At 41.7% G+C, this 288,358-nt stretch overlaps 2 protein-coding genes and 1 non-coding gene across 3 annotated transcripts; 2 read left to right on the forward strand and 1 right to left on the reverse strand.

Moving 5' to 3' along the window:
* The first annotated feature begins 27,461 nt into the window (after nucleotides 1-27,461).
* Nucleotides 27,462-236,823, forward strand: Aoah (acyloxyacyl hydrolase). Its single transcript, XM_028860502.2, has 21 exons — nucleotides 27,462-27,896; nucleotides 53,249-53,344; nucleotides 73,975-74,041; nucleotides 82,010-82,109; nucleotides 113,685-113,744; nucleotides 118,684-118,754; nucleotides 123,314-123,374; nucleotides 124,367-124,437; nucleotides 125,696-125,744; nucleotides 128,300-128,348; nucleotides 130,397-130,491; nucleotides 161,857-161,948; nucleotides 184,592-184,674; nucleotides 204,365-204,401; nucleotides 205,249-205,323; nucleotides 210,189-210,361; nucleotides 215,334-215,392; nucleotides 215,520-215,579; nucleotides 217,634-217,730; nucleotides 225,656-225,732; nucleotides 236,450-236,823. The coding sequence occupies exons 1-21, from the start codon at nucleotides 27,770-27,772 to the stop codon at nucleotides 236,576-236,578; spliced, it is 1,728 nt and encodes a 575-aa protein (XP_028716335.1). The 5' UTR covers nucleotides 27,462-27,769; the 3' UTR covers nucleotides 236,579-236,823.
* LOC114685968 lies at nucleotides 78,092-78,252 on the forward strand. The gene has a single exon (XR_003733514.1). It is a non-coding gene; the product is annotated as a U1 spliceosomal RNA (small nuclear RNA).
* A 47,851-nt stretch (nucleotides 236,824-284,674) lies between the features above and the next one.
* On the reverse strand, nucleotides 284,675-285,625 carry LOC114685861 (olfactory receptor 2B11-like). The gene has a single exon (XM_028860511.1). It carries the CDS (start codon nucleotides 285,623-285,625, stop codon nucleotides 284,675-284,677), a length of 951 nt encoding a protein of 316 aa, XP_028716344.1.
* Nucleotides 285,626-288,358: the final 2,733 nt, after the last annotated feature.

The following is a 288,358-nucleotide window of genomic DNA, read 5'->3' on the forward strand; positions in this document are numbered from 1 at the left end:
GGGATTAACCCAATGACGGAGAGATGGATGAGATCTATATGAACAGCCTGGACATGAGTGGGAGCAATGAACGGCAATTCTTTAAATTCTTATCAAAGTATATTCAACAGTATATAAAGAGGATCATATAGTATAGTCAGATCTTGTGGAAACAAGCTTATTTCAATATTGAAAAAATCAATCAGTATGATTGATTTCTGAATAGGTTGAGGAGAAAACACATGATCACATGAATCCATACTTCAAATGGTTGACAAAGCTTGCCATTGATGATTTAAAACATAAGAATGCTTAACCTTGACTAAGCAATCCAAGACACGGATCATAAGAAGCAGTAGAAGCATTTATTTTGGTTTTGTTTTTCAGTTTGGGAATGTACAACCAATTACTGGAAATAATCCACATTTTCAAAATTAGGGTACTGTTAAAGAACAGATTCCTTACAAGGTTTTTTATGTTTAAATTCTCACTTAAACAAGAAGTGTAGCTGTTGACAAGAGGAAATTATTACTGGTAATTTTAAGAGAAAATAGTTTATACACATTTATGAACAGTATTTTTATTTTAAAAAATTATATGCATAAAGTATCAAGAAACATATATTGAGCTGTAAATATTGGTTACATTCAGAATAGACTTACTGATAATAGACTTATTTGAGGACATTTTGACTTTTTTTAATCTTTGAACAATAAAATGATTTACTATGTGATAAAAAAGCAGTTTAAAAATAAACAAAATTTCCAGACTGAGAGTTGTTTATTACTGAAAGTAATGGTTTGGGAAACTTAATTTAAAAATAAAGTCAGAAACTGCCTTAAATCTAGAAAACATTTATTCTCCTCCCAAAAGCTAGGTATGGAAATGCGTATTAAAATGGTAATTCACAGTTGCTTAGGTAAACAGTGTAAAATCCAATGTATGAAAATTCCTTTTGATTTATGAATTTTGACTATGATGCCAAAGCTGTTTAGTTTTGATTAGGTTAATTAATACAAAGCAAATGCCTTTAAAATTAAAATGGCATATTTACATGAGTATACACATCTGTCAAGGCTTATCAAATTGTAAATTTAAGGTCTGCACATTTTGCTGTACTCAGAAATACAGAGGTAGACAAAAACATGCATATAAATGACACAAAATATTGTCTCTTTTTGTTTAAATTTTTCTTGCATTTCTAAGTCTGCTGTATTGATTCAATTACAAAATAAGCACAGTAGGACTTCCCCTGTGGACTGTGACAGAGTGGGTGGGACCTGAGGGACTTCCACTGAAAATAATTACATAGACTTAGCACAAAAAAGCCACAGCTCACCTGAAGATACTGGAGAGACACCAAAGAAGCTAAGTTTCCTTGGCTCTAGATGAGGGAAAGTCTTTCTGAGCAAAACCATCCCCAAGACATTGACTGTCCTTGAACTGTGAGACTGCACAAGAAAAAAGTGACTGCTGAAAAGGCAAATACTCAGCAGAAGTTTAGATTTGTAATGCTCCAGAGGAAGAAGATGTGTTGAAGACATGAATGGCTGGAGGGGCCCTGATGAAGTTCTTGGCTTCTATCTGAAACTCTCAAAGGATACAGCAGCCAGCAAGTGACGTCCAGCCCCAGCAGTCCCAGCTGATCTGCATGCAGAGGCTCTCTCCCCTCATGCAAAGGACAGCGTCTCACCCAGAAGAAAACAGCAGCATGCAGAAACCCTCTGTTCTCTATTTAATACAGTTCAATACGAGTGCAACAACTAGTGAGCATGACAAGAAGTAGGAAGAAACAGGTGCAGATTCAGGAGATTCAAAAGTCCAGCCGATGGAAGAGCAACCAGAATACTGTAAGTATGTGAATAATCAAATGTCCACTTTAAGGTAACTTTAACTGCAAAAAGAAAACAAAACAAATTAAATATGGAGAATTTCATCACAGTGCCAGAATACACAGGCAAATTCAAGTGGAAATTCTAGGGTTGGAAAATGTAGACTCTAACTAGGAGTTCAGCAAATAAATTTATTAACATAGCAGACATTGAAGAAGGAAGCAGATACCAGAAAGTTGGTCAGTAGAAAGTTTCTAAATTGAAAAGGAAACAAGAAGGGGGGAATAAAAATTAGAAAAAAGAAAAAAGAACAGGAAGTGTGTAATTGATGTCAAAAACTAAAGAATAAGAATGGGTAGATACAATATTTGAGGACTTTGTCAAAACCATTTCTCAAAACTAATAATAAAAAAAATCAAAAAGTAAAAAATAAAACAGGTTCACAAAGTCCAGCAGCCACTGAGCAGGATCAACCAAAAAACCACTTCCATACATGGACAAAGAAACTGGGGAAACCACAGACGTGGCAAAAAGCTTCAAACTGTCAGAGAACGAAATAGGCATTGCATCCAAACTAGTCTGTAGTTGTATTTCAGCACAAACTGGAATTCAGAACACAGTAGGACAATATCATTAAAGAGCTCAAGGAAAATAACTGACAATTTAGGATATTTCCTTCAACATAGAGATTAAAATAGCATTGTTGGATATGCAAAACTTGGTAGAATTCAACACGAGTAAGTTCACATACATCAAAGGCAAGCTGTCAGGAAGAGTAAAAATGATCCCACAGGAATCATATAAATAAAAGTAGAAGAACCTGAATTCAGGTTAACCTCAATGAATATCGACAGACAGTTATATGTAAAGCATCTAATATAATGCAACCTTTAATGGGTGCCCTTGAGAGACTAGAACAAGAGGAAGGAGGAGCTAAATTAGGTTAGTAATGTAAAATGTCCTTACATCAGATGAAAAGTGACATAATTAGGAATTAATGCATATCATGATCTGTAGATCAATAGTTCTGCACCAAGGGCATATGTGCTCTCCAAGGAACGTTTTGAAATGTCTGGAGACTGCATATCGTCACACTTAGTGGTGGGAGGTGGGAGGTGTGAGACTGAAGAGGGCAGTTACTGGGTAGAGGTAGAAGGCAGCACTTAACATCCTATAGAGCACACAACAGCCCTCACAACTCACTGTCATCCGATTCAAAATCCCAACATTCCTAAGGTTGGAAAGCCTTGCTTCTCATAATTAGTAAAAGAATAACAAATGAGTGTGTACTTTACAAGCTAACTGAAGTTGTGACTATAACATGAAAGCAATTTATTCATCCAAAAGCAAGGGGGAAAGACTCCAAAGAAATAATGCTTTGTTGTAAAAGATTGTTTTAGATATCCTAGGTTTTCTGTTTTTCCATATGAAGTTGAGTGTTGTTCTTTCAAGGGCTGTGAAGAATTGTGTTGGTATTTTGATGGGGTTTGCATTGAATCTGTAGATTGCTTTTGGTAAGATTGCCATTTTTACTATGTTAGTCCTGCCTATCCATGAGTATGGGAGATCTTTCCATTTTCTGACATCTTCTTCAATTTCTTTTTTCAGGGACTTAAAGTTTTTGTCATATAGGTCCTTCACTTGCTTGGTTAGTGTTATCCCAAGGTATTTTATGTCATTTGTGGCTATTGTAAAGGGTGATGTATCTCTGATTTCCTTCTCAGCCTGTTTGTCAATTGTATATAGGAGGGCTACTGATTTTTTTGAGTTGATCTTGTATCCTACTATGTTGCTGAAGGTGTTTATAAGGTGTATCAGTTCCTTGGTTGAATCTTTGGGGTCACTCAAGTATACTATCATGTCATCTGCAAATAGGGAAAGCTTGACTTCTTCCTTTCCAATTTGTATCCCCTTAATCTCCTTATGTTATCTTATTGCTCTGGCTAGAACTTCAAGTACTATATTAAATAAGTATGGGGAGAGTGGACAGCCTTGCCTCATTCCTGATTTTAGTGGAATTGCTTTGAGTTTCTCTCCATTTAATTTGATGTTGGCTGTTGGCTTGCTGTAAATTGCCTTTATTATGTTTAGATATGTCCCCTGTATTCCTGATCGCTCTAAGACTTTTATCATGAAGGGGTGATGAATTTTGTCAAATGCCTTTTCTGCATCAGGTGAGATGATCATGTGGTTTTTTTCTTTGAGTTTGTTTATATGGTGTATTATATTGACAGACTTTTGTGTGTTGAACCACCCTTGCATCCCTGGGATGAAGCCTACTTGATCATGATGGATAATTGTTTTGATGTGTTCTTGGAGTCTGTTTGCCCATATTTTATTGAGTATTTTTGCATTAATGTTCATGAGGGAGATCAGTCTGTAGTTCTCTTTCTTTGTTGCATCCTTGTTTGGTTTAGGAATCAGGGTAATTGTAGCCTCATAGACGGAGTTTGGTAATGTTCCTTCTGTTTCTATTGTGTGGAACAATTTAAACAGTATTGGTATTAACTCTTCTTTGAAGATCTGGTAGAATTCTGTGCTGAAACCATCTGGTCCTGGGCTTTTTTTGGTTGGGAGACTTTTAATGACTGCTTCTATTTCCTTAGGTGTTATTGGACTATTTAAATAGTTTACCTGGTCTTGATTTAACTTAGGTATGTGGTACCTATCCAGAAAATTATCCATTTCTTTTAGATTTCCAGTTTTGTGGAGTAGAGGTTTTTGAAGTATGACCTGATGATTCTCTGGATTTCCTCAATGTCTGTTGTTATGTCCCCCTTTTCATTTCTGATTTTGTTAATTTGGATGCTCTCTCTCTCTCTCTCTCTCTCTCTCTCTCTCTCTCTCTCTCTCTCTCTCTCTCTCTCTCTCTCTGACTTTTGGTTAGTTTGGATTAGGGCTTTTCTCTCTTGTTAATTTTCTCAAAGAACCAACTCTTTGTTTTATTAATTTTTTCTATTTTCTCTTTGTTTCTATTTTATTGATTTCACCTCTCACTTTGATAATTTCCTGCCGTCTATTCTTCCTGGGAGACTTTGCTTCTTCTTGTTCGAGAGCTTTCAGGTGTGCTGTTAAGTCACTAGTGTGAGATTTCTCCAACTTCTTTAAGTGGGCATTTAGTGCTATGAATTTCCCTCTTAGCACTGCTTTCATAGTGTCCCATAAGTTTGGGTATGTGGTGTCTTCATTTTTGTTGATTTCTAGGAAGTCTTTAATTTCTTTCTTTATTTCTTCCTTAACCCATTGGTGATTCAGTTGAGCATTATTCAGTTTCCATGAGATTGTAGGTTTTCTGTAGTTTTTGTTGTTGTTGAAATCTAACTTTAAACCATAGTGGTCTGATAGAATGCAGAGGTTATTCCAATTGTTTTGTATCTGTTGAGATTTGCTTTGTGACCAAGTATGTGGTCGATTTTAGAGAAGGTTCCAAGGGGTGCTGAGAAGAAGGTATATTCTTTTTTGTTAGGTTGGAATGTTCTGTAGATATTGACTAAGTCCATTTGAGTCATAACATCAGTTAAGTCCTTTATTTCTCTGTTAAGTTTCAATTTGGGAAATCTGTCCAATGGTGAAAGTGGGGTGTTAAAATCTCCCACTATTAATGTGTGGGGTTTTATATGTGGTTTAAGCTTTAGTAATGTTTCTTTTACATATGTGGGTACCCTTGTGTTTGGGGCATAAATGTTTAGAATTGAAACTTCATCTTGGTGGATCTTTCCTGTGATGAGTATGTAATGCCCTTCTTGATCTCTTTTGATTGATTTTAGTTTGAAGTCTGTTTTGCTGGATATTAGGATGGCTACACCCGCTTGCTTCTTAAGACCATTTGATTGGAAAATCTTTTCCCAGCCTTTTATTCTTAGGTAGTGTCTAATTTTGAATTTGAGGTGTGTTTCTTGTATGCAGCAGAAAGATGGGTCCTGTTTTCATATCCATTCTGTAAGCCTGTGTCTTTTTATAGGTGAATTAAGTTCATTGATATTAAGGGATATTAATGACCAGTGATTGTTCATTCCTGTTATTTTTTGGTGGTAATGTGTGTGTACTTCTCTTCTTTGGGGTTTACTGTTATGGCATTATCTTTTGCCTGTGTTTTCAAGGGTGTATCTGACTTCCCTAGGTTAGAATTTTCCTTCTAGTGCTTTCTGTAGGGCTGGGTTTGTGGATAAGTATTGTTTAAATCTGGCTTTGCTTGGAATGTCTTGTTCACTCCATCTATGATGATTGAAAGTTTTGCTGAGTATATTAGTCTAGGCTGGCATCCATGGTCTCTTAGTGTCTGCATTACATCTGTCCATGTCCTTCTGGCTTTCAGAGTGTCCATTGAGAAGTCGTGTTATTCTGATGGGTTTGCCTTTATAAGTCACTTGGCCTTTTTCCTTTGCTGCTCTTAATATTCTTTCTTTATTCTGTACGTTTAGTTGTTTAATTACTTACTATGTGGCAAGGGGAATTTTTTGGGGGGGTCTAGTCTGTTTGGTGTTCTATAGGCTTCTTGTATCTTCATAGGCATTTCCTTCTTTAAGTTGGGAAAGTTTTCTTCTATGATCTTGTTGAATATATTTTCTGTGCCTTTGAGTTGGTATTCTTTTCCTTCTTCTATCCCTATTATTTGTAGGTTTGGTCTTTTCATGGTGTCCCAAATTTCTTGGACATTTTGGGTCATGACTTTGTTGGCTTTAGTGTTTTCTTTGACTGATGAATCTATTTCTTCTACCGAATGTTCAACACCAGAGATCCTCTCTTCCATCTCTTGCATTCTGTTGGTTATACTTGCATCTAAAGTTCCTGTTTATTTCCTCATATTTTCTACTTCCAGCATTCCCTCTGTTTGTATCTTCTTAATTTTTTCTATTTCCTTTTTCAGGTCTTGGACTGTTTCCTTCATCTGTTTCATTGCTTTTTCATGATTTTTTTCAGGGCTTTATTGTTTTCTTCTGCTTTATTTGTCCTTTCCTCTAGTTTTTTATAGTGCCCATCCTATTTTTGTTTGTTTTTTCCTCAATTTCATTTTTGATTTCTTCTATATAAGGCTCTAGCCTCTTCATGATGTTATTCATAAGGTTGCTTTCTTCTGCTTCTTCCATTTTGTGATGTTCAGGTCTAGCTGTTGGAGGAGGACTAGGTTCCAGGGATGCTGTATTGCTTTTCATTTTGTTGTATGTACTTCTGCCTTGACGTCTGCCCATCTCTTCGTGGATTCGTTCTTGGTCTTATCAGCGCTCTTGGTCCAGACAGAACTGACAGATTCAGGAAGCCTCTCTCTGGTCCAAATGGAAGCTTACTTGTCCAGATGGGAGCTCTGGGGTGGGATGGGAGCTGGGGACTGGTCTCTGAGTCTCAGGAAGTGGCTGGGGTCTCAGTCGGATGGGCATGGGGGCAGGGCGTGGAGATTGCAGGGTCTGCTGGGGGTCTTGGAGAAGGGGAACCTTCCCCGTGGGGGTGGAGGGCATCCTACCCAATGGCCAAAACCTGGGGCCAAGTTGGGCAGGTCTTCCCCAGAATGGCTGGTGCCCAGGGATGGGACCTAGGGGCAGGCCTCACTGGGTATGAGCCCAGGCACTCACCTCTTGTCCAGATGGGAGGTCTCCACTTCATTTTTTATATTGAGACAGGGTCTCACTAAATTGCCCAGATTAGCCCTGAACTTACTCTAGCTCAGTTAGGGGTTGAAGTTGTAATTCCCCCATCTCAGCCTCCTGAGTAGGTAGAATTACAGGTTTGTACCACCACACACAGTTTACTTTTGTTAAGATTTATGTTTATAGTGAAATGCATGTAACATGAAAGTTATCATTTTAACCACTTTTAAGTCTCTGTCCTATGGTCATGAACTATTGCCATTATTGTACAACCATCACCAACATTCAATTTGAGGACATCTTCCCCAAATAAAATTCTGCACCTGTTCATATGTTTATAACTCTTCTGTCTCCCCTCCCTTCACCCTGGCAAACACCATTCTATCTGCCTAGGAATTTACTGGTCATGTGTGCCTCCTGCATGTGAATGCATACATGTGTCCATTTTGACTGGCTTGTGTCACTTAGCACAATGTCCTTGAGGTTCATATATGCTATAAAATGCCCATTCTCTTTTTAAAGTGACTGGAATTCCCCTGTGTGACTATTCTGCACTTTGCTTGTCTATTCAGGACTAATGGACACTTGTTTTGTCTACTGTTCAGCTGTTGAATAGTGTAACTATTAACTATTACCATGAATATGTATCTCTTCAAGATCCCACCTCAGTTCTTCTGGGTACAGGCAGAATGGTGCGGTTGGGCCCTGTGCCAATTTTACTCATAATTTTGAAGAGCAGCCACACTGTTTCCAGTAGCAGCTACATCACTTTACATTCCTCCCAAACAGTTTACAGTGCCTCCAATTTCTTCACATCCTTTCCAATAGCTGTTATTTTTGTCTTTGTAGAGTATCAGTCCCGGCAATGGGTGTATGGTAGTATCTTGCTCTGTTCTCCTAACTACTTGGGAGACTCACCCACCACAGGATACACTCCCACAAAGCAGCCTGCCATGCTGGTGTCCTGTTCAAGCTCTCAGAAGAGTCTGAATGAAAGGAAAGAGGGAATAATCCTTTGAGCTCATTATATGTTCCAGATGTTGTCATCTGTTGTGCTGAATTCTTTGTTAGTGCTAAGAACATCTGCTGCACACAGCTCCAGTATAGATCTTCAAAGGAGATAAGATGACTTATTGAGTGCTAGGAGTTTTTGAATGAGAAAATTACAGAAGGAGGATATGTGGATGTAGGTCTATTTGTGCTACACATGTGCGATTTTAGCAAAATGACCATGGCTGCACAAAACAGAAAAATGGTGACTAAATAAAAAAAGACCTTTTGGCAGCTAGCCTGGAGAAGGGCAACAGTGAGAGCTGAGAATAAGGGCTTCATGAAGCAGAAGCTACAGTTTTGAAAATGTATGCCCCACTCACTCACAGAACAGGTAAGTTGTGCAGACCACACCATGGTGGGCACTCCAAGCAGTCTAAGCACCCAAGTCCTTAAATATCAGCCTTTTCAGACCCATGTGTCCCAAGATAAGACCTCAGAGTAGTTGATCCAGTGGCTGCTGCACACAGCCCATTGTCTCAAAGACAGGATAACTTGCATTCCAGAAACAGCCCAATTTACAAAATCTGCTCAAACTGTGCCGACCAACAGCAAACCACCAAGCCTTGTTGCATACCACTTGCCTAATTTTCCCTTTGGATGCCCAGACGTCCAGTGTGCAGCATGTCTTGCAGTTACATTCACGGGTCTAACTTTGTGGACTACAGGAATGTTCTAGATGGTCTAGGCTGAAAGATATGGATGAGTGTAAAATTACCTAGGACACCTGAGGTCAGCTCTCTGCAATTTCATGATTCTGGAAATGATCAAAGCCACTTTTTTTTCTAGCCATCTATCTATCCCCTTTCTTTTATTTTCACATTCTCCTTTCCCCTCCCCCAAAGTCTTTAAATGCCACATTGGATACTTAGGTACTTCACTTCTATTTACATGTGTTTCTTATAATAATGAATAATTTAATATCATAACAAACTTCTCAAGCTGACCTGAGAATAAAGCAATCAAAACTAAATTAAAATAATATAATTTCCCCCCAAAGACTCATTAGTGAGATGAGAAGAAATCAGTACAGTCACCTGTTGTGAAATCCCAGTATAATGGTTAACCAATTTTCTGCTTTAGAGTAATATCTTTGCCATTTGTTGCCTTTTTCCTGCCAATTTCCCTTAATTTCTTTACGGTAATATAACAAAAGAGCGACAGAAATGTGTCCAGTGAGCCAAGCTGCCTCTTGCAACTCTGTTTCTTGACTAGCCATCCAGAAGAGTGCTAACTCAGCTCTCCCAAGTTCAAGTACAGAGGAAGAAGGTTCCTGTTTTCTTCTGTTTATTCCCACTCCCACTTCTCCTTTCTTTCTAGAATTTGTTTAATGCTCTGGGGAGAATGCCAGCCCTTTTGAACAGCCTGAGCGGGGTTGGGGGTGGGGTGGGAGGCTAGGCTAGACTGCCTTACTCACACCCTCGTAAGCCGCCCTTCCTCCTATAGTCTTCTTTGAGAGCAGTCTTGACTCCCTTTTCTCCTGTCTTGAGTTGACCAGTGTAACAGAGACCAACCAATCTCTTCATGAGAAATTTAAACTGAGACCAAAAACGTTGACCCTGAAGCATTCTGAGTCAACATTCAAGTAAACTTCTGAGCTCCTGTGGCCCACAGCACTAGGTAGAGAACCACAGATAGTTCCCAATCAACGAGAAGAACAAAACAGAAGCTCTGGGAAAGCACAGAGGACTCACTTTGAATTGGTTACTTTGCTCACTGTTGTGACAAAATGCTTGGAGAAAATCAAGTTAAGAAAGGTCTATTCTTAGTCATGGTTCGAGGACACAGTCCTTCCACTAAGTGTAAGGCCTGGTGACAGCAACACGAGGCAGCCATTCACATTGTACCCACTGTCAAGAAGCAGAAAGAGATGGATGTTTGTGCTCAGCTCACTTTTTTCTTCTTCCCTAGTCTGGAACCTCTGGTGTCCCCCACATTTGGATTGGGGAGTCTTCTCAGTTAAATCTTGCTGGGAATATCCACACAGGCATGCCCAGAGGTGTGTCTCCTAAGTGTTTCTAAAATCCAGTCAAGTTGACAGTGAAGTACAACCCTCATAAGCACACTTATTAACAGTCAAATATATTTTAAATAAAAATGTAAAACCTTTATATCTCAGTCCTGCTCCCATAGTCTTATAGTCATCTCATAATGCAAAATGCTCTTAGTCTAATTTCAAAAGCACCCACAGTCTATTTCAACACTGCTCATAGGTCCAAAGTCTCTTCTAAGAGCCCCAATCTGTGAACCCATTCACAAAAGGGAAGGCCAGAAAGAGCAAAGAAGATCAGGCTAGATCAGTATTGAACCAAGCAGAGAAAATAGCAAACTCTACAGCTCCATGTCCAACATTGGGTGCTTATGATGGCATCATCTGAACTCTATCCAGATCCTGTATCCCTGCCTCTCCAGTCCGGCTGCCTGCAGCACATATTGTCTCCTCTTGAGCCAACTGCACCCTGTGCCTGCACCTTTCCTCAGCAGACTTCTTTGGGTCCTGACATCTCCAATATCCTTGGGGTCACCATTGCAATTTAGGCTTCACTTTTACAACTTGTGTAATGACCTCTCAGGGCCTTCCTGCAGGGAATACAACCCTGCTACACATCCTCTGGCCTCAATGGCTTCCCAAAACCTTAGTCCAAGCCTCTGCGAGCCTGTATCCCCTACATTTTGCATGCCTGCAAAACCACGAGGCTGATGCTACTAGATTTTCTGCTATCTCAGGATGTTATCTGGTTCCCTTCTACAACAGCCATGTTGACCTCTGTGTGCCCTATTAGCTGAATAAAAATAAATTCCCTAAGCTGTTGTTTTTGATCAGGGAACCCCTTCAGTAGCATTCTCTCTGATGTCAAGTAGATTTGTATTTTCACAGGTAAGAGCCTTTGAAGGATGGCAGGCTTGCCCTTAAGGAATCTTTATTATTGTCCCAGTGCAGACCACAAAGTGTCCCTTTAATGATGTTCTTGTGTGATTTCCCCCGGGGAAACCTGGACAAATGTATATTTACCCAGATATGACATTATCAGTAGAACAAAGTCATGATTCCACCAAAGTCTAAATTGGCAAACCAGTGAGTTTATTGAGTTCACATTCAAAGCATGGGTGAGGGGTTACCAACAAATGGATGACTCAAAGAAAGCCGTATCCTTGGGCAGCCCACCCTGACATAGGTGCTAACCCAGGAGAGCTGTGTCCCTGGACAGCCCACCCTGACGTAGGTGCTAACCCAGGAGAACGGAATCCCTGAACTTCCTGGCAGGACTCGCAGACAGCTGACAGCTTGCCTGAGCATCTTCTCTCCTCAGCAACAGATAAATGCTTGTGCAACCTTGGGAAAGGACCTTGTGAATTCTCGAAACCTGTGAACTTTGTGTACTTCCTGAGTCTTATTAGCTTCCCTTTCTCCCTGCAGGACTGAATGTTTCAATTCAGAGGAAACCATTACCCAATGGATGCTAATATTTTAAATAATCGCATTAGGTTTCTCTGCACTTGCCTTGTCTGCAACTTTAAAAGTGCTCAAATGTCTTTTTAAAAAATTAAACTGTACGTGTTTTATATATCTTTGCTTCTTCTCGTTGTGACTCTGACCAAGAGCAGTCAGCAGTAACCATACCACAGCCTGAATGGTATTTTTTCCTGACACTTCCTCTGCCAACAACTTAGTCCATTACTTTTGAATTTAGCTTCAATCAACTCTTCAAGACATGGTCAAGGTCCATCCAGCTTCCCTAGAATGTAACCTAAAAGGCCTCTAGCTCAGTCTCTACAGAGTCCTTGTTCCCCTCTAAAACCTCATGAGTCAGGCCGCCACTGTCTGTGTTTCTCTTGCCATTCTGGCATTTCAAATTCCTACCAAAATGGCCATTAAAATCTGTTAGCAGCACTCAAGACTTCTCTAGTCACCCAAATTCCTCCCTCCTCCTCAAAGGAGCCCCCAAGGCTTCTGAGTCACCCAGTGAGGTTTATCACAAAGGAGCTCCACTCCGTGGTATCAATTTTCTGTGTTAGTTGCTTTTCTCGTGGCTGTGATAAAAACAAAAAACAACAACCTGACAAGAGAAACTTCAAGAAGGTTGTGTCATCTGGGCTCACAGTTTGAGGATGTGGCCCATCACTGTGGAGGGGATGTGCTTGCAAGAGTGGTTCTAGCTGGAGCAGCAGGGACCCGAGGCGGATGGTCACACTGGGAAGAGAACACTGTTGCCTTCTCATTTTCATTCAGCCCGGGACCCCAGCCCACACACAAGCTGCTGCTGCCCCCATTTGTGGCAGATTAACTACCATACTGCTCTTGGATGATTCCAGTCTTGTGCCTTCGTTAGGACCTAATGGTCTCTCTGTTCTTAGAATTCGTGGGTTTGTGTGTCATTCTTGCACTGAGATTTAGGTTTTCCTAAATCAATGGTTCTGTAACTTGCAAGCAGCATGCCTTGGGAAGGCCCCAGGCTTCTGCAGCTTGATTTTTATGTTTTAGGAGACCCTCACATCTATGTTCCCCACTGAGTAACCCAGCCATCCTCTGTGGGTCTCTTTCTGATTACCACTTTGTGAGCTGAGCAGCCTTTCCTGGCTCTGTGTTCCTGTCTCTCTTGGCTGGTTTCTTTCAGGAATCTCCTCCTCGGTTACTCATAAGTTTGATCAAGAGACTCCACTTGAGAACAGGGTTTCATCCCTTCTAGACTCCTTTTTTATTTTTTCTGTCTCCACATGTACTGGTATCAAATATTCTACAAACTGCCCAACTGCTTAGGTTAATGAGATATGACTTCCTTATCTCCTACTAGTGATAGAAGTCTTTCATCAGTAGACAACCTGCATGAAGGGTACACTTATAAATGGAATATAATAGCATTTGTTATCAAAAGTCACTGTGAAAGCTTTGTTGGCCTCTGCTCTTGGTTAGGCATATATTAAGGTCCATGTAGGCTTTTTGATGGCAATTTCTTCAGTCTTTCTTTTCTCATTCACTTATTAGTTAATGCTAATTGGACGTGACCCATGTAGCAGCCAGCCTGGATGAGGAGGAACCCAGATGCCCAGTGGGTAATGAACAGGCTTGAGAATCATATACATCTGGGTCTGAATCCTGCCTCTGTGCTCTTGCAGGTTAATCGGTCTGATCCTGGTTTCTTCAGCCATGAAATGAGGTAATGATACCTATCAGGTAGCCTGCACATTTGATCTCACTTCTAATTTAACCTTTCATTCTTTCAAAATTAGATCATTAATGACCATATTAATATTCTGTTTTTATTATAATAAATTATAAAATTATGCTAAAACACAAACTTATTACCTTGCACAGCTTGACGTCTGAAATTCCAAAGGGTCTAGTAGACCAAAGGCAAGATATTGGCAGATTTGTGTTCTCCTGGGACTCTGCTTTCCCAGCTTTCAGAGGCCACCCACGTTCTTGACCCACAGTACCCTCTCCATGCTCCAAGCTGTTTTCCCGGCCTCATCTCCTACTCTTACTGTGGTTCTTCTGCCTCTCTTTAATAATGCCCTTTGTGCTAGTGATGTGGCTAGGTGGCAGAGCTCTTACCTAGTACATACAAGGTGTTTGATTCCCAGAATTGCTGAGATAATAACACTTGAAACTTAAAGGTCCAGGATAGTCTCCTGACTTCAAGGCAGAAAGTAATCTAAAATCAACAAATAAATCTCTTTTGCCAGCTAAGCAACCATGTTTTCAGATTCCAGGTTAGTACATGAACACCTTTGAGGAGCAATTGTACAGGTCCCCACGTTGACCAATAACTTCCATAACCAGTTCTAAATCAATGTCACCATTCTACTCTCAGAAAGCTTCCCATCCACAGGCATAGGAAATGGGACGACCTACAGTGGTGGACAGCTACCAGCCTTCATTAGACTTTCTCAAAAACAAAAAGAGGAACATAAACTTGCACAAAAGAGTATGTCAAAAATGTGAAATAAATATAGAAAAGAACATGGATTTATTGCCACAAACTGGAAAGAAGGAATGACGTGAACACAACTGCCGGGCATTTAACTTGCAAAAAGAAACATCAGCGCTTCAGCAGCAGTTTCCCATACACCAAATTCCCTCGGCAACACAGCCATCACCATGTGCTGTTCTCTGGTGATCTTGCTCAACAAGAAGGGTGTATTCCACCATCTAACAGCAGGCCAAGGGTTTCTATGCAATGTTCACCCGAACTACTAACTAAAGAGAGGAACTTCGTTCAGGAAGTTTCCTATCTGTGACACAGAGAAAAGGTACTGAAGGAAGGGAAGTTCTTCCAGGCCAATAGTTCTTGGTTGGATGAGTTTCACGAACCTTTAGGAGATAAGATTTTTAAATTTTATGTTTAACTTTGATTGCAAGACATAAAGAAAGCAAACCGGAAATGACCTGGGCACTTCCTCCCTGCTGGTATCTTTCACCATGCCAGAAGGTGTTATGCAGGCCACTACGGAAGAAAAATCATCTATGGGCTTGCTTAGTGGTTGACCCCAAATGCTAGAAAGCTGCAATATTTACCTGCCAGGCAAAATGTTTCCTGATAAAATAGTAGCATGAACGTTACAAGAGCAACCAAACATTTTCCAGTTTGATTTGATGCTTCTCCCACAGTTGTAAATTCATTCGTGTCTGGTACTATAAATCTGGCTAAGAGCCCATATTGAGGAAGTCATAGGCTGTATGGAAGAAGATACACCTCTTGTTTTGCTAGACAGACATGTCAATTACCTTCTAATTTTTTAAAGGTTTATTTATGTATTTTATGTATATGAGTTTTCTATTTGAATGAGCATATGCATCATCAGACAGAAGAGGGCATCAGATAACATTAGAGATGGTTGTGAGCCACCATGTGGTTGCTGAGAATTGAACTCTGGAGCTCTAGAAGAACAGCCAGTGCTCTTAATCATTGAGGCATCTCTCTAGCCTCAGCCTTCTAAATATTTATTGTTAGCCTTAGATTAGTACTGCACTCAACCTTGGTCAGAGAAGTTTCTCTCTTTAGTGGGTGGCAGTGAATGCAGAGACTGATAACTGGTCAAATGCTGAGAAGTAACTGTTGAGTGCTCAGCCCTAAATCACCCCAATTCTCAGGGAACAACACAGAAGAGGAGGCAGAAAGATTGTAAGAGCCGGGAGATGGGAAGACGTGATGTGGACAGCTGTCTCCTGGATATAACTCGGCCACTGGACATGTGAACTCCCAGTAGCTATGGTTACCTGCATGAAATTAAGCCCACCAACATCCCATCATTGACAGTGGAGGAGTATGTGAGGCCTTACCCATAGCTGAGTAGCTATTGCATTAATATCTTGTGAGAGAGGGGAAATAATTTTACTTCCGTGGTGTAGCCACCGGCAAGTTGACCACAATCCACTAAATAACCACACAGCCACATACTTGCAATCAGTTAAACTCCATGGGTTATATTTTTTAAAAGAAACAAAAGTAGGAGGGGGATATGTTAAAAGGAGGTGTACTGGCTGGTTTTGTGTCAACTTGACATAAGCTAGATCATAAGAGGAAGAAGTCTCAGATGAGGAAATGCCTTGATGAGATCCAGCTGTAAGAGATTCTCTTATTTAGTGATCAATGGGGAAGGGCCCAGTCCATGGTGGGTGGTGCCATCTCTGGGCTGTTGGTTCTGGGTTCTATAAGAAGGTGGGCTGAGCAAGCCAGGAGTAGCAAGCCAGTAAGCAGCACCTCTCTATGGCCTCTGCATCAGCTCCTGCCTCCAGGGTCCTTCCCTGCTTGAGTTCCTGTCCTGACTTCCTTCAGTGATGAACAGCAATGTGAAGGGGTAAGCCAAATAAACCCTTTCCTCACCTACTTGCTTTTTAGTCATGGTTGCAGCAATAGAAACCCTAACTAAGACAGGAGACCTCTGGAGAGAATGGGAAAAAAGGGAATGTAGGGTGATTATGATCAAGATATAATAAACAAGTATAATGTTTATGTGCCATTACATACATGTATGAAATTGTCAAAGAATAATTTGAAAATTACTTAAAAATTTAATGTGCTTATATTATGCTCATTTTTTTCAAGAAAGAAGATGGATAGCTTTCACAATATTGTCAGAGTGGTTTGTGAGTCTAAAATATAAGAATTTTTTATGGATAATTAGGAACAGATTAAAAAGCATAGTGTTTAGGATTTTTTTTTCAAGAGGTTGTTTTGCTTTATTCTAGCACATGCTGCAGTGAGCACAGGGATTCTCCTGGACACAGGTGCCGGAGGCCAGCCACGGCCACAGCCAAGGATACAGCAGTCCAAATTTAACTTTCTGTCTACGGCAGCAGTGTGCTCCTGGGTGTCCCCAGGTTGGGCTTTGCATGTAGCTGTCGGCTCTGATCATGCAGCTAAATAGTGACAAAATGCAAAAGTGATTCAATCACATTTAAATAGATCAGTTTGCCAGATGGTGCTGCAAGTCAACAGTACTGGCAGACATCTCTGCAGATTTTCTTAATGCTCATGTCTGTAACAGTGCCTGCCTGTGGATGATCAATAAATGTGCATTGGGTGACGGAATCAATGCAGCTTTCCAGCCCCTGTGAAGACAGGCCAATTAAGTTAGGCCTGATTTTTTATTTGTTCTTTCATTAGTAAGATATATATGTATTATATATAGTATATGTTGTATTTTTAAAATGGCGGGAAGAAGTCACATCATACAACACGGCCCACGTGGGAGGTTTATTGGAGGGAGGGGAGAGAAGGAGGCAGAGACTGGTCCCTGGGGATGAGAGCAAAGAAAGAGAAAGAGATGGGAGGTGGGCAAGGTCTGCTTTTTATAATGTGCACAGGGGTGCTCTTAGTGGCTGCAGCTGAGGATATATCCTGTCAGGACCCTAAGGGCAGGCCAGTACAGATGCCTAAATGCTAACAGTATATATACTATATATGATATTTAAAAGCTGCATACTGACATTGAAAACAAAATTATAAGCTTTATTCATAATAGTTTTAATACTGAAGGTCTAAAAGATATTCACTGAAACATTTTGACTGTTTCAATGTACAGTTCCCTAGAATTTGTATTACAAATTCACATGTGGAAGAAAAGGAGGAAGACAGGTCAGTATCTGGTTTTCATTCATAACCTAACAATATAGGACCCAGTGGGAGCAAAATGTCTACATTTTGAGTTGTCAATGTTGGGATGAAAAGTCTGTTGCTAGTGGTTGAGAACATCCCATTTCCCTGCCTTTAAGCACACTGTTCACAGGTGTCTGATCACTCCAATGCTGAAGTCGGAAAGCTGTTCAGATTCAGCCTTTAGGGTAGTTGGTGTAAACTGATGTGGATTGCTTCTACAGGTGTATCTTCAGGTAGCCCCATCCAAGAAGCAGTGTTCCAATCTTTAGCCTTTTCTTTTTTAAATCCAAGCAATTACTTACATCACAGAGTGGCAGTAAACTTTTTAAACCCCAAAGAAGACTTCCTATTTTAAGGCTGAAGCTACAGCCATTCTTTAACTGGTTCAGGAGAGAAATCTCCTCAGATATCTGAAGGGAAGTTCTGGTTGGTGTTTTATTCATACCACTTAGCTTGCAAGGAGACATCTTCCTAAGAGTCACTCTCTGGAAAACATCAGATAAGAGGAACCATTATCTTTTGGTATGCACTGTGGAGAGTGGCTTTACAAAAGCCACAGATCACTGAGCAGGGCATGGCTTTGGCAGGCAACAGCACTGTGACAGTATTCAGCAAAGCACTGAGGGTGGTGCCGGGTACTCTAGAGAATAGCTTATCAAGAGTCCATCCAGTTCCTGAAGATGGACGCATGAGGGTCTGAAGATAAGTCACTCTTAGTCAGAGAGAACATGGCAGGTGCCATTAGTGTGAGCATTAGTTACCAGGTCATGAGCAAACCATTGACTTCTCAGGCTTTACTACAAACTCCAAATTATGTCTCTACCTTGAGGTGACTCCAGCATTTGGGACATTCTAATTCAGATGGTGTCAGCTGCAAGAGCACTGGACTTCAGCCGTGCAGGCCAGTGGGATGGAAAAGAGCAGAAGCCCATGTGCACCAAGGGGAGGTTGTCCCCTTTGCCCTCAACGCGGCTACTGCAGTGGGACTCTGTCAGGGAGGATAACCAGTCTAGATCCAAAGGGTACAGAGTCAGGGATTATTTCACAAGACATCAACAGTGTGGAAGGTTCAGCCTAAGAGACAAGTTTAACTGAGTTGCAGGCAATAAATACCATGTTCTGCTAGTCAGCATTGTCTGTCAACTTGACACAGCCCAGCATTGTCTGAAGGAGTGACAGTTAAGAATTACTCAGATCAGACTACCCTATGGTCATATCTGTGGGACATTTTTTAAAAATTGCTAATTGGTATAGGAGTATCCAGCCCACTGAGGGCAATAACACCCCTATGCAGGAATTTCTGGGTTGTATAAGAAAGCTAGAGAGCAAGCTAGTAAGCAGAATTCCTCTACAGTTTCTGCTTTAAGTGCATACTGTGAGTTCTGACCTTGGCTTCCCTCGATGAAGGACTGGAACCTATAAGCTAAATCCTTTCCTTCTCCAAGTTCTTTTGGGAGAGTGGTATGTGATGTTTGTCACATTAACAGAAAGCCACACATTCAAAGGAGTCATGCAGGAAGCTGTATTTTCAGAGGTCAGGCCCTTCCAGTAAGACTTCAGCAACACAAGGTTGCTGAAGGGTAGTCATCTTAGCTTCACAGGAAAGAAGAGTTTGATGGTGGCAGAGACCTATTACCAAGAGGATTGGACCTGTTTGGCAGGCGTTGACGAAGTCACACCCTGGTGCTGAGTCAGCAGGCAGGAAGTCCTTGCAAAGAGATTGATCATTTCAGTCCGCTCTAGCATGAACAGGTGACAGGCTTTCCTGCTCTGGGGTAAAGGAGATGAGGGCCTAGGGCCGCCTTTTCTACCTCTGACTAACTGATGAGGCTGACCAAAACCTTGAGCTTTGCCTAGTGGCAAAATCCCAGAATAATGCCTACATATATAGACGTAAAAGAAAGGAAACAATTTGGTAATTGTTTTAGCAAGGCATCTCACAAGAGTGATTTTCCAAATTGTGAAATTAAAGCAGCCATGTAGATAGGAAAAGCTTATTTCGTTCTCACTACAATTTGGTATGTGATTTCTATTCAACCAATAATTTTTATCTTTTACATCCTCTTGCAAAATATTTATTCAAATGAAATGTGAATGACTAATATAATGGTCTTTTGGAAGGAGTGGGAAGTGAGAGCACTTGAAGGAACATGAAAAGACACAGCAGAGAGATGCTAGCTTCAGAAACAGGAACAGGGCTTCTATTCTGTCCTTTGGCCCCAGACAATCACCTCAAACTCTCTCCCATCTGTTTCTGTGGTAGTCTGTGCATGTTTCAAGCTACCAACTTGATTCTGGAGTCATGACCTCCCTGAGCTCTGGAGAAAATGGAGTCAAGGCAAATGCTTTCTTTGTCAGCTTGGGGTGGGGCATCAGCCCCATTGTTCATTGGTAGGTGACTGTCAGTTTCCAATCCAGCTACAACACATTCAACAGCTGTGATGGTTTGAATGAAAATGGCCCCTATAGGCTCATAGGGAGTGGCACTATTAGGGAGCGTAGCCTTGTTAGAGGAAGTATATCATTGGGGGTGGGCTTTGAGATTTCAGTTACTCAAGCTAAGCCCAGAATCTCTCTCTCTTCCTGCTGCCTACAGATCCAGATGTAGAACTCTCAGCTACCTCTCCAGCACCATGTCTGCCTGCATAGTGGCATGCTTCCCACCATGATGATAATAGACTGAACCTCTAAACTATAAGCCAGCCCCAATTAACTGTTTTCCTTTATAAGAGTTGCCATGGTCATGGTGTCTCATCACAGCAATAGAAACCCCAACTAAGACAACAGCCCTGGTCAGGTGACTGTGTGAGCTTCCTCTCTCCCTTCCTGGACCCATTGCAATAATAATAAGCAGTTAGCAGTACTATCAGGAGACCTGTTTGACAATGTTTGTCTTTAGAGATCTTATACATATAGTTCTTTCCTGAGTCTGACTCATCTCTTTAGGACGCACAAGGTCATCTCTGATCACCAGACATGGTCTGTGTTTTAGAACTTGGTTTAATTTAAATGAATAATGTTAATGCTTCCCTTCCTTAGCACAGCTTTAAAGAAACAGGCCTGACAGAGTAAAACCCTTAATACTCTGGATGTGGCACAGACTGGGAAACCATACCCAATCCCAAGGTCACACACCATTCTCATTATCTGTTGTTACACACAAAAGTTCCCCCATACAAGGACATAAAACAAACACTAGTTTTACATTGGGTTGTGTTATCTGAGCTCAACTATGTGATTTTTGCATCCTGTTAGAAATAACTAGGGACCTGAATGGTATGACCTGGAAACTGGGCCAGTCTAGAGAGCCAGAAATGGATTCCCTCTGGTCTGGGAGGTCAGAGGTGGGATTCAGTCACACACCTCATTCCCCACAGGCATAGCTGAGAGGTTAGGCCAGCAGGGTCCTCTCCTTTTTCCTGTCACCTCAGAGTCTGAGTGGTCTCTGAAACAGACAGACTTCATACACAAAAGTCTGGACACCAAGGCAGAATCTTCTACTTCTCTTAAAGATGAGGCCTCACACAAACCCAGGGATGTGTCCACAGGCCTGTCCAGAACCTGGGAAAGGGCAAATCCTTAATAGAAATATACACCGTGACTGATTCCGTCCTTTACCAAAGCTCAACAGGTTCCTCTGAGATCTCACCTCACACCTCCATCTTGACCTAAAGGCTTAAGCCAATGGTAGCATCGATTCTGACAGATCAAGGCTTCATCCCCAGGGTGACCTTAACTAACTACTCCTGACTCCCTTAAGTAAGTGTCTGTCCTGGAAAAATCAAGGCAGCCCGGAGAATTGATTTTGTTTCAGCCATACCCAAAGCCGTGTCTCCTGCCTCCCGGTGTCTGCAGGAGCAGGGAGACTTTGGAAAGTACCAGCTATCGTAGCAGATGGCTCCACTTGGTCTGGACTCCTGTCCCTTTGGTAATTTTTCACTTCCCTGGCTCTGTCAGCCCTCATCCTCATCCTGAGTTCCCTTATTCGCCTTTTAAAATGCATGAGTACAAGGCTAGAATGTAGTCAGTGGCAGAGCACCTGCCAAGCCAGCAAAAAATAATAATAAAAATTAAATGTCTCAAGACAAATACAAATCTTTGATATATATATATATATATATATATATATATATATATATATATATATATATATAGTTGGAGTCAGTTCATTCCAAACCCTTTTCACTACTGAAACAGTATTCTACTGATGAAATGTTAATCCTACCAGTTGAGAATAATACCACTACTACAATTTAAAGGCAAATTTGAAGCAAGTTTTAATTAAATACTGGGCAAGTGGATGGGCTCTGGTCAGATCCATCTCTGGGTTTCCAGAAAATGACCTGGAATCAGGGTTTAAAGTGGCTTAGTATTTCCCATGAGGTCCAATCAGGGGCAAGCATACATCCTGATGTACCTCTAGCATACATCCAATTAGGAGCAAGCATACATTTCCTGCCTGTGAACCTCCTACCCACATGTGATCAAGCACATCAGTGCAGATGGGTCAAACAACCTTGTTTAGGGGAGTGAAAATATGTGACTTGTTATCTCCCATAAACAGTAGCCTCCAGCATTTCGGGAACTCTCTGTCCTTGAGCAAGAGGCTTGCAAGTCAAAGACATTTTTGTTTCATGGAGAATTTCTTAGGCGTAGTCATTGGAACTTAAAGTGTAACTTGGCTTTCACACAACACCTGTCCTTTGACTTCAGCAAGCATGTTGGAAAACTACAGCAGGTGACAGTCACTTTTTAAAGTTCTCCTCTGGGGGTGGGTGGAAGACAGGTCCCCTCAGGCCAACTTGCACCCCTTTCAGCGGGGTACAGGTCACAGCCTCTTCTGGCCAGCTCAGTAACCCAGGTCTATGTTAGCTGTTCTCTTTACCACATGTGACTCTCAAGTCATGGCAAGAAGCAACTGAACGCAGCGAGTGTAATAAAGACAAGTCCATGCTGAAGGGAACCCGCTGCTGGAGGGGCACACACCGAGACCACCCTTTCCTCTTTCTCGTGACTAGCGATCACTCTGTGTGCTACCTTCCTGCTCCACAAGCAGTTCATTTAGAGGTTCTGAGCTCACCCAAGTGTCACCGGGCTGTCCTTCACCCACCCTGGGCTCAGCAGGCACAAGTCTTTGAGGAAATAAACGTTGCCATCAAAGTGTGACAGACCTGGAGGAAATTATGTAACTCTGGACTTTACACCCTAGAGGCACTGCCCTCTGGCTTCCTCTTTTCTCTCTGCACAGTCCTGGGACTGCCTCTGGAGGCCCTCTTCATACTTTAGCCCTTACTGCCTCCAATGCCGACTTTTTTCCTCAACATTGACACTAAGCTTTAGTACTGAGGCCCAAGTTTACTGCCTCAAATGCTTTTCTGTTATGTAATACTACTAATAACACCTAAAAAAATCTTTCCCTTCTTTGCACACTGTAATACCTAATATATACTTTTTTATTTTGCTCTGTTTCACTCACTTTTCCCACTAATATTTCCTGGGTATCTGCCTGGAGTACATACAGTACGTGCTCTGCCGTGATGGCGCCAAATACCTGTGCAGGGACCCACAGCCACTGGGAGACACAGATGTACAGTGATGCCAATGTGTCTGGGGAATGCCCACACTGGAGCAAAGTATGCTTGACAGAGGACAGGGAGCCCTTCTAAGAAGGGTGACCTTGAAGAGAAAGGGGCAGGCTACAAGACGAGGAGAAGTCTACTACAGGTGAGCGGTGGCACATGCAAAGGAAGCAGAGCATGGCTATTTGGTCATATCTTGGGGCATCAAACACAATTCAGTATGATCAGAATGCAATGCACAAGAGAACTGTGATTAGAAACACAAGGGGAGACAGAAACAGGCTCCAGATGACACAGACCTGTGAGACCATCTTAATCTGTTACTCTTGATGTGATGGGCACCAGGGAGCTTTGAGGTCTTAAATAACAGAGTGGTGTGACATGTCCTTTAGGCTGAGATACTCATTTTTTCTTTTACTCTTTTTCACTTGTGTTGTGTTCCTGTGGCTTTCTTTCTCTCTAAGCCTGTATTTATCTCAGCAGGAGGTCATATGGGAAGACCTTTGTACTGGATATTGACTTCCCCAAATCTGTGAATACTGTATCATCCCTACCCTTGCTTCCTCCAACTTTTCCTCCCAGTGGAAACACTGGGGAGATGCTCAGAGGAGGGCTTAATTTCTGCATTTTGACCACCTGCTCTCTGCTACCCACCATGCAAAGCAGTTTCGTGACTCTCTTACCGTGTGTCTTCTCTAACTCCAATCACAGGACTTGTAATGCCTTTTGAGGATCACAGACTGTGACCCTCTGGTCCAAGCTCATGTGAGTATTGGGCAGATGGGGTGCAATGGTCACTGTCCACTGGAGTACAGACATGTCTCCGTTATCTAGATGCTGGATGGCACAGCCCTTTCGACCATCACTGCTTTGACCAAGTAACTTAAGGATCCCACACAATTGCAGGGTTCTGTGTCATCTATCTGAAACACAAAGCATTTTCCAGCACTCTGGTTGTCCTTAGCTTCCAGCTTCCTGTGTGATCATATCGTAAGGAAGTATGTAGCTAATCTGTAGGTTTATTTTGTTGAAATGTAGTTGCAAACCCCCAGTAAGACAGGAGCCTACTTCCACACATGCCCCACCCTGGTGAGCCTCGACAGCTGAGCCTCAACTGAGGTTTTCGCCTGGGCTTTTGACAGCTTCATTTCTGTGAATAACCTAGGATGTGGGTTAAAATGCTTCGAGAGAGCATCTCTATCTGCCCATCAAAAAAAAAAAAAAAAAAAAAAAGTAAAACTATGTTTCTATCCACCTTCCTAAAACTTGTAATAAAAGATAATAAAAATTATAATTCAGAAAAAATTCCACATACACTTACATATGGTTTATATAATACAGTTAAGTACCAATACCACATTTTTCAAAGCCTGATGTTTTGCTGTCCACATTGCCCACAGCCTAAAGACTACTCATGCCCACTTCCCTGGCAGTTGTGAGTGAACATGTGATTCCATTTCCCAGCACCGTTTGCACCTAGGTGTAGCCAATGAAATGCAAGCAGAAATGTTGGAGGAGATTTTTCTCCTAAGAGGACATGTGTGTCTGCTCTTTACGCTGCTTCCTTTTTCTGGTGGCCTGAAGCAGACACAATGTGGCTTGGGTGCTAGCAGTCATTTAAAGCTGTGAGCTACTCCTGAGGAGGAAAGCCAGTCCTAGGGTAGTAGGATGGCCTCTGGATTTCTTTATCTAAGGTGAATTGAGTGAACTCCATTCTTAGTGAAGCTGTGTTTGTTTTATTTAGTTATGAGCATTCAAACTTACCTTTATAGCTCTGAGAGCCAGGTAAAGATGGTTTAAACCCACCTAGCCTTGGTCTGTCACATAGGAGAGTCTGACGTCCTCCTACGGTAACCTGTGACTCCCTGAGTCCTGCGTTTGCATGGCTTGCCCACCTCTGTACTTGCTTCTGCCAGACTCTCTTAGCTCTCTCTCACTCTTTTCCAAACAGGAAACTCAGCCACTCGTTGATATCCACACACTTCACACAAAGCCTGGGCACCTCGTCGTCTCTCTAACACATGCGCAGGGTGCAGTTTTCAGGATCACAAATCCCCAGCCTCCTGCTGCAGAGAGAAAGGCTGAGGTTTGCATCTGAGCTCTCGGAGCAGGGAAACAACAAAGGGCTGCAGGGAAGGAATCTCATTCTCAAGAACAGATTTTGAGAAAATCAAAACTGGAGCATCTGACAGCAGGCGTTCTCTGGGGACGTCACACCACAGGTGGCTTCTTACCAGGCTGATCAGAAATACAGGGCATTTGATTTCAATACCTGATGAACAAAGGGAGCCCTGATGGGAAAGGGTACTCTCAGCCTGAGAGCCCCCACTTCTGCGGTGGGGACCACTGAGGTTTGGCTAGCAGTGGTGTGTGCATGCACATGTTGTTTCTAGTGTCAGCTGGCTGAATCGCTCACCCATTTCCGAGTTCCTTTGGCATTGTCCACCAAGAAATCAGCTGTCCAATGTGAAGAGCACTGCCGTTTATTGAATGCCTGCTTTATAGTAGGTTCTACCCTTCCAGACCCCTGTGAAGGAAACCATCTTAACTCCTTTTCTAGCAGGGGCATGTCACCACTGAGAGGGTAGAACTAAGTCAGGGTCACTCAGTGGGCCAACACAAAGCCTGAGTGTACCAGATGTTTTCAAAGCTCCTAACTCCTGGGATGGTTGTGGGTGGAGCTGACTGGGTCACACGTAGATGATGAAGCACATACAGCTTGCACAGCCCCTGACCCCGAGGTTTTCTGTGCATGCTTGCAGCTGTACATCGAGACCACCTTGAGGATCCCAAATGCTTTTCTGAAACATTTCTTCAGTCTCTGGGCCAGACAGACTTGATCATGGACTCTTGAGGTTTCACTGGCCCAGAAAAAAAAAAAACATGTTCAGTGAAGTCTGCTCTTTTATGCTTGTGATAATTTTCCAAGCATTACATATTGCCCTGCAAATATCATGCAGCCTTAGAATTCTCTCTAAGCTGGGCCTGGGCCACAGACTTGGTTGCACCTTCACCAGGGTAATAGCCAGAGCTTTAATTTACTATGCATTTACTTCTGGCCTGGCATGGTATTTGGGTTCCATGTCACCTGAATACTACCACCGTTACCCACAGTAACCGAGGAAACTGGAGGAAGAAAGTCAACTCACTTGCCTAATACATTCCTCACGTAAAGGTAGATACGACAGTCAAACATGAGCCCTTGTTCTTCAGTCACTCCATCAATGTCTAAAGCTTCCCTTGACCACGAGGTCAGGGACCAAAAGCAGCAGCACCTTGGCCAAGCAAAAGATCTGCACAAGGTCAAGTTAGCAGGCAGCAGGCAGCACTAATTGTCCTCTGGAGAGGACACGAAAGTGAGAAGGGGACATGTGAGGGTGTGTCCAGGGATAGTGTGTGTGGAGTGGGGGATTGAGGGAGGGTATGATCAAGATACATTGAGTACATATATGAAATTTTTCAAAATGCTACTAGATTAAAAATGCTAACCAATTTAACTAACTTTTATAGTTCTAAATCTGTAATAAGTTCTTCTTGGAGCCAAAGCAGGAAGGGACAGTCACATGACCTTTTATTCTTATCTGGACTTGGGTAATTTAGCCTCAGAGCTTGTCTGAATGTTACAAACAATTTTGGTGTAATCTATTTAAGAAACAATTACCAAGGCATTCAGATTATGCATCTTTTATTTCCAAGTCCCCGTTTCCAGATTGCTTTCCCCAGAAAAACGGTGCCAAATTCTCACCACCAAAGCAGAAAAATCAGTCTCTCAAAAGTGAACAAATCCCCTACAGGTGGGAAACAAACACATCTTGAAATGCTAAGGGAAAATGATGCTGCCTGCCCAGGCAAGTAAATGATAGGTAGCTAACTCACATCTTTTTTCTTATTAGATTTAAGATCTAGGCCTGCTGACAGCCCATTGTTTTCTGCATACCAAATGAAAGGCTTTAAGAAAGCTGGGCCCTGCAAGGAATAGTCTCTCTTTGCCGGAGAAAAGTCACTACTCAACCAGAAAGTTCTCTGACAGAACAAGGAGCCTGTCCTCGCATATACAGCCATTTAAAAGAAAGTGAAATAAGTTTAGATATAATTCTGCATTACATATTGTAACCACAATTATTCTACATTACAACTATAACTTCTTCACTATGTGGGTGCTGCCTCTCAGACTGCTGAAGGACCGTGTACAGGTGGTGTGATGTTTTCTTCTTTGGTTTTAGTTTTCGTTTAATTTTGTTTTGCAAGAACAAAAGAGGAAGGACCTCTCTCCTCCAACTTTCGGGCAAACCTCAAGGTTCATGCGGTTTATGGTCACTGACTTCAGCCAGAGGCCGGAAGTGCTGTTGCTGTCACTGTGTAACTTGGGCATTTCTTTTCCCTGAAGTCTTTGCTCAGAGGGACTGCCCACCAAGGACTTCTCCAGCTCTTCCTAGACCTGGATATCTCTAGGCCTCTCTCAGAGGTTTCAAAATAGCCAGTTCTGTGTGTGCATGCACATGTACACGCGATTGCATCACACTTGCTGCAAAGTGTGTTTATGGCAGTCTGCTTTTGGGGTGTGGTAACTATAGAGAGGCCAAGGAGGGTTGAGAAGTAGAGTGATCTTTTGGACCAAGACGGTGGCTCCTGGTACACATCTCAGGATGAAGTCCCCTTGGAAAGTCCTCAAGGCTACCCCTTTGTTTCTTCTTCTGCTCTCTCACTCATTGGCCTCTGTACCCTATGAGGACCAGCCAGGTGCCAGCTACTCCAATGGCCACAACTGTGCAGGTAAGTACATATTAATTTTTTTCTGTGTGTTCATAACAATAAAATCTGATACTTTGGTTGCACAATAATCCCTCAACCTCAAAGTTAGATGGGATGGCACATACTTATCTGTATTCCAGGTACTCAAGAGAAAGAGGTAGGAGGATCACCAGATGGAGACTAGCCTGGGCTATATACTGAGTCCCTGTCTCAAAAAATGAACAAACAAAAGTCCTCTTCTGTTATTGGACAGGTTTTGGAGGGTATCAGCTTCTCTAATAGTATGAAATTCTCAGTTCTCTCCATGGCTCTGACCTCAGACATCTGGATTAAGTTGCCATCCTCTTCCTCCTCCTCTTGCTGATCTGTTGCTGGCTCTTACCTAGCCCTCTCCCTACCCCTGTGTCCTTCTTAGCAGACAAGGCTAATGATATGTACTTCATAGAACTGTGAGAACTAAGATCATGCATGCAGATCTGTGACATCCTTACACAGTGAGGGCTCAGCCCCCTAAGCTTCCTTCATTCTTTAGGGAATCTCACTGTGGTGGTCCAGCAGAAACTCTGAACACTGACTGAGATATGGCCTAATGACTTCTTCATAGGAACATTTTATTTCCAGTTTCTCTTTGTATTTGCTTTGTGTCTTCTGGGGATAATAAGGAATAAGGTGAAAACTTCTGTACTGGCTAGATTTATGTCAACTTGACACAAACTGAAGTCACCTGAGAGAAGGGAACCTCAATTAAGAAAATGCCTCCATAAGACTGGAAAGTCTGTAGAGCATTTTCTTAATTAGGGATTGGTGGGGGAGAGCCCAACCCGTTGTGGGTGGTTCCTTCCCTGGGCTGGTGATCCTGAGTTCTATAAAAAAGCAAGCTGAGCAAGCCAGTAAAAGCACTCTTCCATGGCCTCTGTATCAGTTCCTGACTCCCAGGTTCCTGTTGGGTTCTTACCAAGACTCCCCTCAGAGATGGGCTATTACCTGGAAGTATAAACCGAAATAAACCCTTTCCTCTCCAAGTTGCTTTTGGTCATGGTGTTTCATCACAGCAATAGAAACCCTAACTATAACACCTTCCATATTCATATTATATATGGAGCATGTAGCAGTAGAGGGAACTGAGATAGCATGGGCAATGGAGCCACATAAAGTCAGAACTAAGAAACGATTATTCAGTAAGCAAACTTCAACATGGAATCCTAAACAAAAAGAACCCTAGGGATAAGTATGATAGGCAAGTACTACACACAGACAACTCAGGCACAAATTCTGACACTTATGAATTATGTGCAGAGGCAGTGTCAAAAAGTCTGAATTGGTCATGTTTGGCCAAAGCCCTGATCATATTATGCACATCAGGGAACTCATCTCTACATCCAAATATTCCTTTAAAAATAAAACCCAAAGAACCAGATTCAGAAGGTGCCAGGTCATCTTCACTCAGTCTTTAGTTTCTGAATCACAACTTACTGCCATTTCATGTTCTGACAACAAGTCTGCAAGCCTGTCAAATGGAGTACACCGAGGAAAGGCTCCTGAGAGTCAGCTCCATTTCCACGGTGGCTACAAATAGACTTTCTGGGTTTGGGTCAGCAATCTACCCTGAGATCCCCAGATCTTCATATCAGTAGAATGGACACAAGGCTCCCATTTTCTTCCCTGCTGGGTCCCCAGCAAGGGAGTTGGACGCTGTGTTAAGAGAATTCCAGGAATTTGCTCTACGTACCTATTGTTGCAGAGCAAATGAAAATAATAATCATTTGTTGCCACATGATTTTGTGGGTAAGGAATTTGGGCAGAGCCTGGATGGTGATTTTCTGTGCATGTGGGGGGTGATGGAGTTGATGGGTAGATGAAAATGGTGGATTGATGGGTCGGAAACTAAGATAGCTTTACTCACATGTTTAGTGCTTCGGGGGTGAAGGATGGTTAGAAGTGTGCTTCATCTAGGAAAGTCCCTTGGAGCTCCTACCCTCAGTGGTCCCAGGAGGAGGTGACTTGTTACATGGCAGCACATGAGTCCCGGAGAGAGAATTCCAAACACTGAGAACTAGAAGCTGTCCATCTTTCAGGGTTCTGTTCTAGAAACTCCTGCCGTTAAATTTCCCCGTGTAACTCAGAACTTTCAGCAAGTCTCTCTGGGTGACTTTGTCATCTGCTGTCATGATAACAAGGAAGGTGGGTGTCAGGTACCGGTTTAAATGGTTAACCTTTACCAATCCCTACATATTCACTCAGTCAGGAGTTGGAAGTGGTTCATGTTGGCTGCTGTCTTGCTGTTTGAAGCTGCTTCCTTGAAGGAAATAGACTCAGACAATTTTGTGCAGAAGTTTATTGTGGAGTATTCTTTGGAAAATTCCAGTGAGGGAGCACAAGTTTCCACAGAAACAGCCCCCTAGATACAAACTGCTCTGCCCTGGGGGGAGGGGTGATTATTCCCATTGAGGTGTCTTCCTGTGATGTAGGCAAGAGACTTGGGACCACTATGATGCCTCAGATCAACACTCAAAGAAGCAAGGAAGAGACTGCGCATTCCCAAAAGTTGATCCTGGGCTCCTTTCGCTTCTGGGACGCCATCTGAGAAATGTCTTTAGAAGTAGTGAGGTAAACTCACTCTCAGCCCCTAGCTGGAGGGAGAGCTTCATGGCTTCGTGGAGGAAATGGTGTAGTTGGGAATACGCTGCTGGGTCTGCCCTTGTGCCAACACCCTTGTAGCAGAAATCTTAACAGTTCTTATTGATAAAATCAAACCTGAGCCAGGTATTGGGGTGCACACTGGAAGATCAGAGAGACAGAACAAGCCATAGCTAACCTCACCTGGCCAGCTTCTCAGCTCATCTTGTTTCCTCAGACTGGAAGCCTCTGTGTTCTCATATCCGAATGGCTCTCAGCTGAACTGTGCTGCTCAAAAGCTAAACGCTTAACCAGCCAAATGCTGCTAGTTTCTGGTCCTCACGCCTTATATACCTTTCTGCTTTCTACCACCACTCCCTGGGATTAAAGGCTCGCTTTCTGGGATTAAAGGCATGAGTCACCATGCTTGGCTGTTTCCTTAAACACATGGATTTCTGCCTCTGCAATGCTGGGATTAAAGGCATGTGCTACCACTGCCTAACCTCTATGTTTAATATTGTGGCTGTTCTGTCTCTGACCCCAGATAAGTTTATCAGAGTGCACAATATTTTGGGGAACACAATACCACCACACACCCTAACAACTTTCTGATAATAATAGATGCATCTCTTTAAACTCGTGTGCAGAAAGTGTCCCTTCAAATAGTTCGACACACTAATTCCTCACATGGTCACTGAATGGCTAACAAATCGTGGGTTCTGAACCAAGAATGCAAAGATAAATACCAAGAATGTTTAAAGTGTCTGTCTTCAGTGAAGTTGCTACCCATTTTAGAGAAAAGTCTAGAGATTGGTAAAGATTAGAATCCCTCTCACTGAAGAATAAACTAGGCATTGAGTGTGACAAAAACACACCCTGCCTGTACACTGCACTGTTGGAGGTGGACCCACAGGGTCACACAGCATGAGTCAAGGCTAACCAGATCAGCAGCAGGCAACTACAGGCTGTCTACCCTCAAAGTCCCCAGAAGGTGGCAGGCATGATGATATTTTGGTGCTGGAAAGACGACTCAGCCATTAAGGGCATTGACTGCTCTTCCAGAGGACCCAGGTTCTATTCCCAGCACCTACATGGTGGCTCACAACTGTGAGCAATTTCAGTTCTAGGGGAACTGACAACCTCACACAGACACGCATGCAGGCAAAACACCAATGCTCATAAAATAAAAATAAATAAATTACAAAAAAATTCAGAATTTTAGAAATTTTTGTATTGGAAGATGACTAGTGAAAAGTGGGAGATTCCATTATCTCAAAGACTCTGCAGCAGGCCCCTCCCGCCTCAAAAACCCAGAGCAATGAAACCTGTGGAACAAGAGACGAGAAGCTGGATGTCCACAGTCCAGCGCAGCAAGAATCCATCTTTCCTAATCATTACCTACAGTCGTGACACAAAACCCTTCCTTGATCGGGGAAGCATGTTCTTGCCTTAACTAAAATCAAATAAGTAAAAAAAAACTTCACAGGAACTCAAGCGTCTTAGACACCTCCCCTGCAGTGGAGGGATTTCCTGCTTCCTATCCATAATAGCGTTCCATGGCCTGAGTCCCTCCATTTCCATGAACACAAGCATTTAAATATCACAGTTGTTCTTAGAGCTTCGGAAGCGCCTGCTCTGCGGTCATTTTTCTGCAGCTCCCCAACGCTTACAAAAATACATGTCGTATACACATACATTTGGAACATATGTCATTTTAGGTAAATATAAAAGAACGACCCTATGTCTTTTTCAAGGATCCTTTCATCTGTTCTTCCTCCCATCTCCTTCTGATATTATCCTCTCTCTCCCCTCCTGTTGGAGCCCCCCATTTTTCTCATTTCTCCCTTCATGGAACCTCTGTCCTGCTGTTCCCCGTTCTACAGCTCCTCCCTCCTTGGTGCCTCTTTACTTCCCTAGTCCCATTGGTGTTCTAGGGTTCATATTCACATTTATGGATTTGGAGCTAAAAATCACAAATAAGAGCATGCAATGTTTTTCTTTCTGGGTCTGAGTTACTCCAGTCAGTATAATATGTTCTATCCATTTACCTCCAAATTTCATGATTTTCAATAGAGTTTTCTTTTTCAGATTCTAATGTGTGTGTGTGTGTGTGTGTGTGTGTGTGTGTGTGTGTGTGTGTGTGTGTTTATATACAGGTCCCATGTCAAATCTATGACTCGCTAATATTTTTTCCTATTCTGTGAGTTTTTCTTCAGTTTTATAACTGTGTCCTCTCTAGAATAAATTCTTTTTGATTTGATAAGTCCCTATTTTGTTTTTTTTATCTCTTGTGCTGCTAGAGTAATAGAAGTAATAGCCATATTTCTAAGTGGCTCTTGTCAGTGTGCCACTCTATTTTCTGTATCTCCTTTCTCAGATACTGAATCCCTATGGCATATGGCAACCAGGCATGGAATGCCTACTTAGATTGCGAGTTCGAGGAATTGAATTGGGCCTGAAGGGCAGCATGCATGGCTGGCAAGTGTGGAGCCCTAGTTTCAATTCCCACTGCCCCCAAATGAATAAAGGAATCCAAATGAGTTAAGACGAGCATGTAAAGGAGGAAACTTTCTTAGAATCATCCAAGGAATGAAGTTTAGAACTGAAAGTCAGAGAAATGGTGGATCCTAAAAATCAAGCCAGGTGTCACGAAATGGGGACTGTCAGCTATCTGGGGCATCCTCTTGATGCTGGCTCTGATTGTGTCCTGCAGATGAGCTGGTTCCGTTGCTCTCTGTCTTGTGGTCAGGTCTGCTTGGTGGTACAGCTCACAGATTCCTGGGCCCTCCCTCTTGTTGCCAATCCCAGCTTCATGCTCTCATGAGAACCTGGGCTGCCATCATGCCACTGAATAGGAGGCAAGTGGGAGTAAGTCCTAGGTACAGGCACAGCTCCCAGAACAGTGGCATTGTTGCAACTGAGCAGACTCTCCAAAAGGAGCCACCACAGAATGTACAACGCTATAGAACAACATCTACCAAACAACAAATAGCCTAGCTTCCAACCAGGAGCCTAAGACTGGGGAACTGAATACTAGACTTGAGAACATGGGTCTTGAGCTCACCCTGAGTGAGTACTAGCTGTGGGGATTCCCTGTTATCAACACTTCACTACCCATCCTGTCTGCCCTCTGAACAAGGGCTCACTGGACTGTGCTTCGACTTTCCAGAGGCTATGGAATCAGCAATAAGTCAGGTTCTGTTCCCTAAAACATGTTTCAGTACAGGATGATTTACAGGCCAACATAATCTGTATGCTTTTCATTGACACTTAAACTAATTCATTGAATTTTGAGGGTTTTAAGGTACTATTTAATACCAAAGAAGTCATTTAAGTGTTTTAAAGACCCATTCATTCTCTCATTCATGTTTTATTAAGCATGCCTTCAGAGTCAGGCATCTCCCCTTCTGCATAGCCCAGAGTGCTCAGAAACTCTGGTTGGAACAAGAGACAAAGGTGTGAATAGGAAAGAGTGTCATTAACAGGAAAGGTCTGGACAGAACTGGCAGGGAAGCTTGCAAATTCACAGTCATAATTAAGATATCACAGATTTCAGACTCTCTTTCTCTGTAACTGGGCAATAACTCCTAGACACCATTTCCGTGGGTAGCAGAGAGCTTTGCCTCTTGCCATCCATGCTACCTTTGGGTATCACGAGTTCTCTTCTTCATTCCCCTCTCAGAGTAGCTTCAGTTGCCAAATCATCCTGACATCCAGAGATCTCAGACTTGGGAGTGGGCTCAGTCCTTAGTCCTCAAGAGCTTGAGCTACAGCCAAGGCCCAGGGAGGCTGTAGAGTTCATGGCCGGGCGGTGTGTGTGTGTGTGTGTGTGTGTGTGTGTGTGTGTGTGTGTGAGTGTGTGCATCTCACAGCAGTCCTGTGGCCCCACCCTGCGGTTCTGCCTCTCACCTGCAGTCCAAGGACTTACAGACCCCAGAGTTTAGCTAGATCACACCCTGGTTCCTGGGGTGCCACTCTGCCCTCATCCCTCACTTTGGTAATCTTGTGTATGCTCCTCTCCTTCTGTCTTTACTTTTAAATTATCATTGAATTTAGTCCAGTCTTTATATAAATGGCAGCTTCCTGATCATTTGAGTTGTCCATATCCTGTCTACTTTCTTTTTTCTGTGGTACCTTGAAAAGAAAAACCAGAGAGACATAACAGAGAAAGAAAAGGGTCTGTGACTTTGGGGCAAGGTCACAGAGTGAGCAGAGCTTTAAAAAATGGTGGCAGCATGCTATTCTTTAGGGGAAAAGTTAATAATACTTTTTCTCCTTTTTATGAGTGTTCTGTGGGAAAGAGGAAGGAATGAAAAAGTTGCACATTATCAAATGAAATCCCCAAGAAGTTTTAATGTGCCGATCACTCTCTATAGATCTTCCTAGACAGACTGAATATAGGAATGTCAGTTTACAATGTTCGTACAGTTCTCTCTGAATCATGAGGTCACTCGTGGTCTGTATTTTCTGTCTAGTACTTTGCTGAATTTTCTGCCTGTTCACACGGATACAATAGGAAGAACAAAGGTTAGAAAGTCCAGGCTCGTAGATGGATCAACCCTGACTCTGCCGCTCTACGAATTAGGCATCGGGGACATTGCTTAATGTCCTTAATGTCCCTCTGCACCTTCCTTCCCAGCAAGACGAGAATGACACAGGGTAAGGTATCGGGTTAAACATGTAGATACCGTGGTGGACTTAGAACTGTCTTGGCACATCACAAGTTCTCCAAAGGGTTGTTATCCAAACTTGTGAATTAAGAAAGAAATGTACTGAAGCTGTATTCTAAAAGTCCTGAGATTAAGCCTGTTGCAATGCAGAGTCCAAGGAAACAGAACAATAACCTGTGAAAGAACAGCTTGTGTCATTCTGAGAGGGTCTGAAGGAAAGATCTCTACAAAGAAAGATTTCACAACAGTTTCCTGAAAATGTGAATGACGTGCAGGTACAGTATCCTGAGTCTCTAGGGAATAAACTGGACAGTCGGAGTAACAGCTGCCTGCAGAGGTGGGTGATGGTTAAAAATGTAGTTTTGTAGCTCAGCAAGAGAGGAAACTTCACAAGTCTAGAGTCTACCATGGAGCGATTGTCACAGCCTAGGGAGCTTCCCCATCCCAGCGAGAGGAAGTAATGAGAGTGTCTCGACCACCTCGACCAGCAAGGAAAACGCAACACCGAGCTCTTCTTCAAGCTGTTTATTCAGGCCTTTAGCAAGTGTCTTCTCCACTGGAGGAGCTCCGTCCCAACCTTATATAGGTCCTGCTCCACCAACCTCCTTACGCCACGTGGGGCTATCGAATTGGTACACGTTTGCCTGAGCAACCCATGTCATGATGCCAAGCCAAATATGGAGTTGTTTTTTTCCAGCCGTCCCGCCGGGAAGGCGGGGACAGGATGTAGGCGCCATTTTGAGGTGCGGCTGCATGCAACTGTCTACATGAGAGCCACACTTAAGACAGAGCCTCAGAAGGTCCTTACTGGACCCTCAGTGGCAGTGTTTCAGAGAAAGAAAAGAAGGCGAAGAAGAGATGGAAACCGTGCTTGGCAGCTACAAAGAGAACACAATCTCCCCGTGGCACTCTGCAGAAATGGTGGGGAGAAGGTGTTTTAAAAAGACTCCCTGACCTGGGGGAGGCAGCCTGCATGATCCTCAGGACCCACATGCTGCCAAGAGAGAACTGATTCACCCCAGGTTCCCCCTGACCTCTGCACACAGGCTGGGGTATGAAAATGTACTGATACAGTGCAATACTGTGTCCAGTGGATATACACCAAGAAAATGTAAAAATAAGTAAGATGATTGCACGGAGCATGACTTTCTATAGATGTATAATAAATTGTTCTCCACTAATAAGCTCAGTTACACATGCTTGTTGTTTCATAGTTTCTGTACATCAGAAGTCCGGACATGATGTAATTGGGTTCTTTTCTAAGGACTGAAAAGGTTGAAACTGAGATATCAGATGGGTCTTGTCTTAGATACCGTTCTATGGCTGTGAAGAGACATGATGGTCACAGCAACTTATAAAAGAGAGCATTTAATTGGAGACTTGCTTACAGTTTCATAGGGTGAATCGTGACCATCATGGCAGGGACCATGACAGCAGGCAGGGAGGCATGGAGCTGGAGCAGTTGCTGACAGCTTATGTCCTGATCTGCAAGCTGGAGGCAGAGAGAAAGGGAGTTGTTGGGTCTGGTAAGGGCTTTTGAAACACACCTCCCCTAACAAAGCCACACTCCCTAATCCTTGCTACCAAACATTCAAATATATGAGCCTCCAGGAGGAGATGGAGCATTCTCGTTCAAACCACCACAGGGCTGAGCTCTCATTTAGGACCTCACTTTGACTGTTGACAGTATTCAGCCCCTCCCATTAGCAGAATCAGGGTCCCTTTGCTTACTAACTGCCATCTGTCAATGACTAGAGGCTGCTACTTAGTGGAAGAAGTCAGCAACATGCTGATTTATTATCTGTCCAGCTCCACCTAGAGAAAACTTGACATTTAAAAGGATTTGTTGATTATTTAAGGCCCACTCCAGAAAATACAATAACCCAAAGTAAATTGGTTAGTATCCCAATTACATACACAAATCCTTTTGTTATTGTGTTAAAAAAGAGCGAAGTGACATCAAACATACCAACCCTCCCTCAGAGGACTACACCAGGAACAAAAGCCTTATAATTCTGCCTCACAAACACTGAAATACTCAAAAGGGGAAAGACCACCAAACTGAATAGTGTGATAATATCATAGGAGGATCTCTGGCTTATGTCCAAAGTCATTCTCCAGATAGACATGAATAGCCATGCACATGTATCAGAGATCAGTAAATAGAGAATGGTTTCTGTCTGGATGAGAGTTTTACTGATGAGATTTTTGTATGTTTTATGGGATTTTTTTCAGTCTTGGAAACTTTTAGATTTAAGCTTTTACTCAAAAACTTCACACTGCAAATTTGGAAAGAAAAACAAATTGCTCCAATGCCATAGCCTTTTGCTGATAAGCTAATTGGTTTACAGTTATCAAAGTATGAACAAAATCTCCTGGAAGGAGGCTGTGTCTGAGGAGACTGATTGATCACAAGTTCATTACTGTGGAGAGTTAGGAAGGTTATAGGTCTGGAGGCTAATTACCTTGTCTTCGACTAGCGTTAGCAGCGACTTCATACAATCACATTGAAAGTATTTTGCCAATGTTCAGCAAATAGACTTTGAACAGACACTTAAGATGATAATAAGGGGCCAAATGAGAAGTCTAGACTTGAAAAACAATAATAATTCACTAGATAGGCTGGGCAGATTTCAGTTCACAGAAGAAAGGATCCATGTGCCTGAACATAGATCAATGGAAATTATCCAAAACAAAGCTAGAGGAAAGCCAGACATGAAGGAAATGATCCAAGCCTCAGGAACACGTGCTACAGCGCCCAGTATCTCAACATCTGTGGGATGGGTGTTCTGAGAGGAAAGGAAGAGAGAGGAAGTTTGTAAAACTACCTGAAAAAAGGATAAAAGCCAACACTGCTTCAAAACGGAGGGAAGATATTAATCTACTGATCCAAGCCTCCTAAACTTCAAACAGAATAAATACAAAGCAAATCTCGACACCTCATAGCCAGTCTCCTGAAAACAAATGCAAGTTGAAGCCCTTGAACACAACAGAAATGCGTTATGTCCCCTGCAGGAAAACAGTCTAGCTAATTTATACTGTTTCATTTATAGAGCTGTGGGGGCAGAAGGCAGTGGAATGACATAAGGTGCTGAGAGGGGACAAAAAGCTATTAACCCAGAAGTCTATGCCATATTAAACTATGACTTAAAAGTGAGCATAAAATATAAACACATTTCCTGATGAATAAAACTGAGAAGCATTGCTAGTAAATTTGCCATAAAAGAAGTACTAACAGGGAGCTGGAAAGATGACTTAGTGGTTAAGAGCACTTATTGCTCTTGCACAGGGCCCAAGTTCAATTTCCAGCACCGACTTGGTGGCTCACAACCATGTAGACATCAGGCACACAGACAGTGCACATACATACATGCAAACAAAACATTCATACACATAAAATAAAAATAAATAACTCTTTAAAATAAGTGCTATAAGGACTGGAAAGCTGGCACGGTGAGTAAAGCTCTTGCTGCATAAATGTCAGGACCATAATTCAGTCTCAACTATCCATGCAACCACCGGGCAAGTGTGGTGATCTGCCTCTAATCTCGACTTAGAAGGCAGAGACCAGGGAGACCCAGAACAAATCAATTACCTATACTAGCCAAATCCCTGAACTCTAGGTTCATGTGAGAGACCCTACCTCCATATATAAGGCGGATCATCATCAAAGTAGACATCAGAAGTCAACCTCTGCATGTGGGCATTTGCAAATGCATACATACATGTGCATGTTCACCTTTATACACACTTGTTTTCATATGTGAAAACACTCATACACACATACATTGCCATATACACATGTACATGTGCATGAATAGGCACATTAAAATTAAAAAGGACTAAAAAAGTAGTCCTTTAAACAGAAAACATAATACAAGGTAATTTAGAGTCATAAGCAGAGGTAGAAAGCTCAGGTTATGGTATATATGAGAGGAGATATATTTATACACACAAATATTTTTCTGAATATGTCAAGTGAAAATGCTTAAAAACGGTAATTAAAACACTGCATTGTTTGGTCTACAACATAAGGGAATTAGCCCAAAGGATATGGGAAGAAATGGAACAGTACAGAAGCAAAGCTGTAAACTTTTGTGCTAATTAAATTGCTATTAGCATGATATAAATTTTGACAGATTGAAGCTACACATTATAATTCAGGAACCACTGGGAATAGAAACATTCGCATAAAACACGATGAAAAAAATCACCAGGGAGAAAATAGGACTCAAAGATCCTTGTTCTCACACACACACACACACACACACACACACACACACACACACACACACCAGCAGCATAGGTAGAAGACCAATGAAGAGCACACGTGAGTAAAACAGGCAGCTAGAAACCTCAGAGAGACATTCTCTATGTGGACCACACATGCCATTCAAAAGTCAAGATAATCAGAACTAGGCTGTTCTTTCTAAAGTAACATCCAACTAGATTCTGAATACTAGAGATATGCCTAGATTTAAGGGCATACATAGGTTGAAAATAAAAGGACAAAATATGACGGGACACAAGAAGAGAAACCACAAGGCTTCTTACTTTATGATACAGAATATGCTTTAAGCTATAGAAAAGTATAAAACCAGAGGCATCTTTTGTAATGATAAGGGCACTATTATACCAACAAAAGATAAGTTGTTATATGTTACTACTGCATATTGTATTGTTCCTACATATATGAAATTAATAAGATCCCTAAAATATAAGAAACAGTGACAGAACTGTAAAGAAAATTATGAAATTAAGAAATATAACTTAAGATTTGAACATTTCTTAAATCTTAATATATGGAACTAGACAAAAATGAGGATATAAGGATCTGGACAACACAAAAGACCTAGCAAAAATCCCAGAGTACTCTACTTAATGACAACAGAATAGATGTTTTAGGACACTTTTGCATAGCTTTATTTATTTTTCTTTATTAAGAAATGTTATATTCATTTTACATACGAACAACAGATCCCCCTCTCACCTCTCCTCCTGCTCTCCCTCAGCCTTCTCCCCCCAGCCCATGCCCCATTCCCTCCTCTGAAAAGGTAAGGCCTCCCATGGAGAGTCAGCAGAGCCTAGTACATTCAGTTGAGGCAGGTCCAAGCCCCTTCCTCTGCATCAAGGCTATGAAAGATGTCCCATCATAGGTAATGGCCCCCCAAAAGGCAGCTCATGCACCAGGGACAGATCCTGATCCTACTGCCAGGGGCCCCTTAAGCAGACCAAGCTGCACAACTGTCTCTCTTATGCAGAGGGCCTACTCCAGTCCCATGGAAGCTTCACAGCTGTTGGTCTAAAGTTCATGAGTTCCCACTAGCTTGGTTTGGTTGTCTGCAGATTTTCCCATCATGATCTTGATGGTCCTTGCTCTTAGAATCCCTCTTCTCTCTCTTCGAGATGTAAAGCAAAGGATAACCAGCTATTATTTATTTTTAATGTGGATTCTAGGAATCAAACTCAGGTTACCATGCTTATACAGCAAACGCTTTTCCACCAACTAAGTCATTTCCCCAGTCCCATTTTGAAGTTTTAAAATTTTTATTAATTCTCTGAAAATTTCATAAAATATATTTTGGCTATATTCACCCTTCCCGCCTTAACTCTTCCTAGACCCATGCCTTTCCCAGGCCACCTTTGTGTCTTTTTCTTCTCTTTTTTTCAACCCATCAAAACCAAGAATATTTGTGCTGCCTAAATATTCTTGGATGTGTGGTCTTCCACTGGTCAATGTACCAGGGGCTCCACTATGGAGAAAATTTAATTTCCTTTCTCTCTGCAGCTAACAATTGCCAATTGCTCCACAACTAGAAGTGGTATGTCATGTCCAACTCCCCTCTCCACGCTGGGGTTGGACATACAAAGGACTTGGGAATGCTGTTCACACCTGCTGTGAGTTCATGTGTGCATTTGCCCTCCTGTGTCCAGAACACACCATTCACTTACAGCCACCAACCACATCTGTCTGTTATTCTCTCTCTGTCCCCTCGTATTCAACGATCTCTATGCTTTGAACAGAGGGGTCCAGCATCTATGTTACATTCAGGGTCGAGCATTCTGCATCTCTTTTACATTCTTTATCCTGGCCAGTTGTGGTCCTCTGTGCCATCTACTGCAAACAAAAGATTCTCTGATGAGGACTGAGAGGTGCATTGATCTACTGGTATGATGATAAGTCATTAGAAGTTAATTTAATACTCTATTATTTAGTAGTATAATAGTAGTAGGTTCTTCCCTGTGACCTATGACCTGTCTAGCCATAGGGTCTTGGCCTGATAATGGTACAAGGTATAGGTTTTATTTTGTGGGACAAGGATTAAGTTCAATCAGAAAGTTCTTGGGTACTGCCATGGCATTAATGCCACGGTTGTACCAGTGGGCATGTCAGGCCTGCCAATGCTGTAGGTCACAGGTTTCATAGCTGGGTAAAATTGGTGGTTACTTTCCTCTTTTTGCTTGCTCAGCACCTTCTATCACAAGAAAGCTAGCCAGTAGGGATGAAGCATCCAGGTCTGTAACAGCTTGATTTCTCCATGTTCTATGACTCAAGCATGCAGTGTCTTCAATAACAGGGTCTTACCATTAAGCTCGGGAGGATAACCAAGAATATTGGCAATAGCCTGTAAGTTAATTTGGAATCTATGGGACCTCACTAACAAATAACTCTATCAAAAGAAACAGCCCATTCTCAGCACTGGGCTTTCTAGTTGTTAGTCTCAGGTGTCTTGTAGCAGCATTGTTGCCTGGTACCTTAATATAAACAAACAAACAAACAAATAAATAAATATATTATAATATGTGCGTATATGCACATATATGGAAGCTTCTACAGTAGCACATTTTCATGACTTTTTGAAAGGTCTTTCATGTTATTTATTCCTCCCTATATTCCCTCTTCTACTTGCTCTCTTCCCCACCCAAATTTAATCCTTCTTATCCCACTATTCCCCTTTACCAATGTGTTCTACATCCTCTTCCTTGAAAGCCCTTCTCCGTAACCTGTTAGTGATTTTCTTACTGATCTAGGTATTTCAAATGAACCACACATATCTGAAGAGTCAAGGCTAACATCCACAATGATAGAATACATGTAATATCAGTCTTTCTGAACCTAGGTTACCTCACACAAAATGGTATTCCCAGCTTCATCCATTTACCTGAGAATTCTACAATTTCATTTTTTATTAAAAGATGAATGATATTGCATTGTATAAATATTCCACATTTTCATTGTTCCTTCATCAGCTGATGAACATCTAGGCTGTTTCAATTTCCTGGCTATTGTGAATGAAGCAGCAATGAACATGGATGAGCAGGTATCTCTAGGTATCTCTAGAGTATAATATGGAGTCTTTTGAGTAATGTTCAAGAGTGGTATAGATGGATCTTGGGGTGGATATATTTCTAGCTTATTGAGAAACCAACCTCCTCCTGATTGCCATAGTGGATGCACAAGTTTGCACTCCCACCCATAGTGGATAAGTGGTCCCCTTCACCACATCCACAATATTTGTCATTGGGTGTTTGATCTTAGCATTCTGACTAGAGAAAGATGAAATCTCAAAGTAGTTTTAAATTCCATTCCCCTGATAGGTAGGGATGTAGAAAATTTTCAAAAGTGTTTTTCAGCAATTGTATTTCATTTTTTGAGAACTCTGTTTAGTTCCATGGCCATGTTTTTAATTGTCTCATTTGTTTTCTTTCTTTCTTTCTTTCTTTCTTTCTTTCTTTCTTTCTTTCTTTCTTTCTTTCTTTCTTTTTTGGTTTGTTTTTTTGTTTTGTTTTGTTTTGTTTTTCGAGACAGGGTTTCTCTGTGTAGTTTTGGTGTCTGTCCTGGAACTCACTCTGTAGACCAGGCTGGCCTTGAACTCACAGATACCCACCTGGCTCTGCCTCCCGAGTGCTGGGATTAAAGGCATGTGCTACAACTGCCTGGCTTGTTTGTTTTCTTGATGTTTAGTTTTTTGGTTTGCTTGCTTGTTTTTTGTTTTTGTGTAGTCTAGATACAAATCCTCTATGTATATATACTGAAAATTGTCATCCTATGGGCTGCCTAGCTACTGAAGTGATAGTTTCATATGCTGCACAGAAGCTTTGTAGTTCCATTTTTTAGTTGTTGATCTTAAAGCTTGTGCTATCAGATGCTATTCAGAAACTTTATTCTGTGCCAGTGAGTAGAAAAATATTACCCACTTTCTTCCCCTCAGATTCAGAGCATCAGGTCATATGTTCAGGTCCTTGATCCATTTGGTGCTGAGGTTTATGAGGGATGAGAGATGAGGATCTAGTTTCATTCTCTACATGTAGCCATCCAGTTTGACCAGCACTGTATATTGAGGATGTTCTCCTTTCTCCAGAGTGTATTGTTGGCCTTTGTCAAACTGAGGTGACTATAGTACTGTGGGCTTATACACACATCCTCAGTCTATTCAGGTGATAAATGTGTCTCTTTTTATACTAGGACCATGCAGGTTTTGTCACTATAATTCTAGTATAGCTTGAAATCTGGATTGGTGACACCTCCTGTAATTTTTTGGGTTTTTTTGGTGTGTAGCTGTTCAGTATTGTTTTGATTATCCTAGGTCTTTTCTATTTCTACATTAAGTTTAAGATAATGTTTTCAATTTCCATGAAGACCAATACTGGAATTTTGAGGAGGATTCCATTGAATCTGCAGATTGGTCTTGGTAGGATGGCTGTTTTCATATCTGTCCTGCCAATCCATGAGTATGGGAGGTTTTTCCATCTTTTCAATTTCTTCTTTCAGTAGCTTAAAAGTTTTTGTTGTACTCCCTTGATTAGATTTATTCTGAAATTTAGCTTTGAAGCTATTTAAAATGGTATTATTTGGGACCTTCCCATGATTAAAGCACAGATCATTCAGTAAAACAAGCATCAATTTATTTTAAAAGATTGAAATCATACAGTTATCTATCAAATTAAAATTCAAGAATGAGAAAATGTGAAAGCAAAGTAACACATTTTCTTTCCAAAACATGATGGAAGAAGTCTAGTTTATATATACATATATATAGCTTTTATTTGCATATATTATTATATTATGATGCCAGCTAAATCATATTTAAAGAAAAATGTATAACTTTCTTTAGAAGAAAGATCTAAAGTCAATAACCTGCATTCTACCTCAAGAATCCAGAGAACAACATTTCAAACCCAAACTAAGTAGAAGAAAGAAAATAAACATTAGAATAGAATAAAAATTAATAAAATAAAAACAAGTGTAGTAATGAAAACCAGATACTGTTATGAGAGGAAATAAACAAAACCAATGAACTCATATGAGAACTTACCATTTAAAATGGGTAAACATAATTTTAAACACCACTATATACCCAAAATAAATTAAATGATTATAATAGAATATTATGGACAATTTTGTGTCATGAAAGTCAAGAATTAAGATATGGTAGAAAATTTTTAAAGAAGACCAGAACACTGAAAAATGACTTAAGAAGAAATAAAAGGCCTGGATGAAACTATATCAAGTCAAGAAATTAAATTAATAATTAGAAGTATATTAGTGTTCTTGGGCTGCAAATGAAACAAAACAAAACTGCCACAGTTAGGTGTGCTACAGCTACAGGAATGGGTTCTCTCCCAGTTCTGGAGGTTGCGGGATCTGAGGTCATCTATTCTTGTCTCCTGGCTTCTGGGTTTGCAATGTGTCATCCTGTTCTTTGTCTTACAGCTGTGTAACCTCTGCTTTCTCCTCTGGATGTGTGGCTGCCTCTTCTTGTGAGAATGTTTACTATATTGATTATGGGCTTGTTCTATTCTAGCATGACCTCATCTCCACTAATTACAACAGTAATACCTCTTTTTCACATAAGGCATATATAAGATCAAATTCCAAGAAGGACATGCATTTAGGGCATGTCAGCCAAGTTTATGAAATCTCAAGGCAAGCTGTTTTTACTAGTGACTTCCATAAAATATTAAAAAAGAAATAATTTCAATGAAATGTAATTCCTATCATAAAATAAGAGGAAGAACTATAACCCAGTTTGTGTTATATTTTGCTCTAGTGTTAAATCCAGACAGATACCACAAGAAAGAAGTTAGCAGAACATTACTACATAAACATAGATTTAAAATCTCTTAAAATACCCACATTATAAATTCAGCAACATATAAAATTAAATAAATGGTATCTTATGATCAAATGGCATCTTTGCTTGAAATGCATGACTGACTTATGATCTGAATGTTGATGGAATGCACTAAATTAGCAAAATAAAGGGTATAGTTACATTATCAACCCAGCAGAAATGTGAACTTTTGACAAGATCTGTTAAGATATCTCAACAAATTATAAAAGAAAGGAAATGGACTTCCCCAACCTAATAAAGGACACCTATGAGAACCCTACTGTTCACTGCAGATTAAGCTATAGTTTCCTTCCGAGATCAAGAGTAAGGCAAGATTTCCATTCTCGCCATCCCCCATGCCACACACACACAAAGGCAGTTGCTAAAGGCATATAGATAAAAATGAATGGAAAATAGAAACATTCACTTTCCTACTTTTTTAGTTTTAACAGGTTTAAGTAAAATGATATCAAATATAATTAAAAGGTAAACATTAGTTAATTTCAAGGTATATTCATCAAAAACCAAAAAAGTGAAAGACTCCATTGTTTAGCAACACAGTTTTTAAAGTCAGTTGATGTTTAGTTCTTTCAGAAAAACTAGAAGAGACAACAAAGTTGTCAGGTTGTAGATCATTTCAAATAATTTTTGATGGTAGCTTATTCTAGAATTTTGGTATTTAACTCGGAGGAAGTTCAAAGAACCGAGTGATGTTTCTGTATGGAAAATATCACTATTTCCATCTATTTATGAAAATACCTTTCTCAGCACTTGCATGTGTAAAAATGAAAACACAGAAACAAAAGTTATGCTCAGTTTTGTCTCTGCATAGATATATGATATTTATGAATAGATATTGGTATTAATTTAGGAGACCTAACCATTTCATTAAGATATATAATTCTAAAAAATTTTTGCCTTATTATTCAATGTTTTCTCTTATATTGGGAATATATTTTGTTTATATGTTAGCTTTATTAATGTTTATTAATTATTATTTTAGAAATCCTATCTAAAATTTTAATAGACCATCCTTAATAAAAATTTAATTTTTATTTAAATTTTTACAAAATTTTAATGTAAAAATTACAATCATGTGATCAATAAAGTTTTTACCATTAAAGTATATTACATTGGTATAAATTATATAGTGGAAGAAGAATTGAAATAGAGCTATCATTGAAAAGAATTCAAGGTAGAGAATTATCAACACAGAGTTAAAAGCTTGCTTGTGTGTTTTTTAAGTGAATGTGCATAAGAACAAATCACTGGTGTTCATGTTTATTTATATCCACATGAGAGATTAGTTTCACAGTTCTACTGTCGTATTTACAATCTGTCCTAAATCACATACTTTGCAACTAATTAAATTGACATCCACACTGGCAATTTTTAATACCCAATAAAAAGTACTCTACCCTAGGACTGAAACTGCCATCTGCCTGCCTGGCTCTCTCGCTTCTCCCTTCTCCCAGGCCCTGAACTCTCACCTGGGGCCACACTCCTCTTTCTCAGGCCCAGGCTTTAAAACATCCTACTGGCCTCTTGGCAGAGCATGCACTGAGGGGACAGTAGTCAACACGAACAGGAAATCTCAAAGGCCGGATGGAGTTACACTAGTGAGTTCCATAAAATATTAAGATGGAAATAATTCCAATAAATGTAATTTCATAGAAGAGGAAAGAATACATCATTTGTGCTATATTTTTCCCCAATGTCAAATCCATCAGATATCACAAAAAAAGAAGTTAATAGAATGTTATTTTATAAACATAGATGCATAAACTTCTCCCCTTTGCCTGTTCTCAAGCCTCTCAGCACATCCTGCAGGGTGCTAATAAGTATGTGTTTTGTAAGTAAGGGGATTGATGGTGCAGAGTATCTTAACTTCATTTCTTTACAACTCACCTTCTTTTTTAAAAAAATCTTTGATTTATTTATTTTTATTTCATGTGCATTGGTGTTTAGCCTGCATATATGTCTGTGTGAGGGAGGCAGATCTCTTAGAACTGGAATTACAGACAGTTGTGAGCTACCATGTGGGTGCTTGGAATTGAACCTGGGTCCTTTGGAAGAGAAGCCAGTGCTCTTAACCACTGAGCTATCCCTCCGCCCCCATGGCTCACTTTTAATGTATTGGTGACTTAGGTACAGCATGACCCTAAGTCTCTTACACAGCCTAGTTCCTTCTCTGGCCTCGCCCGACCTCTGCTTGCCCCCAGCTCTTGATTTCGCCAGCAACTACCGAATATGGCACTCTCTTCTTTCCAGTGTTCTTGGCACAGCTGGCAGTTTGGAACTTTCTGAGTATTTTTTTTTTTTTTCATCAAAAGCAATATTCCAAGTAGCAGGTAGGTTAGGACACAGAGCCTTAGAATCTACCCAAATGTAGAAAAATAGTAGATACCTGCAATAAAAGTAAATTCAGCTCCAGAAAAGTCAAAATGTGGGTAATGACATGCATTTTTCATAGGTAAACTTCTGAGCTTTGGTCTCAAAAAGTGTTCATGGAAAGTCTGTCTGTCTGTCTGTCCCCTGTGGCTGCCTCACCAGAGGGGAAATAATGTTTGTTAAATGTGTTCCTGCTGCAGGCACCGTGTTCATGCTATTAGCTCCATCACTGTAGCCCTGCAATTCACAAACACCCCAACTCACACAGCGATCCTGTGCTTGCTCAGGATTCTGTGGGCCAGGTCCTGTTGAATACCTGCAGCCGAAAGACCCTGGGCCGGCCTGAGCAGCTATACACACCTGGTAGACGGGGAAATGGCAGGAATGGATGATCCAGAATGACCTCATTCATAAAACTGGTAGTTGGCAGGTCTATGGCTGGGGTGCCTTAATTTTCCTCAAGCAGGTTAGCTCACATTCTTGGCTGCAACCCACAAGAGGTCAAATGTCACTGGCAGCCACAAAGCCTCTTGAGGCACGGGTTCTATCCCAAGCCACTGTCATTTCCTGAACATTCTATTTGCCAAAGCAAGTTATGAGGACAGACTTAAAGGGCTGTGAAATAAGTTCCACCCATCATGAGACATAGAAATGTTGAGCTGGTCAGCATTTTTAATGTACCACACAGAGGCAGGATTCCAGGCCACAGTGCGCAGTCTCCCTAAGGTGCTTGGCCAGAAGCGGATCCCTGCGGCAGGAAGTTATACTCAGGCCCATTTGCTTCTCTCCTCGCTATATCAGGGGTGTCTGCTTCATTACACTCACTATTTTCAGACTCCAGATAGGAAGAGATTTGCTATATATGAGGTCTTAGATAGTGACCACTGAGCGAAACGCATAGCTCTCCCGGTCCTCATTTCTGAAGTCAAAGCCAGGTTGGACAAACACACTTGAACAAAGCCAGGCCTTTTATTAGAGGCCAGCAAGTAATCTGTAATGGGAGGAATTACTCCGCACACATGTCTCTCCCAGGAAAACAATTGTTAGCTTGTCAAGGCAGGGAAAGCGCTTATTAGACTTAGAGGAGCCCTTCATTCTTGCTGCTGAAGAATGCAACACACATTTCGCCGCAGACCACAAATTAACAATTCAGCTGGAAGGGAGTGCAGCCTAGTGGAGGGAGGTGAAGACGGAGCCCTGCATCAAAGCCATTCCCAGCCAGGGTGTTCAGTGTTTCAAACCCCATTACCTGCACATCTGTGGGGTCCTTTTGATCCTAACTCTTCACTAGGCAGTCAGGTGAGTGGGAGGGTCCGTCTGGCGTTTCTCATTCTTTACTTTTTCTCTCTCCACCCCTGCGGCCTGGCTCCTTATTATCTACCTAATGATTTTCCAATTTTAGCCAGCAGTGCTAAGGAACTGCAACCATCACGAGTCTTTGATGGGATTTCTTTGAGTCAAAGTCAAAAGGAAAGCCTGTACCCATACTACAAAGAAGCAGACGGGTCTCCACGGAGCCGGGGTACTTTGTGTGCATCCTTTTAAGCAATGGTTTAAAACAAATGCAAATAAGTGTTGGAGTAGATTTCTCAAGAAAGAGAAATCCCAATCCATGGGTCCACTGGAATGAACATTCTTAAAATCAAATTCCAAGAAGCACCCCTTTATGTCTCATGTTCCCCCAACAGTCCTGCTAATTTGAATGAATGTTTGGCTTCACCACCTTGTATCCTAGCATGTCTATTGGGCTATTAATTTATAACATGCTATGATTTTTAAGTAGGCAGGAGAAAAAATGTGTCACTAATTAAATTGTGGGAAATGTGGAGTAGTCTGCCATGCTCTTTCAGGCTGTAGGTCTTGTTTCTCTGCTGAGAATGCTTTCCCACTTCTGCTCTGCATGGTCTCAGCAAAGTCTCCTCTTGCTAGTCCTTGGGCTGCTAATTATCATAAAGTTGTTAGGAATTGGGGAACTGGATTGGGAAAGCCCCTCAGACAAGGATCACACTACTAGGGATCATTCTGTTTACCTGGGGCCCATCAAGTTCTAGCATTTTCTTGCCTAGAACAAGTTTCTTGTCAAGGTCACAAGACTCCCCTGATTTGGGAGAAACTATTTGCAGGTTTTGTCATGTCCCCTCCCTGTCTGCCCAACCTGAAGAAAAAAGAGGAGCAAGTGAACTAGTTTCTCTAGCCACCAATACCCTGACTTAGGTTTCTGATGTATGTCTTATTGGAGAGGTAGTCCCTCTCCCCACAGGGACAGTGTGCTTCCTAAGCTTGTTTTCTTCACTCACTCTTTTGGTAAACATGTGTGGTGCTCATGCATGGTGCTGTCCCTGGAGTGGAAGAAAAACATGACTGACTGCTCTCCAGGAAGTCGATATCAGAGCAGTATCTGGTGTCAGTCCAAGGCCATCAGTACAGCGGGTCCTTTATGTCCATGGCTCCCAGACCTATGTATTCAAACAACCTGTGACCAAAATATGTTGTAATTGTCTGTATTGAACACATACAGATTTTTTCTCTTTTATTTATTCCCTGAGCAATACAGTATAATAACTATTTGCAAACTATGCACATCATATTAGGTGTTACAAGTAACCATGAGGTGACTTATAGGATCTAGGAGGGTGTATATAGGCGGAAGGTCTTGAGCATCTGCAGGTTTTGGTACCTAAGTGGGTTCTAGAATGTGTCTGTCACAGATAAGGGAGATGTCTGTATGCAGTTATGAGATAAGGGAGAAGAGCATGATATGGATGCTGATTGGGTAGAGAAGATAAAGTTTCGAAAGGATTTTGCAGAAGGTTTCAAATGGCTTGGAAGTAACCACTGGCATCGAAGGAGAGGAAAAACAGCTTCTAAAACCTGAGCCTTTGAGGAAGAGCTGGGACTAAATGAGTTTACTTCATGATACAGATTTACTGGAGGGGAGTAACATGCTAATTTCTGATCCCTCTTAAAGTTCAATCTCTCAAAGAATGGCATCTTAAGGGAAATAGAGGCAGCATGGCAACTCACAAATGTTTTTATGCTGCTTTATCTTTTTATTTTTAACAAGAAAATCCTGTCAAGTCAAAATGAATTTTAGCCTTATTCCTTTGATAAATATTACCCTGCTCTCACAGTGGGTCTAGAACTAACTTTTAAAATACTCCTGGTTCACTTCAGTCATGAAAATCACTCATGCTCCTTTGCATCTGCTTAAGAGTTCAGACTGAAAACATTTTTCATGAAAATTATAGCAAATTATATGTGGGGTAATAACAGAATTCCTTTGTATTTAAGATGTCAGGAATCATAATAGCAATAGGCTGAGTATTGAACGCAATTCCCAATGGAATCTGTGTTTGGTGACTGTACTAAGCCTTCTAATGTCACTTCCAGATTCCCATATTCACCCCACATTGAATCAACCCTGGGCATCAATGTGAAAGTGGTTCAAAGCAGTATATTAGGCTGCTCTTCACTACATGCTGGTTTGATTAGGAGCTGCACATTATGCATGTTTCCAACAGAATCTGCTACTTGGCTCAAAGGAAGCTACCTGTTGTCCAGAAGTGGGAACTGAAATAGACCAGTAAGATAATGGAGCTAGGAAGCAGCTGTAGAAGTAGCCATTCATCCTTTCCCAGGAAAACCCTTACTGGTGATCAGATTGTTCCTGACAAGCTCTTAAATAGGCTCACTTCAAACCAGTAAACAGTCCTTGCCCCTATTTTATGAACCAGGCACAGGGTCAGTCATTCAAAGAGAGAGGGAGACTCCACTCCACTGTTAAGGAAGGTAGAGTCCCCCCTAAACTGAAGAATAAAGTTTTAAAAGGTAGACAGCCCATTCAAAGTCCGAGCATTTGCCCATGGCTGATGCAGTATTTGAACCTTGTGTTTTGTTTTATTCAAAGCCTTTTCCTTTTCAACTGCACTGCAGCCTCTTACAGCACTGAAGTAAAACTATTTGTCATTTTCCATTTGCAGTTTAATTTTTTAAAATATACTTGATAAACACAAAACGAAGTGCAATTGGTCATATCAGATAAGTTGAGTGGGTTATTATCTTGCTATCCTGGTTCATGTCTTCCCTGTTTTCTAAAATGAGATCGCATTATGTTTATACTTTTAAAACAGAACAGATAAAAATGAAAATTTTGATTTTGAGGCCATAGAATGTTAATCGGCATCAGCTACTAAATTCATGGCAATATAAGAAAACCCTCAAGGGTTGTGAATTCATTAAAAAATACAGCCACTCGATGGTTGATGTTATTGAACACACCAAGTAGGTGCTGTCAGCCCAGACAGATGGCAGCTGCACAGGTCTCAGTGTCTCATGTCTAGTGAGCACCACCTCCCCAGTCAGAGGAAACAGAGCAACTGTAAGCAAAGTTCTCTCAGGCACTTCCCTATCTAGAGAGGTGGATTGCTCTCACTTCTTCATGGTATCCTCTCCTTTTATAGGTTTTATTTCTTTGTGTCTAGAAATGCCTGATGGCGTTGCTCACTTTTTCCCAGGGACCATGGTGGGAATTTGGCTTTAATTAGTATGTAAATTGAGGGCCCCAGCTCGCTGATTTTCTCGGTCTCACTTCTAGTTAGCGTCTGCATATGGAACTGTGGACTACAAATCATCAAACAAGTGCCTACTTTTCCTAAGAGGATAAAGTCTAGCAACTTCTCACACACTTGCAGATCTTGGGCCAAGACAATACTTTTCTATGAAGAAGGAGTATCTTTCTTATAGCAAAAGAATGTTTGTACCCATCCAGCAGCTTGGTAGATTGAGGCAAGTAATAGAACCTTGGAGAAATGAGAGCTTAGCAACTTTGGGGTGTCATACTTCTCCTATACCAAAGTAAGGGAAAGAATATATTCCTAATGTGCTCAAGTTTTCTTCTGGACACTCATAACATTTGGCACTGTGAGCTTTGTAGCCTGAGATGTTTCACGGGGTGCTGTGTTCTAAAGGCGCACTCAGCTGCATCATCATCTCAATTAACCATCATACTTGCACTGTAGAAAGCATTTTATTTCCTGCTTTATAAGGTAACCAAAGCTTAAAAAGGGAAGGTGTTGAGTATGGAACTCATTCCCAGGTCTTCTGGGAAATGTTCACTACTGCTCAAAATTAGAAAAATGACTTTAGGTCACAGGCCACAATTTTGTGGGATAGGAATGATCTGCCAATAACAAAGACACCTAATGCAGAGGAGCAAGTGGCTATTTGAGAAGCTAGTACCTATGTAGTATATACAACTCTCCTCACCCTATCTCATTTAAGCATCATCTCTTTCTTTTAGTTTCTCTGGGGTTTCAGCCAGATGAATTACTTCCCCAGAGTCACATAGTTCAAAGGGGTGAAGCTACTCTGACAACCCCAGATTTTCTGAGCCATGATCCCACAGTCTCCTCATTGCACTGTAAATCCCAGTGCATTTAGGTATGCTGCAGATGTTTAAGGGTGAAAGCAAGGGAAGTTTTGTGTTTCAGTTGGTGTCCTTAAGGACCCAGTCTTTCTATTTCCCTTCCCTACCTCCTCCAGCCCAGTGCGACCTGCTGACATGTTCTTCTGCTCCTTGCAGGGTGCGTGGTGGTGGTATCTGTGATTGAACAGCTGGCTGAAGTTCACAACTCTTCGGTCCAGGTGGCGATGGAGAGACTGTGCAGCTACCTGCCTGGTAAATCTGCAAGGGCCCTGATGCTCTGTGTCTGCTTGTCTTCTCCTCCATGAGTCACCATGAGGGAGCTTGCACCCAGAGGAGGCTGACGGGGCAGAATTTGCCTGTGCTTTTCTTTTATTCCTATTCTTGTGGTGTTTATAGAGACTGAAGGAAAATGTCCACTCTAGGTATTTTCTGTATGACATTCTCTATCACGGCAGACATCACTGAGGCCATATAGGGAGAAAGTGTTGAATGGCCAATTACCATTAGTGTGACACAATAATGATGACTTTTCCACCTGATGATAATCACCTCAGATACTAAGAAGTCAATAAATAATTGTTTACTTATACACACATTCACAGACACACACAGTCCTACTAATACAGATGTTAGGCTGGGAGGATTCCTGATCTCAAAATCCCAAATAGGAAGGAGGTATCAAAGACACCCCTTTCGTTTCACCTGGCTCTCATTTAACTTTCTCACCCATTCTGCAAACCAAGGAACTGATGGGTGCTTTTAGACAGCTGTGGATTTGTTTTTCAGACTTAGCAGAAAGAAAATATTTATTCAATTTTCTGTGTACATAATAGTCAAATTTTCTTTCTCTTCATAGAAACTAATTCACCAAGAAGGCTGACATTATTTTTTTCTGGTATCCAACCTAACAGTGATTGTATCTTCTATTTATATGCTACCCCACATCAGTAGCAAAAAATCATTTTCTGAGAATTGCACTGTTCATTATATGAATTTACAAGATTAAATATTTAGAACTCAAAAAGAAAGATTTGGAGAGAATAGCATGCACACACCTGCATATAATGTCCCAGATGGATCATTGTTAAGATCTTGATGTATTTACATCAGGTCTTTTGTGAAATTAAATCACAGCAGATAAACTGGAAACACCTTCTGGCTTTGTCTGCCCTGGTTCTATTTTCCACCAACTCCCTAGAAAGAGAAATGAACTTAATGAATATTGTTTTTGTTTTTGCAGGATTTCATATTTACATATTCACTCATATGGGTCTATAAGTAAATTGTAGTTATTTTGTTAGCAATTAAAAAAAACCATTTCTGGGTAAAACAAAACAGGTGTAGAAACCACATAAATTGAATGTATAGTTTTCCATTTTTGAAAAATAAGCTCCTCAGGTCTGGAGAGATTGTTCAGCGGCTAAGAGCACTGACTGCTCTTCCAGAGGACCTGGGTTCAATTCCCAGCACCCACATGGCAACTCACAATTGTCTGTAACTCCAGTTCTGGGGACCCGACACCCACACAGACACATGTGCAGGCAAAACACCAATGCACATAAAATAAAAATAAATATTATTTAAAAAGAGAAAGACAAGTTGCTCTGTAAAGACTTCAGTTCAGAAAGAACAGATAATTAGCCTCCTCAGAGGTTCTATCAATGTGCTCCATATAATCTTTTACCCATTTTTATCCACCTGCAAAAGAAAACATCTAAACTTTGTAACACTTCCCACAACCTGGGATTTCCTAACTTCATGTACACCTGTGGTGTAATTGAATGTGTTTCTTCTGAGCTCTGTAATTTCTTATAATGGAACCTAGATCCAGAGCTTGGACATTCCAATTTGATTCCCTTGGCAAAATGATACATGATATTCTCTCTCTCTCTCTCTCTCTCTCTCTCTCTCTCTCTCTCTCTCTCTCTCTCTCTCTCTCTTCCTCTCCTCTTTCCCTCCTTCCTTATTTCCCTTCCTGTCCTCTGTCCTCTTTGTAATTTTAGCAGCTATTGATGCTTCATGGTGAGATGTCTCAACTTTTTGGGAGGTATACTGCTGTGGGATGTTCTCTATCCTGTAAATGTATTGCTATGATTGATTGATAATAAAACACTGATTGGCCAGTAGCCAGGCAGGAAGTATAGGCAGGACAAAGAGAGAGGAGAATTCTAGGAACAGGAGGGCTGAGGCAGAGAGATGCCAGCTGCCACGATGAGTAACAAGATGTAAGTTACCAGTAAGCTACAAGCCATGTGGCAAGGTATAGATTTATAGAAATGGGTTAATTTAAGATATAATAACAGATAGCAAGAAGCCTGCCACAGCCATACAGTTTATAAGTAAATTAGTCTCTGTATGTTTACTTGGGGGAAGCTAGTAGGAGAGATTTGTCCTCACCGTGGGCCAGGCAGGACCAGGAAAACTTCAGCTACAGTATACCATTGTAATATTCCAAGTTTTCATACATTAATTGAAGTATATGTAACCTATTCCCTCATTATCTTATTTTAATAATTTCCTATAGTACCTAGTTCAGTTTGAAAAACCAAAACACATGCTTTATTCTTTACTTAGCAGTTTTCAAGAGATTTCATTGGTTTTCAGTTATCATCCCAAAGTAATCATTTTCTTTAAAATGCTACAAAGTCATGATTTAAACATACCTGAGAGATTTCAGTCAATTGCAACCATTATCCTATTGAAGCTCAAATAACCCCTTCTTTGACCAAAAGGTCAGAACCTCCTTTTCAATTTGATGATGAGCTCAGGTAACCCCGGACAGCTTTCTCAGTAACTGGAAGAGCCAGGCTGACAATGAGCTCAGATAACCCGGGACAGCTTTCTCAGTAACCGGAAGAGCCAGGTATTCCAACGGCTGTATCCTATACACTCCTGGAGCTTGAAATCAGTCTTTTTTTTTTTTTTTTTTTTTTTTTAGAAATCTAGGAAGTTGTTTGTGTGTGTGTGTGTGACAATTCATACATTAAGACTAAAGCCTGGGTGCTTGGGAATCCTAATTATACTAATGGTCAATGTTTCTCAGCCTCTTCCATGGACAGGGATAAAAAGCACAAGCATAAACACGTACATGTACAATTTTTAACATAAATCTAATGAGTTCATTGTAGCTAGAGTTTTCCTGCCTTGCCCACAATCAGGACAAATCTTTGTCACCTGGCAGTCCCACAGCTGCTCAGATCCAACCAAGTAAACAAAGAGACTTATATTGCTTACAAACTGTATGGCCATGGCAGACTTCTTACTAACTGTTCTTTTAGCTTAAATTAATCCATTTCCATAAATCTATACCTTGCCACATGGCTCGTGGCTTACCAGCATCTTCACATGCTGCTTGTCCTGGTGGAGGCTGGCAGTGACTCCTTCTGCCTTCCTGTTCTTTCTTTTCTCCTCTCTGTTAGTCCTGCTTATACTTCCTGCCTAGCCATTGGCCAATCAGTGTTTTATTTATTGACCAATCAGAGCAACACATTTGCCATACAGAACATCCCACAGCAGTTCATGGTTCTCCTTCCAACTCAAATCCCAAACTACAGGTATTTTTCTTGCTCACTTTGGTTTCCCTTTCTTTCTTATAAAGTCCTAATCAAAGCGATGGATAGAACTAAATAGCCCAGAAGTTCCCATTCGCCTGCCCCTTACCACACTCTAACAGTCCATAATATCTGTTCCAGTATACTTCCTAGTTCTTATATCATGTAGTTCACATTTATTGAGAGCAGTTAATATTGGTTTTGCATATAGTTTCCCCATTTCCCCACCTTTTGAAAGCATTGACCTGTATGATCTGAGCATATTGCCATTGTTTCAAATACCCATCCAGTCACCAACTGGTGACTGATGGCCACCCCACCTCTCCTATGGATGTCCCTATAGTAGAACTGATGTCTAAAGCTTATTCAGTAAGAATAAGAAATCTTGGGGAAAGGAGCCCCTGAATTCTTGAATGTTGATAACAGGCTGTCTGCAACCTTTAGACTTGAAAGCCACAATTTTTGTGGATATGAATCATTGACTGTAGGTCTCCAGGGATATCTTAGTGGGTAGGAGCACTTGCTACAAGTCTCAGCTCAAATCCCTAGCAGACACATAAAATGTTGCACTTGCCTGTGACTCCAGGACTGTGAGAATGGAGATGTAGAGACAGGAGGATCACAAGAGCCTGGCATCCAGATTGGTAGAAAACCCTGCCTCAAAGGAATAAAGTAGAGAGAGACAGAGCAGGACACCAAATGTCCTCCTCTGGCTTCCAGGCATGCTCACAGATGTGTGTACCAGTGTGAGCACACGCACATACACATATACACACATACACCCCAAAAACCCTTGGTACGTGATTTATTTCCATAAAACTCTTACTAAAAAAGTCTAATGTGGGGCTGGAAAGATGGCTCAGCAGTTAAGAGCACTTGCTACTCTTGCAGAAGACCCAGGTTTGGTTCTCAGAGCCTGTATTGGGTAGCTCACAACAGTCTGTAAACTCCAATTCCAAGGGCTCCAAGGCCCTCTTCTGACCTCCCTAGGAACCAGGCACATATATGGTGCACATATGTACATAAAGGCAAAACGCTCATACACATAAAATAAAAATAAATAAATATTTTTAAAAATGAAAAATAAACCAGAAGGTAAATGTTGATCTAGTTTTCTTTTTCCTTGCAAGTCACTTGTTAGGTTTGACAAGCATTTCAAAAGACACCTTTCTTTTAGTTTTCTGTGAAAGTTAGTGCTCTGAGCATAACATGTTTCAGTGTTCATTGCTGAGTGTCCATGTTCTCAGGCATGCAGTGCTTTCAAGCATATGCATTTCCTAACTGAAGGACAGGCCTTGGATTTCTTCAGCTCCCTTGGTTTGGCTTTCTTCAGGGGTTTCCTCTTGTCCATATATCGAATCTTCATTGTCTGTCTGATACTTTACCTCCCTTTTGAATCCTTTCTATCTCTGTTTGTGTGGATGTGATGAGCACTACGGTGGAACCCAGGACTCCATCCATGTACACTAATCAGTGCTCTCACTGGACTGTAACCCACACCGTCTTCATGTCTTATCATTCAATGTCTTCCTCCCTTCCTCTTTGATTTCTCTGAAGGCCCTGTCTGTTATTTCCATTTGTTCTGTGTTTATTCAACTTTAAACTTCTTTCCTTTATAATTTCTATTCTTTCCTGATTTTTTTTATCCCATATCTGAGTTTTTCTAACTTGGATTTCTTCTCTTCTTTTGTGTCTTATATCATTTTATTAACTACACTCATTTTGAAACTCTTTTAATCTTTTCTTTTGGCATGGTTTCTGCCATGGTTTGACTATCTGTAGGAATGTTATTCTTTTTTCCCCCTTATTATAGCTTTGTTTGGGAGTTGACCTAGATACATTTCTATTGCTTATTTTTGTGTGTGGGAAATTAATCTTCCAAAATCTTAAAAAGAGGTGGTATAAGATAGTGTTTCTGAACACTCAGAGCATCGTCTTTGCTGCTTCTGTGCAATGTTTAAAGTACAGGTTGCTTGTTGCTCAGCTTTTCTGCATCTTTCCCCTGCCCACTTTCACCTGAGCTTCCTTCAGCTCTGTGTTTAAGCAGTTCACAAGGGATCTGGGGTCCAGGTACCAGAGAGGATGGGTATCAGACTATTCTCTCAATCCTTCTGACTTTAAGTGCTGTGGGCAAAACTCCTGGGCTCCGTTGCCATCTTCCGTTGGGCTCATTCAGCTTTCCAGCCAACATCTGACACCTCTAGGCTCTCCTCTGGCACAGAGGCAGATGAGTCATCTTTACATAACACTATGCTCTGTGTTCATGGGAGTTCCTAAATTTGTTTTAACTGTTTTCTGTGGACTTTGCTAGCCAAGTACTTTGGTGGGAGGTATCAAAGAGATTCCAAGGCTCCACTACTTCCCAGTTGCCTTTCTAGTATTCTCCCCTCTGAAGGCTTTAATTTTACATCAATAGTTATGCATTGCTTTGCAACATCCTGTTTTAATTTAGCATTATGTTTTTAAAACTACACCCATTAAGACAATTCCTCAATTGTCCTTTGTCATGTAAACATTTTGTCTTTGATTTATGTTCTTGTTATTGGACATTCAGAATCTGTCAAAAGCCTTCCTTCTATCATTTGGGTTGGGTTTGAATGTGTCCCCTGAAGATTCATGTACTGGAGGCTTAGTCTCCAGAGTGGTGGTACATTGTGTGTCTGCCACAGGTGATACAGCCATGGGCATCACCCTGGGAAGAAGGGACTACTGCTGACACTATGGAGAGAATTTGCACCTAAGAACAGGTTGTTAGAAAAAAAGAACAGATATGCCAGGCATTTTAGCACATACCTGGGGTATCAGCTATTTGTAAAGTAAAGGTCCTGTGCAGCATACTGAGGTATTGTCTCTACAAAATAAAAAGCACTCGTGGAAGTCAGTGAGATGGTAAACTGGGTCAAAGTGCTTGTAACCAAGCCTGACGACCCAATTGAACCCACCAGAACCCACACAAATGCGGAAGGAGAGAACTGTCTCTGTGAAGTTATGGAGTGTCCTGACCTCAAATGTAAACTGTGGCACCTGTGTCCCCCTTACTTCATATACCCACATTCTCTCTCTCTCTCTCTCTCTCTCTCTCTCTCTCTCTCTCTCTCTCTCTCTCCCTCCCTCCCTCCTTCCCTCCCTCCTTCTCTCTCTCTTCTCTGTCTCTCTCTGTCTCTGTCTCTCTGTCTCTGTCTCTGTCTCTCTCTCTCTCTCTCTCACACACACACACACACACACAGAGAGAGAGAGAGAGAGAGAGAGAGAGAGAGAGAGAGAGAGAGAGAGAACATTCCAAAAAAATATTTAACGAGGCAAGTTTTGGAAAAAGCCCATCATCCTCTTGCTTTCTCCCTCCTACTGTGTTTTGTGCAGAAAGGAGACAGAAATAAACCAATGGGGCTACCTCATCTTAGCCTTTTTGCCTCCAAAACTGAGAGCTGAGTGAAAAAAAATCTCTCTCCATGACGTGCACACTGCACCCACTGGTTACGGTGACACATGTCACATCTCCGATTTCCCAAAAAGGGACTGGCAGGGAGTCACAGCTGTCACTCCAGCTGCCCTTCCACTCGCTGTGCCCAGGCCATCGTCTCAGGGTCACCTCAGGCCATTGCACCTCGAGTCTGATTGTTCTCTTCCCAGGAAAAGTTATCTTGTCCGAAGGTCGGAGAGGGGAAGCCTGGAGAGGGGAAGCCTAGAGAACGGGAAGCTGGCCTGTCCTGGGGAAGGCAAAGCAGACAATATGGCTTTCAGGACTGTGTTTCCTACCCAGCTGGAGAAACTCCAGCAAAGAAAAAAGTTGCTGGGGGTCATCTTGATCTTATCAAACTGTTGGACTTTCGGATGAAACCCAGTACTGCTGTTCAGCTCAAAAGGTCACACCACTTGACAGACTTAAAGTCAGGCTTGGCATTCCATTCTGATGTAGTGGCCATGAAACCTGCACAGAATGGCTGTGCAGATTATACAGAATAATGAAAAGACTGTCTCCTAGTTAAGGATTTCTCCCAGAAAACATAATAGGCCCAGCCCATAGTGTCTCCTTGGATCTAATACTGGCTTCTGTATGATAATCCAGAATCAGGAGGAATAGATGAAGATGGAATTATGCACATAAACACACATTCATTTAATAATGATTTCTAAGTATTCTCTTTGCTCCTAAAGTCAACAAACACAAAATTCCTAGCCTTAGTGTGTACAACATATGAGCCTCACTCTAGAGAATGATCTCTGGGTAGATTTTCAACACCCGAAAAGACTAATGTTTCACACTGTGCAATGTCTTTCTGGCCTTCACTTTCACCTATGGTTCTCATTAGTAAACATTTTAGAATAATCTCAGAATCATCAAGTGGGGAATGGTATGGAATGCTTGTGGCCAGCAGTGAACAAAATCACACATTCTGAGTGTCATACCAGAACGTCACTTCCCTGGTCACCCATTCAGAAATCCTATCTCCATTAAACATAATAGTTAAGATTTCATGTAGTCTTAAAAGGAACCAAGCAACACACGTATCCTGGAATATGACGCCACAGAGCTGGCAACATGGTTAACTGCTCTCTGTGCTTTAAGGTACTCAATATCGGTTAGCGTTTAACAACACCTGCTCTGCCCGAGGTGGGTAAGGCATCAAATAAAACGTCCTTAGCGCATTGAAATGTACGTTATGAATAACGTTGACCTTTAGAGTAAAAAGATCTTTAGTTTCAGCTTAATTGTTGACTACTCCTATGGCCTTGGGCTCTCTCATGCTTGGTGCTCCTGCTTACAGGGTGAGGGTAAAGACACTCAACAGCTCAGAAGAGTCTGATAAACAAGGAAATGACAGCCAACTTATATGACTTACCCATGGGAATGTCTGAGGTTTCATCTGCAAATACACATGTGCAAACCTAATGCATGAGGGATGCCCAGTGATCCTTTACAAATGCTTCTTTGCCCTCTGGAATGGCCATGTTTTCTTTCACTGATGGGCCTTTCCAGTCTTCATTCCCTAGATATGTAGAAATGTTCTTGTGCCTGCTAGGTCATAAGCATGATCTAATAGTAAATAAGATCTGCTTTGGATCTTGTCTTCAGAGCTGGGAATGGAACTCAGAGATAGAACAATTTGCCTAGCATGCACATGGGTTTGGGTCCCAATAAAACACATCATACATGCACGCACACACATACACACACACCCCTCTACCTCATAGCATTTGCCTAAAGCGTCCTCCATTATTTGGTGGTACTAAAAACAAAACAATACAGGCTATAATGAACAGAAACGTATTTGTCTTGGAGTTCTGGAGACCCAAAGTGCAAGTGCATGAGCCAAGTGTCATGCTTCCTGCTGTGCCATCCCATAACATGACATCAATCTATCCACAGGGGCAATAACCTCTTATTAGGCCCCAGATGCCAACATTGTGGTATGAGGACTAACTTCCTGTCACAGGAACTTTAGGGACACATTAGAACCATGGCTGGTTCCTATCAAAACTCCTATGCTGGTCACCACTTGGACTGCAGTGACACTTGGGGTGCCATCTAATTGTAGCTTGCTGAGTACATCTATCTCTTTACCAGAGGCTTTGCATGTTTCTGCTCCCAAGTATTCTCCCATGCTGAGCTTGTAATTTATCTCTGGGAAGATCCTTCCTTTTCTCACATCCACCACTGCTCCAGGGGCCTCCCAAGTTAGCATCACAGAATCCAGTTGAAGAAAGATTCCTCACAGGGGCCTGCTGTGAATGAGAACCCTGCAGCCATTCACTTTGAGTGGAGCAAAACAATCACAGAAACATGCTCACAGTGCTTCTCATCAAACCAAAGGAAGATGGATTTTTCTCTGCCTCTCAGCCAGTAATGCAAGTTAATCAAAGAACACACTAATGTTGCTTTTTAAATTGCCCTGCTCCAGGCTAAGCTAATTCAACATTAGCGTGACTTTAAACATTTCCAAACTGCCTTCCTCCTCATTTAATTATGAACCTCTCTTAAAAAATTCTTGAAACTATACAATACTACAGTGAAAACAACCAAACACTTTTTGTTTTGTTTTGTTTGTTTTTTGAGACAGGGTTTCTCTGTGTAGCTTTGCGCCTTTCCTGGAACTCACTCTGTAGACCAGGCCGGCCTCAAATTTACAGAGATCCGCCTGCCTCTGCTTTCCAGATAAAGAAGGCAAAGCAGATCCTAGAGCCCAAACCCCTGTAAATAATACCTGTCATGGCATTGTGATACCTCAGTAAAACCCCCCACAGACAAAGAGAAGCTTAAACCAGGATTCGTAAGTGTAGATAAGAACTTAGACCCCTTTTCCCCAGGTGGCTGTATCTGCTACAGGGACTTTGGAAAACACAGTCAGGATATTCGACCAAAAGACTAAAAAGGGAGGCAGGTTAAAATAAATTATATGGTCTGTGCCTTTAAGAACTAGCCTCACAAAGAAAGGGGAGTGCTCCTTCCAACCTCCCTGCTGTGAGTGAGAGATTTAGAAGAGACTCCCTGGAGGCTTGTATACTTAGACAACACCTTACTTTTGCATTCTGTACCTAAAGTCTCCAGTGGCGGCTTTGGGGATGTGATCTAGGCACAACAAGACCCTCACTCTATTGTCTCAAAAAGGGGGCCTTAGACAAAGATATCTCAATATAGATAGACCCAGGCCAGTTTCAAGTCCCCAGAAATGATGGCACCAGCCCCAGGAACAAAAGAACAGAGTCAGGATGTCTGATGGTAACCAATTAACCATGTGATGCCCCTCTCCAGAGATAACATGACCTGACCCCGGAGAGGAGTTGTAAAACTCCTGACAAGGCACTGACAAGGCAAACAGACAAGCTAGAATAAGATAAAGTCCAGGCCTGGGAAAAACTGGACCAATCAAGGATGGACCCGTACTAACCCCCTCCCCTGTAAGAAATTTTATGGGTTTTGCCTATAAAAACTAACTTCCCCAAGAAAGAGGAACTCCTCCCTGCCTCACTGTGTTGGGTGTAGGAATGAGTCCCCTGTCTGACTAGACTTGTATCTGCAGAATAAACCTTGCTGTTGCATTCTGGACATCCAATGTCTTCGGTGGTCTCTTTGGGGGTTACAATCTGGGCATAACAGCATTAGAGACAAATGAGAATGGGAGAATGCCATCTCTCCCAGACAAGCATTTCTATCAATCAACCTTAGAATCCGTTCATCTTCCCAGAAACACGTTCATTCTGAGTATTTTTAAAGCCTTCCGACCATTTCACTCACTTCAACAAGAGCATGGAGTCAAAGGATTCTTGTCCTTTTCTTGATCAGCCTTTCTGATTACTGCCCTAAAGTTAGCTGTTCAGTTTCAGCACTGAACACCATTCCCTGCGAAGACATTGAAGATCCTGGGTAGGAAGGCTTCCCTATTTCGAGAGTCAAAGGAGAGGCTTGTCCCACACACCCAGGGTCATTGGAGCAGCTTTCAAGGACAGAATCTTCTCTTCTTCCAGGTACAGAGAAGAAATAGCTTTGCAAATGGACTTCTGTTAACTCTTGCAACCAGGAAGTCAGGGTGTGGGATGGGCAGGTGCAGGGCAAAGCCTCAGAAGGCTAGGGAGAGCTATTAAGTCGGCAGAACATAGATGAGAATTGAAAGACATTGTGCTGACAAAGAATTTCCGCTGTGAGAAGAAATTCATCAAAGCACTGGGGCTAATTCAATTACCTGGTCGCTGTCCAGGGAATGAATTCTCTGAGGACTCCTTTATGGGGGTCATTCTCACAGCATCCTGGGGAGTTTCTGATTCTCTTATGATGTACCTAGAGAGTAAACAATTTTATCTCATTTAAAATTTCCCTACAGCAGCCACCATGACTCCAAGATAAGGCTCCTATCCGCAGTCTCAGAGTGGGGGGAATTAGTTGTACATTCCTTACATCTAGATGAACCTCTGTGTCCTGTTTACTTAAGACAGAGAATTGTAGACTCCTTCAATCTAAAAGAGCCCTTCATTATCCACCTCTAGTTTCTGCCTGATTATCAAATACTAGCCCTGTTCTTACAAACCCAAGTCAGTTTCTGTCTGAACTGGTCAGATACCACATACCTCAGGGTCCTGTGTAATTTTACAGCATTGATCAGCCTTCAACATGGGCTCAATACACAAAGAAAGATTTTTAAAATTTATAATTGGAGAATCACCTTCCAAACACTCTTTGAAAAAAAATTGGTCAAACCTATCAGCTCAAAGCATAAATTCATGCAGTCAGGATCCTAGAGAGAACTCACTCATGATCCCCTGAGGCAGCAAACCAACAGCACTAAATGGCCTCAGGTACTAGGTATTCCCTGGGTCATAAAGTTCTGCTGTGGATTCCACTGGCTGCAGAAAAATCTAGAGGAGACATCTGTGAAAAGGAAAATTATTTACACCTTTTAAATTAATAGTTTACTTGAGCAATTATCTACAAAACTGAACATAGTAAAACCAAACAAGTTACAATTCATGAATCAGCTCTCAGAATAAAGCAAGTTCACAGGCATCCATCCAGTAGCAAGATCTGCCATCATTTCTAAGAGCTGAAGGAATTGAGGAGAAGAAACAATCCATTGGTTAATTGGTTATGGTTCTTCCCATGGTTAACAGACTCTGCTACTGTACTCGGCCCCATGTTGATTTGGTCTTATGGTACAGGAGCCTGGTTTACATCAATTCACGTCCATGAGTTTTATTCGCTAATTGTCTATTTTTTCCTTCTTGTTCTCTTGTTATCATTTTAAAGGAAACATTGCCTAACACAAAGACACAAGGATTTATACCTATATTTTCTGTGATGAGTTTTATCACTTTAGCTCTTATATGTAGGTCTTTGGTCCATTGAGGTAAATTTTTGCATACTAGTATGAGGAGGGTGTATTAGTTACTTTTCTATTGCTATAAAAATAAATAAATAAATAAATAAATAAATAAATAAATAATATCTAAAAGAAAGCCATAACCAAGGAAACTTATAGATAGATAGACTGATTTATTTGAGCTTAAGTTTCTGAGGGATAAGAGTCCAACACCATAATGGCAGACATGGTGCTTCAGCTAGAAGCTGAGAGCTGAGAGCTCATATCTTAAATCACAAGTAGGAAGCAGAGAGAGTGAACTGGGAATGGTGTGCAGCTCTTAAAACTTCAAATACACCCCCCAGTGATGTACTTCCTTCAGTAAGGCCATACTTCCTAACCCTACCTAAGCAGTGCCACCAACTGGGGACCAAGTATTCAGTCACTCGACTCTGGGGGACATCTGATTCAAACCACCAGAGTGAGTGACCTCATTTATTCTTCTGCTTGTAGCTGTCAGTTTTGAGAGTATCATTTGTCAAATTTCCTCATTGAAATTGCCTTGGCACACGCATGCCTTGACTATAAGTTCAGGGTTTCTAGCCCTTGCTTCTGTTTCATTGGCCCACTAGTCTCCCATTCAAACACCACACTGTATTGACTACTGTGGTTTTGTAGGTTTCAAATTGTGAAGTGTGAGTCTTCTTTGTTTTTCTTTTTCAAGATTTAAAAAAAAAACTATTCTGGGTCATATGATGGATAGGGTCAGTTGGTAAGTTTCTTCAGATAAGTTAGGATCATTTTGGAGATGGCATTGAACCAGTAGGTCAGATTAGGGAATATTGCATTCTTAATACCATTAACTAATTGATTCATCAACAAGGTGTGTGTTTTTGTTCATTTGGGTCTTCCTTAACTTCTTTTAGTAATATCATTTTAAAGAATATATTAGCATGCTTTTAAGAAAGTGTCTCATACAGTATCCCAGGTATCCTGGAACTCACTGTGTAGCACAGATTAACCTCAAAATTGTGACAATCCTCTGGCCTCAGGCTTGCAAACAGGTGTGAGCCCCACACCAAACTGTTCTGTATTTTTTTGTCAATTTTATTTTGTCAAATTTATTTCTAAGTATTTAATTCTTTTTGATACTACCAGAAACAAAATAGTTTTCTTAATTTCATTCTTATTTGTTCAATTCTGCTTTATAGAGAAACAATTAATTTTGCATTATTGATTTTGTATCATGCAGTGTCATTACATTCATTTGTCAGTTCTCATGGTTCATTGATGGATTCCTTAGGATTTGCTACATACATGTTGATATCATCTGTATAATAGTTTCTTTTGTTCTTTTTAATCTTGATGCCTTGCATTTCTTTTGGTTGACTAAGTATCCTGGCTAGGATTTCCACTGTAATGTTGAGTAGAAATAGTGATGCAGACATTCTTGCTTTTCCATTATCTTATAGAGAAAGTGTTCTAGCTTTTGTCATTAAACATCATGTTAGTAGGGGAGCTTGTAAATAGCCTTTACCAAATTGAAGACTTCCCCTCTTATTACTAGATGGATTTGGGTAGAGTTCTTTTACAGGGGGTGGAGGGAGTGGTATCACACAGAGGTATTGTGTTCTGTCAAATATCTTCTCCATCTATTAGATGATCATGTGAACTCTGTCCTTTATTGATGTAGTGTGATATGATGGCTGATTTCAAATGTTACACCTTGCATTCTTGGGACGAATCCTACTTGGTCAATGTACAACTTGTTTTCTACATTGCTGGGTTTGATTTTATTATTTTGTTGAAGATCTTTGAGGTTATATTCATAAAAAAATTTTGGATATATTTGGCTCTGCCTCCCGAGTGCTGGTATTAAAGGCATGAACCACCATTGTAGCATGAATCTTAGAAGGTATTATTAATAAAATCAAACCTGAAGCCAGTTATTGGGATAAATGCTGGAAGATCAGAGAAGCAGAACAAACAATCCTCACCTTGCCAGTTCCTCAGCTGATCCTGTTTCCTCAGACTGGAAGCCTGAGTCCTCATATCCAAATGGATCTCAGCTGAACTGTTGCTAGAAGCCTAAAAGCATAACCAGCCAAATGCTGCTAGTTCTGGTCTCCATACCTTATATTTCTTTCTGCTCCCTGCCATCACTCCCTGGAATTAAAAGTTCACTTCTTGGGATTAAAGCTGTGTCTCACCATGCCTGGCTGTTTCCAATGTGGCCTTGAACTCACAGAGATCCAGAGGGATTTCTGCCTCTGGAATGCTAGGATTAAAGGCATGTGCTATCCTCTATATTTAATATTGTGGCTGTCCTGTTCTCTGACCCCAGATAAGTTTATTAGCATGCACAATATTTTGGGGAACACAATGCCACCACACACCACTGCCCAACTGGATATATTTTTTGAAGGTATGTATTTGATACTAGTCTCACAGAATAAGTTAAGAAATATTCCCAACCCTTTCATTTTTTTTGTAAGAGATCTGATGAATTAGTAGAGTTTACTAGAAGAGCTTTTTCAACCTTTTCGAGTTGTCTTTGGAGGAGTCTTAGATGACTGTTTCAGGCTCTCTATGTGCTATATGTCTATCTATTTTCAAGTCCTAGTTAGCCTTCTGTGTCTTTCTGGAGATCTGCCTGCTCCATTTAAGTGTTTGCTTTGCTGCCATTCAGCTATTTGCAGTGCCTCTTGCAATTCTCTGCTTTATTAGGCTCAGTGTCCACGTGGAATTTGATTCTAACTGCCCACTTCCAAAGCACAGCATGTTTGAAGTCTTATGCCTTGTTATAAAATACAAAGTAGCATTAATATATGTATTTAATAGAAAAAAATAGCCTTATTTACCAAGAACACTGAAGTGCTGGGGCATTGTCTTAGTTAGGGTTTTATTGCTGTAAAGAGACACCATGACCATGGCAACTCTTATAACGGAAAACATTTGGTAGTGGTTAGCTTACAATGCAGAGGTTTAGTCCATTATCATCATGGTGGGAAGCATGGTATTACACAGGCAGAGAAGGAGCTGAGATTTCTACATCTAGATTAGCAGGAAGCAGAAAGAGTGAGTGAGACACTGAGCCTAAGCTGAGCATCTGAAACCTCAAAACCCACCCCCAATGACGCATTTCCTGCAACAAGGCCACACCCACTAATGGGCCCATGGGAGCCAATTTACTCAAACCACCCCAGGCATTTCCCCCACTTTTATTCTGTTGTGACCTTGCCCTCCCAGCTAGCCCTACGTTCCCTAGTTTGAGATCCAATTGGACAAGATAAGCTTTTCCGTTGGGGTTCAGTTTCTTCCAAGGACAGCGCCCTGTCCATAGATCCTAAGTTTAACTACTAGGGTTCCACTGTAGACCCACAAGGTGGAGAAATGGAGTTAACATGCTACATGGTGCAGATGGACCCATCTACCAGACTTCACTGTGTTCCCAGAAGGCAGGAGAAGGTTGCATTAGAATTTCTAGTGCTGTAGTAAACCAATATGTGCAAAACAAGGCAGGAAGAAAATGCTGATTTGACTTATAGTTCCACATCACAGTCCATCATCAGAAGTAGTCAAGGCAGCAATTCCCAGTAGAAATCTGGAGTCAGGAACTAAAGCAGAGGCCATGGAGTAACATTGCTTATTGGCTTGCTTCTCATGATTTTCTCAGTCTGCTTTCTTTTACACCACAGGAACATCTGCTCGGGTACCTGAGCACCCATGGTACCACCCACGGTAGTCTGGCCCTTGTACATTGTGGTGGTTTGAATGAAAATGGCCCCCACAGGCTCATAAGGAGTGGCATGATTAGGAGGTGTACCGTTATTGAAGTAGGTGTGGCTTTATTGGAGGAAGTACATCACTAGGGGGCAGGCTTTGCTCAAACCAGGTCTACTGTGACATTCACTTCCTTTTGCCTACTGATCCAGATGCTGAATTCTCAGCTCCTTCTCCAACACTACGACTGACTACATGCTGCTATGCTTTTTTGTTATGATGATAATGGACTAATCCTCTGAAACTATAAGCCATCCTTGATTAAATGTTTTTCTTTATAAGAGTTTCCATGATTATCGTGTCTCTTCATAGCAATAGAAACCCAAACTGTGACATACATCAAACATTAATTGAAAAAATGTTCTGCAGGGTTCCAGAACGTAAATATGATGGAGGCATCTTTTCAGTTGAGAGTCCCCCCTGTAAAATGATTCTAATGTGTCAAGTTGACAAAAAAAAAAAAAAAAAAAAAAATCCAGCCAGCACAGAGGATATCTTCTTAATGGGCACGTATACGCGTTCTCTGTGTTCTTAGACATTGATTCAATTCAGCAGCACCTCTGAGACTGGGCCTTCTCTTGCTGTGTACTAAAAACTAATCAGCTGAATGGAACTCTTCCCTCAAATGAACAACAAAAGGAATACAAGCTGTGCTTCTTTCTAACTCCAAAAGGTATCTTTTTAAAAATTTCTTCATTTAATTTTTTTACACAATACATTTTGATCTTTTTATTTCTTCTTTCCTAACCCCTCCGAGATCCTCCCTGCCTTTTGACCATGCAATTGCATATTCATTCTCAAAAAACAAAACAGAACAGGGAAAACAACTACAAAAACTTAAAAAAAAGAAAATTAAGACAAACTTTAAAAAAGTAAATCAATGTTATTTTTAAAAATGACAAAACAAAAAGTATACACACACACACACACACACACACACACACACACACACACACACACACAGTGAGCAGTTTGTTTTGGATTGACAAAATTCCTGGATTAAATTTCCCAAGAGTTAAACTTCCCAGTGAAACCATTGAATAAAATTGATATTCCCTACCCCAGCAGGTATCAATTGCAAATGGCTTTTTGGTTAAGTCCAGACTTTGTTTCTCCTTCCCCCTCTCCTTGCTGTGATGTTGTCTGTTTTGAACCTGTGTGTGCCATCACAGTCTCTGCCCATTCATATGTATATCAGTCCTGTTGTCTCCAGAAAACATTGTTTCCTTGAAGTCACCCACCACCTCTGGTTCTTATGATCTTTCTGCCACCTCTTAGATCTCTGAGCCTTGAGGGAAAGGGTTTGACAAAGACATCCCATTCAGGTTTGAGTGTTCCAAGGTCTCTCATTCTCTACACATTGTCAAGTTATGGATCTCTGTGTTAATTCCCATCTATTGCAAGAAGCATCTCTGATGAGCATTGAGTGATGCTCTACACTCTGTATAGAAATACGTCATTAGGAGTCACTTTATTTCTACATTCATTTAGCATAATACTGGTTTACCCCTAGGATCATGTTCTATGCAATGTTGGGTTCTTCTCTCATGGATGGATTTCATCTTATGGAATGTGCCTTAAATCCAATATTTTAAAAGGTGGCTGATTACTCCCATAACATTTGTGTTGCTGTTGCACCAGCATGTCTTAGAGACAGGTCACTGTTGTAGGTCACAGGTTCTTTTAGCTGAGATAAATTGATTACTTTTCTCCTCTTTTCCTGTACCCAGATAAGGGTTAAGCTTTTAATTGGAGGCCAGCTCAATTTCTCCATGTTTGATGATGTAACTAAGTTGCTTCTTCACCAATACAGTCTTACCATCAGGTTATGGAAAGGAACCAATAACCTTGGAAATAACCTGTGATGTTTGGAGGAGGATCTATGGGACCCCTCTGGCCAACAACTCAACAAAATGTAACCTATTCCTAGCACTCGAACTTTTACTTGGTGGCATAAGATGTCTAGGTGGGGCATCGTCTCCCCTGTTATACAGTTTCTCCCTTTACTTTATTTTCAATATGTATCTATTTTAGGAAGCTTCTGCAGTAGTAGGTTTCCATGTGGCTTTTCAGAAAAGGCTTTAATGTTAGTCTCTCCTAGTGTTTCCTCTTTTATCCTGCCCTCCCATCCCCCTTGCCATTTAATCCTTCTAGTCTAGTTTTTCCTTTACCTATTTAACACTAGACACTATTACTCCTTTCTTGAAAGCGTCTCTCCTCCCCCTGGTCCCTCACTAGCTAACTAACCTCTGTGGTTATTCAAATTGAAATACACATATCTAAGTTTAAAAGCTGACATCCACATATAAAATAAAACATCCAATATTTGTCTTTTGGAGGTTTAAGTTACATCACTCAAGATAATTGTTTCTACTTCCATCCATTTATCTCAAAATTTCATATTTTTTAATAGCCGAATAATATGCTATTGTGTAAATGTACCACATTTTTGTTACCCATTCATCAGGAGATGGCTATCTAGGCTATTTCAATTTTCTGGCTACTATGAATAGAGCAACACTGAACATGGGTGAGCAAGTATTTATGTATCAAGGTGCAGAATCTTTTGGGTATGTTGCCCAAGAGTGGTATAGCTGGATCTTGTGGCATATCCGTTTCCAGCTTTTTTAATAACCTCCACACTGATTTCCATAGTGGCTTTGCCAGCTTGCGCTCCCACCAGCAGTGGATAAGTGTTCCCTGTTCCCCCATCATCAGCATCATGTGCTATCACTTGTTTTATTGATTCTAGCCATTCTGGCTGGAAAAAGGTGAAATCTCAAAGTGGTTTTCATCTGCATTTTCCTGATGACTAAAGATGTTGAACGTTTTTTGTTTCTCAGACATTTGTGTTTGAATTCTTGATGGCTGTTTAGTTCTATACTTCATCTTTAAATTGGGCTGTTTGTTTTCTTGATGTGAAGGCTTTTAGTTTTTTGTGTTTTCTAGCTATTACTCCTCTATCAGGTGAGTAATTAGTAAAGATTCTCTGTGGATATATTGTGTACCCTAAATATGATGATATATTATAAACTTATCTGGGAAACAAAGGACAGAGCCAGCCACTAGATTAGACAGAGAGGCCAGACGGTGGTGGCACACACCTTTAATCTTATCACTTGAGATCTCATGCCTTTACTTGGAAAGCACACATGCCTTTAATCTCAGGAAGTGACATGGCTGGGTGGAGACCATTATATAAGGCGTGAGGAGACAGGAACTAAGCAGCAGTTTAACTGAGACCCTCAGGGGTGAGGACTCAGAGACTTTCAGTCTGAGAATTTGTGGAAATAGGATCAGCTGAGGAATTGTCGAGGTGAGGTTGGCTCTGGCTTGTTCTGCTTCTCTGATCTTTCAGTTTTTACCCCAATATCTAGTTCTAGGTTTTGTTTTATTAATAAGACTATTTAGCAATTTGTGTTACAATTTTACCTATTCTATTGGCTACCACTTTGCTCTAATGATGTTTTCCTTTGCTGTACACAAACTTTTAGCTTTGCAAGTTTCCATATATTAATTGTTGAACTTAATATCTGTGATATCCATGTGCTGTTAAGAAAGTCCTTTCCTGTGCCAATGAGCCCAAGCCTAGTCCTTATTTTCTCTTCTATTGAGTTCAGAGTACCTGATCTTATGTTGAGGTCCTTGATCCATTTGGGTTGATTTTTGTGTAAGGTGATAGATATGTTATCTATTTCCATTTTTCTACATGAAGCTACAGTTTTATCAGCATCATTTATTGACGATGCCATCTTTTCTCCAATGTGGTTTTTGTTTCACTTGTCAAAAATCAGGTATGCATGTATGTGTGTGTTTAATTCAATTCCATTGATCAATGTGTCAGTTTTTATGCTGACACCCTCCTGTTTTTATTAGTATAGCTCTGTAGTATAATTTGGAATTGGGGTTAATCTCCAGCAGTTCTTTTGTTATTCAGGATTGTTTTAGCTATCCTTTGGTGTTTTGTATTTTCATATGAAGGTGAAGATTATTTTTTCAACTTCTATGAAGAATTGTGTTGGAATTTTTTATGAGAATTTAATTGAATTGTAGATTGTATTTTCACAGTATTAATCCTACCAATCCTCCAAGGAAAGGAGATATTTCCATCTTCTGGTGTATTCTTCAATTTTTTTTTAGGGTCTTAAAGTTGTTGTTGTACAAGTCATCAACTTGCTTGGCTACAATTATCTCAATATATTTTAATTCTTGAGGCTATTGTGAAAGGCAGCTTCCCTAATTTCTTTGTTAATATGCTTGTCAGTCAACAGAAGAGATCCTAGCCAACATTCTTATATTCCTTGATGTAAAAAAGAAAATGAAATCTTTAATTTTATAACAAACCAATGATCTTCAAACATCTGCAGAATATTTTATGGGAAAGGTTATTTTTTATGGGTATGAGTATTTTGCCTATATGCATGTCTGTGGATCACTTGTATACCTGATGCTTCAGGAGTCCAGAAGTGGGCATCGGATCCCATGGATTTGGAGCTAACGATGGTTGTGAGTCACAATGTGGATTCTGGGAACTGAACCCAAGTCCTCTGGAAGAGCAACTCTTAACCTCTAAACCATTGCTTTAACCCCTGGAAATGATATTTTAATATCCACAGTAACTTTAAAATTACCAAACCCTTAGAACTAGTACTCAAATGAATCATTAGTTACTCACTGAGTCTTAATCTTAGTCATAAACACTGACTCATGTTCTAAACTATGATAATAAAATATATTCTATTCACCTTTTTTCCCTTAGAAAAACTCTTCTTGAAAACCACCTGCTATTTCTTGGTTCAGATGTTTGGATCAGACATCATAAAACTGTGAGTATGGCACAGGAATCTGACTCAGTTGCTAGCACAGGTCAGAAAGCAGCTTTCTGCTCACTGCACTTAATGGAGAAAGGCTGGCCCTGTTCTCCCTGTCACAATAACAGAGGGAAACTGACACCAGATTCTGATGCTGTCACTCCAGCAAAGGCTCTCTAGAAGTACAGTGTGAAAATCTGGCTCCTTTTCTCTCGAAGCACCTTCCATGCCAGATTTACAGACAGTACCACCAACAAATAACCCTACACTATCCACTGACATGGTGACTGACCCTGTCTCTGAGCTCCTGGCATTGGCCCTGCTCTCTTCCAATGGATTCCAGACCTCTGTCCTCAGGTTTCCTAGCCTATTACCTCCTAGCCCCTTTGTGGCATCATGATCTGTTTATTTTCTTTATAATTCTCTTCCTTCTGTTTAGACCACTCTTTGCAGCACTGGATAGGATGAATCATGTTCATGTTCATGGCAGTCTCTCAAAAATGACCCATGTTACCCAACTTGAGCTCACAATCTATACCCTAGGAAGCCAGGTACAGTCACAGGTCCAGGCCATCTATCCTTAAGAATCCAATTCAAGTGGATTAATAGTAAATTAATCCAAATCAATAGTAAAGAGTAGAAACGGGAGGTTTGTTCAATGTGGCCACACTAGGAAGAGGGAAAAGAGATGCAGTGATGCACTCCAGTTCATCATCTGTTCTAAAATGAAACTGACGTTTAAGTAGAAGACCAGCAATGTGAACCTCTAAGCTGGTCAAAGTGTGGCCCAGCCATTGACTCATCATTATCTGGCTTCAGTCTCATTCTGCAAAGCATTCTAACAAGTGACGAGAACTGTGGAATCCCTGTTACAGGAAACAAGGTTCTCCTCTGACTGGAGCCAGGCTTCCAGTCTTCTTCATCTCCCAGTGTGAGAATCCTGGGGAAATTCTCATTGTTGGGATCCATATTTTAATAGTCTGATAGTCAGATTGAGGGACACAAGTGTCTCTTTAGAATAACTTAATAGCAGAAGCCAGGCTTACATCCATACATGGTTGTCTTATGTATGTGACTTAGTTATTTACTCAGTTTGTTTGAATTATACAACAAACACCTAGACCCATGTCCACAGACAAACTCTAGGACCATGATAACCAACTGAGTCTAGCCTTCTAGTCTTTCTCTTTTATCTTGCACATTCCCATGAACATCTTAGGTTCTGTGTTAATCTTTTTCTCCATGTACTTTTACTATTGGCTGTATATATGTGTTTAGAGGCCAGCAAGATGGCCTAGCAGGTAAAGGAGCTTACCACATAAGCCAGACCACCTGAGTCCCTGGGACCCATGGAAAGGTTGAAGGAGAGAACTCATTCCACAAAGTTGTCTTCTCACCTCCACACACTCCTACATGTCATGCACACACACGATAAAAATAACTGTATATATAATACAGTATATAATATTACAGCCTTTTAAAATATGTTTTTAATTCTTAACATAGTGTCACATTTTATAAGTCATTTCATATGTGCCACTTAAGTATGAATGTCTGAGATCACCCATATAACTCTCTCAGCACTGTAGCAACATTCTCTCTGACTGTGTGATACTGAATTGTATCTCTAGGGTATTGTTCATGCACTCTGCCACTGATGGCCACACAGGTTGTTCTCCGGATCTCTCCTTGTATATAGTGCTCCTCTGAATATTCCTATAATGAGTGTGTGGTTAGCCCGAGAGTTGGGTGTATAATGATGAAGCTTAAAAGAAATTGTCACCCTCTAAAATATTGTAGCCTAGAGCCAGAGACATTTAAAGGCAGAAGTTTAAAATCATGCAGACTGTGGAGATCTGTGTTCTGCATGTGCACCTGTCTCTATCACTGCTGAACTTATCTATTACAGAAACTGATCATTCTGGAGTATGGCTGTGGCAGGGACCCTATCCTTTACCCCAAACCCCAATTATTGTCATGGCCTAGGAACTGAAGTCAGGCCTGTGGCCTTGCAAGTTTTCCTTAAATTTCAAAATCTACCAATACAGAAAAAATAGTTTCTTTGAATGCAAACCTAACTATGGAATTCCCTTACATCACATTCTTCAAGATCTGCACTTCCTTCTCAGGACTCCTGGCTCCATACATAAGACTCTTCATGAACTGGTCCTGACAGCCCTTCCAAATTCATCCCTTGCTACCTCTCAGCACACCACATTCTCACACTACGACAGGTCTTGTCTAAAGACTTTTACAGTTGTTTCCTATGTTTGATACATCTAAAACCTATACCCAGCACATCGTCCTACTTCTTTGGAGCTCACATCCAGGTCATCTCTTCTGGAAGCTTCCCTGATCCTCTCCAAGCTAATAAGGATATTCTACTTCTACCACATACAAGCAAATTGGCACATGCACACATTCACACATGCACACAACAGTATGCTGTGCAAACCTCTAGAACAGCACTTAGGACATGTGTTTACAATTTAATTATCACTCTACTTTTCTGAGTCCCTGCTAAGTTGACAGCTTTCAAAAGCCTAGGACTACATTTTGTTCATTTTGTGTGTATTTCCAGGTATTCAGCAAAATCCTGACTATATGTCAAAGGAAGAAGGATGGAAAGGGGGTGGAGGAAGAGAAGAAGCAGAGCTGGATGGAGGATAGACTGTTTTGGAGTAAGACAGATACAATAAACGATTCTGTCCACCACTTGTCTATAGAGGTCTAGCACCCTGTCAGCACCAGTGCCCTATAAGTGCCAGCACCCTGTCAGACCAGCACCCCATCAGTGCCAGCACCCCATCAGGACCAGCACCCTATCAGGACTGGCACAGCATCATCAGCTCTATGCTGATAAGGATCTCTCCTTGCATGTGTCTTCCTCTTCCTGCTTGTTTTAAACAGTCAGAGGCATCTTGGAGTTGACTCAGGCCCTGAAAATGACAACCTCATGATTTAATTTTACCTGAATAGCTGCCTTCCAATATGAAATGGATTTCCTGACCTGGAGGCCAGTTCTCCTATTATCTCATACTAGTCACTTCTCAATAATTCATGAACTAATTATGTAGCAATTGCATTTCCTATTCACAGCCATAGCCATAGGATTCTGTAAAGAAAGAGGAAACCTGGGAAATAAGACATTCCCTTCAAAATTCACCATGCAGTGTCTGGATCTATTTGAACTATTGTAACAAAATACCTGACACTGGAAATTCTAGAAACAACAGAAATTTACCACTCATAGATCTGGAGACTTGGAGTACAAGATCAAGGCGTCAGCAGATTAGATGCCTTCTGAAAGGTTCACTCTTGGCTTCATATATACTGCCTTCTTTGTGCAAACTCATGAAGCAGAATTGGCAAACAAGTTACTTGGGCCTCCTTTCTAAAGGGGTATAGATCTCATTCATGAGCAGAGACCCCACAAATGCATATATGTTTGGGGAGAACAAATATCAAGGCCATCTAGATACCTAGAAGAGGCTATCTAGGTAGAAATCCATCCTAGCCAGTCTCCAGGTGGAAAGTCCCCCATCTGGTCCTGACCCACATTGTTGTCAATGCTGCTTTAGAAAATCTAGCTCTGGGCCCTCTAAGCATCGTCTTGCTTCCTGGTGCTCAACTGTTGCTTCCCTGTATTCCAAGTCCAGTAGCTCTCAGAAATCAGAAAAGGGCAACATTTTCATAAGAAAACTAAAGAGCAGAAATTACAAGTTATCATATGACTTAAATATAATGACTTTTATTGACATAAAAAAATACAAAGCATTGTAACTATTTTCTTCAGAAAATAGTAACAGAATTTATTAGACACAAACCAAGTGTAGTGGCTCACACCTATATTCCCAACTCCTACAAAGCAAGGCAAGCTCTCCCTCTGTGAGTTTAAGGCCAGTTTGGTCTACATGTTAAGTTCCAGGTCAGCCAGGATTGCACAGTGAGAAACAGTTTTGTTAAAAAAAAAAAAAAAAAAAAAAAAAAAAAAAAAAACAGGAAGAAAAGAAAAGAAAGGAAAGGAAAAGAAAAGAAAAGAAGCGAAAAAAGAAAATACCTACAAGATTCCCCAGATAGGAAGAGACCATGATCATGAAGGTGATTTTCCCAGGGCAAGGCACACCAACTGCAATGTAGATGTGCTGACCCCTGCGATTTGCTCAAATGTGGGAAATCCAACTGCATGATTTGTGAGAGTGGAAGACCATGTTTACCTCCTTCCTGTTAACAAAAAAATATAAACATATTTTTAAAACCTAAAAAATCACAAGTTCACAATGATAGAGACTCATAAAAGAGGACACTAAATCTTTGGAATTAGGTAGGCTTCCTCCCAACTCCACCTGCCCGTCACCATCTCAGTTAGAGCCCTCTTTGAAGGAGCTTCTGTACCCAGACATCACACCTCACCTCTGGCTCTTCTACAGTTTTGGCCTCCTCTTCTGCATAGGTTCCCTGAGCCTTGAGGGGAGGGGTCTGATCCCATTTAGGACTGAGTTTTCTGGTTGTGTGAGTGTCTGTGTTAACTCCCATCTACTTCCAGGAGCTTCTCTCATTAGGATTAAGTGATGCATTGACTCAATAATAGCAAATGTTTGAGAATAACAACCTTTAATGTAAATGGTCTTAACACATGAATTACAGACTGAGTGGATTCAACTCACATTTTTTCTCCATGAAATTCACAAAACTAGGAAGTACGTCCAAAAACTGAGAATTAAAGATTGTAAAACAACCTACCAAGCAAATAGAAGTTGAAATTAAGCTGATCTGATTCTCATGTCTGATAACATAATGGCAAACCAAAACTAGTCAAAAGAGGTGAAAATGGCCACTGCAGATTAATAAAAGCTTATCAAGATGATATAATTATTGTAAGTATGTATGCATCAACTCAAGAGGACCCCATTTAAAAAAAAAAAAGAACACTGAAAAGCATAAAAGGCCACATGTGTCCTAATACAAAAATAATTGAAGGCTTCACACACCTCACTTTCATGTCTAGATATGAATCTTCAAAATTAAAAATCAGAAAAAGTTCAGAACTAAAGTATACTACAGATCAACAACGTTTAATAGATATCTCTAGAACGTTCCATGCAATAAGTAGGGAATAAACATGCTTCTCAGAGACACATAGAAGACTCTCTAAAATTGCTCACAATAGAATCCACAAAACAAGCCTTATGTTACACAAAATAATTGGACTAACTCCCTGCGTCTTACAAAACCACAGTGGAATAGGCTGGAAAGCAATCGCAATGCTAACCTCAGACAACACATAAATACCTGAAGACTGAACAGTGCAGTTTTAAGTGGACAGTATGACAGGGAAGAAAATCAGGGAGGAATTGTTTTAATTCCTGTATCAAATGGAAGCGAGAGTACAGTCCACCACGACCTCTGGGATACGGACAAGTTATCCTAAAAGGAGAGTCTGTGCCTCTAAATGTTTATATTTCTTAAAAATCAGAGGTATCTCCAAAAGTAATCTAATGATATACCTCAAGGCTTTAGACAAAAGTAGAAACCAAACCCAAAAGCAATATACAGGAACACACACACACACACACACACACACCCACACACACACACACACACACACACCTATCATGGGAGAAATTAATGAAAGAGAAACCAAAAGAACAAACAGCATTATTCAGAATTGGTTCTTGGAAAATATTAATAAGATTGCCAAATCTGTAGCCAAACTAACCAAAAGAAAGTGAAGGAACAACCAAATTAAAACAAGAGACAGACAGATTCCAAAGAAGTCTGGAAGACTGTAAGAGAATAATTTGATAACTTATATTCCAAGATGTTGAAAAATCTAAAATCAATGGTTAATTTTCTAAATGCATATTACCTGTCAAAGTTAAAGCCTCAGACACAGTTTAAACAGACCCATAACAAGACTGGGGTAACTATTAAAAGTCTCCTCCAAAATAAAATCCCAGGACTAGACAGATTGAAGTTGAATTCTCCCAAACCTTTAAGGAAGTTCTAAAGCAAACACTTCTCAAATATCATCTGTGTTCCAACGGAGTTGAATAGACTCAGCCTTCAAGTCCCATTACCTATGGCAATCGTGACCTCTCCCTTAGATCAGTCTCTGCTCAATGCCTGCAGATTTCCTCAACAAACCCCATATTCTGGAGACTCCACTGCATCTTATACCTTACCTCCACTACTTCATGCACAACCTACTCACGAGTCTATGTCCATAATCTGGCCCTGCTATTCATTGTCTGACCTTGGTGTCTTTCTAAGGTGTTGCTGCAAACTCTTACAATTCCTTAGCTCTTATGTTGTGCATGTGAGCAATACCAAGTTCTGTTGCCAATTTAGAATGTAGCCCAGTCCCCTTGGACCACAGATGCAGCAGTCTCTAAGTAGATGGCTAACCCTAGAGAATTACTTCTCCAGCATGCTCCTTTTTCTAGGATAGTAACTTGAAGTCTCTGTGTTTTCAGAAATCTTCTTTGTAAATGAATTTGCAATGTTACAATGCTTATAATAGTTGGGATTCTGATACCGTTCCTGCCGTCACTATGAAACTCATAGTTTGTTTTCAATAGTGTTAATCTAACAATTAAAGATGCTTTGTTCACAGCACCTTGTCTTCGACCATAAACTTTCTCACACTCCTCTGTTCACCGACCTGGATATATTTCATAACATTCTGCTTTGAACTCTAAACCTCACTAAATGCAGAGGGCAATAACCATGCCACAGCCTGAATGAAATTTCCTCCACCAAACAATGTATTTCATTACTTTTGAATTCAGCCTTGCTCAGAGTTTTAGGGGATAGACAAAATGCAGCCAGATTATTTGCCAGTCTATACTATAAATGACCTTCAACCTCGTTTCAGGTGTCCTTACACAGTCCTTTCTGACTCACTGCACTTCTATACACATTATTGTCGTCTGAACTCTTATAAGAATTACCCATTATTCTCTCTTTACTGTAGCCCACAACTCTCTTCTGTATTTCTCCTGTAAACAAGTTCAGAAGGCCTATGGCCTACACAGCCAGGAAGTCACCATAATGAACTCATTTCTCAGTAACAATTTTCAGTGTTCACCACTTTTCTCATTACTTTGACCACATGCCTGGCAAGAAGAAACTTAAGGAGAAGAAATTGTTTGGACTTGTAATTTGAGGGGACATTGTTCATCACTGTGGTGAAAATATAAGTCAAGGTCAGCTGCATCGCCACTTAAGTGGGGTGGGGGAAGAGGGGATGTTAGTGCTCAGAAAGCTTCCCCCTTTTCCCTCACTCATTAAGTCTGGACCACTAGCCCATCAGATAGTACCACTCACATTCAGCCTCTCTGTGAATGCCCTCGCAAGAGGATGCTTTTCCTAGATCACTTAAAATTATCATATTAAAATAGTAAACTTGACAATGAAGATGAGCCATCACACCTTGTTTTAGCTCCTTTGAATCTAGACACAACCGCAGTATTTGAAGACCACTGTCCTTATAGTTTTCTCCATAAAAGAAACAAATTAACAATAATATTTTTCTTTCACAAGAATAAGAGATACATTTAGTTTAAAAGGGAAGAGGTGATTTAGATTATATATAAGAAAATAATTTTAAGTGTGTAAAACTGTATATAAGTAGTTTTTTTTCAATTGTGTTCAATAATCCTCAAAATATTATTCTCATCTCATCATATCCCTCTTTTTTCCTTTCCCAATTGTTTTTGTGGCTTCTCATGAAAGTAATCTAGTGTTCTTTTAAGAGGCTCAGGGACTGTGTGTCCCATCCTGTCCTCAGGACCTTATGCAAGAAACAGGAGACATGAGTATTGCAGGAAATCACAGTGTGGTGTAGTGCTGGGTGAAGCTCTAAGCCGGGTTGTGAGGGCATCAGAATCCATTCCAGGAGTTTAACGGCCTTCGATGTGCTTCCGCTTCCCAATGCCTGAGAGATCTTAATAGCTTTTGCTTTGCTCCATTTCCCGCCAGACTCGGTGAAGCTATGAATGCTGATGTGGTGTGCCATGCTCTGGAATTTTGCAAGCAGGATGCTGTCCAATCACAGTGTCATCTCTACCCCCTTCCCCAGGTGAGTGGGTTCTGCTCTGAATGTCACTTTCCAATAGCCTTTAGGCCCTTTGGAGAGGTTATAAAGGGAAACTTGGTTTCATTTGCGCAGTGGTTTGTGGGCTGGAAACTGAAGAGTCAAGGCTAGAATCTGCATATGAAGGAAAACATGCTGTATTTGTCTTTCTGAGCCTGGGTTACCCCACTCAGTATAATTTTTCCTGTAAATTTTATAATAGAATTTTTCTTTTTAGCTGAATAAGATTTTATTTATCTATGTATCACATTTTCAATATCCATTCATCAATTGATTGGTATCTAGAATTATTCTGTTTCCTAGCTTGTGAATAGAGGTACAATGAACATGGATGTGCAGTGTCTCTGTGGTGGGGTAGACAGTCCCGTGAGCACATGTCCGAGAGAGTCATGACTGAGTCACATGGTAGGTCCAGTTCTAGTATTTTGAGGAACCTCTAGAGTGGCATCCAAAGTGGATGCACTAGTTTACAGTCCTACCAGCAGTGTATAAGGATTACCTTTTCTTCACATCCATGCCAGCGTTTGCTGCCATTTGTATCCTCAATAATCCTTGATGATGGCCCTTCATTCTGATTGGGATGAGATGGAATCTTAAAGTAGTTTTAATCTGCAGTTCCCTGGTGGCAAAGGATATTGAACACTTTTTAGAATGTTTTCCAGGATTTGTAATTTCTTTGGAGGACAATTTGGTTTCATATCATTTTTAAATTTACCTTTCTTTCTTAGACTTTTCTCCCTCTAGTATATTCTAAGTACCAGTCCTCTATTCTATGTAGAAGTGACGAATAGTTTCTTCTATGAGCTGCATCTTCCCGAACAGTTTCCTTTGCCATGCAGAAGCATTTTAGTTTCATTAGATCCCATTTGTCAGTTGTTTGCTTTTCCCCTATGATACCAGAGTCCTATTTAGAAAATTGTTACCTATACATACATATTGAAGTTCATCTCCTATTCTTTCCTCTAACAATTCCAGGGCATCAAATCTTACACTGAAGAAATTGATTCATTTGTAGTTAAGGTTTTCGGAGGGTGAGATATAGGCACCAAACTTTATTCTTCTAAATGTCTATGGCCAGATTTCCCAGAAGCATTTGGTGAGGATGCTGTCTCTTCCAGTGTATATTTTTAGATTATTTGCCAAAAATCAGGCAGCTGTTGTGGTGTAGACTTATTTCTGGGTACACTAGTCTACACCATTGATCTATATGACTATTTTTTTTTTGCCAGTATAGTGATGTTTTCATTGCTATGGCCCTGTAGGATAATTTGAAATTAGATATAGTAATATCCAACAAAGTTATCTTTTGTTCAGGATTACTTTAGAACTCCTTGATCTTCTGTGTTTCTGTATAAAGCTTATGGTTGTCTGTGAAGAATGTCCCTGAGATCTTGATTGAGATGACATGGAATTTCTATATTGCCTTTGATAGGAGAGTCATTTTCATAATATTGATTCTTCCAATCCATGACCATGGTGGGGAGGGGGATTTCCTACCATCTTCCAGTATCTTCTTCTATGTCTTTCTCCAGTGTTTTAAAGCTTTCATTGTAAAGGTTTACAATTTCCTTGGCTAGGTTCATTCCCAGATATTTTTTTACCATGTGGTTGCTAAGAATGGGATTATTTTACTGGTTTCTTTTTTCAGTATGCTTGTCCTTGCTATGTATGAAGGCTACTTATATTTATATATTAATTTTGTGTCCCACCTCTTTGCTGAAAGTGATTATCAGATGATATCTTCAATTATTCCATGTAAAATGTTTCATCTGGCTTCATCCTTGATCTTTCCTCCCATGCAAAGAATGTCTAGGTTCTTCTACTGTTAGCAATAATATTGAACTGGACTGGTAGTAGATAGGAGAATCAAATAAGAGAGAAATCAGGTATTTAAATGCACCTTATCCCTCAAAAACCAAATGAGTTACTCTTGCAGGACAGCCAACTCATCTTAGAATGTCCAGAACATTTCAGGGATCAGCACTAAAAATTCCATATCCCAAGAAAACCTGTTTAGCTGGTTGCTCTCATCTGAGCTTGACTGTTCTTATCCATAAGATGAGTATGATAAAATATCACCCTCCCAAAACTTCCTAAGTAAAGCAAGCAAATATGTGTGTGTGTGTATGTGTGTGTATACACAAAATGATTAGCACAATAACTGCAATACACACACACCTATAATACATTAAAATATTGTTAAAAAGATATTTAATAAGATTATTGTCAATATTATGATTATTTAAGATGGTTTTTTAAGAATCATCTGTATCATATCATTTTGGGCAACTTTTAGTTGGATTGTGGTCAGACGAGGCTGTAAATGTTGACATAATTCTGTCTACATACTGTAGATCACAGCACAGTATTAAACTAAATAAGGCTCACACTATTGATTTTCATGAGCATCCTATTCAAATAATTCTATACCCCTTTCCCTAAAATTATGATTTTTCTGCATTAACAGGTTTGGGTTTCAAACTATTTTATTTATGTTTAAATGAAGTCAACTATAGTACTTTGTGACTTAAACAATGCACATGATTTTTATGATAAAATATTAACTATCAGAGGTTGGGGAGATGGCTCAGTTGGTAAAGCACTTGCCACACAAAATGAGGACCTAAGTTTCAACCCCCAGAACTCAGTTGGGGGGGGGTGGAGAAATGCACACATACAAGATATTAAATATCACAGACCTGAGTAGGAAAAATGGAAACAAGTTCCTCAGAGCACATATTTCATGCTTCTTCAGTAATTAACTGTCAATGTATTTTCCCTAATTCCTCCCAAGAAGCTGTAGAATCCATTGATTTCTAGAAAAGTTAATTTTAAGTGAAAAAAAATTCCAGTGGTCAAATAGCATGTGAATATTGTCTCATCATAATCACTATTTGATATTGGAAGAAGGAAATGTATCTCTGTGTAAGGAAGCAAACATATTAGTCAGCTTATCATCATTATGACAAAGTGCCTGAGAGAGACAATTTACAATTAGAAAAGGCTTGCTTGGGCATATAGTTCAAAGGTTCCACTTCATGATTACTTGACTCTGTTCATGGACTTGTGGTGGGGCAAGACATCAAGATGTAGGGATGGGGGTAAGCAACTCACTTGATGGTGGCTCAGAAGCAGAGAGAGAAGAGGCCAGGAGGAAAGTTTACTCCACAAAAGGCCCACTGCGTTCAGCCACAGCCTGCCTTGTGGGTTTTCCTCACCCTGCAGTAGCACAACAAGTTCTGAGCTCATCCATAAGTAGACTCATTGATGAGGTCACAGCCCTCATGGTTCAGTCACTTCCCCAAAGCTCCATCCCTGAACATTTCGTTAGGGACAAGCTTTCAACGGATAAAGCTTTGGGGACATTCTTGATTTAAATCATAGCAGCAAATGATTTGAGTATTAGCACCATAATAGGGATGCATCATATCCTCAGCGGTCCACACAATGCTCAGCTTTAGCTGATGGTAAATAACACTTCTGGTTTGAGCATACTGTCTGCAGGTAGTTTATCCACCAGGTTTCATTTCTTTATCTCCCCCAGCTTACCCCCCCCCCCCCCCCCGCCCTTTCATGTGGTGCTGGAATTTGAACCTCGGGCCTTTCACATGCCAGCACTCACCCCTCTTTCAGCTGCCAACTTGAGAACATTTCAACAACCCTCTTTGGCTGGGAGGGAGCAGAAAGGATTTCATCCGGGGGTGTTCAGCTTCCACTCAGGGCCATTCTGGGCCACTGGTCAGCTTGCACCCCTCCCTCTGCAGCTACCTCAGCGCCTTTCTTCACTTCCCCTAGAGGGCTCCAGACCCTCTCCCTCTGCCCTGAAGGCCCATCACCAGTCCCTATCTCTGCAGATGATCCAGAAAGCGGGGGAGGGTGGTCCCTCTAGATTCACAGTTCTCTGCTTCCCTTCAACAGCAGTAACTGACATGTCCAGAGCGCTTCCCCAGACTCTGGGGGAAGAGGTTGTGTTTCGTCTTGTCTAGTGGTCCATGCAGCCCTAAGACACCGGCTCCATTAGGACCTCTTGCTCACACGAAGTGGAATCTTGAAGGGCTTAGTAAATTGCAGCAAGTCGCTAGGCCAGGGACGCCACCCCCCCCCCAGAGATGCTAGGCCAGGGATGCCACTCCCCCCCCCAGAGATGCTAGGCCAGGGACGCCACTCCCTCCCCCCCCCAGAGATGCTAAGCCAGGGACACCACTCCCCCAGAGATGCTAGGCCAGGGACGCCATTCCCCCCCCCCAGAGATGCTAGGCCAGGGATGCCACTCCCCCCCCCCCCGAGATGCTAGGCCAGGGACGCCACTCCCGCCCCCCCCAGATGCTAAGCCAGGGACACCACTCCCCAGAGATGCTAGGCCAGGGACGCCATTCCCCCCCCCCCCCCCCCCCGAGATGCTAGGCCAGGGACGCCACTCCCCCTAGAGATGCGACTGCTGTCTCTACTACCCAACAACAAGTGGGTTTTTTGAAGCTGCCCTAAGTGTTTCCAAAACAACCAACTGGAATCCTACCATCAGTAGGGACAGCGTTAAAATGTTCACCTAACTTTAAAAATAAGATTACACCGCAGGATTCTGATAATGTTGTGTGTCCGTTTTTATTGCTGTTGTTGGGGTTTGTTTGTTTGTTTGTTTTTGCTTTTCCCCTTAACATTACATTTTGAACATATATTTTTAAATATACGGGACTATTTTTTTTATTTCCATAGAGTTCAAGCCACTCATACAGATAGGCAAACAATCTTCAGCCCCCTGGTTCCCCTATGATAAGCCGGCCAATGCCCCAAAATAGGCACAACTCTGAAATGCCACCACAAATCAGCTCTTTTATACAAAATTTCATTCTTGAATTTCATGTTGGTGGAATTATTCGGAACAGATAATATCCCTCAGCTTACAATGGTTAGAACTCTAAATTTTCTATTTCATCATGGCACAAAACCAATACGCAGTCAGCAGAAATTAAATTCTAGACCTTGAATTTTCATCTTTTCCACAACTGTCCCTCCCAATCAGCCATGCAATCATGAGAGGAAACCGCCTACACACCAGCACACTTTGTTGCTAGCATTTGGGGATATGGTGTTTTCATATCTTGTTGTGTCTACCAACACCCATATTTGTGTGTATATAGAAGATACTCAGCCCTGAATTATAAAACGGCTCTGTCTTAGACAACTTTGTCCACTGTCGGCTCATGTAAGTGCCCTGAGAGTCTTAAGATGGTGAAACTCAAGATGCTGAGCAAGGCGGGTGCAGCACATGCATTGCAAGCTCATCTCAACTACCCCCTTCTCTGTAAATCAATTCCCAACTCTCCCCCATAAAATGCTAATTATCCCCTCAACCACCATCATAAACCAACTTCCAGCACTTACAATGAGCTAATGATTGATCCAAGTGCTTCATATGTGTTAATTCAGTTAATATTATGGAGGTGACATTGTTGTCTACATTTTATACGCCAAGATAGTAAAGTTACATGGATTTCCTTACAAGGATGTAAGCATATGGAGAGTGGTATGGGTGTAAACGAGGGGCAAGGAAATGAGAGAAGGGAGAAGTAAACTGTGCAGGTCTCTAGGGGAGGGGTGCATTTCATCACTCGCCCTCTGTGCATACAAAACAGAAGAATAACTGGTGTTGGTGTATGGGTTTATGTGTGCAAAGCCTGTTGTACACATTGTCTTACATCAGAGCTTACAAACTAAAATCCAATTGTAGTTCTCCTTTTCCCAACTGCACCCTCTGGCCCCCCGGTCCTGAAATTCCCAGCAGACTCTATAGCTTTAGCAGAGCAGTCTCAATTGTAACTGTGCTAGAGACACCTTCCATATTTCCAGCATCCCAAAGGCACATGCAAGACTGCCACACCCACCCAATCCACATGAAAAGAAAATTATATTCAAATAGTACACCTCCGTGGAGCTAGGTCCTTCTCATTCCCTCAGGCCTCCAGGACACCTAATCTGCCTGGAGGAAGAGCACTGTCTTAGGAAGCAGGCAAACTTCAAAGAAGCTTCCATGGTGAATCCAGCTCCACAGGAGCCAGACACTCTCTGGTACTGAGAGAATGGATGTGTGGTACACAGGGAGTTCTGGGATCTGGTTCACAGGAAGCTGACATACATAGTTGTTGGAAGTAGTTAGTCTGCAGTTAAATGAAAGTGACATGTGACAATTTCTTGTGTGGCTAGAAAATAAACAAGTTGTCTTAGGACTTTATTTTATGAAAAAATATCTCCTACCTTTTCAAATTCAAGTTCTTAGGCTGCACAGACTTGGGGCTAAGATCTCAAGGACAAAAGTAGGAATCTTCCTGAGATTCATTCCTCAGGTATGTCTGTCCTGTGCAAGTGACAGTGCCCTTCTGCTCACAATGCTGCTCTTAGCCTGTGAGTTCATGCCGCACTTTCAGGTGTTAGTACCTACTCTTCCCCAAGCTCTGCTTCTCTTGATAAACTTTTTGCTTTTCAGCAGTTTGGTTACCGTAGCTGTGATCAGAGCTCCCTGGAGGCCCACTAAGGAAAAGCTGTGTCTCTGGTCTGGACAGAGCTCTAACAGGCCAAGCTACCCAAACCATTAGCATTAACCCAACCAAGCTGGTCAAGCACCTGGTGAAGAGAATATTCCTCAGGAAGGTTGATTCACGCTAAGCCATTTTGAGGTGAGATGGGAGGAATAATTATCCCTTCAAGGAGATAATAAAAATTTCCTTCCCAGGCACTCCATACCTCATACAGTCACTTATGGAACTGGAGCCAGGGCTGGGTTAAGTCTGCCAGTTTTCTGGATTACTCAGAAAATTAATACATTTGTTTCTTTTTCTTTCGTTTTGATACTTGCCAAAGCATGGGCATACTTTCCCAAACACTCTGGGCTTCCTCCCTCTTTTTCTGAAGCTCTCCACCCCTTCGCCTCAGGCTTCCTGTTTCCTTACTCACCTGCATGGCTAACTCAAATGGCTTAGCTTTATCTCTTCCTCTACTCCATCTCCCCCTCCAGGCAGTTACTGAGATTCACAGTTTGCCTGCTGTAGGGTTTTCTTTTAAATTCTAACAAAATTGTTCCCAAGCATCTTTCTAAATCAGTTCTCAAATTCTTTGATTAGCAAGATGAAAAATCCTCAATTTTCATGGTAATGTACGGTACCCCAGGTGAGTCTTCCCAAAATTTCCAGTAACAATCTCTAATTTACAAAAAGTTACTAGAATAACACACAAGATAAACCCCTCACCTGAGCTTGGTCTCCCCAGTATAAGCATAGCATCATTTAGTCAAAACTAAAGAAGGTGGCATTCATTATACTATTTTACTGGCATGACTGTTAACTAAACACCAGGCTTAATTAAAGATATCATTAGTTTTATCACCAGCATCCTATTCTAGCATCTGCTCTTGGTGCACATTCCATTTAGTTCTTATGGTGGTTTGCCTAAGAATGACCTCCACAGGCTCATATATTTGAATGCCTAGTCACCAGGTAGTGGCTATTTCAAAGAATTAGAAGGGCTAAGAAGTGTGGCCTCGTTGGAGGGAGTGTTTCATGGGGGTGGGCTTTGAGGTTTCAAAAGCTCAAGCCAGTCCAGAGTCCCTCTTCCTCTTGCCTGTGGACCAAAGTGTAGGTTTCAGCTGCTCTCCTAAAACCATTCATGCCCGCGTGCTCCCATCATGACTAAGTCTCTGAAACTGTGAGCAATTTCAATGTTTTCTTCCATAAGGCTTGCCTTGATTCTGGTGTCTCTGCACTGCAATAGAACGGTGACTAAGACAGTTCTCATGTCTCCATAGTGTCCTTTGGTCAGTGACAACTTAAAAAAAAAAACAAAACACTCATGGTGTTCTTTCTTTCTTTCTTTCTTTCTTTCTTTCTTTCTTTCTTTCTTTCTTTCTTTCTTTTCTTATTTATTTATACTCATTTTACACACCGTCCACAGATTCCCCTCTCATCCTTCCTCCCGCTTCCCCACCACCACCCCTTATCCCCTCCTACAACAGGGCAAGTTCTCCCATGGGGGGACAGCTAAGCCTGGTACATTCAGTTGAGGCAGGACTGAGCCCCTCCTCGCTTTATCAGGGGTGAGCAAGGTGTCCGACCATAAGTAATGGGATCCAGAAAGCCAGCTGATGCACCAGGGACAGATCCTGATCACACTGCCAGGGACCCCTCAAACAGACCCAGCTACACAACTGTCTCCTGTATGCAAAGGGTCTAGTCTGGTCCCATGCAGGTTCCACAGGTGTCGGTCTAAAGTTCATGAGTTCCTTTGAGACAGGTTCTGTGGTATTGTGTTCCCCAAAATATTGTGTATTCTAATAAATTTAACTGGGGTCAGAGAACAGACAACCACTAGATACAAAGGCTAGAAAATGGTCGCACTCACACCTTTAATCCTAGCATTCCAGAGATAGAAATCCCTCTGGATCTCTGTTAGTTCAAGGCCACATTAGAAATAGCCAAGCATGGTGACACACACCTTTAATCCCAGAAAGCGAGCCTTTAATCCCAGGGAGTGGTGGTAGAAAGCAAAAAGATATATAAGGCGTGAGGACCAGAAACTAGAAGCATTTGGCTGGTTAAGGTTTTGGCTGGTTAAGCATTCAGGCTTTTGAGCAGTAATTCAGCTGAGACCCATTCCGGATGAGGACTCAGAGGCCTCCAGTCTGAGGAGACAAGACCAGATGAGGATCCGGTGAGGTGAGATAGCTGTGGCTTGTTCTGTCTCTCTGATCTACCAGCTTTGACCCCAATAACTGGCCTCGGGTTTGATTTTATTAATAAGAACTTTTAAGATTCCTGCTACATCTGGCGCCCAACGTTCGTGTTACGAATTCATGAAAAAGCTGTTTGCCTGTGGCCTTGTGAGCCCCAGCTCAGGCCCAAGCTACACTCAGCCGGTTGTGGTGGCACACGCCGGCTGGATTTGCTGAAGGAGGCAGAGGCAGTACGATCCCGAGTTTGAGGCCGGCCTAGGAGGCTTGGGAGAAGTTTTGGCCCGGACTGAACCACAAACAGTGGTGGGACCATGGAAGCAGTGGCTACTGCTCCACGTTGCCAGCTCCTTCTCATCATGTTGGTGACTGCGGTGATGCTGCTACCTGGAACAAAGGGTTTACTGCTGCTGGTTCAGAGAAGAATTGCCAGGACCATCGTGTTACAAGAAAGCGTCGGCAAAGGTCAGTTTGGAAAAGTTTGGCAAAACAAATGGTGGGGAGAAATTGTGAAGATTTTCTGTTCTAGGGAAGAATGTTCATGGTTCTGAGAGACAGACATTTATCAGACTGTGATTGCTCTAAACCACGGAGGAGGCAAAAAAAAAAAAAAAAAGTCTGCATGGAACCATGACCACACCTAACAGCAACTTTGAAATCTTCAAAAGGACTATGGTAAAGCCATTAAGTTGATTAACACCACGGAAAGATCTGCTTTGGACTACAAACTGCTTAGGACAATTTCAAGATGACTAGCTGAGATGATTCAGCCTGACAGACTACTTGAACAAAGACTTGAAACAAGCCCTGAACTTTTCTATTATGCAGAAACTGGTCAAATGATACAGGACTTGATGATTAACCCAAAAATTTTCTTTTCAAGATTCCCTAAAGATATTTTCACCCCTAGAAAGCAAAAAGAAAAAGGGAATATAGATATGAGATAGATCATCGAATCTACTCTGAGAAAAAAGATAAAGAAATAATAGGATAAATAGGTGGATCATTGAATCTACACTAAAGAAAGAGGGGAAGATATAAAAATGACAAAAGGTAGACTACTGAATCTATTATGAAAAGAAAAAAGAGAAAATATGGATATGATAAGATAAAAAGGGAGATTATGGAATCTACTTTTAAAAAGGAACTACTTGTTTTAAATAAGATAAGTAATGAAAATTTTTTGGTCTGAGTTTATCAGATGTTACTGGACTGGACATTGTTATTATATATAATGGAGTTTTTATCTGAATCTGTCAAATGTTAATGGACTAGACATCATTAATGTAATTTTTGGCTGTATATATTGTATATACTTATTGTATAGTTTTTCTTGTATTAGTTATAAGCTTTTTTAATTTTAGACAAAAAGAGAGGAAATGTGGGATTGTGTTCCCCAAAATATTGTGTACTCTAATAAATTTAACTGGGGTCAGAGAACAGACAACCACTAGATACAAAGGCTAGAAAATGGTCGCACTCACACCTTTAATCCTAGCATTCCAGAGATAGAAATCCCTCTGGACCTCTGTGAGTTCAAGGCCACATTGGAAATAGCCAAGCATGGTGACACATGCCTTTAATTCCAGAAAGCCAGCCTTTAATCCCAGGGAGTGGTGATAGAAAACAGAAAGATATATAAGGCGTGAGGACCAGAAACTAGAGGCATTTGGCTGGTTAAGGTTTTGGCTGGTTAAGCATTCAGGCTTTTGAGCAGTAATTCAGCTGAGACCCATTCCGGATGAGGACTCAGAGGCCTCCAGTCTGAGGAGACAAGACCAGCTGAGGATCCGGCGAGGTGAGATAGCTGTGGCTTATTCTGTCTCTCTGATCTACCAGCATTGACCCCAATAACTCGCCTCAGGTTTGATTTTGTTAATAAGAACTTTTAAGAATCCTGCTACAAGGTTCAGTTGCAGTAACAACATTTTAGTCTTTTCTTGCTTTTCATAACCTTGCCAGTTTTGAGACATCTGTGATAATGCACCTTACTAAAAAAATTGAATGTTTGATATTTTTCTCTTGGTAGACAGGGTTATAGTTTTTTTTTTTTTGTTGTTGTTGTTTTTTTTTTTTTTTTTTTTTTTTTTTAGGAAAATGGGAAATGGCCTTCACATATCCTGTTAGGGGTGCATTATGCCCCATGACCATCTGTAAGGTCAGCCTGAATCACTTGGAAAGGTGCTGTTGGCCAAGTGTCCCCACTATATGGTCATTATTTCCCAGTTCCTCTTACTTTGTTATTTAGAAGTCAGTGTGGCTTATATTCAAGGTAAACAGAGAAGACCAAGCCCAGCCTTGCACTATTTGGAATTCTTCTGGAAAGAAGTATATCCTCCTCCAAGATATTCAGCAAATCATTTCTTTTAATTGTAGACTGATGCATTTGTACTTTACACTCTGTGTTAGAGTCTAAATCTGGATTGCTTGTTTTGTGGCTCAACTTTTCTAGCTTCATCACCATTTAAACTCTTGGGCTCTGTATCTGCATCCCTTTGCATGCCTTCTCCTTATAAGCACTTCCTTTCCCTCTGGGTCTCTCAGCCAGATATAGCTTGTCATGTATTGTTTTCCAACTCCAACCATAAAATTAGCCATTTATATCAAGAAACTCTGGTTTCTTTTGTTGAACAATGATATTTAGAAGCCAAGGTCTGGATACTTAAAGCATCCTTTGCTCCTGGGATCTCATTGCTTTTAGCCCTTCTCAGTGGAGTGCCAAGGAACAATGCACAAATCACAAAACGACAGTGGTATGGTTCTGTCGATCTTTCATGTGTGTTCATGTGTGTATACTTGAATTCCTACTAATCTCTCCAATTTTAATCAGGTTTCCCAGGGCCAAACTTATAGATATTTATTTCCAAACATTTGACAGTTGAGACTGAAGGTCTTGATTTAAGAGGCATGACTTGTGAGTATGAAGTGAATCCAACCTACCTGTGTTGCCACACAGACTGGAGCACATTCAGAGTGGTGGCTGCTCAGAGCCAGAGGCAGCTCTGGCTTTAGTGATAAGGACATACACTGAAGGACTTCATTTTCAGTAGTCTTGCACAAGTGTACCCATGTCCTCCATACTAATGTGTCTACACAGCCATTCACCCACTCAGTCATGCTTCAAGGAGCATTTCTTGAGAACTTACTCCATACTTGGATGTTGATCCAGGTACCCTGTTATCTCTTTTTAACTGTCATCAGTTTGCAGGACAGACATTCCTATTTCATAAGTAAAGACTTCTCTAAAGTCTCTTAGCTTCTAAAGAATAATATTTTCCTTTATTGCAGCCAGAAATTATTAATGTAGAAGGAATTAAGTAGAACAGTATTCCAACAAGTATGGCAGGGAATACAGATGCAAATGGTGGGCAGGGTCGGGGGCACAGCTAGTAAATAAACAGTGGGGACAGGCAGTTTTTCAACAGAGATTCAGGGAGGAATAGGAGCCTGCAGAGGAAGGCTGAGTTCTCCTTGAGAAAGTAGGAGAGCAGCTTGCTAATCTCTCTCACAGGAAGCCAGGCATCTTCAAAGGAGAGTAGGAGCACCCCCTGCCCTCCCCCACCCACCCACACACACCACACCTTGCCTGCTGTAGCACTTGAGCAGGGATCCTTTGCACTGAAAGGTGAGAGCTCTTCTGTGGTGGTATTGTGTTCCCCAAAATATTGTGCACTCTAATAAACTTATCTGGGGTCAGAGACAGGACAGCCACAATATTAAACATAGAAGATAGGCAGTGATAGCACATGCCTTTAATCCTAGCATTCCAGAAATCCATGTGTTCAAGGATACAGCCAAGCATGGTGACTCACGCCTTTAATCCCAGAAAGCGAGCCTCTAATACCAGGGAGTGATGGTAGAAAGAAGAAAGGTATATAAGACATGAGGACCAGAAACTAGAAGCTTTTAGCTGGTTAAGGTTTCAGGCTCTGGAGCAGCAGTTCAGCTGAGATTCATTCTGGATGAGGACTCAGAGGCTTCCAGTCTGAGGAAACAAGATCAACTGAGAAGTTAGCCAGGTGAGGTTAGCTGTGGCTTGTTCTGCTTCTCTGATCTTCCAGTGTTCACCCCAATAACTGGCCTCAGGTTTGATTTTATTAATAAGACTCTTTAAGATTCATGCTACACTCTTCTACTGGAGCCCTGGCTTGAAAGTCATTGTTGACGACCTGAAAACCTTGTCCCTTCTGCAATGGCCTTTTCTTTGTTATCTAAGATTCCAGATATCCAAAATCAAATCTGCATGCTCATCACCCTTTCCCTACAACCATTCCTTGACTTCCACCCACTCTCCATGGATTTGTCAAACTCTTTCCAGTCTTTCTTTGAACAGTATCAAGGGCTTCTTAAGTGTTCAATGCTGGGTTATGAGATTGTAAGGCTGTCTAGTAGAGGCAGCCGCCTCCACAGCCCGGCATAAGAGATGGTACACTAAAGATGCCCTATAGGTATATATTAAATAAATCGGCTGCAACTGGAACACAGACTTACCTGCAAATATGAATAGTCAAGCCTTCATGATGCTCCATATCTCTCCACTCTTAGCCCAAACTTGTTGGTGTCTGCATTCCCAGCACACATCCTTCATTTTCATAGTCAATACGGCCCAGGAAAAATCTCATTGCATTTTTTAGATTTGGGCCTTCCTGCTGCTAAGTTCTAGGAGATTCACTGTGAGTATCTATTCTTCCCTTTCTAGTAAGCCTTTCTGACCCAGGCCACAGTTACATCTTGGGAATGTATATCCTATTTATTTCCCTATTGTGAGAGCAGCTGCAGTAGAGCCCTAAACTTGAATGAGAACCATCCGAGGGCATATTCTTAGAGCTATGATAGCTCCTTGAATCAAATAGGTATTCAATAAATGATGAATGAAGAAATGAATACACAAATCAAAAATACGATGAAATTGGCAAGAGAATTGACACATATTCACCTGCCTGTTCACAACCAAACACTCCCCTAGTAACCAGCAATTGTCTTAGTCAAAAAACCAGTCTCCAATCCTAAGATCAGTTTTGTTGTGTGTGTGCAGCTGTGTTTCTTTAACTCTTGTGTGTTTTCTAAGACCTAAGTCTCCCAAGTTTGCATGTGTCCCTTCATCGTTGTAATCAGGACACTGAGAAAAAAAATGAATGAAATGTTCCCAGTTAACAGAATCCCTATGTCAAGGAAACAACCACTTCTCTCATCAGCTTCTCACAGGAATCTGCATGGCTTCTCTCACACACAATTCTAGACGGTAACAGCTCCAACCCCAAACTAGACAGAATCATTTTCTCTGTCTTGTTTGGTATTTAGTAACAAACTTGTGTTTGCTCTGCCTTAATTGGGTGTAGTGTCTGAGCAGGATTTTCTTTCTGTATCTAAATGCTGAAAACATACACTGTTAAGTCAGGAAGAAGCTAAGTATGTGAGCATCCAAGCTGGAGTTAGGAGAGTTTCCTTTGTGAGTGGTGGCTGGTCCCTACTGTTAGCAAAATATCAAAAATTCTAATGTTCTTTCTGAAGGAAAAGAAAGAGCAACTGACAACATTTCACCTTGATTTGGTACCTTAATATTCTAGAAGAGTTAAAGTTTGTCAAATTAAATTAAAATTAATTAAACCCATGGCTATGCCTGAACGATTGCTAGACCTTTGGGTACTGAGATCAGAAATAAACTAATCAAAAGCATATTGGAAGAAGCTGACAGGTTTCAAGATATAGTCATATTTTATTCATATAACACAGCTTTCCAAAGCTGTTACTGCATGATAGGTACACATCATGGGTCAATAATAGATAATACAACCTTGGCTCACCCATATCCTCAAAAATCTTCCATACACTTTCCAGTATCCTTATTTTACATATGAGGAAAAGATCGAGAAAGTTGTTTGCTCTATGTTTTAATTGACAATATTTTTAAACTTCCTGTTTAAATATCTAAGGATTTTTAAATAATGAAACAGAAAAGGAATGCCAATTAGAAACAGAAATTAGTGGTAAAACATTCTTCATCTTAGAACTAAATGCTGGACATCGTGTGTATCTGTGGGTTGGGGGTGGATGCTGGACATGATGTATGTCTGTGGGGGTGATGCTGGACATGATATGCATCTGTGTGTGGGAGGATGCTGGACATGATGTTTGTCTGAGGATGCTGGACACAGTGTCTGGGGGTGCTGGACATGATGTGTGGGAGGGGTGACGGACAAGATGTGTGTCTGTGTGTGTAGGGGGAGATGCTGGACATGAAGTGTGTCTGTGTGTGTAGTGGGAGATGCTGGACATGATGTGTGTCTGTGTGTGTAGGGGGAGATGCTGGACATGATGTGTGTCTGTGTGGGAGGGGTGACGGGACAAGATGTGTGTCTGTGTGTGGGGTGGGTGTTGGACATGATGCGTGTCTTGTGTGCAGGGGTGGGTGTTAAGCTAAATGTTTACTTGTTCATGATACCAAAGCAAATTCCACACAGGCTAAAGTTTAAATAAGAAAGATTGAGGCAATACAACAGACAAAGAAAAAACTGAGAAGTTTTATACACATTTTGTAACCTAGAAGTCTGAAAAAATATTAATATATCTGCCATATACACAATGCCAAAGAACAAATGGAAAACTTGAGAAATGTGTTTATAATATGCCACACAAAGAGTTATTTTTCTATAATCCAAAGCACTCTTAAAAATCAGTAAGAAAAAAATGACTAAGGACCATAAATAGGTTCCTATATAGAAAGGAAAAAAAAGGCAAAGAATCAAAATTTAGGGATAAAGATTCAACTTTTTATCATTAAAAAGGCAAAATTTAAAACTAGTTTCCCTTTATTTCTCATATATTTGCTGCCATATAAGACTTTTATGGGTACTAAGCAATAAGTTATATAGAAATACCAAAGGTCAACTAAATCAAACTGCTCCATAAATATTTGAGGTATAAAAATGCTGGTGAAACTGAGCCTAAAACACAGTTGGACTTGACTCATCTTGTCTCCAAGCAACTCCATGATCTGCCCAGAGACACCAAAGTGGACTTCTTTTCAAAAATCTAGATTTGGAATTTTGGACAATATATCTACTTAGATTTCCTTAAAGACTTATTTGGGAGTCATTAAACTCAAGGAAATGTCAAGAATATTGGAAGGAAAACAAAGATATAAATATGTTACCGTTGTATGGAAGGGTACGTGGAAGAAATCAGAAGAACCCAGGAAGAAAGTCTTTATATGATGCTCAAGATATTTTTTTTAAATGTTTCTTATTTTGGCTCATGGTTTTGGAGATTTCAGTTCATGAGTGACTGGCCTTGTTGCTCTAGATGTGTGGTGGAACGTCATGATGAGAGTGTAAAAGCCAGTAAAGCTACGTGATGGTAGGGCTGTCGAAAGCTGTTCTGCAATCCTCCCCTTCGAGGGTATAGCCACAGTCACCTAAAACCATTCATTATATCCAAGTCTCTAACATGGTGCCCTCTAGGGGGTATTCTATATCCAAATGTAGCACCAGTGTTTGCAATTCTGAAAAAAAGTTTCTAAGTACTGATTATGCCACAACGATGTGCAAAAACAAGGAACACTTGAGAACCAGAGGACATAAGAAAAGGTCAACAAATCTATAAAACTGAATGGTGAAGGTAAATCCCCACCTAAATCTGAGAAATCAAAATATAGTTTCCATAATCGTTGTGTACATGGTGTGTGTGTGTGGGGGGGGGGGAGATTATCGTTACTTGTATGTGAATAATAAAATGACAGCTCACAATGGAAAATGTTTCTTTTTTGTTCCTGAGGAATTCCACTACCTCTAAGAATGTGATTTTCCATCTTAGCTTGAGAAAGCTTGTGACCTTGATGAACTTCAATAGTTCTAAAAGATCTTTTGAACTTTGAAGTTTCAATGACTTCTCTTGACCCTTCTCTTCCCATGATGAGTCATCTCTATCAGAGTTCAAATAGGAAGCCATCTCCTCCTAGGAGGTTCATTTCTAAAGCTCCAAGGAAAGCCAGGTCCTGTGGGATATGTCCCCATTCTGTTCCTTCCACTATTCTATCACTTACTTTGAGTTTATTAAGTCATCATAATATCATTATTTAATGTCTGTCTCCCATTAGGGTGTAAGTTCCATGACAGCAGAGAGTCTAGCTGTGCCATTTCCAGAAGTTTCCCCAGAGCCCAGCACAGTTCACTGCATGAATTAATCACTCAATAACTATTTGTTGAATGAAGGAGGAGGTGTAGAAAGGATAATACCCTTCCTGCACCCCACAAAGAATCTATACGCTAGTACCAAGAAGCTGTAAGTATAGTGTCTTTTATGGCAAAATAAAATTTGTGGATGTGATTTAGTTAAGGATCTCTGGATGGAGGGATTATCTTGGATTATCTGTGTGAGTCCAATGTAATCACAGGATTTTTACAACAGGCAAACTTTAGGAACAGAGTTGGAGCAGACAATGTAACCATGGGGCTGGGGAGATGGCACAGTAGGAAAAATGTTTGCAAATAAAAATAAGAACCTTAGCATGTTTGTAAAGCCTGGCACAGTAGCTTGTGCCTGCACTCCAACACTGCAGAGGCAGGGACAGGGGTCCCCTGGGGCTCACTAATCAGGAAGTTAAGCCTAATCAAGGAGTCCCATCCAATAAGAGACCTTGTTTCAAAAACCAAGGTAGACAGCTCCTGAGGACCAAGGTTGTCCTCTGCCTCCACATGCACAGTACACAAAAAGCATACATACACTCACAGGTACAGAAAAAAAAGGGAAGGGGAGAATAGAGAGGGGGAGGAAAATGTGACAATAGAGGGAAGGCATGAAGTGATAGGCCATCAGACAAAGGGATGTTAACAACTGGACGCAAAGAAAAGGTCCCCCTTGGGTCCATATAGAAGGAACAAGCCTTGCTGACATCCTACCTTAGTGTAGATTTCTGACTTCAAGAACTGCAAGAGAATAAGTTCCCATTCTTAAACCACAGCACTTAAGGTAACTTGTTTTAATACCCCAAAACGAATCCAGGGCCAGTGAGATAGCTCAGCTGGTAAAGGTGCTTGCTGCCAAGCCTGATGACCTACAGGATCCACATGGTAGAAGAGCTGAACTGACTCCAGCAAGTTCTCCCCTGAACTACACATGCATACCACGGTACCTGTACACACACACACACACACACACACACACACACACACACACACACGTGAAAATAAAAGACTATGATTACAAACTGCTTAATTGTATAACACTGGGTGATATTTATTTAATGACTTGAGGGCAAATAGAAAAGTGGTATAATTATAATGATAATAACACTCTGTTATAAAACTGAGCGGGAACATACAATCTAACTGACGTGTTTATTTACAAGAAATCATTTGTTTAAGGAATGTGCCAGCATCCTATAAATATGACTAGACCTTGGAGTTGCACTGGAGAGCTGTCTGCATGCCCAGACATAAAGCAGAGGGAGTGAAAGGGAACATGCGGCAGTTGGCAAAGTCTTTGACAACCTGCTGGGCCGCACTGGGTCTTTATGCTCTCACCTACAAAGCAGGGTCGAGAATTGTTCCTTCTGACTTTGTAACGTTAATAAAAAGTTTAGTGATAAAACATATATCATGTCTGCTCCATAACTGGAAGCAGGGCCTGCGAGATGGCTCTGTGGGTCAGAATGTTTGCTGTGTGGGCATGATGACCTGAGTTTGATCCATAGAACTCATGGTGGAAAGAGAAAAATGACCCCCAAAAGTTGTCTTCAACTTCCACACATGAACATGGTGCATCCATGCTCACACTCATACATAAATCACACACACACACACACACACACACACACACACACACACACACACTAACCTACACACATACACATGGAATAATGATGACTAAAATCAACCTTTTTTAAAGTAATGAAAGCAGCAGAGAACATCTATGGCAATGTAGGAAGCAATGATGCCTGATGTGTATTTACTCACGTTTCTCATTGCTATGATCCTCCTTAAAGAAGGAAGCATTCATTTTGGTCCATGGTTTGAGAGTCTACAGCCCATCATGGCAGGGAAAGTATGGCAGTGTGGGCATGAGGCAACAGTCAGGAAGCAGAGAGAGACAGGTGCTGTTGCTCACCAGGCTTTTCCTTTTCCCTATTTTATTTAGTCTGGGACATTAGCTGTAGGGGTGGTGCACCGCCACCCCTTGGTTAAACTTCTGCAGAAGGGCCCTCACACACCCAGAGATGTTCTCCTAGGTGGTTCTAAATGCAGTCAGGTTGAAAATGCAGATTCACCAGCACAGTGGTAATACTGATAAAGTCAATGAATCATTGAAAAAGGAGTAGGGCAGATAAAGTGCTAGGTGAAGTAGTTTTTAAGGCATTGCTAAAGGAAAGAAAGCGATAGCCATGGTTAAATACGCCAATGGTACTCACCACTATATCTAATGGTACAACATGAACAGAAGGAAGTGAATGTAGCTGTTGATGAAATCTGTATGAAGATGAGGCAGTGTGCAATGAAGAGGATGCATTTAAAAGGAGTTCTCTTTTCTCTCACTTCTATATTTCTTTATCCTGGAAGAAAACAATGTGAATTTGACTTTATTTTTCTATTTATCTTAAAGTTATAAATGCCTATCCGAGTTGGAAAATGTCAGAACATGAAAGAAACTGGACTTTGCTGAAGCTAAATCCTAGGTATTGGCAAATAGTCACTGTGCAATACTATGGCACACAGATAAAAATACACCTGCAAATTCCATCCAAAGGCCAGGTTGCCCATATGAGATGGAAACTCACAAGCATGTAATATCTTGCCCTTGTATTTATACTTACTGGAAATAACCTCAAAGCCCTTTTCTGTACTTTTTTGGTTGTCTGTTTCTAGTCTGCCTATCTTAGTCATTTTGGGATGCTATTTTAAAAAGTATGATTATATATAAGTGTAAAGTTTTCAAAGAATACATTAAGAGTATCATTTAAAAGTATCATACATTATAAATTACTGAAATATATTTCTCAGTTATGGGCTCTAGAAGTCCAATATCAGGATGTCAGCTCAGAACAGCTACATTCATCCCCCCAATGAATGCAGATTCTTAGAATACCATGTGCAGAAGGGAGAGGTACCTTAATGAAATCCTCTTCAATTTTGTTTATTTGATATTGTTCTTTTGAGACAGGGTCTCCCTGTGTCACCCAGGCTGGCCTCAAACTCATGATCCTCCTACATAGACCATATAAGTGCTGGGACTACATGTGTGAGCCACCATACCTGAATACCTTCTTCTTAGGTCACAAATCTCTCATGTAAGCTGCACCCTCATGACATCATCACATCCACAGAGTTTCATCTCCAAATTGGAATAGAAATTTCAACCTGTGGGCTAGAGGAGAGTACACACAAGCATTCAGTATACCGAGCTGTCTTATGCTATAGTCATGTATGTGCTTAACTCCTTAAGGGAACAGTGGTGACCTTAGATATAGCATCTTCTAAATGCTGCACCATTTTAGAGGTAAACTTGTACATTTAATTTGGGTGTAAGGTAGAACCTATTCTTATAAACTTTTAGAAAAAAAAATTAGAGTAAATGAGTGATCATTCCCTACCCCCAAATCTCTTCTTTCCAGCATGCTCTTGACAATTAGAATAAACCATCCATCTCAATCATCATCACTTCCCTTCCCAGGGGCTTTCTCCTTTGTGAAAATCTGTCACTGCTGTCAAAAGCATGGAGTGAACAAAGGCACTTTTGGTACTTTTCAAATCTGCTGCTGCTATAATTGATAGCATAGAACTCGATCACTAAAAATTGTTACCGTAGAAACTCGTGCCTAACAACACCATTTGTCTTTACTTCCTTCACTCGCATGCCCCAGAATCTAGTTTTTTAACAACGCAGAACACAAGAAAGATGAGTTAGAATCCACGTCTTATCCAATTCACCAATGCTTTTACAGTGTCAAGGGGCATAATATAGCTGCCTAAGAACCCCTGGTCACTGTCTTTTCTCCATACTTCCCCATTGTAGTTGATGATGCCTAGTGCTCCTTACTGAAGCCTTTCACTTGGGGAATGCTACCCAATGTCATGGTGAAGTCCAGGCCAGAGCTGCAGCTGAGGGCTATGTTAGGGTCTGTGACCCTACTGAAGCCAGGGTCTGTGCTCGTGTCCGATGCTCCTATTGCCATCTAAAGCTATGCAGGCATCCAAGATTGAGGGCTATGTTGGCAGTGGTGACATCCAGACCCAGCTGCTGCAGAGGACATTGAGTAGCAGTGCAGGCCACTCAGATCTGAATGCATCTTGGCCCTCAGACACCAACCTGGACTCAGGTAGCTGATCTGACCCTGGCTGGCATCCTCTTGGTGCTCGGTGGCAACAGGGATAACTATAATACTGTTATCAAGCTTCAAGATCATTGAAAACGTAGCATGAGTTTACATAGGTTAACATAATCATTGTCATTCTTTCAGTAGTCTAGTGATAAAATAACCCAAAGTAAAGCCAGAGTTGTCATTAACACTGATGCCAGACTAATGTCAGGTTTACTGTCTTGTTCTTACTGTCTCCACTTTACAGAGGAAAAAAAATGCAGGACAAGATGCTAAAGTTATTTGCCCAAGGTTCTAACTGGCCAATGATGAGACTCAAAGTCACAAGCACTGTTGGTTCCCAATTCATGTAAAATGGCAAATAATAATGGAATCATGGCCTCTGATCAGTATGCTGTTTTTAGAGTTTCCACTGAAGATGGAAGTTTTGTCACACTGGAGCTTCCAGACTATGTCATTTGCTTTCCTTTCTGCTCCCTTTCCCTGTGGCTTGTCAGAATCCCAACAAGGCACCCTTTTGTCAAAGAAAGTTACAGTAATGAGCCTAAGTTCCTTCTCTTCTATCATCCAAAGTCCTCTTAGGTCAAGATCAAGTACTCTTGGTTATCATCATGCTGGAGAGTAAGAGAACTTGTAACCATATTCTGGGGCTGCCATGGCCCACTGCTTAAACACCAGGAGTTTTGTGTCTCACAGTTCTGAAGACTGGAGGGCCACGATCAAAGTGTCAACAGTATTAGCCTTCTGAGTAGAGTGTGACTTCTGTTCCTTGCCCCTCTGTTCTGGAAATTTACTGTCAGTCTTTGGCATTCCTTATAGATGGTATTCTCCCGTGTCTTTATGCCATCTTTCCTCTTTTTCATATGTATTTTTTCTTCATGTGTCCAAGTCATAAAAACACCACTAACATAGAAGTAAGGGCATATTTTACTCCAGTATGACCTTATCTCATCTTAACCTATTTCATCTATAATGACCCTGTTTCCATAGAAAGTCATGTTTGGGGATACCAAGAGATTAGGTCAAACACAATCCAACTGGTAACATGACTCAATAATCTCAGCACCCTTTTTTTTGTCTGAAGACTTAGAGGCAGCTCTAGATTGACAACTAAGTCATACTGAACAGATGTGTTTTAGCAAACACTAATATGTGCCTTAACAGTGGAGCAAAGGCCCCTCCTCGCCTCTTTTATAGGTGTTGGGGTGTTGGTGTCCCATGCCATGTTGCCCTTGGGTACTTGCCAACACTTGAGTGTAGAAGTCCAGTATATATATATATATATATATATATATATATATATATATATATATATATACTGGACTTCTTTGAATGGTTCTTTGAACCATATGCTCAGGCTAAAGGCTTATAGCTTTGTGAATTTATGTGATGCTTTCCTTAGCAACCCACTCATAAGGATGTTAAATGGATAAAGAAGGTTTGAAGCTGGAATAAGGAAAGATGATAACCAACTCAAGAAAGTAATGAGGGTCTGAAAAGATCTGACCATACCTAACACTAGAATCAAGTGGATGCTCAGATAGAAGACTGAGTCTCTTGTTGCTGCCAGTAGGGAATCTGCTTATGTTGTGTGAAAGATTCTGTAGCTAAGTGGGAAGCGGCACCCTGGCTCCCTTCCACAATTTTCCTCTCTGGCCACTTTTCACGCCCTGGCTTTCTCTCAAGTGCTCATTAGAATATGTAGTCCACTCTAAAGTCTAATTTTTCAGAATATGGAAGAGCAGGCTTTCTACTTTGTATATGAAGACAAAGATCAAGTAGGCAACATTCAAGGGTTACTAAGGAAAAATTATTTTTACTTTTATATAAAGCACTCTTGTCATTAGGACAAGGAAACCAAGCTATTTCCCTAAGTGTCTCTAACTTTTCACATCTTTTTTTTTTTTTTTCTGACTGGAAAATGGCAATGTTTTATTTAGATTTTCTGCTGTGTTTTGGCAAAAGTTCAGTCTGAATTTGTAAGTATGAGACTATGACACTTTTTATTTTTAATTGGTTGTGGACTGTAGTGGTCTTTGTTGGAAAGAGAAGTTTCCTTGATGAGGAGTGGAGACTACACTTATCTGTGGACATAATGATAGATGTTTATAGACTGTTGATAGGATTATGCCAGTTCAATAAATTAGTGGTTGTAGATTCTCCTCCAGCGACCATGATTTCACTAGGCACTCGGGTTTCCAGGACCAGACATGGTCTCCCCCCTGTTGAGTGGGTCTTTAGTCCAGCTAGAGAGCTGCTGACTCCTGCTAAGGTGTGTGTGCCATTCCTGCACCCCCGCGGTTATAGTGCCACACTGCTCATTGATGTGGTCCCTAGGCATCACAGCTGGGTAGGACTGTGGGTTGTCTCCCTCATTTGGGAACTTGCATGGGACCTTCTGGTACTGTGAAAGTGAGTCCTCATGGAGGGGGCATTCAGGTCATTTTCAGTAAGGGGTCTCTGGGCTCTATTTCTGAGGTACATGTTGTCTTCATCAATGGAAACCTACTTTCCCTCTCTGGGGAGTTAACCATGGGCAATATCAATAGGCTGTATGTTAACCCTGGCCAATAACTCAAAAGAGAAGTCTTATGTCTGGCATTGAGTTTTTGTCAGGTGGCCTTTGGCTCTTGGAGGGAGCACTATCAGCCCAGATGAGAAAAGTTTATTAAGACTATACATGTATATTTACACATGGGATTGCATGTATTACAGGTTTTTTTTAATTGATAAATAGTTAGCAATATGATTCCTTGTAGCTTTTTCTAGACATCCTTATTGTTGTTGTACTCACCTCCTTCCTTCTGTATTTAACTCCCCTCTCCTTCCTTAAAGAGTCCCCGCGCTCCCATTTCTCCTATCAGATAACTTGTGTCCTGCTAGTCCCCTTTACCCACCTTCTTTTGTAGTTACCTCCCTCCCTCCCTCTTTCCTAAAGAGCATCCCCTTTCCTCCTTTTTCCTATCAGACCACTTGTATCAAGGTAGGGGATGGGTAAAGGGGAATAGAAGAATACCCTTCCTTAAAAGCTCTCAACAGCCAACTCTAACTCAAGAATAAAGACAAGGGCTCACTATATAGCCCTGGTGTAGACCATACTGGTCTTGAACTCATGGAGATCTGCCTGCCTCTGCCTCCAGAATGCTAGGATTAAAGGCATGAGCCACTATGTCCCAATGTCTCCCACTCTCTACCCATCATCCAGGTTTCTTTTGTAGCCAAAATGTCTAGATTATTCAACATATTGATCCATATATTATACCTCTGGACCCTTATGGTATTCCTGACAACTAAAATACTCGTTATCTTTCCACCCACTTCTACCTTTGAAAACATAGCATAAGACTGCTTCTTCCTGAAGCCAGCTCATCATTCCTCTTTTCCCAGTAAAGGCATCCTTTCTGGTTTCCTTTACTTTTCCCATTGTCACACATTCCAGTGGGTGACATCAACTAAACATCAAAATGCACATAGACTAGGAGGCAACAGCTGTCTTTACAGAACTCTCCAACCCCGCACTCCCTAGCTCGGCACCTGCTGTGCTGCCTTTGAATTAGTAACATCAGCTGAGTAATAGGAGGAGGAGCCTGAGATGAATAATGTTCCCCAAGTCTTCATTTGGTAATCTCAATTCCCTGCGATTCATTTCAACATGTCTTCATTGTTGCCCTACTGTTGGTGACATCAAGGGAGACCCAAAGTGATGGCTCTGAGCCATCAAAGGTAGGGGACATTAGTCTAATAGGGGGTACCTTCCAGAATGACAGTTCTAGATGTATCCTGAGTCTATGATTTTTCAATCAAAATCCAGAAACTTGGTTTTTGTCATTATTAATGGCACTGCAGAACAAGGAAAGGGGTAATGGGCTTTGAAGTCTGAAAGCTTTGGGCTCTTCCCATAGCCAAACTCCCCATAAGCTTTTTAATCCTAGAAGAGTTGCCTGCCTTTTTGAGTGTACCACATTGTAAAGCAGGAATGATTATACTTCTTGGGAATGATAAAAGATTTGAGCAAGAGCCCATCTTAAGCTTCAAGACCACTGAGAAGCCTTATCAAGTCCACAGTGTAATAAGTAAACGGACTCTGCATGCCCCAAAGCTCTCAAGCATTACACATAGTTGTCCTGGAGTCAAATGGCAGATTTACTCACCCATGTACTCCATGCCTGAGCCTTCAAGGCCATGAACTTATTTAGGGCCCTTATCTGTGCCTTAAATAGTTAAGAGGGGGCTTTCTCTGTCCTGGGGTAATGTCCAGGGATGGGGTCCAGAGCATCTTCTGAAGCGTCTCTATACTCTTCACTTTATTGCTGAATAAAGTACCTCACCATTGTTTAGACCTCATGCAGAAACAGATCTGAGACATTAGTCACAATAGTCACCCAGAAACTCCAAGGACAGACTCTGTTAAGATGCTGCATGGATGCAACAGTGCCCCTGACCCAGGAGACTGAATCAGAGGGACTGTCTCCACATCACTGTAGCACTGAAGCTAGCACCCAATACCCTCTAGGCACACCCCAACCTAGGAGTGCCTATGGGGTTTCAAGCCTAGATCCCTTCACTTATTCCCCATAAACATGTTAAAAAAAATAAGGCTATGCTTTGATATGGTATCACCCAAACCATGTCTCAAAGAAATGCTTCAAATGTCTAATTTCTAGAGCCTACCCTTTTCCAGTAAAGGTGTCGACTTTCCTTCTGGTCCATGTAGCTAGAATTTTGAGGTGGGTACTGAGCAAGAGGGCAAGTTAGAGTCCACATCTGTCCATGTTCTCACTCCCTCCTTAGAAAAAGCTGGTGCCTATCCCTGAAACCCAACCCGCACTCCCTCCTGGCCCTCATCTCACCTCCCCTGGCACCCCCATGTGGCAGCACCCTGATGAACCCGCCCTTGGGCTCCTGGGGGGACCACAGAATCAGCACAGAACTCTCTGGAGCTGGAGGCCTTTGGTGCAGTGCTATGACAAACTTAAGGACAACAACAACAACAATACGCATGTATTGACGAAGTGGTCCTCATTCTTAAAACTAGAATGCACTGAGACCAAAAGGGAGAATGTTACCTCCACAGTTACTATGGTGTATTTCTTTACTTTTCTTTATATGTAAAATCAGAAACCCTACTTTGCTTGCTTAACATAATAGTGATTTTTTTTTTTAGTTAAAAATCTTTTAATTGTATATATTAATTGTACACAGTAGTATGTGACTTAAGGGCATTTTAACACAAGTATGCATTGTATGTTGGACACATTTGTCCTATTATGCTTCTGTACCTTTCCCTTACTCTCCTCCCCCTTCCCATAGTCCCCTTTGTTCCCCTACATAGTCTAACTGCTATTGTCATGTCATCGATATATGACTTATGAACCTACTTAAAACCTAGGAACCACTTACTATCTCCAGTTGCATCTATTTTCCTGCAAACAATATAACTTTATTCTTTTTATGGCTGAAAAAAATCATATATATATATATATATATATATATATATATATATATATATGATTTCTTTATCCATCCCTCTGATGGTCAGCTTGGCTTTTTCTATAGCGTAGCCATTACAGATAGTGCTGCAGTAGACACTCAATCATCTCTGTAATGTGTTGGCTTGGAGTCCTTTGGGCAGGTACCCAGGCTGGACCTGCCCATATAGAAGGTCTGTTTTCAGTTTTCTTCTAAAGTTCTACACAGAGCTCCAAAGCAGCAGGGCTAGCTTCTTGTCACCCCACCAGCAGTGTGGAAGGAATTCCTTTTGCCCAGATCTTTGCCAGTGCTTGTCATTTATTTCCAATTGTCATTTTGACGCCAGTGAGATAGGACATCAATGTAGTTTTCATTTGCGTTTCCCCCATGGTTAAGGATATTGAGCACTGTTGAAAGTATTGATTGGCCATTTGTATTTTTCTTTTGAACTCCCAATTTATACATTTAGCATAGCAACTAAATGTATATATTTCATTGGCTTGTTTTCTTATTGCTTGGGTTTTTGAGTTCTCTATAGTCTATGTGTTCTCTATTAGATGTAAAGCTAGAAAATATTTTCCCACATCCTTCAGGCTATCTCTCCACTCAGTCAACTATTTCCTTTCCTGAACAGAAGCTTTGCAGTTTTCTGAAGAACTATTTATCAACTATTGGCCTTATTTTCTAAGCAACCAGACTCCATTCAGAAAGTCCTTGCCCATGTCTGTATCTTGAAGAGTTTTACCTGCTTTTTCCTTCAGCTGTTTAAAGTTTCCACTCTTGCATTAAGGTCCATATGTAGTTGATATTTGTACAGGGTGAGAGATGTGGATTTAGTTTAATTCTTCTGCATATATCTACATGTAGACAATTGTCCCAGAATCATTTACTGGTGAAGCAGCCTTTTCTTCAATGCATATTTTTGGCATCTTTGTCAAAATCAGGCTTAAGTCTATATAGGTTTATGTTTGAGACTTCTATTCTATTCTATTTTGTGCCAGCACCATGCTATTTTTCTTGCAGAATAACTTGAAATCAGGTGTGCTGATATCTCTAGTGGTATTATTTTTGCTCATGATCACTTTACTATCTGGGATCTTTGTGTTTCCTGTTTCCATATTAATTTTAAATTTTTCTTACTGTTTTTGTGGATAATGACATTGGGATTTTGATGGGGATTACATTGAACATATAGACTGTTTCTTGGCAATTCAACAACCTTCATAATATTATTTATCCCAATCCATGATCATGGAAGCCTTTCCATCTTCTGGTGTTTTCTGTTTTTCCTTTGGTAATTTACAGTTTCATTGTAAAGGTCTTTCACTTCCTTGGTTAGGGAGGAATAGAAACAATATAAGAAGAGAAAACAGTAGGGAGGGCCAGGACATGCTGATGACTACTGGGGATGAGCTGACGACTACTGAGGATGAGCTGATGACTACTGGGGATGAGCTGATGACTACTGGGGATGAGCTGATGACTCCTGGGGATGAGCTGATGACTACTGGGGATGAGCTGACGACTACTGGGGATGAGCTGATGACTACTGAGGATGAGGTGATGACTACTGGGGTTGAGGTGATGACTACTGGGGATGAGCTGATGACTACTGGGGATGAGCTGATGACTCCTGGGGATGAGCTGATGACTCCTGGGGATGAGCTGACGACTACTGGGGATGAGCTGATGACTCCTGGGGATGAGCTGATGACTCCTGGGGATGAGCTGACGACTACTGGGGATGAGGTGATGACTACTGGGGTTGAGGTGATGACTACTGGGGATGAGCTGATGACTACTGGGGATGAGCTGATGACTCCTGGGGATGAGCTGATGACTCCTGGGATGAGCTGACGACTACTGGGGATGAGGTGATGACTACTGGGGATGAGCTGATGACTACTGGGGATGAGCTGATGACTACTGGGGATGAGGTGATGACTACTGGGGTTGAGGTGATGACTCCTGGGGATGAGCTGATGACTACTGGGGATGAGGTGATGACTACTGGGGTTGAGGTGATGACTACTGGGGATGAGCTGATGACTACTGGGGATGAGCTGATGACTCCTGGGGATGAGCTGATGACTCCTGGGGATGAGCTGATGACTACTGGGGATGAGCTGATGACTCCTGGGGATGAGCTGATGACTCCTGGGGATGAGCTGATGACTACTGGGGATGAGCTGATGACTCCTGGGGATGAGCTGATGACTACTGGGGATGAGCTGATGACTACTGGGGATGAGGTGATGACTACTGGGGTTGAGGTGATGACTACTGGGGATGAGCTGATTACTACTGGGGATGAGCTGATGACTACTGGGGATGAGCTGATGAATACTGGGGATGAGCTGATGACTCCTGGGGATGAGGTGAAGACTACTGGGGATGAGGGCTTCATTTTCTCTGGTGGTGTAGCTGCTGCTAAGCTATCCATGCCTCAGTCAAAACCTCCCACATTTGCAGTCAAGAAACTAATTCAACTAAGTGGGTCACACACAAGAAGACAATGTGAAGGCAGGAAGGAACAAGAGACTCTGCAGGGAAGGGAGGGTGAAGAGGGAAATGGGATGGAAAGGACTGAAAGTTACTATAGAAAAGTAGGAAACTATCAAACAATAAAGAACTTTAAATCAAGCAACATGGTGTCTCAAGGCTGCCCTGGTCACGTGCTGAGGGTTTTTCCAGAGGCCTCTGTCCTTCCTCTGTAGCTAAGTAGCAATTCCCCCTCCTTCTCCTTCCCCCTCCTTCTCCTTCCCCCTCTTTCTCTTTCCCCTTGCTCTCCTTCCTCCTTACCTTCCCCCTCCCTCTCCTTTCCCCTTACCTTCCCCCTCCCTCTCCTTTCCCCTCCCTCTCCTTTCCACTTACCTTACCCCTCCCTCTCTTTCCCCTCTCTTTCTTTACTCCCTCTTCCTCTCCTCCCCCTCTCTTTCCCTCTGCCTCTCTCTCTCCTCCTTACCTTTCCCTCTCTTTCCCTCTCCACCTTCCTTCCCCCTTTCCCCACATCTCTCTGTCACTGAGAGTACAGTAAACATAAATGTTTTCTTTTGATTTTTATTTCAGTATCTCTTTAGCACCTGCCATGTGAATGAGATACTATGTTAGGCCTTATAGAGGTTTAAATGGGCCTCAGCATGCAAGGGAATCAATCCCAAATGGACACTGGGCACATGGAGATGGAGGGACATGGCCTGGAAGATTCACATGTAGAGAATGAGCTTGAGGCTAACAAGAGTGGCCAAAATTAAATCAGCATGCATGTCTGGTGTCTGTTATACTGGACACACCCAAGATTCCTTTATGCAAGTGTATAGTTTCCAAGGTTTTCCTGAATTCCTAGAAAAAGCCCAAGGTAATTCAGGAAGGTTAATTTTAGTGGGCCATCCTCTAATCATTCTTTATGTCAGAGAGATCCATGTTTTAAAAGTGAGTACTGTCATTAATCCTATTGCCCCTGATGCCAACAGACAGAAGTAGACACTGGGTATGGCATTGGCATGCAGCATAGAAAGGCCTACTGCCTACCTAGTACCATCACACTAAGGCCTTAGCCAACCTATCACAAAGAGGTTAGATGTCCTATAATACGGCTAGATGGCCAGGGGAGTAGCAGAGAACATATTCAGTGCCTTGGTATTTTCAATTCTTTTCTTTTCTGCACAGTGGTGTTTTTGTTTTCTAAGAAGCATATCCTGTACCAGGTAGCCTGGCCACCAAGACCAGTTGGAGAACGTCATCTTCCTTTGGGTTATTGCTGTGCACTCTTAGCTACCCACCAGCCTGTGACTTAAGACACATGCTTGCTGTCCTCTGAACTTGAGCCAAAAGAGCAGGATTTCAGGCAGACACTAGAGGACAGGTTCAGTCCTCCCATGGAGGATGAGTGGAGTTGGCTTGAAGCCCTTCTTTGTGGGAGCACTGACTCCAGCTCAAAGAAGGAGGTCATTCTAATCCTCCTCTCCTGCCACCCCACCCACAGGCCCACAAGGAGGAAAAGGAGCTCTCCAAACAATAGACAAAAGTTAAACAGTGACCCGGTTCCTGAATATCCACCTAAAAAGCTGAGGTTCCTATTTCCCATGAGGCTTGCTGTTGCTGTTGCTTCCATCTGAGAAGTCTCCTTCCTCCACATATATATGTTCACTGCTTCAATACAAAGATGGCCTTATCAGTAACCTAGGGTGGGCATTTATTGCAGATTCAGATGAGATGAAAGAGTAGGAAATGGAGTTTTCCAGTGAATGTGCCAGTGACTGAGCAGGAGATTTTAGAACTATCCAGGGGCAGGTCAAGGAGGGGAACAGAGGGACCTGCACAGGTACACTGAGTCTGGGAGGCCAGTGCTGGGAAGCAATATGTGGTATGCTCCCTCGCCAAACCTCAAGTTGTGCCTATCTGCCTTCCACAGCTACAGTGGTCCTCGGAAGTTTCATAGCTATCTTCACTGGCAATGAGTTAACTTTCCATTTGCAGTGTATGTGTACTCCAAAGGTGTAGTTAAATGCTCCTGAATGGATGCAGGAGAACAGCAGGGGGGAAGCAGGAGAGGAGCAAGGAAGTGATAGATGGAGTGAGTTCGCCTGGCAGCGGTTACATCAGCAGTGCTGTTCCATTCCACAGGGCTAGAATCGATGCTCTGCTGAGGACAGAATTTACAGAGGGGCCACTCTCTGAGGGACAGGGATGCCAGCACACATGGTTGTCAGGGAGCAGAAGTTCAGAATACAGTCTGCCAATGCTGCTTACCAACCTGGAGGCAGCGTCTTTGCTTTAGGACATTCGCCTTCTTCATCGAGTGCCGTGATGATGTCTTTTGGGGCTGTGGTAAAGACCGCATAAAATAACATTTGAGAAGTAATTAGCATAGCCCATGGTGCAAAAAAAGTCTTATGGAGGACATCTAGTAACAATAAATTGCCTTTCTATAAATTAATTCATCAAGCATTAGTGGGATAGTTCATTTATTGCATATCTGTAGACTTTGATTCTAATTTTAGAAAAGACAGGTAAATCACAGGTGAAATGGGAGTTATAGTGTTATCTCATTTTGCTTCCATAGGAGGCCTGGAAATCTACACTGGAGAAGGCGAGACACATCCTCAAGAGGTCCTCTACCACGGTGAGCCATCAGCTGGTAGCAGGCCAGCCTTCCCCTTGGCGTGCTCTCCCTTCACAGGCCCTGCGTTCGCACTCCAAACGCCAGAGGCATCTCTGGACAAAGCCCAGCAATACTACAGTAGCTTTGGACTGAAATAGGACCATGAGCTCATTTCCATTTTCTGTCTCGTCGCTCTGCCTCCGCTCGATGGCAGGCAGCGCCAGCCCCAGCACTCTGACATTTAGGGCTGGCTCCTCTGTAGGAGCTGCCATGCGCTTTGTGGTATCAAACCCCGTCTCTGTCATCTTGCTGCTGCATGACAGCAGCACTATCCATCACCCCCTCCTGTAACACTCTGAGGATGACGTCGCCAAGTTGAGAACCCCCTGCTCTCTGCCAGACCATTCTAGAGAAAGTTGTGGCCTCCTCTCTTCCTCTTTCTAACGCACAGCGCACAGCGTCAGGCAGTGTTTTACTTCACTGAGCCTGGGGGCTCCTGGCTGTGGGATTAGGACAATGATAGCCTCTTCTGTAAAAGGACTGACAATAGAGCTTAGATATTCAAAGCACCTGCTACCCTGCCTGCAGAGGACTTAGCACCCAGGAATGTGAAAGTCACCACCACTGCGGCTCAGCTCCATTCGCCCTCTTCCTAATGACTCTTTCTCAATAGATAGAACTCTTAGCTCGAATCAGCCAGTTAAGTGTTCGACTTAGGCTCCTTTCTATGGAATTGTTGGAATCCTGCCTCAGCAATTACACTTTCAATTCTTGTAAGTGGGGCAAGTCGGTCCCAGTTGAAAGAGAAGTAGGAAAGTAGGCTGGATGCTGGGCATGGCGACAGTGAGGGGGCACGGGCCTTGTCATCGTCTCCTCCCTGCCAGCGTCCCTCAGCGCTCACCGTCAGCTAAAGCATCGAATAGTATTGATTTAGCAACTGAGAAACAAAGGAGAGAGGGGAATCCTTACATCAAGGCTGACCAGACTCAGCAACTGAAAATACAGAATGTCCAATTACATTTAAATAATAAACAATCGGTTTTCTTCTGTGTGCCCTGTACAATATTTTCAGATGGCAACCCGAAGGGATCCTATGAGTTTCGATGAACAAGTTAAGTGGTACCACAGAGACATTTCTACATAATTGGTTAATCAGTCATGATGCCAGCCTCACCACTCACTGCTCCGTTCACAGAATAATTAAAGGTCAGTAGTGGCCAGTTCAGCTAGTCTGCTTAAGATGTTGACTAAGAAGCAGAAAGGCTGCAAAATCCCCATGACCAGCACCTGCAGAAACCTGGCCACAATGGAGGAAAACGCGGTTTGTCTTTTGTTCCTCTCAGTACAGGTTTAAGGCTTATTTTAGGACATTGTTTACTTTACTGGCACAAACTGCCTTGGCACAAACTCAAAGGCTAATTAGGATTTTACAATTTTTTTTTTATTTCTGTCACCAGACTTGAAAGCATAATTAGTGAGGCAGGATTCCAATTTCAAAAAAAGTGGGGGGGAGGGGGAGATCCATGGACTATCTCAACAATTAAGAAAAGAAAACTTCCTCCAGAAGTTTCTCTTGATGTGTTTACACTCCAGATTAAAATAATTAGGAAAAAATGTGAGTGTCTTTGACAATCTGCTCAGGGAATATTGGCTGTAATTAATTCTGCCTGATGGCTAGTGTGACTGCAGACCTACTAGCCAAGACCCAGAGAACTCTTCCTCATGGCCTTCTCCTATAAAAGCTGAACTGGGAAGAGCTGGGGAGATGGCTCAGAGGTTAAGAGCATGTACTGCTCTTGCAGAGGACTGGAACTTGACAGCATCCATGTTAGACAGTCTACAACCTCCTGTAACTCCAGCTCTGGGGAATCTAGTAACCTCTTCTGGCCTCTGAGGGCATTGCACTCTCAAGTACAAACCCACACATAGACAGACACACATACACAGACATAACTAAAAAATAGGAATCAATCTTTGATAAAAGAATTACCTTTTTAAAAATCTGGACTGGAGAAAAGTTATATGTTATGGAAGAAATCAAAAGCTGCAGAAAAAGTGTGGATCTCAGGAAGGCCCAAAGAGAATTTTTGAGTATTTAGAAGAGAACATACATACCAATTGTTTAGAATACCTGAGATGTGGATAATTTACTTAATTTTCACCTATACAAACTGGATAGTTTTTCTCAACTCAATCAGTTCTCTATGTAACTAGTACATGGGCAATGCATCACATAAATCCACGAATAGCTCTTTCCAAATCCAGTGTGTCTACTATGCTGATAACTCTCCAACCAGGCTTCCTCAGTGCTGAACCTGAGGAGCACCTTTGTATTAGTCTCTGTGGATATGGAATTCTGCTGGGAATAGCCTGTGCTTCTGTACACAGAACACTAAGCACAGGTCTACCTGGCCAATATAGTCACCTGGGAAGCTAACACATGCCTGTGTTCAAATGAGTTCAAAACCCAGCCCAGAACAGTGAAATCCAGGTAATAAAATGCACACAGAGTCACAAAGCAATTGAATTAGAAATTTAATTTCAGGTTAGATGTGTATGGGAAAATGGTTTAATCCCAGGCACGCACACTTTGCCTTGCTTATGTCATTCACACCATGTTCTGTAGTCAAGCCCCGTTTGTTGCTCTGCATCGCTTGCCATCCGGTGAGGGAAGCTGGCTAGATTGCACTGTCCCCAGAGATTGTCTACACTCCACACCTTCCTTTCAGATGGGTTTGGAGCCAACCAAATTCAGAACTTTAAACCCTTTTCTGCATTACTAATGGACCACCTGTCTCTGTCTAGTGAAGTTCCCGTTGAAAGGTGGGATCTGGCAAGCATGTATAAGCAAGGACTTCTGTGGTGTCGCTTGCATGTCTGTCTCAGTTTGTCTTTGCAAGTACACTGGAGTTGGAAAGGTAGCTTGGGAACAATTGTCTTTGTCCCTTTGTGTGACACAAAGAGCAGATGAGAATAGCCCTGTCTGGACAGAAGAAGCAGAAGGACTCTGGACATGCTGCGTTGGCTACAGCATACTTCCCGACCTCAGTATCTGTGTGATGAATAGCATAGGCAGCTGCAGCCTTCCAGCTGGATTTTTGACAATGAACAATTGTGCAATTATAAAATTTTATTCTATTGTACCTCTTGTGTAGTAATTATAAGACTGTTCGTGTAATTTTACGTGTTGGTTATCATCAATGTTGAACTCTATGTTGTCATTAGAATAATTAGACAGGCTTTCAGACTAAGGTAAATACTAAGAGAAGTAGCTCCAACATCTGAATACAGCTGACTTAAATCTCAGAATGTGTTCTGCTTGCAAACTGATACCAGTGTTTTGTCTGAGGTCAGGCTAATGTTTGCTCTATTATGTGTCGGCAGTTCTGATCTCAATCGGACCCTAAGTCTTTGACTTTACCATCACTAAAGCACCCCCTCTTCCACTCTCACAGCCCTGCACCCTATGTGACACCTGTGTGGTTCCTAACAGGTCCAGTTTGGGCCTCACCTCCAGCCCAGGATAGGGGATGCTTGGCACTTGACACTTGATTTGTGCTGCTGACATCTGGCAAGCAGAGGCTGTCACACAGTACACAAGGCAGCCTAAGGCTAGGAAGCCCAGACTTGCATCTCCAATGAGTTCTCCTCCTTCTTCCTCCCCTAGGAAACCCATCCCTAGATATCCTTTTAAGATACAAATATAATCCCCTATCTGGCCCCTTCAAGGATTCTCTACTGTCCTTGGCGTAATAGGAAGATGAAGCCTAAGCTATCATAATGTCTTGTTTCTTGCATGGTTCATGGGGTTCTGTAGATCCCATTGCTCCAGCAAGACTGAAATGTTTTACCATTCACTAATATACCAAGCCTTTACATATGTCCACAGCATGCGGCAGCATGTTCTCTGAGTCAGGGTTGAGACTTCTTCACTTTGGTATGCACATTGAGGATCTCATTGAAATACAGACTGTCTTGTGATATGTTGTGGGAGGGCTGTGCATTTCTTGAGGCTCCTAGGTGGCTTGAGTGGCTAGGATCTGGAATAGTGTTTCTCAAGCCTTAGTGGCAGCAGAATAACCCAAAAAAGTGGGCATGAGAACAATATGAAAACATAATGAAGAAAGACAGATTGTCAGAATCCACCCTGCCCAGTTCAGTATGTCTAGTATGAAAATTTGCATCTTAGAAAAGCTGTGGACTGTATCTCAAATTATAAAGCCTCCTGCATTTCTGCCTTACTTCCCACCATCTCCTTTCTGTCTAATTTCTGAGTCATCAGCATATCCTGCAGGGTTCCTAAAGAGCCTTATTAGTGCCTAACTTTGGACCCCACAAATAATGCCAAAAGCTGGTACCTCACTGACATGATGATCTGAGGATATCCTGTGCTTTGCATAGATGTGGGGGTTGCTCCTCTAGGCCTAGAATGCAGGAAAGTATCTCAAAGACCCATATAATACCTCAATGATGTTCTGAAATAATGTTAATGCTCACAAGTATACCTCATAGGCACCCGAGGGACTCAGGGATGGTGGCAATCAACTGTGTCTCCCTACAAGCATCTCCTTAACATCCCAATAGGATAGAATTGTTTTATTTGAAAGAATTTTAAGTCTATTTTCAAAGCATTTCAGAAGAGAAATGCTGTTTGAGTGGCTGACCAAAGCAGGCAAGACCTATCTGGAAAGAAGCCAAGTGTGGGGTTGGCTATGAAGGTGGGAGCAGATGGCTGGATGAAGGGGAAGACTGGGTTCCAATCCTAGGAATGAGCACAGGCCTCTGTATAGGAGACAGAATGAACATGGGATGTGGGGACATGAGCAAAAACTACATCTGGATAAACACAATGGAACCAGGTTTGGGTCCAGCCATTGGGACAACAGAGGGGTCTTTTGGTGGGAACCATTCCTTGAGTTAATCAAATCTCTTTTTGTTGTCTTTTTTTTAATCTCCCCAGAAATATCCTAGAAGTGGTTCCAATATCTGTTCACTACCATTTTTGGCCAAGATCTGCCAGAAAATTGAATTGTATGTATACTATTTCTACTATCGAAGCAGTTATGACATCTCTTAGCTTGTCTTTGTTTTCTGGGGACTAAACTGATGTGCATATTTAAAAGGCATCCTCCTGAAATTGATCATGTTTCTTGCTCAAAACTTGGCTTGTACAGAAACTAAAAGAGAAACCCACTTTGAACAAAATAATTTTGGAAATATATCCCAGGCAGTCTCAGCCCCAGTGAGCAGTGTCCCAGTGAGGGTTTCAGGCAATCATTACTTAAGACTCGGGGGAAGCCTCTTCTTGCCACATATCATATGGAAGAGGTTGGCTGCCACATTCCTGCACTGCTTTAGGGACTTTACCTGATTTAGGTGGTGAGCGAATGAAGAAAAAAACAAACAAACAATAAGCACACAGAGACAGAAAGAAAAGGCTGGGGTTGGGTGGACCCGGCTCTCTGATGGAGAAGGCTCAGGCCCCTTAAGCTTGGTGTGTTTACTATATAAAGTAGAACAGAGAGGCGGGCTTACTGCATACAGTTGAACTAGGAAGACAAGTTATTACTCATAGTTAAACAAGGAGGCAGGGTTTATGGTATACAGCTGGACCAAGGAGGCAGGTTTAGTTAATCTCTGTAGGAGCAGAGTCTGTAGGGTAGTAGTCTTCAGGCAGTAAATATCAAGATGGAGGAAACGATGGTAGACATCTTCTGCACACACTATCAACATCTCTGCAAGGCCAGAGAAAGGCTTTACTGTCTCTCTGAGCCTCATCCCAGGGAGAAGGCTTTGCCACTTTCCCATGGGTCTGAGTCGATATGGTCCTTTCCATGGCTGTGCCCATGTCAGCAGCACACATTTACTCAGAAATTCCCTCACTCGGGGCTTCCTCCACTTCTCACAGTCAGCATTGGTCATGGCTGTAACCACAGAAAGACACTACCCCAAATTATACAACCCCAGCCCCCCCCCCCCCCCCCCCCCCCCCCCCCCCCCCCCCCCCCCCCCCCCCCCCCCCCCCCCCCCCCCCCCCCCGTCGCCACCACCAATAAACACTCACGTCAATGTCATTTCCCGGGCTGACAGATGAGGCTCAAAAGTAGACCATCATCCCAGCTTGTAGTCTTGGTTCAGTCTCCAGTGCTGTAGACGACAACGGCAAAACTATTCCAGATCTTAGCTTCACCCTATGTCTGAGCTTAAACTAAACATCATAGAATTAATATTCCAAACAGTAAGACACATGATGACTTGAGAATCAAAATAGTCCAGCTTCCTCCTTGCTCTCTGTTAGTAAGAAGAATGGACAGCTCAAGGGAAACTCACACACGCATGCATGCTTCCTTCAAAGGCTAACTCTCAAAGAGCTTCCTCTGATGAAGCCCCATCCTCTTCCACAGTGCCACCACCTGGCAAACAAGTTTTCTGCACAGAAGCATCTAGGGACATTTTAGCTCTAAAGCTTAACTCCGAGCCATAAAAAAGTAACAACCCCCAGGCCACTGAAGAATCAACACCTCCACCTCTGGGTGTATGTAGTTCATACTCCTTTTCAAAGTTTTGTTTTTTGCTTGTTTGTTTGTTTTTAATCTTGAGTTGGTTTAAAGAACATGAGCCACTTAATGTCTTTGGACTTGTTTTCCCATATCTAAAATCAAACTGTAAATGGAATCCTTGCTACCTCAGCACCATCTGAGAGCCTTAAAAACCAACCTAGTGAGAGAGCACTACATTTTCCCAAACATCCTCTAGGTAGGTCTTGGATAATTTGTCCTCAAATGTGACTCCTGGCTATCTGTGTCCAACAATTGCTTGTGCATCAGGAGACAGAGCTAAAATAATACATACGCAAGTAACCGTTTAATGGATGTGAGCTATGTATGTAGACCACAGCAGCATCTTCTCAGCCACCTGTTTTCTCTTGCTTTCCTGTGGGAGCGCCTGTTACTTTATGCCATTCTGCCCCAGCCTGGCTGTCACAGGAAGAGAAGGGGAGACAGGTGGCAGAGACAGGCTGCAGGTATACTCTGAGGAGCTGGGTAAGTTTCTGCTGCTGCTGTAACAAAAGGTCATAACGTATGTTCTCTTAGTCCTGGAAACCAGAAATTCAAAACCAAGGGCATCAGGGCTATGCTCCTCTGACAGATGCTCTCGGTAGAATCATTCCTTGCCTCCTCCTGGGTGCTGTGGTAGCCATCAGTCCTTATAGCTGCACCCCTCCAATCCCCACCTTCACTTTCCATTACATCATCCCCCACCCCCGATGTTTATTTTACCTCTTAGAACCTGCCTGTCGTATTTGATGAGGGTCCATTCTAAGGACATCAAATTAACTCAATTATGTCTGTAAAGACCTACCTGTGTTAAGGCCCAGTTCACAGCCACTGGGAGATGAACATAATTCAAGCCATGATAAAAGTTTTCCTGTGCTCCACCTTCATTATCTCTTGAGCTTCATGAGGACTACATTTGCTGAAGATCTCTAGGCTGCCATTAAGATAGCTGGAGAAAAGAGGTGGCAGCTGTGATTCTGAGCCACATTCAGAGTCTCTTAAGAATTGAAGAGTAACAAACTTTTCCTAGCTCATCCGCCAACAAGAGCCCCGCAGCCAGCTGGCCTGAATCCCAGAACCGGTAGCTTCACCCCTTTCTGGGGATGGGGTTAGGCACAGAGAGCCTCAGGTTATGAGGAGAAGGGACTGTTAGACATGAAAGAAGATGCTTCAAGGCTGAGGTGCAGCCAGCTCCCCAGGTGCCAATCATTTCATCATGCTGGGTTTGAGCTGATTTGGGACCCTCTCTCTTCTTTAATGGCACCATTGAAGTTTCCAGTGATATCCAAGTGATAACTCTTTAATTGAACTACCTTTGAAATTTTGAATTCAGGAGCTTCTGGGGCCATGGATTTTCTTGGCCCAACTTAAAAAGAAAATTATTCCTTTATGATAAAAGCCAAAACAGCATGTTTTATTCTTTTTTTAAAAGTCACTGTGATTCAATTTTAATTTGTACCACACCGTAATGTATTTGGTAATTTATGACTTACAAAGCACATGTAAGTGCAGCCTCATTTGCCCTTTAAACCAACCTGTGGTTCAGTAATCATCATCAGAACAAATTAGCTGGTGCTTTCTATACACCAAGGACCATTGTGTATGTTGAGACAGACACTATTATTGTCCCCTTTCAAACAGGTAAAGTTACTCTTCAGTGGCCACAGATTAGCCTCTGTTCCCACTGACCCTCTAGACTCCCAGCCCTCTTCTTTAGGTAAACAAATAGATTGTAAATGTCCACACCACTTGTTTTGAGCTCCATTTGGATGCCTTTGATTCAAAAAACCTTTACAAAATCCCAAAAAGTCCCATGTTACTAATGCTAAATTTTAGGTTCGAGGCACAGCCTCATCCTGCCCCATGACTGCAATCTTTTGCTGTCCTGCATCTGATTTCCCCCAAACGGAGGGGAAAGTAGTGCCTCCATTTTGCAGCAGGAAGAGTCTGGTAGCAAGGTACAAAGTGTCCTTCCTCTTAGAGTATCCATAACTTTGGTCTGATTTATGCTAGCTATCATGCCTGTGTCCTTGGCTACCCAGTCTCATAAGGGAGAGTGTAAGTTACTAGCCAATGATCATTGAATGCCTAAGATTCTTACAGTGAGTGGTTAAAATAAAAGTTTTTCTCGGGCCGGGCGGTGGTGGCGCACGCCTTTAATCCCAGCACTCGGGAGGCAGAGGCAGGCGGATCTTTGTGAGTTCGAGGCCAGCCTGGGCTACCAAGTGAGTTCCAGGAAAGGCGCAAAGCTACACAGAGAAACCCTGTCTCGAAAAACCAAAAAAAAAAAAAAAAAAAAAAAAAAAAAAAAAAAAAGTTTTTCTCAACAAAGGGTATAAAGACAATTGTTTTAGTCACTGTTCTATCATTGTAAAAAGACACCATGACCATGGCAACTCTTATAAAGGACATCATTTAATTGGGGCTGACTTACAATTCAGATTAGTTCATTGTCACAAGGTGGGGAGAGTGGTGGCGTGTAGGCAGACATGGTGCTGGAAAAATTGAGAGTTCTACATCTGGGCACAGGCAGCAGGAAGAGAGAGACAGTGGGCCTGTCTTGAGCATTTGAAACCCCAAAGCCCACCCCATTCCCCAGTGACACACTTCCTCCAACAAGGCCACACCTCCTAATCTCTGTCAAGTACTGCCTCTCCCTAATGACCAAACATTCAAATATGTGAGCTTCTGGGGGCCATTCCTGCTCAAACCCCCACAGGAGTGCTGGGGTTCATTGGCTAGATCCAACACATAGTCTCCTATTTCCTGAGTACCATAATATCGATATCCCATGTCCCCTACAACTCCAATTCATTTATTTTACCTCCTCAAATGGCCCACAATAAACAGAGAGAAACTGTTTGAAAGGAGAGCAGCGATTAGCCAAGTGTGGCTGACATTCCCACGAGCTATGCGCACTCTGGGTTTTATTTTTAGATCAGTGTCTGAAACATAAACAGCCAGTATCTGCACATGTTTATTTTCACAAATATCTTTTTCTTATCTCACCAGGCATTTTGTTTTCCTTCCTAGATCTATAAAGAAGGCTGTGCCATTCAAAGATGTGGATTCTGACAAATACAGTATTTTCCCAGTGAGTATTGCCATGAATGAGTACATGTGCACTCCTTTTATATTTCGTCTACAAAATTCTTTCCTTTAATAAGACTGAATTTCATTTGATGAACATACATCAATTCACAATTTCAAGGGCTTTTTGACTTGATAAAATCACCAGCCATCAAAGCAAACCATAGACCCAGTTCTGTTTTCTCCTCTCCCCATTCCCACCTGCAGTTCCCCAGTGGGCTATTGTTACCACAAGGGTGGTGTCAACTATTTGGAAATTCATAAATCTGCTTGGGCTTACTTTTTCAAGTGTGTGCGTGTGTCAGTTTGGTTTAGAGTTGTTAAGATGCCAAAGAAGTTTCTGGGAAAACAAACAAGGGTCCTGTCCTCAACTCCCCACAGGATGAGAGACTGCAAGAAGGAACATTGTCGGATAGAATTTTGACTCCTGATTGTCTTAAGCTCTTCAGCAATGTACAAATCCAAATGTTTTGCAGTTGACATACATTATTTTTTAATTATCCAATGAAAAGATTCATCACTGGCCAAATAGATGAATTCTTTTATACCCTGAGAAGACTGGTGGCTAACCAAACAACTGAGGAAGCTGGGCAGTCCTGCTGTTTCTAGGAGTATACATGGATGCACACACACACACACACACACACACACACACACACACACATGTATATATGTAAGGACGCACGCATATGTACACACATGCACATACATATATACACATACCCTAACACCTTCACACATAGGCACACACCCAGTGTCCCCCATCAACACACATTCATTTATGCATACACACCCACTGTTGTCTGGGTTTATTGTCCTATTACATTTTAACTTCACACAGCTTATTTTATGTTAATCTTAATTTCCCTACTGATTTTCAATATTTGAGCTGAACAACTGTGGATGTCAATATTCCTTAGATAGCCCTGATTAGCCCTCACTGTGGGCCGTGTCAAAGCTGGACTAAGCCCTTCTGTGTGTGCTCTTTGATTTCAGACATTGCGGGGCTACCACTGGCGAGGCAGAGACTGTAATGACAATGACAAGACAGTGTACCCAGGCAGAAGGTAACTTTTATTGGAGACGTGAGACACAATGGCTTTTCCCAAACTGGGGATCCCTAGCTGCTGGGAGAACAGTTGTTTATCCAAAAATGCTTACCAAGAACCTTATACTTGCAAAGCACTTGGGGTGGAGTTAGGCATTAGAAAGTTGCCCCTTCAATGGCATGGCATTCTATTGAGAGAAACTAGTTACACAAAAATGACTGCAGACATTGATACAGCCCCCAAGTGGGTTCTTCCAGTAAGGTAGACCTGGGAGTTGTGGTCTGTTCCCTTAGAGCAAGGTATGGACTCCAAACAATATGACCCATGCCCTGCTCATGTCATGACCTGATGGACAACAACATAGCTCTGCCTTCAAGACATGTCTGGGCCGCCCTTTGCTGTCACAGGATTGCAATGCTGGACCAGCAAGCCGACCAGGGGCTGCACAGCTCACAGGCAGCATTTGCAGCCTCACCTTGCTAAAGAAGATGGGCTGCAGACTTACTCCTTATGCACACCATTCCACAGCTCCATAGGCCACAGGAACCCTCAGTCATTGGAAAGACTGCCTTCAAGCTGAGGTGCCCAGAAACGCTCCAAATCAAGAATGCACAGGCTACGTTGTATGATATTTTGTTTGCATTCTGACAAATACAGCTTGCCTGGAGATCAGAGGGTGGAGCTAGGCACTAGTTAACTACAAAGGCCAGGCAGTGGTGGCATATGCCTTTAATCCTAGCAACTGGGAGGAGTGAGCAAGAAGATCAGGGGTTCAAGGCCACCCTGGACTACACGAGATTGAACCAGTCTAAAAGAGAAACAGACCCAGGCAGTGGTGGCACACACCTTTAATCCCAGCACTAGGGAGGTGGAGACAGGAATAAAAAGTGGGTGGAGACAGGACCATGGGCCCATTCAGTTTGAGGATTCCTAGAGACAGGATGATTCCCCATTCAGTCTGAGGATTTGCAGAGACAGGCCGATCCATTCAGTCTGAGATTTCGTAGAGGAAAGAAGTCTCTGGTGGCTGGCTACTCTGCTTCTCTGATCATCAGCTTTAAACCTAATATCTGACTCAGAGTTTTTATTGTTAACACTAATTAGGATTGCACTTCACTAGGTGGCAGCTTTTGTATGTCACAACACTTATAGGGTGCTCTTCCTCGAAGAGCACTGTTATCTTACAATGGCATTTCCCGTGACACCCATTCATGGAACTAACATTCACTGAGCATTCCATATATGCCAAAGACTAATGCTGATATTTTCTTTGTAGGCCAGACAACTGGGATGTCCACCAGGACTCCAACTGTAATGGCATTTGGGTAAGCAATGATTAAAGTTGAACATTATCTCTTACTTTCTGCCTTCCCCAGTGTGGATTTTCTTGGGCCACATTGGGAAGGTGAGAGTCTAGGGAACTCTTCCTCTGCTACTTGCATGAGGGATAAAGATTTTCCATCACATAGGAAGACCAGCAATGGTGTCAGAACTGAGGCTTCCTCAGAAACAGCCCATTTAAGCCAGGCTGAGGTCGCCCCTGTCTAATTCCTTTTTTCTGTTTGATATGTGATGAATTGGAGTTGATGCTAGCACCCTTACAGCACCCACACAGCTGTTGGGAAAGGCCACGTGATGTTGCCATTTTGTTACGGCCATTTTTGGTTTCTTTCATGAGCCTTGTCAGGTAGCATGGAAATTGCCCTGCGTGCACCACTCACCCTGAAGCTTCTGACTGCTGCCCCAGTTCTCTAGACACAATGGGTTTATAGCTTTCAGGAAGAGAGAAGGGAAGAAAGCAGAAATCCAATCCAGTACTTAACCTGTGGGAAGCAACGGCTGCAGCTTCGTGTGTGACAGTCACCTGACATTTACATGATTTGATGTAATCCTTGTGGAGAACAAAGAAACCAACTTACAAACACAAACTCAAGTACAAAAGTAGACAGTCACTTAGAAACATGAAGGAAATCCTAACAAGTCATCAGAGTCTTGAAAAGTCAGGTCAGTTTCTTTTGTTGTTGTTGTTGTTGTTGTTTTCTTCTAAGCCTGGAGTGCTTGTATAGAAATACTTACATCCTATCAATGACAGCATGGCCTCTCTGCTCTACCAAGAACAGTGGTTCTCAACCTTCCTAATGCTGCAACCCTTTAATATGGTTCCTCATGTCGTGGTGACCCCCATCCGTAAAATTATTTCATTGCTACTTCACAACCATAGTTTTACTATTGTTATGAATCATGCTGTAAATATATGATATGCAGAATATCTGATATGTGACACCCAAGAGGGTCTAGACACAAAACTTGAGAAGAGATGACCTAGAAGGTTCTGGAGCTCCAAGTCACTCCCAGCACCTTCACAGGCCGGAGCTGTGAAAACAAGGAGCCTTAAAGATAAAGCTTCCTGGCTTTGAAGGAAATCATTGCTTCATTTTTCTGCTTAGTCCCTGTTCTCTCTCCAGGACACTAGTGGCTCAGGCTTGCATTAGCAATCCCTGTGGTGTACATTGAGACCTGTGGCTTCCAGTATATAAACAGCGTGACAGATAATTATTGTGCCAACCTCAAACACTACCCTCAGTCACGCTACCTCTTTATGGGACAGATAATCTGCACTAGAGCTTGAAGGTGTAGAGGACCCCAAGGTAGCTCTTTTTGTGGTAAATTCAAGCTTGGTTGTCTTATTTCAGAACAAAGGATTAATATATTGGGGGAATTCTGTCTTTATCCCATGGTCCCCACTGTTTGTGACATGGTATGCCACCTCCTTAAGGAAGTGGACAAGCCAAGACTAAAAGAAATCCACCATGAGCTCAGGTAGCAAAACCTGAAGCTCATCATCACTAACTAGAAAGACACAGTACCTTCGTATCTTCACACCTGTCCCTTTCTGCAGAGGAAAAATGACTCAGAATTACAAAGTCAAAAACAAGGAGCCTGCAGCCATCAAGGCCGCTACTTACTGCACAGTGTTGCCTGGCTCCATTGTTGACTATGATGCAAATAGATGTATGTGAGTTGAGGGTTGGCTCTTGTCATCGGTTAGTTACAGGAGGCTCAAGGGCCAGTAAAGCTGGATGCTTCTGCTTCCTTCAAGACTTCCCACCATGTTTTCATGCACATTGGAGCCTTCAAGACCAGGAACAAGGACTTACTGTTCCCATCATATCTATGGCCACCAAGCACTGCTGTCTTAAAACACGACTAATGTCTCTTCCAAGGGACAGGTGCTGCACTAAGTGTTTGGAGGTTTGACTGTAGTGACTTAGTCACACTCAAGACCAACTGCCCTTCTTGGGTTTCTTAACCCTGGAGTTGTTGACGTTTGAGTTAGACATATCATCATAGAAGCCTTAGGGTATACTGCAGCCTCCTATGCTTCTGTCCACAATGTATCAAGAGTACCCTATTCCACTGGGACAACCACAAGTGTCTCCATGCTTCATCAATGTCCCCTGGATTGAGTGTGGGTTGAAAGGGTGAAATGGATGAAAAGTGGTGTTCCTGAGATGTCTGGACACTTTGATCTCCAGCTCAGAGATCATAGAACACACCCTTGACCTACATCCCCAAGACTCAGTCAGCCCTCAGTTCTCCAAGGAGAGTCATTCCTGTCCCTGCTCCTCTTCCAAATGGTTGCCCCAGATTGCTCTGAAATGAATGGGCCTCATTTCTTTTTATTTTCCTGTTCTATCCTCAATTCCTCTTAAACCCAGCTCATTACATGGAGTATATGTTGGATTAGGAGCCCAAGAGGCTTCAAACGGTTTTATCTATTGATTTGCCTTTGCAAGTTAAATTCAGTTGGGAAGGATTTAGTGTATGTGTCTCATAAATTTAAAATCACACTGCTAATCTCTTCATTTCTCTTTTAAAGGGTATTGATCCAAAAGATGGCATTCCATATGAGAAGAAATTCTGTGAAGGTATGAACTAAAAGTCAGCGTCTTACTACAGTAGATACTAGTTGAGTCAAAGTAAAGAGGAAAAAAAATCATCTTTGTGAGGCAGAGCCTGAGGTTAGCAGTTACTTTACAGGGTCCATTTAGATGGGTTTTCAAAACTGATCAGAAAAAAGACAAGAAGAAGAGGCAGATCTAGAAGATGCAGAATGTAATTTGTTTAATTGGCTCTTTCACTTGGGGACTAGAAACCTTAATGATAGCATCAGGGAAGACTGCAGGGCAAATAACAGAGTAATCAGAAGCTGGGACTTTTCCAAATAACGACAGAGGAAGTAATATCTAATCATTTGCATGTCCTTTTCAACATACATTAAGCTTGGCCACACTGTACTGAGGAGACAGTCTCTAATGGTGAATATCTGAATGACTTAAGAGAAAAGCCAAGCTTCAGCCTGCAGATGCTTCCAGAAATAACTAAGCAAAAGCTTCCTACTCTAAAAGCACAAAATGCCTGGGCATCTGAGCCACCAGTGCTGAAAACCGACTCCGGGGGTAAACCAAAATTACGACACTGTCCCTGTTTTGTTACTCAATGTTTCTCTGCTCCCCAGAAGATGGTTTTAGTCATGCACTCATTCAACAGCTGTTTCCTGAATAACCGCTCTAATTATCCCAAAGGCGACCTTTTATACTTGAAAAGGTCAACCTAAAGCCTAGTTTGCAAGTTCTCAGAGGGGAAAAATGGAGGATAAGGAATTGAAAAGTCCATTGAAAAGTTATGCAAATTAGAAATATTTGTTGAGTGACAGAAAGAACAAATAAGTTTATAACCAAGCCTGGTGGCACAGGCCTGTAATCTCATATAATCATATGTTGAGGCAAGAGATTAAATGTTCAGGTCCTGTTTTGGCTTCAGGGTGATTTCAGGCTGGCCTGAGCAAGTTAGTGAGATCCTATCTCAAAATCAGATGTAAAAAGATGGTTAGAGATATAGCATAGTGATAGAGTATTTGCTTAGCATGTACTGGGTCCTAAGTTCGATCCTCAATACTACAATAAGAAAAAGAAGAGCGAAGACTGTGAATAACTCTGGAGTTTGGGGAGCAGCTCCATGCTAAAACATGTTTAGTATGCATGAGGCCTAATGTTCAGTTCCAGAACTGTAGTAAAATAACAACAATAGCTGCAGATTTAGACGAAACTCTAAGCCTTCTGGGCTAGTGAGCTGAGGAAGGAAGACCCCTGAATCTCCACATCCCACCACATTGCCCTCTTAGATGTCCTAGACCCTTTTCTTCTCCATTCTTGTGGCCCAGCAGCAGCTTCCAGAGAAGCCAAGGCTAGGGAACCACTATAATAAGGCTGGGCCATCCTCTGGCTCACTCCAAGGGCTTGGGGATGGAGGAAGGAGACTTCTCTGACTCTAGAGGGATCATTTGATTTTTCTAGGCCCTTAAGTAGCTAGAGGGTGTACCCACCAGTAAGTGATTTGTGTAGATGTGTCTCTGAATCTGATTAAGTGACTCTTACATCCAGACATGCAGGCTGCACAGAGACCTTTCTATCTCCTTCTCTCTGTTAATCAGCCAGAATTGTCCATCTAGTGCCTTTGTGTATGTGGATTTAAGGACTTTAAAGAAACCATCACATCTTTAAACTATCAAAATTGCTCCATGAGGTCATTAACTCTTGAAGAGAATCAGTGCATTCTCTAAGAAAGCCATTTCCAGAACCAAAATTTAGGACATATTTCTGAACTCAGATCAAGTCTAATTTTTGTGTTCATCCATCATTCACTCTGGATGTTGTACAGCAGCTGCTTTTACGCTGAGCCAGGAAGCACACCTGCGTTTGTGCAGCTCAGCTAGCAGTTCCAGCGGCTGAGACATTTCATTCGGCTCCTAAACGCTCCCCTCACACTCTCCAACACACGAAAAGTGGCAATGTATCACTGTTAGGCTGTACTGTTCATTGGATGCACACCAGGCTATCTGCTGGAATAGCCACTCACTCTGGAGGCTGCCCACTGCTTGAGTACATAAATAATGTAAATAAATTGTGCTTCCTAGGTTCACAGCCCAGGGGAATCATTTTGCTGGGCGACTCAGCTGGGGCTCATTTTCACATCCCTCCTGACTGGCTGACAGCTTCACAGATGTCTTCGGTAAGTAATTGGGGCAGTCCTCATTCCGGATGTGCTGGCCTTTGCTTTTGTTCCCTGTGCTCTTAATGGGAAGCCAACTCCAAACAGGTGCAAATTTCCCTTTGCTAGGGACATGCACTGTCATTTCCCTCGAAGGCAAACGCGGGCAAAGGTTTCTCCTCCTCACCTTCCTAGCCTCATCTCACCTCCTGTCAAAAAGGCAAAGATGGCAGTTGAGAGTCAAGACAGCGGCTGGTATGCAGAAGGAACAGTCACGTGCTGGCTTCTCCTGGAAGTCAGGAGCAGGGAGAGTGTTTCCAGCCTGGATGCTGTCTATAAGCATGCTGAGGCTGGGCAGAGCAGACTGCTGTGCCCTTGAGAGCTACTCCTGTGCTTCATGGGGGAACGGCAGGGGACAGAGAAACTGCCCCTCCCCCTACACACACACACACACACACACACACACACACATACACTTCTGAAAAACAGAATGATCCTGTAAAGGGTTTTTCAGTGAAGGAAATAACAAAGCCAGCCATCATAAATGAGAGACTCACAGAAAACAGCAAAGGAGGAAGACACCAATAGTCACTGACCCGATCAAACACAGGCATTGTGAGAGGGGTTTCCATGTGTTAGATGATCAGATCATGAATATAGGCAGTCACCCATATCTGCAGGTTCCATACCCACAGAATCAACTCACTGCAGATGGAAGCTGCGCTGACGGCATTAGTGACAGACGTGTGTCAGCTTTCGTGGACCTCTGCAGATCTGTGTCTGTGAGACCTGCCATAGGTTGAGGACCTTAGAACAGGACTGATGACAGTCTAATGCTGCAGACAATTTTTTCTTAGTTTCAGTGTATTTTTTTATATGAATGAAACAAAGAAAGCAATGATCCAAGGAAGGTTGTTTGAGTTAGGAAAAACGTGATCAGAAAAACATGTAAATAAACGCCAATAAGCACCTACTAAATATTAACAGAGCAGCCCCTTCCCAGAACTTTCTCAGGACACACCAATTTAAACATAATTGTCTGACACGCAGTATAGCTTATATCTGGGAAAGCAAAAAAACAAGGCAGAAGGCCATATCCAGATTCAGGGTACAATAGGATAGCGTTCAGCATATCCTTTCACCAGATTGGGTTCTATAGCTGTCTTCCAACATCCAACAAGAATAAACATGTCTTATAAATTGAATGTAAATGTTTAACACAGGAGGCATGAAATCACATCCAAGAACAATCCAGGGAACAAAATGAACATGAGGTAAAAGGCCCTCTGCCTTTTTTCCTGGAACCTCTCTCTCAGGTCCCCAAGACATCATTCACCATGTGTCATTCTTTTGACTGTGTTTTAACAGACATGTAAAGACTTTTTCTCGTCATTATTCCTTAAACAATACAGCACACTGCCTGATGACGTGGCACTCCTATTGTATTTGGCATTATAAGTAGTCCAGGGGTATTTAAAAGTATCTGGAAGATGTGTATTGGTCATATGTAAATGCCATTCCATTTTATACAAGAGACTCGAGCATCTATAAAATTTGGTATTCAGAGGGCCTCTGGAACCATCCCCCCCAAATCCTAAGGGACTACAGTATGTGGTAAAAGGGGGTGACAACTGTGTGTTCTCCAGTTCTCACCTGCCGGGTTATCACAAGAGCCATTTTCTTCCCCAGCTGAACTGTGCAAAAACCTAGGGTTTATGTGACAAAGGGTGAGAGTGAGAGAACAGGGCAGGGCATCTGAATGGCACACACCCAAACAAAGGGTGCTGTGCCATCTGCAGCTTCAGCTTCCTAAGGTGAGAGCTGCCACTCAAGGATGTGGAGGATGTGCCAACACCTGTACCAGAATCATCTACATGACCGTCAAGGCCAGTACTAAGTAATTAAAATGCAAAATAGAGATGTGTGTGGTAGTACATGCCTATAGTCTAATCCGTTAGAGAGAGCATCAGTAATTAAAGACTAGCCTTATCGACATATTGAGTTTGAAGTCGAACTGGGCTACATGAAACATGTTTTTAAGAGTTTCATTAAAGATGCTGTGCTGGCTAGTTTTATGTCAACATGAGCTAGAATCATTTGGGAAGAAGGAACCTCATTCTAGAAAATGCTCACATCAGATTTGCTATAGGAAAGTCTGTAGAGCATTTCCTTGACAGATGATTGATGTGGGAGGGCCCAGCTCATTGTGGGCAGTGCCATTCCTGAGCAAATGGTTCTGGGTGGCATAAGAAAGCAGGGTGAGCAAGCTATGGGAAGCAAGTCAGTAAGCAGCACTCTTCCATGGCCTCTGCATCAGCTCCTGCCTCCAGGATCCTGCCTTGAATTCCTGCCTTTGACTTCCCTAAATGACGGACTATAATCTGTAAGGTGAAATAAACCCTTTTCTTCCCAGCTCGATTTTGGCTATGGTGTTTTATCATAACAATAGAAACCCTACTAAGACAAAAATTGGTACCAGCTCATGGAGTATTGCTTTGACAGACCTGACTATGGGCTTTTGAGAAGATTATGGAAGAACTTTAGGCTAGAAAAGCCATTGCGCAGTCAGAGCTTAATGAGCTATAGTGAAAACTTAAAAGACAAATGCTGGGAGCTTGGAAAATAAAGGTGTTGAGAAAAATGTAGACGATGGAGACATGGCTTGTGGCAATTCAGAGGAAAGTCTGAAAGTCTCTTAAAAGACTTGTGGTGGTTTAAATGAGCACTTCTAGGCTCATATATTAGCTGGCTAGGTGAACTATTTGGAAGGATTAGGAGGTGTGATCTTGTTGGAGTATGTGTTTCCTTGGTGGAGGAGGTATGTTGATGGGGTAGGCTTTGAAGATTTAAAAGCCCATATACCCCCTTCCCATGGCTGCTGCCTGTGGATCAGGATGTAGCTCTCCACTACTTCTCCAGCACCATACCTGCCTACCTGCCTGCATGCTACCATGCTCCTCACTATGATAATAATAGACTAACCCTCTGAACTGTAAGCCACTCCCCAATTAAATGCCTTCTTTTATAAGAGTTGTCTAGCCAGGCAGTGGTGGCACATGCCTTTAATCCCAGCACTTGGGAGGCAGAGCCAGGTGGATCTCTGTGAGTTTGAGGCCAGTCTGGTCTACAGAGCAAGATCCAGGATAGGCACCAAAACTACACAGAGAAACCCTGTCTCAAAAAAAAAAAAAAAAAAAAAAAAAAAAAAAAGAGTTGCCTAGGTCTTGGTCATGGTTTCTCCTCACAGCAATAGAACAATGACAAAGACAAGACTCTATCAGGCCTTTCAATATTTTTAATTAAGTATCTGTGATGTTTGATCATCTAAAGAGTTGGCTGTAATAAGCAAGAGACCAGCACCACTGAAGTAAAACATTTGCTTCACTGGAACAATTGATGCTGGTGAGCTGAAGCTGAGAAATTATCTGTGATTAAGAAGAGTACGGCATCATTGAGGATCATAAATCTGCAAGTATTTCCTCAAGATCAGCACATTGAAACTACAATCCAGAAGGGACCAAGGCTGCATCCCATGCTGGCTGCTGCACTTGATTGTATAAGAGTTACCCAAGTGGTGCTTGTTTTGAAGACATGAAGGAGTGATAGAGATCAGTTGAGGCTTAGCACTATGCGGCAGGGCTGGAGTCTATGAAAAGAGACTGGGAGAGGATATTGTTAGAGATACAGCCACAGTTGCAGTAGGAGGCCCAAAACTAAAGAGATCATAGGGAAAAGTTAAGACATGGCACCATGTTACGGAGTCTGGGTCCCTGAAGAAAACCCAGAAAGGCTATTGATTAAAATGCAGCCAAGTTGCAGCAGGAGATGCCAGTACCATGGGACAACTACCAAGGAGAGCAGCAGCCAACTTACAGAGACAGCCTGGACATATAAGACAAGCTGTGTGTGCTTCAGATGGCAGGCTTGATAAGAAACAACTACTCAGGCCCTTTGGAGCCTAGAAGGATCATGAGTAAGCTCCAGATGTCAAGCACTGAACTTTTTATGCTGTTGAACTTGGTTTTGCTTTGAGTTGATTATAACTATTTCCTGGTTTTTCCCTCTTGGAATAAGAAAGTATTTAACTTGGTTTTTGTTTTTTGTTTTGTTTTGGTTTTGGTTTTGTTGTGTGGACCCATAGTTAAGAGACTTTGGACATTTTGGAAAGACTTTGGATAATTAAAGAGATGGGACTTTTAAAGTTTTTAAAATTTTAAGACTAGGACTTTTAAAAGTTAGGATGCTTTATACTGTGATATTAATAGTAACATACCATCTTGGGGACAAATAAAAAAGGAAAGTTTCTAGATGAAAGGTGATGTGTTTGTGTGTCAAGTTAAAGGGGATCAATTGTGCTGGCTAGTTTTATGTCAACTTGCTACAAGTTAGAGTCATCGGGGAGAAGAAAACTCAACTGAGAAAACGCCCCACTAGATCAGCCTGCAGACAAATCTGTAAGGCTTTTTCCTTGGTTGATGATTGATACCGGAGGGTCCAGCTCACTGTGGTTAGTGTCACCCCTGAGCTAATGTTCCTTAGCAGTGGTTTTCAACACTCCTAATTCTACAACCCTTTAATACAGTTCCTCACGTTGTGGTAACCCCAACCATAAAATTATTCATTCCTACTTCATAATTGTAATTTTGCTACTAGTTTAAATTGTAATGTAAATATCTGATATACAGGATGTAGCAGTTTGAACGTAATTGCTCCCATTAGCTCATAGGGAGTGGTACTATTAGGAGGTATGGTTTTATTGGAGTAGGTATGACCTTGTTAGAGGAAGTGTGTCACTGTAAAGGCAGGCTTTGAGGTCTCATATATGCTCAAACCACACCCAGTGTCTCAGACCACTTCCTGTTACATGTGAGTCAAGATGTAGGGCTCTCAGATTCTTCTCCAGCATCATGTCTGCCTTCACACCATGTCACACCATTATAATAATGGACTAAACCTCTGAAAATATAAGTTATCCCAATTAAATGTTTTTCCTGTTTAAAAGTTGCTGTGATCACAGTGTCTCTTCACAGCAATAGAAACCCTAACTAAGACACAAAATATCTGATATGGAAAGGGATTGTGACCCACAGATTGAGAAACACTGCCTTAAAGCTCTAAGATAGCAAGTCAAGGAGGCCATGGGAAGCAAGCCAGTAAGCAGTACTTCTCCATGGCACGTGCATCAGCTTGTGCCTTCGGGTTCCTGCTCTGTTAGAGTTTCTACCCAGACTTCCCTCAAGGATGGACTGTGATGTGGAATTGTAAGCTGGAGTAAACACTTTTCCTATTCGAGGTGCTTTTTACCACAAGAAGAGAAACTCTAAGACAGATGCTAAAATGTACAGCTCTTTCCTTTTCATTTTCTTTGGCGTCTTCTCTTTGACATAGTGATTTTAATTCGTCATCTAACATTTTAACCAATTTTAAATCTTAAATTGCCAGCGTAGATATTCTGTTCATCTCTATGTTATACAATGCCATTTTTACATACAATAAAAAGGACATTAAACTCATGGGTGAAACTACCAAAATTCCAGTTATTTAACAACTCATCAGTGGAAGTTGCTTTGAGCTGCTCAGAGCAGAGAAATTAAAGTCAGACTCAGGAAGGCTGGAAGGATGTTCAGATGACTCCCCAGAGCAGAGCTACCAGACCAAACGCTTCCTCGGACAGAAGGTACCCAGGGCAAGTGCAGGCTCATCACCTCTGTGGGTCACAACCTGAGACAGTCAGGCCAAAAGTTTCCTGTAGAGTACCTAGTACTCTCAAAATTTCAATTCAGCCAGGTACTTCCCTGGTTCAGGATTTGCTATCCCAGCAGCCTACAGTAAACAGCTGACTCCCAAGGGTCTTCACACTCTTGCACTGATAAGTGCTGGGTTAGATGGAATTGGCTGTCCCTGCCTGCCAGATGCTAGCACCACCAGCCAGAACTGCCACCGTGCCAGACTCAAACTCTTACCTCTCTTGTACCTGGTTTCTCACAAGGGCCAGGGGGCAGCATCAGAAACTTCTCGTAGTTTATACCACCTGGTCACCACTCAGTTGGAGGACACAGCACCTGCAGAGGAAAGAGTCGTCGGACTGGGAGAATGAGTGGCCACAATCCTTGGGAGGTGGCAGAAGACAGAATCCAGTATAGGCTTAGTTTCCAGGTACCTTCTTGATACACATTTCCTTAACCCTTTCATGCAAATAGATGACTCATAAGCTAGGTAGGGCAGCCGAGCATCAAACCAGGTCAGGGTCTTTCTGAGCACAGGGCTCAGAGGCGCTTTTGTAGCCATGAAGCACTGTATGTACCTGGCCCAGAGCACCACAGGTAGCACGTCGTAGTTGTCTCTTTGGGGTGGAACTTGGCTCAAGCAATGCAATAAGAAATGTGAGGTACATTGACCTAACAGGTCATGACAAGAGCCATCCTGTCCATTATAGCAGGAGGTGACATGTTTGCTCATGGATAGGGGACCTGGGCAGAGTGGAAGCCCTTGTCATGTAACTGTCTCTGGATGAGGTTCTTCTGTCTCCTGGAAAACGAAAACTAATTCTAAGAAATCAAACTTTAGAAATTAAACATTTTCCCTCATCGCTTCTCCCCCAAATTAAGTAGATTAAACACTAACCCAAATTAACCCAAGCACTTTCAAATTGAATACCTCCCAAGTCCCTTTGAAAAGCTGAGTAACAAGGAGGCACATCTGAATACACAAAATGCTTGGGTAAAAAAAAAGTGCTCCAGGAGTGCCGGAGCGATGGCTAAGTGGTTCAAAGCACTGCTTCTCTTGCAGAGGCTCTGGATTCAGTTCTCAGCAGTCACATGTGCTTCACAACCATCTGTAACTCCAGTTCCAGAAAATGTGACACTTCCTTCTGACCTCCTCAAGCACCAGGCACACATGTGGTGTACACACACACACCACACACACACACACACACACACACACACACACACACACACAGAGGTAAAACATTCCTACACATAAAATAAAGAAATCTAAACAAAAAAATTAAGTCCTCTTTTGAAAATGGCTAGAGGAAAGAAAGTGAGTGGATAAAACAGTAAATTCCAAGTCTTGACAATAATTGGCCGGAGATGGTAAAAATGGCGATGGAGGATGGAGGAAGGCCACTCTTAACCACAGGGACAACTGGAGTACCAATGCAGACCAGCAAGCTGGAATGCACCCAAAGCAGCATGTCCAAACAAGCCAGCTGACTTGGGAAACTGCTCCTCTCAGGACAAATTAAGCACTGGAGATGAAAGGCAAGCCAGATGGTCCTGGGTGTTGAATATGAAACCCAGAAAGAGAAAAGACAGCAGAGAGGAAGCTGTGACTCAACAATAACAATAAAAGCCCTGGTCTTCAGTCAAGATTCCTACTGAGGTCAAAGTAGAAGACAAACTTCTTCCTCAATGTCCTGCTTTTCTTTTATTTCACAAGGATCATGTAAAATATCTCGCAGATGTTCTCTTCAAAAGATGAGGGAGAAAAGAAAAAAAAAGCAGGTATACTGTAGGAACAATCCATTTGACTTCAGATTTCAGTCTCAATACTAAATTTCAAAGCACAGCAAAGTCACCTCCACAGTGCTTTGGGAGGAGAGAATATGTATCCAAAACACTCTGTAAGCTATTATTCTCATACAAAGCTGTGGAACTCTATTCACAGTCACCCAGATTTAGAAAACATATCAAACACACACCATTGGTGGTGGGGGTGTTTTAAGAAGTACACCAATCTTTTTATCATGGTTCTAAAAGAACCAAAGAAAATTCTAAACATAATTCCATACATTTTTAATGTTTGTAATAACAAAAATGTAAAATTAAAAGACATGGGCTGAGGAGATGGCTTAGTATATAAAATGGATATACAAATAAGAGGGACTGAGTTAGCATAACCCCAAATAAAAGGCCAGGTGTGATCACAAAGCTGTAACCCCAGCTCTGGGGACAGAGACAGGTAGATGCTGGGAGCTACCTGACCAGCAATCAATGAGACTGAAGCAATCATAAGAGGTCTCCCAACAAAGAAAAGTCCAGCAGATGGATTCATTATGGAATTCTACCATTGAGAAAGCAAACCCAGTGCTTCTCAAACTGTCCACAAAACAGAAAGGGAAGACACTGCCAACCCCACACTATAAAGACAGATGATCCCAATATCAAGTAAACCAATCCTCCTCATAACTACAGATACAAAAAATCCCAATAAAAATTTTGCAAATCAAATTTAAAAACACACGAACAAGATCATATACTTTTTCATCCCAAACACGAAAGATGGTTCAAAACAAGCAATCAAGAAATTTAATTCAGCCAGCTAACAGACGGAAGGGCAGAAACTGCATGATAATCTCAATTTGGGGAATAAACAAACAGCCATTAGTAACCAACCCTTCCTGATAAAAACCGTGAAGAATACAGAAATAGAACACATCTCAGCATAACAAAACCTACACCTGACAAACATACAGCCAACATTATTCTAAATGGGGAAAACATCAAAGCATTTCCTCTTATCTAGATTGAAACAATGGTGCCTCTTCTCTCTTCTCTTATTCAATAAAGTGCTCCAAATCTGATCTAGAGGAAGAAGACAATTTAAAGAAATAAAACCCTACAAATCGGAAAGAGGAAAGTCAAATTATCCCTATTTCTTGATGAGATGATCCTATAGTTTTAAAGACCCTGAACACTTCACCAGGAAACTCAAATGTAATAAACATTTTCAGCAAAGTAACAGGTTTCAAAATCAACATACAGAAAATCTGTAGCTTTTCTATATGCCAATATAAATAATCTTTCACCAAGAAAGATATCAAGGGAAATATCTGTTCACAATAGCTTGAGACATACTAAAGTATTTAGGAATAAATGTAGCTGAGGTGAAAGACCTCAACAATGAAAACTTCGACACACCAAAGAAAGGAGTTGAAAACATCTGTAGAAAGACTGAGAAACCTCCCATTTCTATGTATAGGCAGAATTAATATCGTGAAAAGCAACCTACAGATTGGATACATTTCCCATCAAAATCCCAACGACGTTCTTCAAAGGATCAGGGGAAAAACTGTAAAATTTATATGGAAACACAAACAGCATCAATTTTTATCATAAAGAGCCATGCTTTCATAATAATCTCAAATTATATTTCAAAGCCACAGTAATATAAATAGCATGCTACTAGCACAAAGACACACATGCGAACCAGAAGAAGAGATTAGAAAACCTGTGTGGGACCAGCCCTCACCTTTACCTGGGTACTCTTGAGGAGTGAGGGATAAGAGATTTAGATAGAAATATAGAGGGGAGAGAAATAGGTAGAAACCCAGAATAGCCTCAGGATGGTCTGGATCCTTATCCACTAGCCCAACACTTTATTCAAAAGGGCTATTTATAACAATGCCAAAGGGCAAGGCAAAAGACCTCCCCCTTGCCAGATACAACCAAATGCAGACTCTTCCAAACACCTGGCACCCAGGCCCTTGGTCCAATCATTCTCTTATGTGGTTCTGCTAGTAAAACAAGCTCAGATCTCACTAGGAAACCTCTGTGGGCTCCCACAAAAACCCAGAAATAAATGCACACAGTTATAATGACCTAATTTTTGACCAAGCTATCAAGAGCATACACTAGAGAAAAGGCAGCCTCTCTTTAATAAATAGTGCTGGGAAAACTGGATTTCCATGTACAGTAGAACGAAACTAGATCTATTATCTATCATACAATATATTTTTATGATGCCCCTCAACTCCTCCTAAAAAAATTAATTTCAGGCAAGTAGTGGCTGCTGAGAATGGGAGAGATCATCTTCCCTGTGGAAGAACTTCCCAGTCAGTTATCCAATATCAAGTGGTTAGTCATGAAATCATATCTACAAACAAGCACCATTATATGGACTATATTTTTATGAATATAATGTGTATATACACAGACAAACAGAAAGAAAGAGAGGGAGGAAGAGAGGAAGGAAGGAAGGAAGGAAAGAAGAAAAGAGGAGAAATATAGGGATACATAGAGGGAGGGAAAAGAAAGAAAATCATGTAATTACACTTCAATTTTTTAATTAGCAACATCAAACATGTTTTATTATAAAATAATTACACAGATACTTCTTTTAACATTTTTTATTTATTTAAAAAATTATTCATTTTGCCGGGCGGTGGTGGCACACGCCTCTAATCCCAGCACTCGGGAGGCAGAGCCAGGCGGATCTCTGTGAGTTCGAGGCCAGCCTGGGCTACCAAGTGAGTTCCAGGAAAGGCACAAAGCTACACAGAGAAAACCCTGTCTCGAAAAACAAAAAAAACAAAAAATTATTCATTTTACATACCAACCACAGATTCTCCTCTCATTCCTCCTCCTACTCCCCGCCTCCCCAGTTTCCCCCTGACCCTCCCCTCCCCTCCTCCCAAAGGGTAAGGCCTCCCATGGGGAGTCAGCCAAGCCTGGTACATTCAGTTGAGGCACGACCAAGCCCCTCCCCCTGCACCAAGAGTGAGCAAGGCTTCCAGCCATAGATAATGGGCTTCAGAAAGCCAGGTCATGCACCAGGGATAGATCCTGATCCCACTGCCAGGGACGCCTCAATCAGACCAAACTATATAACTGTCTCCCACATGCAGAGGGCCTAGTCTGGTCCCATGCAGGCTCCACAGCTGTCAGTCTAAAGTTCATGAGTTTCTACTACGAACTTTGTTTAGTTGTCTCTGTAGATTTCCCCACCATGATCTTGACCCCCCCACCTTGCTCATATAATCCCTCTTCCCTCTCTTTGACTGGACTCCCAGAGCTGGGCCAGCTGCTTGGCCATGGATCTCTGCATCTGCTTCCATCAGTTACAGGGTGAAGGCTCTATGATGACAGTTAGGGTATTCACTGAACTGATTACCAGGGTGGGCCAGTTTACGTCCTCTCTCCACTCTTGCTAGTAGTCTAATCTGGGGTCATCCTTGTGGGTTCCTGGGAATATCCCTAGAACTAGGTTTTTCCTTACCCCATAATGTCTTTCTCTATCAAGATATCTCTTTCCATTGCTCTCCCACTCTGTCCCCTGCCCCCAGCTCAACCATCCTGTTCCCTCATGCTCTCATCCCCTCTCCCTCTACTGCCTCCCCTCCCCCGCCAACTCATTCCCAGTTTACTCACGGAGATCTCATCTGTTTCCCCTTCCCTCGATGATCCATGCATCCCTCTTAGGATCTTCCTTGTTTCCTAGCTTCTCTGGAGCTGTGGATTGTAGTCTGATTATCCATGTTTGTCTCTCTGAGTTTGGGTTACCTCATTCAGGATGATATTTTTAGTTCCATCCATTTGCCTGTAAATTTCATGATGTCATTTTTTTTTTTTTTTTTTTTTTTTTTTTTTTTTACAGCTGAGCAGTACTCCATTGTGTATATGTACCACATTTTCTTTATCTATTCTTTGGTTGAGGGACATCTAGGTTGTTTCCAGGTTCTGGCTTTTATAAATAATGCTGTTATGAACATAGTTGAGCAAGTGTCCTCATGGTATGATTGAGCATCCTTTGGGTATATGCCCAAGAATGGTACCACTGGGTCTTGAGGTAGATTCCCAATTTTCTGAGAAACCTCCATACTGATTTCCAAAGTGGCTGTACAAGTTTGCACTCCCACCAGCAATGAAGGAGTTTCCCCCTTATTCCACATCCTCTCCAACATAGGCTGTCGTCAGGATTTAAACAGGGAGTGGGGTGGGTGGTAAAGGGGAGAGGATGGGGGAATGAGAACATGAGGGAATGGGATGGTCAAGATGGAGGAGGGATAGAGTGGGAGAGCAATGACAGAGACATCTAGATAGAGGGAGCCATTATGGGGTAAGGGGAAAAGCTAGTGTGACTTGGGCTGTTTGGGGGACCTCTGGCAGTGGGATCAGGATCTATCCCTGGTGCATGAGCTGGCTTTCTGGAGCCCATTATCTATGGTCAGACGCCTTGTTCACCCTTGATGCAGGAGACTTGGTCCTGTCTCAACTGAATGTACCAAACTTTGCTGACTCCCCATGGGAGGCCTTACCCTTTGGAAGGAGGAGATAGGGGTGGGTTGGGAGGAGGAAGGCTGGGGGGGAGTGGGAGGAGGGATGAGAGGGGGATCTGTGGTTGGTATGTAAAACGAAAAAATTTTTAAATAAAAAAGATAAAAAACATAAAAATCAATGTAAAGGTCAAAAATGTTAATATAAGATGTGAAATTTTAAAACTGCTAGGAGAAATCACTTTAAGATATTGACATAGGCAATAACTTTTTTTAATGGGACTCCAACAGCACAGGAAATATCAATCAAGAACTATAAAATGGAATTACATGAAATTAAGAAACTTCTTTATATCAAAGGAAACCATAGAGTGAAGAGACATCCACAGAATGGGGGAAAAAAATCTTTGTAAACTATACATCAGATGGGAGATTAATATCAAAGATAATAAAGAACTAGAAAAATGAGACATCTGAAAAATTTATGCTATCAAATATGGGTTAATGAACCGAATAGACGGAATAGAGGAAATCAAAATGACAGTAAATACTTTTTAAAAGCTCAATATCCTTAGCCATTGAGGGAATGTGAATTTCAAAACTGACTTAAGATTTCATCTCACTGAAAATTTCAAAGAATTGCTTTTTTAAAAGATTCCATCTCTCCCTAGTCAGTGACTATTGTCAAGAGAACAGATTCTGGCAAGGCTGTGGAGAAAGAGGAATCCTTGTTCACAGCTGGTGGGAATATAAACTGATGTAGCTACCATAAAAAATGATTATGGAAGCTCCTCAAGAATCTGAAAAGAGAACTACCATATGAATGAGCTATCTTACTCTTGGGTACATACCTGAAGGATTCCAAGTCAACATACCAAGGAGGTGCCTTCATCTCTGTGTCTATTACTGAGCTATTCACAATATCCAGGAAATATCTTTGAGAAATGACTAGATTAGAAATGACCTGCCATAATGGTATATACTTTTAATATTAGCACTCAAAAAGCAGAGGCAGATATATCTCTTAAGCATTAAAGGTCAGACTGGTCTACACAGAGAGTCTCAGGCCAGGCAGGATTTCACAGAGAGCGCTCACCCATCCAGCTCTCGGGTCTCCAGGCACCTTCCCTGGCCCCGCCTTGTAGGCATGAAAGTTGCCAGAGTCTCAATGGGGGTTGGAACTTCCAGATCCAAGCTGGAATGGCTACCCACTACACATGTCTTTAAAAGGAAGGGGTGGGCAGTTGAGGTGGAACTAACAATGAATGAAAGTAATCAGTATTTACAAATCTTATCAATGTGGTCACAATACTATGGGTAGAAAGACAATGGTGTATTTTCGTATCTTTTTTGTCTTCTGTTTTAAGCTGTTGGTATTTTGGGATTCTTAAAAAGGTCTTCAGGTTAACATTCCTCTGCAAGCTAAAAGTCAGCCCAGCCACTTACATCATGGACCACTTGTTTGTATAGTATACCACTTCATAAGAGTGAAGTAGGACAAGAACAAAAGAGGTATCTTAATTAGTAAATTGATATTGAAAATAAATTTTCATCACCCAGTTATCACAATAGCCACCAAACATTCTAAATTGCCAGTGACTTCAAACAGCCGTGATTTCTTATCACACAACTATGAGTCACCTGTCTAGGTCAGGTTCTGTTGGTTTTAGACCCAAGTTCCGTATTAGACCCTGGTCAGCTCCATATGTGGTTTGTCTTTCATAGGTAGACAGTCTGTCCAGAGCACAGTCTTCTCAAAAGTATGGCAGAATGCAGGAGGCCAGTACACTCTGCACAAGCACACTTACTACATCATGTCCTCCACTGAACTGGAAGTGACCCCACTCACATGACAATAGTCCAGCTCAAAGGAGAAGGAAGTCTATCTGCCTAAAGTGGGAGATGGAAAGGAGTAAGGATTTGCTTTGTTGCTTTTATGAATTACACATGTTGAGTTGAGCTGCCATGGAGAGCACAGACCACTCTTCCTGGTTTTATTCTCAGCAGCCATCTGTAACTCCAGTTCCAAGGGATTTGATGCCTTCTTCTGGTCTCTGAGGGCTTGGAACACAGGTGATGCACAGACATACAAGCAAGAAAAACACATACATACATAAAAAATTAAAATGAGTGAAGACTAGTTTTTTTGAAAAATTATGAATGTCAAATATGTATTGAGTGAAAACATAAAAATACAGAAATTATTAAGAACTTGCTTAAAAAAAAAACCTCCTTTATTCTGCCAGCTAGAGAAAATTATCCTAACATTTAAATATCAAAACTGTTTTTCAAATATTTTTAAATGTTGTAACAGGAAAGAAGACACAGTGATAATAGACTAATTTTGTGAAACCATCTATCACCCCACATGTTGGACTGTTCTCGGTACTTCTCCCCTCCTTTCCCCTGCACCATCACGATACATATATCTGCATCTATGCATATGTATGTGTTTAGTCACTGGAAATTTCCAGTTTGTCAGTTAGCACTCAGTGTTGCCCTTATCTATGTTTCTATTTAGTCTGTAGCTGATTGGCTTTATTGATGCTCCACAATGCCCTTTTCAGTGAACATGCTGTAATGTACCAAACCATTGACCCATAACTGGATGTTGAGCTGCTTCGTGCTTTTGGACTATAATGAATTATGCTCCCCGTAAAAGCACTTCCTATCTGAAAGAATTTTTATGTACAGAATTTCATCATTTATAAAAGGAGTCAGCCTAGGTATGAAAATTATGTCCAGTTGATATACATGAGGTATGTTGAGCTCAGTGGTCTTAGGTTTCTGTTGTTTGGCTTTTAGTGATTGTGGCATGTGTTAACAGTATAAACTACACCTCAAGCGGTATTTCTAGAGTCATGCTAGGCAGACCAAGCCTCAGAGCACTGTCTGTGCATTGATTAAATCAACAAGCGCTATCGTTGAGCCCCCTGTGCCCTAGGCCCTGTGATGGAAGGAAGCAGATCCTCTCTGAGCTTGCTTACTCATAAGAAAAAGCACACTAGCAATGGCAACTCCAGGCAGTCCATGCTGAGAAGTGCACCTGCCCCCACCATGAAGGGAAGGCTTACTGGAGGAAGAAACCCACCTTTTAAATGGAAGGAGGCTCACAGAACTAGGAAGAAGAGTCTCAATGGTGGAAAGACCACACAGACAAAGGCTTTGAAGTAGGAAGTTTGATGAAGTTTAATTGAAGCTCACAAAACACAGGGAGGAAAACCAAGAGTAGCTAGAAAGGTGTGTGGGAGGTGGGTCTTCAGGGGCCTGAAAGCTACATTGAGGAATGCATAGTTCATCCAGAGCTCTTAAAGTTGAGAAATGCACTCATCAGATTTGAATTGCAGAAAATTCTTTGTGATTTCAGTTGTTAGGGCAGATTAGTTTGGATGTAAACTCAAGCAAGGTAAACTTGGCCTAGGAGGCTGTTAGACTTGTAACAAAGTATCTTAAACTGGAAAGTAAGAAATAAAAAAGCAGACCACTCTGATGCCATCTAGAATCAGAACAGGCATGCATCCTGACCACTGCTAAAGAGATCACTATGTTAATCAGTTTCCATCACTGTAACAAAATACCTGAAATAATTAACTTTTAAAGAGAAAAGGGGTTGGTTAGTTTTGGAACTTTCCGTTCAAGATTGATTAGCCTATTGTATCAAGACTTCTGAGACAGCACAATGAGAGCATGTCACAGAGCAACAATCTACTCCATGACCAGGAAGCAAGTAGTCAAAGGCTCTCATTGTCCCCTCCAGGGGCATACTATCAGTGACCTGGGGACTGCTTGTTAGTCCCTCTTATCCAAGATCTACTACATCCCAACAGCAATCAGTTGAGCACCCAGCATTTAACATATAGGCCTTTAGGGAACTTACACATACATGTGTGGTGTCTTCAGCAATAGGAGCCATCCCTTGACCCCCTAAGAGGCAACCGAAGGCCACATTAATAGTCATCAATAGTTTATATTGCTTAGGGAATCATGTGGACTGCCCTGACCAATCGTTTGAATGGAGTTTTCTCATGCCCAGTACTGGGGGTTTCATTAGTCTATGGCTCTTGTGGAGAGCATTGTCAACCCAAGTGGTGTAATTCCTTTTATATAGATATAGATGATACAGATATAGATAGGTACTCATTCTTATAGATATTATGCATAATTTTAGGTCAATATAAAATAATATGATTCCTTGAGGCTTTATCAAACAACCTTGCGTTACCTGACTTTTGTCCCTCCTTCTCTTGAAACCATATACACACAAACAACAAAAAAAAATGACTCAGCCAGTTGTATTTGTTTGTGCATACATATACAAACATATATATGTCTATGTAACATTAATAATCAAAGATGAGAGGCTATCAACTTGAAAGTGGGGAAGGGAAGTGGGAGGGCCCTCGAGGGGAAAAAAGGAGGGGGGAAAATTGATGTAATTATATTTCAATTAAATATATATTTAAAATTAATAATGTATTTGAAAAATGTTGACAATTATATAAAAGTCTAGGTAAAAAAAATTAATATTTTGTGATAGTACAATTTCTATCACAACTGCTCAGTTTTGCTGTTATATGAAAGCAGCCACAGACAATATGTAAGTTAATTAATGTGGCTGTGATCCAGTAAAATGTATTTCCAAACCAGGAAGTTGGCAGGATCTAGCCCATGGACCAAAATGTCCTGTCCAATAATAACTTCCTATAAGAGGAATTGGTGAGCACATGTTTAGGGCTATAAGAAAGCAAGCCATTCTCTCCCTTGTGGGAGCACCCAGCATGCCTTGCCTTTGTTTTCCAGTACAACAGAAAATATCCTGTCCCCGTCTCTACACTGGAAAGAAAGTATCCACTATGGGCTTTCCTGCAGAATCTTCTCTACCCTGACCTGCCACCCTCTAGTTAGGCAGCTCACACCCCAGAGGGCCCGATCATGGCAAATTAGGTTAGGAGTGTGTTCATCTGGAAAGATATTTGTAGCTCAGTAACAAGAGAGTGGCAAGAGCCACCTTTATGGTTCTCAGCTTCATTCTTCTGAGGCCCTAGGATGGTTCTGCCCCTTCCCCACTCTGATAAACAGCCTTGGCTTCTCTCCAGCATGTCTAAACCTTGGTGATCAGGTACAAATCAAACTACCTGTCTCAGAAGGAAGACCTCAATTTATAAAGGTTTCAAAGAAAAATAGAGACAATCAAAGAATGTGGATGCTGTTGTTGTAGACTTTGTTTTGTTTTGTTTTTCCTTCAAAGTAAAAACAATCACAGCTTGGGTTGCTGTATCAGAAAAGAAGACAAGGTTGAAAGATTACACAGAGGCCAACAGTAGGCCCCACCCTCCTGCTTGCTCGCCCATCTGCTCAAATGTTATTTTCAAAAGAGGAAATGCTGCCTCTCACTGAACTGGAATTGCATGATGGGTTGGGGAAGACAGGGGAGGAAGAGAAGAGATTCTGAAAAAATCAATTTCTCAAATGTTTGTTTTGCTTGTGAAACTGTTGCTTGTCCTATTATAACATCTTAGCACGACCCCTTACGGCTGTGGTCTATAGGGTGAGGAACACAGACTGAATTTCATGCTGGGTCAAGGACAAAATGAATCCTTAATCTGGCTGCAGAAAATGCATATTCACCCGAGAGCAGGCAGCTCGGTGTTTAAGCCCCGTGTGCTTCATTCCTCTTTGAGATGATTCTGTCTGTCAGCTCAGTGACTCTTTATTAGCCCACAAGCAGCACAGACAGCATCAGGCCTCCTACCTCGCTCCCTCACTCCTCCTGCTTCCCATATTCTGGATTTATCAGGCACTTAAAAAGCTTCCACCATGCATAAAAGCAGATTTTCATGGTGCCCATAAAATATGGAAATTCAATCTGAGTTAACTGCATGTCCACTCCTTAAATATCTGAGCATTTTGAGTACTTTTTAAATTATTTTTTAGAATGAGAAAAGGCTGTTGTGTGATAAAAAAACTGGACAAAATTACATTTCCTGCCTGTCTGACATCTTGCAGGGCAGCAGAAAAAAAGATGCTAAATGGTGAGAAGTAATTCTTCAATTCTGGTTACCACTCATTTATTCTGGCAGAGAAAGACAATTGTGTTAGCCACGGTGAGTTCCTTTTTCTAGCAGCCATCAGATCACAAGATAAACAGCATTCTTCTGCTCCCTTGCCCTATTCTTGAGTATGGGTGACATGGCCTATTCTTGACTTCTATGCCATTCTCACTGTGCTCAGAATGAGCACGTCGGTGGATCTTTTCCTTCCAGTATGGGTGCAAATCTAGACTCACCATTTCAGCCCCTACTGCCTTCTGTGAGAATTAAAATGCCAGGTATCCATGGTTATGAAAATCTTCAAGATGGAATTATTTTAAGTCCTGTCTTAGTTAGGGTTTCTACTCCTATGAAGAGACACCATGACTATGGTAACTCTTATAAAAGAAAATATTTAATTGGGATGGCTTACAGTTCAGAGGTTCAGTCCATTATCATCATGGTGGGACATAGCAGCATGCAGGTAGTCATGATGCTGGAGAAGTAGCTGAGAGTCCTACATGTTGCAGGCAACAGGAAGTGGTCTTAGTGTCACACTGAGGAAAGCTTGAGCAAAAGAGACCTCAAAGCCCACCCCCACAGTGGCGCACTTCCTCCAACAAGGCCATGCCTACTTCAACAAGGCCACACCTCCTAATGGTGCCACTCCCTTTAGGAGCCATTTTCTTTCAAACCACCATAAGCCCCATACCTCTGAAAAGCATTTGTAAGTATTTTGCCCACATGCCTGCTCTCCCAACCAGTAGGTGGTGATTTTCAACTGAGTGAGCTACTAGGACTAGAGAACAATTACTTGGCTCCACTCAGTTCCAAATCAACCACTAAATGGATCTCATTTAATTTCTCCTGGAAAACTCTAAGGATCTCATATCCATTGGGACATAGAAAGAGATTGGAGAGATGGCTCTGTAGTTAAGAGCACTGGCTGGCTGCTCTTCCAGGGTTCAGTTTTCACCACCCACATGACAGCTCACAGCTGTCTGTAACTCCAGTTGCAGGAGATCTGACACCCTCACACAGACATACATGCAGGCAAAACACCATTGCACATTAAATAAATAAATAAATAAATAAATAAATAAATAAATAAATTAAAGTAATCGAAATGATTTGGTATTTGAAGAAATGTTTGGCCTTCTTAACCTTCAGGGAAATGAAAGTTAATACTGCTTTTGGATTTCATCTCATCAAAATCAGAATGGCTATCATCAAGAGAACCTATGCCAAGTGCTGCCAAGGATGAGGATAAAAAGTAAGCTGATGCACTTTGGCAGGACAGTAAACTGGTACAGACACTGTGAAAGTTGATGTGGAGGTTACCCCAACAATGACTAGAACTACAATATAGTGGCTGTGTGACTATACCATTATTGTCTCTGCCTCCTGAGTGCTGGAATTATAAGCTCATGCCACCATACCTGGTGTGAGTCTTGATGATTAAATAATTCCCCCAAAGCCTTCATCTAAAATTGTTGGCATTAGGTATCAGGTTTTAAATATGAATTTGGAAGGGATATCAAAATTCATATAATAATAAATGTAAAAATGAGATAATATATAACTCAGTGATATGTGTTTATATTATTATTATAGTTGCAAATTTATTTTCCCAGCTAGATTTTTAAGCTCCCTTAGGTGTCTTTTTCACTCCTAGAGTCCCAGTCATTTCTCCTTATCTATTTTTCTCTAATCTTTAATAATGAAGTAATGGGCACATGTCTTCCCAGCTACAGGCTGTACTCAGTTTCTACTGTAGCCTAGTGAGATCTTCTTACTAGGTTATGAACAATGTAGGGAATGGAGTCTGAGAGAGTATTTTTGTACCAAGATCTCTCCATGGACATGTGGCACCACATGGTTTTGGTATGTAGTGTAGATCAGTCTCAAAAAGAAAAAAGGATAGCAATATATCAAATGACCAAAATATCAAGGTTCCACCATGACAAATGGGAGTAATTACCTCATAAAAGTGTAAGATACTCTCTTACCCTTTTTTTGCCAAGTCAGAACCCAGCAATGAGGAGTCAGCTGTGAAACATAGTGAACTCTCACCAAACACAATATGGACTACCATAATCTTGGATATCCTCCAGAATAAATTTCTGTTGTTTATAAGGCACCCAGTCTAAGGTATTTTGTTAAGCAGCTTAGTGGACTAAAATAGGATCTTAAAAGCCACCCGAGAGTTAAAAAGACTGTTGCCACTCACCAGTTGTTTTAAATTAGGCTTCATTTGGACGAAGTCATGTTTGTTCATTTTCATACTGTGTAGGGTTGCATTGCAACCAAACTGAGTAACCACAATGGAGACAAGATGGTCATATGAAGCTTACAATACCTATGATCTGATCTTTCTCAGAAAGGTCTGGCCAACTTTGCCATATTGCTAGCATATTGGGGACAATTAGTTGAGAATACACAAAGCAGATGATAGTGTGGAAGAGGACATGCAAGGGAAGAGAGTGGGAAGTCCAGGTAGGACTCAGGATTTAGTTAACTTCTGCTCCATGAGCAGCAACTGGCCAACAGAAATGGTATAGTAGGAGGAAGATTATATGACAAGGCTTAGCATTATGAAGGGGAAGTGGAGGCTCAGGGGACAGCAGGTGTTTGGGTAGGGTAGGATAAGGGACAGAGAGGGTGCTGGGGAAATGAACAAGGCTATGAGGAATAACAGCAGCACCTACCCATTGAAGAACATTTATCAAACTTGGCCAGTCACCATAGTCATTGGGACCCTTAAAATGTGAAATTCTAGGGCCCCATCATAAGCCTGCCCAGTCAAGAGCTGTACCCTAAAGAAGCTCGCACAAGATTCAGGGCTATGAGCAAGAAGGGGAGGAGGGAAGTGGTGAAAGGCTAATCAAAACTAAGGATGTGTGAGAAGCCCTTATGGAAACCCAGTATTTGATATGCTAATTTAAAAAGATCATTTACAGTAAGCAGTTTGAATGGAGGGACCCTGCCTGGGCAGACAGTGCTTCTTCAGAGGATATGGATCATTAAGTAAAAACATCAATGGCAAGTATTGGCTATCTCCCTACATGGATGCTCCAAAGGCTCCCAAAACAATACATGCTATTGCTATTGCTCACTCTTGCCTGTCATAACTAGATGGTAAGACCTAACTGTGGAAGACACAGTACACTTTGGATACAGGACATAGAAAAATCAACCTGATGTTGACTTGAAAGTTGTCTCCATGCTAGTTAGTTTTCATATTGCCAAAAGGTTCTACAAGGGATGCTAGAGGAAAAAAAGCATCCATGAACTTACTTAACAGTGGCCACTGCATGCTACATCCTGGAAAAATATATCACTGGTATTATAGTGGTATGATTGTTGGGGGATAACTAATCCCTTTATGATAGCATTTGAGGCCTGGTGCACAGGAGAGAAATCATGTTTGATACTATAAACAGGTTCAAAAGTCATTGACTTGGGAAGTCATAGGTTCTAGGGATATGGAGAGGAACCCACTACAGGAACCCACTGTTGTTTTACTGAACAGACATGCCAAGCTGCTTCCTAAATATTTATGTTTGTACTGATGCATTAGTGATGTTCTCAACCTTGGTCAGAAAAGCTTCTTTTTGTAGTGGGAAACAGTCAATGCAGAGAGTCAGGACTGTTCAAAGTTCTAAAAATAAATCACAGTTGAATGCTCAGCCCTAAATAGGGTTACTATACCAACTTCTGTAAGGTTTAGGAAACATCGTGTGAAAGGAAAACAGCATGAACACAAGAGCTGGAGGGTGAGAAAGAGGGCTGTGAAATGCTGTCTTCTGGACACAGTACAGCTGATGAATGAACTCACTGCAGCTATGGTTATCTGCACAAGACCTGGACAAGATCAAGCCAATCAAAAATCCCAGCCTGGGTAGAGAAAGGGTTCATGAGGCTCCACCCCTATCCCAGGAGCTATTGGCAATGGATTGCTGCTGGAGGAGAAGCAGTCATTTTTCTTTACGGGTGTTCCATTCATGGGTTGAAAATGTGCCAGCAAGCAGCACTAATTGGACTCAGTGAGTTTTCAAAAGAAAAGAAAAAGACATTTAAGTGGAGAGGAACATTTTGGGGGCATCCAGAAGGAGTGGAGGAGGGCTAGTGATCAAGATAAATTGTATATATGTATAAAATTGTCAAGTAATAAGTAAAATATTTTTTTAAAATAAGCTCCTACAAGATTCTGGCCCATAAAGGCTTAAAAGAGTAGAAGGAGAAGGGAGGAGCAGGGCCACTGGACGGAGGCTAAGGCAACAACCAAGGTTCATGAAGAGTGTGTGACTTAGTGCATTTTCTACTGTAGGTGATAAAGACCATGGCCAAAAACAACCCAGCCAGGAAAAAGTTTGATTTGCATATCCCAGATCACAGTGCCCTGAGGGAAGCTAATGCAGGAACTCAAGGCAAGACCCTAGAGGCAAGAACTAAAGCAGAATCCTGGAGGAATGCTACTTGCTAGCTTCCTCCGAATAGCTTGCTCAGCCTGCTTTCTTATACCACCCAGGACCACCTGCCCAGTGGTGGCACTACCTCAGTGTGCTGGGCCCTCCCAAATCAATAATTAATCAAGAAAGTGCTCTACAGATTTGCCTACCGGCAATCTGGTAGAAGCATTTTCTCAAATGAGGTTCCTCTTCCCAGGTATGTCTTGGTTTACATTGAACTGTCAAAAACACCAACTTCCACAGTGTGCAGCAGTGCATTGTGACATCACAATAATGTGTTGTGATAAGGTAATAGAAGGAAAGAAGGAAATGAGAGCATTGTTTGTGATCAGTACAGTGAGCAGAGAGAGCCCAGCTCAGGTGGACATGGTTATTAGGTGGACCTAGTAAGATCTCTCAATTCTTACATCTCTAACATGAATGAAAACTTGGACTTCATCTAGCATCAAATTCCATATATTATCTGGGGGATTTGGGAAGGATTTTGATACCCTAGATGATTTAAGTGGAACTGCTTTAGAAATAACCAAACCTGGGACTAGAGAGATGGGTCAGAGGTTAAGAGCACTTGTTCTTCCAGAGGACACCCCTTGGTGGCCCACAACCATCTTTAACTTCAGTTCCAGCATATCTGATGTCCTCTTTTGACCTCTGCTGGCACCAGGCACGCAATCATATACATAAAATAAGCAAACCTGAGACCAAATACATAACCAATCTTTTGCAAAGATCAAAAGATGAAAATTTTATGAAAAACAGTTTTGGTTGTTTTTTTCTGGCCCTTGAAGAATTTATTTTTCTGTTTATGAGAAAAAATTCACTGTCCCCCATAAAAGAACTGATTTCTGGGTTTTTTTGCATAAAAGTAGGACATTTTAAACTCCTGTTTTCTTGTTTTTATGAATCTGGATAGAATTCTTCAATCACCCATAAAAATAAAATGAAAAATGAAATGAAATAAAAACTGGTGGAAGAAATGGAGTTGGGCAAAGTCCAGTTGTACAATGTTCTTACTTAGTATGAAGCAGTTATAGAAATTCATCCTTCACCTCATTAATTGGAGAAATAAAACATAGGGTTAGCATTTAAATGATAAATTGTAGAAAAGGAAAAAAAGACGATTCAAAGATCTGACAAGGTAAAAAAAACAATTACACCAAAAAAATGCAAGATTAAATGCTCCCTGCTATTCTATGTTCTTCATATTTTTCATCTGACTATGTTTTTCCTGCCCTCTTAAGCCATAGGGTCAAAAAGAAGACTCCATCCTTGAAGCCTTAATGGGCACCATGATAGATGACCCACAGTTGAAGTTTTAGTGGACACCATGATAGATGACACAGCTGAAGTTTTAGTGGGCACCATGATAAATGACCCATAGTTGAACTTTCAGTGGGCATCATGATAGATGACCCACAGTTGAAGTTTTAGTGGGCACTGTGATAGATGACCCACAGTTGAAGTTTTGGTGGGCATCATTATAGATGACCCATAGTTGAAGTTTTAGTGGGCACCATGATAGACAACTCACAGTTGAAGTTTTAGTGGGCACCATGATAGATGACACAGTTGATGTTTTAGTGGGCACCATGATAAATGACCCATAGTTGAAGTTTTGGTGGGCACTGTGAAAAATGACCCACAATTAAAGTTTTAGTGGACATCATGGTAGATGACTACAGTTGAAATTTTAGTAGGCACTGTGATAGATGATCCACAGTTGAAGTTTTGGTGGGCATCATGATAGATGACTACAGTTGAAGTTTTAGTGGGCACTGTGATAGATGACCCACAGTTGATGTTTTGGTGGGCACTGTGATAGACAACCCACAGTTGAAGTTTTAGTGAGCACCATGATAGATGACTCATGGTTGAAGTTTTAGTGGACATCATGGTAGATGACTCACGATTGAAGTTTTAGTGGGCACCATAATAGATGACCCATAGTTGAAGTTTTAGTGGGCACCATGATAGACAACCCACAGTTGAAGTTTTAGTGGGCACCATGATAGATGACACAGCTGAAGTTTTAGTGGGCATCATGATAGATGGCCCACAGTTGAAGTTTAGGTGGGCACCATGATAGACAACCCACAGTTGAAGTTGTAGTGGGCATCATGATAGATGACCCATAGTTGAAGTTTTAGTTGGCACCATGATAGATGCAGAGGGGCTGTTGTTATTGGTCTGCTTACCTGTAACATGGTTTAAGCTAATAAATGTGAAGATAGTTTGTTGCACTAGGTTTGCTGGTCTCCTTTACACATAGTACAGTGAGTTTAATCTTGTGGTTTACATCTGGCACTACCAGTGTTTGAACTTCTTTCCCCCTCTCTTCTTTGCACTCTCTTCTAGGCTTATAGGATTCACTGTTTTCTTCTGTTCTAGCCAGTATAACAAAATATCTTACACTGGATAATTCATGCATGAAAGCAGCTTATTATCCGCAATTATGAACACTGAGAAGTCCCAGATGTTTAGTCTCTGCGGAGGGTTTGCTGTCTGTTTCAAAGATGGTGCTCTTAGCTGTCTTCTCAGTTGGTGAAAGGGGACAAAGTGGAATGTGTCAGGTTTTCTTATAAGGGCACTAATTCCATTCACAACTGTAGAGATCTGGTGACTTACTTTCCAAATGCTCCAATTCTTAGCACTCTTGGCATCAGGTGTGAGTTTAACATATGAATTTTTAGGAGGCCACTTAGACCTTAGCATTCACATTAGACATATGCTTACAAGATTCCTTCCCACTGAACCGCCTGTAACACAAACATACTTTCTGCGTGCTGCCACAGTGTCCTGGACTTCCTAATTTTCACTGAACATTTGCAAATCAAACTTCATGTACATTTATCTTTTCTAAATGCTTCTATCAACCAGTAGGTGCCTTAGTAAATATAGTTTTATTAGTAATAAAGTTGTGGCACAGAGAGGTGAAGGAATACCTTAAAGAACGGGAATCTCATCGGCATCCCTATACAATGGATTCCATAAGGCAGCAACTCTGGTGCAATACTTGAGGTGTCCCCCGCGCCCCCCCCCCCGTGTGTGTGTGTGTGTGTGTGTGTGTGTGTGTGTGTGTGTGTAGTGAATCCTAACTCTACAGGGATCTTCCTTCAATCTCATGCATCCTGGAGTATAAAGCATACAAAGCAAACTCACAAAGTCAAACTTCTTTGTTGAAATTTAAACATCAAAATGTTATTTTATGACAACCGTGGTACATAATCTAGCCTGAGATCCCAGGAGAAGGAATTGGGTGATATATTTATTTGCTTTTCTATTCTCAGAACTCCATGTGCCCATCATAGAACTCCACCATGACATGTTCATTGTCACAGTGCTCCTGTCCCCATTGGAAGCCAGAGCAGATTCTGAGCATCTGAACGTGGGGTCTCTTTGCATCTGTTTAGAGCCAAATAATTTTTAGTTTTTATCCCCAAAACACTCATTCTGCACTCTTCATATGATAGATGTAGCCTCCATAAAAAGGAAACAGAGTTGAAAAAAGCGAACTGAGAATCTGTGAACTTTTTCCCCAAAGTTCAGAGACTAACAGACCAACCAAGGTAACTTAAAACTCTTTTCAACAATTAGCACTCCAATTCAGCCAATTTTGATTTCATAAATTTTTGAAACTTGTGAGGACTGTATATACACATATAAGTACTAAGACTGGGCATAGTGAAGATCATCTCTGCTCCAAGCCTTTCTCTCCCTAATTCCATCAAGCTAGGTTCAAATCCAGCCCTATTACTTATCAGCTCTGTTGCCTGGGTATAGCATCCAAACTTCCTTAGTCTTGCTCAGCTGAGCCCTTGTGGGACCTAGACCTTATACCACATAGTACAAGGGATTTTTTTCTGTGAAAAAAGATATAGAAATCCTGTGAGGACCACATCAGCAGCCATAGGATCCAGGGTGGAAAGGGACCTTCCCCACCTGTCTCACTGGGTTAGTGACTGAACATCAATTGACTGCCATTTGGTTGAAGGTGATGTCTCGGTTCCTTTTCAGAAAGGAATATTGAGAAGGGAATATTGGTGGTGTGTGTTCACAAAGTTCTCTTATCTTTTCCTTTTCATTCAGGGAGCAGTAGTGTAACCCAGGCTGGCCTCAAACTTTCAGTTCTCATGCCTGGGTTACAGCTATTCACCAACAGATCCTGCTGAGATCTAGGAGATGGCAGAAAAGGAAGGAGGGAAAGGGAGAGGGAAATTCTTCCTCTACAGTGTTCTGTTAGTAAGTTAAACATTTTGCGCCCGTTTCCTGTCTCTGTACCTGGCATGTAAGAGGACTTCAATGCTAGTTACTTACCCTGTCTGAAAAATGCAAACATCACCCAGAAAACAGCACATTCTAGCACGCTTGCTGATGGGTACCATTTGGTTACAGAATGCATTCGTGTAGCAAAACCTGAAGGAATGGGGCCAGAGCAGGGAAGTGTGCAAGAAAGTCAAGGGAGCTCTTTAAGTTGGATAATTTGATATTTGTATAAGAAAAGACATTTGGGTAGTGACAAGGATGGAGGACTTGAACAGTCAGTTGGCAATATGGTGATGCTCGGGAACTGAAAAGCCTTTAGCAAGAGAAGCTCACATGCACCACCTGCAGCAGGATGAAGGAACTGCAGGCCAGTGAAGTTGGGAAATCTACGATCCCAAGGTCTTTTTGTTTCTGATTCTTCAGCCTTGAGGAACCAACTCAATAGCTACTTCTTTCTTTCTAAACCAACAATTCCTTTTTGTATTCATTAACTGTTCAGTTCCTTGTAATTGATTATAAAATGTCTATTTAACTGATATTTTTCATATCGTTTCTTTTCCTGATAATGGCTACCCATATATACCTTCAAATGACATTATACTGTTTGAAAATAATCAGTTCAGGTCTAAGCCAGTTATGTATGTTAGGAAAGAGAATACTTTACGAAAATTGCCTACAGTCTTGCAGGATGCAGAGGACAAACTGCATGCCTTCAACGAGCTTCCTTTGTCGTTGGAGGACAGACGAAGCCAGATAAAACGTGGTTGATGCTATTGTCCTTTCTCTCACTAACAAAGCTTCAGAGGAACCCAACACCAGCTTGCTGACTTGATGACTTCAGTCATGAATCAGGGGTGATTTGGGTTAGAGACTATGAAGATACACTGTATACATTTATGAAATTGTCAAAGAGCAAGTAAAAATTACTCTTTAAAAACTAGTCATGAATCCAAATTATTGTATTTTTCTTAATGGTTATAAAAATTTAAAAAGAACTGGTTCTTCTCAATATATGAAAACAAACACAAACAATGTTAAATAAAACTGCTACAAAAACTAGTATAAATATGTTAATTACAACATATAAATTCAGTCATGTCATTGGAAAATACAGAGGAAAACATGAAGCAATGTACTAGTCAGCCTGACCCTCTCTGAGTAGTACAAGTTCTTTTAACTGGAAAATTTTCTGGGTAAATATAGTCTTTCCACATTTGTGCACTTAAGATACATTTAGGAGACTTTCAAGAATATGAATGCTCAAGAGGAATAAACAGGAGTTGATGAGGGAAATCTTCATTTGCCTTTCTCCTGCTGGAAATGCCTTTGGTATAATGTTGCATGAATGTGGCTTTTACTGTTTAATATGATTTAAATGTTCTCCTTTTGCTTGGGATTTTCACACATTTGTTATTAATGGCTGTTGCTTTTCATTTTTATCTACCAAGCTAACTAAGGAAGTGGGAGGTGGGGATCTGTGGATGCTGCTGTGGTGCTACTCAAATCATTTCTGTTATCTGACAATAAACTATATTCCTTGAAAAGCCTGGGACAATCCTCTTAGAAAGAGGCGACTCATCCTAAGCACATGCTGTGTCCTGTGTTGGTCTTTCAACTGGCTACCCAGTTCCTCACTGTGTCTTCAGATCTTTCCCAAAGCCCTGCTGAGTCAGACAATACTGGAGCCAAGGAACTGCTAGAACTGTGTCTTCCTTGACAAGCTTCTGCCAGAAACAGTCAGGCTTTGCCAAAATACCACGAGTGAAATCTAAAACATTCCATGAGGGAGACACAGCTCTAAATTACTTTGAAGTTATTCAAACCACCGGGGTTAAATCTGTGCATCTGGTCTGCCCAAGACTTCCAGGGCTACAGCCATGGAATGCAAACTCCCTGGGGTTCCAGCTGCAATTCAGCACCCGCTGCTGTCCAGCACAGCTTAAATGCTAATTAATACAGCTAGCGCCAGAGCAGTTTGGGCTTCCTGTATACTAGCAAGGATTTCAGGAACTACCCCCAGTAAATGAGACCCAGTTCTCCGGAGAAATGAGCTGAAGGAATGCTGGGGGCTTGAAGATCACAACTCTAAAGACATTATCAACTGCCCTTTCCCCACATGTCCTACATATCCCCTCAACATGTCCTCTTTCCCTGTCATGTGACTAGTTGGGGAAAACAGTGAACAGTGGCTGCATAGAGTATGGAGCCATGTGTCAAGGTGCTGTATTCAAATCATAGAGTGTGCTGCCCTTGTAGAGCTAGACATAGATCTGATTCCCGGGGTGAAGTCCTTCCCTTGCTGGTATTTTTCAGAATGACCTTCTCCTCCACTATTATTTTAAGACAGAGTACTAGCCAGTTCAGAGTTCTCGTCTCACTCCTTATTGTAGAAGAAAGAAAAGCCCCACCAGACCCCCAAATCTAGTTCCGTCTGGGTTTCCAAGTCAGTGACCTCTTTAGGGACAGAGAAAAGGGTAAGGGTGGAGGGAGGGGAGGAGTGCATTCCTTCTCTTAACTTTTAACACATCTTATGGAGAACCAGCTCATAAATTCTGCCTACATCTCACAAGCCATTTGCTTACTCATATATCTGCTTAATACAGCTTATGAGTTTTATCCACTCTGTTTGCTTTCCTTGCCTTCTCGAGCAGAATTGAATATTCCCAAATCCTACAGCAAACATGCATTGTAAGCAAAAAGATATAGGGGGGAAGCAAAACAGACAGAGGAAGGCTTTGCCCCACAGTGGTAGAAGAAATAGAAGCCATAACATAGAGTAGCTGAGTCCTAATAGTAGAGGAGTTCAGAGCAGAATGTGTGAGTGGGAAGCACCAAGGTGACAAAATTTCAGTCATGGATCTCTTGCTCCTCTAAGATAATTCTAGTAGCCTCTTTTCAAAGAATCCATTTCTGTTCTCTGAAGGAGGTAACTCCCAATCAGCGCAGCTGTACCTCAGGTAGCCATCCTTCTTCACCATGCCCTTCCTCTTCCAGATCCCTGTGCTGGAAACCACCGTAAGGTAAAGGTCAGGATGGGGGAAAGATGCAAAGCAATACGGGAGGATCATGGCTGCACTTGAACACCTCTTAGTTATGTGGCTAATTTTGACAAGTCAATCGACATAGTAGAGGCTTCTAACCACATCTGTTTAGGTATGCTCCTTCTAGAAATCAGGCTCCTAGAAGGATTTGTGCCAGGAGCCACTTTTAAAATAAATAGTAAGCAGTCATAGCAGAACAGTTTTCTTCCACAAGTTCATTCCAGCCGTAGAACTGTGACTGAAATGACCATTCCTGGAACAACATTCCAGGCCATAGGCACTCAACACTTTGCAATAGTCACAGAGGACATAAGTCCATTTTCTATTGCTAATGATGATAAAGAAGTTTACTTTAGCTTCTGCCTCTGAAGGTTCAAGGTCTAGGGGTTACATGTGGTAACCTCCCCTGGCCAGCAGTGCTGAGGTAGTAGGAAACATATGGTGACTGTGAACACATGTGTGTGTGCCTCCCCTTATAAAGATGACAGCATTCAATCATGGATTTCCACCCTAGTGGCCTTATCTAACCCTAATTATCTCCTCAAAACCCTACCTCTAAACAGTCTAGTTCTGTTTGTTCTATGGATGCCTCCCACTGGGGACTGAATTCTAACAGGAGTTTCAGAGGTTACACACCATATTCACACTACAGCAGGTATACAAATCTTCTGAGATGATAGTGTTAGAACAGATCTTGGGTCCCAAGAAAATGACTACAGAATCCAAAGTATTTTGACAAGAGAAAAGTTTGATTTCCCCCCGAAGGGTGTGTGGCTATGCCAAATCAAGCAGGAAGCACACCCACCCAGCATCGGGCCCACTAGGCTTTTACTCCTAATGCAGAGAAGTCCTGCGCCTCACTGTGAGTGGTCAGAGCGTGGCCTCACACTGTTATGTGATTGGCCAACTCACAGAGGTGCAGCTGATAAGCCAAGAACAGCTTTGGAAAATGGCATGCAACCTTGAGCGTGTGTTTTGATTTCAAAATGTACAGATCCTGGAGGAATTTGCTGAGTGGTTTCTTCATCATTTTTAAAGTGGAGTTTTGTGTTATTTAGCCCTTTGATGGAAAAGACAGAACCTTTTGTTTCCAGTTCCCACAGTAGGACATATTGAATATAGCTGCATATTTATGGGGAGAGAAGCCACAGCCTGATTCTCAGAAGTGCTTCAGAGTCCGAGGGTCCAGAGGCATCACCTTAGTGACTGGGGGCATTCTGCTCGACTGTCAATACCGTTTTCAGGGCAACTACGTTTTAAGCAGTCAACTTTCTGATGTTCTCAACTGAAAGATGTAGGAGACCTCAGAATATTTCAGGATTGGAGATTTCCTGTCCCAACGCATCCCTCTCACATGCGTGAGACTCCATGTGTTCCTCTTACTTCACAGGACTAATGGAAGCCAGTGATTCCTACTATTGTGGATTCTCAGGTGACAGCCAGACATGGGTCATCTTCTTTAAATGCCAAAGGCTCAGAAAGACAGACAGATGGAGAACCAGCTTATGCTGTAGGTATTCTCATCACCAGCACAAAACAAGTGACCATCTGATAATAACTACTTTATTATTTCTTTCCTTTAGAACTCCTTCTTCAACTTGCCATCAGCTCTGACCGACGAGCTCAACTGGCCCCAACTCTCTGGTGTTACTGGATTTCTGGACTCCACTAGCAGGTATGTTTTCACACTCACACACTGTTTGCACACTCACACACTGTACGCTCACAAACAGTAGCTTATCTGCATAAGGAGAGAATAGGAGATAGAGCTTGCTCCTACACTGTGGAAATGAGAATCATTTTGAGTTGATTCTAGACCATATGCAAATCATGCCACTGACATGGTCCAGCCACTGTAACAGGCTATGGTCTACACTGAAGAGGGAATGTTCCTGCTGGGGGCTGCAATTTACATCTGATGGAAAATACTCAAACACAACAGTAAATTTTTCTGACTGCACATTTGATTCAAGAAACTAACAGTAACAAAAATAATAGACAAAATTAATTTTTGAATCATGGGGTCTGTTAATTATCCTGGCTTCAGTGCTCTACATATGAGCACAGGTCATGACTCAATAAATAAGTTTTCCATGAGTGATGGATGTTGACTGAGAACCCAAATTGTGTATCGCAGGGCTACACCCAGCATGGACACCTAAGGTGCTATGGAGGTTTGTAAGCATTCCTGTATGATAGAAAGTCCCAGGTATGAAAGGTAACATCTCTCCCAACATGCTAATATTTACAATTAGCAATAAGCGTAAGGACTATGGCAGGCGAGTGACTTCTTTGTGTAAACAGAAGAGGGAAGAGCAATGGTAGGAACACGACCAGCACTCTCCAGCTCAGGCAATAGCAAGAGAGCCAGAGGGCAGCAGAAGTCAGGCCAGGCAATGAGGGGAGGATAAATGTGAGCAGGCCTGGTTTCCAAAGCTGCAAACAGCAGAACGCCCAAGAGTCTGCCATTTATAGTTTTAACAGGTGTTTCTTTATTGTTTGACAAAGAGCATCACATCCCATAGATAATGTGTTTATTACCTGTACTCAGTCACTTGAAAAATACTCATTATATACTTACCATAAATTAGACATGGATACCATAGGACTTTTCATGGTGAATAAGATGTGTCCTTTCCTGCAGTCAATTACAATCAACAATATAGATGAGACAAAAGGTATTAATATAATGACAACATAAGGTAGATATGCCAATGGCAGGTTTTGCACAGAGCCACTGGGTTCAGTGGGCAGGTGCTTGTGAAAACTATCCATAGTTGTTTGGGGTGCAAAGCAAGGAGCCCAGACTCCAAAAGAGACTGGGGTCATAAAATGGGTAGAAAAGAAACCAGGAAATATAACCAACTTTTAAAAAAACACAGTCATAATTCTATAGGACCTGTCTGTGAATATATGGAAAGCAGAGCTGTGTTTTCAAATTATGTTTCATTGTCAAACTTAACTATTTTTTTAAGTTAGTTCTTGTGATGTATGTAAAATTTTCTAGTAATTAGTAAGTGGGGTTAGTAAGAAGTAACTGTTAGTATTAGTGCTGGGAGTACCTTGGTGGGTTTTAAGGTCAAGGAATGTGCAGTGATCACAACATGGAGTGGGGACAAGAGAGAGACAGAGACAGAGCGACAGAGCAAGAGAACAAGAGCATGGTCTGTGATGGAGGAGACCTTTAATGGCCTTTGGCAACTGATGATGACCAAGCTGCTAACACTGAGTTACTGAAGGCAGGCTGAGGGAGTACCTGATTTCTAAGAGAAAATATATAAACAAAATAAAAAATAAGATAAAATTTATTTAAAAAAGAAGGAAGAAGAAGAGAAAGAAAGAGAGAAAGAAAGAAAGAAAGGAAGGAAGGAAGGAAGGAAGGAAGGAAGGAAGGAAGGAAGGAAAGAAGGAAAGAAAGAGAGAAAGATCGAGCCCTGACACAACACCTCTAAATATGCTTCCGAGTCCACTTTCTGTTGACCAGCTACTTCTGGGCACACAGCCTATCCTTAATAATATACTTTGTTTCCCTAGTGAGACTTCCTAGAAGAATACTACATTTTCATTTGCAAGTGGTTTTCAGTTGGAGATAGTTTTTTAGTTGGGGATGGGGGACATGTATCTGCTTCTCCTTTCAGCTCTAGGACTCCATCTGGTTCACATCCATGCAGACCCTGTGCATGCTGCTTTAGTCTCTGTGAGTTCATATGAGCTTCGATCATGTTGCTTTAGAGGGACTGTTTTCTTGGTGTCCTCCATCCTCTTTGGCTCTTACATTCTTCCTGTCTCTCCTTCCACAGGGTTCCCTGAGCCCCAAGGGGAGGGATTTGATGGACTTCCCATTTAGAGTTGAATGTTCCAAGGTTTCTCACTCTCTGCATAATGTCTGGCTGTGGGTCTCCATAGTTGTTCCCATCTGCTGCAGGAGGAAGCTTCTCTGATGATGGCTGAGCAAGGCCATCATCTATGAGGATAGCAGAATGTAGTTAGGAGTCATTTTATTGGTACTTTTTTGTTTGTTGTTGTTTGCTTTTCAGTAGTAGTTGGTTTTACCCTAGATCCATGGGCTGTCTAGTCTCATGTTCTTGGTCACCAAAGCAGTGTCAGGTATGGGTTTCATCTCATGGAGTGGGCCTTAAATCAAATCAGACATTGGTTGGTTACTCCCACAATCTTTGTGCCACCATTGCTTTAGTATATCTTACAGGCAGGACACAACTGTAGATCAAAGGGTTTGTAGCTAGTTTGGTGTTTGTGTTTTTCCATTGGTAGTGTGCAAAGTACCTTCCTGCACCAAAAATGCTAGAATGTAGGAGTGAAAGGTCTGTGTAGGCACTAGCTCAATTCTCCATGTTCAATGAGTCTCCAGCAATGAGGTCTTGCTGTCAGTTTCTGAAAATCAACCTATAACTTGGCAACAGCCTATGTTGTTTGGGAGTTTCCATGGGACCCCTTTGGCCAACAACCCAACTGGATATAATCTAATCCTGGTACTGGAAGCTTCATTTGGTGACAAGAGATGGACAGTTGGGGCTGTCTCCAAGTTATTTGGCTATTTCAGTTAGATTGCCTTCATAGATGTATATATTTTTATGAAGGTTCTACTGCATTAGGTTTCTACACTACCCCTCAAATGGCCCTTAATTTTGGCTGCTTTTCTTTATATTCCCTCCCTCATCCCCCTCTTCCCTCTCCCTCCTCACTCAATCCTCCCATTCCAATCCCCCATTCATCCATTCACTTTATAATACATTTATTTCTCTTCATTTAGGAGGCCAGCAAGTTCAAGGTGAAGGTGCCAGCTTCTTGTGTCTTCATGTGAAAAGGACATCACATGACTAGTCCCAAGCAGCCTCTTAGCTCAAGTTTCTATTCCTCTTCTTAAAAACCATTGATCCAACCACAGAGTATCCATTCTCATGACCCTATCCAACCCTGGTTATCTCCCTAAAGCACCTTCTTCAAGTACCATCAAAAAATGAATTTGGGGATTAAGTTTTCAGGTCATGAACTTTCTGAGAACACATTCAAACAATAGCAACATTTCATACTGGAAGTGGCCATCCAGCTGTGGAAGTCATCTCTGTTCTGGGCTAGTCTGTTAACACAGCACCCTGAGCTCTGTATTGTTATCCATAAAAAAGCTGTCTGCTTGTTTGGCTTGCTCGGTGTGACTCTACATGTTGTCTGTAATATTTCTAAGGAGGCTGAAGGTACACTGCACAGCTGGCGGTTCTCGTGCTTTAAACATGCGCCTTTGCCCACTGTGGGGCCTCTGGCTGTCTTTTCACCAGCTGTTTCAATGCACTACACTTGTGTTCCCTGTCACTAAGGTGGAATGATGAACAGGCTATCTAACTCATATTTACTGAAAAGAAAAACCTCTAGAATACCAGTTGCAATGAATTCATCCATTAAGGAGAAACATTGAGAGCTGACATTCTTTGTGTATCATCACTCGATAGACTCTTCATGAATGGCATTACTATTAAACCATCTTATTATGCCATCAGGTAAATTAAACCTGCAGATAATCTGTGCTAGGCTGTTCTTTTTATTAAAGGAAAGAAAGGTTTAAAAGGCATATAAAACATCCCAAATTAACATATAGTTGAGGTTCTCTCCTGGTAGAAAGAGGAAAATAAAAAGAAATATCGAGGCAACTCACTTACCTAGAATGTATGAGTTCCCAAGTGTCCTGGCTGGAATTTTGTCATCTGACACAAGCTAGAGTTATCTGGGAAGAGGGAATCTCATTTGATAAAAATCTCATTGATAAAATGCCTCCATAAGATTGCCTGTAAGCAAGTCTGTAGGACATTTTCTTGATGTGGGAAGATCCTAGCCCACTGTGGGGCCACAGGAGTGCAGTGCCTGCCATTCCTGGGCAGGTGGTTCTGAGTTGCATAGGAAATAAGGCTGAGCAAGTCATGGGAGAAAAGCCAGTAAATAGCATTCTTCATGGCTCCTGTTTTAGTTCCTGCCTCCAGGTTCCTGCCTTGACTTCCTACCTCGGCTTCCCTCAAGGACTATGACCCTTTCCTTTCCTCCCCAAGCTGCATTAGGTCAGAGTTTAATCACAACAATGGAAAGTAGACCGAGGCACTGAATCTGGTACCTAGCACCACAGAAACATTTAAAGAGCAAGAGCAGTGTAGACCAGTGGGGGAGTTGGTGGAGTTCTCCATTCAGCTGGGCCTCGGAAATGTGCTCCCTGGCATCTATAGTGAGCCTTGCAGCACGAGTATGAACCATAATCTTTAGAAATGTACCTCATACAAGTATGAGCTTGTAGTTGATAAGAGAAGCTGGCTCCGATCCTTCTTTTCTCTGTCAATTGCTTTATCCTCTCAGAATGTAGTCTCTCTGTCATAAGCTGAAGGCAAATGAAATTCCAGACATAGCTCAAAACCCAAACATGACCCCTCACTTAAATGAATTTTGAGTTCCTTTAATTGTGTTGTCATTAACAATATCTGTCCCCTTGACTCAGGCTTCAGAAATTCAGTAAGTGGCCAACCTTAGAATAATGTGATTTTCTTTTTTCTCCACTGTGACTCAAGAATGGGTTAAGCAAAGAGAACATAACAACTGTGGAAGCTGGCAGCTTGACTCTAGAAAGCAGAATTAAAAGTGTAAATAAAAAGTATCTTTACAAGATAAAAAAGAGTATCTGTGTCCAGATAACTTTCAAAAGCAGTTTTGTGTAACAAAAAATACCCTATCTTTAGGATGAAGAACAGCACCCAAACATCTACTACTAGGGTGAGGCTCTCATTTGAGAGCAACATCTACAATCCCAAAGTCCCCACAGTACAGTGCAAAGCCTCCTTCTCTGTTACAGGGTGCTGCTGTGGTTCACAGCCAGGATGGAATGGCTGGCCTCTCGGCCTCTTTCACATGATAAAGCCCAGTTGGGCTGAAGTTTCCCCCAGCATTTAAGTTTAGTGGTTATAGGGAGATGGGATTCTGCTATATGATGGGATTTTAGCCACTTTGCAGGCAATACTTGAGGAAAGAGACTACTGATTTTCCTCTACACACGTCTTCTTCACATCTTATCCAGCCTGTCCTTTAAGATAGGATGTAGAAAATCTGAAACATTCTCAGACCCATGAGGCAGAGTTTGTGAGTAGGAAAGGGCGGGCTCACACACAGTAAGTTCTGCATTGTGTGATACCGGATGGCTGTAAAGTGACGACAGAAACGACCTCTTGTCATTATTGTTATGACTGTTATCATTATGTATATACCCTTCCTCCACAGCAAATCACAAGCAGGAAACTAAGTGAACCCAAACGTAACAAAAGTAACCACCTCTTGTTGTTTCAATGGTTACTGAAGGACAGTCAACAAATGCTTTCTACTTTAATAAGGATTATTTGTGAGTCATAAGCATTTACTCCTTTTTATAATCCACTGAACACAATTAGTGCTACCCATATATATTACACGGGTGTGGTGTCAACCAGTGGGGCATGAGCAACCTGCCAATAGCCATAGCCCCCCCAAAAAGTGGCTCTCCCTCCCCCAACAGGCATCACTGCTTGCCAGAAGCTCCTTAGCTAAGAGTGGGTCCTAGTGGGACCCTCCCCAGTCACTGCTGGACTTTTAACTACCTTGATCCTATGCAGGTTCTATGCAGGTAACCAGAGCTACTGTGAGTTTTTGTCTACAACAGCCAGGTCATGTCCATAGGACAGCATTTTACAGCTCTCTTCCCCATCTCCTGGTTCTTAAGTTCTCTCTGACTACTCTTCCAAGATGTTTCCTAAGCCTTCGGTTGAGGGGTCTGAGAAAAAATAATTAAATATTTTTGAAAATATTAAAATGTTTTTCTATTTATTTGTTAATGAAAAGTGAAAATAAACCTAAAATTACAAATCACTTAAAAACATAAAAGTCATTTCATTAAACTTAGTGTCTGTTGCTGTTTAATGTAAAAACTCATCCATTGGCTCATATGTTTAAACGCTTGGGCCCCAACTGGTGGTACTGTTTTGTAGAGTCATGGAACCTTTAGAAGGTAGAGTCTTGTGGGAGGCAGTGAGTCACAGAGAGCAGACTTGGAGGTTTATAGTCAGACTTCGCTCCTGGTCCATTCTCTGCTTCCTGACTGTAGACTCTATGTGACCATATACTTGTGGCCACGGCATCCTACCATAATGGATCACAGGCTAAAATAAACCTTTCTTTGAAATAAATAAACATCCAGCTGAATCCATTAGTGACTATCTGAGTCGCCTTTATTCAAAGGTGGCACTCTGTAAGCCAGGGCTAAATGACAGTCTTTAAAGCTGGGGGTCTGAGAGCAGGGGTGGGGTAGAGCAGCCTCCGGAACTAGAAAGGGAAAGAGAAGCTAGGGGTAGGAGTTCAGGAAGATAGACAGCTCAGAGTAAAGGGCTTGGTGGTCTGACCTGAGGACTGGAATCCAAATCCCAGCACTCATGTAGAGAGTGAGGTGTAGGCAGTGACAGGCAGATTCCTGAAGCTCACTGGCCTGCCAACTCAGCCTAATTGATGAGCCTCATGTTCCAATGAAAGATCTTATCTCAAAACTCTCTCTCTCTCTCTCTCTCTCTCTCTCTCTCTCTCTCTCTCTCTCTCTCTCTCTCTCTCTCTCTCACACACACACACACACACACACACACACACACACACACACACACGGGAGCTAAGTTAGCCATAAAAAGTCACAAAAGCCCAAAAAAAAAAAAAAAAGCAGTTAGCAAAGTTACCATTTAAAACTCAAGCGAGAGTGATAGAAATAAAGTCCACAGACTAACTATGATGGTGGACACCCTTTATCCCAGCATTGGGGAGGTGGAGGCAGAAGGATGGCACTTTTTAGGCCACAGCAAGACTCTAGCACAAGGAATGACATCAACAGATCAGTCCAAATGAATCAAACCAGACTGAATTCTCTAGTTTAAATACTGTCCTCGGGTTCAGATTTACTATGTGAACTAGAGACATGGACAATGCTTAGGAAGAAGGAGACAAAGCCATTGTTATAAGTGGCAGTCATGCCATTCAAGAACATTTTTTTATGAGCACTGTCCCAGAATCTTAGAGTTAAAGGTTATCTATTTTCTCCATCCCACAGACATTAAAGGAAAGAACAATTGTGAAAAATGATACATCGCTCTGAACCCAGTCACTTAGGGAAGCAAATTGGAGAGCAGGAATTTGCAACCAAGATGTGTTAACCTAATTTCGTGGTTTAAAAAAAAAAGACAGGTAGGCACTAAATACTAGCAGGCTTAATAACCTTATTTAATCTATTATTCACAAATTACATGTGATATCATTGCAAGTGATTAGCCCTGTCATTATTAGGCTCATATGTTTAAACAAATAATCAACCCCAGAGCTGGCCATTTGCATTGTGGGTGACTGATGGGAGTGTGATGGAAGTCACTGTTCTCTCACTGGGGCCCATGGTTTCTAGGGTCTTTCAGGGGGCTCACAAGGCAAAATCCATTTTCACAAATCTGAGACAGAATTTACCCTGCCAAGTAGTCAGCACAGTTCAGCTGAGACCCATTTGGATGAGGCCACAGATGCTTCCAGTCTGAGGAAACAGGATTAGCTTAGGAACTGGCACGGTGAGGTAGCTGTGGCTTGTTCTGCTTCTCTGATCTTCCAGCATTCACTCCAATAACTGGCACAAGGCTTGTTTTTATTAATAAGAACTTTTAAGATTCATCCTACGTGTAAGTAAGCTGAGAGATGAATCTGTTTTTCCTTGAACCCCATTTCTTTTGAAAATGAATATATGTTGCTGGGTGTGGGGCACATGCCTTTAATCCCAGCACCAAGAATCAGAGATAAGTGAATCTCTGTGTGTTTAAGACCAGCCTAATCTATGTAGTGTGTTCCAGAACAGCCAGAGCTACATAAAGAAACGCTGTCTCAAAAAAAAGAAGGAAAGGAAGGAAGAAAGGAAGAAAGAAAGAAAGGAAGAAGGAAGGAAGGAAGGAAGGAAGGAAAGAAAGAAAGAAAGAAAGAAAGAAAGAAAGAAAGAAAGAAAGAAAGAAAGAAAGAAAGAAAGAAAGAAAGAAAGAAAGGGAGAAAGAAAGAAAGAAAAAGAAAAACAACTATATAATAAACTATGTTTTTCAGACTTTGATGTATGGCAAATATTTTATCTAAAATTAATTAAATGAGCAGGTCACTTCAAGGAAATATCTAACATTATTAGCTGCTAATCATAAAATTTTAACTTCAAAGAAAAACTTAATTACAGAAAATTTGTATTTCCTTTTATGAGCTTGACCGAGGCCCACTATTTATGTTTTCTCTAATGAGATATACAACAATATTAAGAAATAAAATTACTCAAACTTATGTCATGAAATGTACTGGTATTTATAATATTTTTATAGTTCAGTGAGTCAATATTTTTTCCAAATGACTGGGGTATAGTGTGCAAAATCTTAATAGGGGTAAAAGATCAATTGAAAGTACAAGATACACCAATACATTTTAACGTGATAAGGTATAAAAGATTCACTGATATAATTTCAGATTACATATTTTTACTTGACCAATCAGTAAGAAGCTACCAGTTGTTAAGTGTTGATGTAAAATCCAAAACATTTATCCACAGTTATCTAAAATGCATATTAAAATGCAACTTCATTTTCCAGCTACAAGCACATGAGGCCAGAGCTTCTCCATACACTTCTCACAAACAGCAGCACACAATGACTGGATGTGGAAGCAATGAATCCAGGCTATTTTCTACTAAGCTAGCCATGAAAAATATTTGCAAACATAAAACAAATAGAAATTACACCAACATGTAGTGGATTCATTATTGTTATTTAAACAGAATTAATAAGTAAATATTCATTCAAATGTCTTCATAAAGAGTGGCTACTCTAATGCATACATACCAACAACTCTAGGCAGGGTCCTCAGTAATTTTAAGAGTGTGATTCTGATGTCAAAACAGTGAGGACAGAGGTTGAGACAAGCCCCATCTAGGAGAGAGAACTGAGAGGGTACAGCACCCTCCACCCCTGTGCCCCCAGACTAGAAAGGGACTTAGAAGGGCTTAGGTAAAGAAAGAGTTTCTGAGGAAGTGGCCATCAGCCTGATGCTGTTACAGGAAGAAGGGGAGGATGGAGGAAGAGCAGAGTGTGATGGTGGATGATGAGGGCCACAGAGCCCTTCCATTGCAGCAGGTTGAGGTAGGAAGCCAGGCTGCTTGGAGAGTGGGGTCAGGAGGTGATCAACTGAACACAGGTGAATTGAGTTTTGCTACAAAAGAAAGTGAGTGAGAGCTGGAGGGGAATCATAAATCAGGAAGACTTTTTTTGACGAGAAATTCTGAAGCATTCTTGTAGTGATAATATGATCTGAAAAGCGGAAAGAAGAACAAAGCTAGAAATGAAACCCTAACAAAGGCAAGAAGAGTCAGAATCTAGGGACACACAAGCACCAGCTTTGGGCTGGAATAATCACCTACAGAATCCATGGCTCCAGCTGAAGGGACTGTCCCTACCACATCCTGCAAACCCTTGCACCTACAATAACTTTCCCTAACCTCCACTTATTTGTAACTTTTCACTTCTCAATTATTAAGAATATGAATACATTTTGATTTACAAAAAGGTACCAATAGTAAAAAATGGAAGTTCCATTTCATGTGTTCTGATCACACTTCCTCCCAGAAGAAAGTGCTGAGATCAATTGGTAGAGTGCAACTCCATCCATATGCTTTCTTGATATTCCCATGCTGACATTTGTACTTAATTAAAGTGTACTGTTGCAATTTCCCCATAATGATATGTTGTGTATAATAGACTAAAAGTTATGTTTTACCTTAACAATACTTTGGACCTCTTTTATCCTTTTTAACAGTACATAGTGTTTTAGGGCATGGTTCCTTTTTTCTGTGGGCATTCAACTTATTCTCAGAGTCTCATTATTCCCAATAATACTTCAGTGAACATTCTGTACTACCACTTTATAAATGCATACAAAGATTTCTGTAGGGAAATTGTCAAATCAAAATGTGTGTATTGTTAATTTCATGAGCCTTCTAAATTGGACTTTACCAATTAGTATTCTTACAGCTAAGGTATGAACACATGTTTCCCCACACTCTGACAATACAGTACATTGTCTACTTTTTTAGTTTTCTTCCACTCTAACAATATTTCATTGTTCTAATTTTCAGTCTCCTGGTTACTGGGGAGCTTACGCACATCTCCATAAATATCTGCCCCCACCTTGGGTGGCACATTCACAACTGAGTAACCACCCCCATTTGTTACTCCCTGCTGTGGGTCAACTCTTGCTGCTCAGCCATCAGTATCTCCAGTAGCCTTCTTCCTCTTTGACTGAATGATTCCCACTGAGTTTCTACTGTGTACTCAATGTCAGCATCACCTGACTTACCATGGCTGTTTATTATCTTCCAGCCCACCTGCCCTGGACCCAGACAAAGCATATCCAAGGCTGAAATCACACAACCTCATTTTGTAGCCTTAATGCCTGGCACAATATTCAGCATAAAGTGGGTACACAGCAAAAGAAATCTCAACCTAGGGATAAAGAGATGGGTTAGTGGTTAATAGTGAGGACTGATTTTGCAGAGGACTTAAGTTTAGTTCCCAGCCCCAACATTAGGCAATTCAAGGCTGCCTTAACTCCAGCTCCAGGAGACCCAGTGCCCTCTTCCAGACTCTGAGGGCATCTGCACTCACATGCACATACTTACACATAGACGACATATACATGTACACATAATTGAAAGTGATTATAAAAATAAATCTTAAAACGAATGCCAACCCAGTTCATCATACCACTTTACAGCTGCAGACTGCTTTACAGTCACAGAGCTCCTTCATATACATTTTCTCAGATTGTCCAAATCAAACCAGATTTTCAGGAATTAACATTTCAGGCAAAATGATAGGGCAAGGGTAGAGGAGCATAAACAGGCTGAATTGAATCACCAGCTGCATAATGAGAGTTATGCCAAAGTCAATCAGGATCTCTTTAACCCCTGGACTTCCAAGTGTATCCTATAAGCAATGTTGTGCAAGAATTAGCAACATTCAGTTAATTGCTAGATCACACAATCAGCATGAAAATAGCTACCAATAAATTGGAGGAAATTAGTTTAAAAGACAATTACTAATTCAACAGCCAAGTATAAAAAATAAAGGAAAGGGCATATCGGTTAAGGGGTAAATCTGGTTGATATGAAACAAATTAAACCTCTCTTTGAAATTCTGTAGAAAAATGGTGTTTTTCATCCTACAGTGATCAAAATAACATCTTCCAAATTCTCTAATAGGATTCTCACAGCCAAAAGGATATGAGATTTTTTTTTTTTTTAGGGCATCTCAATGCTCAAATACAGAGTCCATCAATTTTCTTAAAAAACTATTTTATGAAATACTAATTCTACAAAATGACAAATGTTATTATATGTGTCTAGGGTTTCAATTGCTGTGGATAGAAACCATGACCACAGCGACTTTTATAAGGGAAAACGTTTAATTTGGGTAACTTACAGTTTCAGAGGTTTAGTCTGTTATCATCACGGTCGGAAACATGGTGGTATGCAGGAAAGTAGGCATAGAGCTGGAGAGTTCTACATCTTGATCCACAGGCAACAGGAAGTGAACTGAGACACTGGGCATAACTTGAGCATAGGAGACCTCAAAGCCCACCCCACAGTGACACACTTCCTCCAACAAGGCCACACCTCCTAATAGTGCCACTCCCTTTGGGGCCATTTTCTTTCAAATCACAAGAGGCGTTATTTTTGTTTTTTTTTTTTTTTTTTTTTTTTTTTTTTGACACAAGGTCTCACTATCTAGCCATGACTGTCCCAGAGCTTGCTATGTAGATCAGACTGGCCTTGAACTCATGGAGATCCAGTTGGCCTTGTCTCCTGAATGCTGGGGTTAAAAGCATGCATTTTCTTTTTTAAGTGATATGTATAGTTTCCTTTTTATTGTGCAGAGTCACATAAGATAATTGCCATGCAAACATATAAGGTACTTTAAGCACAACACCCCACACCCCACCTACTCTTCCCTTTCTCCTCCCCTCTCCCATTGGCCATCTTCGCTCCCCAGACAGTTTCACTCATATTTTCATGTCACCAATATTTACATGATTTTATGGATTTATGGTGTCTAGGACCCATAATAAGAGAAAAGGTACAGTATCTGTCCTTTTAAGATTGACTTAATTTACTTAATATGATTAGCTCCAGGTGTATCCATTTTCCTGCAAACGGCGTAATTTCATTCTTCTTTATGGCTGAAAAATCCATATGTATGCATATATGTGTAAACACATATGGATGGAACTATATATATTATGTATATGTAGAGAGGGGCGGGGCAAAGAAAGAGATCACTTTATCCATTTCTCTGTTGTTAACACCTAGCTTGGTTTTCACAACTCACCTATTGTGAACGCCGCTGCAATAAAGCCCAGGTGTTGCTGTGATATTGACTTGGAGTCCCTTGGGTAAACATGCAGCAGTGGTAGAGCTGGCTCATATTTTAGGGATGTCTCTAATTGTTTGAGGAATATCAATACGGATTTCCATAGTGGCTGGCCTAGTTTACCTTCTCACCAGCAGTGTTCCCTTTTATCCATACACTCTCCAGCATTTTATTATTTTATTTCTTGGAGAATTTCATACGATATGTTTTTTTTGTTTTTTGGTTGTTTTTTTTTTTTTTTTTTTTTTTTTGGTTTTTCGAGACAGGGTTTCTCTGAGTAGCTTTGCGCCTTTTCCTGGAACTCACTTGGTAGCCCAGGCTGGCCTCGAACTCACAGAGATCCGCCTGGCTCTGCCTCCCGAGTGCTGGGATTAAAGGCTTGCACCACCACCGCCTGGCACGATGTGTTTTAATCATTCATCCCCTCCCCCAGCTACTCCCAGATCCAGCCCCTTCTCTACTCATCCAACTTTGTATCCTTTTCTGTTAAAACCCATAAAGTTCAATCTGTGCTGCCCATTTTAGATCTTCCACCAAAGAGCTGTCAAAAGAGCTGTGCTCTTTTGTTTGAAAAAACAAACAAAAAAACAAAAAAACAAAAAGCTGTCTTTCCCTCTCCCAGTGGCTATCCTCCGCTCTGGATGGAACTTCTTGCTCACCTTCCCTCTCCATGAGCTTGCACAGGTCACGTGCATGCTGTCACAATGCTGTGAGTACATATGCACAGCAGCCCTGTTGTGTCCAGAGGACACTGTTTCCTGATAGTCATCCACCACTCCGGCTTCTGCAACCTTTCTACCCCATTTTCCACAGTTATCCCTTAGCCTTGAGAGGAGGTGGTATGAGCTTCAAGAATAATGTAGCTAGGACAGATTTATGTATGAAAAATGATCTTGTATTGACTTAAGTAGCACTACTTAGAGCAGGACAAGAACAAGTTATCCAGTTTTGTTGGAGTTCACTCCTCTGCCGTAGCCTTCACATCAAACATTGCCCTTTATCTCTTCCTGAGCCTGTTCCTAGCCTTCTCAGTCATTTCTGGGACTTATTCATTTCCCATGATTTAATTTAATATGATCTCAAAATTTACATCCAAACTATTTGTGTTTCTGGAAAGAATAAGAAATGGCCCAAGACTACCTGTCTCTTGGAAGTTGCAAAGCTCCTTCAGTCTCTGTGAGAGCCAGTCCTCAGGCAGAAGACTTCCAGGTCAGCTTCAGCTCAATTCATTCAAGTCCTGTGTCAAAAGTGTGTGGTGTCTTCAGCAATGGGGTCTACCTTCAAGTTCTGGAAAGTGACCACGGGCGATGGCAATAGCCTATATTGTTGGGAAGACAATGGGAGGTTTCATGTGCCTGTGACTGGGGGGTTGTTAGATAGTGCATAGCTTTTGATTCTGCCCAGTTGTAAAGCCTACAAAATTATAAAATTTCCATAAATGTGAAATTTCAAATGGCTCCACCCACCCCTGGATTAAAAAGCTACAGCTGATGAATGGCTGCCAAGGGAGGAAGAATCAGTTTCCTCCAGAGATGAGCCATCACAGAGGCCATCCAATCTCAAGGCTCAGTGATGGGCACGTGCACATACAAGCGATGTCAAATGGACTCAGTGTGTTATATATGTGTGTGTATACATATATTTATACATACTTTTTACTTTGTGTATTTTTACAATACAATAATAATTAAAGAAGAGATCATGAATTTGGAAAGAGGTAAGGGCCACAGGAGGAGTTGAAGTGGGGAGGGGCAGGAGTGATACAGATGCAGTGCTCATATATGAATTTCTCAGAAAAAAAATGTAATGCATAAAAAAGTTGACCAGGACATAACAAATGACTATTGTTTGAAGCTCAGCACATTTGCCTCAGATAACACTTTTGGAAAGTTGTTCTTGTCCTTCTCTAAGTAGTGCTACTTAAGTCAATACAAGATCATTTTTCATACATAAATCTGTCCTAGCTACATTATTCTTGAAGCTCATTCTTGAGTTTACTTTGTTTTGCTTGATTTTCTTAATAAAATATTTCATACAATGTATTTTGATCACGTTTTCCTCTCCCCCAACTCCTCCCAGATTCTTCCCACCTCCCTACTCACCCAACTTTATATGTATTCTGTCTGTCTCTCTCTCAAAAATAAAAAAATCAAGAAACAAAGAAACAAAATAAAGCAAAACAAAATAAAAAAACTACACAAAACTGAAAATCAAAATTAGCTGGCAAAAGATCAGTAAGATAAAAAAAAATAGCAAAACAAATCAAAATGAAACAAAAAGTCCACAAAAATACTATTGAGTTTGTTTTGTGTTGGCCAACCACTCCTGGGCACTGGGACTGGCCTGGAGTGTGGTTGGTGTACCCAGTAACACTCATTGGAGGAAATTGAGAACAGTCCTTGTAGTCCAGCCTCATCAGGATTAGCACCCTAGAATTCTCAAAATGTCTCACTAATGCAAGTTCAATTCTCCTGCATAAAGAAAACTCCCCTATCAGCAATTTTAACTTGCAGGCATCTCAGAATATTACTTTTACCAGAACCCCTCCATACTGTCAAGATTCTTGGGAAATTCAATTCCTAAAATTTATGAGGGAAATCATTAGAATGGCTATGAAACAAGACAGTACCACTGATTATTTAAAATACTCCCAGCACTTAGTGTAAAATTTTAATCCTAAAGTTATAGATGCTGCTTTTAGTCAAAAAATGTTAATGAATCTATCAGTGACTGGCAAAGATATCTATATTCTTATAATGAACCGTACAGATGACTGTGTCTCTAAGACTAACAGCCACATTATTTACTCTCCATGAGCTGAGCATGGCCTGAGCAAAACAATATTTCAGTACATAAATTTCATTTTTAGAATTATTAAAAATATATTTATGACTAAATGTTGGTAACAATTACTTTCCCGAAGAAAATAAGCACTCTTTATTGACCGTGAAATTATTTTAGCATTGAACTCACATCTAATGTCCACTTCCCATATGTTTTCACAAAATATAATAAAGTAGTCAAAGCAGAGGGCAGAAACCACACAGAACTCATTTCAGGCTTCTGGCTGAGTGAGCAGCCCGAAAACAAGCACTTTCCTCTCTCCCTGAGAAGCTTTCCATGAAGGACAGTAAATGAATTCATCCACAAGGACAAAGAGAGTAGGAAGAATCAACAGCCAGAGACTGTGGGCAGCCAGAAAGAAACATACCAAATAGGGAACTGATTCGGAAGTGCTGCATCCCAAGCTGGTGAGAGGGGATGTCAGCCAGCAACCTTGGTTTACACTGTAAGACCCCTCAGGACTGGAGGATTATCTGTACAGGGTGTCTGTGAAAAGGAAGGTGAAAGCTAAAAGCAGGAATACTGGTGTTCAGATGACTGAAAATGCAGCTTTTCTAGTCCCTAAACTACACAGATGGGCAACTGTGCTACCTGGGAGAAGACCAGAGCTTTGTCCTTCAGAGACGCCAAGGTCAACGGCCTCTGGACTGGGAGAATCCATCTCCACTCAACTCTGGTGTCAGCAATCTGGCATGTAATCCCATGACTACAGACCAGAGAAACCTTTCCAAGCAATGCGAACAGACCTAAAGCAGAGTCCAAAGCCACTAAGAGCCAGAGTTCTCATTTCGTCTCTAGTACTGTGATAAAATACCCGGCAACAAGCAATTTAGCGGAGAAAGGGTTCATGTTTGCCGATAGTTCAAGTTCCCACCTGTGGGAAAGATGGGGTGACAGGAACTCGGAGTGGCTTGTCACATCACAGCCACAGTCAAGAGTAGAGAGAAACAAATGCCTGCAGAGGACGGCTTGTTTGATTTCTCTACTCTTAGATAGCTCACGACCTTCTGTCTAGAGAATAGTGCTGCCCACAGTGACTGAGTCTTCCCACATCAGTTAACTTAATTAAGAGAACACCTCATAGACATATGCATAGGCCAACCTAATGCTGACAGTCCCTCAGACTCAGCCAACTCATCCTACAGCCAAAACCATACACAGCAATGACATTTGGCAGCCCAGCTCCCAGTTGACTAGTACACAGGAAGCTCCAATGTTCCAAAATAATCAAATAACCCAAGATAATCAGACATCTGACAAAATCTCAAAATTGGAAGTCAGGAGGAGAGAAGAGAGGGTACTAAAAGAGAAAATCTTTTTTATTATTATTTATTTATTTTATTTATTTATTTATTTATTTATTTATTTATTTATTTATTTATTTGGTTTTTCGAGACAGGGTTTCTCTGTGTAGCTTTGCGCCTTTCCTGGAACTCACTTGGCAGCCTAGGCTGGCCTCGAACTCACAGAGATCTGCCTGGCTCTGCCTCCCAAGTGCTGGGATTAAAGGCGGAGATTTTTTTAATTTTTTGCCTACATATATGTCTGTGCACTGTGTAACTGCAGTGCCTAGGCAGGCCAGAAAAGGGCATCAAATCCTCTGGAACTGGAATTACAGAAGGTTGTATACTGCCATGCACATGCTAGAAACTGAACCCAGGTCCTCTAAAAGCAATCAGTGCTTTTATCTAGCAAGCCGTATCTCTAGCACCAGAAAACCTTTTTAAAAAAATTGATAATAGATGCTTCTCTCATACAATCCATCCTGACCACAGTTTCCCCTCCTTCCACCCCTACCAGCTACCCCCTACCTCCCCTCTCCCCCAGATCCACCTCTCCTTTGCTTGCTACAAAAAACCTCTACTATCATACTTAGAAAAATAACTACAATAATAACTATAATTAACATCTTCAGAAAGATAAGATACTACAGCCCTAAAATGAGAACATATAAAATTAAATGACTATTTAGTGACCAAACTACTTTTAAATTATGCCAGTAACATTATTTTATAGAAGGATTGGAAGATAAAGTTAAGAATACAGTCCTTAAAAAATGCAAAAAAATGCAAAGAGATAAAAATAGGGCAGAAAAAAAACTAGGACAGTTGGAAGACAGGTTCAGATGAACCATTATCTAAATGATAGTTCTAGGAGGGACAAAATGACATGGGAATATCATCTTTGAAATAATTCAAGAATATATCTCAGAACTGCAGAACATGAATCTCTAAGTTGAAAGGTCTTTTGAATGTCTGACACTGTAAATGGAAAGAAATCCGCACCAAGTCTGCCTTCCAAACACTTCAGAACAGTTGGAACAAAGTGATACTCCAGATTTCTAAAACACCAAGGCACAATGGCTTCAACTCTGCACTAGTGGGACAGAAACTCAGGAGCAAACACCTTCAACCATCTACGAGAAATGATCATAATCTACAACTTCATTATCATCTGTTCTAAGTATCTATCGTATGGCTAAGTACTCTACACTTAGTGGCTTAAAGCAAGTATTTTTTTTTAATATCTCACAATTTGGAGGATTGGGAATTCAGGTGGAGCTTAGCTGGCCAGTTTTTTGTCTCTATACAATGATGACCTTGGGTACTTAGTAGGATATAGCAAATGGTTGTGCTGGGAAGAAAGATCCAAGACAGCTTCAATTATATGACCCAAGTTCAACTGGGTCCCCCTTTTCTTCCACACAGAGCTCTTTTTATAGACTTCATTTTTTATAATAATCTTTTAAAATTATAGTTACATAATTTCCTCCCTTCCATTTCCTCCTGCCAACCCCCTCTCAGGTACCCCACCTTGTTCTCTTTCAAATTCATTGCCTCTTTTTCTTCAATTATTATTACATATATACTTAAGTACATAAATACAACGTATTCCATCTATATCAGACTACCTGCCTGCATGTGATCTCATGACTGACCTCTTGGTATTGGATAACCAATTGGAGTACTCTTCCTTGGGGCAGAATGTTTATTTTCATCTCAGCATTCTCCAGGTGCCTATAGTTCTTTGTCTAGGGTTGAGGTCCCACGAGATTTCCTCCAGCTATGTTAGCACAACCATGCATGTCAGGTCTTGTTTAGGCTGCCATGTTGATGAGCATTCATGGGTGTAGCCTCTCCAACATTTCTAGGAGACACAAACTGACAGCAACCTTCCTATTTTTCTGTCTCTTACAATCTTTCTACTCCTCTTCTACAGTGTTCAAGCCTTAGCTGCAAGAATCATGTGACAGATATATCAGTAGGAGCTGGGTACCACATGAACTCTTGTTTTCTTAATTTTGATCAGTTGTGCCTTTCTATGAAGTCTCCATCTGTCGAAAAGAGAAGTTTCTTTGATGAAGGGTAAAAACCTATATGTGTGGATAAGAATAAATATTTTGAACATAATTAGGAAATATGCTGTTTTAGTGAAGTAGTGATTATAGGTTCTCTTCCAAGATCTATGACTTCATTACCCTGTGATCCAGTACCAAGCATGCATGGCCTCTCTCATGTTAAGCATACATTAAAAGACCTTAGAGAGTTGTGGCTACCACCAAGTTATGCATGCCACTATTGTGCCCTTAGGATTATCATGCCATGTTGGTCATTGTTGTGACCATCATAGTTAAATAAGAGTATTGGTTGACTCCCTCACTTGGAAGATTATATGACAACATCTAGTACCACAAAAGCTGGTATTCACAAAGGAGTCTTTAAAGTCAGATCCAGCTCAGGGCATCTGGGTCCCATATCTGAAAAGTAGGTGTCTTCAGCAATAAGGACTTACGTTTTACCGCTGGGAGGCAACCAAAGGCAACAGTAATAACCTATAATATTTGGGGAGTCTCTTGGACAACTTTGACAAATAACTCAAAAGACATCTTCTTCTGCCTAGTGTTTGGGTTAAGGGGAGAATTGTAAGCCTAGATGGAATATTTCATTTAAACTGTATATGTACATGTAGAAACAGATTTATATTTATTGTATCTAATTTTAGGTAGATCATAATATGATTGTCTGTGACTTTCTTTTAGATATCCGTACTGTTACTTTACCTTCCTTCTGTATTCATCTCTCCCCGCTTCCCCAACTAAATTACCACCCTCATTTTCCTTAATTCCTCCTTCAAGTCAGTTACACCTTGCTACTCCCCTCTCTATCACTCTCCCCCAATCCATGGTCCCCAATATACTTTCCAGGCTTCTGCAGTTAATCCAGGATGTATACTACCTCAGATGAGAGAGAGCATGCACTGTTTGTCTTTCTGGGTTTTGGTTACCTCACTCAGTGTGATTTTTTTCTAGTTTCATCCATTTACCTGAAAATTTCAGTTTTCTTTTCAAATGAATAATATTCCACAGTGTTGATGTACCACACTTTGATTATCCATTCATCAGCTGAAGGACATTTCAGTTGTTTCTATTTCTAAGTTATTGTGAATAGAGCAGCAATGAACATAGCTGGCAAGTATGTGTGGAGTAGGATATCAAGTCCCCTAGGCATATGCTGAGGAGATTTTGATTGGCATTACATTAAATCTATAAATGAACTTTGGTATAATGGTAATTTCCACAATATTAATTCTACCAACCCATGGGTGCAGGATGTCTTTCCATTTTCTAGTGTCTTTCTCTATCTCTTTCTTCAGGTAATTGAAGTTGTCATTGTAGAGATCTTTTGCCTCCTTCATTGAGTTCGTTCCTAGATATATTATTTTCTTTGAGGCTATTGTGATTAAAGCATGTCTAGGATCTCCTTCTCTGTGTGTTTGTTGGTGGTATAGAAAAGCTGTTGATTTGTGCAAGTTGATTCCGTGCCTTGCCAGACTGAAGAAATTTCATAGATGTATCATTTCATTAGATAATGAAAAAAAGTTTTTTGGTAGAACTTTTGTGATCTCTTGGGAATAATATTATGTCATCTGAAAATAGGGATAGATTGGCTTCTCCTATTTGTATTTCTTCGATTTTCTTCACTTGTCCCTCTGCTCCAGCTTGTGCTTTGAGTACAGTGTTGAAAAGGACTGGAAAGTGGGCAGCCCTGTCTCTTTTCTGATTTCAGTGGAACTGTTTGAGTTTTTCACTATTAAAGATGGTGTGGGCTATCCATTTGTCATGTGTATCTTTTGTTATGTTGAGGAATGTTCCCACCAGTCCTGTTTTCTCTAGGATTTTTATTATGAAGGCATATTGACTTTTGTTAAAGGCTTTTCTACAGTTATTGAGATGATCATATGATTTTTTTTTTGTTTCAGTCTACTTTGTGGTTTATTACATTTAATGATTTTAGTTTGTTGAACCATCCCTGCATCTCCAGGATAAAGTCTGCTTGGTTGTGATGGATAGTACTTCTGATGTATGTTTGCATTCAATTTGCAAGGTTCTGTTGAGCATTGTTGAATAAATGTTCATCAGAGATGTTGACCTGTAATTTGGAGGTTTTCTGTTGTTGTTTTGTTTGTTTGTTTTTTGTAGTGGTGGTAATGATGGGTTTTTGTTGTTGTTGTTCTTTGGTTGGTTTTTGTTGTTGTCGTTGTTGTTGTTTTGGTGGGAGCTGGGGAGGTAGTGTCTTTACCTGATTTTTTTTTTTTTGTATTGGCATAAAACTGGCTTCATAAGAGTTTGAGATTGCTCCTTGTGTTTATTTTCTTTTTCTTTCTTTCTTTCTTTTTTGGAAAGTTCAAGAAGAATTGTTTGTAGGTCTTCCTGAATACTACTTCCAATGCATCCTGAAAGCCCAAACATGATTCATATTTACATTTCTGAAGGATTTCAGACAGTTGCCAAGTACTGTAATACAATGAGTGTGATTTCCATAATGTTTGAAAATAAAGGATGATTCTATGTAAGGCTATTAAATATGAATTTATGAAAATGGAGATGCATTTTAAGAGTAATGGAATATTTATGAGTTAAATTATCATTCATTAGTTTATATACAGTCTTGTTTCAAAAGAAATTTTAGGAAGTCTGTACAAGTACAGGCAACATAACATTAACTTATATTCAAATTAAATTAAGATCTTGGCAAAATAAAACAGAAAATCAAAGATAGTACAAAAAGGAGCCAAAAAATTAGTTAAAATGTCTGTAATTATAACCCAATACTGGTGTCAAATTTGTCTCCAAGCTATGTGTCCATAAAATTAGATTAAACTCCAAGTCAGAGAGACTTAACATATGGCTTCAAGATAAAACATGAGTTTACTTTCCTCACACAGAAAAGCTCAGAAGCATGCAGTCTAGGACTGGTGTTGAAACTCAACTACACCCAGTCTTCCCAGGGACACAGGCTTCTCCAGCTCACCCCTTTGCCTTTCCAAGGTGGACCTTTGACTCCACAGTCCAAGACAGTAACATTCCTATTCTAGGCAGCAGAATGGAGGCAGGAAATGAAGAAAGAAAGAGCAAGAATCACCTCCAAGTATTCCCTAATGAAGACAACTAGAAATTGCCACTGTACACTTCTATTGCATCAGCCAGGGCCTAGTGACACAGACAGTCTGGGCACAAGGGGAGCAGGGAGCTAGAGTCATCATCCTATGTGGACTTGAGTGCTTCTATAAGGTCTGCAACACACACATGTGTACAGACGAGAGCAGACCCCAAGGCAAAAGCATCTTCCACAGCCTCACAGCAGCCAAGAAAGGGAATGTGTTCCACCTTCAAATAACAGAATGGTGAAGACAAATGGCTGCTGAAGAAACTGCAGCAACTCCTGGTGGAAAAATTAGAAAGGTGTGGCTTTGCTGGGCTCCATACAAAACAAAACTTTGATGTCATCAGCAACACCCTTCCCATAAGGGTGTACCTTGTATCACAGGACCCCAGATAATACGTTAACTGTGTAAAGAAACTATGTTGGTGAAGCTTAGATTTGCTGAGTTCATTTTTATTGCACTTCTAAAATAACTACAGAAACATGTTCCTTTTAATGTCATCATTGAGTATCTTAATATTAAATATATACATATATATTTGTTTCAGAATTGAAGAAAAATCCATTTACCATCGTTTGAGGAAAAGAAACCATTGCAATCACAGGGATTACCAGAGTATCTCAAAAAATGGTGCGTAGCCTGTCACTTATGCCTTCAACAAAGTACCTGTAAGAATTGACTTTATTTGGGAAGTACCACTAAAGTTAGCATTAGACAACCAGAACACAGTGAGTGTCCCTTCCAACAACACTGCCCTTTCTGAGCACAGTGCTCTGGCCTTCCAGCCATTTACACACAGAAAAGGAGAACAGGATGCAGACAAGGGAATATGGAAGCCTGGTGGGTCACCCAACAGTGAAAACTGTTCTAGTAATTCTCAGCCAAATGCAGTGATACATGGTTCAAAAGCATGACCTACATGAACCTCAGTTAAACAAGGGCAAACCAAGGTCACAGCAAAATCTCTATTCTGTCCAGTACTGCATTCTCCCACATTTCTAAAGAGGTTGGAGTTTTAAGCTTCACTCATGGGAGTTTCTACCTCCACATTGGACTAGGAGGTGGTGTACTGCTTCAACATGTCCACCATGTTTAATAAGCCACATCCTGGCTAATGCCATGAGTTACTACCACTCACTGACTAAAGATGTGGAGTTGTCCAAGAAGCATGGGTTTTAAGTAACTGTGTTACCTACAAATAACGTATTTCTTAAAATAAGTATGCTACATGAAATGAATGTCCTACTTTTCTAAGGATGACAAAGATGCTTTAACCAGTTAATAATAGCTGGCATTTACTGAGCTCCCACCAAATGATGAAAAACATATTTCAGTAGATGTACACTTATATGTATTTCAGTTAATCCTTTCCACAATAAACACTGTCAGTAAGTATTATTATATTTCCTCAGAACTAGGATAGCATTGATTGCAATCACTCTGGGAGTGTTATGGTAGAAATGGGAAAGAAAACTTACAATGTACACATTGACTACAGCACTCAACTCAATTACCCAATATGTTAAACATTTTTCTCAGAATGGGAAAAGTATGAGGCTATCCACATTGCTGCAGCTCAGAAAAAAAGGAGACATGGACTGGTCAAGAGCTTTGTTCCAGGTCACAGAGATAGCAAGCTACATGACTGAAACCTGCCCCGCTTGTCTAACGCCACTCAGACACCGATGAAGGTCATGCCTCCACTGCCCTGCTATCTGCAATGATCTGTAGAGAAAGGTTAGCCTTGCTCTACACGTGAACACAGCTGGTAGGAGTGGACAATGCACATGGAAGCTGCTTGTGAATCCCTGCAGATACAAGCCCTTGCCTGTACTTCTCTGCTTTACTGAGAGACTCAAAGGGCCCCCAGTGCTCCCAAGACTCATTTCCAATACAGACTGGGAAAAGGCAGAAGCTCATATCTATAGACTATTATTCAACTTTCAGGAATTATATCTAATAGTCTATTTTTTAAACTGGAAAGATAAAATATAGACAAAAGAAAATTAAACCATGAAATTGGATATTATAGCTAATTTTTTCCACGTTTTAAAATAAATGGGAAAAGGCTGTATCTAAGAAAAAAAGATGAGTGGGGCATGCCCTAAGACTATTGTTTGAGAAATTTTGAGTGGTAATTTTTTTCCATCCCTCCAACTCTATTTTTCTGAATGGTATTATTTTTTATACAAAACAAAAATAAAAACAAAACCCTAGAAAGAAATTGAATCTAGAAAGAGAAATGGGATAAAAGTATGCAGTTAAGGCAGGGTGATTGTTAATCCTGAAATCCACAAGAGAGAAACCAGTTCTACAACTCTGAGCCAAATTTAAAGCAAGCTTTAATTAAATACTGGCCAAGAAGATGGACTCTGGCCAGGTCCACCCCTGGGTTCCCAGGGAATGGCCATGAATCATATTTTTCAGCAAAACCCATAATTCACTGCATTTTTCATCAGGTCCCATCAGGGGCAAGCATACACCCTGACATATTTCCTGTCTAAGTACCTCCTGCCTACATGTGATCAAGAACATCCAGTATAATTGGTTCAAACCAACTTGTTTAGGAGTGAAACCATGTGCCTTGTTGTTTCCCAAGAACTACATCTCCCAGCATTCCAGGAAGCTGTCTTGTCCTTGGGCAAATGGGGCTCACAGGTAAACTTGGGCTCTTACCGTGATAAGCAGTCTGACTCTTGCGATGTGCACAGTTTAACAGTCCTCTACGTGTGTGACTTCAGAGCCAACATTTCTATCTTTCTCAAGACCCAGATATGTCAACATCACTTTCCAACCCAAGATCTGATGATCTTTTGTAAATGTCATGAAGACCGTCATGAGATACTCCAAAGAGTACCCCTGGCAACAAAGAATAGCCAGTTCTCCTTGTACACTCTGCTGTCCTAACAGCACACATCCCTTTAAAATCCAGGGTGTCCACAGCAAAAGGCAAGGGGAGGTAGGAGGAAGGATTCATCACAAAGAAAGGCATGGAGAATTCAGCGCAAAGCCTCAGCTTCTGTCAGTCCAGCGAACAGGAGCTGGAGAGGAGGGGAGATTTCTTTTTCTTCAATTTACATTCCTCAGAATTATACAAATGTTCACCTTGTCTAGCATTATTGCTTCTTTGAATACGCTTCTCATCAGATCTTCTAAGAACGTAATTCTAAAAGGATATTTTTAGTTTCTCATAGTTACCCGTTATCTAATGTCCTGGTTTTATTCTCCAGCTCCTCTTCCTATTTTCTGTTGCTTTTCCTTGCTGTGCATTTTCTTTTGATATTATGCAGCGTGTAACCTGACTGCCCACACCAAGTTATTTCAATTACTCCCCAAGGTTTTTATTAGATATAGGAAAAGTCAGCTTTCCACATTCTGCATATTTATGGCTGCATTTACTTTTCAGAAGCAGCAAGAAAGATAAAAGAGGGAAGAAATAGTTGAATGGAATATTAAAGAGTTTCTTTTAAATTGTATAGTAAGAATTAAAGAAACAGTTCCCATTTTCATCTTGACTGTCATACGAAAGATCTTTTCAGTGGATGCCAATACGTACAGAGCCTTTTAGAATGTGAAGTGTGGGAGTCACTGTGACTCTGGGAATGATGCTTTGATGTGAGGCTTAGGAAGGAGCCCCACCCCATCTTCTCCATAATCAGAAAGGGAGACGGTCTGCAGAGGCCTTTCCAGCTCCAACCTGCTGAAAATGACAGGACAAGAGGTGGCCAATGCACTACAAGGAACAAGGTCAGAGTGCTGTGTGTTGGCTGGTCCCTCACCTTACCTCTCAGAGATGGGAAGTGAGGTCCCGGGAACAGAGAACAGAGGCCTCCCCCTCTGGTTACCTCACAAAACCCTTCCTTGAAGGATAAAATAGAACTGCCTTTGGAACTGGACCTGGGAAATGATACCAGAATCTCACCTGGGGTGGCCTGGATGACAAGCCAGCTTGAGTGGGTCATCTTAACTCCATTCTCCATTGGGGAGACATCATACCCAAAGTCATTGTGGTAGGAGTAAGGACTTGGTTTGGCTTCTGCAACCCTAGCCTCTTGCCATGTTATTATTAAGCAAGCATCATAAAACCTGGGGCCTGTTTGATCCATATAGGCCACCATACATAAAGGAGATATCATCAGCATATTTGAGTGCCATAGTGTTTGGTGTGGAGAGGTGGGCAGCAGGAGGAACAAGAGACACAGCTTCCCAAGTATTCCTAAACATGCATCATCAGTGTACCATTGGAACAATGACTGCCAGCTCCGTCTGTACTATTCTTTATGCAGTAGTTTTAAATCAGTCACATTTTCATTGCCAAACATTCTCAAACAAACATAGCAAATAAATATAAAAGACACATGTCAATGATAAAAGCCGGGGCCCTCAAAGATGGGACAGTAGTGCATGGATCGGCATTCAGGTCCCTGCAGACAGTGGTGGGCAGGAAGGGAACAGTGATGCATGGGGACAGCAGATGGACCTGGAAACAGAAGAGGCTGGGAGAGAAGAGGAATGAGAAACGACAGAAACTATCGAGGCAAAACTAAGACCGAGAATAGGGTCTAAGGTGCAGAATAGAGATGAGCCACACAAGGAAAGGAGTCCTTGGAGCAGGAAGTCCTTGGGCTACATCCTGCCAGGGCTGGGAAGGAAGAGAGTTATTCCTCAGCATTCCACTGGCACTGGAGGCAGACTGAAGAGGTAAACACTGAATCCCAGAAGATGGAGGGACCGAGGGAGAAGGGGCAGCGCTAAAGAATAGCCTTGGCTGCTTGAGCTCAGGACCATGCTGAGGGCTAAATTTAATAAATTGGAGGAGAATTGAGCTTGAGATGTCACTCTGTCTTCAGCAAAGAGCTGGATCCCTCCAAGACTAGACCATCAGGGAGATAATTAGCACCTAGCTGTGGAGGCTGTCATATAGAAGCTGGGGTACCCTAAACCAGTTGCCATAACCATGCTACAATACTCCTCTTTTTCAGATCTGGATGTTCATTAGTCTTCAGGACTCATGCTTAGGGAGGATGCAGAAAGTAGGAGCTTCAACCCTCTATGTCCTTGTCTGATTTCATGCCCTCACCCACACCCAAGAGAGCGAACTGCTCCTTCACACAGGTTCTTTGTCAGTGCTGAAGCTGACCTTTTGTGAGCTAAGGATTGGGTCCTATGTTTTAAGTCTAGCTCCCGGCTGGACAGGAATCAGAAGGCATGTGAGGCCAGTAACATAAGTTAACACTGACCTTAGTTAATATTGCTAAGCAGGGACTTTCCCATCCAACACGTTTTCTTTAACCTAAAAGCTCTCAAGTTAATTTTAACCTTGAAGAGGATTAAAGCATGGACAGTATTCCTTTACAACTAGAATACAGTCATTTCTTCCCCTTTAACACAGTGGTTCTCCACCTTCCAAACACTGCAACCCTTGAATACACTTCCTCATGTTGTGGTGACCCCCAAACATAAAATTGTTTTCATTGCTACTTTATAACTGTAATTTTGCTACTATTATGGATCACAATGTAAATAGCTGTGTTTTCCAAGGGTCTTAGACACCACCCCCCAAAGTGGTCATAACCCACATGTTGAGAACTACTGCTTTAATATCAAGGACAGGAACCATTCTGAGATATCACCTCATACTTGCTAAGATAACCATTATCCAAAAAACCTAATGACAAGTATTGGCTAGGATATAAAGAAATTAGAATCATGTATTATTGGAGAGACTATAAAGTATCCATTATAGAAGGCAGCATGATACTTTCTCTAAATATGAAAACTTGAATTATTGTGTGATTGACCAATCCCACTTATGAATATTTATCCAAGATAATTAAGAGCAGGATCTCAAAGAGATGCTGACATTACCTTCTTTGTTATATCATCATTCATAACAGCCAAGATGTGGAACAAGGATAAATGTCCACCAACATGCAACTGGATAGAGAAAATAAGATGTGCAAATGTAATACAATACGATTCAGCCTTTTAGGAAGAAGAAAACCCTGTCTTACTCAGCAACACAGATGAACCTTGAAGCAGAGGCTTCTGTGAACCATCTAAAGTAGTCAGACTTGGAGAAGCAGAGCAATTTGGCAATTACCAGGAACTAATTGGGGGTGATATAAAGCATATTTTTAAGTAAATAAAAATCCATAAGCCATCTTCTGAAATAAATAAGACTCCTTTGCTTTAAAAACAAAAACAAACAAACAAACAAACAAAAAAAAAAAACCCTAGTCCTGAGCCTTAATTCCCTGCTACTATAGCTCACAGTCCACAGAGAAGAACACTCTGTGAGTTTATGGGATGCTCGTGGACACTCCTTATAGATGCCAAGTGAGATTTTACAAGCTTGGCATACTCTTTTCACTGACAATCTTTCTCATTTTGTTTTTGCAAGTCTAGCAAAACTTTTGTGTAAACACCTGGATTAGAATGTTTTGCTTGCAGAAATGCTAAAATATTTGAGACTTGTTTTTTCTACAGGATAAAGCTTCCCACCACAGAGGGGAAGGGGTTCCCTCCCTGAGCACCCACTACAGAGAAAGTGGAGAGCAGAATCCCTGTGAAGAGCCTAGATTAGTTACTGAAGACTGTAAACTGCTAAAGTTTGCTTTTGTAGCTTCACCCGCCTACTATACCCACGGGGCTCCTTGCTGCAAAGCTAATTTGGTTGTGAACCTCTCATGTGCTCTGCCAGCACCACAAACTCCACGCTCTGAACAAACTTCACTTGGCCTGTTCCTTCCTCTGGGTTTGGTTAAACCCTCTGGAGAATGGGAGTGAATGGAAGAAACCTAGAGAAATTAGGGAAAGAGGCAAAAGTCAGGCCTACCTGGGAAATTCAGATTATGGTCATCAACATAAGCACACTTGGCATGTGAGCCTGACAACCTCAGTTCAGTCCCAGGAAACCAACAATGGAAGTAGAGACATTCACGCACACAATGGAACACCCCTACTTACACACACACACACACACACACACACACACACACACACATACACACAATAACAGAAAAAGTTTAAAAATAAGATGTTCTTAAGAAAAAGAAAGTGTTGGGAAGACTAGGTAAGCAGAGTCTGGAGGGGCAAGAGACTGGAGCAGGGATGATGAAGGGTGCTATAGAATATTCCTTTACACTGTGTGAAGATGTGGCACTGTGATTGGCTTAATAAAAAGCTAAATAACCAATAGCTAGGCAGGAGGTATAGGCAGGAAGGACTTTCAGACAGAGAGGGCGCTGGGAGGAAGAAAGTAGGAGTCACCAGCCAGTAGCAGAGGGAACAAGACATGCAGGCGAAGAAAAAGCTGTAAGTCACATGGCAACACATAGATGATGAGAAATGGGTTAATTTAAGTTATAAGAGCTGGTGGGACAAGCCTAAGCTATGGGCCATTTAGCTTTTTATTAAACCAATCACAGTGACACATCTTCTTCACACAGTGTAAAGGAATATTCCACAACATTTCCTTCTTTTTGTTGTTTTTTTGTGACCTGGCAGTCCAAAGAAAAATCTACAGAAGGGAAAATTCCTCAGAGGAAATGAGGAAGGGGGCCCTGGGTTCAGATAAATGGGGTGGGGTGGGGGGCAACAGAGGTGATTTCCCAAAGAATGGGAAACTGTCTGTGGCAGCTGTGTGATGGGGCAACTCAGAAGCATTTGAGAACTGTGTTCTCCTGGCACACCACTACCCCTGAGGTAGGGTAGAAAGACAGGAAAAATTAGAGGAACAGGACAAAGAAGAGAGACCAGGTGGCTCTGGTGTGACTGGCTGAGAGCTGAGACTTATTACACAGCTCACCAAATTGTCTAAAAGGGGCCAGGCTCCTGTTTTTGAGGAAACTCTGTCACACACACACACACACACACACACACACACACACACACACACACACGCACACGCACACGCACACACACACACACTGATGAGCCATATTGACAGTCAAAACATGTATTATCCTTGCGTGACCTATGGACCCTAAGAATTTTTTAGACCTTTCTGACTTACATTTTTATATCATTAGCATTCCTTTCGGAACAGGGGCACCTGATTAACTACTCTATAATTTACTTGATGAAAGAAAAAAATCACTAAGGAAGCCTGCCTGTGTCTGAAGAGAAACAGTGGGGGGTGGGGCTGAGAAAAGAGGAAGGAGGGGAAACTGAGATGTAAAAACAAAAATAAAGAACAATTTTAAAATTAAAAAAAGAAAAATCATCAGCTAAGAATAAGTATATCAAGACGTTTTTACTTAATCTTTTGAATTCAAATAGCTAGTCTATACTTTGAACGATGTAACCTCAAAAGCCACACACACTGTTTACATAATTCTTTAGGACATTCAGAACCACTCTCTCCACAGACACCTGTATCTACTCTTGGGTGTCATTTCTGTCCTTTTCTTAAACAAACAAAAAGCCATTTTTTAAAAATACTGACTGTAGCTAGAGATTTCCTGCCTGGCCCACAGTCAGGACAAATCTTTGTCACCCGCCAGTCCCACAGCCGCTCAGACCCAACCAAGTAAACACAGAGACTTATATTGCATACAAACTGTATGGCCGTGGCAGGCTTCTTGCTAACTTTTCTTATATCTTAAAGTAACCCATTTCTAGAAATCTAGACCTTGCCACGTGGCTCGTGGCTTACCAGCATCTTCACATGCTTCTTGTGCTGGCGGCATCTGGCAGCCAGTCCTTCTACCTTCCTGTCCTTTTATTTCTCCTCTCTGTTAGTCCTGCCTATCCTTCCTGCCTAGCCACAGCCGATCAGGTTTTATTTATTGATCAATCAGAACAACTTGACATACAGACCATCCCCCAGCACAGCCAAGTGCAGACCATCTCAGACACCTGCACTCAGGCCCATGGTCCTAATCATCCTCTATGCGGACCTGCTGGGTAACGCCACAAAGAACCCAAAAAGGGCTCCCACAGGACATACAGAACATCCCACAGCAACTGACCTGTCCTGAAATTGTTTTCTGAGGGGTCAGTCTACACCCTGACTTCACCTGGGTAGCTGTCTCTGAAAAGACCCCGAGACTGAAGAGCTGTGACTCCTGATGCCAGTGACACATTCCCAGCAGACAAGGTGTCCATCAACATAGGCTGCAGGACCATATCTGTAAACACAGACAAGACGACTCACTCTTCTCTCCTCCAGAGAAAAACCGGGGCAGAGGCACACCCTAAATTCATGGCAATGATTCCCCGGGCTTCATTACTCTAATGTCTGAATGCCACTCTCGGCAGCAAACCCGAGGACTTAAGATGGCCTTTGTGCAATGCTGATCAATAGATGATTTGACCTCCATCCAAGTCCTAACCCACCTTTATCTAGCTTTGCAACCTGAGTCACTTCTTCAGTTTAAGCCCCTGTTTTTCTTTCTGTAAAGTTAGGGGATTAAATGGGATGGATCTCAACTTCTCCCACATTCTATGATTCTGAAATTCTAAATCAGAGTGTTTTCATTTTTCAAAACACTTTCTTGAGTTTTTGACTTGGGGGTTGTTTGGTTTTGTTTTATTTTGTTTTTCAGAGATTGGATCTCACTAAGCAACCCTGGCTCACCTCTAACTCAGAATCCCCCTACCTTGGGCATGAATCATTTTTTCATCTTGTCACTGATCATTAAAATTCAAGGGGATTTACATTTTTAAAAAATTCATCTTCCTGTTCCTCTTGGAAGATGAGCAGTTTTGGCACTGTGGCTGCTGCCATCAGGTGGCGCTGAGAAGTTGGTCCCTAGGACAGCACACTGTGTAGCTTCCTATGCTCCATCCCACATAGAATAGCTGTCTGCCTCTGCAGCCATTCTAGTTTCAATCTTCTCCCATCACAGGCCCGGAGATTGGTTCAAGAGAAAGCAGAGTAAGGCCTCCTTTTTACTGTGTCTCTCCTGGTTGCCTTCCTATAACTTGTTTTCCCAAAACAAAAGTCCAAATCTCTCTATCTATAGCCTAGGAAGACATAAGTCCAAGCTCTAGTCAACCCTTCATGGCACTCATCCCTGAGTGCTCACCCTGTGCACGTGCAATGCACATGTTAATACACATCTATTTATCTCCTCTTGTGATTCCGTCTTTGGCCAGTTTATTACTCCAAGACCCTATATCAGTTGAGTATGTACCACAGAGTGATTAGTAGAAATGGGAAACTGCTTCTGAGGGGACATTCTAATAAGAATGGGCATGAGAACAGTCACCTTGTGATAAGACTTATCTGTGGTGGAAAGATCTGGCTTCCCCAGTGAGCAAGAACACTATCAAGGCTCATTCTAGGCCCAGAAGCACCACACAGGTCTTGCTGCACACAAGGGAGAACAGGATCATTTCTTCCTGTTGCCTGGATAATCATGTTTCACCCAGAACCTGAGACTATTAGCAAGGGCCATCCTTAGAGGGTGGTGTTTAGGTGTGATTTTATTGCATATATGCATTCTAGCAAATATTAAGACCAGCTCAAGCTATGTGCTCCGTCCTCAGTGAATCTACAAAGCAACTCTAATTTTGCAAATAGGAAAAATGAGGCTCAGAAAAGTTATATAACACCATGATCCATTACCTCATCAGTGACAGACTTAACCATGCCTATCTGCTACTGAAGGTCACATTCTCAGCCATGCCGAACTGGCCCCTTTCTAGATTCTAGCCTGAAAATCATCATCTTTCCATCTTGGATTGTCTTGGCAACCCAAGGTGAATTGTCAGCATTGGATACCTTAACCTGACACTTCTGAGTCAGTTCTCTTTGTCTCCTTGGGAAGGAATAAAATCAAAAAGAAGAAAAGGATGATGAGAAAAACTATAACTGAACTATAAAAAAATATTATTGCAGGCTAAGCTGAATTCAGTTACACACGTAAGGCTCCTTATTTTTAGACCTCCCATGATCTCTATTCTGGAACAAAATAGGTTTTGTACCTTAAGCTAACTGAGCTTCTGGTATTGTATTTTTGCCAAAATAATTGCATAACCAAGTTTAGTCATGAGGAAACGTTAAGACAAACCCAAACTAAGAGCCACTTAAAAAGAAATGGCCAGTAGCATTCAAATTTGCCAAAGACATAAAGACAGAGACAAAGCAATCTGTCCAGACTAAAGAGGCCTGAGAGCCAAGTACAGTGAATTAGACCAAGGCCAGAAAGTGGTCATCAGTGACATTTAAGTTAGGTATTTAGATTAGACAGGAGTATTGTACTTGTGGTGGTTTTGACCATTATAATTATTGCAGGTGTATATATCTAGAAAAATCTAGGTAAAGAATGTGTGAAGCTCTTTGTCCTATTTTTACATTATTTTAGTAATTGTTTCAAAATGAAAATGTCTATAATACCTTCAAAAGCTACAAGAACAGCACTAGAGGGAAGCTCTGAGGTCACCAGTGTCACACTGAAATAGGGCGCCAGGAAATATGTGGTTGAGCATTTGATCACAACTCAAAACCTTGAAAGGAGATGGCAGAGATTATTTATAGCAGAGCATCTAGGACATATCTGTTTGGAAACCCTGACAGAGTTTGGCCACAGCAGTAGAGTCTTTAGTATTCAATTCTCAAATACTCCATCCAAAACCAAAATGATATAGAAGTACTCAATGCCTATAGGTCAAATGGCTTTTTCTCATAAGAATCTAATGTATCTCTAAGATACAGTATTTAGTAATATTAGGAACTTTTAAGAGAAAAAATTCAAATATGACACATATCATACAGAGGAACAAATCCCTCTTTTACTGTGTATTAACTTTTCACAAGGCTTAATACTTGCAAGAGTTTGGAATTCAAAGAAATCTTTAAGCAATGAAGATCCTCTTATCAAATTGAAACTATTTCTTTGGATTTATTTATACAACCTTGTGATGGTTAGTATTAACTGCCAACTTGACAAAAATCTAGGATCACTTGGAAGATGGCCTCTGGTCATGTCCAGGCTTGGGGTGTGTCTTCATTCCATTAACTGAGATGGGAAGACCCATTCATTATGGGTGGCACCATTCCCTAGGCAGGGGATCCTGGATTGTACAAGAGTGGAGAAAGAGAGCTGAGCATTAGCATGAATGAGTTCATTCTCTCTCTGCTCTTGATTATGGATGTAGTGTGACCAGATACTTCAAGTTCTTGCTGCCTTAATTTACCTAGCAGGATGAGCTATAGCTGAATTTCTAAGCTTATTTCTAAGTCTTATTAAATAAAAAACAAGGAGCCAAATATAGGGGTGAAAGCCTTAGAGATTAGGTAAATAGTGAGAGCCACCAACCACCTTACCTCACCAGCTCTGTAGCCTCCAAAATGCCATGACTTCCTGTCTACCCATGTTTTTATTGCCTTGCTGTTCTGCCCTCTCATTGACTCTTAGCCCAGATACCTCACTTTCTTGTTTCTGCCTGTCTCTACAGACCTCCAGGTCTCTATGGTACTGAGATTGAAGGCATGTGTCACCACGCTTGGCTGTTCCCTAGTGTGTCCTTGAACACACAGAGACCTTGCCTGCCGAGTGATCGGATTAAGTGTGTGTGCTACCTCTGCCTGACTTGTGTTAATGGCTTGCTATTTCCTCTGATCTACAGGCAAACTTTATTTATTTATTAACATACAAATAAAATATCACAACAAGCTACACTTTGAATTATAAACTAAAACAAATCCTTCTTCCCAAAGTTGCTTTTGTCAAAGTATTTTATCATCTCAACAAAAAAGAAACTCAGACAAACCTGTACAGGTAGGAGCCAGGCTCATGACAATAACCATGTGAAGAATTCTGGTCCTGTAGTTTTGTCAACATTTTCACTAATCTAGGATCAGCATACCTGCATTGCAAACACTTTGCTCTAAGTAAATGTACTTGTTGGTGTGCTGAAGTTGTAGGGCATCTCTTTCAATAATGTGTTTTGTTTACGGCTTTAGATAAAAGACATCAAGTAGAAAGCTATCTGCTATGTCTATAGACAGCTTAAATGCTCTTGGGGTTTATGTAAGCATGGATGTGCCTTCTCGTCTTCATTTTCTTCCTGTTCAATATTACAGTGAGTTCTAGAAATAGAAAGATGAGCAAGGTAGAGGCCTCACCTTCCTGGAGATCTTAACCAGGTGGAAAAAAGACAAACAAGAAAGGAATCACAGTTCTGTCTTAATGTCACTGGGGCAAAAGTAAGTTGCAGCCTCTGGGGGTGAGAGACACTAACTCTGAAGAAGTAGAAGATTTCACAGCAAAGTTAAGATTTGAGCAGTATCCAAAAGGTGGAAGGAGATGGTGAGTAGGTGGGTGGTACTGAAGGCAAATGGCTTTGGGGAGGAGCAGAGCTCTCCTTCTATCAACATAGGTGGAGGGTGCTCCTGAAGATGGGTCCCTGGGATGTAGATTACAGTCCCAATTCAAAGCATATTCTACCCTATCCAAATATTTTGAGGGAATTTGTCTTGTTTGTGACTGAAACATTTGTAATGTGAAGCGTTCCCAGTAGTAGAAACACTGTCTGGAACTGTCACAACAAATGGTTGTTAAAGGCCTGGGATGTGGGGCTCAAGATCAATGTCTTAGACTCCAGACTTCCGTTTATTGAAAAAAAAAGTTTTTAGAAGAGAAGAAATGTAAAATTCTCATTTTTCCCAACAAATCTTTCTTCTGAAAATGCTTGATGGATTATAAACTATAAGAAAAATCTACATCATTTGAAATCTAGTCTATGTGAAGAGAGGAAATTGTCAGATGATATGCAAGCACAGTCTACTAGAATACCTGTGAAATGAACTGGAGGAAACTGGATAACACTATCATAAGAGGTGAATGGTCCCCAAATATCTCTAGCTTTAAAGGCAAATAGAAATGTGGAACCTCACAAAACAGGAGGGAAAGACCAGAGTCCATCCCAGACAACTGGATGATTTGGGGAGCTCCTACATGAAGTGAGAACGAGCAAAGTCAGCAGGTGGCAGCAGCCATGGCTTAAGGCAGGCTCTGAAAATCTGAACTGTGCCTTTAGTAATGGACATTTCAAAGAGCAGGGAGGGGCTGAGGAGATGTTTCAGTAAGTTAGAGGTTTGTGCTGCAAGCATAAATGCCTGTGTTCAAACCCCAAGCACCTGTGTAAAGAGCTAGACACGATTTCTTGTGCCTGTAACCCTAGCATTTAGGGAAGAGACAGATGGATTTTACAAGCTTGTTGGCCAGGCAGTTGAGTCAAAATGGCCAACTTCCAGTTCAGTGAGACACCCTGTCTTAAAGCAATTAGGCAGAGAATAGGTAGGGGGAAACCTCCAGTATCCTCCTCTGGCCTCCACATTTGCACACACAGGGACAAATATCTGCACACTCATACATGTACCCCATACACAAAAGAGCAGGAAATGAGGGCATATCTAGGCAAAAGGTGGTGGATGTCTCACTGGCAGGGAACATCTAGAAAACCCTATATTTCTAGAATTCTACATCATACAGGAACAGCCACAAGATGCCATTTTTTTAAAGGCACTTGCTTTATGGGTGGCTTGGTGACCCAAAACCCACCCACCCACCCACACACACACATGAACCACATGCTTGGGAAACTCTTAGCAAGTGAGTATCACAGGAATATATGGTGAAACATGTTCATCAGAAAACTTCTAGGCTCTACAGGGTGTAACCAGCATGTGAGGCTTCACTGTGAGGGACTGACTGACACCAATGGGACTACTATCTGTAACTCCAGAGAAAGACTCAGCAGTGAAAACAGTGTCCTCAGCCCCTGAAGAACCAGCAAGACCTTCGAACAGAATACTAGCAAAAGTTTAGTCAGACATAGGGACCCACACCTGTAATCCCAGGAGTCAGAAGGAAAAGGATTTAGAGTTTCAGGCTATCTTGGACCACATAATAAGACCTTATATCAAACAATAAAACAAATTTGGGGAGGAGGCTGAAGGAGCAGGAGGAGGGAAGAGGTGGATCTATGATTGATATGTAAAATTAATAAAAAAAATTTTCTTAATTAAAAAAAGAAATCACTGGGCAGAAGAAAAGAATTACAAAAAAACAAAAACAAATGTACAAACTAAGAGAATACAGAGGAATAAGAGGATAAAGCAGAAAAAATAAAATAAATAATGAAATGGTAGACTTAAGTTTAAATATATCAATGATTACATTGAATGCACATAATCTATTAAAAATAATGCTAGAGAGGTCCACAGAAGTCCACAAAGATACCCCCACAATAGACTGCTGGCAATGGTCGAGAGACAGCCCGAAGTGACCTACTCTGGTGATAGGATGGCCAAACACCCTAATTGTCATGCTAGAAACCCCATCCAATGACTGAGGGAACTGGATGCAGAGATCCATGGCCAGGCCCCAGGTGGAGCTCCAGGAGTCCAATTGGTGAGAAAGAGGAGGGTATGTATGAATGAGAATTGTTGAGACCAAGGTTGGAAAAAGCACAGGGACAAATAGCGAAACGAACACATGAACTATGAACCAAAGGTTGAGGGGCCCCCAACTGCATCAGGCCCTCTGGATAAGTGAGACAGTTGATTAGCTTGATCTGTTTTTGGGAGGCATCCAGACAGTGGGACCAGGACCTGTCCTCAGTGCATGAGCTGGCTGTTTGGAACCTGGGGCTTATACAGGGACACTTGGCTCAGCCTGGGAGGAGGGGACTGAACCTGCCTGGACTGAATCTACCAGGTTGAACTCAGTCCTCAGGGGAGTCTTTGCCCTGGAGGAGATGGGAATGGGGAGTGGGCTGGGGGGAAGGGGGCGGGAGGAGGGAGAGCAAGGAAATCTGTGGCTGATATGTTAAATTAAATTATAAAATAATAATAATATTAGCATAGACTGGAATATAAACACATCACAATGAGGATCTCTGTGAGTTTGAGGCCAGCCTGGTCTACAGAGCAAGATCCAGGAAAGGAACCAAAACTACACAGAGAAACCCTGTCTCGAAAATCAAAAAAAAAAAAAAAAATCACAATTGAAACATATTACTTTGATGCTGTATAAAAAATAAAAAAAGAGGCCGGGCGGTGGTGGCGCACGCCTTTAATCCCAGCACTTGGGAGGCAGAGGCAGGTGGATCTCTGTGAGTTCGAGGCCAGCCTGGGCTACCAAGTGAGTTCCAGGAAAGGCGCAAAGCTACACAGAGAAACCCTGTCTCGAAAAACCAAAAAAAAAATAAATAAAAAAAAATAAAAATAAAAAAAGAGTAAATTAAAAACACAAACTCTAGGCTAGACATGCACTCAGTGGCAGAGTGCATGCTTAATGGGTGTAAGGTTCTGGGTTCAATCCTGTCACAAAAGACAAAAACCAAGTAAAAATAACCCACTAAACTGAACACTGTCTGTAAGAAACTCACTTCAAATACAGGAAAGTGAATGAACTAAGTGGTGGGGAAAGCCACACCAAGGCAATAATAATCAAAACAAGCTGCAGTGACTATAGGATTGTCCGAAAGCTAGACTTCAAAGAAATTACAGTAGCCAAGATGAATATTTTAACAATAAAATGATTAATTCACTGAGAGGCTATAACGGCATTACATATATGTCTTAGGGATTTTATTGGTGTGAAGAGACACCATGACCATGGCAACTCTTATAAAGGAAAATATTTCATTGAGGGGGCAGCTTGTAGTTTCAGAGGCTTAGTCTATTATTGTCATGGTGGGACATGGTGGCATGCAGGAAGATATGGTGTTGGAGCTGAGATTCCTACATCTTGATCCAAAGGCTACAGGAAATGAACTACCTCACTGGGAGTGGCTTGAACATATATGATACCTCAAAGCCTGTCTCCACAGTGACACACTTCCTCCAGTAAGACCATGCCTACTCCAACAAGGCCACACCTTCTAATAGTGCCACTTACTTTGAGAACCATATTCTTTCAAACCACCACATATGTATATATGTGCATACTGTGCATACATATTTACACATATACATGTATATATAATATATTATATATAAGCATAAACAAAAATGGGCAAAAATTATAAAAACTCTCTAGAAATGGTAATCCATGTCTTTCTACACACATGAAAAAGTTATACCATCACATGAAATCGGAGAATACTGTGTTCATGTGGCACTTTGTTGGTTTTTTTAAGGATTTGTTTATTTCTATTTTGTGTGTGTGCGTGTATTTGTCTGCATATGTGTTGGTGCACCAGCTGTGCCTGGTGCCTGTAGAGGCCAGAAGAGGCATCAGATCCCCTAAAACTGGAGTTACAGGTGGTTGTGAAATGCTGTGTGGGATCTGGGAACCAAACCCAGGTCCTCTGGAAGAGCAGCCAGTGCTCTTAACCACTGAGCCACCTCTCCAGATGCAACACTTTGCCCTTGACATACAGTGTTTCCCTGTGGGTCTCTCAACAATCAAATCATTTTAAAACCTGACCTGTGTGGGGTTTGTATGATGAAATGAAGCAATCTTTTACAATTATTGGATTCATTGCCAATGTCTAAAAATCAGGAGATTTTTGGCAAAAAGTCTCATGTTTCCAATTTCCATTTTTGAAGACAAGTCTGACGACATGGACACCCCTCCTGGACCACAGGAAGTCATCAGGGCTGAGCAAAGACTGCTCTTCATGGCTTGGCTTCAGTAACACTGCACCTGTAGGCTCTGCAGGTATCTGAGCTTGAAGTCCATGGCTCTGAGACACTGTGTGTTTTGTCTGAATGAATTTGTGGTTGCTAAACTAAAATGTACTTCCTAACCCTCCCCACAAATTCTCATACAAGAACTAAAATAATGTACTTTAAATCAGTGCTGTTTATAACTAACAAACATTACAATGATGCCAATGCTCGCTAGAGATCAGGAGCATTTCTCTTCCTATTTCTGGGCCTCATCTATGAATTTGGCTGCCTGACCAAGAGCTAGTGACATGACCTGAAGGGTGTCAAAAGGGGGATTTTGAAGCTAATACTGCCGAACCTGAGGGTCTCCTCACTTGATTGCTAACCATACTTATACGTAAAAGTTACAAGATTTCAGTGTTTTACCCAAGTTAGTCCTGACTCCTGTCTCTGTGCTGTATTTTTCTGCCTAACATTTGGATCTGTTGTATGTTTGTTATTTCCCTAAAGGAGAGTCTCCAAAGGTATATAAACTCTAGAACTCAAGAAACTCCAGAGCTGCTCTGTCCACTGAAGATAGCCACAACTATTATAGCACTTCACTGAACTGTTTGAGCTGAGCACTGCATACAAAGTGTTGTGGACCAATTAATACTTTCCTATTTTAAGTCCTCAGTAAAGGAAATAGCTAAGTTTCCTGGGATTCATGTTGATTACTAGCCCTCAGGACTTTCTAAATCCCCAACACTTTGTGACTATGGCTTGTTTAGTAACATTAGGCTTCCAAAGAACAGGGCTGTATATTTTCTGTTCACTGATCTACACCCAGAACCAATTACAACACCTAACATAGTAAACACTCAATATGTTTTGCTGAAGTAATGATCTAATTTGTGAAGATTTATTCTAGTTATATTTAAATATTCTCCTTCTCTTTCTACGAAGAATATGGGACCTACTGATGGGCACTAAAAGCAACAGGTTCACCTAGAAGACCATCAGAATTAGTTTCCAAGTTGAAAGAATACATAGAATGTGAGGTACTTGGTGGTATGGTCAACACCAACCTAGTAGTGGGACCATGTGTTAAAATTCAGTCAGGGAGAGCTAACAGATGCTGAGGTCATGAGACCTTCTCTTCTTGTGATAGATACACCCTATTTAAAGGACACCACAGTTCGGCCTTTAAAGGTCTGTATGGACTCTTCTACTTCTAACTGGGGACATGTAGGTTCTCCATTGGACCACCTTAATAAATAATGAAAGTCTTCTATTCCAGAATCAAATTTTTTCATTTCTGTGAAACTAAAATTGCTAAGTGCAAAATACATGAATTCTTCCAATATCTGCCTTGCTCTACCATGTCCCACAGGCGAGGCTCTGTCTTTGTTGCTTGTTCCCTGCCAGCTGTCATTGCTGCAGTAGCTTCTCCAACAGCGGATACATCAGCATGCAGAAACTGAGGAGACACCCACAGAAGCAGACAATAGAGCCTGCAAAGGAGGAAGACGTGGTGCTGAGTCTGGCAAAGAATAGCAGAAATTAAAGAAAGGAGAATATGAAAGAATGGAGTGTGAGAGACATAAACTAGTTAGCAAACTTTATAAAACTGAGATTTCCACACGGGAATGAAAAGGGTGAAAAATACAAGGACGTTGGAGCAGAGAATTTGGTACAAGAAAAACATTAGGTAAAGAATAAGTAGTTCCTTGCTCCCTGTTTGTGGTGACTTTTTTGTGTCATGTTTTGCTTGTTTGTTGTTTGAGACGGGATCTTACCATATAGGCCAGGTTGACCTTGACCTCTCATCTTCTGCCTCCAGGATGCTGGTGTACTTACAAGTGACCACCACCCCTAGCTGTGGCTGCCCTTTTAAATCTACTACAGTTACTTACAACTGGACTTTGATCCTTGTCTAGAATAGTCAAGAGAGACATAGGAGGTATTGCCTATGAGGAGAGACAATCCATCTAATAAGCTGTGACAACTTTTCACTCTTGTTTTCTGAAACTCTGTGGGTGCCCTGCACATCAAAATCCCAGATGGACTTGAGGTTGCCTGGACCCGGTCCTATAATTTTAGGATAACAAAAGTTTGAGCTGTTGCTGGTTTTTATTTATCATTAAGAAAAATATCAAAGAATGATAGTAGTAACACTTCTTGCTTTGTTATTATTCTAAAAATGAGAGATTATGAACCCTAGGTTAGAACTGAATGAAAGGACCAACAGATATGTGGGCCACTGTAGGACATCAGAAGCACTGGGTAGGCTAAAGGCTGTACATTTCTTCCCTCTAGAAGAAAGCAGAGAGCAACTGACTATTCAGAGAGAGTTGCTACCTTCAGGACTCAGTCTTATGAATACTAGGACCTTAAATGGGGTCTCCAGGAAGATGTCTCTCCTAGAGAATCATTTTCTCTGTCTCTCTGATCCTTAGTTTGGGGGATACTTTGTCTCTTTGGAGACAGGTACATACTTTTTCCTTATATCTACTAAATCATTTACTCATCTATGGCAACCCACCAATCCAAAGGGCTTTGGGTTATGTTAGTACCCTGAAGGTGATATCCAAGATAAAACACCACAAAAAAAAAATCACCAAAAATGAGCAATCGCCATCATCAATGTGTCTGGACAGCCTCTGATGGCTGAACAATGAGATCACTGAACAATGCGAACTCAGCCAACCAGACAATCACAGTGTTGTCACTTAAACAATTATTTTCTTACTTGTAATTATTCAGGTGCATCTTCCAGAAATCTGAAGAATTTCATAGAAAGGTAAGTGGAAGACAGATCTAAGAAACTGTTTTAAATATGATTAACTTACCTTGAAAGGAATGACAATTCTTGTTTATTACCCCATTATCATTTCTACTGAGTATCAGTAGTTTGTTTGTTACTGGCCATCCTCTTCCTGGGCCAGTAACCTTGGAAAATGATTCATTCATGTATGTTCTCAAAGGATTATAAAATGAATCTGAAATGAATAAAATTTAGCTCTGAAAAAAGTAGCTGCAAAAACATGATGATAATATCATAGTCTGACTTTATAAATAAGAAACCTATTTTTTGAGGTTTTTTTGTTTCTGTTTTTGATACAGAGCCTCATACTATGTCACCCATACTCATCTCAGACTTATATAATCCTCCTACCCTAGCCTCCCTTGCTGAGATGCCATGCACAGCAAGTTAATTTTTTTGTATCTATTTGGGGATTAAAATTCAGAAGTGAGGCTGTATGTAGCATCCTGAACAGAAGCCTCAGGAAGCCCTTACCTATGTGAATTAAGTAGCCCCACAGCTCTGAGGATGTTCAATGACTGGGCATAAGCAACTCAACTAACTCACCTATACTTATTTATAATAGTGTTTTGAAGGATGTTAAGAAGATGACAGTGAGTCTGTTTAGTTGAAATTCCAACCTACTCTTCAGTGTTATGCATTGATATGTCATTTCCTAATGGGAAATTGAATTGAGATTATAGAGGAGAATGGGAGTGCTGACCAGAATGAAATAAGACCAGAAAAGCTAGTTGGGTTTTTGTGGGTAGTTACACAAAGATATTCCCCCAGGCTCAGCCTGTGTTGCTGATGACAATGATGCTCAGACTCCATATTTTTTCAGCTTGTCTAGGAACCAGGCATTGGACCAACCAGCCATCGTAATTTATGCCATGATTGGAAATGATGTCTGCAATGAGTAAGTCATTGAGAAAGATGCACACAATGCTAATAAGATGATAATGGGCCTATTCGGTTGGGATTTGGCTCTAGTTTTCCCCCTCTTCCACTCTTTAGCCCAGTCTACTCTGCTATAGTGTGCAGATGTCAAATAAGTTTATCTCTGAAGCAAAGCCTGAGTATGTGAAATCAACAGGAACAACCTGCGAAACTGAAAGCTCCCTTTGAAAGAACTGAATCCAATCCAATAGGTCTGACATCACAACAACAAGGTATGCCAGGATCTACTGTGGATTATATCACAGGAAATAGACTTCAACAAGATCCAAGACTTAGAATCCACAACATTAGAAATAGCATACAGCAGCAGCACAGTCATCCCATAAGAACACATGCTACCCTTATATTCTGACATTCTTAAGCAGAAGAACAGCATAGACTTGCATTTGCAAAGAAACTATGTGTAACTCACACTCAATCCTTTTTATTCTGATGGCCCACAGTAAAAAGGGTTTTTGCTAAACTACAGCATTAGCATTAATCCCTCTCAACATTTGAAGAGTTGTATCAAAATCTATGTAGACCCCTAAAAATATGCTGCATGTGGACATCTGGCCTGTGGTTGTGGCTAAAAAGTAAACAAAAGGTGAGACAGAATCTGAAGCAGCTCTGGTGGCCATCTGCCCAGCATTTTAGGAAAACAGGAAAAACAAGCCAAGAAGGTGTATAAGATTTGTTCAATGTAGCATAACTGACTAATGGCCAGCTGGTGGTCTCCCTACTCACAAGCCTTCCCCTTGTCCTACCCATTCACTGGGCCTCCCAAGCCCATGTTGAGAACAACGTCCAATAGGATTGAAATTCATTTGGTTCTGTAGAATTCTAAATGAAGTGTAGATACATCAGTTCAAGGGGGGACATGCCACTCTATGATCCATTGTTGCTCACGGGCCAGTCCATACCTAGGTCCCTCCAGGATCACAAGCTACCTTGTGAGGACCCAGGTCTCTGTCTCCATGATGAGCCACCCAGGACTTTCCAGGAGAGTGTATACCCCTTTAGACCTGCTATTATTGGTCTAGTATCTGTGCTCCTCTCTGTATTATTTCGTCCCTATAGCAACCCAAGGAGGCAAGTATGACTCTTTGCTTGTTACAGGTGAGGAAACTGAGGCTCGCAAAGTAAAGAAATTTGTTCTACTGTCATTGAGTAGCAAAACTAGGAGCTGCAGGATCTCTAATTCAATTCCATCTTTCCCTGGCTCACTCTGGTCTTCCTCATGTTCTATTTTTCATTCACTTTCTTAAGCTACGTGTTGGGCACCACCAATGAGCCAACTACTAAGTCAGGCTCTGGGATCCAATGAAAAAAAAGGCCTGAATCCCTGACCACAGGGAGCTCACAACAGAGAAACAGAGATGTGGCTTCCAGCCTCCATTGCAAAAGAGAACAAGCTCTGGTCCAGCCAGATAATGTCCCTCCAGTTCCTGGGTCAGGTTCCCCTGGATACAGAGAGCAAACAGGTTACAATTGGATAGAGTGCCTGAAGAAAAGCTTTCCCTCCAAAAGTCAGAATCACTGAGAATGCCCCCCTCCAGAGATCCTTCCAACCCAGTCCTGCTTTCCTTCTTCCAAAGAGCCAAAAAATCAGACACATCAGCTAGAGGCCCATGCCAGCCTCTCCCCTGCCAGGGATCTATCTAGGCAGAGAAGCAGCAAGCATTTGGATGAAGGAACAGAGTTGGCAGCCTGGGATGTTCCTGCAGTGCCCACTTTGTGATGTCCTGTGGAAAGGTTAGAAAAATAAAGACAGATGGCAAAACATCAAGGTGGAGTAGATATCCCATAATGGACAAAGGGTTCCATACAAAGCCAAAGCCAGAGGGTTGCAAAATGGGTCTGTCCAGGAACAAGTTTTAGGAATTTGATTTGTCTCTTTCTTTACACCTTCAGCTTTTTAAAAATGATGTTGCTAGCTCTTATCGAAATGATGCAGCCACTTGTCTTTCTCAGTTCTCTAAGTACATGTGGCTATTTAGTAAGTACTTGTAAGTGAATGAAGGTCATGGCTAGAAGACAACTTTCAGCATCAGGAATTTGGAAAGAAAGGCAATGTGGAGGCACCGAGCATTTCCACTAATTACCTAAAGTGACTCAGTGGTCTTAGACTTACCCATCACTGTCCTTGAAACTCTTTAATGTAACACAAAAGTTCAACACTCCTGAAACAGAGCAAATGTGTGTGAGTTACAGCAGCAGAAACTTTGGATGGTCAGTAAAATCTCATTGTGTACATGCAGCACATTTTTTATTTCTCAGCTAATGGGTATTTAGGCTGATTCTATTCCCTTGCTATTATAAAAAGAGCATCAATAGACATAAATGTATAAATATCCCTGTGGTAGGATACAGAGTCCTTTGGGTGCATACCCAGAAATGGTATAGTTGGGCCTTATGGTAGTTCTATGTACATAATCTTTCTCTGTCCCATCAGCCGGCTCCCAAATCATGACATGGAGACATTATTAATTATGAAACTCAGCCAATAGCTTAGGCTTGTTTCTAACTACCTCTTATATGTTAAATTAACCCATTTCTACTAATTTACTTTCTGCCTCGTAGTTTTATTACCTCATCTCCATAGTGCCCATACTGATCACTCTCCACCTCATGGCATTGCCCTTCTTTTTCTTCCCAGCATCCTACGTGCCTGAAAATCCTACCTAGCTATTGGCCATTCAGCTTTGTATCAAACCAATCAGAATGACACATTTTCACAGTGGACAAAAAAGATTATTTCACAGCAGTCTTATGTTTGATTTTTTTTTTTTTTTGAGAAGTCTCCATATCAATTTCCACAGTAGCCAGAGCTGTTTATATTGCCACAGAAAGTGAATAACGGCTCCTTCCCACATCTTTGCCAGTGGCCATGCCATGTGTAGCCTTGATTAGTCCATTCTAACTGGGGTGAAATAGAACCTCAAAGCTTGGGCCAACTTAAGTTGTGTAATTATTACAATGATTGATTTTCATTTGTCAAGCCATCCCTGCATCTCTGGAATGAAGCTAACTTGAGCATGGGGATCACATTTTTAATGTGTTCTTGAATTTGGTTTTTAAGTGCTTTGTTGAGAATATTTCCATCTATGTAAATCATGGAGATTGGGCTATAATTTTTCTTTTTTTAGGGGGCGGCCTTATCTAAGATGTAATGGATTCATGAAAATGGCTTGGAAGTGTCTTCCTTTACTGTTTTATGGAATAATTTGAGAAGCATTGATGTGTGATCTTCCTTAGGGGTCTTGGACTTTTCTTTGTTGAGTGGTTTCCTGCTACTGGGACAATATTATTGGTTGTAGATCTGTTTAAATCATTTGCGTCATCTTGGTTTAACTTTGATAGGTCATATGTATCTAGATATCTATCCACTTCTTTTAGATTTTTCAATTTAGTAGAATATAATCTTCAGTTTTATATCCTCATGATTTTCTGGATTTCGTTGGTATCCATTGGAATAGCTTTCCTTTCATCTCTACTTTATTAATTTAGATCTCCTTTTTCTTTGTTTCAGTTAGTCTGCCTACAGGTTTCTTGATCTTGTTTATTTTTTCAAAGAACCAAATCTCTGCTTCAATGATTCTTTGTAGTTTTGTTTGTTTGTTTATATTTCATCTATTTCTATTGTGATCTAGTATTTCTATCCATCTACTGCACTTGGGTTTGGCTTATTTTCTTTTTCCAAAGCCTTAAGGTAAATCATTGTGATGGTTTGGATAGAACTGGGCCCTGTAGACTCATGTGTTTGAATGCTTAGCTCATAGGGAGTGAAATTATTAGGAAGTGTGACCTTGTTGTCGTAGATGTGGCTTTGTTGGTGGAAGTGTGTCACTAGAGGCTGGATTTTGAAGTCTTGGATGCTCAAGCCATGCCCAGTGTGGCACTCTCTTCCTGCTGCCTACAGATCCAGATGTAGAACTCTCAGCCACCTCTCCAACACCATATATGCTTGTTTGCCATCATGCTTCCCACCATGATGATAATGGACTGTAAGCCAGCCCCAGTTAAATGTTTTCCTTTATAAAAATTGCTGTGGTCATGGTGTCTCTTCACAACATAAAGCCCTTAGACAATCATTAAGTTATTTATTTGAGATTTGCCTGATATTTTTATATGCTCTACAGAGCACAACTACTAAACAGAGAAAGACAGTGGTATGAATAAAGCAGACCATAGCAGTCTATCAGAATAATTATGAAAGCCAAATTTAGTATAGAAACTGAAAATAAAGGGTAAGAGAGTGTGTACACATAAAATAACATCATGCCTCAGAGATGCTCTGTCTTCCTACTGTGGTCTGTGTGCAATTTTTAAAAACAAATGTTAAGACCCAAAGCTCCAAATAAATCTTAAGCAATATCAGACCCTCTTAAGTAGCCATGAGTCAGGATAGATGAGCTTATTTCTAAAACAGAAAAACAAACAAAAGAAAAAACCTAAACTCTTAGTAGTTTAAAGTCACAAAATTTCCCTCCTTCTTGCTCACACTGCATGTTCTTCGGGAATATGGCTCTCTCTCTCTCTCTCTCTCTCTCTCTCTCTCTCTCTCTCTCTCTCTCTCTCTCTCTCTCCAGACTCAAACATGTGACATAACTATCTGGAATGCTGCTTATACCAGCAATACAGTCAAAGAACATTCCAAAGGCTCTTATTCCACCAGTTACATGGCTTATTCAACTACAAGGAGTCAGTAAATGCAGTCTGACTATGTGCCAGAAAGGTAGAAAGTCATAAGCAATTTGCAAAATAGTACCAATAACCAGCACATACAGTGTGTTAGTATGTGACTGTCCTGCTAATCAAGACACTTTCTTTCTTCCACCACAGGAGAGCTGACACAGTACCGGAAATGACCACCCCTGAGCAAATGTACTCCAATGTCATGCAAACTCTGAAGTATCTGAATTCCCATCTGCCCAATGGCAGCCATGTTATTTTATATGGCTTACCAGATGGAACTTTTCTCTGGGACAGTTTGCATGATCAATACCACCCTCTAGGTATATTATGCTTGCAGATTCTTTTCACTGTGTTTTTGGATGTGTGGATGTATGTGTGATATGTGTACAATGCATACATATGGTATGTGTGTTTGCAATGTGTGTGTGTAATGTGTATGAGACATGTGTATGATGTGTGTGATGTATATTTATGATATATGTGATGTGTATGTGTGATGCATGTGATATGTATATGTGATGTGTGTGATGTGTATGCATGATGTGTGTGATGTGTATGTGATATTAATGCAGAAGAAATTCAAAGAAGTAAAATTTATGCTATAAAGGATTCACTAATAAGCTTGATTGGGAAATATTGTTACACAAAGTAGAATTTAACTAAAGGATCACTGCCTCCAACACAACTGAAAGATAAGAAAGTATAGTAACTAGGCTTGTTAGAAACTATGAGAAAGAAAATTCTGTACCATAACTGATGTTCAGGGATGCTGAGAAAGTTTCTGCTGCTGTTTGTTCACCGTTGAGCTCCATTCCTATAACAAAAGAAGACAGCTTTGGCTTATGGCCACCCATTAGACCCATCCCCATGTCAAAGAACATGCTCAAGAAGTCAACACAGGGTCACAACCACCATTAGGTCCTGGCCTGCCATTAAGTCCCTATGTTCTTATCAGGAAAGCATAATTCTGCCAGGTGGGCAAGACAAACCTGGGTGACAGCTATTCAAAACGAACAACATTGATGTACTTAAAAAATACTTCTGCCAATATGTTTGCTGGCAAATCTCCCATCTGCCCAAGTAACCAGACTTACAGTCTCCCATCTCTGCTTAAATTGTTCAGAATGTAACCTGAGGTTGGGACCTGAAAGAAATTTAAGTATGACAGTCTTTGTGGAATGTATAAGGCCAAGGTATATGAGTTAGTAAAATCTTCTCTTCATGGCTGGCTCGCTCTACTTTGAGCATGAGCCAGAGCTCTCTCTCCCTTGAGTACATAACTTCTATGTGCTTTTTGATCTCACCTCTTCCCCTCCTCCTCCTCCTCCTCTTTTTCCTCCTGTACTTCCTGATTAAGCCAACTTCACTACCTCACTGAAGAAATCCCACTCCCATTCACATGAGAAACCACCCCCACTGACATGAGAAAAGAATTCATGACCAGCTCTCTAGTCTCTTCCCTGAAGGGGAAAAAGCAGATATCTGCCTTCAGCCACTTCAAATGAAGTCATTTGCTCCGTGAACGTGTACCACAAATAGTATCCAAGCAAAGCGGTGCCCTGCCTTGCCTAAGGAGAGCACAGCTTCCCTCTTCATACAACTTCTTATTCTTATAGACAAAAATATGATAACATACAGAACTGCACTCCTTTCTGAACTGCTTTGTGTGTTTAAAGGACAGCCACTTGGGCTGGGGAGATCTCTTTGAGCCATGCGGTGTGAAGACGAACAAATTCCATTAGATCACTGAATTTCTCATGCTAAGGGAAGCTTGGGGAAGCGGGAGTGTCCTTCCAGTCTGCTCCATCACACCAGTGTAACATGATTTGAAGCTTTCTGGTTTTAAATTACATCTTCTTTCCATAAACTCTGACTAGACTAGCTACATAAATGGCTTCAAATTGACCGTGCACACTTGATTTGACAACAGTAGATAATAATGACACCAGGCAACTTGAGAATGAAGGAAGGGGGAATGCTGATTAGAGAAATTCATCCAGCCCTAGCACTGGGGAATGGAGTGGAGACGGGAAGAGCTCTGGAGCTCACTGGCAGCTGGTCTTGTGGAATCAGTGAGCTCCAGGTTCAGTGAGAGACCCTTCGTCAAATAAATAAGGTAAAAAGTGACTGAGAAAGATTCTTGGCATTGACCTATGTCCTACTCTCTCTCTCTCTCTCTCTCTCTCTCTCTCTCTCTCTCTCTCTCTCTCTCTCTCATATGCACACACAGAGAGAGGAGAGAGAGAGAGGATATGTAGGTGGAGATATATATGATAGATATAATAAAGTTAGATAGATATAGATAAGTGATTATAAATAAATACAAAGATTATCCTAAAGAATATTTGCAAATTTCTGATACACAAACTATGTCTTTTAGGTCTTTTAGCCATCTGGAGTAGAACCTTACCCTTTTATCTTTAGAGAGAGCCAGTGACATCCATGGGAGCAACCCAGTGGCTCCTGAACACACACACACACACACACACACACACACACACACACACACACAAGCATAGATAAAATTTCAGATTCTGATAATTTGATAATTACTGGTCACTGTGGACAGTACCACTGGATTTTTTTCTTTTTGGTGCTGCCATCAAAGCCAGGGTCTCACATGCTCTAACTAAACTACTAAGCTACATCCTCAGACCCCTACTGATTAACTAGGATGTCTTTCTGACCAGGGATTACAGATACACACAACCTCTTTATATTCTTCGATGTGGGGCGGGGGGGGGGGGTTGGTTAAAAAAATTACAATAACATCTAGAAAGCAAATGATCAAGAGTCAGTGCCAGCAAAGGGAAAGTCTGTATCTCCTCTTCCTTTCCTTTAGGCTATTAGTCCACCATAAGCACTCCCAAGCACCCTTCTACTTGAGTACCCGAGAGGCATCCTTCCTTCAAATTAGCAAGTGCAAGATAGAAGAAAAACACTTATTGACATTTCTCAACTATCTTCTACTGTATTCCAGAAACTTCATCCTGTTCATCAGACCTATCCCTCTGTCCACCAGGTTCAGAGGGAGCCAGTGTCGGAACAGTAAGCAATAGAAGGCAAAGGGAGAGAGACTGAACTCGGTGAACCAGGATACACCCAGGGCCCTCATCCAGAGATATGCTGTTACTGGGCAGGATAGGAAAAGGGGAGAGCAAGGCAGAATGGAGCAAGGCTGTGACTGGAACAAGGCTGTGACTGGGCTTAACCACGAAGGAGTGCCCAGTGGTGATGTTCCCAGTACTCATGGAGCAGGGCAAAATTCAGTTCTTCTGGATATCAAGCAATCAAGGCTTGAAAGAGGGAGAGGGAGATGGATTGGGACTCACAGTAGGTAGCCTCCACTTAGTTTGAAGAGACTTCAGCCACTAAGCAGAATAAGGGGATAGAGGAGAATACACATTAGTACCAGTCAAGCTATCTCAATTCTTCTATGAAGCCTAATCCCAACAAAGACCAAGACAGTGTTAGAGTGAGTTTTAAAAAGCAGAGAACATAAGGTAGAAGTAGGAAGGCTACAAAGCCTTCAGTCATGGGGCACATGGAAGACCCAGGATGGGGTTAAAGGAATCTGTCACTGCAACTGAGCTGAGTGGGGCTGAGATGTACAAAGACATACAGCAAAAGAGCAAATGAGGGGGAAAAATAGAAGAGAAAACTGAGCGAGAATTCCCAATGAGAATCCTCAGTGAGTAGAAGCAGGAATGCGGGGAAGATGGGATTCAGGGTCAAAGCCAAGCCCATGCAATGAAAGCCAGGACAGAAGGCGGTGGCTTGGAATCCATCTAAAATGTGAAGACACCTTGACTTTATTGGCAGCAGTTGCCTGTGGCCTTCTAGACATTTCCCTCACCACACTGGGGGATGGCCATGTGTTCCCTCCGAGACGAGCAAGTTAAACCTACGTTTCAGTGTCACTTATCTAAGGTACAGGTGAAAAGCAATGCTCTGTTCCATCACCCGCAGTCTTTCTCCTGACTCTGAGATCCTCTAATATCCTCTATTATCCTCTTTAATCTCTGAGAGCATGAGGCATGTTTAATGGATACAGCATCAGCTGCTCATCCTGGAGATTGGTGGGGGAGCTGGATTTTGTATGTCAGTCACAGCATGAAAACTGACTGCTTCTGGGGTGGATAGACTGTAAAGAGGGAGAGGGGCGGCACTGGGGGAGAGAAGATATCACAGCGTCTGTAGTTAGTGCTTCAAAGGTTTCTGGATAGACTCCAGGGCATTAGACTTTTCACCACTGTGACATAATACCCGAGACAAATGGTGTGGAGGAAAACTTGTCTATTTGGGCTCATCATGCAGAAAATTCAGTGCCCTGTGCTTGATCCCACACGCCCCTGTAGATGCCATGGCAGTGGAGGTATGTGGAGGGGGAGGTTCTTTACTTGATGATTAACAGGAAGCAGACAGTAAGGGGGAAACTGGGAACCAGGTATAACCTTTGAAGACACATTCCCAGTGATCTACTCCCTCCAGCTAGGGCCGCCTCTTAGTTTCCAGAACCCCTTCAGACAGTGTCACGGCTAGGGAAAGAGTGTTTCAGACACAGAATAGGATAGATGTGCAAACCGTAACAACCCATGCATCACTTTCCCCTTCATTCTTATGGACCTCTTCAACCTGAGTGAAAAAATAACCATGAGGTGCATTTCCTAACTAGGACTCAGTAAGACAACTACAGAGAAACTCTTAATCCATTGTCATCAAGAGAGACAAAAGTCCGCTGACATCCCCATCCCGCCCAAGTGTGATGGGACCACCCCTGCCATATTTGAAGGACTTTGGTTCAGAATTTCAGACATTCGGCATGCCAGTTCCTCAGCACGGAACAACTGGCTCAGACCTAAGTGTTTCATAAGCCCAGAAAGAAGGATTTAGTCAATTCTCATCTTGAATGGGACTCGCTGAGCCTCACAGAAACTTGGAATTTCATGGCATCACCAAGGAGAAAGTGCTGCCTGGTGATGCGCTTTTTCAAGTCACTCTGGTCCATTTAGAGCTGTAGGAGACTCTATCTTCCTCTGGAGATTAGATCAAGCTAGCACTCCAGTCCTGTCCTCCCCAAGACTAAAAGCACTTGGGCATAGACTCCTTAAGGCCCCTTCCTAATCTGGGCTCAGACAGAAATAAAATAGAGGCATTCCTCAAGGCTATGCTGACTGACAAATCAACTCAGGATAAATGCTGTCATCTAAAAGGGAGGTAGGATCATCTACAAACGTCTCTGAGCATTGCCATCTGATTTCATATGACATATCAGACCTCTGTGTTTTCTAGGCCAGCTAAATAAAGACGTTACCTATGCACACTTCTTCTCCTTCCTGAGCTGCCTCCAGGTAAGAGACCTGCTCCATGACCTCATCATACACACACACACACACACACACACTTGAATGCACACATATGCAAGCACCTCTTACTGTGTCTATTCCTCTTTAATCGGGGTGCTCTTTATCTTCTCAGATCAGTCCCTGTAATGGCTGGATGTCTTCCAACAAGACCCTCCGGACTCTCACTTCACAGGTAGAGCTGTTGAGCTCTCTGTCCCTTGTTTGCTATAGACTTTCCCTCCGGGTGGGATTCTACAGCATAATGGTCACCAACCTGCAAATAACAAAATCACATGATCAGGGAGCCAGAGAAGGAAAAAGGACTTGCGTGTCCTGTCTGCCTCTGCCCTTCTCCAGGGGTTCACATGTTTCTCATGCATGAACACATATACACTCACAGTTTGTAAAATGATCTGAGGCAGTGAAGTGGGGAGCTGAGGAAGGTAAGCCTTATTTGTGAATGTGTGCTCAGAGAGAATCACCTCACATATCTAAAAGAATCCACTTCCCAAGCAAAATATCTTATACTTTGTTCATAGGTTGTAAATTATCTCTATAAAAATTAATGAAACTTAGTTTTTGTTGTTTATTTTTAAGACAAGCCTGACTATGTGGCCTAGGCTTGCTTTGAAAACACAGATATTTTCTTTCTTGCCTCAATTTTTCAAGTACTGCAATTGCAGGCATGACCCACCACCTGCATATTTTGTTAATAAAACATTATTGTAGAGAACTTGCAAATTAAAAAATACACAGTAAGATAAAAAATTTAAAATATATATTTCAATTTTGAAAACATGAAATGTGTGAAAATCTACTAAGACCTACAGCAATGAAAACTGGGCTATAGTCAGTTGTGATGGTGTACACTGGGAGGTTATGCTGAAGAGGCAGAGAGGCAGGGAGATAACACATTTGATGGCTGAGCTACAACTTTTGGGGCCAGGAAGATGAACTGACAGCTAAGAGCCTTTGCTGCACAAGTTTGAGAGCCTGAGTTCAAACCACCAGCACATAGGTAAGAAGCTGGCTACGGCTGCACACACGGCTGTAACTACAGTACTGAAGGGAACAGAGAGGAGATCACCCCTGCGGCTGCCTGGCAGCCCGCCTAGCGCCAGGTTCAATAAGAGAGCCTGTGTCCTGGGTAACAAGGCAGAAAGTGACAGAGTAAGCCACTCAGCATTCTTCTCTGACCTCAATGCCTGTGTATGGCGCGCACGCGCACGCGCACACACACACACACACACACACACACACACACACACACACACTCAGGCTGGGGAGATAGCTCAAACAGTCAGTGAAGTGCTTGTGACGTAATCATGAGGACCTGAATTCAGTCCCCAGCACCCAAGTGAGGAAGCAGAAGCAGTGGCACAGTTGTAACCTCAGTGCTGGGGAGGTGGAGTCAGGAGCATCCCTGGGTTCCACTAGCCAAACAACCTAACCAAAATGAGCAAGTCCAGGCCAATGAGAGTCCTTGTCTCCAATACCAAGGTAGACGGGTCCTAAGCAATAATGTCTAAGTTTGCCTCTGGCATCTATACACATGTACACACATCTGAATATATATCTACACATGTGTGCACATGTGCATGCACAGAAAAAAAATCATCCATGTATCAGTATGTGAGTGTCTATTTTCAACTCCATAGGTATTGGGTTTTGCCTACTAGATTGAGAATACTCATAGAAATTCCAGTGTCCATAAATTGTTTCTCCAACATATGAATGTGGAAGGATTTATTCCATCTTTTTGTGCAGTTGGACACATGGTTGTTTCCAGTGTTTCAGCATGATGAATAACAAGTTGTGTGTTTTGTGGCATCTCTATTTTCTATATACAAGCCCCTGTAAGATATATTGGTCATGTTAAAGATTTAATCTGTATTTCCAAGCTGCTGTCTAGAACCATGAAACTAACCTACATTTTTGTTCATTCACCCTGACATTCAATATTATCAAGGTTGTTCAGCTCATCTTTGTCTAATTCATGCAGGAAAAGTAGAATCTTATTGCTTTAATTTACACTGCTTTGACTCCTAATGAATAGTAACATTTTCCGTATGTTCATTGGTCATTTGCACATGAATACACTTTAATGTGCAGAGCTGTTTTCTGCTGATGGCTTGGAGATAGGAAAGTGGAATGGTGTGTGGAAGATCAATTTCTTTTTCTAGCTGAACTGTCTCATGAAAGTCAAAGTTGAGATTTCATGGAATTCTCTGTTTCCCTTGTATTCAGAGAGCAGAGCAACTCTCCAATACACTGAAAAAAATTGCAACCACCGAGACGTTCACAAACTTCCATCTTTTCTACATGGATTTTGCCTTTCACGAAAGTAAGTCGCTTGGTTTTTGTCTTGACAATAGTCCCGCACAGCAGTAGTGTGGGACTGTGTTACACAGGACGTGGAACAGACTAAGCAGGGTCACCCCCAGCTATCTGACAAGATGACTCTCAGCCTGGAGAAATGATAAAGCACAAGGTGCTGGCTGACAGGCTGAGGACCAATGCCACCTTCACCATCATTCTGGAGTCTCCGAATCAGCAGGACCAGCAGCCAGTTGGGGAGAGTTGGGGCTGGAAGCCTCTAATCGAATGGGATCACTGAGAGTTCTTGCCAGGTTAGCAATGCCTTGTTTTTGTGTAGACAGAAGGGAAAGTGAGACCATGGCTCCTGCCATAGCGTCCTGGACTACCTAGAGTAAGCCTGGACCGGAAACTAAGCGGAATCTCTTATGGAGAGGCAACAAAATGTCCTTTGAAAAGTAAACCATGTCCCAACTCTCTGGAAAGAATATTTCTTCTTTTATGGCATTCTGTCTAAACGTGGGAGTCACTGGCAAGTGGCCACACAAACTCAGGCTTGCAGACTGGAGCCACTGAGTTATTCTTTACATCTTGACTCTCAAAAAAAAAAATAGTTATTGTTTGTAATCCACTCAAGATTCATTTTCATTGTTGAGTGATTTTTCTGCATGAGAAAAGGCCCTGTTGACTGACTGCCAGCTGAGATGATGCTAATGAAATGCTTCGGTATGTGCAACAGAGGGAAGATTTCTCATCTCTGTCCTCAACCCTAGCCCCCCAGCCCAGGCATCTGGAATGGAGCAGATGGCCATCATGAATTACTGAATATTACATTAGCTGACATGGTTTACATTGCAGGCTGTAATACTTCAGCTCTGAACATCCTTTCAACAAGATTGATCAGTCTTTACTAGATTTCCTGCCTACATGACACACATCTCTCTCATGGGGAGAGACATTTTGATAAATAACCTCTCATTAAAATGCAGAGTTAAACACATATTAATGAATTCTTGATGTAAACAAATGGACCACTGAGTTATCTTTGATCATTTCCAACCTTGAATGCGAGTAAAGTTATTAAAAATCTAATAATGTCTAACATCCATGTGGGACATTTTTTATTGTCCAGAACGATTTCTACAACTGTCATTCATTATCTCTGGTGCTGCAGGCAATTTGCTGGGTATCTTGCTGGGTATCTAACCTCTCCGGTTCCAAACCTCCAAGTGGAGATTCCTTTTTAAGTGTTTTTATTGGCATATATTAATTATACATAATAATGGTTTCATTATGACATTCTGAACATGCATATAGTATGTTTCAATCATATTCACCTTTTGCTACCATCTCTTGTCATCTTCTCATACCCATTAATACTCTCCCACTTCCCAGCTAGCCCCCCTTGACTTCCATGCCTGTATCTATGCAGGGCACAGTGAGTTTCATCAGGGTTATTTACAGGGTGCTTGTGTGGGAATTAGTTTACAGGAACATATGCACCTTACCAACAGCTACACCACTGAAGAAAATTGTCTCCTCCACCAACCCTCTTCCACATCTCAGTATTAAGTCCTTTGCTTGGAAATTCCTATCAACAATGAGAGAAATTTCCTGTTTCATAATTCCTCTACCATTTTTTTAAAAGCAAGTGTGAATATAGCAGTTTTGCCAGCTTCCTCTTGTCCATCTGAAGTTATTGAGCACCCAAGCAGGGAAGACACATGGACATAATAAAAGGAGAGTGGAGGCAGAGAATGGTATTCTGGGACCTTTCTGGATGAATGCCTCATACAACACTTAATGGCTATATAGTGCCATGTCTACTTGTGAAAGGGCCGGAATTTGTATCTCCCTTTCAGGGACTATTATAATATCTTGACTTGTGGCCAACTTAAGAAATTTTAAACTTGAAATTCTAACATTTATCATAGTAGGTAGAATGATCATTCACTTCAGATTCATCTCTGGGGGGTAACCTCCCATCTTAGAAATCATGGCAGTATATTACCCTGGAAATCTGTCCCTAGTGCTTATAACTTGCTATTGGAGAAAGAGCCCAGAATTTATAAGCTCATTCTTATCTCAGTTCAGACACCGATCACAGGATTGTAAAATAGCAAGGACTGGATAACCATTAGCTGGCATCATCCACCGGCTCATCATCATCATGTGTTAAGCGCCCCCTATATTCTTCCACATAAGTATTCTCTTTCCTAGTACAAGTACTTCTCATCATCATTCATACCTGAAGAACTACTTCCCCAAGTTCCCCAAGGAAGATACGGTATAAATGCAGCCCATTATCACCCAGGTCTCCTTTCATCGGAAATAAAAAGCCAGTAGAGGCATTTATTAAATTTGCAGTCTGGAGTCCTGTGAAAACCGCCCTAGTTTCCACACTGTATTAGAGCTGACTGCCGCACCACAAGTGTCCTCCTTTTTCATCACACTGAAATTCACAATTTCACATCCTTGTGACAGAGAAAATCATAGCTCAGCATCCCTGTCACTTGAAGGTAGGCACAAGACCTATTTGCTCTCCACTCTGACAGCCTGGGTCCAGCCCTGAAAGGTGATGATTCTGTTGTTTGCCTTTTGCTGACTCATCCTCCAACTGCTTATGAATCAAGCAAAAGTAGAAAATTTGCCTCCAAGACAAGTCAACTTGAGCATGTGACATCCTTTTCCTTTCTACCCCACCTCCCCAGTGTGTCTTGACTGATAAGGCCATTTTCAGATTGACAGTTTAACATACCTCCTGCTGCCCTTGGCTTCCAAGACAGCCCAGCTGTAGTAAGCTCAGGCTCTCGTTCCCTCCTCTGTACATCTGCAAAAGCAGCCAGTAACCTCATGGTGCTGATCAGAATGCAAATTTCTATTTTAAATATCTGCTAGTTTTGCTATTCATCACAGCAAGAGCTACCACATGCCCAATAAATCTTTCTCCACTGCTACTGTGGCTCTTTGAAAAGATGGCCGGCCGTGAGTGGAATTTTTCTGACTTACAGATAAAGAAAATATAGTATGCACCAAATCCCAACAGATGTTCCATGATCATTCAAGAAGCTTAATTCAGTTCTTCCAAAACACAAATAGAAGGTCCTGGGGAGACGGCTGTGTTGGTAAAGTGCCTGCCACACAAGCATGAGGAGCTGAGTTCAGATCCCCAGCACCCACATAGAAATGGAGTGCCATGGCATGTGTCTGAAATCCCATCACTGAGCAGATCCCTGAAGCTTTTTTGCCAGACAAATTGAGGAACTCCAGGTTCAGTGAGAAATCTTGTCTCAAAAACTAATGTATCAAGCAACTGAGGAAAAAGCTCACCATCTACCTCTAGCACACACACACACACACACACACACACACACACACACACACACACGTCTGCACACCTATGCATTCACATACATACGAACATGTGGATGCCCATCCACACACAAGAACAAACAGTAAAAACGAATCTGCCACGTTGACTTTGATTGTGCCTCCTTCTTGAGGAAAAAAATAAATGTCATGACTGCTGTTGCCTTTCTTCTGAAAACAGAATCTTCTCCTAAAACGACCACAAAGAATCATTCCATCTAGTAATAGTCAAGGTACAAATAAAACCTGGAGTCTTGACTGTGAGTTACCCACCCTTAAATTTTTAGTCCTGATGGCTACTTCTATATGGTAACCAGTACCTTTGAAAGCACAATAAGTGTGTGAGAAAAAAAAAATTCTCCCTGTGGATTGTATACTTGGTAACTCTTTGTCATGTTTTTTTAAAAATATTAACTATTATTTCATATGGCAAACCAGCTATTCTGAAGGCTGGACTCTGACAGGGTAGTCTACTATGATGTAGAGTTGGGATAGTTTGGAAGCATAGATAAGCTTCCCAACAGGGAGGAATAGATCATTACTATTGATAGCATTTAGAATTGTTTGAGTATGGTGGTAATGGGAAGAAGTCCCTGGCTGGGTAGCAACTCAGTGCTAAAGCCCCTGTCCTATGTAGAGGGGCGCTGGGCTTCAGTACCCTCACTGCCACACCTCAAGAAGAAACAGCCCCTTCCTCCCTACATCACATCCATGCTTCATGGCAAAACTTAGCAAGTAAATACCCCCTCCCTTTGCTGTATACTCCACTGCTGTGTTTCCTTTTCATGATTCCCACAATGGTAGGGTTACGTAGCCTCCAAAGGGAATAAGAGGAAATGACCATTTCTTTTCATTTTGAAAATGCTCACCAATTCTGCTGATTGAATTTCAGGTCTGTTCTGTGAAGAGATGCATCATAATCTCCCCATTCATCTAAGGGCCACAGATTTCAGTTTGGCAGTTACTGATGCACATAAAATTCAAATTAGAGTGGAAATATTTTAGAACAACTTTAATCCATGGAGTCAAAGGTGGATCACGCTGGAAGAAACTCCTGCATAAGTGATTCTGACCTCTTTAATGTAGGAATCCTAGCAATGACTCCCTCAAGGAGCTCTAGCTTGACTAAACCATTTTTAACAAACTTACATTTACCTTCCACTGTGAAATGTCCTCACCTCCCAATCACTGCAATACTTTAACGGATTTTCTTCTGACCACTGAAGGCACAAATTTTGTTGTTTTTTTTCCACTGGAAACACGTATGATTTATTATACATAAATTACTCATTAATAACACTTGTTAAAAAGGACATATGAAGGACTCGTATGTCAGCTGTTGACATTATTTTCAGAGCTGGTTTACAAACTGCACTAAAATTAGTCTCATTAGTTTTAGTTACATGGTGTCATTCTGTGTCAAATGTTTTCATTAGTATACACCAGTTGTACGTAGTAGTGGGCGGAGGAGCGCATCTTGGCTGAACTCGTCACTCAATCTTCTCTGCAAATATGGAGAGTCAAAAGGCCCCTCGTGAGGCTTCCTTCCCCAGAACACAAGAGAAGCCATGGAGATCTGGGTCACGTCCGCAACTCACTATGTATCTGCTTAATACCAAAGGTCTCTGACTTGTAACTTTCCTTATCCATCTCTTGCAATGCTGTATTTGAGGTCTTGATTGAGATCAGTTATCAGTCTGGTCTTATGAACACTACCTAGGGATTTCTGACCATCTATTAGTCATCTTGGGCTACTATATTAAAGTACCATAGCATGAGTGGCTCAGAAACAACAGAGTTTTATTTATCCAGTCCCAGATAAACCCAACATCATGGTGCTTATATAGTTGGGTTTTGGTGACAGCCCTCTACTAGGATTTTAGACTGTCACATGGCAAAGCTTTCTGGGACCCCTTTTATTAAGGCACTAATTCCATCCATGAGGACTCTACTTCATGATCTAGCTAGGTACCAAAGGCTCCATTTGTTATCACCATCAGTTACAGCAGTGTTAGTCTCCCAGAACTTGAACTTGAGAATGACCGCAACATCAGTCCATCCACTATCCTGTTGGGAATCATCTTTATTCTTTCTTCTGTAAACATCTGCACAGCAGAACATGAACTGGGTCTAAAGGAAGTCACAGCAACATGAATAAAGTGAAAGGTACATAGGGAATGGGAGCAGGGTCTCCTCAAGGACTAGAGGTTGATGTCTGTCCTAAGTGGAGTCCCTGTCCTACCCCATCCTTGTCAATTTCTATGTTAGAGACCTCCATGGGAGTGAAAGAGAGAGGAGATGGGTACCATAGAAATATAAAGAGCACCCAAGGGTACATAGGGGTGACCTCAGCTCTGCATTTACAGAAACTCCTCAAATTCCTGGCTCTTCATTACAAGTAACTTGTTGGATATTCAGACCTGAGGTGGGTTTGATAGACAATTAACATAAAGCTAGAAAACTGAAAAGCAAGTCCAAGGAAAGGAGAGAAAACTGGCTCATCTTCCACTGGACAAGAGGAAAGTGAAGAGCCTGAAGCGAGCCTGAATGGATTACACAGCAGATGAGCAGGCAGAGGGAGGCATGGGCTTGAGCATCCCTGAGCAGGCAGAGCCGGTCCTGTGGATGGGAAGGGGCCCTGGAGCCCGCAGGAGCCTCAGCATGGCATGCTAAGGAATTTAGAACAGTTGGAATTGAACCTAAAACAGAAAGCCTGCTTCCAAGGTTGTGCCCCCAAAAAATGGCAGAACAGGCAACTAGAAATGTCGAGAGGGCAGCTTCCTGGAGCCACTCCTTTCACAGCCAAATGTAGGAATTTGGCTACACTGCAGCCAAATGTAGGGAGCAAACTGTTGAGGGGGGCAATCTTGTTTGGAAGAACCACCTGGGCTTTCTTCATCATAGTGAGTGTGGCTTCCTAATCAGCGAAGCTCTTAGCTTTCCATTGAAAGGACAAATCCACACCAGTCCTGGGGGGTGGCGGGGAGAAGAACCCTCCTCTATCTGCATAAAGCACTTTGAGGTTCTGGATGGGGAACACTCCATGACACCATGGCCCAGCAGAATGACTCACTTAGAGTCTTACAAGAAGTGCAAACACTGCTTTCCACTGTCAGCTTTTAACAACTACCCATACAACCCAGGAGCGCACTACAAAAGAGCCAGGGGAGCTGGGCGTGCTGGCACACACCTATAACGCTAGTGTTCTGGATGTAGGGGCAGGAGGACCAGGAATTCGAGACTGTCCTCGGAGACCTAGCAAGAATGAGACCAACCCAAGCTATATAAGACCCTGCCTCTAAAACAAAGAAAAAAAGAAAAAGAGCCACCTAGTATCACACTGCTCAGGAATAAGCTAGGGGGAACATTAGCATGACATTTCCCCCCTGAACTCTGACAGGGGGAACATTATTTGCCACCTCAGAGACAAGGGTTGGACAGTAGGAGAGGCTGGCATCTCTGCAGTAATTACAAAAGCAACAGAGGATTGATTCAGTCTCATGCCAGTGACTTCACCAGACAGTGTCTCCATCCTTCCCGAGGGAAGGAGAAGGAAAGAACACAGTCCTCTGGCCTTGAGGTTGGGAGACCCGGAGAAAGGGCTGAAAAGAACAATTGGAATCGTAGCTACACTGCAGGTTTCGATGAATTCCAGGAAAGTGAGGTGTTCTGCCAGGAGCAGAAGTCTCAGATGGCTCTTTCTGAAAGCTCTCTAGGGACTGCAATTTCTGTGAGAAATTCTTATTGGCTTCGTGATATTACAACATAGAATTAATTGCACTGCTGCCTTGGAGGAACTGACATGCATAGTCTCTTATCCCTGTTGAAGGACAGTTTTATTACTTTTCATCACTTTGGGGCTCATAATATTTTCTCTGTAGCCATGCTCTCTCTAAACGCAGTGTTGAGATAATTTTATGCAATTATATTTCTGACACGCAGTATGATTGTTCGAGGTGATTGCTTGACACACGTAGGCAGTGTCTGCAAATGGCAGCACGTGAAAAGAGATATTAGCAAAATGTCATCTTCACTTCTGCAGAAAGGCCTGTCCCACCACGTGAGGAAAAGATCAGATGGCCCTAAACTGCTGCTGCACATTTCAGCACTCACTTCATTTCCCTTGCCCTCCCTGCCACACAAGCCACCTTCACCCAGCACTTTCACACATGCTCTTTCTAACTTAGAAAAAAAAAAATCACACAATGGGTAGATCATTGTTATTCAGAAAACTCCCAGCCCAAGCCAACAGCTCATGGAAACCATGATGAGGTAAAATAAGAGCTAGGGGGCTGAAACGATGGCTCAGTGGTTAAGAGCACTGGTTGCTCTTCCAGAAGACCAGGGTTCAATTCCCAGCACCCATATGGCAACTCAGCACCATTTGCAACCCAGGGATCTGATGCCCTCTTCTAGTCTCCATGGGCACCAAGTACACAGACAGCACATCGATAGGCATGCAGGCAAATTATCCACACAGAAGAATTAAAGAATAGAGCAGGGGAGACGGGATGACGTCACATGAGCTCCTCGTCCTTGGCATCCCGAGACTTACCTGTAACCCTCCAATTGTGTGTTCTTTAGTCATAGAGGAGTGGCGGAGAAGAGGCGGCCAGCCGTGGCAGCTTATTGAACCTGTGGACGGATTCCACCCCAATGAGGTAAGTGTTGCCCCATGGTGGTCACTGAGGCTATCTGCTTGGTTTTCTAGAATATACGCATTTTTGTGTTGGTTTTTATCCTCATTTATTCCCAGAAGGATTTTTAGATAGTGTGCACACATAGGTAACACAGAAAATTCAGTAAAATAATGTGAAAAATCAGAGAGAAAGCGAAATAAGGTACCAAATTTACCAGGATCTCTGATGTGGTTTCTACAGTTCATAAAATATGTGGAGGGCAGTCCTGAGGAACTGTCCCAGGAGACCTACAAAACCTGCTCAGGGTTCTCTAGTGGCCAATGAGAAAAGAGGCATCAGTCATGCTTTCCATAAAAAGAAAAGTAATGCCTAGAAAAAAAAATAATGCAGGATATGATCAAAGTACATTCTACACATGTATGAAATTCTCAAAAAAATGAAATGTATTATCCTTAAAATAGTAATAACTGCAAGGATCCCTTTAAGTGAGATGTGTGGAAAAAATGGCTCTCTCTAGAAAGAACAATGCTTTATGTCCTGCAGTAAGAACCATTCCTCCTGGCAGAGTCCAAGCAGCGCTGTGAAGGGAGGGGCTGTGCTCTGGCTCCTTCAGGACTCACAGGAGCTGAGGGCTGGGACTTAGGAAAGCTTGTCCCCACTCCCCTCCCATTATCCTGCCTTCAGCCACAGAAGCTCCACTTTTATCCGTCCCATGCACTTGACTTGCTTGTGACATTTCTATTTTAAAAAGAGAAGAAAGCGTGGGGGAGTTCTTGTGACATCTGAAAGTCCTGAAAGCTGGTTCCCCACAGGGTGGGATGGCCATTTGTCTCAGGCAGTCCTCCGTCACCATAAGCACTCTGACCCAGCTTCGGTCAGCATGATATGGCAATGGTAAGGCCCCCACGCCCTGGCTGAGTGCAGGAAGGGCCAGATAGCCCCCTAAGAACGTGAATGAAATTCATCTTCCCCAGCCCTGGGCTCAGCAATTGTCCATGGGCATGGTGAAAACTTACCTCAAAAGGAAAGAAAAAAGAAAGGCATGCCTAATGCACGAAGAGCAATGAAGACCTCAGTGCATGGTAAACTTGAAAGAGAAGATAAATATCCACCTCCCTGTTTAAAACAACCAATTTTTAAAAATCTTAGTAATACACTCAGAATACTGAATTTATGTGTGTTCAATAAATGAGTTGTTCAGAGAATTGTTGGCCAGAAACTTGTAATTTGGATCTGGTTCCACAAGAATGGTGCCTTTGTTTATTTATTTGTTTGTTTGTTTGTTTGGAATAATGTGAAGCTCCACCCTCTTTTTTAGAAGAGGGTGCTCCTTGTGTTCCCTAGGCTTCCGGGTCAAACGATCCTTCCAGCCACAGCTGCCTATCTAGTTAGAACTAAAGACAAGTGGGACACTTCCTCCCACTGAGGTAGGAGTTCTTCAGCTCCTCTTGGCACAACAGCATTCTGGTTCTATAGAGGATGGGGCTATGAAAAGGTGGTCAGCCATGGTGTCACCTAAAACCAAACACAAAGAAGGTGCTTAACGCTCAAAGAGAGCTTTGTTTTGTCCCTCGGAAGATACTTGTTTGCCGTATCAAATATCAGCCTGCCCCTGTCTGACTCTTAAAATAATTTTAGAGTGCGAAGTCTACCAAATTGGGAGACTATCCTGGTCTGCATATGCTTTACATGTAATTGGTTATTGAACTCAGGGTCCTAACGCTGCTATGTCCCATAGTCTTAATATGATTCTTATAGGGTTTGTTCCCTATGCATGAGTGAGTGATAAGTGAGTGAACACGGCATAGCCATGTCTAAAGTGGACAGCAGTGGGATGCCATGCTCAAACCCTCCTACCTATCATACATATTGAGCTGAAAAGTCCAGATTGGCGACTTGCCATCCAACAGTATGTGTTGAGTGCCTACCCAACTGTCAGAACTCAAAAATGAACAGGAAACCACTTTTGTTGCTTAAGATTATATCATACAGCAGGGGAGAGATGAGGAAATAATTAAATACCATGTGGTACCTGTCTCTAAGTGTGCAAGCAAGAATGATGTCATGGGGGATGAGATGGGAAGGTGGCAGATGGTTGGAAAGGATGTCTGCAGGATGCAACAGCATAACTAAGACCATGGATCACAAAAGGAATGAAGAGGTGGGAAGAGCTGCAGAAGTGTTCTGAGCACAGGAAGCAGCAAAGACCTGAAGATGAGAGAAAGCTAAGAGTGCTGGAGGGGTCCACATGCTTCAGCGAAGCTTGGACAGAGAGATGTGAGTGAGGTGGAGAGGAAAGAAGAGGAGATTCGAAGCAGATCCCAGGAAGCCTGCATGGGTTTCTTCTTTTTACATGAGGAAGGAGGCCAATGGATGTTTCCAAGCCAAAAATCAGACTTATATTCGTAAAAGATAACCATAGTAGGACTGGGCTGTAGCTCGGCAGTACAGAGCCTTTCGGGAATGGTTGAAGTCCTGGATTTGATGCCCTCACCATATGTACATCTATACCTATGTCAATACCTACAACTGTATCTGCAATATCAATATGAACAATTCTTAGGTGAAGGTAACTGGGAAAAAATAGAAAGAAATGAAGTCAACCCAAGGCCCTGATTCATGGCCTACAGACATAACATAGTTCAGCCTTGTAAAACATCTGCTTGAGTCTCTGAAGCTTCAATATCTGAAGAGTCGCTTAAAACATCACTGGGCCCAGAGTCAGACAAGAGGAAATGGAGGCCTTGAAAGAGCCACTGGCATTCACCAGATCCAGTTACCCTCAGGTCCTCCTCAGCCATGTGTCAACATCTTTGGTGCCTCTAGCCTTGGCAGCCTCATCCACGCCACAGTCTCTGCAAAACAGTGTCCTCCCCCATCACCATTGGGCAAATACTCAAAGCCTCCTCTTCAAACTCCCAGGCAACACCTGACTCTACAGAGCACCAAGTTAAAGAAGTGGGAGGCCTGTGAACACATGAGCAGGATGCAGGAACGCAATTGTTTCATTCTGAAGACAAATTGTCTCTATCCAACTGAGAAAAAAAAAAAAAAAAAAAAAAAAAAAAAAACCATCATGTTACAAGCAAGGGAGTTTCCATGAATCAAGCCCTTCACCCCTGAACCTGTCCACTGCCAGAGACACACAACACGGAGCCAATGGGTATATTTAAGAGCGTAGCAGTCTCCATATCTCCGTTGGCTTCAACTTTGTAAGCTCACAAGACACAAAAGCCCTGGGAAGGCTTATGGTCCCACATGACAACTAGGCAGAGACTGAGAGATGCAGAAGGACACAGTCTGGGCCTGTGAACCAACTTCCCCAGCAGTCACTTCCTCAGGCTGGTCTCGGGGGCAAACCAGCAAATGCCGGGTATCTAATTCGCTGTTTGCGCTGACTAACAAACACTCATTCGCTACAGAGAGCCTGGAGCTGAACCTAAACTCCTTCTTAAATGTAAGTGCTTAAGTATATCTTACACAGCTGCCATGTTTTCAGTTTTAAAGTCAGTTTTGTCCACACATGACCAGGTCCAAGCAACTGTGTTTGGGGCAGGTGAGGAGGGCTGGGGAAGAGAACAATGCCCTCCTGCAGCAGAGGGCACCCGGCCACAGTCTTCTCTGCAGGGCTCGGAGGAGCACTCTGACTGCGGAGAAAACACTAGCGGGTGGATTTTCAGCTTTGGTCTGGTAAAGTCTGCATTAAATTTAGCAGCTGTTCAACTTCAAAGACATCAAGCCATTTTAAGTTTTCAATGAAATCTATCTAGTCTTGGTCTGAATTGTATTTGCTCTTTTTAAAATATTACAGAAAAGAATAATTTTTTGCTTAGTATTTCCTTTATGGTAATTTCACTAAAAGATTCTTGATTTTATAGCAAAAAAAAAAAAAGAAGAAGAAGACAGAAAACAAAAATAGACTACGGAGAGGAAAGGTGGGAGGCATCCAGATACTCTCCAGCCAGGGCTGCTTCTGTCCTCCTGGTGTTTCTTAGTCAACTTTGGGAGGAGGGCTACACACAGATGTATTTGCTTGAGAGGTGGGCATCTCCTAAGGAAGTACTCCTGTCGATAGCCATACGGTTGGCCCAGGAAGCATGGCTTAATTTGATGCTTGTCGTCTGAGGGAGGAGACATTTGCAAGCTCTAGGTAGCATTGGCCCGCAATTCACCTCCTCCAGAGCACTGCCCTCCCCACCCCAGTATGAGATCAGGGCTTTTGAGTAAAAACTGAAAGAGACACTCTGCCAGAAACTTACATAAGACAATGGAGAGTTACGTCCTTGCTTTGTGGACTCTCCTACGACAATTTTAAGGTAGAACAAAGAATTTTCAGTAGATCTGGAGATATTATGGTTTTAGCAACATTTGGGCTTCTGGATGACAGAAGCATTGGTCACATCTGACAGAGCAGTACAGCTCCTTCAGACATGCTTTCCTTTGGAGAATGAGCCAGATACATAGGCAGCTGTACACATGCAGCAGTGCCCGCTGAGCGGATGACTAGTCTCTGTACAGCCAAGACCTCTCAATAACACAGAGGCAATGAGTCAGAGAAATGGTGTCCTTACTGCTCATAACTTCATTCTAACCCTATAGTTGCCCAAAAAGCATGAGATTTTTGTGGAATCTTCCATTCTTACTACTTTACTTGAATCCTTATGGCTGAAATGGGTCATTTACTGAGCTGATAATGAAATCCAATCAAAGCTACCACTATTGGCCTTCAAAAACTACACATTCAGTATATATGCACAACAAGCCTCGGAAGCAGTGGTTCTCAACTATAGCATATATTGGGATTTTTCTGGGGCAGAATGGGAAGCTGTATCTCCTGCTCTTTCCATGGTTCATCCTGTGGGTTGTTTGTGTATAAGCCCGGGAAAGGCATTCTTTCAGAAAACACACTCGGTGATGGAGGCTTACTTTGAAAGATACACTCTTGGGACTTCTGTCCTAAAGCCTTTTCCTTCATAACTAATGCATGAGGAGTTGCTAGCTGTAAAAGGGGATGACAGCATCCTATGCATGCTGCTCTGTGATGTCTAATGTTCATCGTTTAAAAGTTTGTTCTGGGGGGAGGGGGGAGGAAAGCAAGATTCCCTTGCAAACCTTTAAACTAATTATATTTTCTGTTTTTAACATCAGACTAAGAAAGCATAGAAGAAGGCAAAGTGAGTTCTTAATCAGAGCAATTTCACTCGAGATCCCCAGTATCTCCTGGGGTCAATATAGATTTTTCCCAATCCTCTTAATTCCCAGCAGTGATCACCAAGTACTTGGCACAACTCCAGATCATCAAGCAATTAAATCAACTTTGTTTTTACAGCAGGAAGCTGACTTGAATTCAGAAACCGTTTCTGGCTTCACTGTGCTATGAAGTGCAGGTGTTTATATGCATGTTATGACTTACACATGAAATGCTCTCCACAGGCCCATGTTTGCAGAGAGTTTGTCCTTGGGCGGAGGCAGTGCTGTTTGTGGAGGCTGTGCAACCTTCTGGACTGTCCCTAGCTAGCAGGAAAAAGTCACTTAGGAATAGGTCACATTGACGGTTACATCTGCCTCTGTTTTCTGATCCACCGAGATCTGACCCACTAAGATGTACACAGGTCGTGCCACGAGCCCCCACCGACACAGATAAGTGGCGCCAGCAGCTGTACTCGTTCCTCGCCATGATGGACTGAAATCCACTAACACATGGGCAACTCGAAGCCTTGAGGCCTTAACTTGCTTCTCTCAGGTGTTTGGTCACAGCAGCGAGAAAAGTTAACTACAACATTTGAGCAGGGAAGTGGCTCTGAGAAGTTTATTTAAAAAAAACAAAAACAAAAACAAAACATGGGAGACCTACTGTTAACGCAGAGATCCCAGGTACCGCCGCACTCTGTCACCTTCTATGGACTATTTCATTCCACACATGTGTTCAATGTGGCAGTGAGTGAGTCAACAGCCTAGGTACTCTCCTGCACTGGGGGGGTTGGGGGGGTGGGCATGAGGAGACTCTCTCAAACACTAGGAAAATAGGTAATCAAGTTTCCATCTAGTCGGGCGATGGTGGCTGACACCTTTAACCCTAGTGCTCGGGAGGCAGAGGCAGGCAGATCTCTGTGAGCTTGAGGCCAGCCTGGTCTACAGAGTGAGTTCCAGGACAGCCATGGTTACACAGAAAAACCATGTTTCAAAAAAAAGTTTCCATCTGTAAGATAAATGCAATCTGATGGAGTACACTGCATTGGGTAAAGACAGCAATGTAAAACTATATTTACAATGAAATAAACCAACATGGAAATGTGGAAATGGAGAGCCAAGTAAGTATATGGGAATAACACGGCTCTGTGCCTCTGACATACTCTTGGGACTGTTTACCAGAAAGAGTTCACTTTATAGGTTGTGCATTACACTTTAGGATAAAACATATTTTAAAATACTATAAGTATAGATGAATACACCATTGTGTGTGTGTGTGTATGTGTGTGTGCGCACTCGCTCTAAAAAGACCTGTTGTGTGTGTGTGTGTGTGTGTGTGTGTGTGTGTGTGTGTGTGCTCTAAAAAGACCTATACCCAGTGTTAGGAAAGGATGCCTCCATTCTAATTACAGATCATTTTTTATTCTATTTTTCTGTTTGTTAAATTTTCTGTCCTGGAATGTCTAGATACTGGCTTAATTTTTTGAACTATGAATGGAAGCAAACAAAGAACTCACACTGTGCTTGAGAAACAACTGACTTTTTGGAATAAAGGGAGTGAAAGACAACTATGTGTCTCCCGGTGTGGTGCATCATAGGAGTGGCAACAGACAATGGGTAGAGGAGAAGCCTGCAGAGAGCACTCAATGAAGAGAATCGAATGAATGATGAATGAATGAGTATAGAAGATCATTCCCTCACAAGTCTCTAACACATTGGCATGCCAGTCTCACTGTAGACACAGCATTTCAGCACTATACACTCATGAATACATTCGTCTCTGTTAAAGTGACAACCAATTCATTGCTTTTAAACTAGTCACCACAAGCTTGAATCTGAGCTCTTTCATTTCCAGTTTCCTTTTCCAGTTTTGTGCCTTCACCCCTATCTCTTCCCTTATTAACATTAGGGAAATAAATGCCCACAAAGGCCTTGTTAACCTCATAGTCATTAAAAAGACTACTTAGGTGTGTCAAGTTGAAACTCTAAAAAGCATGCCAGGAGTTTACCACAGACTTAGAAGCAGCATCCTTTATAGAAGAATGCCAGGAAAAGTAGCCAAAAGGCCAGGCCTCTGTCTTCAAAGACAGGTTGTGCCTTGTGTGAGAGATAATTTCCCCAGCCTGATAGTCATCTTGAGCCTTGCTCCTGCTTTTAAGTACAAAGAAGAATGTGTGTGGTATATGGGTGGATGTGTAGTGTGTGGACAGATGATGTGTGGACTGTGTGCATACAGTGTATGTACATGTTTTATGTAGTATGGTGTATGGATACTATCAAAATCACACACTTCAACATAAACTAATGTAGCCACTGAGGAAATCAATATGGAGGCTCTTCACAGAGCTGAAACTACCCTGTGATGCAGCTGTAGCCGTCTCGGAGAACACCTGAAGGCTTCTAAGTCAGCACACCACAGAGACGCTTGCACATTCGTGTTTCCTGCCATGTTGTTCACAACGGCCAGTGTATGGAGGCCGTCTAGATGTCCCGCAAAAACAGATGGAGAAAATGCGCTGTGGTACTCAATGGAGTTTTGTTCAACTGTAAAGAAGAATAAAATCACATCATCTGCAGAAAAGTGGTGTGACTGGAGACCATCGTGTTAAGGGAGATATATGTGAAAGACACGAGGAAAAAAATATTACTTTTTCTCTCATTTGCATAATTTAGATTTTTTTTTTTTTTTTTTTTTTTTTTTGGTTTTTTGAGACAGGGTTTCTTTGTGTAGCTTTGCGCCTTTCCTGGAACTCACTTGGTAGACCAGGCTGGCCTTGAACTCACAGAGATCCGCCTGCCTCTGCCTCCCGAGTGCTGGGATTAAAGGTATGCGCCACCACCGCCCAGCCAACATAATTTAGATTTAAATATATATGTATATGATGAAAACAGAATAGGGGCTACATGGGAGAGGATAAAGCCTAATGATGGGGGGACAAAAGAAGATCTAGAAAGGAAAAAAAAAGACAAACATCATGTATTCTCATTCATATGCAGACCCCAGATTTAAGGGTTGTGTGCATGAGTGTGTGTGTGTGTGTGTGTGTGTGTGTGTGTGTGTGTGTGTGTGTGTGTTCAAACAGAAGGGAGTCTGTTCATGGAGAAGGGAGTGTGAGTGATATGATGAATATGTGAAGTACAATGATATGAAAATGTCATAAGGAACCCCAGTACATATGCTTACTAAAAAGTCAATAAGAAGCAAAATGATCACATGCTTAATTGGACACATAGCTGGGGGTGGGGACCTGATACAGTGTTTGTTTGGCATGCACAAGTTGGTATTGAGTTTGAGCCCCAATATCTGAAAGTAAAAGTCTAATTGGATGGATTTTTTTAGGTCCACTTCAGAAGGGTCTGAAATACATACAAATTCTGGGGCTGGTTAATGCATGGCTCCGTCTGTTCTGGTTTTTTTCTAACAATTACTTAAGTGTTGCACACAGCTTAGACCCAGAAAGAGCTTTTGACCATTGGCTCTGCCCTACATATTGTGCAATTTGGCCCGCAGAGCTCCGGAAAGCTACCCAGTGTCACACAGCACCGTCAACTGGCATGGTGAACTGTCCTTGAGGACAGTGCCCCTCCTGTTCCAGAGTATGTCCCCTCTCAGACCCTCCGCAATCACATTTCTCCTGATTTCAGCCTTAAAAATTACTGTTGAGATAGAGCCATTTGGCACTGAGGATCAGCCAGGCCCATTTGCTAAATGTATCATCTGCTGAGGAAAAGCCTCCGCATCCAGGGCACATGGAGATGGGCAGAGGATGGGACAACCAAGATGACCCTGCTACCACTAGGGACAAAGCAAATCTAGCATAAAGCTGCAGAAGCCAAGAAAGTGGCATGTGGCAGAAGAGCCAGTGCTCGGCCTGCTGTGGCGGACACGAGCCAGGTCTTGTTCCAGCCAAGCAATCCACGTTCCATGTCTTTTCCAGGATCCAAACCCCAGTGATCTACCTGCCCACTCTCATCTTCTGGATGCCAGGAGCTCCCTGACCACACCATTCTCTTCCCATGTGCTAAATGCCATCTGTACACACCACGGCCTCTGCCATATGCACAGCTTCCCTGAGAAACATCCAGAACCAACCCTTGAAAACTAAGCTTCCCCCAAGAGGGCCTGTCCTTTCCTATCCAGGCAGAGTTGGTATCTCCTTGCCTTCTGGTTTGCAGTTTTCCCTCACAGCCCTCCAGGTGTGGAGCCATTCCACATATCCGGCTCCTGGACTGCTAGGTCAGGAGTTCCTCCAGGAGAGGCTTCCTCTATTTATCAGCATCCAGGCCTTAGGCCACCAGAAGGAATAGCTGCTAGCTGTCTACTGGAGTGCAGGAGTGGTTTTTGAGAATATATACTTGTTCTATATTTCCAAGTCACAAACTCAGGAACTTAAAACTGTGTGTGTGTGTGTGTGTGTGTGTGTGTGTGTGTGTGTGTGTGTGTGTGTGTTACTTTGCCATTTTTGATGATCATAGCTTAATTCAGTCCTGTTTTTAAGGTGTCACGAAACTAAAATCAAGTGTGTTACCAGGTTCTGGGGTTATCCAGTGGCAAAACTGGGGAAAACAGCATCACACTCACCTGGGTTGATAGATTCAGCATTGGACTGAGGACCCAGCTTCTGCTGGACCTTAGCTGGAGGCTAACGCCAGCTCACAGCTTCTTACATCATCAGCCAGGCAAGATCAAGTTCTTTATAAGGAGACACAGTCACTGAAGTGACTGCCGCTCATTATCACCATATGGCTAAGGACAAAGTGATAGGCCCCACCCACCTCAAGGGAAGAGATCAGATACGCAGAGATGGAAGCCGGGAGTGCAGGAATGGTTCTCAGATCTTCCCACCATAGACGATGCTGAGTTTTGAACATGAAATATCCCCCAGACTCTAGTGTTAAACTCTAGGTTCCCCAACTCATGGTGTGATTACGAGAGGTGAAGTAAACTTCAGGAGACAGAACCTGGCTGAAGAAAGGGAGTCCCTGGCAGTGGGCTTTTAAGGAAGAGCTTGTCACTGGCCCCTGCCAGTCTCCTCTTGGCTTCCTGGCTGCCGTAAGGTGAACAGCTTCCTTCTACCATACTCTTGTTTCATGATCTGTCTACAGGCCACAGGCAAAAGAAATCCTTCCTCTTTTAAAGTGTTTCTCTCAGATAATATTAACAGTGATAAAAGAGTTAAGACAGACAGAAAAACAGAGAGAGAGAAAGAGAGAGAGAGAGAGAGAGAGAGAGAGAGAGAGAGAGAGAGAGAGAGAGAGAGAGAGAAATCTTGACAGTCAGTTTCATTGTTGTTTGACAAGGTTTCATGCATACTGGGTTGGCCTCAAACACACAAGCCCAAGGATGAACTTGAACTTCTCATCCTCCTGCTTCTACCTCTTCAGTGGTGGGATTAGGCATGTGTCCCAGTGCTCTGTGATACAGCACTTGGAGTAAACCTTGGGCGTCTGTGTGCAAGGCAAGCACTCAGCCAACTGAGCCTCATCCCAAGCCTGCTGGTAGGTTCCTCACTGTTGAGTCTCTCTTCTCCCTCCTGCTCTCTTGCAGGTGGCCTCACTGCTTCTGGCAGATCGTGTCTGGAAAAAGATACAGCTCCAGTGGCCTCATGTCCTGGGAAAGGAGAATCCATTCAATTCTCAGATTGAAGAAGTGTTTGGAGACCAAGGAGGACACTGAGTGTCTCCAGAAGGAGCACCACTGCCTACCAGAAAAGTGGATAAACCTCCCACCCACCCACTCTAGGGGCCGCTGTGCCACAGCCCCAGAGGACCCTCTTCAGCACCCTTTCTGTGGACCACTTTTCTTCCAACTGGAGACAGGCCTGAATGGCTGCCTCTGCTCAACCCTGAAACACTCTTTAAGAAAGTGCTTTGGGTTGTTTCTAGGTTCTGGCTATTACAAATAAAGCTGCTATGAACATAGTTGAGCAAGTGTCCTGGTGATATGATTGAACATCCTTTGGGTACATTCCCTAGGATGTTATAACTGGGTCTTGAGGTAGATAGATTCCCAATTTTCTGAGAAACAACCATATTGATTTCCAAAGTGACTTTACAAATTTGCATTCCATACAGCAATGGAGGAGTGTTCCCCTTGCTCCACAACACATCCTTACCTGCATAATCTGTCATTTGTGTTGTTGATCTTAGCCATTCTGACAGGTGTAAGATGCAGTCTCGGAGTCATTTTGATTTGGATTTCCCTGATGGCTAAGGATGTTGAACATTTTTTAAGTGTTTCTATTGATGAAATTATTTTGGCCACTCCACATAGTTAAAAGGATATTTATTTAATGGCGTAACTCACAAATTAAGTGATAGGTAGGTCGCAGGGTCTGGGGAAGGTATATCACAATTCAGCAGTGTTCTCTGGAGCTCTGCTTGGTACACCTCCAACGTTCAGCGTCCCAGCACAGAGAGAGCGCACAGAGAGAGCGCTAGCCCATCCAGCTCTCGGGTCTCAAGGCGCCTCCCCTGGCCCCGCCTCGTAGGCGTGACAGTTGCCAGAGTCTCAATGGGGGTTGGAACTTCCAGATCCAAGCTGGAATGGCTACCCACTACATCTCCCCCTTTTTGTCTAAATAAGAAGGTTCTAAACTAATACAAGACTATATACAAAGGAATGGTTATCAAATATTGTCCAGGAATAATGAGGGATAATAACCTAGATAAGATGGAACTACAACCAATGCAAACAATATCAAGCAAGAAACACATACTAAAATCCAGAGAAGTATAGAGCATAGGTAAATGGCATGTTATAAAGATCATTCAAAGGTGTCCTATCCTAAAGAACCTGAATCTAATACTTAATATGTTCTATCTAAGATATTATATATACTAAGTTGTAACTATAACTGCTAGTCTTCAATCCCATCAAAGACCTGAGAAGGAACATAATGGTACCTAAGAAATGGTAGATGGATGCAAGCAACTTTCGGGAATCTTGCAAGAGTAGACCAAGACAGCTGGCAGCCTGGACAGTCACCTAATGTTTCTCAGCATTGTTGGTGCATTCAAATTGGCTACAGGCCTAGAGTATCTGACAGACCATTTTCAGAAGCAGGAATTCTGAAAGACCATCTTACCCTGTCTTGGCAGAGTACAGTGGTCGCTTTCCTTGTGTCCCGCTTGTCCAGAAAGGACAGCATTGCATTTGTACTGTCAGCCATCAAGGCAAGGGCAGTTCTTTGCCCAGTAGGCCATTTTGTGCCAAAAAGACAAATTTCCAAATGGAAATGTCTTAGAAGCCCAACATTCTCTCAGGATCAATTGGTGAAGCCAGGAGCAATTGTGTCTCACGTCAACAGAATTCTAAGTTATTTAAATGCCATATTCTCTAGGTCTATTAAGTGTTTGAAGATTACCTGTCCATCTGACCTATGTGTCTGTAAATCTGGATAACCTAACTAACATAACTATAGAGATGGCAGGCATAGGTGACTATAAATCTATAAGTCTTATCTACCAAAATAACCTAAGGACTAAGGCTTCACATAAACAAGGTAAACAGTCTATAAGCAAATGTATGGTGAAGAATGATGACTTCAAAATTGTGACAATACACAAGATATTTATAACAGAGGTAGGAATATATAGTGCAATATGAAATATGACAATAATCTTAAATATATATCAATATACCAAATATCCTAAACAGAAGTAGAACATATATAAAGTATGACAGATATAAATTTACATTTGTATCAAATAAAAATGTTTCAAATATATGTACATTATAACAAATATAGTTCTGTATTTGTATCAATATACAAATTATCTTAAACAGGAGTATAAAAATAGTTTACATTTGTATCAACATATAAGAATCCATAACAGTACAAATTACAGTGCAAATTATCTAAGGTTGCTATTTTACTAAATTTGTTTACTAGTATATACAATGATTTACCATCATATCTTATACCTATCCATTCCATTTCTTCTCCCCCCCCCTTTTTTTTACAATACTGAGTCTAATATTTTCTTCCACCCCCAACCCTATAACCATCATCCATAACCCTGAGAATTATGAAACCTAAGGGAGAAGGGGCGTCGTTTTCTTAGAATTGAGAGAGCGCACAGAGAGAGCACTGGCCCATCCAGCTCTCAGGTCTCCAGACACCTCCCCTGGCCCCGCCTTGTAGGCGTGACAGTTGCCAGAGTCTCAACTGGGGGTTGGAATTTCCAGATCCAAGCTGGAATGGCTACCCACTACATGTTTCTCTGCCATTTGAGATTCTTCTGCTGAGAATTCTCTGTTTAGGTCTATATCCCATTTTTTAATTGGATCATTTGTTTGTTTGTTTTTTGATATCTAGTTTCTTGAGTTCTTTATATATTTTGGAGATATCCCTCTGCCAGATGTGGGGTTGGTGAGATCTTTTCTCATTCTGTAGGCTGCTGTGTTGTCCTATTGGCAGTGTTCTTTGCCTTACAGAAGCTTTCTAGTTTCATGAGGTCCCATTTGGTAATTGCTGATCTTAGTGTCTGTGATACTGGTGTTATGTTCGGGAAGTTGTCTCCTGTGCCAGTACATTCCCCCACTTTCTCTTCTATGAGGTTCAGGGTATCTGGTTTTATGTTGAAGTCTTTGATCCACTTGGACTTGAGTTTTATGCAGGGAGATAGATATGTGTCTATTTACATTCTTCTACATGCTGACATCCAGTTATGCCAGCATCATTTGTTGAAGATGCTTTCTTTTCTCCACCATGTAATTGTGGCTTCTTTGTCAAAAATCAAGTGTCCATAGGTGTGTAGATTTATATGTGGGTCTTTGATTTGATTCCATTGAGCCATGTGTCTGTTTTTATGCCAATACCATGCTGCTTTTATTACTATACTCTGCAGTAAAGCCTAGATGCCCCTCAACTTTAGAATGAATAAAGAAAATGTAGCACATTTATACAATGGAGTATTACTCAACTGTTAAAAACAATGGCATCAGGAAATTTGAGAGCAAATTGATGTAACTAGAAAAAAAAAATCATCCTGAGTGAGGTAACTCAGACCCAGAAAGACAAACATGTGTACACTCATAAGTGAATATTAACTGTGAAGTAAAGGATAACCATGCTACAATCCAAAGATCCAGAGAGGCTGGGTAACAAGGAGGGGCGCAATGGGAGGACACATTAATCTCCCTGGGAAGAGAAATAGATGTAATCTCCTGGGTAGACTGGGACAAGTAGGGATGGGAACTTGAGGGGTCAGGTTGGAGTGGGTGGAGGGGGAGAGCGCTGAAAGAAATTACTGGAAGTGGGGGGGGGGACTTTTTTGGGTTAGGTAGAAACCTGATGCAAGGGAAACTCCCACGAATCTACAAGGATAACCCCAGCTCAGACTCCTAACAATAGTGGATACATAGCCCGAACTGGCCTTCTCCTGTGATCAGATTGGTGACTGTCCCAATTGTCATCAGAGAGCCTTCATCTAGTAACTGCTGGAAACAGATACAGAGACCCACAGCCTAACATTAGTCTGAGCTCAGGGAATCCTACTTAAAAGAGGGAGGAAGGATTGTAGGAGGCAGAGGGGTCAAGGACATCACAAGAAAACCCACATAAACAACTAACCTGGCTCATAGGAACTCACCAAGTCTGAACTGACAACCAGGGAGCCTGCATGGGACCAACCTAAGCCATCCATATATGTGTAATAGTTGTGTAGCTTGGTCTATTTGTGGGACTCCTAACAATGGGAACACAGGCTGTCCCTCATGCTTTGGGTGACTCTTGGGAAACTATGCCTCATACTGGGTTGTCTTACCCAGCTTAAATACAAGGGGCAGTGCTTAGTCATACCGCAGCTTGATATTCCAAGCTTTATTGATAGCCATTGCAGGCCTGTCTCTTTTTGAACAGAAGCAGAGGAGGAGTGGATTGAAGAGGGGCAGAGGGGAGGTAGGAAGAGGGAATGAAAGGAGAGGAGGGAGGGAAAATAAATTAAAAAAAAAACAATCAAACAAAAAGAAAGAAAGGGAGAGAGGGAAGGAGAGAGAGAAGAAAGAAAGAAAGAAAGAAAGAAAGAAAGAAAGAAAGAAAGAAAGAAAGAAAGAAAGAAAGAAGGAAGGAAGGAAAGAAGGAAAGAAAGAAGGAAAGAAAGAAAGAAAACAGTACGCGTTGGGGATCACTCCAAACAAGGCAATATCTGTGCCTTTCAGTAGTCTATTGTTCCACAAGAGGCTTCTAAAATGGCAAACCACCCCAGGATGCTCATCAGCTTACCAGTATGCACTTGAAGGTAGTCCAGAAAGCTGAGATTCCTTCTAGAAGAGTGTATTTATTTGGCATACCTGTACCAAATTTTCTTAGGAAGTAAGCTACTAAAGACTCATCCTTTGTAGTAGTCAACACAAAGTCAAAATTTATAGCTTCTGCACATTTGGATGCTGTAACCTCCATTAAATGAAGACGCTTTTCTTTAAAAAGCTTTTCTTGAATTCTTTAACTGCATAATCTGTGTCTTTCTTATAATAATGACTTTGTGTCATATTCTATAGAAATAATGTTTAAAAATAAAATGTCTTTCTTATTGGTATTATTAATAGTTTCTTATTAAATTGTTCTCTGATGAGTTCACGCATATCTACAATGCATGTGGTTGCTCTCATCCCCACTCCCATCCTTTCCTGTTTCTCTCCTACCTTTGTTAACTCATTGCCTCCCTGCCAGTCCTATGCCCACCTTCATGTCTGTCTTATTTGTTTTGAGACCCACTGAGTTTAGCCAGGGCTGTCTTCACAACCATGAATTTGGAACTATCGCCTGGAGTCTGGTGGGCTCCCCGGGAGGAACACAGCCGAAGACAACACCTCCCTTTCCTCCAGCATACATCAATGGCCAATAGTTCCCCAGGGAGGGGTAGGTTTATTGATAATTTTAGGGAGTCTTTTCCAGCTGCATAAATCAGTATGGGTAAAGTTATGTACCATACAAGATTGTTATCACACTGGCATACCTGGACCAAATTTCTTTAGGAAGTGAGCTACTAAAGACCCCCTGTTTGTAGTAGTCAATCCTCAAAGTTTACAGCTTCTGCACTTCTGGATTCATTCAACCACAGATCAAAGGGATTGAAAAAAAAACACAACTGCTTATTCCCTAACAATACAGTCTTAGAACTGTTTGCACAGTACTCATATTAGATTAGGTGTTATAAGTGATGTGGCTTTGATCTTAAATGCCTCACAAAGGCCCATGTATTACAGGCTTGGTTCTCAGCTTAGTAATCCTGGGAGGCACTGAAACTGTTAAGGGGGTGAGGCTAGTGAAAGTATGAGATCATTAGGGGCCCATCCTCAAAAGAGCTTGTAGGACCCCAGCTCCTTCCTTTTCCTCTCATTTGTTCCCAGCCATGAGATGAACTCCCTACCTGTTTCCACCATGATGTACAGCCATGTGTCCAAAGCAATAGGGTTATTCAGTCATAAGCTAAACCCTATAAAACAGTGAGCTACAGCAAACCTTTCTTTTCTTTTTTTTTTTTTTTTTTTTTTTTTTTCAAGACAGGGTTTCTCTGTGTAGTGCCTTTCCAGGAACTCACTCTGTAGGCTGGTCTTGAACTCACAGAGATCCCCCTGCCTCTGCCTCCCTCATGCTGGGATTAAAGGCATGTACCACCACTGCCCAGCCAAACCTTTCTTTTCATGTGCATTATCTTGGGGTTTGTTATAGTAGTGGATAACTCACTTCGCAATAAATCATCTTGAGATGATTTCAAGTGCACAGGAGGATCATGGCGATTCTATATAAATGCTATACCATTCTCTACAAGGAACTTGAACCTAGTTAGGAGTCCTGGAGTCAATTTCCCCAGAGATGGAAAGAGGACTTGAGCATAGGTTGAGGCCTATATATGCACAGGAATTCTAATCAAGTCTAGCAAACACCTTCTTACCTGTGAGTAACTTTACTCGGCCATTTCAAACATGCCACAGATTTGGGATTCAGTGTTTGCACACCCAAGCCCAACTGTGCTGCCAGCATCCTCCTCTCTAGCAATCACATTTGTCTAATTTCTATTCTGAAAAGTTTGCTTGGTATAGCCCAGAGGTATGAGATAGTTAACCCCACAGTGGGAAATGGGGACTAGGGAAATAACATGTTTGCTCTGTTAGTGGGAAGTCTGTGGACTTCCCAGCATCAGCCCCCTTTACTCACAACAGGGACCCTCTGAGCATATTCTCACAGAAGTGCTGCCCCCACTCACACATCACACAGCCCTGACTCCCTTGTCCTGCTTCCCATAAGCCATCTGCACCCAAATCCTTGTCTCAATAAACACAAAGTTCAAAGGATGGTGTGGGCATGACTGTGCCATTATCTCTCAGCATCTTCACAGTGCTGGTTCCAGGATCCCTTGTAGATACCTAAATCCTCAGATGCTCAAGTCCCTCATATAAAAGATCATGGTCTCTGCATAGAACTTACGTGCATCCTCCTATGTGCTCTAAATTGTCTCTAGGCTAATAGTGACACCTAATAAAATATAAATGCTGTAAATCACTATTGTAGTATTTAAGGAATAATAACAAGGAAAAAGTCTGTTTCTGCTCACTATGAACATATTTTTCACAGACCTAACTCCACAATACATGATCTGCCCTTGGTTGAATCCACAGTTGACTGAATCTGCAGGCCAGAATCCTCAAATATCAAGGGTTTGTGGTTCATGCTTTATCAGTGAATGTATTTCTGGCAGCGAGATACTGGGTACTATTAGAAGCCAACTCACCTGCTTGCTGTGCATACCCGATGACTCAAAGACAGTGTCACCAGCTATCTTCCAGTTCCATACATCTCGTATCTTGTTCCTCCTCTGAACCTAGGAAGAGAGAACCTCAGTTGAGGAATTGTCTCCATGAGATTTGCCTGTGGGGATTTCTGTGGAGCATTTTCTTGATTACTGATTGATGTGCTTGATCACTAATTACCCGTGGGCAAGCCCAGCCCACTATAGGTGGTACCACCCCTGGGCAGGTGGTCGTAGGATGTATAAGAATGCAGACTGAGCAAGGCAAGAAAAGCAAGTCCATAAGCAGTGTTCCTGCACAATCTCTGCCTCAGTCCCTGCTCTGGCTTCCCTGGACAATGCACTGGAACTTGTGAGTTGTAATAAACCTTTCCTCTCCACAGTGGTTTGGGTCAGTGTTTAATCAAAGCATCTGAAAGCAAACCAGGACAGCCCTATACCTTTGTCGTGATGCCAATAGACAAAAGCTGACAGTAAGAGAACTGTGGACACAATTGACCACAACTTCAGCTGCCACAGTTTGGACCTTGACTGTCTGCTAAAGGCCTGTGTATTAAAGGTGTAGTCCCAGCCTGTGGGCTATTAGGAGGTGGTAGAATTTTTCAGAAGTAAGATCTAGTGGAGGGAAGTTGGATCATTGGGGGAATGTCAAAAGGGGTTGTGGCACCCAAATTCTAATTTTGCTTCTCTTTTTCCTATGTCTCTATCTCTTCTGTAGATAGATAGATAGATAGATAGATAGATAGATAGATAGATAGATAGATAGATAGATAGATAGAGGTAGATCTAAATATACCCATCCCTTATGCCGTGAGGTGAGCAGTCCATCTGCTCCATCTTCCTGCTGCCGTAAGGTACTTTGTCTCCTCAGGTCCAAAGCCACAGTGTTAAGTGACCATGCACGATCTCTGAAACTATGAGCCAATGTGAACTTTTCCTCCTTTTAAATTTATTCTCTCAGGCATTTCGCCAGTGACAAGTGCTGATACCACATAAACACAGCCCGTGTGCCTCCCATTTCAGCTTTCCCGGAGCTGAGTTTGATGAGGTGTTATGGTTTGAGTATGGAATACACCTGTCCACTGGACTTACAGAAATCGACCAAACTATGAGTCAAATGAAGTGAATGATTCTCCCAGGTGTTTGTTACAGTAACAAAAACCACCTACCCCTGTAGTCTCGAGATTTTCAACATTTGTATCGCAGTTGCTGGCACTCATTTGGGAGTCTATGAAACCTTTGGATGATGGGGCCCAGCTTTCAGAAGTAGGTTGCCAGGGTTGAAGGCTATAGCCCAGCCCCTGGTCCCAGTGCCCTCTTGGTTTCCTGGACACTGTCATGAGAACAAGCTCCTGCTGACACAGACTGGTCCACGTCTCTGTGCCTTCCCTACTGAGGGTCTAAAGTCCTTTGAAACCATGGCCTAAACAAATCTTCCCCTCAGCTGCTGTTGTCACAGCAACACAAAGGGAACTAATGTCAGGGGAACAAATGCTTCAGGGTCACCTGATTGAGAGAAAATATAAGTCGGGAAGATACTATGTTGAAAACGCCTTGCTTTCACAGACTTTGCAAATACACATGTGGACATATTTTGAAGTTCTCTTCTTGGAAGGGACACAGACTTTTCAGTTGTCCAGCCACAACAGTTCTGTTCATAGGTGATTTGCCAGGTTATATGTGAGCACTGATTTGGAGGGATAACAAACTTTAAAAATGTCACATCATTCATTTCTGCCCCACAGTATCATTCTTGATTCAGCATAACCTGAGCATGCGCCCTGGAGGCAGATCCACCAGGAGCACCGGCTTACTGCCAGGAGCTACTCTTTAAAGGAGACAATAAAAATGAGGAACATTAATTTGAGAGTGAAAAGCATGGTGGTGTGAGTCTGGAAGCCTAATGTACTCACTTCCCAACATGTCCTCTTACAAGATCTTGCTATTCACATAACTCATTTCAGTGTTTTGGCATCTCATATTACTTTTAAGCACCAATACTTGTTACGATGTTGTTTTATTCCTGGTTTTATTTGAAATTTTAATCATTCAGTCTCAATAAAACTCACAGAATGCTGCACTAAAACTGTTTATTCCTTTAGCAAGAATTCTATCCACTCCTCCTCATTCAAAAGCGTCTACATTGAGGCTAGAGATGGTTTAATAGTTAAGAGCACTGGCTGCTCTTACTGAAGAGCCACAATTCCCAGCATCCCCATCATGACTCACAACTACTTGTAAATCCAGTTCCATGGCAATCTGACACCCTCTTCTGGCACTAGGCATACACGTGGTGCATACTCATACATGGGAGAGAAACACCCACACATAAAATAATTATTAAATTTTTTTTAAAGCTTCTTATTGTTGCTCTAACTTCTGTTTACCAGAATACACATGAAGTTTAAAGTTGATCTTCTTCTGCTTTGCTTCTGGATGAGGAAGGGAAAGCTAACAGAGGGTTCGTTTTAAGGTCTTATCCTCCAGGTGGCCAAAGGGAGCAAGCTTATGTTAAAAGTTGTGAGGACTGGTGTGGTGGTAATCTAATTGTACTGAAATATTATTTTGATTGTATGTTAATAAATAAAGTTGTCCGGGGGTCAGAGCTATTAGAGCCATAGCAAGAGTGTGGCGGTGGTGGCACACGCCTTTAATCTCATAGATATCTGTGTGTTCAGGGATATAGCCAGCATTGGAGACATATGCCTTTAAGACCTAGGGGGCTGTACATTCAGACAGTGACGAGGCAGTCATGTGTTTGGGTTTACAACCAATGAGAAGGCAGAACAACATACTATAAAAAAAAGAACAGACAGGAAGTAGGTCTCTTTCGCGAAGCTGGGACAGCAGGAGGAAGGGTGAGATTTTAGCTCTGAGCTCTGACCTCTCGGCTTTCTCTTTTACATTGTTTCTGTGTTTCTTATTTAATAAGACGGTTGGTTACATCGACAGACTGGGGCTTGGTGGGTAAGAGCATCTGCTGTTCTTAGAGGACCTGAGTTTGATTCCCAGCACCAACAGGGTGGTTTACAACCATCTATAACTCCAGTTCTAGGAGATCTGATGCCCTCTTCTGACCTCTGAAGGCACCAAATACTCATACGATACACATACATACATGCAGTCAAAACAGTCCTCATATAAAATAAATTAATCTTTATTAAAGAAACAAAACCAAACCTTCATTAGCAGAAAGTTGTGAGGAAGACAGTGGATCTGACTCGGGAGGCTACAAGAGTGAAAGGAAGAGTTCACAGGCTCAACCAGTTTCCTCCTACCACTGTGGAGAAAAGCTGCCTAAATTCTCCTACAGCTATCACCTTGCTGTATAATTGAACCATATATACTCAGCTTTCTGTCACTGTCAAAAAAGAACTTTATTAATTAACTTTTAATTAACTATAAAAAGAAAAGATTTATTTGGGCTCATGGCTGTGCAGTTCTGCACATGTTCAACTGGCCTCATTGTCTAGAGCCCCAAACAAGGCAGCATAGCTTGTCAGAAGTGTGTGGTGGAGGAAAACCTCTAACCTCAGAGCCAGGAGACACAGGAGTGCAGGAGGCCAGGGTGTCGGAATGCTCTACAGCAGCATGCACCCGGCCACCTGAAGTCTTCTCACCACTCCCCACAGCTACCCCAGGCACGAAGCCTTTAATACCTAAGCCTTTGAGGGACACTGAGCATCCTAAAACCGCACAGCAGCTTCAGCTCTGGACAGGCACACAAGGAGGGCACAAATGCCGGGAATTCTGAGCCCTGATTGGATTCCTGGGGCATCGCACTGAGAAATCAAGGGGCACAAGAGAATCAATGACCCTTGTCTTAGGGTTTTATTGTGAAGAGAAACAATGACCACAGTAACTCTTACAAAGGAAAACATTTCATTGGGGCTTGCTTACAGTTCAGAGGTTTAGTCCATTGTCGTCATGATGGGAAGTATGGTGGTGAGCAGGCAGACATAGTGCTGGAGAAGGAGCTCGGAGTTCTACCTCTGGATCAGCAGGCAGCAGAAAGAGAGTGACACTGGGCTGGCTTGAGCATCTGAAACCTCAAAGCCCGCCCCCAGTGACACACTTCCTCTAAGAGGGCCACACCTACTTAAACAAACCCACACTTGCTAATGGTGCCACTCCCTATGAGCTTATAGCGGCCATTTTCATTCAGATCCACCACAACCCTATTTTAGTTTTTGAGAAAAATACCAATGCTACATGAAATAAGTACTAGGTGCAAATAACCAATGAATCCCAATACTGTCACAAGCACCCATGTGTGAGGCCAGGCTACAACGTGACAAAACACTTGACAAAAGGAACTTGAGGAAGGAAAGTTTGTTTGGGGGTCACAGTGGCTAAGTGTTACATCTCTGGAGGGAAAAGTACCCTGACTGTCAGAAGTCAGGCAATACCTACAGCTGTGAAGGGAGGTATCCTGAATACCTACAGCTGTGAGGAGAAAGGTATCCTGATCTTTGGAAGTCAGGCTATACCTGAAGCTGGGTTCCGATGGGGGATGGTCTCCCCACAGCATGTGGCAATCCTGCTCCTCTCTGAGAGAGCCATTACAGCTGAGCTCTGCTGCACCCCCCTAAGGGAGTTTCCCAGCAGAGGTATCCATCACATGTCTGCTCTATTCTGCAAAGAGAGTTTCCCAGCAGAGATTCTGCTCCACTCAAATGAAAGGTCTTCATCCAAAACTCTTCCAAGACATTTATTTGGGAGGGAGGAATCCAGAAGAGTGGCTGCCTTTGCCAGAGAGGAGAAGGGCAGCTGCCAGCTGAACAGGCACGGGGCTTAGATAGGGCTTCTTAGGGGAGGAGTTTTTCCAAGGAGAAGAGTTCAGGGTGCGAATTGGCCAGATTTCAATTCCCTGAGCTTGACAAGCTCAGAGATTGCCTAGATTTTGTGCTCAGGAATTGGTTGGTTTGCCTTCTTGTCCATTGGTTGGTTTTGTGCTCAATTGGTCAGGGGCAGAGTTGGCTCTGGTTTCAGGGCCAAACTGTGCTTCTTTCACTGGCACTCGTTCCAGGGCCAAAGTGTGTTTCTTTGGCTCTGGTTTCAGGGTCAGGGTGTGATTCTTTGGTTCTGGTTTCAGGGCCAAAGTGTGTTTCTTTGGCTCTGGTTTCAGGGTCAGGGTGTGATTCTTTGGTTCTGGTTTCAGGGCCAAAGTGTGTTTCTTTGGCTCTGGTTTCAGGGTCAGGTTGTGATTCTTTGGTTCTGGTTTCAGGGCCAAAGTGTGTTTCTTTGGCTCTGGTTTCAGGGTCAGGGTATGATTCTTTGGTTCTGGTTTCAGGGCCAAAGTGTGTTTCTTTGGCTCTGGTTTCAGGGTCAGGGTGTGATTCTTTGGTTCTGGTTTCAGGGCCAAAGTATGTTTCTTTGGCTCTGGTTTCAGAGTCAGGGTGGGTTTCTTTGGCTGGCCCTTTTACCCTACAGAGAGTACCGTCAAATGTAGTGGCAGGAACTTGAAGCAGCCAGTCACTGTAAACTCACAGTTAATGTTCTAGTTTGGTTTCTTTCTGCTGTGATAAAACACTGACCAAAAACAGCTTAGGCTGGAAAGGATTTAATTTGGCTTACCTTTTAGTGTCATAGTCCATCACTGAGGAAAATCTGGACAGGAATATGGAGTCGGGAACTGATGCAGAGACCACCGAGGAGTGATGCTCACTGGCTTTGTAACAGATGCCGGCAGCTGTCTAAGGGATTGACAGGTCTCTTCCCTGGCATGAACCAAGAATTGAATGACCAAGAAAGACCAAAGACCACACCTTAGAGAAAGGAAAAATAACAGCTTTATATATTCTTGAAGATGGATTTTTTTCCTTTGGGCTGCTAGCTCACAAACACACACACACAAACACACACACACACACACACACACACACCATGGAAACTTACTATAAATTATGAAAGCTCAGCCTATAGCTTAGGCTTGTCGCACTAGTTCTTTTTTTTTTTTTTTTTTTTGGTTTTTTGAGACAGGGTTTCTCTGTGTAGCTTTGCGCCTTTCCTGAAACTCACTTGGTAGCCCAGGCTGGCCTTGAACTCACAAAGATCCGCCTGCCTCTGCCTCTCGAGTGCTGGGATTAAAGGCGTGTGCCACCACCGCCCGGCAACGCACTAGTTCTTATAACTTAAATTAACACATTTATATTGATCTACATTTTATCTCATAGCTTTTTACCTCTCTTCCATCTTGTACCTCCTGTTTCCTCTTTATTCTGCATGTCTAGATTCCTCTTTCTACTTCCTCTGTCTCTACCCAGAAGTCCTGCCTAGCTATTGGCCATTCTGCCCTTTATTAAACTAATCACAGAAATACATCTTCACAAAGTGTACAAATATCCCACAACACGTTCAGGATGGGAAAGCCTACAGTGAAAGTCCATTAAACAGACACTGGTGTGTTTCAGAGGGCTCCTGTCTTCTCCTTTCCCTATTGGTCCTGTCCAGATACCCATGCTCATGTCTTCCTGCTAGTTCTCCTCTCAGTGCTTTCTGGGCACAAGTAGTGTCCATTTCAGGGAGCCTGACTTCCCTTAGTGTTCCCTACCATCCTATGTTCGTCTATTCTCTGACTTCCTTTCAACAGCTCACTGAAATTGCTCTTTCATATAACCTAGGACCACGTTCCCAGAGGCAGTCCAACCAACAGTGGCATGGGCCCTCCTGAATCAGTCATTAATCAAGAAAATACCCATATGGGCTTGCCTGCATTCAATCTGGTGACAGCACTTTCTCAATTCAGGTTCCCCTTTTCCATGACCCCCCACTGATGAAGTTAACTAGCGCAGTCAGGAAGCAGAAAATGACAGATGTTGCTTCGCAACTTACTTTTTCCAGGACCTCAGCCCATGGAACAGTGCTGCCAATGTTTAGAGTGGATCTTCCCACATCAACTAACTCAGTCTGGAAACTTCCTCACAGGCATGCCCAGGTTTGTCTTCTGAGTGATTCTAGAGCCTGTCAAGTTGACAATCTCGACCATCAACCATCACAGGAGCCAATGGAGAAGCTCCTCTTCATCCTCTCTGCGAACGACCAATCCATCTGAATTTCTTCTTGGAGATTTGGCCAGGGGTTCCTCCAGGCCTTGGAAACATTCTGACTCTACTGGTGCTTGGGGGCACGTCTAGCTTCTAGGCCCCTATCATTTACAGCTAACTGTGAAGTTACAGCTCCTGTCCAGTATTTCTATGCTGGTTGACCCTGAGGTCCTGTTTTCAGCCCTAGATGTGTACAGATCATGCTGGGTGAGTGTTGTCCCCTCAGAGGCACCTGGTGGCCTGCATCTCTCTCCATGCTGTTCCTTAGCTCCTTCTCTGAAGGCTCTAAATACCTGAACTTGAACTGAGTGTCCAGAGATTGTATCTGGCTATCACATTTATTCTTGTGTTCATAGCCCATAGGGCAATGACTGACTCACCATAAGCGCCCCCAAATATAAATTACTTAATTGATTGTGAATTAATGATTACTGTTGCTTTGTAGGTCATACTTTCTTATTTTTGCTATAAAAAAAGCCTTCTATTGATACACTTCAATTAAGCCCATTGAATTTTGGTGCTTGTAGTGAAGGGAAAGAAAGAAAAGCTGTCTACTGAGAGCTTGCCTTCCTGCCCTGGTCCCCGAGGCAGATGAGACCTGAGCCTGCTGTGTGCATGTCCTCTGTATACCCTCAAGTTTTCTCATAATTACTTTCTCCTATTACCGGGTGAAATGTCTGTTCTGTGCTCCCTCACTGTAATGGAGTTGATCATGCTCCACATAAAACAATATTGAAAACCTCTGTGTCCACTCCTCTCCAGTTTCCATCCACAAAAGAGTCTTATGGGACCAGGGCCTGGTAAAAGGGGAGGAAATTTCAGTACCCACAAGAAAAACAGGTTTGCTAGCAGTCTTTGTGTGAGACTCAAACGAATACAGCAGGATGAGCATGCCCTGCCCATCCTCACTCTGTGTCATCTCTCTGGAGAAGGTGTGCTTATCTGGGAACCATAGGAACCACCTCGACTAAAAGTACCCAGAAGGCTGATGGGAAAATATTCTGTCTTTTCTGTCTTTGAACCAAAATTTATTTCCTTTCAATACGAGTGTAAGAAACAAAATTCAGCTGAATCCGTGATTGCATTTGCTTCAGATATTTCCAAGTCTCATTGCAGTTCTTAAACAGGCAGTTGGTTCTTGGGAGTCCTGGGAGTCACGTGTCCTTCCAGACACTGCCTTGGCTGCTTCCAGCAGAGGAAACACACATTGCCCTCATTTCAGGCAGTCATGGCATTTCAGCAGCCAACCATTTCCTTCCATGAGCTTTTGCCTAAAAGACTCCTTATTTAAGATTTCATTAATTCATTAACATTAAGCTCACACCAGCAGCACCATACATGTCTCAATGAAGTTTCTCAGCACATATTTTCCCTATCAGACATGCGGCATCCTTGAGAGAGGAACACCCGACAGCACAGTCACACTGCTTGGGGACATTCACACAGTGAAATTCACACACACACACACACACACACACACACACACATGCGTTCACATGACACAAAAATGTGTCACTAAATACAGCGTGAAAAAGACACCTGTTTGTGCTAGGACAGCCTAAAGCAGACAGCAGAATGCTTTTTCCAGACCTCAGCTGGGGCTATATGCTTTCCATGCTCAGCATGGCCATAAATAGCTGCAAAGGTACCACAAGTATTAACTTGTCTCTCAAAACAAATTTTAACAAGTACACAATCCCCAAATGCGTAATCCATAAGTAATAAGGATCTATCTTTATAATGAAATATCATTCATGGCCATCAATGCTTTGAACTTGCAGAAATTATCACAGTACCATGGAATTTTGTTTTTTACCACCTTCCAAAAGAAGCGTGTATACTAGCTAGGCATGGTGGCCCTTGGGTAGCCAGAGGATTACGAGTTCAAGGCTGGACAGGGCTATATAGCAAGACTGCGTCTCAAATAACTGAGTAAATGCTGTTCTGAGAAAGGAACCCGAGGCTGCTCCAGCATGCATGCGGTGGGTGTGGGGGTAGGCAGTATGGCAACAAGATTTCTTGCTATGGAGAATGATGTAATAAGAAGGAGGGAACCACTGTCTGAAACGTTTGGAGCATCTCATAAAATCTGAGTCTCCTGCAGCCAAGAAATTGGTTCAGCTCATTTTTTTTTTATCCACCATTTTGAGCCAAACTTCTTCCTCTCCTGAAACCTCGGCACCCTGCACCCTCATGTTCTCTGCAAACACCTGGAAGACACCACTGGGAGGAATTGACTCCTGCCTGGTGTAGTCCCTGGTAGCATCAGGAGAGCTTTTCCAAGTACATGGAGACCAGGGTGTCCAAGTCCTATCTCTTGTGAAGCAGAATGTTTTCGGAGTCCTCTTCCCATGGCAATGCTTCCCCAGAAGAACTGCCAAAGGCAGCCCCTCTCCTGCGCCCCGAGTTACACAGTCCACATTCTCCGGGCTGCATGGATAAATAGATGCTTCAATACACTATTAAGGTGTCACTTTCTCATTAAGTCTGAAGACAGAATCCATGTTTGCCCAGCAGGATGAACTTCCTTAATCTGATTTGGCAGAGGTTCCAGAATAAATATTCATGCAGGCGGGGACTCTTTTAATCTGGTCTTTAGTTTAGGGTGGGGAGAGGTTTCTTTTTAAGCCCATTTTCTGGGTCAAGTCTTAAAACCACAATCTCAAAAAACAATGGTCTCATCATCATGAATCGATGGTTAAGGAGGATTACACTTCTGAAGCTCTGGGGTGGATAGAAATGAAGAGAAACGCACCGTACAATGGGGCTTGCAGGGGTTTCTTCGGGACTGTGCTCCTGGCTGGCTGCTTTGTTTTAAGTGAATCATGTGGAGGCATTTACAGGAATCCCTCCAGCCTCTGAACCCTGCAAGTGTATCTCCTGATCTCAACAAGCCCAGGTCGATAACAGCAGGCTGGGTGGAAACTGGCACCAAGGGCTTCCGGCCAGCTCGAGGCACTGCAGGCCCAGGAGACTTTCCATTTCATTGTGCTTTGCACAGGCTCAGGAAGCCCCTGAGGTGTTCATATTTTTATAGTGATTTCCACATTGTAGCTCTGCAAATATCAGCGGAAGCCAGGACTTAGAGCAAGTATGCCAGGGGGCAGGGGACTGCCGAGGCCTGGGTGGAGATAGCAAGCTGTCTGACCATTGTGGCAAGAGCAATCTCTGTTGTCCAGGCTCCTGGAAGAGGGTCACAAAAAGATGGATACACAAAGCCAAGGGAGTGGCAGGCCCAAGTGCTGGTGCCTCGGTACACACACACACACACACACACACGTACATGGATGTAATATATAGATGTAACCCACTTATTTTTATTTTTTCAATGTGTCCAGGCTTTTTGCATGCACATATGTTTATGTACCACATCTGTACCCAGTGCCCTAGTACCCAAGGAGACCAGGAGAGAGCACTAGATTCCCTGGGACTAGAATTACAGACAGTTGTAAGCCATGGTGTGGGTGCTGGGAATCAAACCTGGGTCCTCTGAAACAAAAGAAAGTTCTCTTAATCTCAGAGCCATCTCTCCCCCACCCTCTTTTAAGATTTATTTTTATTGTGTTTGGAGAGCTGATGTAATTGGAGGGGATTGCTCACAGAGGACAGGCAAGGATGTTGAAGCCCCTAGAGCTAGAGTTATGGATGGTTGTGAACAGAAAACAAGTCCTCTAGGAGAGCAGCAAGCACTCTTAACTGCTGAGCATCTCTCAGGCCCTGGTACCACAGTCTTACCCTTGTTAAAGTAACGCTGTGCTACTGCCAGCATTGACAAGAGCCATGCTTGCAGGGGGGGCAAGTGGCAAGCATGGAGCATGTGCTGTTTCATTTAACACTTTACCCTTGGCGGGTCTGCAGTGGTTTCCACTTTTACATGTAGGGAAATGGAGCTGGAGAACAATTATATTACTTGCTCAAGATGCCACATCTCACGAAATATAAAACAAGAAGTTGAAGCCCATGTTCCTAGCTGCTAATCTACCCCAGTGCCCATGCTCCTAGGGCTGCTAATCTACCCCACCTTCATTGAAAAGTTAATGGGCTATTGTGAATGGAGACAGGCTCATAAGCCCCACACCCACACCAGAAGCTGTAGTCAGTTAATGGTCGCTGATGGAGAGTCATATTCTTAAGTGATGTAGTCACTAATACTTTGCTCTCACTCAAGAAAATAACCTCCCACCCATGCTCACTTAGACCACCCTAATTAAATGCTGTAGGCACCCCCCAAAAGAAGAAGATTTCAGTGGAGGAAGGGACTATGCAAATAACGGGGAAGAGGAGTAACAAAATACATTATTTGTGTATGAAATTATGAAGGAATGAATTTGAAAGACTCATGAACTGGAACATTTATGATTAGTGTTATTTTGTTATATGCCAATTATTTTATGGGAATGTGAGAGGCTGGGTGCATGAGGGCATGAATGCATGAATACATGCAGATGCTATTCACTGTGATCAAAATAAGTCCATAGGGGATTTTAAAGACTTCAAGACTGACGTTAATACATGTAGTCCTTAGGTCATTTTTCTAAGAAACCTTAAAAGTCTATAAAGGGTCACTGGGAAAGTCCATTAAAATGCTACACGGTTTATTGTGGCTTGCGGTTTTTTACAGGCATATAAAAAGAGTTGTGTATCTATGCTTTTACTGTTATTGATTTCACTACAAGAAAGATACAGGAGAGAAAATAATATTTTACCTTCCTAAACTTCAGACTACACACCGTGTTATAATTTATAAAATAGGGAAGCTAGAGGGAAGGTAGAAACAATAATTGGGCTGTAGAAAGGGGAGCATGGCTCCTGAGTCACCTTGAAAGCACAACTTGACAATCCCAGTACTTTAATTCATTCCCATCCTGACAAAATGCACAAAACAAAGCCAGAATTTCTTCCTTGGACTGCCAACAAATTGATTAAGCCAATGACTTCTGCTGTGCCATTCAAAGGTACGGAGTCCACTCGCATTTTGCAAAAGGAGGCAAGAGACATTAATTAGATGCTAGATTCCATTGCCGACAACACCAAGGCTGATGAGCTGTTCAGACCAAGTGCCCAGCGGGAACTGTAGAGCACTGGAAATGCTGCCATCCGAAGTGGTGAGTGTGCTTGCTCTCTGCTTCCTCCCCGGCTGTACCTGCCTGCTCAGAGGTAGTGCTGTCGCAACTTGATTCTGTCCTTCAGGTGGAATAGATCGCTTTGGCGTCGTATATTTTTTCCTCAGAGACACAAAAGAAAATAAAGAACCATGTGAGATATGGGCAAATACAAATGCTGGCAAGTCTGTGAGAGTTCTTGGCACCTTATCATACTTTACATTCTAGTAAATTTTAAGAGGCGATGTAACATAATGTATGCCATCAAGAGTCAAGCCTTTGTTTGAAAGTTGGCTCATTTGTGTGACTTTGGAAAAGCTACTTGCCTACTCCAACTCTCAGATTCCCCATATTCTTCTATCTTATATTTAACAAGTGAGTTCTGTGAGTGTTGGATGAAATAACACATCTAGTGCACCCAGTACAAGTGCCCAATGCCTTATCTATACATTCCAATCCAGAAAGTTCTAACGACCACAAGTTATTTGAATCCAAATCCTCACCTGCTCTGATACAACACCATTTAGTCTCTTCTTATCCCTTTCAACAGAAGCATTTATGTTTTCCTGCAGAAAAATGAAGTTGTTGGAGATTTCTCTCAATCCTTTGGCATGATATAATATATATGGTCTGTGCACAAGATTAGCTTTATAAATTTTTTAAAAATATTTTTATGGTTTTGTGTGTGTGTGTGTGTGTGTGTGTGTGTGTGTGTTGCCTTTGGAGGCCAGAAGAAGTTGTTGGACCACCTGACCTACAGTTGGAGTGACGATCTATTATAAACCACCAAAACTAGGTCCTGGGAACCAAACAGGTCCTCTGAAAGAACAGTGCATGCTCCTAACCTGAGCCATGCCTCCAGCTCCTCTATAAACTTAAAACATTCTCTTCTGAAGTTGATCTGGCCCCCAAAATTGCAGGAAAGAAACAATGTACCACATGACCTCTTTCATTAGTAATTCACAGATTCCCTGTTTCCAGTTCACTGAATTCCAAGGCTTCAGTGCATGGTTTCTGCACTTTCTGAGTTCCTAGGAACTGACTAGGGCACCTACGGAGTGCATTCCAACATACTAGTGATTGTGAGATCATCTTCCAAGACAATGGCTTCCCTTTTATTTTTAATTCTTAATTGAATTTTATTTTTTTACTTAGTGTTCATGGGTTGGGGTGACACACAAACATGTCAGAGAACAAGTGGTGGGAATATTGTTGTAGAATATTAATTAAAGATGTGTTATGTTTGTTTATGCTGTGGGCTATTTGTTTAATGATGCAAAGATTTTTTTGTTTATGTTGCATTTGTTTAACTCTGTGAAACTGTGTTTCTTTGCCTGTCTAAAACACCTGATTGGTCTAATTAAGAGATGAATATCCAATAGCTAGGCAGGAGAAAGGATAGGTTGGGCTGACAGGCAGAAAGAAAAAATAGGAGGAGAAATCAGGGAAGAGGAAATCTGGGGAGTGAGAGAAGGAGAAGGACTCCAGGGGCCAACTACCCAGCTACACAGCAAGTCTCGGAGTAAGAAGGAAAAAACGGTATATAGGATAAAGATAAAAACCCAGTGGCAAAAGGTAGATGGAATAATTTAAGTTAAGAAAACCTGGCTAGAAATAAGCAAAGCTAAGGCCAAGCATTCATAAGTCTCTGTGTGTGTGTTTATTTGGGAGGTGGGTGGCAGGCCCCCCCAAAGGCCAAAGAGTAAAAATCAACCAACAGGAGTCAGTTCTCTTCTTCCACCATGGGGGTCCCAGGGATCAAAGGACTCAAACCATCCAGGTTGGTGTCAGCTGCTTTTGCCCTCTGGTCCATTCCTCTGGCCCAAGAAGTAGTTTCTAAGCAAAGCATATGGCTCTCTCCAGCCAGCCAGTCCTGGAGACTCAAGGATACAGACTTAAAGCTACCAATGCTTTATTCACAAGACTCCATGGGACAGATGAGTAGAGTCAAGACATTCAATCTAGGAATGGCAACCCACTCTGAGAAGAACATACTTCACAACAAACTTAAGCATTAAAGGCTGGTCCACACTGCAGCAGATGGCAGACAGGTGGAAATCTGGATAGAGCTAACCTATGGAGTCTGGGATTTGAGAAGCAGAGGCCAGTGAAAAGTGATAGTTCTCCGTTTCAGGCTGCTTAATTTCCTTGCACATGTTGTTCTGGAGGATGTGTTGCTCTTGTGAATATACTTAGCTGCAACTAAAGCTGAGCTCATAATTAACTGTGACTTGCTTGGAGTGTGTGTAACCCTTCTCCCACACCTCTGGAGAACAGAATACCAAAGCAACTTGGCAAAACCACTAGAGGCGTGTTGGCACCATCTGGTGGTCAATATGAAAAACTGCAACTGTGCATGTACCACTTTCACCTAAATTACAAATTCAGTTCCCTGCTCAGACAGACTCTTGATTGACAGGCCAGTATTATTTCCTCAAGTGCTTGACCTCCTCCCAGAATTTCTATAACTGAAAATTTACACTAGTAAGCCTCAAAGTGTCTTTAAAAAATCTATGTTGTAGCATACAAATTAAAAATATTTATCCTTTAGACTACCATTAAAAACCCCAAGTTGGTTTTTTAAAAACCCTACCTAATGAGAATTAACACACACATATACACATACAATCCCTAGGTCCCCAGAATCCAATGTTCTTTTAATCCGCCTCAGACATGTTAAATATATCAAGTGAATAATAAGTACAAGAGTGTTTTAGAAGTCATTCTTAGCTTGTGGGTTCAAGGTAAAAATTGGAAATACCTAAAAATCTCAGGCCATTGCAAATACTCAAAATGAGATAGGCAATGAGTATTCACTCAGAACTTGGACACACTGCTGCTCATACCGTGTGTATGTGTGTGTGTGTGTGTGTGTGTGTGTGTGTGTGTGTGTGTGTGTGTTTTGATTAAATGTATATAGGTGTACCACATGCATGTAGCACTGGAGCTACAGAAGGTTGTGAACCACCATGTGGGTGCTGGGAGTCAAACCTAGATCCTCTGGAAGAACAGCTGGTGCTCTTAATAGCCAAACTATCTCTCCAGTCCTAGCAGTTTGTGTCCCTCTTTCTTTCTCTCGTTTTCTGGAGGTTCTACTGTACCACTCCACACCTAAACAGCAAGCAACCATGTACTGAGCCTTCTGTAAATGCGGGACAAAAGACCTTTCCCCCTTTAAGTTGCTTTATCTTGAGTCACGGTGACAGAAAGCTGACACACCATAGCAAGAGACTCAGCCACGTCCATCCCTCACATTTGGCAGGGACTCACAGACAGACAGGGGAGTGAGGAGGGCTTAGAGTGGGGAAAATTGAGTGTTTCACGTGTCTCTACCTGGCGATGGTGGGAGCGCTAACCAGCCATGGAACAGTCTTTGTGATTGGCTATGGAAACACATTCAGCTTTCTCCTCTTGATTCAAAGACAGAAACTGGAAGAAAAGTTAGGGAAAGTGTCTGATAGGAATCTTAGCTCTTATGAGTCACTATTACAGGGGTTAATGTGTCTTTCTGGGGTGTTTGCTCCATGTGGCATGGTTTCCCAGTTGGCTTTCTGCACTGGTTGCTATAGATGACTGGGTGGTTTCCTGGACTGGTCCCCACAGGCAGTGTGCCAGTTGTGACAGCTTGTCTTGTATCTATGATGATCGCCTCAAAATATTTCATTGATTGATGATTCCAAGGTAGAAAAAAAAACACAAACCTGCATTTCAGAATTACTGTCTTACTTTATCATTTAATAGATAACACATTCATGTAATTGAAATTAAAACATCATACAAAAATAATCTCACTCCAACCACAAATTAGATACAAATAATAACTTTTATTCATTGTCTCCAACCTTTCTTTCCACCTAAGTCTTACTTTCTTCTTCTTTTTCTGTAGATTACTGTTGACCTTGGGAATGAATGACAACCATAGTTCACAGTGAATTTCCATATATCCTCTTCTATCTGCATCACGTCCCCACTCCCCTGACCCCAGGTTAGACTCTAACTCATGTAACTAACCCCTTACTAGTGGACACGGGCTGCTTTCAATTGTTTCAGAACTATATATATATGAAGCAACTCAAGGGAATGTTTATTTTGGCTCTCAGCTGGACAAGTGATACTGTCATCACGAAGGGGCATTCTGGTGGCAGGAGCGTGAGATGGCTGGTGACATTGCAGGAAGCAATGGGGGATGAGCACTGGTGCTCAGCTCAATTTCTCCTTCTTTTCAAGAGCTTTGTATTATTACTGTACGTGTGCAAGTATTTTGCCTGTGTGTGTGTGTGTGTGTGTGTGTGTGTGTGTGTGTGTGTGTGTGTGTCACATGCATGGCTGGTGCGGTTGGAGGCCAGAAGAGGGTATCAGATCTCCTGGAACTGGAGCTACAGATGGTCATGAGTTGTCAGGGGGATGCTGAGAATTGTTCTTCCTCTGGAAAGGCAGCCAGTGCTTTTTAACTGTTGGGCCATCTGTCCAGTTCCACTTGCTCCTACTTGTTCAGCTTGGTACCCCAGCCCGGGGAATGGTGTTGCCCACACTCAGGATTAGACTTCCCTCCTCAGAAGATCCTGTGGAAAAACTCTTCTAGTCACACCCAGGAGTGTTTCCATGGTGAATCTAAATCTAGGCAACTTGAAAATGAAGATGTGAAGATGACCCGTCACAACAAATCTATATGAAGAATAAATACCCGAAGAGGAGTTCTCGAGCCAAAGAGTGTGTGTGTGTGTGTGTGTGTGTGTGTGTGTGTGTGTGTGTGTGTGTGTCTTATTTCCACAGACCCGTATTTTCCTAGAGAAGTTGCACTAATTTATATTTCAACAGCATTGAAACTATATGCAGGGCTCAGAAGAATATTCAGTGAAGATGAGTATATAGAATTAATATAAAAAATTAAATCTATATGAAACATGTTAAGCAAACAAGATGCTGTGTAAAATACATATGTTCTATTTTGATTCGACAATAAACATACCTTCATACTGACCAGGAAGTGTAGTTTGGAGTTCTACATTGGAACACAGACACATTGCCAAGTTCTTCTCACCACCCTGTGAATAACTAGTGTTATGATTTGAATGTGGAATGTCACCCCCACAGGTTCCTTACAGATTTGGTTCCCTGTTAGTGGTGCTATTTGGGAGAGGTTGTGGAACCTTTGGAACACGGTGCCTAGCTGGAGGAAATGAGCCATTAGGAACAGGTCTTGAAGTTCATACCTGTCCCTGGTTCTGGTCTGGGTTCTCTGCTTCTGTCTGCTGTCATATAAGCTCCTGACCCCATGAAATGAGCCACTGTGACCACCACATCCTCCCTGCCAAGATGGACTGAAACTGGGAGATAAAGGAACTCGTTGCTCTCTTGCCTTGTGTCTGTTGAACATTTGATGAAAAGAACAAGAAAAGCAACTAACTCAGCCCCCTTTGAGTCAAGGAGGCATGGGTATTGAGAAGACGACCGAGGCAAGAGGCCTTCAGTCCAGAAGCAGATTCTCACCACTTCGCAGGGAGTCTGAGTCCTGACGTACAAAGTATAATGTAGAAAGGGAGATGCAGGTACTAGGTATGTCTGTCTCCTTGGGCTTGCAGAAGGGGTGCATTGGTGGTGGTGGATCATAGGAGTAGAGGAGGGGAGTCTATAGCTTGGAAGACAAGGAAAGAGTTCTGTTGTCTGGGGAACCACAGCCTTGAGTCTTCACAAAGAGGCACACTTCTGTGATAATTTCCTCCCATTTCCTAACAGCTTCTTTTTTTTTTTTATCACATAATTCTTTATTGATTCTTTGGGAATTTCACATCATGCATTCCAATCCCACTCACCTCCCAGTCCCTCCATATCCACCCTTCACCCCTGCAGTGTCCACCCCCAAAAGAAACTCCTACACACACACAATTAATTAAAAACAAAACGAAAAACCCGCCTCACTCCTCCTTCTTCCCTGCCTCAACAACGCCTCTTCATTCATCCTAGTGGCACTGGGAGCTCTGGTGTGTCACGCAATGTACCATTTTGTCCAGTCAGCCCCACCCACAAATGTTTGCTGCGATGAGTCATTGGTCTGGTTCAAGGCCTCTGACCTCTCTCTCACCTTCGGCACGTCATCGTCACCGAACCTTCACCAAAACTCCCCTCAGATATCCTGCCGTTGCCCCAGTCATGGAGATCCTGTGGCTATCATTCCATGGGACCAGTCTCTTCATGCTTTCCAGCATATATGGAGTAGATATTGGGTGGGGGCCAACCCAAGGCCTAGGGCGTGGGCCTAGGTGGGAGCTGAGCTGGTCAGTCCAGGACACAGGGACTGCCCAGCCCACCTCAGGTGAGGGACAGAGCCAACTCTCCCACACCTCTGGGGAGGGATGAGGCCATCTCTCCCTAGTGCAGAGGCCCAGCTCTCCTGCGGTAGTGTCCAACCAGGGGCAGGACCAGTTCTCCCAGGGCCAGTGGCAGGGTTGGGGAGGGGGCTGTCTCAGCACAGCCCTTGGATTTCAACATGCACAGTTCGTATGGTTTCTTGGGTAACATGGCCATGGATATCAGCACAGACCCCAGCTGCAGTAGGACCATGGATCTAGACATGGCCCTTGGCAGCAGATTGGGTCTGGACATCACCTGGCTCTGGTGGCAATGCAAGCCACCCAGATGAGTGTGGCTCCTGCTGCAACGTGGCCCTTGGACACCAGCATGGACTCAGATGGCTGACCACACCCTGGGCATCCACATGGTCCTTGATGGTAACAGGAACTACAGATATCAATTCGGACCCTGGTTACTACAGAGCCACTGACCCAGATATGACCCTAGGCAGCAGCTCAGGCTTGAATATCACCATGACCCAGGGTGGCAGCACAGGCCACCTAGACCAGTATGGCCCCATCAGCAGCATGGCCCTCAGACACCAACCTACATGGTCTAGGGTGGCTGTATAGACCCTAGGCATTCAAGTGGCCCTCAGTGGTAATAGGAGCCATGGAAATCAACTCAGATTCTGACGGCTGTAGGTCCATGGACCCAGACATGGTCCTCAGCCCTAGCCTAGGCCCAGACATCACCATGGCCCTAGGTGGCAGCACAGGCCCCTCCTCAGATCAGTGTGGCCCTAGTGTCAGCAGTGTGGCCCTCAGACACTAACATGGTCACAGGTGGCAGCCCAGACCCCCAGAATCCTTATGGCCTTTGGTAGCAACATGGGTCATGGATGTCAACACAGACACCAGCTGCAACAAGATCACAGACCCAAACGTGGCCCGGACGTCACCCTGGCCCTGTGTGGTGAGCAGGTCGCCCACCTCAGCCTGTTCCTCGCCACGTTTGCTTCTTCAGCTTCGCCTCTTTCCACAGCACATGGAGAGTTCTCCTTCTCTTTCTCTCCCATTTCTCCACCACATATTTGCTCATCATAACGGCACCTACCTGCCGGGTGCCTTGAAGGACCAAGAGGGCCTGTGTATGTCTTCAGGCTGTGAGGACTCAGGCTGGCTTGTAGGTGTCTTTCACCCACCTGGGCACAGTGGCACCAGGAGAGTCTGTGGATGCCTTCAGCCAGCCCAGACTGTGAGGACCCAGGCTGGCCTCTAACAGCTTCTAATCTGTAGATCTTGGAGCAGGACTTTTGAAGACCCATGGAACAAGGGTGTATTAATCTGGGTTCTTTAAAGGAAGAGAACTGACAGGATCTCATATATATTATTTGTTATACTGGCTTACCAGATGGCACTCTGGTAGTTTAATCAATGGCTGCCTTATGATGAAAGGCTGAGAATCTGACAGTTCTTTAGGCCATGGGACTGGATGTCTCAGAAGTCCCAATCTGGAGTCCTACAGGATTCCTAGAAAGCTGCTGGTCTTCAGTCTGCTTTAGAATCTAAAAAACGTTGGCAACACCTTGACAGATGAACTTCTCAATGAGAGTGAGGAGGGAAAAAAGAAGAACAAAGCATCCTTCTTTTATATCCTTTTATCTGGGCTTCCACCAGAAGGTGTGACCTAGATTTAAAATGAGTCTTCCTGTTTCAAATAATCTGATTAAGAAACCCTCTCACTGTAATGCCCTACATCTTGGGTTCTAGCCGATTTCATATACAGTCAAACTGACAGCCGAGAACAGCCATCACGGGGGTATCTCTCATTCCTGAAGGCCTGCTCGGGAACAGAATGGAACTATTAGAAGCACTCCCTTTAGACAGTGTATAAATTCAGATTCTTAAGGTGGTGCCAAGTCATAACCTCTTCTCTCTATAAATTCATACCAAAAGTGAAGTTAGTGCCTCCATTTCAAATAGTCTCACAGGTTAACCAGTTGTCTGGACTTTGAGTTAAGGAATATGATTACTGTCTACATTTATACTGACCACCTGGGATAGGTCTGGATCTCATTCTGCCTAAGATAATGCAGGTTAAAAATAAGAGGAGGAAGGTCTGGGAGAAGGGCTTCTCTGAAGTCCTTTATTTTTTACCTTTTACAAATTAATTCCCAATAGGCAGTGACTCTTTGTCAAGGTCAGGAATGACAGTATCTTCCAGCCCGGTTATGTTGTTCATTTCAAAACATGTCAAGAACTGCCTGGAGATGACTTCTCTATTTTGTTGTCAAACCTATCATTTAACTTTACAGCTGTGCTTGCTGTTGCTCAACCACAAATAACAGAATTAAGAGTTCACTTTATGAAAATGCCTTAGAATTTTTCTCAAAATATTTTCAGCTAAGAATCACAAAACATTCCTTAAAATAAACAGGAGGGAGAGCAGAATTCTTCATATTACAACAGAGGAAAGTATTAAAGTACAGTTCAATAGGAGCCCTTGTACCCGGGATAATCAATTAACTGAAACAAGTCAATTTAGGTGAGTAAGCATTGTAAGTGATTTCATTCACATATCAAACATCACTCTTCATTCCCCAGTGGTATTGTAAGGATGGCTCTTTCTTTGTGCTGAAGTCTGCAGGATGAGCTGTCCAGTCTAACATTCTAGTCCATACAGAAGCAGCCAGTGTGCACTATCCTGGTCTCTAAAGAGAACCAGAATTTAAAGAGACTTGAGAAGGAATTTTGGAGTGCTTTTCTCCAAGGTTTCTATTATTTTCTCCTTTTATATACACATAATACAAGCAGTGGTTTGTAGAGTCCCCTGGAGTTCTAAGACATAGGAAAGGGATCTCTTTTTGAGCTGTTTGTATGTTTGACTATGTCATTTACAGTGTGTCATTTACAATAACATTTACAGCTGATATGATCAGGTTTGGGAACAAACACTATTGACTCTTCTGACATTTGCTTATGGAAACAGGAATGCACACACCTATCTTAGAACAGTCTACCGGCTTCTGGTCAGCAATTTCACTAAGGGAATGAGCTACTTAGTATAGTAATACCTGTGAAACTTTAAGTCTATGTAACACACACACACACACACACACACAATGACTTCTCAGAAGTTGTAGGTTCTAATGATGATGCTTCAGTGTCACTAGGAAGGACATATGGAGAATTCATAGGGATGCAAATGAAAGAAGCAAAAAAGGCTACCGGGGCTTGCTGTGAGATGGATTAACCCACATGGAGCACTGCGAAGCCATACTCACTTTAATTTCACACTGCTTCAGAACACGGGCACACAGCTGAGTCCTCCATTCAAGATCTCACAGCGGTCGTCAATACGCCATCAGGTCTTGTGCTTCTCTGAAGCAGGGTCCTCAGATGAGTTCATGGGATGGGGGCTGAATTCAGTTCTGAACCTAAGATTGAAACCTTGGCTTCCAGATGATTCGCTCAGTTCCCTGCCCTACAACACACCCCACGTACAGTTCAGGTAGTAAGAATCCTTGCTGCTTTGAAGCTAGTATGAAGGCCTCCTCTGAAATATGCTCAGACTGCATCTTCAACATCACAGCCAGGCGCAGACAGTCATTGGAATGATCTCCATACTCCTAGTCATGGAACCTTCGTAGGAGAGAATCCTATCACCTTCACCTTGTTCTGTTCTTAGAAGTATGTCACGTGTTTCTCTCACATTTACTGTACAAGGATATACTTCTCTGGTGGAGGTCTTAGGGTGTGTCTTAGGCAGAACAGAGTCAGACTTGTGGGAATGTGGAAACAGTGAGCTAGGGAAAGATGGGCTGAGAGCAGGCAGATGGATTTTTAAAAAGCTGGGAATTAGGAGAAAAAGAAACTTAGCAGGCCAAGTTGGACAGTTTAGTATGACAACCCCATCTACTTAGAACATTCAATAAAAATTTATATTGCTCTTCAGAGATTTAGAGGTCAAGTTTAGGTTCTAGTTGTCATTTGTTTCTGTTTGGTTTGTTAAAAGTGTAAATCTCAAATTGACACAAACCTACTTCTACAAAATGAAAGCAAGAGGAAAGGTTTTATTTAATAATTTAATGAAATAATAAGCAGAAAGACAAAAAGTTGGGAGAAAAGCATTTGACGACAGCATATAATAGTGGGAGGATCATGCAGATGTGAGAGTATCGAGTTAGGTATAAAACTGAGTAACTCTGGGAAGTCATACAACCATAACATGTGGGGTTCTATACTGCCAAATCAAAACATGCACAACACATAGACACACGCACGCACGCACGCACGCACGCACGCACGCACGCACGCACGCGCGCACACCCAGGGAGGGTGTGTTATATATCAGCTTTCAGTAAGCTATCCTCTAACTTTATATGGCAGCTTAAAATGCTTTCAGGGAGCAGCAAGGTGGCTCCGTGGCTTAAAGCGCTTGCAGAGAAGCCTGGCTACCTACGTTCTGTCCTCAGAACTCAATAAATGTAGAAAGATACAGGCAACTCCACAAAGTTGTTCTCTGACCTCCACATGGGCACATGACATGCCTATGTCCATTCATGTAGAGAAACATACACATACACAATTAAATAAGTTTTTTAAATGCTTTTAAGCTGGGAAGAGACGACAAATGTCTGGACTCCAAGCCCTTCTGAGGTGGAAACAGGAAACAACTGCTGATGAGGTTATGGAAAGAGGGCCCTTCATTCAAATCAGCGCAGCCACTCTGGAAATCAGTATGGAAAAATCCTCAAAAAACTAAAAAGAAATCTACCGTATGACCTAGCTCTACCACTACTTGGCATTTGCCCAAGGACTCAACATCCTACTCCACAGATACTTGCTCAGCAATGTTCATTGCCCACCCCATTCACAATATCCAGAAAATGGAAACATAAATGTCCTCCAACCTACAATAATGCAAAGGTGGTATATATACACAATTGAATACTATTCAGCTGTAAAAAAGAAACATGAAATCACTACATTTGCAGGTAAATGGATGGACCTAGGGAAGATTATATTGAGTGAGGTGACACAGACTCAGAAAGACAAATATTACATGTTCTTTCTCCTCTATGGTTCCTAGCTCTAAATCCTCAGAGTATATAGTGTGAAGTAACCGCAGAAACCAGGAAAGTATAAAGGGACCATGAGGTAGGGGGTGCTACTTGGGAGAGGAATAGTAGGCTTTGGGTGACATGAAGTAGGAAATGGGGTAATGGGGAGGGGCACCCAACTGGGGAGGAGTACAGAGGGGGAAGGGGAATGAAGCACAAAGACCAAGGTGGTTTGATGAAGCCTCAAGGAATCCTAGTGCTTTATATTTACCTAAAGCTATACCAATACATAAGTGTATGTAAACAATCTCTCTCTCTCTCTCTCTCTCTCTCTCTGTGTGTGTGTGTGTGTGTGTGTGTCTGTCTGTCTGTCTGTCTGTCTCTGTCTCTGTCTCTCTTTGTGTGTGTGTATGTGTGTGTGTCTGTCTGTCTCTGTCTCTGTCTCTGTGTGTGTGTGTGTCTGTCTGTCTGTCTCTGTCTCTGTCTGTCTCTCTGTCTCTCTCTCTCTGTCTCTCTCTCTCTCTCTCTCTCAGGAAGTTAAGCCACTTGGGCTGACAATACACCCCAAAAGAACCATAGACTAACAAAAACCTCAGTACCAGGCACAAATTGCCTCCTTTTGCAGGATTAGTTAGGGTAGTCCAAGCGACTCTCAAAACAATATAGATTATAGATGTATGTAGCCTTTGGCTGCCTCTTAAGGGTTGGGGCTAAAACTCTGTTGCTGAAGAGACCACATAGTTAGGACACATGACTCTGATAATTTAAGCTGGATCTGAACTGAAAGCCTTTCCTGTGATATAGCTTCCATGATTCCAGAAAATACTATGCAAGCTATGATGGCTGTTCTTGGTTGTCAATTTGACTACATCTGGAATTAACTAGGTGGCTGGGCACACACCTGTGAGGAATTTTGTCTCAATCATATCATTTGAAGTAGAAAGACCCACATCTAATTTGGATCTTTGAGGTGGAAGATCCACCTTTAGTCCAGATCTTTTGGGATGGGGAGAGTCATCTTTAATTAGGGCCACACATTTTGCTGGCAGCCTATATAAAGGGCATGCCTGCTTGCCCTCACTCTGGCTGCCAAGTCCATTTCTTCACTGGAATTACAACATACTTCTTTAGGATTACAGCATATATTGAAGATCAACTGAGACATCCAGACTTGTGGGGCTGAACAACGACTGGATTTTGGTAAACAGCCATTGTTGAACTAGCAGGACCTAATATATATATATATATATATATATATATATATATATATATATATATATATTAGTTTTGTTCCTCTAGAGAACCCTGACTAATACACAAGCTACCAAGGGAGGGAAACAATCAAATAATCATACCAAGCTCTAACACCTGTGAACCATGACTAGCATGGCAAGATATATGCAAAGACGCAATACGTGGCGCTCTCAGGTTGGTGGCAACCACCACCTATCTAATTGGACTTATAGCCCATTCAACAGGAGGAAAATCACACCTGATATTGAAAACCTACTCAGCTTCTTGGGGGCTAAGAAGTCATGGACCTTGGAAAAGAACCTATTACCACCACTGTGCTAGGCTAGCATAATCATTTACTACATTCTAAATTTTATCCCTATACCCACAGATTATGGTAACTATCACCGCTGATCAAAGAAACCTCTCTTTACAGCAAACGGAGACCATTGCAGAAAACTACAACTGAATGCAATGCTAAGATCAACCGATCATGTGGAACCCAGCCCCAGTGGATACATCTGCATCACAGATCCTGCATCTGTGGCTCAGGGAACACTGCTGTAGAGGGGCCGGAAAGATTGTAAGAGCTAGAATACCAGGAAGTCTGCTGTGGAACAGTCACTCCTAGAAATGCCTATATTCGTATATTTTAGCCCAACATTTGAGCAGTCTTTTTATTTAAAAGCTTGACAAACCTGGGGAGAGGAAACGTCAATTGAGAATTTCTCCATTATGGATAACTCAGTGGTTAAAGATGCTGAGAAACATCTATTTACCTAGACAAAAAAAAGTATTTTGTTGTTACATATATAAGATATGGGCTAAGTAAACGGCTCAGTCAGTGCTTACCATGAAAGTGTGAGGACCTGAGCTCAGATCTCTAGTGCCCACACAAAAATCCAGGCATTGTAGCACACACCTGCAACCCATTACTGGTGGGACAGAGACAGCAGATCCCTGGAAATCACTGGCCAGCCAAGATAGCCAGCTGGTGAACATCAGCCTAAGTGAGAGAGCCTGTCTCAAGAAATACAAAGGATCAAAACTGAGGAAGATACTCACTGCTGATCTCTAGTCTCCATACATACATACGCAAGCACACATACAAGAAAGTTCAAGACCAGCCTTGGCTACATAGCTAATTTGAGACCAGTCTGGGGTGTATAATACCCTGCCTCAACGTGCCAGTGGTGGGGAGGGGCCCACACCTTTAATCCCAGCACTCAAGAGGCAAAAGCAGATGGATCTCTGTGAATTTGAGGCTAGCCTGGTCCACAAAGAAAGTTTCAGGCCATCTAGGACTTATAAAGTCTCTCTCTCTCTCTCTCTCTCTCTCTCTCTCTCTCTCTCTCTCTCTCTCTCTCTCTCTCTTTCACACACACACACACACACACACACTTCTGTACAGGTCCTCTTCGTAGTGATGGTAATTGTTGCCAACTCTTTTATATGTGTTTAAACCTCTGTATAAGACTTGTAATATGCAATATTTTCCCAAAAAGTCATGTTGTGAAGCTGGTGTCCCACAAACCAGAACTGTTAATTACTAACCTTTTCCAGGCTTATATTCATGTTTCCTAACTGCATTATAAGTATTCTTTCTAACAAGGTAGTTAGACATTCTTCCAGCTGTGTGCATTCTATGAAGTGTCTTTAATAATTATAGGCATTGGACATTGCTCACCTAAAAAGTGCATGCATGGATAAATATTTCATTTTTTTAAGATTAGTTTTCCTTAAATGTTTGCTCTTATTAGTTGTTTTGTGTGTTCTGTTTGTGGAATTATATGGCTGTTTCCACTGGAATTCTGCAGAGACTCAACTTTAAAAGAATAATCTAAGCAATAGTTTGCTTGTCTGTCTGTTGCTGTCCATTTGTAGCTGATGGTACATCACCCACATGTCAAACAAGATTCCAAACTAGACTCCAGACAGACCCGACCACAGGGCCATCCCTTCTGTGTCTCTTAGCTGCTTGAAATTGTCCATAAAGGAGTGGGTCTGACTTTTTTAGGGGAAATACTAACTCCTTGACAACTAACTGTCCCTTGTCCTTTCCTCTTCAACATGGTGGTCTTAACTTGGATTCTGGGGATCAAACTCAATTCATCTGGCTTGTACAGCAAATGTTTTACCCACTGAGCCATCTCAATGGTCCACATTTCAGAAATATTCACAAGGCCTACTGCATGTGGTTACATACAATGTGCTCCAAAGTGCACAACAACATTCTGGAGAATTCTTTTACTGGTAAGAAGCCATGCTGACCACCACCAGATACATGGTGACATGATACCATCCTTAATATGATACCATTCTTAATATGACACCAATCTCATGGATATAGATGACTACTCACAGCAGGAAATGTATTTTCATGTTCTGCATTATAAACACACTCTTGTGCTCCAACATGCTGCTGCTAGCATACCACATACCTCTGCATATTTCCTGGCTTTATTTCCACCTTTTCTGTAAATTGTGATATTAATGTGGGGAAAGTCAGGTGTAATGACTAAAGCTGTAAATAACTTTTTCCCACTTCTCTATATTGTATAGCTTTCTGCTAATGTAGGCATATATTAGTACCCAATGCCTACCTTGTAACTAAGTTTGTGATGAAGTCCTTAGACCACTTGTTGGATAAGGAAATCTGAACTTTTTGTTTTAATTAATATTTTTGTTTTGTTTTAAGGTAGAGGCTTGCTATATATAGTCCAGGCTTGCCTCAAGTTCACAGCCATCCTCCTGCCTTAGTGTCCTAAGGACTGGAATTACAGGTGTATGCTACCACACCTGTGTGCCCTGTTATTTGTAACATGTGTGGGTAGTTTACAAAATACAGTGTTCTCAGAACCATTTGTCTGACAAGCAAATGAGTGTTAATTGTTTGCACTTTGCTTCTGGGACAAGTTTGTATATTAGAGACGTTTAAAAAACAGATATAGTTAGAAATCTTTGTCATGGCTTTCATGAAGATGCAAAGTAACATACCTTGGAATTTGCTAGACTTATCAGCAGCTACTTTTTGCCCCCTCCCCATTTTTATTAATGTATATCTATTGTAAAAAGTACTGGGTTTCACACAAAAAAATTTCTTTCAAGTATATCATATATTTTGTCCATATTTGTCTCCTACACACACACACACACACACACACACACACACACACACACACACCCCTTCCGTTCCACTTCCTCTTTGGCCCCTGCCAATAGTCTCTTTCCTTCCATGGTTTACCTATGCTTTCATGTCACATATGATTTTACCTTTTCTATGAATTATGCCATTTATAGACAATATTGCACATACACACATAAAATCCAGGATCAACAAATAAGGAAAAAAAAACAAGTAGCAGTTGTCTTCCTGAGTCTGGCTTATTTCATTTAACATGATTATCTGCAGTTTTAGCAAAAAGAAACTCCATTGTGTATGTACAGCATATTTTCTTTATCTGTTCTCTGTTGATAGAGACTTAGTTGGACTTGATGCCTTGGCATTTGTGAACACCACTACAATAAACATGGATATGCAAGTATCTATAATACATCCATTTAGTCTTTTCAGTAATGTAGCTGGGCTTAGAATGACTAGGTCATATGGTAGTTCTATTTTTGCTTTTTCAGAAACCTTCCTATTGGTTCCCATAGTACCTGGACTAATTCAAATGCTACCCATAATGTAGAAAGGTTCCCCTTTATCCACACCCTTGCCTGCATTTGTTATTGTTTATTTGGTTAACAATAGACATTCTGACTGGGGTGAGTTGGAAGTCAATGTGGTTTTAATTTATATTTCCATGATGGTTAAGGATATTGAAAATTATATATTTATTGGCCATTTGTAATTTTTTCTTTTGAGGGATGTCTGCTGTGGGATATTCTGCATGTCCTGTGGGAGCCTGTTCTTGGGGTCTTCATGGCTTTACCCAGCAGGTCCACATAGAGAATGATTAGGACCACGGGCCTGAGTACAGGTTTCTGAGATGATCTGCACTTGGCTGTGCTGGGGGATGGTCTGTATGTCAAGTTGCTCTGATTGGTCAATAAATAAAACCTGATTGGCCATGGCTAGGCAGGAAGCATAGGTGGGACTAACAGAGAGGAGAAATAAAAGAACAGGAAGGCAGGAGTCACTGCCTGGAGCCGCCGCCGCCAGGACAAGGAAGATGTAAAGTACCTGTAAGTCACGAGCCACGTGCCAGGATATAGATTTGTGGGAATGGATTAATTTAAGATATAAGAACAGATAGCAAGAAGCCTGCCACAGCCATACAGTTTGTAAGAAATATAAGTCTCTGTGTTTACTTGGTTGGGTCTGAGTGGCTGTGGAACTGGCGGGTGACAAAGATTTTTCCTGACTGTGGGCTAGGCAGGAAAACTCTAGCTATAGATGTCCATTGATTTCATTAACCTTCTTATTGACTGGATTATTCAGTTTTTTTTTTTATATTTTAGTTTTTAACTTACTCTAGATATTAATCCCCTGCCTGATACATAGCTAGTTAATATTTTCTTCAGTTCTATAGTCTGTCTTTTCTTATATAAGCCAGGACTACCTGTCCAAATGTGTCACTGTTCGCATTGAACTGAACCCTCCCACATTGGACATCACTGACCTGAAAGCCTGCTTCCCAAGGAGTAGTTTCCATGGAATCAGAGGTCACCATGCAAGCTTTCAAAAGAGAGAAGCAGCTAACAGTCCTACCCAGTTATTACGCTTATGAATCACAGCAACAACCAGCACTGAATGATAACCCTAAGAGTGCAATGGGGGTATGCACACCTTGACAGTAACCAACAGATCTGTACTTAGAACTTAAGACCTGCTCAACAGGAGGAAAAACGTGCCAGGTCCTGGAAAACTAGGCAACTACCTAGGGCTAGTGAAGTCATGGATCTTGGAGAAAAACCAACAACCACCACGTTACTAAGCACACATGATCCATAACACAATCTGACCATTTTATACCCGCAGATAACCCTCACCTTTTTGTTGTGGGATATTTGTAGTCTGTGTGAAGGTGTATTGCTGTGATTAGTATAATAAAAAGCTGAATGGCCAATAGCTAGACAGGAGATATACGCTGGATTTCCAGGGAGAAAGGAAGAGGAGGAGGAACCTAGGCATACAGGAGATGCCAGGGAACATGGAGAAGAAACAGGAGGAACAAGATGGAAGAGAGGTAATGCCATGTGATAGAACATAGATTAATATAAATGGATTAATTTAAATAGTAAGAGCTATTTAGGAATAAGCCTAAGCTACAGGCCAAGCTTTCAAAATTAATAAGAAGTCTCTGTGTCATTATTTGAGAGCTGACTGTGGGACAGAAAAAAAAATGTGGGACATGTAAATCTACATAGAGCCTGAGAAAGCTGGAAAAAAAGGTTCTGAGTAGACTCAGTGCTTGAGCTACAGAGGCATGGCTCTTCTAAGAGACCCTGCTACTGAGCACTTGAATGGGTTTATGAGCAGCAGGCAGCACACTACTCAGTGATGGTAGACTAGGTGGAAGCATCTACCAGCACTGAGACAGTAAGACCAGCTCCAGGCCAGGGCCATAGGCATGAAACTCAGCTCTCAGGAACCTAAGAGAGGGGCCGGAGCCAGCCGCCAGGCCATATGCTAAGTGGAGACACATGGTGGAGGGCCTGGCTGCTGCTGAACAGTTTAAGGTTTGGGCCACATGGTCAGAGAATGCTATAAGTGTGTGGCTGCAGGCACTTAATAAAGTCAAGTCCAGGCTGAGAAAACCTCTGAACAGGTTACAGTGAGCTTAAAAAATGGGCTTAGATGCTGGAGAAAGAAAAGGAAATGGCTATAGACAGTCATAGAAAAAAATAGTTTAAAAATAATAAAGTCTTTAAAGAAAGAGTAAAGTGTCGGGGGGTGGTGGTGTACACCTTTAATCCCAGCACTCGGGAGGCAGAGCCAGGCGGATCTCTGTGAGTTCGAGGCCAGCCTGGGCTACAGAGTGTTCCAGGAAAGGAGCAAAGCTACACAGAGAAACCCTGTCTCAAAAAGAAACCAAAAAAAAGAAGAAGAAGAAGAAGAAAGAAAGAAAGTAAGTAAGAAAAGAAAGAGTAAAGTAATATAAAAAGAACATGCTACATAAGGATGGGAAAGACACAGGGCATCTGGATCCTGTATGGTGTTTTGTTGTACAAAAAAATAGCTACTGAGAGATATTAGATTATGGAAATTGCTAAAGTAAACCAACCTGTATATTTTATGAGTGTCTTCACTTCAGAATGGAAGTCAAAAAATATGTTACATTGAGGAAGAGGTTTTGTTTCCACAGGGAACAAAAAGTTATGGTGCTCTTCAAAATTAATGAAGATCACATTTGACTGGGAGAGACATCCTGAAAATCTTGACAACAGACATGAAAAAAGAAACCAAGAAAGACTATAGGACAGGTGACACATATGTTGATCCCTCTTCATTGAGATCAGCTCTGGGACTGGATGAAACATGATAAATCTTGTTGGCTACAGAATCATCATGACTTATTATATGTCATTCTTTAATATGGCATTGATTGGGGTTTGGTTATGCAGTCCAAACAAACTTATAAAGTTGACAGATGCTTTTTACCTGCTAAAACATAAAATAAAAATTCATCTTTAGTTGACTTGTACACACTGCACATTCCATACTTGTGCTAATACAGATATATATGTTGTTGCCTTTAAAAGTTTATGTGTTTTCAGAAAAAAAGCACCAGACACCAATAAAGACAATAGCCCAGGTAATCCAGGCTCTTAGAATGCCTGTTGCAGATTCCTTGAAATTCTACATTTAGAACAGCTTCAAAGCTCCTAGTTAATTGTTCTAGCCTCAAAGACTGTTGAGTCAAGACTTCAGATAAGAGCTACTTCACTTGTGCATAAGTTCCAGGTGCTCGAGGGTGTTACAGTCTATCAGCAGCAGACCATCGATTGTTATCCAAATTTTAAAAATTCAAAATAAAAAGAGCATGATGCAGTGAATTTTGTGATGATTAAGGATATAATTTCCCCCTTTTTATTGTATGTAACTGAGTCTTAAGACTCCCATGTGCGCTTTCAACAATTCCCTGCCCTTGAGGATTATAGGGAATGCCAGTCTTACGTACAATCTGAAACTGGCAACAGAAACACTGAAAGGCTAGACTAGTATATCTGGACCCATTGTTGGTCTTAATGCAGGAAGGCATCCCCATGATAGCAAAATATTTGAGACAATGAGCTGTTACATGCTTTGTGGTTTCTCCAGTTTGTGCAGTAGCCATTATGAAACCAGAAAAAGTATTTATTGTCACATGAACGTATTTTATTCACTCAAATTTGGAGATATAAGTTACGTCCATTTGTCAAATTTGATTAGGCTTGATCCCTCGGGGGTTAATCCCATATTGTAGGACTGTTTGGAACTCAAGGCACTGGGGACATTGTTTAACAATTTGTCTCTTGTAATACGGAGTTGGTATCTTAAACTCTGGCTGCTTTGATGATATAGGGCATGTGAATGCTGTGTTTCCTCAGTTTGTGATATTCCAATGAGTCTAGTAGCCCGGTCAACAGGATCATTGCCCTTGGTTAAATGCCCTGCGAGTCCTGAATGAGCCCTTATATGGCCAACAAAGCAAGGATGCCTTTGACAATGCAGGCATCTCTGAATCTGGTTAAATAACTCCTGCACTGCAGAATTGGCAGTATTAAAATAGGCCACTGTTTCTAAGATTGGCAAAGCTTTAGGAATATAATGAGTATCTGTGTATAAATTAAAAGGTGTTTGGTTCAGCTTATGAAAAATGGCAGCTACTGCATGAAGTTCTATGATCTGAGCAGAAGCTGGGGTAGTCTGAAAAGGATAAATCTGACCTTCCATCACAAAAGCAGCTCCATTTAAAGAGCCATCTGTAAACACCGTCTGGCTTTCTCAACAGGTTCATTTCCAAAGACCCTTGGAAACAGTAAATTCACAAATTGTAAAATTTTGTTTGGAGGATAATGATTCTCAATGGTTCCAGTATAATTAGCAAAAGCAATAGCCCAGGCATCACTATTTGGAATAACCAGTCTACTTGTAGTTTAGTAAAAGATACTCCAATCAACTGAAGTTCCTTCCCAAAATACTTTTTAGAATCTATCCTAGCCATCTGCACAAGATGGGCAACCACATCACAATAAGGAGTTAAGACTTTTGCTGGTGACACAGGCAAATGCAGCCACATCAGGGGACCATCCTGCCACAACACAGCAGCAGGTGTATGCTTAGTAGCAGAGATCTATGCCTCCCGTCCTCTAGTGTAATCTACATACTGAATTGGTTACTCTACAATAGCCAATTCTACCTTTTCCAAGGCACCTCTAGCCTCCTCTGTAAGGGTTCTCTGCAACCTGGGGCATGGATCTCCCTTAAGGATGTCAAATAAAGGTTTAAGATCCCCTGTAGGGAAGTCTCAAGCAATGTATATCCCCCAATAATCTTTGAAAATCATTTCAAGTATGTAGCTGATCTTTTCTAATTCCAATCTTCTGTGGCAGAATAGCTTCTGGATATAAATTATAACCTAAATAAGAATAAGGTAGTTCGCCTTGAACCTTATTCGAGGCTATAACAAGCCCTTGCTCTTTTGTTTCTTTGTTTTTCGAGGCAGGGTTTCTCTGTATAGTTTTGGTGCCTGTCCTGGATCTCACTCTGTAGACCAGGCTGGCCTCAAACTCACAGAGATCTGCCTGGCTCTGCCTCCCCAATGCTGGGATTAAAGGCGTGTGCCACTGCAGCCTGGCTAAGCCCTTGCTCTTTTAAGGCCTCTTGTAAATTTGCTTAGGCTGCTAAGAGGTGTCCTTCATTCCTATGGGCTAAAAGAATATCATCCATGTAACGGATAATATACACTTGTGAAAAGGCATCTCTGGTCTTGCTAACTGCCTGTGCCAAGAAGATAGTCTCCCCCTTGACAGACAGGCTCTAGCTGTTTCCAGTTTCCTGAGAGGGAGGCCTCTGTGGCCATGGACTCCAGCATAGCTTATGTAAATAGAGCCGTGGGCCCATATTGAGCGCATGCAGTTTTTTCTTCCTTCCGTTGTTTAAATGGAATTAGAGCATGGCTTCTGACCAGATTCCCTTGAGCATTCCTTTGCTCTATTACAGGGAACATCTGAAAACCCTGAACATCTTCACCTCGGTTCGCAGCCTCCCTTACTATGGTCTGTAAAGGAGAAACTTGTGCTATGGACAGTGTACGCCATTGTCCTGGTGGCCTACGTATCACCACAATCACTGGAGGTTTTTCTACTCTGACTGGCGGGTCTAATCCTGCTATTACAGTAGGCAGGCGAAGGACTCTGAAATGAAGGATAAAGTCTCTCTGGTTCTGTCACTCGAAACTTCTTCATTTCTTGTGACGAAGACTCTATCATCATTTTAATCTTTTGTATTTCCTCAGTTCCTTTGGATTTTCCTTAACCTTCTCCACAGCCATAGACATTAAAGGTGCAAAATCTTCATTATGAGACTCAGCAGCCTCTTCCTCTAACTCCTCCTCTGCTCCAGGATCTAAAGGCTCCAATTCTAACAACAGATCTGTAACGGGTTGTGTATACAAAGGCTCTTTAAGTGAAAGGTCTAGTTTCACTTTCTCCGATTTTTTTCTCTGCCACTACAGGCTTTTCCTGCATCATATGTCATTCATAATCTGTCTCTAATAGTGCCCATAAACTGAATGTACCTACCGGAACCTTCCCAGGTCCATACATATCATAAAAATCCTAGCCAGGTGGCGGTGGCTCACGCCTTTAATCCCAGCACTCGGGAGGCAGAGCCAGGCGGATCTCTGTGAGTTTGAGGCCAGCCTGGGCTACCAAGTGAGTTCCGGGAAAGGCGCAAAGCTACACAGAGAAACCCTGTCTCGAAAAACAAAGCAAAACAAACAAACAAAAAAATCCTGCAGCTTATTCCCTATCCTTTTATAAATCAGCTCACAGTCCCTTCTGCCGGGAACCAGGATCATGCATCCTCTATGAATTTCAGAAACTGGAGCAATTTCGGTTGCCCTACCATAGCTTCTCCCGCGGGGAACGTATCTTTACGCATATGAGCAAAAAGCAGACGGCTATCACCTTAGCCCATTCCTCTCCCAAACGTTATTCACCGCCCCCTTACCTTTTAATTTTGCAAGCTAAAATTCCTGGTGGTGTCCTTCTTTGCAGCCCCCAAGTCTCATGTCCCTGTTTGGATAACACCTGCCGGTACCTGCTGGCACAGCCAAAACAGCACCTGAGCCCCAGAGACATGAAAGGAAAGACAGAGACATTCAGATAGATTCCGGAGGACTGTCAGTGAATACTGCAGCCCTGAGTTTATTTCTCAGCCTGCTTATATACAGCTTTAAGGCAGAGCAAATAATACAAAAGTTGCACTCAGAACAATGCTGACACTCACACAGCATAGGCAGATGCTGTCTTAAGAAGACCACATCCCTGTCCTGCCCTTGAGTCAAGAAACAGACAGTCTTGTTTTTTGTCTACAATGTACCTCCTGCTGGATGTGCTAGAATTGCACACTTGGCAGAATCATATGCTCTCTCCCGGGCTTAATGTTACAATCTCATGTCTCCCGACAGTCGAGAAATATAAAAACTTAAGTCGTTTGTCTAAAAAGATGTTTTTAGGTCTAAAAAGATATTTTTAGGATGGTAGTACATGTTATGATAGAAGATGGCTTAGGCATAAAACTTTGGACTCACTAAGATAGGATAGATAATACAGTACTTTCTCTGAATTTGCCAAATACATGTGGACTAAACATTGTGAACGTAATTCTTACTTGATAGTTGTTCTTATTGTATATAGTTTTACTATGTTGGAGTTAAAAAATCTTTCTTTTTTATTTAGACAAAAAGAGGGAAATGTTGTGGGATATTTGTACACCGTGTGAAGATGTATTGCTGTGATTGGTGTAATAAAAAACTAAACGGCCAATAGCTAGGCAGGAGATATGGGTGGGATTTCCAGGAAGAAAAAGGAAGAGGAGGAGGAAGATGTGGGAGATGCCAGGAGATATGGACAGGAAGCAGGAGGTGCAAAATGGAAGAGAGGTAAGAGCTAGTTAGGAACAAGCCTAAGCTATAGGCCAAGCTTTCGTATAATTAATAAGAAGTCTCTGTGTCATTATTTGGGAGCTGACTGGTAGGACAGAAAAAGACTTGTTACACTTCCTTATCAAGGAAACTTTTCTTTAGAACAGATAAAGGCCACTACATAAATCACAACCAATGGATACATCTATAAAATACCACCACATCTAAGGCTCAAGCAACATTGTGAGAAAGATTGTAAAGACAGAAAATTGGAGTGTTTGCTGTGAAATTGTCTCCTAGTAATTCCAGAAGCCACGTTCATAAAATCTCACTTTCATGACTGCCTAAACATGAGCTGAACAAGGATGCTACAGTGGATGTGGGAAAGCCTATGAGGCCACAACCCTACACAAAGAACTATAGGCAAAGGAATGTCGAGAGTGGGAGAAAAAGTCTTCTCTAGGAAAGAGCACATCCACTGATTATTCATTACCAAATAGTCAGCCCTGAAAACATACATATGAGTAAAATTATACAGACTGAGCAGATTATATTTAGGAATATATATGTATGTGATAACAATGAAAAAAGACGTCAGAAATTTTTTTTTTGGGGGGGGGGGGTTGAGACAGGGTTTCTCTGTGTAGCTTTGCGCCTTTCCTGGATCTCGCTCTGTAGCCCAGGCTGACCTTGAACTCACAAAGATCTGCCTGCCTCTGCCTCCCGAGTGCTGGGATTTTAAGGAGAGAAAGTATGGGTGTGTGGGAGGGTTTGGGGGGGAAAAAAGGAAGGGAGAATTGGTGCAATTATGTTGTAATCTCAATTTTTTTCTAGGACTGGAAAGGAGGTTATCATAGGAAAACCAGCGGGTAGTATTAGGACAATACAGCAACAACAAAAAAAGATAAAACTCAACATGAGAGAAAAGTACACTGGAGGCGAAACAACAGAGATTAAGAGAAGAGAGATTGGCTCCCGCTAACCATAGAGTTCAAAGATAAAGTTGGAAAGAAAGAATCAGCATTTGGGTCGAGACCGGGAGGCCTGCAGCTCTCTAGGCCAGCAAATGTTCTTTGGTATAGTCTGAAAGGATGTGGGACACCAAACAGGACAAGGCTAGTTCTCTACGTTGACATTATTAAGAGAGGCACAGAGGTAAGAGAAAGAGAAATGAGCGGCAATCTAATTCGTACATGGTGTCTTCTTGCCCTATGAGACCTGAAGTGTCTTCACGCAAACACTCACTGCGTGCAGGCGTGGTTGTCAGGCCGTCCGGCAGCACGAGCCTGCGTCTGTGTGTGGCCCTCGTTCTGTGACGTGCGTGCACCGCTATCTCTGCAGACAGATGTCTATCTCCTAGAATTCGGTGTGTCTCTGACTCGGTGTTTTAACCTGCGCTTGAGGGGTTAGCAGGGCCTGTCTCAGCATCATCCTGGGAGTCTTGCTCTGGAGCTGAGCGAGGTGTGAAGTCAGGTTTCTTTGCCTCTGGAGCCACCTAGAGGCCGCCTCAACAGAGCTTCCCTCCTTTTTCTGCCTTCCTCCCTTTTTCTGTTTCTTTAAAGTCTGGTAGAATTCTGCTGTGAAATCTGAGGGCCCTGGGTTGCTGTTGTTGTTGTTGTTGTTGTATTTTAATCCAGAGGTTTTGTTTGTTTGTTTTGGTTTGGGTTTGTTTGTTTTCTGTTTCAATTTCTGAATTTGATATGGGTCTGTTTAGGTCATTGATCTCTTCTGAGTATAACTTTGGTGGTTTGGATCAATGTAGAAATTCAGCCGTTTCTTTCAGATTTATAATGGAGTAAGTTTTTGAAGTATTCCATTATAATATTCTGATATTTTTATGTCTTTTGTAATGTTTCTATGCTCAGTTTTAAAAAATATTTCTTTTAGTATTTGAGATTATAAAGTAATTACATCATTTCCCCTTTGCCTTGCATCCCTCCAACTCCTTCCATATATACTTCCTTTCTCTCTTTCAAATCCATAGCCTCTTCTAAAATTAAATTTTCTTGCATAAAAATATGTAGATGTACATATAATCCTAAATACATAAATACAACCTGCTCAGTGTGTATATGTATGTGTATGTATATTTTCAGGGCTGAAGTGTAGCCGAATTTCTAAATGGTCTTATTAAATAAAAAACACAGACCAAGAAATTTGGGTTAAAGCCTTAGAGAGATCAGGGAAATATGGAAAGTCACAAGCTAACCTCATCTCACCAACTCCGCAGCTCCAAAGAACACGACTTCCTGTCTACCCAGGCTTTATATGCTTTGCTGTTCTGCCCTCTCATTGGCTCTCTTAGCCTAGCTACCTCACTTCCTCTTCCTACACAGCTCTGTTACTGTCTGTCTGTCTGTACAGACCTCCAGGTCTCTATGGTTGGTACTGTGATTAAAGATGTGTGTCACCACGCTTGGCTCTGTTCCCTAGTGTGGCCTTGAATACACAGAGATCCTACCTGCTAAGAGATTAAGGGCATGTGCTGCCTGACTTCTTTGTTTACTTAAAATGGCTGGCCTTCTCCCCCCTGATCTCCAGGCAAGCTTTATTTATTAACGCACACATAAAATATCATCACACTGAAGCTTTGGTACAGGTGTGCCTTTCCCTGGGAAAGACCATTGTTCCTCCTCCCAGCATTCCTCAGTCTTTCATTCTGTTAATTGGGGTCATCTTCTTCTTTCTTTTTTAGTTCATTGGGCCAAGTGTTCGTCAGCCTTGTTTATCTTCTCAATCTAGACACTAGAAAAATTTATTCAAACAAGAATCTAAATTCTGTTTATGTTCTTAGTTATTCTTTGTCAGTAATTATAGTGTCAATTTTTATCTTTATTGGGACCATAACTTTCCCTTATCTGATTTTTTAATTCATTTTCCAATAGATACTTCAAAGTTTTTTTCCCTGTGATGTCCTCACTAAGTGAATTATATAAAAATTAAGTGAGAACGCTTTTCAATAAAATTTTTGTTGAAATTTTTTAGACATTGTTTCCCTATATAGTCCCAGCTTGCGTGGAGCTTGCTGTCACTCAGTAGACCAGGTTGGTCAGGAATTAATGATGATATTCCTACTTTTGCCTCCTGAGTGCTCGTATTGCCACCACATCAAGCTCAACGTAGATTTTTATGCAGAATTTCTCAAGATACTCATATAAGACAAATTTGCTTACACATGAGAAAAGTGCATACTTCTAAAACCTGCATTTGAGAAATGTTCTTCATTATGTTTACTGAGAAATAACATCCAAACTTGAATTTTAATGTTTTGACACAATTCATCTCCAATTATACCCCTTTTATTGATTATAAGAGGTACACATTAAAGAGTTACTTACATATTCAGGACAAAGTGTATTCAGTAGAGAAAGAGAACAATATTGTGCTTAATGTTTAAAGTGCAATAAGTTATCATCTATTCATAAGTTATAACATTAATAAGATAAAGCAATTATCTAATGAATACTGGCTTTAAAATTGTAAACACAGTCTTTAAAAAAATATTAATATTTTTTACACAATCTTAAAAAACTATGCCTTAAAGTAGTCTATTTACTACTATATTTATTACTACTGATTAGTATTTCAAATACCTTGGGAGATATAATAAACTATTACAGACAACTTTCTCTCAGCCCTCAGACTATCATAATAGGCTACCTATAGTTGAGCCCCAAAAGTGAGGCTTTACTTCTCTCCCTGCCTGCAGCTCATCTTCTTTTTGTCTCTGGGATTCGGTGTCCCCGTAATGAATTATTTTCTAAACTATACTGTTTTTTCTCTGATTCTTAGCAGACGTGGCTATCTGTGGACCCAGTTAGCCTACTAAAGAATGAAGTTTCTCTGTCTCTAACAGAAACCAAAGTGCAACATTCTTCCCCTGAAGTCTACGGGGAGAGATGTATTGTACCCATGTGTATGTATGCTATACATGCACAGACAATAAAGAATGTGTACAACAAAGCACAAGTTGAAAAGTGAGAGAATTTATCATTAGTAATAACTGGTTGGAATCAGTATATATTGTGTCTCAGGTTTGTTTTCTATTAGTAGATTTTTGTTGTTGTTTGGAGGAAAATAACGGTTGGAGTATGAAGACCTTATATACATTCTTGGTTGTTAGAGAAGCAAAGAAACGTTTTCCTTAAAAAGAAGTGGAAAGATGACAGTATTGCTATGGTAGGGTGCACAAAAGTATGAGACAATTACTAATTTATTTTGTTGATATTATTAATAAAATAACATATCACCACATCATCAATCTTTAGGCTTCATTTCCATGTAAAACTTCATGATTTGATAGCCAATTTACTTTACATTTTTCTCCACTTTTTTATCCATTTTTCTCTACTTTCCATTTTGCTCATCTATTTTATATCTCATTTCCCAAAAAAACTTTCAATACTAAGAATTATATAAATATTTCTAAGGATTTTAATCATCAGCTCTTCCTTTTGAAACCTAAAAAGACTGGCTTTAGCCAAATAACTCAAAGGAAAGGAATCCATCAAGATTTGTAGATAGCAAAAGTCAAATTTTTTAAGTATTTTCTTCTTAAAAGATTAGTGGATGTGTGGTTGACAGTTTACAAAATGGGAGATAACAACTCACTTGATCTTGCTGGTAATTCATGAAATAGTTAAACCTTTTTTTCCCCCAAGACAGAGTGCTTTTATGTATCTCTGGCTGTCTTGGCACTTACTATGTAGACCAGGCTGTCCTTGAACTCACAGAGACCCATCTGTGACCTGCCTTCCAAGTCCTGGGACTAAAGGCATGCACCATTATACCCAGTTATGAAATAGATAATTCTTGAATAGAAATTTAAGCCTTGGTAAACAGCAAGCTAAATTCTTTTTACTTATTTTCCAAAATGACATTAAAAATTTATATGTTTTTGTTGTTTTGAGTTATCCTCATTGTTGTTGTTGTTACTATTGCTGTAGCTTGACAAAACTGATCAGTAAGCATTTATTTATTGCCAATTCCTTAGGTTTCTACAACAGATCTCTAGATAGATACAAAGCGACTTAGTTATGTGGCTGTCTGTCTTCATGCTCATGCAAACTGCAGACAAATTAGGCTTAGAGTTTACAGTGAGTGAAGAAATCATAGCAGTATGATGGGAAGATATACGTAGATAGAACAGAATGCTAAAAAGATAATGTTAGAACTGAAGCCACAAATGCAGGGGTCTAAAAGTTAGGTTTGCTCTGTTCCCCTGTGATACAATGAGACAAGAAGCCTCCTCATCGCTCCTTTCATGTCCTTGTTCCTCAAAGTATAGATAAAAGGGTTAAGCATAGGAGTCACCAAACTGTAGAACAGAGACAGAAGTTTGTTCTTGTCCTGGGAATTAGAAGATGAGGGTTGTACATACATGCTGATTACTGGTCCGTAGAAAAGAGACACAACAACAACATGAGAACCACATGTATTAAAGGCTTTCTTCTTGCCCTCTGAGGAACGAATCCTAAGCACAGTAGCTACAATGAACCCATAGGAAACAAGGATAAGTGACAAGGGAACCAGGGAGTAGAAAGTCCCTACAATGGAGAGCATAGCTACGTTGAAGGCAGTGTTAGCACAGGACATCTTGATCATCACTGGGACCTCACAGAGAAAGTTGTCTACCTTATTGTTTCCACAAAGTGGCAGCTTGACAGTGAGGGTTGATTGAAGCAATGAGTTAGCCAAACCACTCAGCCATGCCATGGACACCAGGAGGATACACAGTTGCTGGTGCATGATGGATGGGTACCGTAGGGGCTTGCATATGGCAATGTAACGATCCAAAGACATCACAGCCAGGAGGATGCACTCGGTAGCCCCAAGGAAGTGAAAAACATAAAACTGTGTCACACAGCCCCCATAGCTGATAGATTTATCTGGGCCCCACAGATTCAGAAGCAGCTGAGGGATGGTGGTTGTAGTGAAGCACAGGTCCAAGAAGGAGAGGTTAGAAAGGAAGAAGTACATTGGGCTGTCCAGATGGGGGTCTATCCTGGATAGGACAATAATTGAGATATTTCCCAGCATTGTGCAGACATAAGCAACAAGCACCATTATGAAGAGGGGCATTTCCAGCCATGGATGGTTGGAGAAACCCAAAAGAATGAAGATCTTTGGAGCACTTTCATTGCCTAGATTCATTACTTTTGTTGACTGGTGAATTCAAGTGAAGGTGAAGACTTGTATTTTAGTATGGAATTTCTATGACAGTCAAGATATGGAGTTAAATAAAATAACATGAGTTATTAAGAGACTTTTCTTGGAATGTCACTTCACTGAACTGATTTAATATTTGAAAGCATGAAACAAATATTGCCTTTTGTTACCACCAAGAGAAAGATTAATGATTCTATACATTTAAGCAAGAATTACAATACAGCATATTTTAATAGAATAATAGACAAGCAAAGAAAAAGTTAGATTGATCTTATGTGAGCTAGAAGAATAAGGATAATAAATGGATGATCTAAAGAATGCCTAGGAACCACCCATGTTGACTTACCTCATGTTAAATTCTAACATCTGTGATCTACTGACCTTCACCATGCTCTAGCTAGATTAAAGGTTGGTTTAGATGTGTTTAGAGTTACATAAAAACAACAAATATTGCTCTACTCTCCAAACTTTTAACTGACTTACCAATTTAAACTTAGGCTATAAAGTCAAGCATTTCACTAAGAGAAAATGATCTCTCGAAATAAATTCAGAACTTGAAAAATAAGATAAAATAATTCATTGCAAATCCTAGATATGTTATTAAAGCAACATGACTTATCAGCATACTATGAGTACATTAGTGACTTTCACATTGTGATTTGTAATCCGCAATACATTTAGACAGTTGTGCATCATTTTTGTCTATTTGTTTAGTCGTAAGTTCATTATACATAAGAACACCTTTTCTCCCTCCAGCCCTCTCCATCCTGCCTTTCTTTCAGTCATATATTTTGAGACATAGTCTTACTCTGTAGGCTAGGCTTTTTTGAAACTCACCATACCACTTTGGCAGCCTCAAATATGTGATGAGATTCCTATCTCAGCTTCACCAATGTTGTGGTTGCAGGCATGGACCACAACATTCATCTGCTTTTTAATGTGCAATATTTAATGCAATACCTTTTCTAGTTGCATCCAAATACAAGAGAACTAACAGTTCTCTTCCTCCCATAATGACTGCATTTTCTTTCCTTCTATTTTTTTTAATTTCTTAGATCATCTCACTTGAATCTGATATTAAGGCATTCAACATTTTAATATTTGTTTACATTTATTTTAATTAGTGGAAATACTAAGGCAAGGAGCATCCCTGGACTACCTTCAAAATGCATTTCTTTTTTTTTCCAAAATGCATTTCAATGTTGTAAATTATAAAGGTTCTTGTCAGTATCAAAATGTAATTTATGCATACATTCTTTAATATGCAAGCTTGCACAAAGAATTCATAGCATACAGAGTTATGCAAAACTTACATCAAATCGAATGAATAATCTCCACCCGTATGAAACACCTACCTTGAATTAATGTTGACTTTTTGTGGTGGTACCCCACTTTCTTGTAAAAGTGAATATTGGTCTTTCTATCAGAATTCAGTGTTAATAGTAGATCAGCATTGACTACTCCCTCTGTCTAGAGTGGCTTTATATACCATAAATCCTTAATATTTGATATGAAAAATCAGAAGTATTTTAAAGTGAGGAAATATATTTTACTCTGAAAAAAAATAATAACTAAGGAAGGACCTGGTGATTTAGCTTCAGGGTAGACACTTTGCCCTTCTGCACCAGGCCTTGGGTTTGAGTCCTGGCACCACAGAAAACAAACAAAGCAAAGGAGGGGCTCTTGTGCCTTATAAAGCCCTGAGACTTTGCTCTCCATGTAGATAATGAATCTCAGTGGAAATTTCTTGGCAAAAGACACCATAGAAATTCCCCTTGTGGGTACCTTTCCATGATTTCCTTGTGAAAATAAAATGAAATAATAAATTTTAGCACGTGTGGTGGAGAATGAATGGGACTAAAATGGTTTTTAAAAACAAACAAACATTTCTTTAAAAATCTCAGAAAATTGTCATGGCTTATGAGAAAAACTTAAGAATTATTATGATGTCAAGATCCAGCTTTCTTTTATTTATATTTTTCTCAAGGTTTTATTCTTGAAATTCCCGCAGTGCTAATCATATAATAATCTTAGTTCTTTGTAGCAATAGACAAGACCAATCCATTCCAATATGATTTTTTAATAAACTAAAAGCTGTTGTCTTTAAATATTTCTTTCATAATATCCTAGTATGTTATAGACTTTTTATTTTATCTTATTTTGATGATCTTAAAATTATTAATTAAAAAAACACTCTGGTATGCAATGGATAGTACATCAAACTCCTAAAAGTTAAAAACATTGTCTCATTTATGTATATTAATGTTAAAATCATCTATTAAATTAGTCGATATTAACTATCAGTATGTATCAACTGTTCTTTTTAATATTTCAAATAAACACTGAATATCAACGTCCCCATACTTTCTGTGATTAAATATATTCTAATACAGGAAATAGTTGTGTTTATTATCAGTGTATTGAAAGATTGAGTTCTAGAGTGATATGGGTATAATTTAAATAATTTTAAATAATTTACAATGATTAAAAAAATTTTTAATTGGGGCATCACTTTATATAACACTTTCTGACCTTGAATTCTTGAACCTCCTGCTTCTACCTTCCAATTTCTGGGATTACTTGGTGAGTCACTCTGGATGGACTATCATTTGGTTTGTAACATGGATCCCAGATGTTTAAAAGTGTAAATCCTACAGACTTTGAACAATAGATTTCTGTATGTGAGTTTGTGTGTGTGGGCTTGTGTGTGTGTGTGGG

This window comes from Peromyscus leucopus, chromosome 5 (assembly GCF_004664715.2).
Source record: "Peromyscus leucopus breed LL Stock chromosome 5, UCI_PerLeu_2.1, whole genome shotgun sequence".
Taxonomy (NCBI): domain Eukaryota; kingdom Metazoa; phylum Chordata; class Mammalia; order Rodentia; family Cricetidae; genus Peromyscus; species Peromyscus leucopus.

Coding starts and splice junctions, on each gene's coding strand:
- Aoah (XM_028860502.2), top strand. CDS start 27,770: ATGAAGTCCCCTTGGAAAGTCCTCAAGGCTACCCCTTTGTTTCTTCTT. Junction 124,438..125,695: donor ACAGTGTACCCAGGCAGAAG/GTAACTTTTATT, acceptor TTTTCTTTGTAG/GCCAGACAACTGGGATGTCC. Junction 161,949..184,591: donor TTTCTGGACTCCACTAGCAG/GTATGTTTTCAC, acceptor TATTTGTTTCAG/AATTGAAGAAAAATCCATTT.
- LOC114685861 (XM_028860511.1), bottom strand. CDS start 285,625: ATGAATCTAGGCAATGAAAGTGCTCCAAAGATCTTCATTCTTTTGGGT.